The sequence below is a fragment of the Falco rusticolus genome, chromosome 11 (assembly GCF_015220075.1).
Source record: "Falco rusticolus isolate bFalRus1 chromosome 11, bFalRus1.pri, whole genome shotgun sequence".
Lineage (NCBI taxonomy): Eukaryota > Metazoa > Chordata > Aves > Falconiformes > Falconidae > Falco > Falco rusticolus.
The window spans coordinates 5194347-5455648 of NC_051197.1; the positions used below are offsets into that span (position 1 = coordinate 5194347).

General features: G+C 41.5%; 2 protein-coding genes across 2 annotated transcripts; both read left to right on the forward strand.

Annotated features, from left to right (window-relative positions):
• Nucleotides 1-63590: 63590 nt before the first annotated feature.
• DAB1 (DAB adaptor protein 1) lies at nt 63591-231656 on the forward strand. Its single transcript, XM_037404792.1, is given in 18 exon segments — nt 63591-63873; nt 84977-85087; nt 108733-108932; nt 165338-165477; nt 167814-167912; nt 189744-189875; nt 190510-190629; nt 191227-191265; nt 192607-192674; nt 197053-197110; nt 212912-212974; nt 214080-214188; nt 216637-216999; nt 217002-217022; nt 217025-217183; nt 218021-218148; nt 219087-219158; nt 228350-231656. Coding segments are annotated over 16 exon segments (1683 nt in total). The 5' UTR covers nt 63591-63873; nt 84977-85087; nt 108733-108865; the 3' UTR covers nt 228395-231656.
• A 6140-nt stretch (nt 231657-237796) lies between these two features.
• On the forward strand, nt 237797-256621 carry C8B (complement C8 beta chain). The gene is made up of 12 exons (XM_037404790.1): nt 237797-238024; nt 239598-239751; nt 240820-240961; nt 241903-242044; nt 244227-244359; nt 245217-245414; nt 247529-247769; nt 249861-249989; nt 250751-250914; nt 253024-253177; nt 254399-254467; nt 255873-256621. Exons 1-12 carry the CDS (start codon nt 237888-237890, stop codon nt 256022-256024), a joined length of 1815 nt encoding a protein of 604 aa, XP_037260687.1. The 5' UTR covers nt 237797-237887; the 3' UTR covers nt 256025-256621.
• Nucleotides 256622-261302: the final 4681 nt, after the last annotated feature.

Genomic DNA, 261302 nt, shown 5'->3' on the forward strand with positions numbered 1-261302 from the left:
CTAGCCGTAATCGTTTTAAACATAAGTATGGAAGGCTCTTACTAGTAACCCTGTGTCATAAAAAAGTGTGAATTTGTGTGTGTATGAATTTTTGCACCATCTGTTCCCTTTCCTGCAGCACAGAGGGAGATTTTTGTCTCCTTTGCTCAGTTCCAAACAGGTATGTGTGATACTGATGTCTGCCACAACATAGTACAGATTGCACAGCTCTTCCTCCAGAACATAACAGTACATGGGCATCGGTGTATCAGTGCAGTGCAGGTAGAAATCTGTTATGATAACAAACACCCTCCTGCCTTTATCGCCTCTTGTCATCCTCTTAATTAAATTGAAATTCCTAAGATGTATTCAATTTAGGATTTGGGTTTTTTTCCTACTGAGAAACCCAAGTCGAAGAAATTAAGTGCATAATGGCATAGCCAGCTGGCACAGCTGTACAGAAATACAATTCCTGTATTTCCGGGTAGGTTTTGTCTTAGCAATCTACAGAGCAGCCAGTGGGCAAGGAAACCCTGATTATAAGAGCAATTTCACATGATTATTGAGGCCCTGAAAGCTGAAATAAAATATTGCTAATCTCTGCCACTCACAGTGCTTTGACAGTGAGCCATCACAAGGAGAGAGGGACATAGTTTAAGTTATATTTTCGTTATAATGGGAAAACTAAGATTATCATCTAGAACAAAAGTCTCCAATTAGTGTCAGAGAATGAATTTAAAACTCTTCCGCTCTCCATCTAAACCTTTGGCCGCATGAGACTGCTCTGCTTGGCACAGTGGCAAATTTCTGCAGAGCAGGTCGCCCGCAGAAGCCTCCCAGGCCAGGTCTGGCTGTGTGTCAGGGCACCAGAAGCTGTCTGCAGCAGGGTGCGCGTTCGGATTCTCCCACAAACCGCCTCTGGGGCATTGGGTTTCATCTGGCTGGCGGTCTGTGATCCCATGGGGAAGAAAGGCTCGCATCTGGGCTGCGGTCCTTGCAAAAACGTGGCAAGATGCTGGCTGGACCGCCCCCAGGGTGAGGCAGCGCTGTGTTTTCGAGGTTGCCCGGCTCTGTGGAGGAGCCACCCTTTTCGGGTGAGTCTGGCGTGCTGTTCCTCTCGGCTAAACCACAAAAGCTGTAAGGACTGACCGGTTCAATGGGGTGATGTATCAACACCTCGCAAGGTGTGTTCTAGAACTTCATGTCTTCCAGTTGCATTACTTGCCCAGTCGTTGCAGCTCCAAGCAGGAGCCTGGGTGCTGTTTGATGCCATCATTGATCAAATAAGGATGCAAATGAGGTCCGGAAAGTATATATATAATGCGGGGGAAAATTTACATGTATAGATGGAAAAATTTCAAATGACAAAATTTTGTAGCTGAGGCTATTGTAATTTATTAAGATGAGCTCTAGATTTTGTATGGCAGCATAATTCAGAGTTTTCACATCTTGGCATTTCAAATAATTTTAATTAAGCAATAGATTTACAATTTGTTCCACAAGTAATACAGTTTGCTCAGATTACGCACATTTTCTGTAGTTGTGATTTTTCTACTGTATTCATTTAGCTCAGCAAATTTATAAAACTAATTAAAAGAGAAGTACTTTTTTGATTCCAATTGTAAATGGAAAACAATGATCTAATGTAAAATGAAGCTTGCAGAGAGAGAGTAAGACCAATTGCAACTCTATAGGTATTTTATAACTTAGTTTTTTAAACTAAAAGCAATTATTCTTATAGCAGATTCTTGGCACAGTCTTACTTATTTTCAGGTTTTCAGATGCCAAGAGAGTGAGATTAGGATCCGATTCAGCAACATACTCAAACATGTCTAATGCTAACCATGTAGTAAGCCCTCATTGAATTAATTGGATTTATTGCTGGCCGAAGCGCTTTGCTGAACTGTGATGGTGTTTTCGAGCTGGCACTGACCCCCAGATTACTGCTTCGGGTACCACTGCATGTCGTGCTGCTCCCCAGTTCTCATTAAGTCTCGCGTCACCGAGGGAGTGAGAAGAAGCTGCAGTTGCCGGGCTGTCAGCATCCCGAGGCAGTTTCTTCACTCCAGGATTTTTCCTTGTCTTTGGAGACCTGTCCCCAAGTTAGTGCTGACAGCTGAGCTTCGTTACGATACTGAGAGCAAGGAACGTGTACCATTGTTTGAACTCATTTGATGATATGCCATTGCAGGTTTAAACACCAATTACCACGTTTCAAGTGACAAATCTGGAGGGGAAAAAAAGATGATCATTTAATAAATTTATTATGAAGGCAAATGACTCGTACATAAATCAGACTGCTTCATTAAGGGAGGAACTCAGTCAGCTAAATAGGGAGGTGACAAAGGTTAACTCCACAGTCGTGACACCAACTCTAGTGTCATTTCTCCTGAGCTCTCGCGATGTGTCGGTATTGCAGCAGTGCCCGGCGCTGCTGTCCCCAGGTCCTCTGGCAGCAGTGGCATTTCTCACATCACCTTCTGCAACATCAAAAGCAGCCTAAATGTGAGGAGGTGTTCATAATCCTGCTTTGGGCAGAGGTGGAATTAAAGCCTGTTGTTCTGTTTTCCTGGGGGTGTCTTGTGCGAGCAGCGGGGTCCCAGCCCCTCTCTGGCGTGTGTTGCCGCACACTCCGCAATAGCCCTCCCGGGGCAGGGTCCTGCTCCTGCTGGCCCCCAACCTCTGGCATTACGGACGGATCTATCTCAGCTGATGTCCTTGCCATGCTGTCAGCCTGTGCCTTTATCTGAACTCCCATCCCATCCCCGTGTTTTCTTCTACCGATCTTTGCCCACCGTACCGGTGTGGCAGCGGTGGCTGCTGCAGGGCAGCCCCCGTGGAAGGTTTTGCAGGACCAGTCTCCCACGCCTGAGAACCCGCGGGCCACCCCGCAGAGGCCAGGCTGTCTGGGGTGTTCCCAGGGAGAGCAATGCCTGGGCTGGCCCATTTCATGAGCCGATGTGTATCTCTGTCACGGGTAAGAGGCAGGAGGAGGTTGTGGGGTGCTCCTGGGGATGGGTGAGCCATCGCAGTCGCTGTCACCCTGCTTGCAGATACCATGTTATTCTTTTATGCTTGGTGCTTTGGGAGTTGGTGTACAGCCATGGTGATGATGGGGTCTATCAGCTGCAGTGGGAACAGAAAAATGCACAGGGAGGTTTTGGCCACGCAAAGGCAAAACGGGATAATTTTTCAGTGCCTTTGGAGCTTTTAGAATTGATGAAGATGCGGTAAAGATTTTAAATGACCCTGATAAAGAATTTACGCATCCCTCTGACCCCATACAGCTCTGTTCTCCACAATGCTCTGCTCACATGTGCAGCCTGACTCTCCTAATTTACTTATACCTTGAGCAGAAAGAGGGCAGGCAGAGAAAGGCAGCACGAACACCAACCCACCATATGTTGTTTCTAATGATTGAGAATAGTGGGTGTGCGCATCGGTCTCCCAACATACTCCTTAGGCCAGGGGCCTGTGGCACCACAGCTGTTGTGCTTTTATTTCCCCACATATTCTCCTCTCTGCCGCGGAAATCTGCAGCCGGGAAGTTGGGGATGCTGTTGCTGTGATACGCCTGTGGAAGGCGGCTCTTCTGTGAGGATGCAGTTGCTGCTACCCGTGCCCCCCCGAGTGACACAGCCCAGTACCAGGGCCAAGTGGCAGGGAACATGGTTGCACTTTGGGAATTTCAGGTTTTTCTGAACCTCAGGCATTAAATACTTTTGTTCTCATTTGTGTGGCAGAATCCATTGCGCTTTCCACACGTTGGGGTTGGTCCCGGTGTACCGCTGCTTTTGCACATCCATGTATTGCAGGGTAGTGCCTGGCATCAGCAATTAGAAGAGACAGTAGAACCGTGTCATCACACTATTAGTTCATATTTTTATAAACCGGCAGGAATTCAGAATTTAGCTCTTTGAATGTCTTATTCAAGCAGGCAGTAACATTGAAATGTATTTTATTTGATGCCCAAGAGACACACGCTAGCATTTATAGTGACAATAGAAATCTTCTTGTATTCCAAACTCTTCGGGAGAAACATTGATAGCTTTATTCAAAATAATGGCATTCAGAATTGCTGAATCGAGTTCCCAGCGCGCCTATCCTGGAGGAAAGTCAGTGCCATCCTTCCAGTGGTATTTCCAATAATTAAATCATATCTAAGTGAGGCATACATGTTGTCTGGTCTGTACTACAGGGAGAGGGTAACCCGTGAGTACAGAGAGCGGAGGTGCGTCAGGTTGGTCCCGGCTCCGCTGTGGTCCCCCTTCCCCCCCCAGTTTTGGGCAGAGAAGTTGTCACCCGCTGTGAGTCACAGAGTTTTGTGAGTTAGGCTGGCAGGGATGCTTAATAACAAGCCATAAGGGAAGTTGCACAATAAATACACTTTATTAATCTGACAGTGTTTGTTTGTTATATTTTTTGATACAGAAGCAAATTATCTGGCAGTAGCGAAGCCTCAGGCGCTGGTGACCTTGTGGTGAATCTTGGCCATTTCATTTTGCTAAGGGTTAAAGGGACACTCGTTTCATTTTTATAGAAGAACTCTGAGGTCTCTGTATGAGCTCCACAAGAAGTAGCAAGATTCTGTCGTTACATTAAATATAAAACCTGCTATGTGTTAAAATAAAGTGGAAGTCTGTGTTCAACTGGCGCAAGGCAGAAATTACCCTCATATTCTGACAGAGGCAGTGATACCACGCAGAAAATAGTCTATTTGGAGATCATTCTGCTGATATTTTTTCTCCACTGTATTTTTTTTGGGGGGGGGGGGGGGGAGGAAAAAAAACTCTCAGTGGCTGAGGAGTTCATTTTCTCCCGCTGCTGCTTTTTTCATTGAAGTCATCATAATCCTCCATTTGTGACATCAGAGTTAGTGGCTAGCAAGATAATTATGATTTCACAAACTGAAGATTATGACCTTCAAATGAGGAAGGCACAGCGGGGAGGACAGATTCCTAAGCAACAACCATCAGATATTTGTGAAATATTTGCAAAGATGTCCTTGCAGTTTAAAAAAAAAGAGGGAGAGAGGGCAGGAGGGAAACATCCAAAAAATATTATCAGCAGAACGAGTTGCCAGCCAGCATTTTTTTCCCCGAGTTTTCCATTTGGTGCCCATGATTCTCTAACCTGTCTCATTTAGCCTTAATGAACACGAGACATTTTTTTAGCATGCCATATGTGCTGTGGTCCTTAGGAAAAGAAATGCATCCAAATAACTTATTTTTTATGTTCCGACTCTACCCAATCATAATTTACATTTTGCACAGTTTGATGCCCATCTGCAACGTCTTTACTATCAGAAAAGGTAATAAGAAAGGGAGGGAAAAACCATAGGAACATGTTGAATGACTGACATAAGAAAACCTGGTTGGAAGAAAATTATTTTTGTCCCTGTGTCTATAAACAATTCGGGAAATGGATTGAAATCTTGTCTCCAGTGGCGTGGCCAGCTCCTACGTCAGCAGTGCCTTGAGCAGAAGAGCCCCAGCAGTGGTCCCTGTGTCTCTGGGGAGCCTCTTGCTCTGTAGGTGGATGGGCGGGTGGTCCCCCATGGCTGGGGAGGCTGAGGAGCAGCCACGTGTCACGAGAATGAGCCCAGCCTCTTGGCATGAAGTTCAGAATTGGGTTCTCTGAGGTGTGCCTCAGCTAGATCCTTATTTGCAATTATGCCACAAGCTATTTAATGACCACACCACAAACTCCCCCCCTGTCCAAAGCTCCTTGCAAATGTTCCATCCTGAGAAGGTGAAAGGCCTTGGAAGGACATCAGTTCCTCTTCAGACTTCCCTGTGCTTAAAAACACTGGAATCAGATATTTTTGCTTTGGAGCTTGGCAGGAGGAGAAGGAAAGGAAGGAAGCACCAAAGGGAGGTCCCAAATAGCTCCAGGAGCCTGTTTCCACCATGTGCCTGTCTGCCTGCTGGGGTCTAGGGCAGTTCCCAGGATGGTGCTGATGGACCATGAGCTTCTCTGCATCCTCACATTCTGCCGAGCACTACGTGGGGCCTCGTTCTCCATGACCACAACACATGGTGGCAATGAATTACAGTTAAAAAACAATCAACATCTTTCAAACAAAGCTCCGACTGCAACAATCCAAATCAGTCACATCAGTTGGAGAGCCCCGATACAGCCTGGCCAGGGGTCTGGTGTCTCTGCAGCCCCACGTGGGCTTCCCCGTGGCCCTGGGCAGGGTGTCGGACGCGAGCAGGGGCTCAGGCAGTGTCGCAGCTGCCATTCCTCTTCCTGGTCACCTCTAAGATCTGTTTTTTCCTTTAGTAGCCTGAGTCAGAAAATATCAGGTATCCGCTGCCTGAAACGGTACCCGTTCAGAAACGGTTCGTTTTGAGAACATGAGCTGATGGGCACTGCTACAGCCCCATGAGACCTTCAGATACTTTGTCCCGGATTTTACAAACTCAAAATCTAAAAATCGGTTGCTGTGGTCAGCAGCTCTTAGCGTTTTCCAGCCTTTGTGGAAAACGAGCCATGGTCTTACAACTTATAGACTCCTTACATTTCACAGGTGATTTAAATGACTAAAAAAATAGCATTTCTTACTTGTATGACACACAGAAGAGAAATTCTTGGCGTTAACATGAACTCCCGGTGCTGCGTTGGGCTGCGAGGGGTGGTGGGAGGCAGGGAACGGTACTGAGGGGGCCTGAGGCACCATGCGGTGAGGGATGCTCAGTCGCACATGGGCTAGGCTCTGTGGGAAGGCAGAGAGGAGAGGTTTATTGGCGTTGGGTATAAACATCAGGAGTTCTCCATAGGTCAAGACCCGCCCCGTGCAGCCAAGGTCACGTGCAGCAAGCAAGACTCTCTCTGCTTCCCCCACTCTAAAACAGGGAGGTGGCAGGTGTTTGTTGTAGCTCTGAAACTAGGAGGCACCCCAGTGGAGGTAACGTGCTGGGGATGTTTGGGAGGGATCACGGCTCATGTAACTTCGAGCTTGGCCACCTGAAGCCTGAAGCCTGGAACAGCCCGACTGCTGTCATCAGCGCTGCTTTGAGAAGCAGAGAAAGCAAGCTGTCCCCAGGAGCTGCATGCGGCCGAGTTACAGTCAGAGGTGCAAATCCAATCCAAATCCTTCATCCCACTCGAATCCACAGCAAACTGCTTGTGATCAAGATACAGTCTAATAACTATTCGTATAAAACTATTTGTATAAAATATTTAGTGACTAATTTCTCATTACAGATGCTTTGGGGAACACTTTAAGCTGCTTGCAGACAATTGAAAAGTAAAAAAAAAAAAAAAAAAAAAAAAGGGAAATTACTGATTATGTTATTCACTGCTCACAGGACATGAGAAAATGGACTCAGATTATGCCCGGGGAGGTTTAGGTTGGATGTTAGGGAAGATTGCTTCACGGAAGGGTTGTGGAGCATTGGAACAGGCTGCCCAGGGACGTGGATCAGTCACCATCCCTGGAGGGATTTAAGAGATGTGTGGATGTGGCACTGAGGGATGTGGTTTAGTGGTGGGCTTGGACCGAGTTAACGGTTGGACCTGATGATCTTAAAGGTCTTTTCCAACCTGTACGATCCTATGCTTTTATGAATTGAGCAGCTTTAGGAACTGCAGTGTTAAACCACAAGACAGGACCCTGCAGAGCATCTGGGTTGTCTTTACCCACTAGTAGAGAATAAGGGAGCAGCAGTACCATGCCAGATGCCACAGGAACGAGTATACGTACAGCAAACCAGAATTAGTTTAAATTACTGCTTGAAAATGTTGTGGTTTGTGTGAGAACCGAGTGTGGAACTGAACCATTGACCTCCCTGGGCTTTCCTCCTATGGCTGGCACAACTCAGAGCAGTAAAGTGTAAGTTTTTTTCTTTCACTTTTGCTAAACATGCACCCATTGCAATGACCTGAAAAAAAAAAGCGTGGAATAAATAAGTACAGATAAATCCATGGAGGAGCTGAATTAGCATTTTCCTCCATTGAAACTGCCTTTTAACAACTACATCTTCTGACTGACAGCTTATTAATACTAATTACATTAGATATATGCAACATAACTGATGCACTGGTACTTTCAATTATCTTCCCTTGTCTTCATTCTTTCCCCTGCTCTCCCATCCTCCCTTTTCATGCCCTGTAGCTGCTGCCTTGGGCTGCAGCTCAGAGCAAATGGCTCGGTCGGTCGGCGAGCGAAAGCCTTTCGTTTTGTACGCAGGGCAGAAGTGCTGCGAGCTGGGCTGTGTTCGTGGGGCTGTGTGGGTGCTCACCGAGCGGCGGGAGGAGGTGAGCTCCCAGCCCCGGCAGCGGTGGGCAGCGCTTTGGACCTTGGGGGGAGTTTCCTATGGAGGTCCCACACTGCCTCTGGCTGTGATGGTCTCCAGCCCTGGCTTGTACATTAATTTTCACAGCTTTTCCAGAGCACAGTGTGAACTCAGTGCTAATCCTGGTGAATCTGTGTGGGGGCCTGGCCCTGGCTGGAGCCCAGGCGCCCGCCAAAGCCGCTCCGTCACCCCCCTCCTCAGCTGGGCCAGGGAGAAAGCACACGGAGAGGCTCATGGGTGGCGATGAGGAGGGGGAGGGAGGCTCAGCAGGTGCCGTCACGGCCAAAGCAGACTCGGCTCGGGGCCCCCCGGCAGCGGTGGGTCCGGCTGGGAGCCGGCGGCACCGGCTGCATCGGGCACGGGGGCAGCTCCCCGCAGCCGCCCCCCCCAGCCGCCCCCGTACCCCCCAGCCTTGCCGCTCAAAGCCAGTGCGATCAGCGGTAGGTGCTTTGGTGAGCTGCACCGACGCAGCCCTGACCAACCCTCCCTGATCAAAGCCCTGCAGAAGGGCGCTGTGCCCACCTTTTGCTTTCACAAAGCCACAGTCACCCCCCAGGTCCTTGCTCAGACCTGCGTCCCCGCTATTGTCTCAACTTCGTTTTTGTCTTGTTTTTCCCCGATATCTAATGAACTGTCAATTACTTATGCAAATCCAAGCAGAAGAGACACTTAAAGGTTATTTATAATGCCTGAAAACATTATGAAATCAATCATTCCAGCTTTTATAGCTTCCCCTATTCAAGTGTCATTTAGATCTCTAACTTTTTACATTATATTGCTATAATAGTTTATGTAAGAAGACAAATATGTTTTGATATTTTTTATATAAGCTTGCTGATTGCTAAAACATCTATGACAGTTGACATGGAAATCAGGGAGGTTTTGATTAGGCTTTTCTGATATGTAAATGTTTGTAAATGAATTATATATATAATTTTTTTTGTAGTTGTATTTAGAAAGCAGGCAATAGTATCCCATAGCAGTTGCACGTTAAAGAAAGAGCCTGAGATGAATGTGTATGTGATATGTATTTAAAGGAACTCTGAGAGTAAACATTGACTACTCTATGCAGAAAGTTAGGGGAGAGACCCTTTAGTATTCACCAAGTATTTACACTGAGCTCTTGCACAGTCAGTGTGCCTTGGCTATAATATTTCATAATTTCTATAAGTTAGACAGGAACCATGGTCGGATACAAAATGAAATGGTTGTCCAGTAAAAAACTTGATAAAACCAAACTACTACCATGAACTTGCAAGTGATTTCCTATACCAGGTCCTTACGCAGGGACGTCAGTGCTGGCTCACACCGTTGATGACGAGTGGTGAGTGTGTGCCTTGTGCCTGCTGTCTTTGAGATGTCCGGAGTGGTACTGGGAGGCGACAGAGGGATAAATAATCCCCTGAGATTTATTTTAATAGCGTTTTTCTATGGAGTACGTCATTAGTGATTTTTTGCCAGGTGCACATGAGAGAGCACCGCTGGGGTCATGGGGAGCTCGAGATGATGCGGGTGGTGGCAATCACCCCTGCGTCGGGTCCCGACGCTGCACCCTGGGGCTCTGAGCAGCCCTGCGTGGGCAGGTGCGGCAGGTCTTACGTGGGCACTTCATGGTTGAAAGATTTTTCCGTGAGAAAGGAGTCTGGCTGACGGCAGATCCAACGTCTGTCCTCTGCAGAAAGACAAACCGTTTGTGGGCAGCTTTTTCCAGGAGGTGAGACACTGGTTGCACTCCACAGGGGTTGTGCCCCAGAGAAGAAGGGCTAGTTATCGGTATTGTTAACGGGATGGTAATTAAAACTGAATCTTTCCTAGTCTCAGTGTTTGGAGCTGAGTGGTTTCCAGAGTGCAATCACCAGACTGAAAAGAGGAATACAGCTCAGCGCCGGGTCCTCGTTAGCTCTGCGCTCCGTTCCGGCCTCACAGGGCCTCATGTCTTCAAACAGCCAGGTAGCTCCTGTGGAGGGTCTGCCCCCACCTGCGGGTCACACAGCTTGGGATCAAAGGGAGACGAAGACTGGGACTTGTTTTTCCCCCATATCTAATGAACTTAGATTCATTAGATCTATGAGACCGGGACCCCGAGACCGGGAGCTGTGGCAGGAGGCTCTCCCGGCCGCTCCATCTGCAGCCTCGCGTCTCGCGTTTGTGTTGTGCTCTGGTGGCGTTTCTGTTCAGTTTGATGGAGGTCAAGGTTCTGTTAATTCACCTGTTTTCTTTCAGTATCATGGTAAATTTGCAACATTTATTTTAAAAAGAAAAAAGAGCTCAACGGATTACCTAGGTGTCCAGCTGTGATAATATTACCTGCCTTGTAAAATGCCGTAGGTGACTTTGAAGATGCAAAGCAAATTGCGGATTACATTAACTTCCTTCTGATTTACTAAAATTATTAATTCAGTATTACCAACTGTCAAACGGTGTAGGGTTGTTATTTTTTTAAGTATAAATGCATAACTATTTTTGATATGCATGATGAAATACTGCCTTCAGGTCAATAAAATCTGTTTTGATTATATCTGTAGTAGAGGTTTGTACATCTTTTTTTTTCTTTTTTTTTTTTTTTTAACTGATGTTTTCATTATAATACAGAGTTCTAGTAGCCTGCATTCACATGCAGCCTAAATAGTCAGAAGAATGAGTATTATGTAGCAATGTGATTTTGTGATATAATAGTTTTACCTTGGAGATTCCCAATTTTTTTTGCCATTTCTTTGCCTCACTGCATGGCAGGCTTGTGTTACATGTTAATCAGCGAGCAAAGACCATGTTCACATCCAGAGCAAGTCGATGGGGGAACTGGAACCATGGTCCCCCTTCTCAAAACTTCCTAGACTAAACTGGCATTAGCAGTTCTGGAAATCTGATTTTCCCCTTGTCCAAACAGATGATTTCAGTGGCTTCTCTAGTCTATATGGCATCTAATGTTGGTGTTGGAAGGTGCTCTGGCTGGCTCCTCTGCATGCAGGCGCTCTTTGGAAGAGACTCGCTGATTCAATCTGCACTGGTTTAAGGGATGCCATTGCCAAGCAAGCGCTCGAACGGTTTTAGTAGGTTTTGTTTCTGCCACCTCAGTGCTGGCTTCTGACTCTTCCCAGAAGTCTGCGTCCCCTGGGGCTGTGGGGAGAGCCGCAGGGCTTGTTATCGGAGGACACTGCAATTGCACTGATTTAGAAGAGGATGGCTGCCTCGCAGCTCAGGTCCACAAAGCCGGAGTGGGTGACCCAAAATGGTATTTAAATCTTTTCCAGCTGTGATGTGTTCAGGCTGGAATGTTTCATTTCTCTGGTGGAGACATGGGCTTGTTGTTTATTCGTTGTTCCTTAATCTCAAGGCACTAGAGCAGGGAGTAGAAAGAGGAGGTGGGAATGGCCAGGAGCAGCTATTACCCAGCACCACGTAACGACGGTTTTTGGGATGGGGGACCTCCCTGGTGAGGGAGGCTCGCACCAGGTACCTGAGTACTAACACAGAGGCAGAAAAAGGAATGGAACATTCACCCGACAGATTAAAGAAATACAGGTGTCTGTGGGGGCCGAATCCTACAGTGCCTTAACCCCAGGATTAAGACAGAAACATTTTTCAGTTCAGGTTCCCTATTTAGCCAGGCTTGGCTAATCCACCTGTGCAGGGCCAGGTGTAAGACGCCGTAGTCAATGTTACAGTCATCTCCCTGCCCGTGCTCTTCTGCCTCTGCTCTGCCAGTGATGCTTCCAACACAATGAGATCATTGTTTAAATTTCATTGCCTTTTCCATTAATCAGGAACAATTTGAAATTGTAAGAGCACTGTAGCATTTCTGTTAATCGATAACCAACCAAGCTATTAATTTTCTACTAATATATTGTTCTTTAGTGTGCAGAGCGTGAAAACTTGTCAATTACCTGTACTGATCCTCGCCAGTGCCCACGAGGTCGGTGGAGAGATTTCCCTGGATTTCGGTTCAGTGTCTAGGGGTGGCCTGAGATGCCCCATTGGAGGTGCTAAGGGTTGCAAGAAAAGCAGGAACTCTAAAGCCCCTCACACATCGCTGCTGTTTTATCACGTCAAGGTTTTAAAGCAGCGCTAACCCCAATTCATATCGGTAGGCTTGGGTTAAGACTTTTTTTTAAGGTATCTTCTGAATTTATTTTCCTTGAAAGGCATTTATGGTGAATTGGATTCAAACCCACCTTTTCTACTAGGGAAGAAAATAACTGTGACACTAAAATCCTTTAAATTGGGGTATGATGTGTAAGGTGGGTTTGCATAGACACTGGTGAGCCTTGCTGGGACAAGCGATGTACGTTCTTCCCTGCCAGTGATTATCACTTCTAAAGCAGGAGGAAGGAGGAGGAAGTGTCCACATTTTCCTGCTCCTCATGGTTCAGCGGGACGCATTAGTATGTACCCAGATCATAGATGAGGTGCTTAGCGACATGGTTTAGTGATGGACTTGGCAGTGCTGGGTTAACGGTTGGACCTGGTGATCTCAAAGGCCTTTTCCAACTTAAATGATTCTGTGATTCTACGCACCTCTAAGATCTGCACTGCCCCGGCGAGGTCTGGTAGAAGAGAAGCCCTTTGCAGATGTCCTGCAGCAGGGTGTCAGCTGGAAAATTCAATAGCTATAAAATTCTGCAGTAGCAGAGCTCTGATAATGACTTTAACAAATAATTAGCTGCAGTACCTGTTTGTTGTATAAAAGTACAGTAGTTGATGGACTTGCTATGCCACAGTTAGGAGCTCATTAGCAAACAAAATTGAAGGGTAACAAATGCCTTAAGGGGATGTTTTTAGGAGTATTTAATGAAATCCTAAAATTAGAGTAAGAGGAGTGCGGACATGTAAATTTTCTTCCCAGAGATGCTGCACACCTCCTGCAGGACCGGGGACAAGGCGGGTCTGGAAGTCAGGACTGAAGGTCACCTTATTTGCCAGGGTTCGCGTTCACTTCGAAACATTAGGCCTTCCCATATCATTACAAATGGCACTGTACGCCCATCTTATTTTGCCCAGTTAATAAAATCCATATCGTTTTTCTATTCTGTTGTTTAGTTGGATGGTTTCAGAAAAGAGAACGCATTCCTTTTGCTATTTCAAGAGGACTGTATCTCAGGAAAGAGTTTTTTCTCTGGTTTTGATCTTTTTTTATTTTCCAGTCTCATTGAGGAAATAGTAATCCTAACAAAGCTGGCAGAAAGTATTTCCTGGGCTGCTCACAAAACAACAGGAGGTACCTTCCATGAAGCCGTGTACTCCAGCAAAGAGTGTTTCTAGGCTCTTTTTTGCCATTTTTATGTGCTTGTTTGAAGATGTCATTTTTTGTGGTTAACTCTGCCCTGACTCCAGAAATCGGTCCCTCATTCTGCTCTGCAATGGATAAAGCAGTAGGACAAAGAGAGCTGGTTTTACCCTTGTCCTGAGAAAAACCTTTTAGAAAATGATAATGGGCTTCTAACAGATGAGAAAGCTGGTGATCATTGGGGAGAATTAATCTTTGACTTGATTGAGAACACCTATGCCAAATTACAAGCTACGATATCCATCTGCTTGCTGTTATCCAGCAATATAGATTTATTGTGACATTTTGGAGAAGGAGTAAGAAAACATATGAACAACTGTTTTGGTTCATTAGCCCTTTATTGGTAAAGCATGGTGCTCAGTGATGTTAGAGGTGTACGAAAAGGCAATCCTTTAGCTGAAATCAGTACCAACATTGCATTTACAAGGCTGTGTAGAGCATCCCCAAGGACAAGCTTACAGATTAGCTCCCGCTTTATGTTACTTGACCGTGAGCGCGTTCTCTCAGCTGATACTGGAGTGATCCAGCCAGTAGCTCCAGGAGATGGGAGAAAACATTGGGGTACATCCAGAGCCCTCTGGATAGCAGCTGTTTAGGACACCAGACTCACTCATCCCGGTGTCAGGCAGATAAAACAACCTCATCTTTCCTGCAGCTGCTTTGCCACCAGAGCTGGACGAGGCGGCTGGCAGGGCTGGCACAGGCGCCGCGCAGCTGGGGTCTTCCAGAGCCACCCCATCGGACCCAGGGCTGGAAGGGAAGCACCTCCGCCGTAGGGTCGCCCCAGGTATTTCTAGCCTCTTCACTCCAGTTGCCATCATCATAAGCCCTTCATTTGTGGCATGTTTCTATGAAAGACAATCCATCTATGTTATCACTTTCTCTCCTCACAAGTATTTTCAATCCACTCTAGGGGGCTATTCCATGGCTACAACCACACAGACTGTTGATTTATTTGCAATTAAGGATCTCAGAGTCAGGATGTTAAAGCCTTCTAAGCCAACTCCCTTTTCATATGGGAGAACCTCTGGAAATGCACTTTAGGTTTATGACACTGCCTTGCCTTAATTTAATTTATGGTTCACTTAACTGATTATTCAAAATACCAGATGTGACAGACAATAGATTCGGCTGAACTACTGCCTCACAGGCATGTTCAACATATAGAATATGTGCTCCATATGTGAAGGTACCAAACGTCCCCCATCTACATCCGAGAGCCATCGGTTTGGTTTTGAAAGGACAGTGCAGCTGAGTGGGAGTTGAGGTCCCTCATTTCTTCTGTAGCAGCTGGTGTGAGAGTCTAACCAAAGCTCTGTTGTGTGAGATAAAATGTGAGCATCTAAAAAGGCCGGCGGCAAAGGATTTGTCATGTGTAAAACATTTGTTGTTAAGTATTTATTGATGTTAGGCTAAGTAATTCTGCTAGCAGCCTCAATAAGTACAGTAAAAACAGACAATAAAACGGTGGCTGAAATGCGGAACATCCCAAGTTTTTAAGAGTACGTGTCTTCTGACGGCTGGGGTCTTTCTGCAGTGAGGGGTCAGACGGAACAGCATTGGTACACGCTTGTGTACGTTGCAAATACTTGCTGACTTTATAGTCATTGGTGCACTGAAGCCTCGAGCTGGGGTGAAGGACGGGTGTTTTGGGTCCTTAGAGGTGGCACTGGCATCAGGTGGGAGGCATCCCTCCTTTTCTCTCATTGCTGCATTTATCCTTTAGAGCAGGATAGTACGTTTGGTCAAAACAAGAGCAGTGGAGATGTGGTTAATTCTCACAGTACCTCTAGTGGAGCAGGCAAGAGACCTCGCTACTTTTGGAGATGCAAACATCAATGCTTTTGAGGTTTATGGTCTGAGGTTCCTTCATGTCAGGGCAGGACCTATCTAGGATACTCATCTAGGCCTTTACTGTTAAAGAAAGATTAAAAATTAAACTTTCAGTAATGCAAGAACCTGAACTTCGAACTCCCTGTGCCAGTGGAATGTTAATCTGATCTCTGCAGTACCCGATAAAGTCAATCTGTCTTCCTTGCCTAGTTAATTTTTAATTGTTTCTATGGATAGAAGAGCTGTGGTAGATGACACTAGGAGAAGGCTGCCTTCCCGCAGCCCCTAGATCCTGGTATGGAACGGGGAACGATGTGAACTACACTTCTGTCGTTGTTTCTATCCTGTATTGTACCCCTGTGTGTATTTAGCCAAGACCTGGTATGCAGGCGTGTCCTCTGCACTGACGTGCAAGGGTAATGCTACACCAAAAATCTGCCTGTGTGTTCATGCTTGCTGTACGCAACCGTCAAGCTGTTAAGGGGAACAGTATTTCTCAGCTCTACAGCAAACGTTTTTAGCAGTGCTAACTGGGAGAAGAGCAGTCATGCGATCGAAACCAAAACCACTTTTAGCTCCAATTTTGGGGTGATTCCGTGGTCTATCTTGGGGTGCTTCTCTCAAAGATTATAGAAATGCTTCAAATTAGCTTTTAAAGCATTCTTTTTAAGATCAGATTTTGATTTTGCTATTGGTGATTTTTGCAGTATTTCTGTCATTCTGCATCAACGCTTGCAAAGTGTGCAAGGATGTAAAGATTAATGCCCTGTGTCAGCACAGCACTTAACGTGCTGAATTTTATCAGCGTTGTAAAGGGGGAGAACTCAGAGATTTTAAAGCCAGTCTCCATTACACGGGCAGCCCCAAATTACGGTGCTCAGGTAACGGTGAGCCCGGGCTCAGACTCTGGTTGAAGCAGGGCCACCTTAGCCACAAGCACCAGAGACCTTCCTGTGCTTGCTCGGCCTCCGTCCCACTGCTAGTAAGGGCCAGGGCAGCTGTCAGTGCCACGGGGGTTCTGGGGGTCCAGGCAGCTCCCAGGAAGATGCCAGCCAAGGCCAGCAAGACCTAAAGATTCGGGTGGCTGCCAGGGCAAGCGTGTTCATGATGGGCTCAGAACTTAGGGTTGGAAAAGTGGGAGTTAGAGAGTGTCCAGGGCAGCTGCACAGGGGGAAATGTCTTCCCTGTTCCCTTACACGGGGACTTTTCAGAAGCTTTTCTGTGCCTGACTTGCAGTGAAGTCTGAGCTGTCAGGCAGCTAAAGGGCTTTCAAAACCTAACCCAATTAATTATCTGTTTGTAGAAAGACGCTGGATCAGCAAGAAAATGTAGAAAAGCTGAAGCAAGATGTTGCAGATGCTGTACAAAGAAGTGATGTGTACACTTCTACCACTAGGTTACCCCAATGTGTGCATAACACATTTAGGCAACTGCAACCTGGAACAGCGAATTCCCATGTTTTTGCCAAGGGAGGGTGCCCAGAACAGTTGTGGTTGCCTGGTCTCGGATCCGACCCACCCCTCTAGGGGAGCTAATTCTTTCTGGCAATGTTGGAAGTGACAGCTCTGTGCAAATAATTAGCAGAAATGCAAATCCACCTAAGTACGTTTTTTAATACTTCATACCTGGAGCTGTGCTAAACTTAGCAGCTATGAATGAACAGCGTCAGCATTCCCGTTCTTGGAAGGATGAAGAGCCTCCTGGTATTTGGGATGTCTCTGGTACTTTTGCTATCTCAGTGTAACCAACCCCAAACACTGAATAATGTGAGCAGGCTCTCAAAAATTACCGAGATTAATAAATGTTGAATGTTTTTGTTTCTGAGCCTTGAAGGTGTACGTAGCTAACACCTTTAAGCTTTTCTTTGCGACTGAAAGGCTGGGAAATTACTCCTGGTTAATGACAGTGAGATTCTCGTGTAATCACCTTATTTCAGGAGCAAGGCTTTTAAATATACTCCAAGAGACTCATGATAAAATAGCAGAAACTGGCAATGTTGAAATATGAGCCTCTATCGTTAAACCATTTGCTCTTAATTAGTTTTTATTTGCAATATTGACAGCTAATCTCCTCTCTATTGTACGTGTGTGACTTCCAGTGATTGGCATAGCAGAGGATATATGTAGTTGAAGACATAATTTGGTCCTCCCCACACAGGATTTCCAAACCACCCAGGATTTTTTCGTAAAATTAAGGTGTATAAGACGTGTGGGCAAAAGCCAGCAATTCCCGATCTGACCTTGGTTCCCGCTGGTTTAGAGATAATGAGAGACTTACAGGACGAGTGACCGGGTGCAGCCCAGTGGCCTGGCTGAAAAAGTGGTGGATGCTGAAATAATTGTGTCTGTCTTTCAACATCGTGCAATTTCTGATAAATAAAGGAAGAAATAAATGTATTTTAGTTTCAACAAGGTGACATTTGATGATGTTCACTAATTTAAGAGAGACTGATTTATGCATGTTTAATCTTCACTAATGATGACTCCAGGGCAAGAAATGAAAATAAGTTCAGTTAATAATATGTGTATATATTATTAACACCTTTACTGATGGAGATGGTTCTCTTCCTGTTAGACAAATGTACAAGCGATTTGTGGAAGATCCAAATGACTCAGGGCTGTTGAAACCTCTCTCTAATTTACCAAAATGTAGGGAGCAGGAATATTTGGACAGTAAAAATTCTCAGCTGATCAACTGTCACTCAAAACTTGCATGAAAATTATAAGTAAATACAATAAGCAGCCCAATCCCTTATGTTTTGAGCTGCTGTGTAAAAATGAAATGATGTGTACTGCTGTTATTATTATACCCTGATTGTGGCTGGCTTCTCCTCCTGCCATACAAATACTAAGAAGGATGCAATCCTTGAATTCAGTCTATGTGCTGACAGACAAAACTTATTGTGAATATTAATGTGCTTGGTCTAATCATCCTGCTATTTTTTGTGTAATTTACTTGGTCAGGGAGTTGGAATTCCCTCCTAGCTGTTACAGATTCAAGCATTTATGCAAAATCCTCCAGTCTGGAGATTTACAGTGGATTATCTACAAATATTTGAATACATTAGTGCAGTCCTTTAAATGCATTCCCTTTATTTACATACAGAACAAATAACAAGCAATTTGAATGACAGCACTGTAATTCCATCAAGGAGCTTGTGTCCTGAGAAACCACAGAAATAAAGCGCTAAGAGCCCCACGCGTTTGGTGGAGCTCTGCCCTGGAATTACAGCTCCATAACCTCGATTTCATTCATTTTTCATATTTTTTAAAAAAAAAAAAAAACAGCCAAACAAACCAAAATACCACAGTTTCTGAAATTGTGGAGCTGGTGTCATGTTTGGAAGAGGGAAGGGCCAGATCAGGGTGGGGGTGGCATGCTCTCATCTCATCCACTTCTACCACAATCCAGGATAAAAAAAAGTAGGTATTTCCTTGGTATCACCATGTCCATCAGCGTAACAGCGGATCAGAGAGTAAACACTGGATTCATGTTATCGATGAGGTGAGGGAAGGTTTTACTGCAATTGATGGTGGGGGTTTGAAGAGCTCCTTTCAATCTGACCCACCTGGGCTGAGGACGGGTTATCCCGTATCCGTGGCTATTTTAGAAGCTTATGCTATTTGCATTGATTTATGAGGCTGCTGCACTCGCGCTCAATTGGAGATTATTGCAGTACGTCGGCAGGTGGATTGATGCAAAAAGACTAGCCTGGGCTTCTTGGTCTATGTTACAAATCTTCCTCCTGGAAGGAAGGAAGAATAAAATCAAACCCAAAGACTTGCAGCTTACCTCTGTAGCAAGAGAGATGGGTTCCTGCCGATCCCAGAGGTAAAGCCCTAACAGTTTCCCTGGAATAGTCAATTATCTGTTTCATTGCACAAGCCAATATCTTTTCTCAAAAAGATGTATTAGAGTGTTTAGCTATTCAAGAGATCCATCTGGCTAAGCATTCTGAGATGCTCTTTAACGTGATTTAACAGACCCAGAAGCAGTGTCCTTGGTAGCTTCGGGGACTGTATGGGGACCGTCCGGGCATCTGCTTCGTAGTCACGGGGGCTCATGACCTTCAGTTCCCAGCAGGAACAGGGCTGGTGCCATCCCCCTGCTCAGCCAGGACAGCCTTATGGCACATTAGCGTGAGGCTGCAGCGTAATGGTGTGATTTAAAAATTGCTGCTATGGATGAGGGCCAAGAGGCCACCAGATGTTTCCAAAGAAAATGCAAGAAAGCCCCCCGGCAGCAGATCCCTGATAAGACAACATCTTTTTCTCCAGCGGAATCTGCACCTAAATCCTAATGGAGTCTGGCTAAACCCCTGCGGCATGAGATTGTATATCTCCTTCAAATCTCCTCTATTTGTAAAATACACATTCCAGCTCCAGTATTCACATTATCCCCATTTCCATCAGGTATCCCCCCCAACACAGTTAAAACGTGGCACAGGTCAGTTACCGGGTAAGTCACCTTTCCTGCCCTCCCATCTTGGTGGCGGCGGGGGCTACAGCCACGGAGCGCCGGGCACAGCTACGAGCTGCCCCTGGGAGAAGGTGGCTGAGCTGCCCTGTGAAACAGGGAATGGGGATTGCGGCATATCTGGGTCAGGCATCGTCGGCGACTGCTGCCCAGCACATGGTGAGATGCAGTCCCGGAACCTTGGGCTGCAAAGCGGGCAGGGAAATGCAGCCCGAGAAGGGGCTGGCTCTGTACTTAGGACCAGAGGGATGCTCAGCATTGCAGGTAGGACCCAGGTAACTGCTGACTGCAGGGCACTGGGAACTGCTGTAACATAGGAGCAGCTAGAGGGAGGCTGTATGTTATGTTTACATCCTCAAAGTGCATTTCAAGGCACAAAACATTTGCTGTAACACAAGTAAATTAAATCAGTGGTGTAACATTTTAATTGCTAAAAACTTCAGGCGAAATCCTACGTATTTTCTTCTGGGCTATCATCCAGCTTTACAGCATAAATTCTGTAAAGGTAAATTATTAAATGAAGTTAAGCTTTGGTTCCCACTTGCTGCTTTTTAAAACTGAAAATTGCCAGTTGGCAATGATGAGTTATTCTTCTCTCCTCCCCACCCACCCCACCCACCCCCTGCTTTTTGTAAGCAAAGATTGCGACAAAGTTTAAGTACGAATGCATTTTGGAGCAAGGGTGGAGTTATATATTTAATATAATCCAAAACAGATTGTCTGCTCAAACCCTGTTCATTAAATGAACTGTCTGCAAGTGTGATTTACAGTGCAACGTGGTCATGTGAATGTCTGTGTGTATTTAATAACTGCACAGTAATAGCTTATTGGCAGAAATGGTAATTCAATTTTGGAGTTTTATCTTATTTTTGATTTTCTGGACCGTGAAATCCCACTGTGTGACACACTTTTCCATTGCTTAATCTCCTTAGATTTGTGTGAAGAACAACAACTTTCCTCCTTGCTGAAGATCCAGTGACCTGCCATATATTTTTTATGGCTACACCCCCCACCCCCGCCAGTGCAGCTGTTTGCATACACACACGTCATATTTACAGGCTCGGTACCACAATACAAACTGAGTAATACACCAAAATATTGATGTTTAACAAGCTAAGACCTCCGGTCTTGGAGGAAATAAAATCTTCCAGTATTGCATAAGTGCAAAAAATTTCAAGCATCATTTTCTGCATAATCTGTTGTGTTCTGTATTTAGTTTTCTGAGATTTTCTATTGATTTAAAGTCAAAACTCTCTTATTTAAAGTACTTAAGGAACTACATCACTAATTCTTATGCCACACAGAGACTTGTGAGTGCGTTCTCCTCTTTAGGGCTGGCGCGTTTGGCAGTTCAGCACCTGAATCAACCCCTGTTACACTGTACAGGTGTTTTCTGAGAGCCTTGAGAAACAGTCTGAGGACCGAGTGTGGATGTTTTCCTTTGGAGCAATGTGCAGTGGCGGCTGCGCTTCCCGGAGGGGTGCGTGGTCTGAGGGGCGCTGCCGGGAGGCTGCTCGGTGGGGTACACGGAGGGCACCCCTGGGATGGCGAGGGGGCACAGGGCTAGCTGTGGCACCATTCATTAAGGAGAAGAGGATCTTTCCTGTGACCCATACCTGGGCATGTGCGCCCAACATGGTTACAGGGTAAGGAGCCCGCATGCAGCCAGCCACTATGGTCTAGTAGGGAATTATTATTAATTTGCCTTTTTTTATCACCTGCCTTCGCCATAGCTGTGGAGAAGGTTGTCTCACGGCAAGTTCGGCTCCTGCCTTCCCACCCTTTCCTTCCTTTCTCATCAGAAATGCACTGCATGATTGAACAAAATATTTTGAGTACCCATAATCAAACATAATTCCACCTTCTGAATCAGTCAGCAGTGTAAAGGCTTCACAAAAGGTTCCAGGGGCCCAAATAATAGCAAACCCACCCTCTTACATGACAACACGGGCATCAGCTGTCCCCTCCTCACGTCGGTAATGCAGGTTCTTTAATTCACTTGTCATTATTTTAGTGTCTTTCTGCCTAGTGGAACGCTATTGTCCCCATAAATACATGTCTGAATCAGCTAATTATTCATCCAGGATTAGAAGGGAAATCCTCGCTTTAAGGCTAGCTCTACCCCCGAAATCACATTATTTAAGATTCTAATTATTTTAAATCATACATAAGTTGTGTCCTTTAAGTGTGGGAGACAATTAGTTGTCAAATGTGATTGGGCAGTGCAGATCTGATAAAAAAAAAAAAAAAAAATCTTTTCTTTTTAAAAAAATAGATATGGGGTAATTCCTGAACCTGTAACCAGATTGGTAGTCCAGAGGGAGGGTCACAAAGCAACTACTAACAGAGAAGTAAGATGATGCAGGAAGTCAATGAAAATAAGGTTCATTTATGGAGAATTAAAGGTGGTAAAGAAAGTTTTATGGCATTGAGGTTTCCTGTCGCGATGGAGGGAAGACACAGTCACTCAATATGAGTGATCAGCAGACTTCGTTTATTGTCCCTTACAGTCACCTTTTATGCCTTGTTATAATTAGCTCATACACATTACAAAAGTTAAGCTCATTATTGGTTAGTTGCCTAAATATCAAGTCCGCCCCTTGTTTCTCTTCTGTAGTTTTCTGTTCCCACTTGCAACATTCTTTTCCCACCAAAATCTTCCTGTTATTGTGTAACAAGGACAGCCAAAGACAGTGTATTTTGCTTTACTTCAGATAAGCTGAGAGCGATGTGCATTTTTGTTCAGCCAGCTGGACTATGTCTATGTGACCCTTTTCAGCTAGCCAGTTATCCACAGGTTCCTCTACCCCTACAGCAGTGACAGCCAAACCTACAGGCCCGATACAAAGCCTTTAGAAATCAGCAGATAACTTTGAGTTAATAGTGGACAATTCTGAAATTTTATTTCTATTTAATACGTGTTAGAAGGAAACAAACAGAAAAGCAAAGAAAATAAAATGGGAGAAGTTGCATCAGCTTTTTAAGCAGCCCGTGCCGAGGGCCAGGACAGAGAGGGTCATTGGAAATGCTTCAATGACAGAATTGTGAAGGAATTGTTGAGCTTGAAAAGTCTGAAAACTTTCTGACGAGGAAATCATGGCAGATAATTAAGATTTTGTTGTTGCATTTCGATACTGTAAAATATTTTCATGTTGCTGTTTTGTTCAGATGTATTTTAATGCTTCAGATCATACTTAAACACTAACCCTGATTATACACATTCATAGCACATGCATACGTGCTCTTGTGTTATGATCCAAAATTATCTGTCATTATCTCAATCTGAAGCAGTTTAGCATTATTACAGCAAATCTTTTGCTAGTTGTGAGGAAATTATTTCTCCATTTTTATTTTACTAGAAGGGTTGAAATAGGAGAAAGGTTTGGTGTTCAGTGTGGCAGCATCTCCTGCGAGAGGCTGCTGCTTGGAGCAGCTCTGACGTTTTGTGAAAACAGCAAAGCGGCAGTAGAAGATATTTCACAAGAGGTTTTAAAGTAGCTTTTGCTGGCCAACCCTTCTTTCCTTGAGATCAGTGATGGGACGCCCTGTGACCAGGGAGAGGCCAGCACCAAATGAAAACCCTATTTGAAAACCCCATTTTAAAACTAAAATGTTTCTTAGAAGGGACAAGGTGTTTTTCAGAGCCAGTATAACTCATAATCATCACTTAAATGCACAATTTTCTTTCTTTCTGCCCCTCAAAGGGAGCTTCATTAACACTTGTATGTAGTTTAAGGGAGATTAATATTCACCTTCCATTCTCCTGACAGTGTCTAGCTATGCCATGAAGGGCCACATGCCATTAATGTAAACCCGTGCATAATGCAGATTGCCTCTTGTATACACTGTTCTTTTGATAACTGGAAAATTAGGCCAGAAAGGGAAGAAAATATAACCAGTGAGATTGGAGCAAAAGCAAGCTTGTGTGTGTGACTGTGAGAAGTGCACGAGGCACTGGCGGCTTGGGTGGAATTTGGTGACCTTGCTGTAACTGTTCAAGGATTTTAAAGATTTCCTCTGAGGTTTGTGGGGTTTTTTTAGTTAAAAGAGCTGGTAATGAGAGCCAAAGAAGATGGTGAGTCTTAAGCTGCTCTCTGCTCGTGGAGTTTTATCAGTCTTAGCTTCTTTCCTTTATATGTGTGTATGTTGGTATCTTATCTCTATACAATAATAGTATCTAGCAGGCTAGATAAATATTTGGTGCCTATAAGTGTGTTATCTGTAAGCTCAGAAGTTTTCTGTCAGGTAAGTGAATGCAAACTGCAGAAGCTTTGCAAAATTTCTACTTGCAATAGGGCAGCGAGGAACCTGCCTGCATTTCTACTGCCTGTGCTGTTACCACATACTGTCTCTATCTTTGAGTTCTTGTCTGTTAACTCTGGGTTTTACTATTCTAATTGATACGCCATAGGGTTCAAAAGCATTAAGGCTATTTGACAGCACCCACGACTGGTCAAAATCCCCCAGAGCCAGCACAGTAGCAGTGAACCCCGATTTGCAGAGTGGGCAATCTACAAAGCATGCAGCGTTATGTTGATTGATACCTTCTGCTATCAATTCCAAATGCTTCTATTTACCAGCTCCTGACAGTACAAAGCACAGCAGTGTTTCAGAGTTAAAAATGGGAAAAAAAAGCAAAAAAACAGAAATCTGGTTTCGTGAGTGCCAGGAGAAACGCTGACTTGCTTTGCCTTTTTAGGCTGTGGGCTAGTGCAGACATGACAGATCTTCAAATGTATGCAGCAAACACTGTCACAAAAAATACTGTCCTGGTACCACTTTTTCTTTTTCCTTTTCCACCCTGCTTCCTTTTCCCCTCTTTTCAAAGCCATGTGCATGAGAAAACATCTGCTAAAAGCAGCAACAGCTGCTCTTTGTGCTTGAAGAGGACCAGCTGCCCACAGAAAAAGGTGTGCTGTGGAGGGGACTGGGTGGCACTGAGGACTCCACTCTGCCTCTTCCAAATGAATTTTGGCATCCAAGGAGGAGGGGAAGGCCATCTGCATGAGGCTTAATCATACTGGTGTATGCTCAGCCGTGTTGGCTGTTTTATCTTGCCATTGCACTCTGTGTTTGCTTCTTCCCAGTGCGTCATCCAGTCCTTCAGAAATGGCTGAAATCATTCATCTGGTCCTCATCTTTGGGCTGTGTCCTGACTTTGCTGACACTGCTGAAAAGCCTGGACCTGCACCTGCATACATTGAGCACACTAGGTACCCGGTCCCAGCTAATATTCGGTACTTGTTAGAGAGTGCATCTGAATCCCCCCCGCAGCCATCCATCCTGCTGTTGTTCCTTAATGATCATCGTCAACAGCACTTCCCTCTTCTCCTGGGATCCACCCTGGTTTGCTTTTTAACCTGCCACAAAATGAAAAAACAAACAAAAAAAAAAAAAAAAAAAAAAAGCAGAGCAAAATAAACACAAACCTGATGGTTTTGCTCTTGTGCTATTGATAAATGTGCTCTCTACTTATCCCTAAAAGGCTCTTGTACATACTTATGCTGTTGGTGCCATGCCATAACAAAACCGAAATCATTCCTCCCCACTTCTCCATGTCTTATCTGTTTGGGCATCTCAAATGCTATCGTAATGGAATTTTGCCTTACAATCCAGAAATGGTAGCAGGGGGTTCTTGTCTATCCCAGGCAATGCTTTAGTATGCATATTATAGCACTGCATTGTCATATGTTACTATAAATAGCTCTCACAAAGAGTCCATATTTCTGCAGAGATTTGCCTGTCAGCTCTTAACAATGGTAGTCGTTCACAATGGGAAAATAGAATACCAGCTCCATCAACCTTTGACAGACTAATAGGGGTTATTTGACTTTCAATTTTTCATTATCGGGTTTGGCAGCCACAATCGTCATGTTGAAAAATACAAACTGATCCGCACTCCAACAGGAGAAAACGCTCCCGGTCCTCCTTCAGTGGGCACGCGAGCGCCCACGATGCTGTAGTATGCACAGGGCACAAAAAGAGCTTGTCACATACCAGAAGTTCAGAGATCCCAGTACTGGCCTTTTCCATCCCCCTTCTGATAGATGGAGTGCAGTGGAATGGTCTGTTGCTGCAAAAGCCCTGCACCCGAGTCTGACAAAGGTTGCTACTTATGTCATGAGGGCTACAAACCACTTGTTCGGGACCACGGCACTGAGCTGAGGCTCATCGCTGTCCTTTTGGCCGTTGCAGCTCCTCAGTATGTCCCCTGGACTCACACTGCGCTGCATGCTTGTGTAGAAGTTGCTTTTTGGGGAAGTGACATTGTCACGAGGCAGCCGTTCTGGGCTGTGCAAAAGGTGAATCACTTGATAAACATTTCAAATTTAACTCGGATTTGCCACTGGCAAAAAATTCCACATGAGAGTTGGAAACGCAAAGGCTTTTACTTTGTCTGTGATGTGAAAAGGCACCTTTTCACACCAGGATAACTGTCTTGGTATAAAATCTGGCAGCAATAAAAGACAATGATCTACTTGAGGTCACTGCTTTTACCACAGTGTAATTAGTGAAGACCAGCTTTATAGGCCCTTTAAAGGACCCAAACTGGCTATTTAGAAGGGGAAATAAAACATTAACCTTTTTCCTGGAGAAGATGTAGGCTGCATGTCACACATTTCAGCGAGGTCCCCTGTGTGCACAGGTCAGCACCGTAGGTGCCCAGGCCCTGTCAGGCAGTTGGTTGTCAAAGCTGACTTGGAGTTTGGACAAGGAAATACATCATAAAGGAGAGGTGTCTTGCAGGTTTGAATCATGCAGATGAAAGGGGTTAAACGGGAATCAAACAGCATACCTAGTTGTCCCCGCAGAAGACATCATAAAGTCTGATGTGCTTTGGCGATACCCAGAGCACAGGCGCTCAGCATTGGACTTTTCCCTGGAACGTTGCCTGCAAGGGCTCTCCAGACTGCTGCTGAATATCCGCTGTCAGAAAAGACAGCACCTAAAGAAAAAATATCTAAAAATGGATTTTCAAGTAGCCAGTGTTCCTCTAATTACTTAAGAATAAGTACTAGTAGTAGGTAAGTCTTCTAGCATGGACCTCCATGTAATTCAGCAAGGCTAAGAGGGAGCTGCCCTGAGGACCTCGATCCATTATCCAAGCCTAAATCCTGGGGGCTTTGTATTTAAGGGCTGTCCAACACATTGAAATATAAATGACTGCATGACTCTTGTTAGTTCAGAACATGGTCTAGCACTGGCTCACCTTTATAAAGTACAGGGGCTTACCCTTAAAAATCATAAATTACAGGAAAACTTGCTTTAATGGGTACCACGGTCTGAGGTACTCAAGGGCCACCATCCTCTGCAGATGACAGTGGGGGAGCTTAGTCCCAAAACTTAGAAATGGAAAATTTATTTGTTTTCTCCTGACCCTGGCAGAGCAGCTGCCGGGATTAATTGAACTCATGAAATCTATTGATTTTCTGTAGATGTTATTAAAAAAAAAAAAAAAAAGGCACTTTTGCACCCCCTGAAAGGTATGACTATCACTGAATTGCGTGCAATAAACCACCAAGTCTTCGGTCTGTTGAGAAAGCTGGAGTCACATTAGTCTCCTAATTTTATTTCAGAGCACAGAGACTTTTATTATGTTACTGAAACTTATGAGGTGGTCCTGCTGTGCTATCAGCATCATTGCAAGGAAGAAACCTTCATGGTGCCCACATCTCCTTTGCGGATCAGCAAGAGAGATGCTGCCTTGCTGGAGAAGCCACCCAGCCTTACCAAACGGAGGTTCTCACTGCTGCGACTAAAACCTGTTCAGCGTAAAGGCTTATGCATTCTGCGTGATCAGGCATTTGAGGAGTAAATGCGACACTCGCGTTCTTTATCTCCATGTGAACTCCCATGAGTACAGCAGGAAAATGAATTTCATTTTAGAAGATTTTAAGTATTCCACTTGAGTTAAGACATTAAGTTTTTTATTGCTGACCTCTATGCTGATGGTTCAGTAAAAGGAAAGCTGCTTTCACCAAAGCAACTCAGCAAAGTCCTCTCCACTCAGGCCTCAGGTAGTTTCCAAGAGCTGCGTGTGTTTACAGCATTGAATAAATTACCTCCAGTAATAACAGGAATGAAACTAAATTGCATGGTATGTTTGGGGCTCGTTCTTCCTTATCACTTCAGCTGGTAGATCTATAGCACTGCAAATAGGTTGGTACAGAAACATTAGTTTTTATTTTTAAACACAGTTGCATTTATATAAAAAAACAAGCTGTATTTTAAGACCAGACCAAAATCCAGACAGCAATGTAATGTTTTTCATCTGAGGTTATCTATCTTAAAATATTTTGCTTATGTATAGTGTCATCTTAAGTGGCGCATGGTGGTGGTGGCAGCAATCTATATCTTGCTTTAAGGCTCTCTTACTTATTTCAGTGATGAGGTTATGGATTGTGTCATCCCTGCTAAACAGTGTAGTTAAATAAATCCCATACCCCATTCTCTATAAACTAACAATTTATTGAGTCCTTTATTAGTCATGTTCATGATGATATATTATAATTCCTTTCTGCCTTCTGCATTAACTAGAAGGGATTTTAGAGCATACCTGCTAGATTTGATTTCCCAGACCACCATACGCATGCCGGTTTTTGTTTTGTATGTGGGAGAGTTTATTGCTAAGTAGTTGTTAGATAACTTAGCTAATCATTGGAAAGTGCTTTGCAGATGAAAAAGTACAAAATACCTGGTTGGTGGTCACAGCATGATTAACACTTTAAAAGTTAATTCTCTGCCGCCTGTCTCGGGCAGCGGGAGGAAAGGGATCCACAGCCCATCTGCATGTTGTATGAAAAAACAGTTCAGCCTTTGGTTTAGTTTTCCAGTTTGTATCTCCATTGGCCTAGGCCAAAGAGTGCTATTTTATTTCATTCAATTTAATGTAAAACTTAGGAAAGGCATATATATTTATTAAGATTAAAGGCATTTCTCTTTGTAGTTCTCTAAAAACTGAGTACGGACATTTAACTCTCGTTATACGCAGTGAGAAGTGTGTGAGTATGCAAAGAGGAGCAGATGGACTTTGCTTCCATTTTAGCATTCCTGATGTAGTTGTGTGTGTGTGCACCTCCTTCAGAGGAAACATCAGCCGTTCAGGACCAGAGTAATGGGAGCCTGTTTTTAAACATTCCCTCTGGAGCCATTTGAGCATATGGTGCCTTTCCCATTTGTCACTCTGCTGCTGGCAGCAGTGACTTTGCAGTTTCCAAAGTTGCCCCTTTTCAAGCGTGGCAGGTCGTGTCATAGTTGAGAAACATGACAATGGTGCGCAGTTGTCTTGATTAGATGGATACCAGGGAGTCAAAGGCTTAATGAGGTGCTCTGGTGCGTAATCATCATCACTAATGGGTACTTGCTTAGAGTGCATTATTCAGCTACGATATATTGCGTCCTGCACTCTCTGGCCGTAAATAGTATTTGCAACATTGCACATTTTGTTGACCAACTGAAAGAGCTTTCATTGTAAACCTTATAAAATCATCTTTATTTTAAATAAGAGTGTGTGTCTCTCCATACAGCACCAGTAAGAGCCACTTTGGGAAACTGCATGGGCTGAGTGTTGGGACTGGTTTATTTTGCCGCAGCAAAATGACTGTGTGGTGCCTAACTGAGCCTGTACGAGGCTTCACTGGGCTCAGACCTGGGGCTGAGGGACAGGAGGAAGAGGAGGACTGGGAAAAACTTTTTCAGGAAGGAGAGTGTTAGCTATATCATGCCACTGATGAGGAAAAATGGACTAGGCAAGACCTGCATTACCACAGGACGGGGGCTGAGGGAAGTTTATTTCAATGGCAGAATTGTCTTTTGATGTCAGGACTCAGCAAACTCTGTGCTGGCTCCCTATATCTCTGCTCCTTAGCTGATACCTTGTGGTCCTGCATGCCAAAAATGGTTTCTAATGACACGGCCCCTTAACTAAGTTTCAGGTTGTGACTGTCCTTCAGCTGTGCTGCTGTCCCTGTCCCCTTCTGGCAGCCTGGTCAGATGGTGGCTCCAAAAGGCTGTGTCCAACTCTTCCCTTGCAGTAGTGAGTTGGGTACAGAAAACACTGAGGCTGGCTCAGGTTTAATTACCATTAAATTAAGGAAGTAGTTATAGCTATAAATTGCATATTCTAAATGGAAGGAGAGTGGATGTTAAACTCAATGACCTGAAGGAAACACTCAAGGCCAGAGGTGCAGGAACGAGGACTGATCTAGAGACTTGTGGCTTGTAAAGCCAGAAGGGACCAGTGCAATAATCTCTTCTGCCCTCCTGAAGGCTACCCTGAACTAATCCAGCTGAGCTGGGGGGTACCTGTCAGAAAAGATCCACTTGTGAAATACAGGTTTACAACGTTGAAGAATGGGGCTTAATTCTCAATAAATAATTTCTGGTTGTTGCTCACTTCCACTATCAAAAGCCAGCATCTCATTTCAAGCCAGAACTTGCCCAGCTTAATTCCCAGCTACTGGATCGTATTATGGCTCCATTTATTTCATAAAGAGGCTTCAATTACTGAACTTTGGGTATTAATAAGCTGTGATCAGCTTCTGCCCTCTCCTTTCTTCTGGTAAACTGAATGGATTGAGTTCCTTACTTTTTGCACTTAACACACACGTATTATTCCTTTAATCATTCTTGTGGCGGTTTCATGCAAGACCCATCATGGGGACAGCACTGCTACGTGACAGTTGTGGTTGTACCAATTCATGTTAACAGTGTGATATAATCTTTCTATTCCTGTGTGGCTTCATTCTGCTAACACGGTGGTGGAATGCGTTAGCCCTTTCGCTACAATAGCAATGCCTGGTCATGATATCCAAGTTTTTTTCTGGTTTTTAGCCCCTGGCTTCCTAAAATGGACTTCTCCAACGCGTAAAAGTGCTGTATGTTCTTTGTTGCTAGGATTCAGTTTATCCTAATTCCTAATTAGGATTTAGGACTCATTCAGTGGCTGTACTGCAGAGCATATAATGTTTGCTTGTCTTGATCTTATCAGTTGCTTTGAATCAATACCTTCTCCACTTCATTATTTATCATTCTCCTAATCTTTGCCAGTCATTTGACATTTTTATCAAATAATGTTTTCTTATTTTCTTCTAGCTTGTTGATAAAAATGTTGTATAGTGGAGGGTCAATGACTCAGGGTCCTCACAGGAGCTCATTAGAAACACCCACCGCTCCATGATTTCTGTGTGGAGTGATTGAAACGCAGTAAAATCAAACGAATTGATTAGTGAAGTGATACAGGAAACAGTGACAATTAGGAAATGGCCACATTTAGACATGCTGCGCTGGTAGAATTCAATGGCAAACCGTTTGGTGGCATTGTCTTTTAAAGATTATTGACTACCTCAATAGAGAAAATAACCTCTTGTTGAAATACAGTTGTTCTGGACGGAGATTTTTTAAGGCAAAATTTTTATATTGCAAGAATCTTCAGTATTGATGTGGCTGTGATTTTTAAAAGGTTGTGGTTCATTTCAGTTTCTTTGCTTTTGGGGCTTGTTTTTTCCTTGATGAGCCAGTACATATTCACCTGGACAGGCAGAGCCATACTGGTGGTAGGAGGGTTACAGAAATAGCTGGTGCATTCTGATCCGCCTTCTCTAGCTGTACTAGTCTGCATTGTTATTCAAGTGTAGTGGGTGAAGGATGGTGAGTTATCTTGCTAGAAATGGAGGTTCCTGAGCCTGAAAAAGCAGCAGGACAGGCATTGCAGGGGAAGTTCAGCACGTGCTGTTGGGCGGTTGTTGAGTTCAGGGTAACATTTAGTACTCTTTCCTCAAGTGTTAATGAGGAAACAAGAGACTTCCCTGTTATCTTTTGAGTAGCTGAAGAAACAGATTTAAAGCAGAGAGTTTTCTTTCCTCCATCCTTGCACGGCCAGCCAATGCAACCATATTCCTTCTTCTGAATCCTGTCTGTGGTCCCAGTCCCAGCCCTGTTCAGGTCCCTTTTGCATGGGGGCTCAGAGCCCCCTGTTCAGCCACTCTGATCTGCTGTGCCTGCTCCCCCCCTGCCTGCCAGGATGGGCTGTTCTCGTGCAGGCTGGTTCCCTGCTGTAGCATGGGCCTCCACGCCCCTTGGCAAGTCCCTTCATTGCTCTGTGGATCGAGGGGTAGCTCTGTTACAAAATTCCCCTCCCCCCCCCCCCCCCCCCTTCCCCCGATCAGCCTGGTGGGCTGACTCTTCAGTGGAGAAACAGCAAAAGAAGTATTCTGCCAGTGTAGCTACACAAATAAATACAAGCACAGATGATGGGTAGGGTCTTGTCAATCTCATTGCATTTACATCAGAAACTTTGCCTATTTTAGTCATGTAGATTATGGGATGTGATTTTTCACGCTCTGTAATATCAAGCCAAACCCTACCAACAAAGCTTTGTTGCATCAAGACTAATGAGGTTGTAAAACTCTATCCATAAAATCAGAATAATAGTATTCCCTTGCATCACAAGCTTGCTGTGAGTACATATGTATGTTCTACGCTCACGTGGCCTAATGTTATGTGCTACACAGAGAATAAACCCACATTTATTAATGCGAAGGACAAGTATCTATAGTGCTCAAGGTTACAGGTAAAATCCCAAGGTTTTCCACCTACATCTGGCTATGTAAATAGAAAGGAACACCAATACGGTTCATTTTATGCAGTGAATAATATAACATCGATTATTGCTGAAATCTTTATTTGTCTTTTCATGTAGTTATCTGCTATGGTTTCTTCCGTATGTTCTCATTTGTTTAATTAAATTACATTTGGTCTTTTCAGAGTCCTTTCTGTCCCTGCTTGTTGTGGACATTTATTAATAGTGTCACTTGGTTGATAGTCTGTTAATTTTAATCTCGTCTGAATTTGATTATCTTTATCTATTTACACTTCAGAGACTTTTCCCTGAATTCAGAAGGACCTGCTCTTTCTTCCCACTGTTACGCAAGGCAAGTTGTCATGTGTACTCTGCGTAGGTGTTTTAATGGCACTAATTAATCAAGAAGCAGTGCAACAGAGGAAGGAAAACATTACAAATGAGCGCAGCCAATTTATATACAGAGTACCATGACTGACCCGTACTGTTAGTCTGCAGGGATGGTCCTTACGCTGGCATTACCCATCAAGCAAAATCAGAGTACCACAGGAGTAAGGCAAATAAGATCACTGACAAACGATTAGCGGCTGTTCCTTGGCACCCATCCCTTTTGCTTTAGGTCAGGTTAGGTTTTAAAGCACTAATCTCTAGTGCTTTAGGTTTCTGAAATCCTGTGATAGCACAGTGTAAGTACTTAAAGAAACCCAGTCACTTCTGGACATGTTCAGTGCACTTCAGTGTAACAGCATCATGTCAGTGTTTAAATGAGTTTTGTCAGCTCTCAGGTGTCTTGTCTTTTTCTCAGGGCATCAGGTCTTGCTCTCTCACCTTGCTCCGCTTTTAAGTTACTAGTGCTTCTAGTTGACAGAGAAAAACTTCAAAAATGTGAACTTGAAATGCTCAAAAACCTCTCTGCAAAACAGGAGATAAATATAAACACTCATATACATTGATTTTTAATTCTGTGGTCTCAGATCATTCTCAGAAGGGCTGAGAAAAGGCTGAAGGGAGCCAGGGAGAGCCCTCCTGGGGGCAGCCGCAGGTGGGTGAGCGACTGCCCGCCTGCGAGCCAGCAGGCTCGCTGCACGAGGGTTGGCTCCTGCTGGACCGCCAGCAGGAAGGGAAACCACTCAGGGACCTGGCTCCTTTAGTTTATCTGGAATTTGCTTGAGGGTTGCCTGTGGTAGGCAGGATCTCTCGCACAAGATGGGGAAGATTCTCTAGGTAGACTTTGGGTTTCTGACACCCTAAGTGCTTGGGCTACCAAGGAACACAGCGAGGGACACTTTCTTTAGCTGGTTTTCAACAAATGCCTCTTCTTGTTTGTCCGTTTTTAATAGAAGTGGTGTGGGCAGTGAACTCAAGGCTGGGCACGTCGTGTGAGGGCAGAGCCTCTTATGCAGGAGGGGGGTTGGACGCTGGGCACACACGTTCCTTTGCTGCTGTGTTGAGGGGCTCTTTTAGTAATTTCAGTTATGTTAATGTTCACTGATGGTTCCCCTTGATCTCTATCAGAAAGTGCCTCATCCTTAGCTTCAGGATTCATCTGTAGGGCTTAGGAGTGTAAGAACCTTATAGCCCAACGTATTGTTGTCCACAATAAAGTGTTTCTTTACATTGCACCGGCGAAAAGAGTGAGAAGAAAATGGATCTTTACACCCCTGTCTATTCAAAGAGATAATGTGTAAATAATAATAAACGCTGTTGCCAGTTGTCTCCCTTCTCTCTCGCAATGGAAGCATGGGGCAAGGATCACACACAATCACCTTTCCTCATTTTATCTAATGAGGGTGAAATTCTACTGTCAGGCATATTTTCCAGTTTAAGTCGTGATGTACAGCAGATTGTTATGCATGATTATAAAGCCTAATAAATTTCTCACCATCTCGTTTTTCCTGGCTGGTAGAAGTCAGGGATTAAATGGAGCCCTGATGGGTGGTAAGGTGAGGTGGAAGGCTGCAGCCACAGCTCACAGCACGGAGCTCCATCTCCCCCTCTAACTCTGTGTCAGGGGTATGTCACCTGTGTCAGCTGTCGTGGTGGAGGGAGTACCTGTTTCACTATTTCCCTACCAGTCTGGGAGCTCAGAAACCAGGAGCGTGTGGGTCGATATACTGCGCCTGGCTTGTGGGCCTGAGCCTAGTGCCACGGGAGTGGGAAAAGAAGAGCCCATGTAACGGTCATTCAAGTGAATTTGCTGTATGTAAGATGCAGTTATCTGGTCATTTCGTGCCATCGTTAGTTGTGATTTCACATAGGCAGTTGGTAGTCCATTGAACGATGCAATGTCTGTTTGGGTTGTCCTGAGTACATGGTAGTGCCTTAGGCAGGGCCGTGTTACTCTTCTAAAATTAGTATGAAATGAATTCTGGTAGCAAAATGGATGAATTCAGATTTGTGAGTGCTCTGTTAGCTAGCTTCTCCTTGAGTGGTGTAATCCATACTGATGTTGGCTTTTATCATACGGAAAAAAAGCTTTTGTAGTTTTCGTATTTGTTTTCTTACATCAACAGCCTGTCTGCACTGAGTGCTCCACACTCTCCATGACTACTTTTTTGCTCGTGAGAAGGCAGTGCGTGGTAGGAGGTGTTTAACACAGTTATGACGGGATGCTGAGCCTGGAAATGTTAGAGACTGTAACATGATGAGGTTAGGAAGGGAAAATACTCAGAAAAAAAATGCTGTGCTCTTTATATAGCATTAACTATTTAAAAGGTATTTGAGAGTTTTGGGCTCCTTTTAAGTTCTTGGAGTTGTGAAAATGTTAATTCGTATCTCAGAGGGTGGCTAATAAGTTTCTGGACTATAACATGTTCTTAAATTGCTTATCTTTGCTAAACATAGAGCTTCATAATGTTAACAAGGGACAGAGTGCAGCTGATACCTTTTTCTACAAAGTTCTTCCCATGAACAAGTGGCTTTCATGGTACCCATGAGAAGACTGGCTTGGCTCGGCTCAGTGCTGTCAGGTTGTTTATCTCAAGGGAACTGTCGGTGAGACAGGCATTTTCCATTATTGCTTCCCTAGTGTTAAATTTGATTTGTTCTTTTACCTAGTTCTTGCTACAGAGACTAATCATGCCCTGATTTACTTCCCCCACCCCCCGCCCTTTTTTTTTTTTTTTTTTTTTTTGTTACACAACCATTTGGAAAGAACACATCGAGTGATCTATTCAGCTTCAGACTGGCACAAATCCACTAAAAGGTTGGAGTCATTTAAAATGCTTTTTTATCTCCTTATCTCTCTCTCTTTTTCTCTTCAGGTTACTTAAAACATTAGCAAGAATAATACTGCTCCACCAGTAATTACTGAAAATATAAGTTCTGTTTAAATAAATATATGCATCATACTAAGCATTGATTTTCAAGAGCCATGTAAAGCAAATCCACTGTAGATGGAAAAATGAGGGGGCAAAGTGGGGCAGTGGCAGAACTGGGGAACAGCTGGGTGCAAGGGCTGGCTTCTCTGGGTCAACAGCTGAACTGGAAATGCAGTTGGAGGGGAAATTGTGGCAATGAAATGAAATCTGTGTTGTGATAAAATGTACTGTTCAGTACATCGGGAAAAAACCATACCACTAACGAGTCAAACCACCCATATTTATGGCTAATACTGACAAGCAGAAAGTTGCTATTAGAATAATTTGAATGACCTCAGTGGAATAAGGTCAGTCTTCCCGTGCCTTCCTTGATTATTTGTAATTGTATGCTACATGTGATTTTCTGAAATATAATTCTTTATCCCTACGTACAAATTTCTTAAAATTATCCTTCCTTATCATATTATGTCTTCATTAGTTCAAATCAGTTTCTGGTCCCTGTATTTTTTTTTTCTGTACCGACACAGTATTTTCTTGCTGAGACGCGTTTTTACCTGAACCACATATTTTTGAAAGATCCTGCATGTCTGAGATTCCACCTGGTTAAAACCGTGAGTGATGCTGAAATGGCTAAAATAGACATTCACAAACATGGATGTCCTAAATGCATTTTGCACAGCCCTTAGTGTTGATCTGTTTTGTTCTGAAGGGCACCGGACAGAACAGGGTAAGGTTTAAGGCAAATGGTGAAACGGTAACACCATTAACAAAGGAAGCCTGTTAACTGATAGGTTTGAGAGGGAATAGCTATTTTCGTTCACTGATCCCTATAGATTTATTGGCAAATGCAATCTAATCATTACTTGCAGTGCAGTTCCAAAAGGAAAAGGGCGGGGGGTGTGTGTGGTGGTTTCACAGCTCAACTTTATTTTAATACGTTAAGACTGGTACAAACCTGTGTGATAGTGTTTCAGATGAAAGGACTTAGATCTAACAAGTCTCCTTTCTGTCAAACTAGAAAGGACATGAACTATGATTTTTGACACAGAGGGGAAGTAATCAAATTTTTAGGTCTTTTGTTTTCATTAACAAGAACAGGAGGATAAAAAATAGATACCAGAATATTCCTTTTGATTTGCTTCAAGAGTAAGTGAGGCATAGCTATTCATTCTTCTTCATTTTCTTTAAAAGATGAAAATCAAGTGTAGTGCTGTCCTCCCAGAGTGTGCTCCAGTTTGTTGTGGCAGGAGCATTTTCTCTGTCAGCTGAAAGTGTCCATACAGAGCACTTTGTCTCTCTCTGTCTCTCTTTTATTTATATGGATGGTTTTTCAGCAGAAATAAGTGCTTAAGTGCTAACTTTTTTTCCCTTGAAGATAAGATGAACTGCATGTCAGTGTATACAGGCAGTGGATGAAAAAACAAACAGAATTTGTTTCAGAGGTATTTTCATTTACACATTCTCAGAGCTTGATGTGAAAGTGCCTTTAAAAATGCCATAGACACACTTTAAATGAAGAGTGAAACTCTTTGCTTTCCAAGAGAGCTGTTCAAAAGGGTGAAACTTAACAATTATACATTGATCCTTCTACAGGAGAGCGTGTTATAAAGATATCCTGATCCCCATCTACACGTGGAGAAACAGAGGGAGACAGGCAGAGGTTTTTGCAAGGCAACATACCAGAGGGCAACGGCAAATCCAGGAGCATAACTCAGGTCCCCCGAGTCACAAATGAGAGATGGTTAAATTCTTTATACAGCAGATTCTGGACTATAATGTAAAAAATTATTCAGGGACTGCTGGGACGCATATTGCAATATGATAATCATTTGAATGGACAGTTGTCCCACAGGCTGTCATTGAACGATCCTGAAGTATGGTTTGTCTGCTCAGCAAAGAAACTGTAAATGAACTCTTTTTATTCCTTTTGTTTAGAAGACCTTTTTAACTAGAGAAATCATCCTTATGATGTCATCAGGGAAAGATTAACCTGGTACATTCTTTCTGAAGGTGAAAAAACATTGAAAATTGCCTTAAGAAAATGACATACTATGTCCTGTTAAAAAGCCATTAATGCCTAAGGCATTGGGGGAAAAAGGCATTGAAATTTCAAATATATTGTACGATTCTTTCCCTGGCATTTAAAGGACGAGTGTATGCTAATTATTTTCCTACTCAGATTGGCTTTTTACAGGTTTGGTCCAGTATTTCTTCATTTTGTGAGAATTAAACATTGCAGAAACATACCACTTTTTTTCTTTCTCCAAGATATCCTGGACAATTTCTCATGAACAGAGAATACAGTAGCTTATTACAAGTCATGTAATTAGAGGATTAAAATCTAAGTGTAAAAGGAATTCTGAGACTCAGGTAACAGCTGGAATGAGCAGGTTTTCTTTGCAGTGTCTGTGGGAGGTTGTCAGAATGAGGATCCATCTTACTAAAGAAAGGTGTAAATCCCGGAGCCAAGGATTTTTCTTTCTGCATGCTACTGGAGAGGACCTCTTTGATTTAAATCTTGTTACGTGACTGTTGCAGGGGACAAAAGTTTCTAATAGATCCAAAGTGTGTTTCATATATGGCTTTGTGATTTGTGTCCATGCTCTGACTTGCACTCGGAAGCAAATCGGATTCGCTGTATTAAAAGCACATTATTATTAATAGCCCATTATTGGTTTGGAAAAGCTGGACTATCTAGTAGGGGTTTAAAATCTACTATCTATGGGAAAGGGTGGGAGAAACCTTGGAATAAATGTATTTTAAATGTCTGCCACTGATGTTATTTTCTGATAAGTTGACCTTCATGCTAAGAAATGATGGAAGACTGACAGTCCTTTGCTTTCTCTCAGACTGAAACAAATAGCACCAGGATAGAGGTTGCTGCATTTGAAATGTGTTTGACGACAAAGTTGATGATTTTTTTTTTCCTTCGTTCTGTACCCTGGCACCACAAAAAACATACTTCCCTGCGTGAAGAGAAACAGCCTTTGGATAACCTGTAGCGTGTGAGAATGAAGGTTCAAATCTACTGTTCCTTGGACTGGATTTACCAAGTTGCATCTTCACTGACCCTATTGACTCTGGAGCAAGAAAACGTAACCAGCTGCCAGCAGTTCACTTCCATTGCTTTAAAAGCTATTGCCCCCAGTTGAGATGCGTTGCCTGATTACGTGTGTCCTTCTAGTCCTCCGCAAAGCCAAGTGAAATGACTCAGCTTAACCTGCCACAGGGCTGCAGTCTGTTTTACTGCATGCTGTGGTAGATGGGAGGCATGAGTACCACTGCCTCTTTGATTGCTTCCTCTGGAGGGGGTAGTAACTTAAACTGCTCTAACCGTAGCTCATGCCTTTGGGCTGGTCTCTGTCTAAACCCATAACTGTTATGGACGTGACTCTAGTCTTCAAACCCTTCTCTGCATCATCTGCAGTAAAGGAAGATGTGCGAATATAATGATCTGCGTGTGTACGTAGACAAATTCTTCCTTTAATTGTGTTAGTACAACCCATTTATTGAGTTCAGTAAATGCAGGGTGAGCTTTGCCCCAGCACTTTCTGATATGGACTGCTGATTAGCCCGCAATACATATTTCACTTTACCCCCAATAGGACCTTAACCTCACTTAAAAAGAATAATGACAAAACAGCCCAATTATCTGTTCCCAGAGAAAAAGTCCATTACCAAGGGGGAACCGAAATTACCCTTTCTGTTCAAACAACCCAGTTCTCTATTACATTTGCATTAAAAAAGGGTCTGAGATGAGGTTGCCTTTGTGTTAGGCACTGTACGAACACCTAACAAGAAACAGGTCCTGGACCAAAGAGGTTAGTTACAGTGTAAATTAGAAGTGGAGAAAAAGGTGGTGGCTTTTTTTCTTTTCCTGAGGGGAAATGAGACACGGAATCTGTTACGTAGCAGAAGTGCAGAGTTAGCTGTGAATGAGCTAGAAAGGTCCAGATCCATGTATTATACTGCCAAAAGGCGAGGCACGCAGTGATCTGGTTATTTGACTTCTGGATTGGGACTCTGGGACACTCGCAGGATGTGCAGACATAAGCTCTCATTCGAAGCTTGCTTGGGTGTCTATGTGGAGGTAGCATTTTAAAAAAACATTACAACAGATCATGGTACCTGCAGTGTTTTTTCTCCCTTACTAGGAAGCACAGAGCCCCCAAACCTCGAGGCCCCTGGTCGTGAGTTAGGTGCCCCTGCATTGCTGGTGCAGAGGGAAGTGTGTGCCGGGTAGGAGTGCCCAAGGCAGCGGGCAGTGGGAGTCCTGATTCCCGAGCAAAGCAGCAAATGAGCTATTGGGGAAACAAAAGCATTGAAGGTTAAAATATCTCAGTGTCAATAAATCAATATTTCCCCCTGAAAATCTGTTTTGTCAGAAATTTGCTGATGAACACTGCTAAAAGCCAAGCTCTGAGGGAAGTTCCTAAGGGGTAGGCAGTCAAGGGAAGGTATGAAGAAGCCAAGGATGGCTCTGGCCTCCCAGCTGTGTCCTGCCCCCTCGGACAGTGCTCTCAGGGTCCCCCATGTCAGGCAGTGAACCCCAACGCAAAGCACAGCTGTCTTCAGCTCCTGGTCCTGCCCTCTGCACCCCTGGTTTGCCTTCCACACATGGGAGGAAACTAAGAAATAGCACTTTGTGCTAAAACGACAGCACTGATTCTTCCTTTCTTTTTTCTTTCCCCTCCCCACCCCCACCCCTTTTCTCTCCCCTTTTCTCCCCTTTCTGTGTTCTGGCTGAATTTCCATGCCTTACATCGGCTTTGTATTGCTGGGAGGATAATGCAGCCCTGAAGTAATCAGTCATTTCAACACCTCCATATCTTTGTCTGTAGTTCGAGGTCACTTTTCTGACCTGCAAGAATGAATTCTGAATCTTCAGTGAATCTCACTTCTTACTTAAAATACATTTGTTGGTCACATCTTTTCTTTTGACTATCGTCTTTCCCTCGGAAAATCCATGGGTAGAATCTCGACTTCTGTGAATTTATTGGCAAACAGGCCAACAGCTCACCTTGCGTGTTTGGTAAAAGACCTTTCACAACTGCTACAGGAAGAACTGCCCTTAAACAAGCGCTCTGAAGAGTCTGGAGCACAGCCAAATAGGGGAACAAGGTTGTTATTGGCATGATTTTAATCATGATAGACAATTAGCAAAGCTTAATTATATTGAGAAAGAAAATCAGAGCAAGTGGCAGTAATGAATTTTCCTAGTAAATCTCTTACGCTTCAAAATAAAACTAGCTGACCTATAAATACAATGGAATTAGAAGCAGTGTTTGCTCATACAGCTTAGCTCTGTGCTGCTTGGGCTGTGGGTGCAGCTTCTGCGAGTCCCTTCTTAAATGTATTTCTCTCATGCAGTAATAATCCTAGGAACAGCATTGTGTTTTAGCCATTTAGATGACATCCAGTGTCAGTAAGTGGCAAGAGGAGGCTTTTTTTTTTTTTTTCTGTAGTTGAACTTGGTAGTATTAGAAGTTAATAGGCTTATAGAACCAAGGATTTTTAAAATACTGCCGTTAGCTAAAATAAATATCATTTAGAACGTAGTAAGTGAGTGGGTTATTTTTTAATATTGTGAGTCTTTAATATTTCCAGGGGAATTTCTGGCTAAAATAAAAATACTAAATTGAGTACTATCAGCCTTAGAATATTTCGTGGAGGATTTCTCATGAATTAGTAGCCTGTAGGTCTGGTACTTGGTAGAGAGTGAAAGCATCTGACTTAAATCAAGAGAGCTGTTTAAATCATTAAACCTTTTAATAGTGCCATAATAATGGACCTTATAAAACAAAGAACCTTCTGGTGAAAGCAAAGAAGCCCCAGTGAGTAGTTTTGTGTTAGATGTCTTTAAATGAAAGCTGTGCTTTATGGAGGTATGACCAGTTCTCTGGTTCTTTCTCTTATTTGTTTTAAAGCCCAGGAGACCAAAATGCATCTCACTGGCCAAAGACCAGCAGGTAGGTCCCACCTCCCGTGAGTGGTGCTGTGAGCCTGGAGTGACCTTGAGAAAGTCAAACCTGCCTATCTAGGTTCGCATGGTGGCAGATCAGGGAGGACAGAGTTCACCTCTGCTCCTCATGCTGTGGCGTGAAAGCTGGAGGCTTCTGGTCCAGCGAGTGTTTTGAGTCTGGGTAGCCTGAATGCATCTCATGTAAGGACCCCTCTGTTCCGTGGGTGGCAGTGCTGTGTTAAAGTCGTCAGCCGTACCAATTGGCTCCGCTTGCACAAACCCAGGATTGCTATTTTGCAAGTATTTACATATGTGCAGAATCGCGATTTCAGTGGGATTAATCGAGGCAGTGAAGTTCAGTGGGGTGCATTCTCAGCATCTACGCCCCAAGCACTCTCTTCTGCACTCTCATTTGTGAATCGCACTTCTCCTGACGGAAGGATGAGATGTCTGTCACTGCCATGCTAATTTGCGCTGCTCTGCAGGCTCCTTGGCGATTTGTAGCACAGCTGGATGCATAGAAGGCGGGTGTGCTGGTCCCAGCTGGCATCCAGCATGAACGTGCCTGAATCGGGATCACACTTTCCTGTGTTTTGGGAATTCTCTTTGTGTCGGTGTCACCGGGGAGTGTACCGAGGGCTCAACTTGATTGAAACCAGAGAAGAAGCAGGAAAAGTACATTTGTATTTTTCTGAGGATGTACTGGGTTGCTTTACCACTTCAAATTGGCTTTTCTGTTAAACTCAGATACGCGTCCCCATAGCAAGTCACCTGCGATAAGGTCAGCACAGTTTTAGATTGAACTCAGATATTCAGATCTGAGAAATTTCACATCTGGGGCTTTACTGTGGAACCCTTCTCAGTCTGGCTTTTTTAGTCTCATCTCCAGACTATCTAAGTAGATGGGAGCGAAGGTCTGCTCATGCTGCCCTTCCTAACAGAGCTCCTAATTTGGACTGGCAAGCCGTATTTCCCTGAACAGAGGAGAAAACCTGAGAGAGTGTCTCTTTCCAAACCATTTCCGAAACCCAATTAACTCACTGGAATAATCTCTAACTATTCTTGTTAGACACTCCAGTGCCTAAGCAAGGATACAGAGCAGGATTCTTGTTTTTGTGGAAAGGCTGCCATGTGAGTAGTGACAAACAAGTTCTTGCCTGTGGAAAAATCTTTTACAACTGAAAGAAAAATGTTTTAGCATTTCAAATAGCTAATGCTCTGAGATCAAGTGAAGTTCTTTGCTTTAGGAAGTGAAATGAATCTGTTTGACGGGATATTTTATTAATCGGTTTTAAGTTTTCGCAGTTTAGTTTTACATTTCCATTAATATTGTAGTATCATAGGAATTTGAGATAATATTATTGGGATTATTACATGCAAGTCACTAATAGCAGAGAAGATATAAAAATTCATTACCATCATTGAATTTTAGAGCGAAGTTAAGTCAACCTAGTTATGTGTGATTTGTGCATAGAACTATCTAAGCTGAAGTAGCTCAAAGCCTTTCATCTGCATTTTGTTGTGTTACTGAGCCAGCAGGATTTCAGTTGTGACAGCATTAGGAATGCTTCTGCACTGCCTTACACCACGGTAGATCCTGTGCAGCTACCTAAGACTGAAAATGGACTGGAAGTTCATTTGTCATGTGCAGTATATTACAGATATTTTCCATCAGTAATTAAGGACACAGAGAAAACGAACAAAGTCCCGTTTTTACTGTTTGCTTAAGGCAAAATTGTGCAATTAGTAGAGGGATAGGTTGAGATGCAAGAAGGGGCAGCTTGTGTTGCTGTCTTTTTTGCAGTCCCTGTTCAAGAGTTGAAGTTCTGGAACCAGAATTAATGATGAAAGAAATAAAGGGGAAAACATGTATATGGCTCTGTACATCATACTTAGCTGGACTCTTACAGCTTCATTGACTTCTGTGAAGCTGTGCCACTGTTTCAACAGCTGAACAATTACACATCAGGGTGTACTAAAAGCACACAAATATCTGGGATAGCACTTAATAAAGTCATCATTTGCTCTGGTTGCTGAACTTAGTCCCTCTGAATTAAGTTGTTGCATGGGCACCAATTCTCTTTCTGTTAAGTTTCCTTACTGGTATAAAGCTGGATTGTATAACTGCAAAGAAAACATTCACTCACTGGGTAGCGTGCGCCCTGGTCCTGCCCTTGTGCCATTGGTGAAGTGGACTTTTCCTCTATAGCTTTGATGATACGAGCAATTGAAAGCAAGATCTTTATATATCCTCGTTAAACTGCTAGACGGATGTATTTGTGGTGAGCGTCTGCCTTCAGCTGACTTTGGGGAGCAGGGAATTTTTTATGCCACACACTAAGGCTCTGGAAAATGCGGTGAAGGTGGAGGGGAAGCTTTTGTTTGTTTTTGTAAAGAGAAGTACCCTAAAATATTTGTGACCTTTTCTTTGTAGATTCTAGCCTTTTGTGCTTTGGACTACACGCTTAAGAGCCAGTCACTTGATTTTGAATGCCGAAGTCAATCTTTTTATTGGCTTCTTGTCTACAAAATGGGATAACCCATTCTCTTCGATGGAGGTTAACAAACACTTGTGGAAAGCTTGTATTCCATAATGCTGCATAGAATAGTCTATAAAGAGCAACCTCTCTCTTCAGAGACAGTCTTGAATGGCACGCAGCAAATACAGTGTGGGATTATGCAGTGGCCCGGCAGATTAAGGACTCGCGCCTAGCTGCCTGCTGCATGAACAGCCCTCATGGCCTCTCCTGGTATAACCAGCCTGCAACCAAGAACTGAAGGACTGTATCGAGCGGCAGCAGAGAACAGGGCTGAACTGAAACCGTGTGGGAAAGACATTCCCAATGGTCTCAGTTCTAATGCAGTGTGAGAGCTGCAGCTCTGGGTCTAGCCTGAACCTGTGTTTCCCTTCTCTCTTTTGGCTCCTCTGTGGACAAGAGACTAAGTAGATCAGGTTTTCACATGAGGTTTTGTTTCCTTTCCCTAGTTGCTGCGTGGAAGCCCAAAGAGCAAAGGAGTGCACGCAGAGTTGTTTACTAACCTGGATTTATGGAAGTGCATATAGGAGGAAAGAAAACTCTGCTACTTACATATCTTAAAATTAACCCAGATTCCAGTGGTAGAACCAAATGGAAGAACTGAGAGATCAAATGTGGAGTGGTGGCAGTAGATCGGCATGGCTAGCACCTCTGGTGATGGAGAAAGGACTGACATGGGTGCAGCAAGGTAACTCAGCTTCCCTCAGAATCAGCTGGTCAAGGCAAAGGTGACAGAAGTGTCTCTACAAGTTTATAGTAGATTTTGTACAAAGCATTATTCTGATTGTGTGGAGAGGTTTTATTTTCAGTAAACTTTTCATTTGGGGGCAGAAGGCAGACTTCTGCTTGTACCTGTAAAAGTTAAGGAAATTAATGCGAAAGCATCCCTGCATTTAAAGGAAAATCAGTGGTGGGCAAAAGCAATGGAACATTTATTCTTTTCTTCTGTTTTTGTCCATGGCTAGTAACTTTAATTCAGAGAGAAGAAACTTACTGTGAAATACTATACCTGTAATTGCCAGACTCCTGTCAGCTTATGGTTAGCACCTCAGGTTTTCCATTTTTAGGAAAGAAAAGAACCATAGCAAACCTAAGAACAGTAGCAAATCCATATTATCCTATTGTGCTTTAATGTTTAGTAAGGGCTGGGGAAAAGGGGTCCATGGGTTAATTATGCATTGCACAAAAAAGGAATTTCCTCTTAACAGTTTTTTTTCTTGAATTCCACAGAACTTATTAAATAAATGGTTATATGCCTGGATTGTACCATTCATTTCCTGCACTCTCGTTTCCTCTCTAAACTAAACAGCCTCAATAATATAAACTCAGCCTTTTGAGAGTGCTCTTTGTGCCACTAACCACATAAACCAAGCGTATGCTGTCCTGGCAGTCATGGGGCACAGATGCCACTATTGTCCCCTCCTCAGTGCCATTTTGGGTCATACCACACCTCTGGATGGCTTGTGCTGACTGGTGTCAGTGCCTGCCCAGTGTCCAGCCACTGTGCCCCTCTGCGTGGTGTGGGCGTGCCCTTGACTCACCCCTCTAGATGCGTTTCCCCATCTGCCAAAACAAACCTGAGTTAATAGAGACGGTACCGGCGGATGGTGCGGGCATTCCCCGTGCAGGTCACAGCTCCCAGCACGACGTGCCTGCCACATCAGTCCTGCAAGATGTAAAACTGGGCAAGTTATTTTTAGCATATTCCCAGCCTGACTTATCAGTGAAGCACTTTGAGGTAACGACTTCATCGCATTTGATGTTTGTTCATTTTGAAAGATGTCATTTTAAGAATTTCTGGAAGTTTCAAAACTGCCCCATGGGAGATCTGTTCCATGCCAAAATGTCATTTCAGATTCTAAACTACATACTCCCTCATACTTTCACTTTATAAATGTTTCACAGCACCTGCATTTTTTATCATTGCACTTTTATGTGACCTATGAGTTCCTTGTAGCTAACCTACAAGGCCTGTCTGAGGGAAGTAATAGGTTTTTTTTAAATAGGCTTTTTCCTCTGTCAGAAGGCAAAGCCACCACCCAATTATTTCTTCCTTGTGCATAGATACTTGTATTAAGATTTTAACAAAAGCAGTGTTTATAGTGTCACTCATCAGTCTGTGTTAAAATTAAAACAAATGTGTCCTGGCAAGGGAGTGCTTATTTTCATTTCTAATAGTTGTTAGAGTCGGGCCTTATTTCTTCAGTAGTAGATCAATCTCCTGATGTTTTCTGCCAGTCATCAAACTTCATTCTCAGGCTGTAATTACGTGTGAAGTCCTGCCTGATCGCTTTGCTGGCAATACTACTACTCAGTGCACAAAGCTAACATAAAAATAACCTAAGATAATATTGCGTTGCTATCCTGCATACAGTGAGCACCACTGAAACATTAATAGTGTTTCCCTTCAACGAGCTGTCATTAAGGGGAAGAACAGTGAATACTTGAAACGTTCCTACAAAGGCTGGTAGGATGGGGAGGGAAGCGTCAAGTACAGACCTGCAGCTCTAAAAATGGTAATGTTTATTAATAACAACACAAAAAGGCATTAATTGCATGTGTAATGGCCAAGAATCAGAAGCTTTTTCCTATTCCCAGCCCTCTGATGGACTGTGAGGTGGCAGCGTGGATGGGGGAAGCAGCCCTGGGGAAGCTGGGTGAGCACGTAACTGGGAGCAGGGCTTTTAACTGGTTGTCCTACAGCCCACGTGAAAGGGGAGTCAGCCACAGGGCTGAGGATTTGTTCTGTTGCTTTTGATCTCTTCTGTTTAAAGCCCTTCCACTTTGTAAGAATAAATATTCAGTGAGCTAAAGGGGAGGGGAATGAGAGACTGAATACTTGGACTTGAATTAGGGAGGACATGAACTTAAACCTAGATTTCTCTTATCTCTGTCTCTTTCATGGATTCTGATCAGAAAATTCATCCTGGATCGATGAAGTCTTTGCAAAAAATGTTTTAGGCAAACTGACTGCTCCACAGCCTCCGACAAATGCAACGTTATTAATGAACCAGGTTGTGCTGGTTGGTGTGCACAGCTAAAAACTAGTAGGGAGGGCAAGCCTGCAGGAAATTTGCTCATTAGTGTGTCAGTCACAAGAAGATCGTAAGGATGTGTACTCTTAGTGGCGGTGTCTGTACTATGCAGCTGGAAAGTTAAATGTGCTCTTCCACCTGTTTGGGGTTTGCATTTTGGCTTTTTTTTTTTCTGCCAATGGATAACTGTTCTAGGATTTCTTGGTCCCCAGACTCCTGTATTGTATTTTCCCTTTCCACTGGGTTGTGCATACGATGGTATAATAAGATCTGATGGTTATATCCTTTTTTACAGCTACAAAGTCACGAACTCCTGGGTAGTACTTCCACCTCACAGCAAGCTTCAATAGAGCAATGGTAATGCCTCTGGCAGCCTTGGGCTGCTGTCTTAAGAGGAACACTGGGTGCCCCCGACAGTGCTGATTTAAGCTCTACAGTTAACATTATTTTTAAGGACTCAAGACATAGAAAACCTCTGAGAATAACTGGTCACTTCTGTGTTCTGCCCACAGAGCTGATGCCGAATATCAGAACTCACCGCAAACCCTTCGAGGCAGCATTGGCAAAAATTGTTCCGAGGTGTCCTAAACAGAAATAACTAATAGCTTACAATCAAAGATAAATCCTGGGAGATGCTTCTCCATAATTTAACTGTCAGGAGGAAGAGACTCTGGTCTCAGGGGTAAATAGGTCCTGTGGAAAATAAGTTATTATTTTGATGAATGTGTTATTTTTGTGATGCTAATGGAAACTAAAATCCTGTAATGTCACCACTCCTTCCACTTCCTTTAGTTGCTTGCTGATGATGTGTGACCCTTCCCACCACACCCTGCACCTCCATTTCCCTGGCTCTGCTCTCATAAAGATGTTTTCATAACCAGGCGTGCTAATAGATTTCCAGCAGAGGAGAAGGTTAATGAGCAATTGGCACTGATTGCCCTTTTCCAGGCCTGTGAAGTAGAGAGTCCCATGGGGATCAGGGACGCCTCCCCAGCTGTCCTCCCTGGGGACACGAGGGGTCACTGGCCAAACAGCAAGGGGTTGGTATCGCTTTATTTATAAGTAGCGGTCCCTCCCTACTCCACTGCTTTCTGGACGAAGCTGGCAAGTGCTGTAGCGTGAGAAGGAATTAATTACACAAACTAGTCACCCTATAGCTCTTTATTAGGAAAACAGATTTTGTGGTTAAACCAAGCTCTTTAACTAAGTCAAGAAAATCAAGAAATATGTACATCAATACCTCAAAGTAGGCTCCCAGACAGTAGTGAGGCAGACAGTGGTACACCAGAAAAGTATAATACGATTTCCAACAGCTTGCAAGACTGTATGTAAGCTTGTAGCAAGAGCACTGACTGGAAAATGATAAAACTGTCTTGGTGACGTCCCTCCACCAAGTACACATCTGGTGTTACACAAGACAACACAGGGCTTGTTCTGAAGTCAATTACCTTTTTTTTTTTTTTTTACTTTAAGTTTAAAACATGGCTTTTTAAATAGTGAACAAATTTTGCATGAGGCAAGCACTGAGGAAAATGACAAGTTACTGTTTCTGTTGAAAGATTAATTTAATTTGCATTCAGTTTGAAATTAAAACATTGAGTTAATATACATTTAAATTGTACTATTATCAGGAACCAGCTCAGAGGCAGTGCTTTGCAGTTTTTCTAGAAAGTATTTGTAATCTAATTAAGAAATAATTAAAAAAACACAACAGAAAAAAGCTGGATTGAAATGGTCAATGAAAAAAGACAAAATTTCAGACTGTTTGCAGTGAACCTATGACAATAAGGGGAAGTTTGGGGAACCATGAGGGGAGTTACTCTTTCCTACAAACGTAATTATGGCCAAATTTGTTCCAACCTGCTATGGTGATTTTTCCCCCCCCAACTCTTCAAAATAAAGTCTGCATAATGCTATCAAACCATAGAACTTAGAAGCCCATTAATGGTGTAAATCAGGAATGTGGCTAGAACGAATCAAAAGCTGGTTTTGACATGCTTGTTTTTATAAACAGTAATGAATTTGTTGTGCATAGACCTGCCTGTGCAAAAGCAGCAATTAGAACCGAGCTTGTGTTGTCTGCCCACCCACAAGCTGTGGAGGGACCTGTGTCACAGCCTTGCTCTGACTCCATCTGTCCCTTCGGCACGGTATCCCCGTTTCAGCTTTCCTGCACGTGTGCCTCCCTCACCATCCTTTCTGTGCCAGACTTCCCTACTCCATCTCCTTTTGTTCTCATCTCATTAGGTTACCTAATAATGCTCTTTTTCTTCATTCAGAAATCATGAATTAGAATAATAAACTTGTTGCTGTCAAAATATGCATTCTAGGTTCCCTTCCAGCCAAAGACTGTATCAGCTGTGTAGATGATAAGTTCCTCAGGGCACGGGTCCTCCTGACCTATTTTTACTCGGTATCTAATAGTTCAAACTCATAGCGGGCCCCTGGGCCTTGAAGCCACAACTTCTGTGCTTTTCTGTGGTGTGTGGGTGACATGTTCAAAATTCCTCAATGCAAACATTTATAAAACGCATGCTTAGGTGAAGAAAGTTACCCCAGAACTTCTGCCTTTGATTCTCTAGATTTTTTTTTCTGAGAATGCAAGCTCTATGAAGACTTTTTTTCCAAACGCTTATACCTTTAAAGAGATGCCGAGCATCTAAAGTGATGATTAAGGTGTACAGAATTACGTAACCGCAGCACTATGGATAAGACTTGACACACAGTCTGCGTTCATTAAGAGAAAATAACTATTGTAAAAAGTCTTACAAAGAAATCCATTTTCCCTTAATCTTTTAATGGAGACATAAGTCAATAATCCTTGTTAAATGGTAAACATATTTAGTGAGCTGTTATTCAGAAGTCTTGATAGCTTTTAACTTCTTAATTTTTGAAAGTCTTCTAAATACCTTCCATTCGTTATGAACCTTGGCAAGAGGCCTAAAAAGACAACGGTGATTGCATGCTCTGTAAAGATGCAGAGGCAAAGGCTGAGAAGAGAATATATGATTTTATTTCCTTGCCCCTGCAGCAAGTAATGCACATTGTATTTTCAAAAGGGGGAAAAAATTAGTTTTGACAGGCTTCATTTAATTTAAAAGCTATCAAAGAACTATCTTACCAAAAAGACTGATTTTAATTATGCTTATGGGATACAGGAATATAAACAAGAAAACAGTTTGATCAGATTGGGCAGATTCTTACACAGTTGATTCTGTTGTGAGATGATCCAATGGGAACTCATTTTCCTGCTGTGTAAGTTATGTTTATTGTACATTATCCCCATGCTGTATCGTGTACCTCATATATTTTGCTTTATGGGACAAATCAGATAACAGTTTAAGGCTGAGTGGTAGCTGACTATATATATTCCTAGCTAGTTAAACTGCTGGTTGTCATTGGGCATCTTTCATGTGAAAGGCAATTTCAAGGAGATGAGATTCTATCTTAACAGAAGTAGCTCAAGTACATTTTTATACTTGCTCACACACAGTATTTATTTCATAGCTATCTATGCAGAAGATAGATGTGAAAGATACAATTACTGAAAATCCGTCAACCTGCTTGTGTCATGTGATTCTTTTTGGCTCAAAGAAAGGTTTCAAATGATCATCCCTTACACAAAAATGATAAAAATTACCTTTTTTTTTTAATAAAAGCAGTTTTGTCTATTCTTCTATTTCATGTTGCTGGAGAGGATTTCATAGTATGTGTGCAAATGTTTGTTTATATTTGATACCCCACAAGCAGTGTGACAATTACCAATTTTTTGCTAGATAGATAGATAGCAAATAGATAAATAGATTTCAGTTACTTTGCAGCTTCTAAGTTTAAAATAATTAATTGAAAGTTTAAAATAGTAATTGGAAATCTTTGTGGCTTTTCTTATATGTTTGACTGGATTGTGGGAAACCAACAAATGTATTTACAGGATAAAAAGGTTGTCTTGTAAAGAGAAGGTTGGCTGAAAGAAATAATCTTTAATCCATGTCTTTGGTGACGTAGGAAATGTGAGGTTGTGATGTTATGAGAGTTATGTTGTTTACTCTGTTATATTGATATAAAATTATATTGATTGTATTAACTTCTGTGTTTAAAATGTTCTCCCTCCTGGCTGTTGATATATGTAATATCCTTCCTTTTCTAATTTTCTGTTCTTTATATAAAGGGATGAAAATGGGGCCATGCCTATTCCAGTTCAACTGTCTTGAGACACTTCTGTATGGATTTTCTGTGCCTTCCAGAATAATAATAGTAACAAACTTTCAGCCAAATCTGTAAGGGCAAGATACTTTATAATTATTAACTGCACATTCAAGTTTCTCAGTGAGCTTTACCAACTCAAACTCATCGAAGCTTATAGGGTGTCATGAGGTGGCTGGAAATACTCCCATACCCAGCAGAATAATAGAGACAGAAGACAAGTACTAGAGAGCACTATAAAGGGGTTTAGGTATTTAATGCATACTGACTTAGATAATGTTAAACACGTTTAAAAGTAGGCCTTTCAGTATTTTTCAAGGGTTGTTTGTAGGGTGAGGAATACAGCCTATGTCTTCTATGGGGACTTTGTTTATAATTTCCTGTGGTCCCTTTGTGCAATGGAAGAAAGATTGACTGCAGCAGGAGCGCCACTAGGATGCTCTGGCCTGCAAACTGGTTGTCAAGAACAAGGCTGTTTCAAAGCTGCCCAAACATAAAAAAGGAGGCAATGAATTGAAAATGTGACATGCTCCTCTGTTTCTTTGGAAAAAGATCTTGAAGTATAGTAACATAAACAATATCTTTTTTTTCTACTTTTTTAAGGTGATAGGTATGCTGGTCCATGAGCAGTATTTTACCACACGCACATCTGATACTGCAGATAAGTTTTCCTCCTAAGCTTATTGCTTAACCCCGTGCTACTCTGCATTCTGTAATTGTACTGATCCGTAGCATAGGTTTTTTACCCAGATGACCTTTGCTTTTCACTGACATTTGCAAAATGTGACTAAATGAAACCAGACTAAATAGATGTTAGCAGCAAAATCTTTTTGCTGCTCTTCTTTCTATTAAAAAAAAAATCTGGTTTTTGTAACCACAGGATGTGAGGAAAAATACAAACGTTCAGATATTTGCTATTACGACACTATATCCAAATGCAATTAAAGGCATTGACCACTTGCTTATTTTTGTATGCTGATTTACACAAATCTATTCAAAGTAATGAGAAGCCCAGCTGGTACAAATCATTACCAAATGCCTTTCATAGCCACCTTTAGCTGGAGAACATTTGTTCTGTCTTAACTGAGAACAAACTGTTCCAAATCATGCTGGAGTCTTTTAGAAATATTAGACACAAGTTTATCAACTGTTTTAAGAGGAATAAATTAGTTTACATGCCTCTCTGCGACCAGATGTGTGTTCTGACAGGTTGTGGGACAATAGATCCCAGTGTCTCAGTGCAGTGCCCAAGCTTTAGGGTGGAGGGGACATTTCTTTGCTGGATAAAGCAACCTTGGCAACAAGAGCTGCTCAGCAACCTATTTATTAGTATCTGGACTCCTCCCCTGCTGTTATATTAATATAATGAATTGTTCACAGGTGCTTCAAATGAGGTTTAGATGATCACTGGGAGCTTTGTTACTCAAACAAGCCAAATTGAAAGGAGCAGATGCAACAGTCCCCTAGCAAAAGTACGAAGTATGACTTAATGAAGGTCATTTTGCACATTCTGGCCTTGGTGACCCTAAGAACAATCAGACTGTCATTATTTTTCTGTTTGTGGACAGAAAGGTGATTGCTTCTTGCCCGCTTGCCTTGATTATTTTTTTTAGTTGTCTTTATTACATCATTAGAAGCTCTTAATTGCATTAAATCCTACTCCCTTTTAACTAAAATGAGATAGTTCCCATATGATTGTTGTTAAACCATGCTCTGAGTCATGTTTGAGCTTCAGTGCTCTTTGGTGTGGCGAAGTTTAAATCGCAGAGAGTATTCAAACAGCAGGCCAGGTGAATAGATAGTAAAATGGACATTCTCAGCTGGATATGCAGACCAGGTAAAAGAGAGGAGTTAGACCTTTTGCCAGATGCATGGCCTGAATGCTTCCTACAGCTAATATTTGTATTGTCCAAAGCTTGTGGTTTTCTTTTCTTCCCTTGTAGCAAACACAGAGAAACTAACAAACTGCCATTATAACAGAGAGGCCCATGTATGCAACTGGCTCTGTAGATGCTGATTTACTGGTCTGCAAGGTCTCTTCAAAGGCCATGCATGATGTGAAAGAGCTGCAGTCCCTGGAAGATGAGGTCTGTGTTGTAGATGTGTTGTTCTGAATTGAAGGTGCCAGCCTAGCAGCTGGCAAAGACCTGGGTTCTTCCCACTGGCTTTGCCACAGGCTCTGCTGGGATTTTGGAGAAAAGCTCACTTATGCCCTATGCCTCCTTTTCTTGTTATGGAAACAGGGATGAGGATGTTTTCTTGCTAGCTTTTTTAGCATTTTATCCTTTATGCATTTTTGAGAGAAGGCTTTTCTCTTGATTTATGTCTTACACTGCTCATCATAAAGTGATTCTGACCTCAGCTGAAGCCTCTGGGGCTGTAATAATTGCAATAAATGCGAAGACTACTGTACCCGAAGAGCCTCTTAATGCCCTCTCCCCCCCAAATGGAAAAGAGGCTCTTTTCCTTCCCTTTTTTTAGATGTTTAAAGGGAATGCACTAAGGTCACAATGTGCATCAAAGGCCTATCTTTGCATCACTTGACTATCCACTTGGCAAGCTCTCTAACATGTATATTTTGATAGTTCAGTGACAGATATCACCAAGGAGAAAGGACAGCATTTTAACCTTGAGTACATGTCACAGGAGAAAATTACACACAGACAGAAAAACCATGTACAACTCCTGTGCAATGAGCCGAAGAAAAGGAACTTCATTGGGCTTTTCATCTAGAGAGGGTTTTGGAAGGGGCTGCCAAATGCTGTTGTTTTGTAAGAGGGGGTTTACAGTGTGTTCATACTGGCTGCAAGTGGTCAGCGATGGAATTGTCAGCAGAATACCATTACTGATGAGACTGAAATGAGAGTCTAAAAATGGGTACGATATTCTTTGTTCTTCCCAGAAGAAATACCACTTCTGTTCTTTCTCCAGGAGCACACGTCCTTCTTTGCTCCAACAGGACATAGCGTATTCAAGATAACTCTTGGGTGGGGTTTGCGTGGTTTTCTGGCTCGCGCCTTGCTGGACTTTGTTTATAAAAGTTTACACTGCACTCCACAGCGTAGGTGTCTCTCTCATGCTTATTGGGCTTTATGGCAGAGTCCATGGAGTGGAGCACAGAGGTAATTGTTGAATTCAACCATGAAAACTGCTATTACTTGGTTTCTCTGTGACATCTGTCATATCCTGTTGTGCATGTGATGAGAGCGAGATTTTGTTTCATTTTGAAATCTGTTGGTGAGCTTGAATAGTATCTAAAATAGTTGATGGCTCATCAAAACACATACAAAATCCATGCTTCCTGAGCTCAATGTAAAATCATCTTCTGAAGGTGTAGCAAATTAGTATTCTATAGAGAGAGAGATTCCGTTTCCAGGCTGTGTTGGTGGCAAAGCAGTGAGTAGTTATGTCACACAGACTGCTACGCACCCCCCCTGAATTAGAAAAGGAAGATGTTAGTAGAATAGGAAAAGTGGGAAGCTCAGTTTATGGTTACCCGGATGCAAATGTTAGCAACTTCTAGTTTCATTTACTGGTACTGTTTAATTTCAGCAGGTTTTCCTATCAACTTTTCTTTCTCCAATCCAAGTCATGCTGACCTTCACCAGAGACTATGTACCAAGCACAAATATGGATAGTGATGTGCAGGACAGGAGCATGCGTTACTACAGATCTGAAGTGAGCATATAAGGGCATGAGGGCTGAGGAAGCTGCATGCTTCCATTTCCTTATGCATTATGCATCCTGGCCGTGAGTTCTACAGCGCTCTTTCTTCCCAATCAACAGGCCAGATAGATCTAGTCTTGCTTACCACCCCCTCCTGAGCTGTATTATTTATAGATATTTTTCAGACCCAAGGACTTCTGTTTCAACAGAAGGTAACTGTTCAGTTGAATGCTATAGATCTTTTGTAGTCCGTTATTTGTTTAATGAAATTTGGATTCTGTTCTGTGCTAAAGACCATGTCTGTGATGTATTTGAAGTCCCGAGTGAACATGCTTGCCTGTTCAAAAGCCTTGTTTTTTAAACAACATGGATTTTCCCTGCTCTTAAAAGCTGACAAACATCTTGATGTTCTTGTTCAAATTTATTTTTATGTTGAGGAAACAAACTTTATTGTAAAGGAAGATACATTTAGGCAGATGTTGATGAGAAATGAAGGAATCAGAAAGGAATGGCTTATTCAGCTTAACAATAACTTGGATTTCTTTTTATTCAGTATGCAACCTCGATTCCGTGTAACTTCTCTGGATACTGATGCTGCTGTTTTTGTCAGTTTTGCTAGAGGTTGGCATACAGATTCAGTCTTTGATGCACAATATATGTGAAAGTAAGCCTTCCAAAAGTTGCCATAGTGCGTGCTTAGCATCTAAAACTGGAACTTGGCCCTCAATTGGGTTGAGGGATGCCATTGTATTCTCTGATTTGTTGAGTGTCACCCTGATTCGGAGAAATACCAGCTTAGCCAGAGGAACCACATATCTGAAAAGCTGTCATCTCTTCTATGTATATGCTGGGTAGTCTCAGACTGAGCCTTAAGCATATGACAACCATCAGTTTTCTTAAAAGCCTGTTTGTTAACAATCTCTGAACTTTCTCTGCTTTTGTGGCAGTGGATGAGGACTCCAAAACTGGGTTTTATAGGTTCTGTCTTGATTCTGTCATAATTTCATATTAAATGTGAATAAGAAAATCAGGAACAAAAGGTGACATAGAAATTTAGGAACCTAAACCACACCATTAAGCAGTTTTCTAATATAAATAAATAGTATGCATTTGAGATGTTTTGTTAACCCTCAGTGCTTTGTCTCAGGCTAATGTTGCAATCTCTTTCAAGTGAAGGATTGTCTTTTTAGATAAACGGCAAAATCCCTTTAGAAATGAAGCCCTGATCTAGTTGGCACCTACAAATTTATTACAAAATAAAAATATTCCAAACATCCTTCATTTAAATTGTTATTTGAAGATTTATATTATTGCATTGAGTTGCTATGGTGGCACTTGCAATTTACATTTCTGCCTGTAAAGCTTAAAGATAAAAAAAATCTGAATACCAAACATCAGAAAGTAATGATTTGTCAAGTTTTGAAACGTACTACAGAAATATCAACTTAGGCAAATGCATTTGGATGAGCTCTGGCATGCTGCCTAGGGCTGAGGTTTCCAGACTAGTGCAAACTGTCACTGTGCAGAGTCCATGGAGATTATTGGGAGCTCCAGGGTCCAGCCTCCTTGCTGGACAAAGAGAAAACTGACATCCCAGGAGCTAGTTCTACCTGTATGTTAACTTTGTGGTGTATTGTAGGGGTCCCAGAAGTGCAGAGATCTTGTATTTGAACTGTAGATGTTGGCTCTGGCAGTTGTTTTCTGATGGACCATGTACATGGAAATCTTGAGTTCATAAGCAGGTGAAGCAGCCTCACATAATTCCTTAGTCCTTGGCGACAGCGTACTCCACAGCCTGAAGGGTGGATGAGTTTTGGGGATGATGGTCCCATCAGTGTCAGTTCCACTCACAAAGGAACATTGGCAAAACAGTCAATAATCAGCAGCTGTTAAAGGGGGGTTATACCTGGGTTTGGAAATGCTGATATTGGTTCTGAAATGGCAGAAGGAAACATCTATGCTTTGGTACCCATGAGCTATACTGAGAGGTTGGCCACTGGAAACATAATGAGAGGGGAAAAGGAAAGGCCAGGAATGTACCCAGTAAAGGCAAAGAAATGTACAAGTTGCTATTTAAACAACAGATTTCTAAAATGTATTATTATTAACAGGAAAATGATGGAAAATTGGTTTCATACTTTCAAAGATAGTTTTACTTAGCAATGGGCTTAACTAACTTGAGAGCAGGCTAAGCAAGTTTGAAAGGAAACTGTTAGGAATCTTTTCTAGTGCCTAACAGAAATAACATGTAAAGTCTTACTTGAAAATGCCGTGTTCAGCTAGTGCTTATAATACCATGCTGAGGGCATTTTTCAGAATGAGCCTGAGGTTAAGAAAAACACCTACTGAGTAACTGGTGCCACTTGCTTCAGCACTTGCGTTTTCCTCAGAGGTCTTCCATCCAATTACTGACCAAATCCAGTGATATTTAACTTATCAGACCTGACAAGAGCTGAACCCAAAGTAGAATGACTGCTTAAACATTTATTTGTGTCAATGACACGTTTAAAACTCTCTGTTCTGTCTAAATATTTAAAGGAAAATATAAAGATGAAAATGTGACATGACATAAGAGGAAATGAAAAACAACCTTACTTGCTTAGGACATTCACTACACACAACTGCTGTCTTCTGAATACCTGTTATTTTGGCAGAAATTGAGGGGAATGCAGTCCTAAATATCATATCTGTCTGTGTTTTTAACAAAAATGATTTTTACAATGGCAAGTGGATCTTTTGCTGTCAAAATCATGGAATATGACAACAGCCAGGATCTTTAGGAACCTCTGAGTCTGAAGTTTTTGATTGCAAAGCTAACACCTGAAAATGAACAAATCATGAATTTTATTTCTGTATTCTTAGTAGATACATATATACTTAGTAGAAAGAAGTTGCAGTATTGTCCAAATCAGAGACTTTAAATGTGTTGGCTGCTCGCTAGACTACATCTTAAGAACAAGCTGCAATAAGCTTTCTTCTTGGAGAAGTGGAGAGTTAAAAATTTTTACTTTCTAATTGAGAATAAAGCCAAATTTCAGAATTCTCTGTAAAGTAGATCTTGTGTATTTTCCATCATAGAAATAAATTTTCCATAGTAGATACCCTTTGCTGTCAGTTTATGTGTGTGTTTAAACTAGTGTGAACACTTTCCAAAAAGTAATACAGAACATGTGGACTTTCAGTTTATAAGGGATGCTGAAAATCATCTTCATCCATGAACTTTTCCTAGAAAGGAGCTTATTAAATTCAGAGATGTCTCTATGTGGATCATCAGTGATGTCTGGGAGGGGATAAGAAAACAATGGAACTCAGAATATGTGCATATATCGTGCTCTTAGCAACATGTGCTCGGTTGGAACCTGACACGTTTGCAAAAACAAACCCACTCTAAATGAGTTTGCAGTTAATTGGCTGTGAAGGGAAATGCACCTTGCCAAAAAGAATTTTGAAAGATGAAGCAGTTTGGATTTGTGAAGAAGTTGATCGCTGTACTTGAAGAACCACAGACTCTTTCCTGGGCATCTGGGAAATAATGGGGTTCATAATCTCCAGTGCTTTCACAAGTTCCATGATTTGGCAAGACGAGCATCTACTTGCTGCCATCTGCCTGATTTTAGAGAGGTAGTCTTAGACTGTACGTTGGAGCTCGTCATTTGCAGTTGAGGAAAGTGCATTAGGGTTGCATCAATAATGTTTTGAATATGTGATGGAGAATAACAAGAGCTAGCAGATACAACACTAAGATACAATTTCTGTTTTTCCTCCCGGGACTCAAAATGGAATGAATAGTCACGTGTGTAACAATGGTTAGCGTTTATGTACATGTCTCTGTGGTCCTTCCAAATACTAGTGGAGGAAGTCTCATAGTAGGCCTGTGAAACGGGTGTGGTGGAGATGGACAGAAATAAATTACAGGTTGTCATCCAAGGTCATACAACTAGTCAGCGGCAGAGCTGGGATTTGAACCGAGCTCCTGAATTTTTTTTGAATGTGTAACTACAGGATGGTGCTATCTTAGTTGAGGTGCATGAAAGGAAGAGTTCCTTCTGCGACCAAGCTACAACACAGTAGGAGCTCCATCTTCAGAAACCAGTGATGAGCTTCGGGAACTTTAAGACTTAATTTTTAGTATTTCCATGTGGTGGCTTGTAATAGCTGTCAATGACTTTTCAGGGTAATACGTGTTGCACCAGGTTGCAGTATGTGGTCAAGAATTACCAGATTACTCTTCCTGATCTGTCACTGCCAGAAGATAAGAGTGGCTTCTCATTTTCTGTTAAGGAACACCACAATTTTTCTACACAGATCTTTTTGACAGGCAAGAGTAGTTCAGCAACATATTCTGTTCAGTCACCTCTTAGCTGAGTGAATACCTTTAAGAAAATGTTCTTAATAGATCTTTAGTGGAATGAGAGAGATTAGTTTCTTTCCATTTGATAAAATAGAGGATGAGTGCCAAATCATGATTAATTGTCGCCGAGTGGCTAAGGAGCTAACTGCATGGCTACAATGGTAGGAGGTAGGCTACCATAGCTACTGGTAATGCAGCAGGTATTATTTTCAGCCAGTCCCTAATTGCCTTAGAGGAACTTATTAAACTGAAATCATTATTGTGTGAGGAACTATTCACGTAGAGTATCTCCAGAGTGATCAAGATGATCCTGCTGTGGGCTACAATATAGATCAGTAAATGTGAAGAGTGGTTTTGTGAGGAAGTTGGCATTTTGAGAGCTTGATTGGCAAGGGATGGGTCTGCACAGTGTTCTGTATTTTAGAAAGATATTAATAGCAGAAATAATGGCTGATTCTTTTTTCAAATATTTGAATACCCAAATCTATTCAAAATTTGAATACTCCAAAAATCACACTTGACTCAAGTAAAGTGTAACAAATATCTCTCACGTCTAGATTCTTTGAAAGCACCCCCTAAAGCTCCTTCTCGAACATCTCTCAAAATTTCTCTGTAGCATTGTTTGGTGGCCCTCATTGGCACGGCTTCAGATATATGAATTAATTTAATGAAAATAAGACCTATATTCCATCTCAGAGAATGTCCAGATCTCGTTAATACTAATGGATGCTACACATGTGCACTGACAACAGCCTTACAGGGTTTATGGACTAGTGATTTACCATTTATGCAGGATGATACTAGTTTTACAGCATGCATACTTGTCTCAGCATTTCACCTGAGAAACACATAGACTTGCAGCTGGACAAAAGTGGATTAAGTAAAAGAAACTTTCTCCTTGGTCAATAGAATGCTAAAAATGTGTATCACCAGAGCAGATTTTAGGAAGGGAGTTCTGTCTTTCAGCAAATGGTCCTTGTTTGGGTCTGCCCTGAAAGGAAACGGCACCATTCCTAGCCTGTATGCCTAACCAGGGTTAGCTGATGCTGATAACCTTGCCTATGAGGTGAAACTGGGAAGTTCTTTGTGTACCCTTTTCCTCGGGGAGTCAGAAAACTTGACTGTGAATTATCAGTGAATTCACTGTCAATAATTATCCTGTGAATTATCTCTTATTTCCAGGTAGACTGTTTTGCTCTGTGGGGTACTTCTTACAGCGGCTTACTAGCAACTGCAGTTCTTACTGTAAATTAGGTATATAACATACATATATATTTAAGTAATTTGTATATAACAAATTACTTAAGATCCAGGTGTGCGGGTATCAGTAGAGGATATTTTACTGCTATTTTGAGGCAACTCTTTAAATCTTGGTTGTAACATTGAATTCATCCCTATCTCAGCGTATGTGTACTGGAACACTTAAATAGCTTATGATCATTGTCCTGTTAGCTCAAATTCAATCAAGAGGTAAGAAAATGATGCTACTTTCCCTTTGGGTTTTTTAGCAAGTACTAAGGGACAGAGTGCTGCAGAGGTGCTGCAGACTATTCAACACATTGGAATGAACAGTTGAGGGAACTACTTTCTTAGTTCCTCATCTTCAGCTCCTGCTGCTGCTCAGTAGTTGGTGGAAATGACACCTTTGGCCTACGGTTCTTAATACATAAGTCTTAATGGTTTATCACTTAATCTGTTATTGTGTAGTACATCATCAGAAGGGAGTATATAGGAATGAGGAGTTTAAATGAGCTTTAAGATAAAGACAAAAGAAGACTATGCTGAACATCACACCAAAATTTTTGCTCCTTTGCTTCTTACTCATGTTTTTCACTAGAGAGGAGGAACTGTGACCATATATACGTTCCCGTGTGAGAATTTGTGTTGCAAAGTGATGGCTAAAATATTTTACATTAAAACAGAGCAGATTGCTGATGGCAACTCCTGCATAATGAAGGAACACAATGAAGTTCATATTGCTCTTCAGGTCTGTTCTATTTTCATAGCTTTTTTAAAAAAGTAGAAAATTGCATAGTATAATTACAAGTTCATTTGCATTCATATTACAAGCTGTGAGCTAGTACAGTCTTTTATATTTAAAAAATATCGTTAGCATGTGTGACTTGCATCCACAAATTTCAGAAATGGGAGTGAAGCTTACACTTACTCAAAGTTCCTTCTCTTCTTAGTCACCAGCTAGCACCTTTCCTGTAAATTGCAGGACCTCATTGAGGCCAGCAACATGGTAAATGCAACTTCATTTTGTAGTGTAATGGGCAAGGTTGTAGAGCAGTTGATTTACTTTTCCCCAACAAAAAAATATGCCTTTTGGGAACCGAGGATCACCACCAGTTCACTGGACTTAACAGACAAGCATAGCTGCATCTCATATAGAGGATGCTGCCTATCATTTCCTAATGGAAAGGTAACTTCTGTTACTTTATTTTTTCTTAAGTTCTTTGTCTTCCTGAGGTGGCAAAATCCTCACCAATAGAAAATGTTGCTGCAGTTAAGTTTACTACTAGGACTTAGTTTTTTTAATCCACATTAGAATAAGGGGGTTCAATTGAAAACTCTGCCTTTCATTCCTGTAATAAATGGAATTGAAGAAAACAGGCCTATAGTAAAAGTCTCCATTCCATCAACTACTTCTATAAATGTGGTATGACTTTTGAAGTGCATTTTTGTTACGTCATAAAGGTTATTGGGTGACTTTATCTTTTGTGCTTAATGCCTAATGTGCTACAGAACAAATAATTGAGGGAGACGAAACTGAAACATTGGAGAATTTTACCGTGTCTCTGCACGTACCTTCAGTCAGCCTGTTTGCTCAGCCTTTCCCGCCGCTCTGGGGTGGGCGCGCCTCGCCCTGTGAAGCACGTTGCCACGTTGGTTCCCGTCTCCTGCCTGTCAGTTGGAGGTAAAACAACCTGTAGACATCTTTCTGCGTTGTGAGCACCTTGGCGATCACTCCTCGGCTGCCACCTCAAGGGGTGCATGCCAGCAGGTAGGTATTGGTGTAGCGTAAGATCTCGCCCGTAATTCCTGATCGGATCGGATACTCTGTGATGGTTTGAGCCCTCTTCCCTGTCAGCCGAAGGAGACGCTGCCACTCAGACCCAGGAGGGGAATCAGATCTATCTGGAGGCTGCAAAAAGCTTTTCTTTTAGTCGTTTACCTCAGTTAGCGAGAGCAGAGCTGCTTTTATGCCTTAATTGGAGATAGTACCACCAAAATAGTAATAACCCTGTGAACATACTTCTCTTCTGCGTGCAGAACCCTTTCAGGAAGTGCATGACAGCCTCTGTTTTCCGTGGGTCTCCGTTTGTAAAGAAGCTGTTATCACAGAATAAGTTTAATGGGTCGTGAATTTTGTGTTGAAAGGAGAGTCTCTCCATGACTTCTGATCTGCCTGCAATAGACTTATTGGCTCGGCAGCAAGTGCATTAGGCTAAATACGCTGCCTCCATTGACTCTGAAGGTAACAGCCCTAAATGCCTCATTAAATTTTCATGGGTGACTGAGAGAAGCCATGAGAAAAACACGCCGCTAGCAGCGGTCTGGCGGCGGGGGAGGGCGTGCGCCACACGGGCCGTGGGCCACCGGCTCCCGAGGGGGTGGCCCGGCTGCGGCCGCCGCTGCGCTGAGGGGCTTGGGCGGGGCGGGGGTGGGGGGTGGCGGCGCTGGGGGGGGTCACGCGTGGGCAGGGGCCGGCCGGTCGCCCTCACTGACCGACTGACCGGCTAAGTCAGTCAGTGAGGGCGGGAGAGCGGCCGGTCAGTCGGTCGGTCAGTCAGTGAGGGCGGGAGCGCGGCCGGGCCGCCCTCCCCGCGCCCCTCCAGCCCCTCGCCCCGGAGAAGCCCCTTCCACCGACACCGCTAGGTGACCGCTGCCCTGGCGGGGCCACCAGCCGCTCCCGCACACCAGGCTGCCCCAGAGGCGAGTGACGGGTTGGGGGCGAGCGGGCGCGACGTCGGTCCGTCGCCCGCCCTTCAGCTCGGAAAGCCCGGCCAGGCTCCCCTCCCCCCCCCCCCCCCCCTCCATCCCGCCCCGGCCGCCCCCCTTCTCCCTGCCCAGCTGCACCAACGGCGCCGAGACCCCCAGCCCTGGGAGAGGAGGAGGAGGAGACCGACCCCTCATCAGCAGCTCTCCTCCGCCACACACACCTCCCTTTTCCCCTCCCTCTGGCCTCAGCGCCGCACTGGCGGGGGCCGGAGAGGGCAGGCAGCGCGGGAAGGCGGCTCTCCCAGCATGGACGAGCCATGTGTATCCTAAGGAATAACAGCAGCTGCTGCGCCCACGATGGGGAGCAGAGGAATGCGAGGAGGAGAGGGCTCGCAGGGGCAGGTGAGGGTGCCGGCTCCCTTCTCCCTTCGGTGGCCGGGAGGGGTGTGTGCCTGTACCCGGGCAGGCGCGGCAGCAGGTGCGGGGCGGGCGGCTGCGCCCCGGGGTGCGCCGGTGGCGGGGTGCGGGGCTCCCTCCAGTGAGGGGGGGATCCCCTCTTCCCCGCAGCAGGAACAGCAGGGCAACCGGTCTCCCAAGGAAGTTTTTTATTTTTACCCGTCCTCCCCGCAGCTCTCTCCCGTCACCCGCAGGCGGGGGGAAAGGGCTGGAATCTCCTGCGAGTGGCGGTAACTTGCCGGCTGGAGGGGCGCGGGGTGCGCGGCTGCCGTCGCCCAGCCGAGCGGCGGGGCACAGGCGGCCTCTCGTCCCCCACCAGCCCGGACACACCGTCCCCGGGAAGGCGGGGGGGGGGGGGGGGAAGACAAAAAAAAATGGAAGAGGGACCCACAGACGCGCTGGGCTGCGGGCGGTCCACCGCCGCGCCCCCCGGGCCGTGCCGGGGGACGGGGGTCCCCGGGGCCGCCCCGCGGGCTGGGCGTGCAGCCGCTCCGCGCAGCTCTCGGTCGCTTCAGCCGCAGCCGCCCTTTAGCTGGAAGCGCCGGTCGCGCCTTCGGTGGCGGTTGCGCCCGCTCCCCTCAGCGCCGTGCCGGGGGAGGCGCCCCCCGCTGCCCGCCAGGGCCGCGGCGCCGGCGGGCAGCGGGCAGCGGGCAGGGATCCCGGCGGGGCTCGGCTGCGCCGTCGCTGCCGTCCCCGGGAAGGTGCAGAAGCGGCCGGAGACGCCGCGCAGAGGATCGGCGGGGAAATGGCGCCCGGAGCTGAGGGGCGGCGGGCGGGGTGAGGGGCGAGCTCGCCCCGCAGTGCCTGGGCTCGGGAACCGCTGCGGGGGGGAGCCCCGGGCCTCGGTGTGCGAGCAGAGCGGGGCTCCGGCCAGCAGCTGCTGTGCGGGTGCCGCGGGTCCGTATAGCTCTCCTTTACAGCCTTTACTTTGTAAAAAAACCACAAACCAACCAAAAAAACCCCAACCAACCCGTGTTTTGGGGTGCTGTTGTTGTTGCGCACGGCCACCAAATCACCAGCAACATCTTAACTAGAAGCTACTTGCATTAGCTTCAAGTTGGGAAGGCACCGCAGCTCGGCCGCCCTCCGCGGGCCGGGGCGGGGGGCGGCCCCGCGGGACCCCCGAGCCAGGCCGCCCCGCTGTGCCGTGCGGGGTGCCCTCCGCGGCTGGCGCGTTGACCGTGCCTCCGGATGGTAAAGCGGGGAGATGGGGGCCGGGGGCCGGTAACCGTCTGAGCAGTAAATAACAAAGCTCCTTTCTGGTTCGTAGGGTCGTGGAGCTTGCAGATGCGTGGGAAGTTTTTAATTTCCATCCGGACTTCTGTTGTATTGTACGATTCATACCGGTTAATCGTTAGGTCTTTCCCCAAAGTACTTTTAAAAGCAGAGTCCTTGGAACTGTTTGCCATTTGTCTAAATTCTGAATGCATGTCTGAAGCATTTAATCATGTTTATTGTTTTCAACCACTCAAACGGAATAAAAATTACTTATCGTTGATGAAGCTTATCTTGCAAGCTGTTTCACAGTATGTTTCCGTTGCAAGACACAGCGCTGTGTTAAACTACTGATGATTGTATTGTTTATTGTTCTTTCATTCTCCACCCCCCACTCCCCCAATGCCAGTGTCAATCTGTTCCTTACTACTATACTCAAAAATAATGGAAGAGCAAGTTTTCACCACTTAGTTTGATATTACTGTTCCTGTCTGAGATTTGTATCTTTTATATTTGCTTTTAAGCTATTTTTCATTGAGTGCACTAAAGGCAGCTGATATATTAAAAAAGGAATTAAGGTGCAAAGCTAAAAGGCGCTTTCAAACTCTTGAAATGAAACTGTAGGTTGAATTAGTGCAGGATTCACAGTCATTGTTTATTTCTGTAGCCAAACACATAATGCCTTTCTGAAGTGTAAGATTCTTTGCCTTTTTGTCATTACCACTTTGTTTCGTTACACATTTAAAATGCACTGTTCACATTGGTCTAGAAGTTCAGATTTATTGCTTAGAGTGTTTTGATACAGGTGCTGATCTTGGACTGTACCTCATACGTGGTTTTGCTGCACTTTAACAGTATCTCAGCACAGTGATGGAGGACACCGTCATGTTTTCTTGTAGGATTACCTTTGGGACTTTAGTGACTGCACACATCAGTGGTTTCATCTTAGGAGGATTGAAATTGATTTTCTTCTTTTTCTTTCTTTTTTTTTTTTTTGGTGTGGGTTTTTTTTTTTTTCCTCAGCTATTGAAAGACCCTGTGCATGTCCTTTGGCCCATTGCCTCACATGATGAAGTGATGCCAGTAGTGGCGGATGTAGACTTGAAGTAGCTACTACTAGGACCTCAAAAGTAGAGGTACCAGAATGAACACATTGTCCTGGTGGTCAGCCTGCTTGGTTCTTTGGACAAGGCACAGTTTTTTAAATGTGTATCAAAATAATTTTAAACCATCAACCTTGTGATTCTTTCCTAATACTTTTGAGAAGTCCTTGCTCAAGTAAAGCACATGAAGGCTGACCTTCTGTCTCATCCTTAACGGGCCTGTTTGCTTTTAAATATTTTAGATTTCAAATTTTACAGGATAGTTGTATTGAACTTAGCAACAGCTAAATATTGGTTAAGTGGGAGAACCTCTATTTTTACATTTTAAAGTTTACATTTTAAAGTGATGGCAAATACTAGTTAAGAGGAACAAGATTTTTTAGACTTTATAGTTTAAATTAACTTTCCCAGTCAATATTTAGTCAAGGTCTTCATGGTTAAAGTTAACTGTCCAAGTCAATGTTTAGTCAAGGTAATGACTTGGTTTTTATATACACTACCCAAGCATTCTTGCAAAATTAATCAGAGTTGCTGGATGACAAAATGTTTGCTCAGCCAATTACTTAGGAATAAAAGTACGCTATTACTTTGACTCTTGTATGTCCTGTACTATTCGATATCGTTTCAGCGGCGCTTGTCTTTAGCCCTTCTGCTGCTTTGTTTGTTCAGTACTAGTTCTGTCTTTAAAGCATTTAGCTGCCCAGTGGATTTGTGAGATAAAGTAAGTTATGTACTACCCTGTTTTTAGGGGTAGGAAGCTGAGGTGCAGAGATGCCAGGTGTTGGCTTCCAAAAGGAAGTGTAAAGCCTTGCAACGTGTAGGGCAGCAGAAGCAACATTTATGTATGTAGTTCCAGGAAAGTCTTTCAAGAGCTGGTGCTGGGCATCCAGCTACTCATACGGTGTGCTGGAAGGAGTGGGTGCTTCTGGTAAAGAAATAATTGGATAAAATACGGAAACAGTTTTGGTGTCTGGGACAAAAATGATGAAATTGGGTATGTTGACATTGGTGCTTACAGTGCAAGATTGAGGCATATTGTGATCTGGGAAAGAACTGGTAATCTCTATTGCAATTCTTCCTTTCCTGGGGTTGAACCAGGATCTTCTTTCTTCTAGGTTGTTGTCACTTAAGTCTCTTAAACTGACACTAAAATCACAGTCTGGACTTCAGTTGTGCCAGTAGTTGTTTTCTCTCTCTCTCCCCCCCTTTTTTTTTTTTTTTGTACCACTTGCAAATGCATTCCATGAAATTACATGGGTATTAGAGTAGATATTCATTAGGATTTTACTAATCTGAACCTCAAGTGCTGTTCTGCAAATTTGCCAGCCTTTGTAAGGGGGAGTGCTTGACTTCATCAGCTGCACTGTTTTATTATGAGTATTTTGATACAGTAGAATGAAAAGCATATATTCTAAACCAAGTAATTAATCAGATTTAAACGTTTTCATTTTCATATTTTAATTGTCACGTTTTTGCCCTTAACATTAGTTTTTGCCCAGTCCAGCTACAGCAAAATTGCATTTCATGGTGGTGGTTTAAGAATTTCATCCATGAATCTATCTTCCATTTCTGTTTCAAGGCAGTAGAATTGTCACAACTTAGAAAAAGTGAGTAAACCCAATACTGTAAGTCACAGGAAAGCTGCCATGCTACTGTGTGCAACCTCATCTGTGTATCAAATCTTACACAAGCACCAAACACATTTTTGAGTGTTACAGGTATAAGCGGTGTTTGTTGGTTTCAGCTGTGCAGTATGAGACTTCCTGTTCTTCTCGGAAAGAGTTTCAGTTGTTTGAGCAAGAAACATTGTAAGAAGTTTTTGTAAAAAAGGTTGTAGTGACAGGTCCTTAATGCTCTTTCTTCTCAGTGGTTCAGTTACACAAATCCTCTGCCAGAATCTGCTAGCATGAGCTTTGCTGGTTACCGTAGGATTTGTGCAACTTGTTTTCCGTGGTGGATCTTTTCAAGACTTGTACCATTTTGAAGGACCAGATCAGAGAGGGACCTGTCAGGTTTTGTCTCTTTATCAGTATATTGCTTTTTGAGGAGTCAGTGGAGCTCATACCCTGGAATGGCCAGTTGTGTGTCTTTGCAGGTGCAAAGGCTGTAGGCTGTCAGGTCCCCAGCTGTGGGGAAGCAGCTATCCAAGACCTAGCTCTTTAGACTCAGTTGCGTGCCCTAACCATATCCATCCACAGTGGAGCAACAGGACTGCTAAAGGGCTACTTGTCACATCTTGCTCTGATTCAGTCCTCTTCTAAGATATGTGAAGTATTTGGCATGCTCTTCTGGCCCTTGGAGGCGTGAAGATTTACTTTAGTTGCTTATAGAATCGGAAAGGATGGTAATTGTGGGTAAGGTTTTAAAAATTCAGTGTTCCTGAGCAGGAGAAGCCTGCTGGGGAGCAGGCTCAGGGCAGAGTTTCCAGCCTGTAATCCTTTGCACTTTCTACAGATAGTGCTTCTCCTGGCATTCCATTACTGTTGGTTTAATGAGGATGCAGAAATTGTTCCTTTTCTTAAGGATATATACAATGTGAAGAAATAGGGCAGTGTAATACTTAAGTACACAGAAGCACTTGCAGTTTTTTCTGTAATTGAATTTTGTATATCTCTGTGTACAGATACATGTATGTATGCATGTGTTACATAGATGCAAAGATTTATTAGCTGCTCTTTTTATTGTAGCAAGATTTCTCAGCTCTCCAGATATTGTCAAGTGGTTAACATCCCTGCCCCCCCCCCCCCCCCCCCCCCCCCCAATACTGGTTACTCTTGTGGGTAGAAGAACATCAGTTTCTTGAGAGTCTTTGCAATTCCCCAAGCCTGAAGGCAAATGAATAGAAATTTAGTGGACCACCTAGTTCTTGACACAGAATTCTCCAAAGAGGAGTCTGACCTAATTTATATTGTATTGAATCAAATAATCCTATCATGCATGTGTGCTTGCCGTTTTGTTTTCTCTTAGCAGGCATATTGCTGTCTTGCAAAAACTTCAGATTTAGGTGTAAGGCAGTGTCCCTGTGGTTTCAGGAGGTGCTTTTCCTCAGTGGGTAGTTACTGGAAAATTACATTTAGAGGACATTGGTGAAAAGGCAGACAATCAAGAGATAATACTAAGGCTGCTAGAATTATTCATACTTGAATATGAGTGTATGGTTGTTTAGTACTGAGGGTAATCAAGAGTTCTCTAATACGAAGTCCTCCCATTATTACTGAAGGCGGAGCTGGAATCTCCCCAAAATGCTTTTTCTTGTAGCATAAAGCAGTATAAATATCTTTGTCATCAATGTTATAGGGATACTGGTAGGTGTGCTTTGCTGTGGGGTGATTGCTGCATTTCCTCTTCACAGGGTTGCTGATGATAAGTGGTACTGAATGTATTTGTTGGGGCCAGCATGCTTTGAAGCTAATTGGGAGCTGATTAGCATCCAGGCACTGCAGTTGTGGCCTCTAAAAGTGGTTCCTAGTTTGCAAATCCCTTTTCAGGTGTTTTTCTCTAAGTAGTAGCGCCCGTAGGTCTATCTGTATTAGGTCCCAAGGTGCGCTCAGAAGCTTATCAATCAATCTACGTATGTTCATGTTTTGGAAAAGAACTTTTTAAACCTACACAGTTTTATTCTTGGAAAGCTTAGGAAGGTTGTGGGTCTGCAGAAATCCAAGATCATAGCAACAGTTACATGAAAACAGCTCTTTGGTTTTAGAATAAGTATCCAGCTGCAAGACTCTTATGCTTATTCAGTGTCATTCAGGGAGATTTTGCTTCATCTCTTTTGACAAGAGTTGCTTTTTTGCTTAAAAGTGTATATCTTCTCTTTTAAAATGTAGTGTTTAAAGCCTTTCGGCTTTCCAGTTAGAGTTTGTTTACCCCTCCACTTCCATTTTACAACAGCTGAGCATAAACCCCCCTTCAGAAGGGATGAGTGATTAGCGAGTTAATATGTTTGACAGTCACTGGGTGACTCTTCTTGTTTTAGCTCTCTGCAGAATAAGAAAGGTCTTACTTCTTTTCCAGCTGTGGAACAAATTGTATGTGGTTACATTTTTCTTGGACTGTGTGTGGTCAACATGAGAGAGAGGACAGGAGATGCACTGTATAGCGTTCTTAGCCCATGCAAATGGTAATCAAAACCAAAAGAGATTCCTTGATGGAATGCCCACAGTGTCACATCGCTATGGTTATTCCTCTTCTGGCCATCTTTGAGATTCACAACATACATAACTAGGAAGAAAATCCACAATCTAAAAATGATCAATTACAAAACTTTAAAATATTTCTTTATAAAATGGAAAAATATGCAGACTGAACAATAATGGGCATTAAGAATATCAGTTGATATAATATTTAAATACCACTAAATGATTGGAAATGCATGTGTTCCAGTAAGCACAAGAAGTTTCAAAAGTTGCTGTGCGTTATGCAGTGTTGCTATATTCAAGTCATGGGAATTATTTTTTATTATTATTTTATCTGGTCATCTGGTTTCATACCTGCTCTCATACCAACTGTTGTTGGTGAAAAGTTGACTCACTAATGGACAGCATAAAGTAGCTTCTTAAACATATGGATGTCTTAGTTGTACCTACCAAAAGTAATTTTATTGATCAATTGAAATGTTTAAATGAGATTATTGACATTTGTAGCTTCACCTTTAGAATTTGGAAGTGCAAAATCTTTAAGTGTGCCCATTTGAAAATGAAAAACTTCAATTACTGGCAATCCAATTGATGCAGTACACATTTCTTATTTTTCTTTTACCTAACTCTTCTATACTGACAGGTGGGTTACATAAAGAATAGCAGGCATCATACTGGTTGTTTCTCAACCTAAAGGATTATAAATATTTTTCCAGGACTTGAAGTAAGTGAGGGGAAAATGTGGGTGATCTTTGTATTCTGGAAAAAAAAAAAAAAGTTTCATTTCTGTCCCTAGTTACTTGAGATGCAGCTCTTAATAAACTATGCTAAAATGGCACAGAAAAAGAGCATTTCAACTTGCTTAACCTTCATTGGATTTATTCAGGTGCCTCAAGTAGTCCCTGAGATCAAGCCAGAATGAAGAGATCCAAGCCGGCAGGATTCAGTGCTCATGCAGAAGCAGACAGTGTGTTAGTAATCTGACAGCATTTCCAGGACCTGTCAGTCTCTGCCTGGAGACTGGCCATAACAGTTCAATTGGCATCTGCTTTTTGCCAGATTAACATGTAGTAGGTCACTTGAGTTCTCCCCTTACTGTGTTCATACCTTTCCTTAATTCTCTTTCACAGTAATCTGTCAGTATTGATGGGAGGAAAGAAGAATTTCCTCTGTGTTTAGAATGGTGGGGATATTTAGCGTGTAGTTAGCATGAAGAATTTCAGCTTTATCTTTTTTTTTTATTTCCTAGAATAACCTTTACCATCAAATAATTTTTAACATTGTATTTTGCTTGTGGCTATGGTGGTGTAGGAGACTCTGCTTCCTAGGTCTTTGCAGGCTCTTGAAGTTAATGGTGATGGGCTGCTCGTGCACTGATAGCTTGGACTTTAGTGCATTGCTGCAGTAGAAGACTCAGGGCTAGAATTTCCAGCTAGCTACACGATTAAGCCAAGCATAAGTGTAAGTAGGAAAAAAACCTTAAATACTTTTAAACTTTAATGCAATCCAGCTGATATCCATGAAATTGCACTGCTATTTAGTTCATCAGCAGTCAGTGCAGTGAATATTTTATTAATATTTCAATTTTCCCTTTAATTCCTTTATGTAACAAAATACACAGTTTTATTGTAACTGCCTTTTATGTGAGTTTTCTTCAGGCTCTGAAGCGTATTAGTAAATTCAAACCTTTTAATGGCAGGAGTAGATGACCTGTTAGGTGTTCATGTCTTAACATAGCAGCTATACCACTAATATCAAGGGTGTTCCCAGTTGGTAGGGAGTTTCCCCCCTTTTTTAACATAATGAAGGTTTTTCCATGCTAGGATTTGCTTCCCTAAATGTGTATGCATTCTAAAATTTGGTCAGTGTGCTACAGTAACACTGGTAGTATCATTTGAAAATGTTAAGGTCCTTTTTATTGTTTTAAAACACCTGGTAGCTGATTGCAGTAAAGACTCCCCTTTTTAATTACACTATAATTAATACAAAACAAATCAACAGGAAGTGCTACTTCACACAGCGTGTTGGCACTTTACTAAAGTTTAAGAACAGTAAAAAAATGTCAGTGAGCTTAATAGGTTATTTTATAAATGTGTGGGGTTTGTTTGGGTTTTTTTGTGTGGCTGCTGAAGTAATCAAATCTCCGATTTATGGCTTCAGGACAGTTTTCCACCTACCATCCCTGTGTGATAGTTTTCAGATATTCAGACCCCATTTTTCTTCCTTCTGAAAACAAGGGAAATAAAATGTTTGAGAAGTCCTAAAGAGGGTAACAAACAGAATTGACCACTTACTGTTCCTGGCACTCAAATTTTATGATCCTTGCTGCCCTAGTGATAGAGCAAGCTATTCAGAAGCACTGTGTGAGAGTTACAGCTGATGAAATTTAGTCAAGTTCTTTCAAATCAGAAGAACTATGCTGATTTACATCAAGTGAGGGTTTGTATGCTGTTGCTATGTTACATTTGTAGCAAACGCTAATTGATTTTGGTGCATACAGATCCTCAGAGAAAAGTGAGAATTGTTATTGAGTGGATCCCACTGTGCCAAGCTTCAGTTCGTGGATTTCAGTGCAGGGTGATCCTGGAGAGGACATGAAATCCTCTTTATGCTGTGAAACAACACTAGAAAAATAACTACCGAGCCGCAAAACAGGTCTGAGACTTCAGCACTCCCGATTTTGGGCTTGACAAAGAACAGCATGTGATTTTCATAAAGAAGCTCTCTGCAGCTCTGTTTTTTGTGGCAGAACTGTTGATCCAACGAGCTGCTTACATGTGGTTGTCCCTATTGAATGTAGCATTTCTCGTGTTCCGTTCTTGCATAATTTGTTCAGTTGGGCTCTTGGATAAGCTGAAGAGATGGCAGGACTCTCCATGGGATGGTTCTGTCACTTGCCGTTCTTTGTAGAAGCAGCCTAGTTTGTTAGTTTATGCCAGATACCCACTCCTGACAGCTAAAATTTAGGTTAGAAGAATCCTGTTCTCAGGCACTGAATTCCAGTTGCCTTGCTTTCTCCAGACAGCAGAAATCCAGGGGAGCAGATCATGTGCATCAAACTTCGAAATATTGCTCAAGCCTGTGTAGAGAACTCACTCTGTTCTTTATTGCAAAGACCATCTTTAGTTCAAAGAACAGATTGCAAGTGACCCGTAAATATTGTGGGTGGCTGATTCTGCTAATCAGTATTTTTAGATGGAACTTTTTGGTGGAGATGGGAAGTACAGTACAGAGAAGGAAAATAGTACAGGTAGGTGTCATTTGTTTTGTGGATCCAGTAACACAAGAATTAATTGTCTTGTTGTTTTCTTTTTTGTGGCTGAAGTATGTACATAATTTGCACATAGACAATGCGTAAAGCAGTATAGTATCAATTTTAATGTGTATAATGGACTACCTCTGAGATTTTTCTTCTCACTTTGGTGGACTGTGCTGTATTATCTTTTGCTGCTTCACGGTGATTATTGATTTATTTCAGATAAGTACTCTATGTTGAATGATAGTGAATGCATTTCATTTTTATATGCGGTTATCTGTTTTCATGAGAGACTAACACTGGATTTTTTCAAGACCATTTAGGGTTTGATTGGTTATGAGAAGTAGACATCAGGAAACCACCAGAAATTGTGCTGGTTTCTAAGAAATTAGGGTATGTACGGTTTCTTGTCCAAAAAACATTCTGGAAATCAGCGTAGGGTTACTGTTGTGTATTCAAACAATATCGGAAAAAAGAAACTGGAACCAGGTTCTGTGAGGATGCCTTCCTGTTTCAGACATTAATGTTGCAGGTGTTAAGAATAAATTGAACTTTTGACCTAAGTTGTAATCAAGAACAATAGAATTAGTTTGTAATAGCTCTCCAGTTTTCACATTAATAAAATGTGGAAAAGTTCAGCCTAGAGTTACAGGAGATTGTTATAGAGGCCTAGTCACTGCTGATGTATTTCTGTTGGACTGCATCCTTAGCATTCTGGTACCACTGCACAAGATGCCGATGTGATGGCGTAGTGTATATTAATCTTGTTAAGTCCTTATGAAGAGTCTTAATTGTTTCAGCAACTACTTCCTGTAAGAAGCTGGCTATACTGGATGCATTAGGGAGAGCACAGTGCTAAATAGAATGAGTTATATATTCAGATGTACTTTAGCTTGTACTTTAGTTGCAAAAAGTGGAGAAAATCTTGTCTGCCTGTCTTGAAAGTATGGGGGATGATGTCTGGAGGAACAGTTCCAATGCCTGACAATTAATAATAGCACTTTGAAGAGAAGCTTTTAGCAGAAGATAAGCACATGGGTTACAGAGCAGTACAAAGAACAATGTATTTTTTGTGCTGTTTGTATATGTTGAGATCAAATAACTAATTCATAGGAGAACAGTTTATAAGGATGCAAGTAGAAGTTCTTCTAAATATTAATCTATTGTACCTGTTCTTCATTGTAATAAAAACATGAGAAATAGACATGGGAGACTAAAATGCCTTGCAACTTGTAGTAGAGTTCACAAAGTGCTTTTTAAAAACAAATTTCCTTTAAGTGAAAAATCCTAGTGTAACATTTTGGTGAGGTGCTAGTAATAACTTGTAATGATTCTTAATGTATGTCTGCGCAGTGTTGTGAGAAGGAAACTTAATCATGGTGCAGCAACTCAGTATGTCTGCAGTGCTCTGCAAAGAGCTTGGAGCTAAAGGAGTTACGGTCACTCATACTGAGGAGCAAATACCGTGTAAATGACTACTACAGCAGGGAGGAGGTCTAACTTACCTGTGGAGTATTGACCTAGGCACAGGAGAAATTAATGCCCGTGAGTGTAGGAGTCTGGTTGTGGTATGCAGCTTTTTTGCCTGAAGGAATCAAGGTTATTGGTTCTCTCCACTTCTTTAAAGATTAATTTGAAAGCTTATGAAAAAGATCTTAATAATATATATGTGATACATGTATTATTACATGAGAGCTATAAATACTTCTCTATAAAAGGAGGATCGCTAATGTGGTCTGTCTTGTGTTCTCATAACAATATACCACACTTAGGAAGAGAAACTCTCTGAATTTTGGCACCCAGGAAACAGTCGTATCGACCCTCCGACCTCCAATCACATGCCAATGGTTACCTTTTTAAAGAAGCCCATTGCATTTTGTTGTTACGGCCTTAGAAGCTACGCTACAGTGTACCCAATAGTACTTCAAAAATACCATGTGAAAAACAGCTTAGGAAAAAGTCACAGTACAGAAAAGAAACAGTTGCTATCATAGGTATAATATTTTATTATCCAAGGCCTCTCTTTCTATTCACTGAATAATTTGTATTTAACTAGTAACTTGTGAACCAGTGTAGTGGTCTGTTGATAAACTGGAATGGGATACCTTTTTAATTGTTGGTGTTTTCAAAGATGTTGTCTGCTGGCCTAATTCTTCAGGAGCGTGTGTATGTGTAGATGAATATGATGTGTATTCTTTTTTTGAACAGCCCAGTGTTTTTGTAGTACAAAGGGTTACATATTTCTAGCATTCAAAACCCAAACATAACTCTGAATCCCCTCCTGTGATAATTCTGATGGATCATTGATGCTTTTAAGACACTAATACAACCTGTAGAAGAATTCTTAGCATATGACAGAAATGTATCTTGCTTATTTTGAAGAAGTGGTGTTCACATATGTTCACAAAGGTTTGTAAAACTGTTCCTTGTAAATCTCTGCAATGATTGTAAGTCAGATAATTCATTGTAATGGAAACCTCAGCTGTCGTATTTTGTGAAAGCTTTTCCATGCATTTCTTCTTTTAGTTTTGCTCTTGCATGCTTTCCCAACACCTGTTGGTGTTTGAAAGATTGTTGTCACATTTCAGTACAAAGGTTTGGGTAAGAAAACAGCTTTTCCGATATTAACTAATCTTAGCAGTTAACTTTTCTAGTGTTAGAGATGTTCATCCTGCCATTAAGTGATCTTCATATATTAAAGTTGTTGATTCAGTTGTGTGTAGAAATGTGTTATGCTTAACATAAAAATGTTACTTGCCCTTGGTTTTGCACTGTGGTAAAACAGACATTGTCTTGCTCTAGTTTAATGCTTTATGCTGCTGTTGTGTAGCTGTAAATCTTACAGACAGGGGTTCTGTACCCTGGGGATTCTGTTTCACCTTGTACCCAAGTAAGCAGTAAGAAAGCTCTTGCTCTGCACAGAAACCTGTAGGCCTGTAAGCTCCACATTTGCCTCTGACTAAAATGCTTTCATATGTATTGAACATAGGTAGAAAATGTAACACTGCTTTCTAGAATGGCCATCATAGCTTTCTAATTAGACATTTGGATTTTTTTTCTCTTGTGACAGTGTTTAAATGTAACATATTAGCAATAATGTTTAAATTGATGAAGTGTAGAACTAGCAAAATGGGTTATGGGGAAAGGAAGTGAAAATATTATGAAGCATATGCCCTAATTTATGTCGTCTTAGAAAATTTGTATAATGAAATTAAGTATTTGAAATAATTCAGCTTACAGTACTCAACAAGTACAGCAGTGCTGGTGGGATGATCTTGCTTTTTAACATAATAAGTAAAATACAACTCCATTTTATTCACACTGTGTTGAGATCCATGTGCATCATCGAGACCAGATGTTTTTTGTCTTTCCTAGGGTGCATGAGTAGCTGTGGCAGCAGCTTCTGCTGTGTTCTTTGTGACCCTGCATAAAGGCAAATTTCATGTGTGTTCTTCATGTTACTTCCTAATCCCGGTTTTCTGGGTACCACAAGTTAGCTCTCCTTTCCTCCTGGCTTCTCATCTGGATGCATCAACTCTCTTACAGATGACTGTCTCCATCCACTTTAATCCTCCCCCTCCCCTGAAGCTGTTTTTACCTCTTGACTCCCTGTCTAAACCTCCCAAGTCCTCCATTATTAAATAACAGTCACAAATTCTTCCCTTCTGGTTCTTCTGGTACAAGACTTCACATCAAAGTGTATTCCTCTCTTCCCTGCCTCTGCATTCAAATTCAGCAGCTCACTGGATGCCTTAACAGAAAGGTGAACCTCTTGCTGTCAGTTCCACTGGCTTGTGTAATTTCAGTTCAGAGCAGTAATTATAAAGATAGCCCATTTTCCAGGACAACATTTAGAGGAGTATGCACATTTTGGTTCCTCTGGAGGTTGCAGGAGGTGTGATAGTGTAGAGGGATTTAGTTATAAAGGAGTCATCCTTGGGCAAGTGTAAAATATGTGATTTTTTTATTTTAGGTAGTTTGGGGTGGTTGGTTTTGGTTTTTTGGGGGTTTTTTTGGGGTGTGTGTGTTTGTTTGTTTGGGGTTTTTGTTGGGTCATTTTTTATTTTCTTAGGATTAGCAAGAAAACCAGATCTGTGATATGAAGAGCAAATGAGAGTCCCAATTTCAAAACCCAGAAAACCTTTCAAATGTAAGTTATTGATGATTATTTAACATGGTCAAAACACAGTATTTTCCTACAGTCTAAATCTTGGAAGTGATTCAACTCATTTCTCCTTCCTCATGTCCTGAAAATCACCAAATCCAAAGCAGACACACTTGATGTGTAAAACTGTATCCTGAACAGTTAAAAACCTGGCAAAGTTGCAAGCAATTGAAAGGAGACTCTTACAGCGGGAAGTGCCAGGCAACCTTAACTGTAGGTACTCGTTCCAGCCCTAGCGCTGAGTAGAGAAAATTTAAATAGGTAACTTACAAGGAATTATTTAGCAATGTTACTGTTCATAACAGCATCATAAATAAATTGCTGAAACTTTTCCGTAAAATACCTGACCTTGAGATCAAAGATTTAAGAGGTAATTGGAAGAGCGTATTGTGTACAGATTGTGTACTCATTAAGGTACCGAGTCTGGTGTTTCAGTCAGGGAACTGTAGGACAGCCTGCTGCCTTCTGTTACCGCATGCGACTGAATATTTTGAGGGCACGTGTTACAGCTGATGACTCCTGTGAGGTAGAGTGCAAAAGTCATTGATACCAAGAGTCCTGTTGACTCCTTGACAGGAGAACAGAGTTTAAACTGTGCTGGTGTTTGGGCCTTGGTGAGAAGAGGATTTGAAATGTGAGTGGCTTAGAAAATGAATCCAACTCTTACACTTAAGAAGTGATTGAGAGCTTCTGAAGAAGGAGGAATGCAGTGCATGTATTCGCAGCACTTGGGCAGATTCAGATGCTATGCCTTTTGTATTTGTTCAGCAGTTGTGGTGTTGGAATTTAGGCAGAGGAAGATATATGAATAAAAATAGTATTACTGTTCTTGGGCCCTCACTAGAGAATTCAAGGCATGCAAATACTAAGTCAGTGAGTGGAAATGTCATCCTTCAAAAACATATGAAGGACTATGATAGAAGTTTTGTGCACTTCAAGGTATCTGAGTTACAAAGAAAGCTTGTAGTTCACGGAATTATATCTATGAGTCTTTTAATATACTCAGAATGTTCTTTATCTCCTACAGAGCATTGCAGAATTTGTTTCCCTGGAGGTGTCTGAAGTAAGGCTAGAAAAATCTACCTGATCTTTAATAATCCCTCACACGCATGGTAATACTCCAGAATTGTACTATCATTGTATAATTTACACTTAAATCCTTTCATCTCTGTGCTCCCACCCTCGAAAAAATCCTTTTAGTGTTATAGGGAGCCAGTGATTGCATACTTAAAATTTTTGTTGGCCTTGTTGTCAGTTTAGATTCACCTGCTTAGACTGTGGGGTTTTTTTTTGTGTGGGTTCCCCCCCCCCCCTCGATATTAAGACTGAAAAATACATTTCTCCCATTATAGTTAATAGATTCAGGAAGTAATTTGCAGATTGGGAAACAATGGATCTCATCTAATAAAAGCACTGCCTAGGTTATTCATAAGGAAGATGAACTTGTATTGTTAAGCTTACACATTTTACTCTTGTTGGTAGGCCATATATTGCCCTCCTGTGCTTTCCACTATTAAGCAGTAATGTTACTGCATTAGTAAAAAAGAATGCTGCTTTGACTGGCTTTCAAAACCACACACAGAATCAAATAATGTATTTTACTGAATTATGAAGAACTGTGTTATTTGTTTATAACTGCTCACTTTGTTATTGCTCTCAGTGCTCCATGTTACAATTTAATCACTGCTCTGCATCTCTTGAGTTCATGCAGGCTGGTGTGAGGCAGCGAAGGGACAAAGCAAAATGACTGGCAGTTAAATGTTTCAATCAGTCAAGGTACTGATTTATTTCTTTGAGGAGGAGTGTAAAGGAAATGAGAATGGCTGTTTTTTGTAACTGATGCACTGAATAGTCATCAGTTAAACTGTGGAGGTCATACATATGAGTTGAAATCTTGAGAAAGAAAAAAAAACAACACTAGAGTGTGTCTTATCATCCACACTGTGCACAGTCTTTGTGAAGCTTGTGATGTTCATCATGTCCTGAAAAGCCAGCACAAAGGATGAGTCTGAAATCCTTTCACTTACAGGGTTTTCATTGCAAAAGAAGCTATATGAAGACTTAAAAAGCAGGGTGTTAGAAATTCTTTGTTGTCCCTTTAGTTAGTATATGCGGCTGTGAAGTTTATAACTGTATTCAGGATGTTGGTACTGCAGAATGTTTAAACTGGAATGTCACTTGGCTAACAAATGAATTGGAGCAGGGCGGGTGGTATGAATATCTATGAAAATGGATCCTTTTTGAAGTACAAATTATAACTCAACTAGAGCAAAAACGGGAGTAAAAGCATTGGCAGCATGTTACATCTATGCTTTAAAATTATTCATAGGTATGCCTGAGATGGGAATAGATACATGAAGGTTTTCATTACCCACTTTGATACAATAGAAATCATGTAATTTTACATTCCACCACCACCCTGGCTGAACTTTGTCCATTTAGTAGTATTTTTTTTCTTACCTTGAAGTACTATTTTTAACCTGGCAGAAAAATTATCCTTTTTAGATAGTCAAAACAATAAATATTTTGTAGCAAACTTGACAGCATTACCTGTTACTTACAAGACACAGAAAATTCAACCAAAGTTTTTGTTAATAGTGTATCATCACTTCTTTTGCTCAGTTCTGTATTCTGTCTGAACTCATACAGCTATAAAATTCAGAGGAAGCAAGCAGATAGTTTTGAATGAAATTAGGTCTTTCCAAGACTTTAAACCTCCAGAGCCCACTGAAAATCTGTGCTCAACAATCATTACTTTTACAGCAAGAAAGATACCTTACCTATCAAGAGATTGCTTTAGTGGGGTATTCCCTAGAAATCCCACTGTAGCCTAGCCTACATTTCATGCTCTTTTTCTAACCTAAATCCTGAGGTTCTCAAACAGTTTCATAAAATGTGTGCACTAAAATCTGATGAAAATGTGGCTACCTACAAAAAAATAGAACTATTTTAAGAGAAGCTTTCAGTGCTGACAATAGAGAAACTTCCCACTGTCTTGTGGAAAACTGCACGGCTACAACCGTGACTGCGGATAGAGAAAAGGTGACTTGCCTCTTGGTCAGAGGAGAAATTTCCAGGCCTGCTGCTAAATGCACTCTGGGGAAATGAAGGTATCTGGGGTATGAAATGATAAAAACAGTCCTTGTAATTGTAGTGGCTGGATGGCAAAGGAGAAGCCCCACTTCTTAATGGCACTGATTTCTGGGTATTTTATACATGTTACATGTGCTGCACCCAGATGAACTGGTATTTCTTTTGATGACACCCATTAAGACGCAGATTTTGAGACCTGTTTTGTCTCTTCCACAGGGAATATGCACGATATGGTGATAGATAGATGTATGACCATGATAGTTTTGAAATATGAAGAAGAGACAGTGTGCTGTGGGCAAGAAACAGCTACTTCAACATTTCATTTCCCTCCTGTCTTTTTTTTTTTTTTTTTTTTTTCTGAGCTAACAGTCCATTCAGTCTGAATATAGATCTGTTCTTTATGTGTTGAACTGCATTATTTAGCCCGCCACTGCAAGCCAAGTTATGATGTCTGGAGATAAAATTGCTAAGTTGATTTAACAGAGCTTTGTTAATCTAGAATTTAATTTATATTTTCTCTTGGATCTGTCCATTGTAGGTTCTTTGTGTTTATTAAGTATGATTTTGATGAAAAGAAACAAATATACACTAATAGCAGCTATTTAGCTACCTCCTCAATGCCTGGGAGAAAGCTGTCCAGGAGACCGTTGTCTTGTAAAAAGCAGTTAGAACTTGCTATTAAGTCCTGTAGTGCCTGTGTTTGCACCACATCGATCCTTTAGAAGTGAGACACTGAAGAAGCAGATTTCTGTTATGCTCCTTGGCTGTGAGTAATTACTGAGAAATACAGAGAAGAATACCTGAGTGCTTTATTCATAATCTACTTAGTGGCTGCATTCCTTTTCCCTGCATGTTTTGAATACCATTTGCTAGAACGACCAGTTGAATACACAACCAGCTGCTGCCTAAAAAGATCTGCAGCGGTTAAAAATACTGTGCTTGCTGAGAGAGAGATCAGATAGTCTTCCAGAAGATTATGGATAAAGATTACATAAAAGAGAGATTTTGCAAGTCTGGAATGTGGTTTTCCTACAGTATCTATTTCCATTTTCTGTGAAATGACTTTCAATATTTAGGTTATTTCACATTTTGTTATAGTGTCTTGGATGGAGATCAGATTTGTGAGTTACAGCCTGAAAACAGGTTGAAATGGTTCTTGATGATGCCTGGAGTATTTGCAAGGTTTTAGCAGCTGATATAGTGCAGATGAGTACATAATACAAATAATAGCATTTATTATCTATATTGCCATCCCATTCCCCAGAACTGTGGAGATTGACTGGGGCCCTCCTTCCCTTCAGTTTCCCCCAGTGGTGCTAAGTACTTTATAAAACAGAAAAAACCCTCAAATTATGTTTTAGAATGCTTGATAGTAGAGACAGTAGCAATTTTCTGATGAGTAATACCAGAATGACGGGACTCCAGCTATCAGCTAGTCAGTGGTGTCAATACCCAGATACTGGTATCTTCCATCCCTTTCTTTCTCTTTCATTAAATTGCGCCATAGAAGATGTATTTGAGGTGAAATTTTAACAACAAAGAATTGGGTTTGGAGAACTGTGTGGCACTGCTTTAGGAGGGCAGTCTGGATACCCACACCACCCCCTCCCACAAAGATGCTTATTTGGTAGGAAAGTGTGGTGATGTAGATAGAGAGGGTCAGAAATGGGTGGAATAAAGTTACTAGTGGTTTAAGAATATTATGTGTGATTAAAATGGTAATCCTGGTGTTCTTTCTCCCACATCAAGGAGAGACATGATGAAAGAGGCCACTAAAATGGTTTTTGCAGTAGCATTGCGTATGATTATGAATGAAGCAAGACTTGGGATTTACAGACAAGAAACTTTAGTGTTTGACTTGTGAGACAGTAGCTCAGACAGGCTGTGTAGCTTTTAAACTAACTTGTGCGTCAGGATGTTCATAATATTGTACTGAACCTGGTCACTCAGTACTGTCTCTAAAAAGGGAGGGGGAAAAAAGTTTTCATAACTGCTATAAACTTGTAGCTTTCCTGTCTTCTTCAAGCAGCGCGTTCAGCAGACCTCTTGAGGCTGAATTTTACATGATGCTTGATCTGCTGCAGCTGCATGTAATCTCTGGCTGTGGAGCAAAGTAACCATCTCACCTGACTTGAGTGAGATTTACCATGGGCAGTGAGTCTTTCTGTAACAGGTTTTTGTAAGATCAGACTTCTGTTTGGGGGTTTGTTTGTGTATTTCTTAATGGAAGAAGAAAAAGTCCTGTATTAGCTGTAAAATGTTGAGTGTTGAGAGCTTTCTGCTTGCTAACAGTTTTCTAGTTTGTATTTGTTTTCCCATAAACATTTTTTCCTAAATTATTCTATCTCCTCAGAGCAATCTTCAGCTAAATGTGAGGACAGATTTGCACCATTAGCAGTACATTGTCTCAAAGTTGAGATTTGCATTAAGGGAAAAATGATTGTTGTGATGTAAGGACAAAAGGTAGGCTTGCCCATATCGCCGTATTTGTCCATAATTTATGTATTTCTCTCCTGTTGGTTTCAAAGGATTTCTTTCTAGTCAGGAGTTAAACGGACCCATTCAGTGTTTACATTTATGCAAATGATTGTTGTGTCACTAGGGTTGCAACATTAAAAAAAAAGTGCTAGATATTTTACATGCCTTTGAGTATTAAAGTGATTACAATTACCTACATAAAAGGAGTTGCTTTATTAATTAATTAACTTGGAGAGAAAAAAGGCTAGTGACCCTCTGAAAGAATATCAATAACTGAAACATTAATTATGCAAATAGGAACTGTTTTTACTGTTCATTATTCATAGTTTGACATGAAAATTTCCTTCTAAAATAATGCTTCATTCATGTATTTCAATAAATGTCTAATCTGCCTAGGCTGTCACTTGGATCTAGATTTTGAGACAAAGACCCTGCAGTGACATTGATACAGACAGACCGCTCGTTCCCTGTGGCACTTCGTTCAGGGCACCAGTACCCAGTGCCTAGTTGCTGGGCTGGTTTTTTCTTGAAGGCTTGCTCTCTGAGGCAGTCATCACCTTTGTGAATGAGTTCTGGAAAAATTTGTATTTGGAGAGACACAGTTACTATATTTCATAGGTGCAGAAGGGGAGGAAAGAAGCTGCAAAATATTTGATAAGCTTTTGTGACTTTCTCGTGGTTTCAGGAGGGAGGGAGGCTGCAGCAGAGCTACAGAACCGGCCCAGCTCCAAGTCCTGTTTGAGGCTGTTTACTTGTGCCATTGTTTTTTTCTTTGACGAGTCAGTAGAGGTAGTACCAAGGCAAACAAATGCCGTAAGGAAAATAAAGTTACACTGTCTGTTTGATTAATCTGAACTCATGCACCGAGTCAGTTTGCTGGACCTTTTTACGCTTTGAAAATGTGGCTATATGCTGCCTGTCAAGTGCTGCAGGTGATTTCATACAGGCTGTGAGAATACTTCCCTTGTGAAGAGCTCTGCCTTTTTATTTTCTGAAGCTTCACAGAGTGTGTTAGCAAATTCTGATGAAGGATTCCTGGGGGTTTTATTCCTTTTCATATCCCTGAAGACAACAGTCAAAGGTTTCCAGGGCTACTTCTTTCTCAGGTATCTCTAAGTGTACCTACAAGGGGGGAGAGAGAAAAAGCTGTTTTCTCTTTTTCATCAGCTGAAAGGCTGTGCTGCAAATAATCTTGGTTTCAGTTTTGAGTATGCAGACAAAAAGAAGTAGCTATGCAGTTCCAGAAAATCTTTTGCTCTCCGCTCCCTGAAGAGTACCTACTTATAGGTGTAAGATGTTAAGATTTCCTTCTTTTAATGCCGTAGAACTTGCTATGCCAATAGCAGAAAGGGCTGATGAAGAAATATGTCCCCCCCTTCCCTTGTAGCGTGATGAATTGTGGAAGTCCTGATTGAAAATTCTAATCACAGCCTTGCAGTCCTTCAGATCACAACCCTTGACAGTTGATTCACTCCTTTTCATGCCTGCTGCCTCTGACTGCTTCTGGTGCCTCTTATGCATGAGTCTATCATTAGCACACAAAGCACGATGGATTGGTTGGGGTACCTCCATCCTTAGAACCTGGGAAATGCTTCTTTTTCAGAATCAAAGAACCTGTGTGTGACATCATCATGAATGAGAGAAGAAAGTAATACAGTATTGGATGTGCCTGTTTGCTGCCACTGTTGAGAGAAAATGATGGATTATGGGGAATGTAAGTATATGGCCTGTTTGTTTGGTTTTTTTCCTCCTTGCTAGTTAACAATGCAGAAATTCATGGATCTTAATGCATAAGCTGAGACTGGCAAATGCATAGAAGTTGTAATACTTTCTGGAAAGGAAAACTGTAAACCCTTCCAAAATTCTACTTAAAGATCAGCCTGTTTATGAAATCTTCTAGCTTTCAGTGTGATCTGATGACCAAAATGATTAGGAATAATTGGGTTTGGTACTGACTGTGGCCTCGATTCACTTTTGTGGATTCTCTTCTGTAGACCCTTTTGACAGGAAACTTTTGCAAATGTTTGCATTTTGCAAATGCTTTTATTCATCTGTGTGACTTGGCATTTAATGTTTCAGTGAACAAGACAGTTAAGTTTTGGCTTCAGTGAGAGATTGATAGGAACAATTTTCAAATGTGGTATCAAAACAAAGTGAAAATATGTCATGTTCAAATACAGAGCTCTGATGCGTCGTGTGGTCTTGTAATAAATGAAATAGCACTACAAGCCTGACAGATTTGCAAGAAAATGTTTTTAAATTTATGATGATTAATTTTCAAGATGAACTGAAATAAAAAAAAAAAAAGTGTTAGTAGATACTTAAAGAAGGTAAAAGGAAGCAGCTTTCTGAAATGAGAACAATCAGGTAATGATAGGGCCGCCTTCGCTTTTATATGCTTTCTAAAATTTGTGCAGTGAGTCAATTGATATTCTGACTGCTGCATCTGGCAATAACAGCTACTCCTGCAAGTGTAACATCTCATGGAAATTTTACTTCTTGGATTTGTACTGTTGCTTTGTACTGGTTGTCTCGGAAATAGGAGTAACATGGAAGCACAGCTGAAGATTTTCTACCATGAGTGGTTATTTTCTCCAAGCCATCAAAATAAAACAGCACTGAACCTAGTAAGAAAACAGAAGTAGCTCTGTAGTTCCTTGAAAGAAACCCAAACTTTTCTGAAATTCAACATGTTCATACATCTTGAGCATTTGCCACTTGCAGATTGACTTTGTTTTGCTTTAGGACAGTTAAATGCAAAGAGGATTTTTTTGTAAGATATCAACTGATTTATGTAAACATTTTTAGGTAGTAATGGGCTGAAAACATGCCTTGATACCATTTATACTTAGCAAGAAGTCAGTCATACATGCCAAGTGCTTAAGTTTTATTTGTATTGATTTAGGTTTCTTTCTAATGGTTTGGTTCCTTGCTTCACTTCTTTCCATTTCATTGTATTTGCACAGATGCCTTGCCAATCAACAGGTGCAGAATAGCTTTATGCACCCATTAGTGCGACGTAGTTGTTGGCAAACATGATTTAATGGGGTGAAGGAAGGAGCTATACACTGGGACAGATCCTGCAGCCAGTGTAAAATGGCATAGCTCCATTGCCCCAGTATAGCTGTTATGAAGTTGTTTGTTCCATGCTGTTACAGATTAGAAACTACATTAAACTGAGTGACAATTTGCATGCTGAGTCTTTGGTAGCATTTAGTTTAACCAACAGTTGCTTTTTGCCAGCTGAAGGCTGTCTTAAGTAGATAGAGGCTTTTTTATATATGTACACACACACACATATGTAGACCATCTAGTCAATATAAGAAGTAATATATTGAATCAGAGACATTGCTGTTTATTTGAGCAAGTGTGTAGCAGCCTTTCCCCTCTGCAGGGTCTCTTTGCTGTATCTAATGTCTCTCTTGTAGTATCAATTCCTGCCAAATGCAAAAAGGTAAAATAACGTCACTCCCTAGCAGTTAGCCTTCTCCTTTATTTCAAGGAACTGCATTGTGAAAACTGGTGCAACTTTTGGTCATGTCAGTTTGTCTGCTTTTTTAGTCACATCTATAATGTGCATGTAGATGCACTGAACTGATGTTTCAGATGTTTGTATTTCAGTGTGCCTAGTTTTGAAATATATTTATGCATCTAATTAAATGAAACTAGTAGTGGTTCACGCTTGGGTGGGACCTGATTATGCTCGATGTTTCTTTTGATATCTTTTTAACAGCTGAGGCTGCGTTTCCATGAGCAGCTCATTGCTGTTGAAAGGGCAAGCCTTACTTGTCTCCTACACATGCCACACTGTTATTTGTTGAGTTTCTCGTTTAGCAGCTGAGAAGACATTTCTGTTAAAATATACAAGAAACTTTTTGAAAGGATATGTTAGGAAGGAAACGGGATGCATTGTGTCTGAAGCATGAGAAAGAAAGGAATGACCTTTTACGTGTGTTTGGACAGAGAGCTAGCTTTGTGTTAGTGACGCCAAAAGTGAGTTTTCAAGTTGGACATGGCGGGGAAAAAAAGCTTCAGAAATTATATGAGCTGTGCTTTTTTTTCAGAACAGGAGTTCAAGGAAAAAAAAAAAAACCAACAACCCAGATCAATGTTGTGTTATTTCAAAACAGCCTAAATGCATTTAAAAGACAATGTTACAGTTATCATTAGCACTATAAACTTTTGCATGGGAATGTTTTATGTTGGTAAGAAGTTATGTGGGAAACCCTAACAATTGTCTGCCAGCAGTTAATTGCGAGCACTCTGAGGACACCAGGCCTGAAGCATCTTCTTATATCTTACCTTCCTCATCTTCAGCAGTGCTTCCTCTTCTCTGTTAAAGAAACACACTTGGTGGTCCTAGAATTTTTCCTGGCACCCTTGGGACAGTGGCTGTGTAGCTCAAAGGCAGTCTTTTATCTATGGGTTACGGTTTGAATTCACTTGATAGCTAGTAGAACAGAAAAATTATACAAGCAGTTTTGGTCAGAAATAATTTTGAGCTGGGGTTACTGTCTGCAGATAGATCTGAATGGAGTTGTCCATTTATGTTAAGTTTTTTTCTCCAGAGATGCATGTCATGATCAAGGCCCCTGCTGGTCCCTATCAGGTCCCTATCTTACTGTGCACAGAGAAAAGAAAAAAAAAAAAAAAAGGCCCATCTGAAGAGCTTAAGGATCCAAATATAACATTAGTACAATAAGCAGGTGAAGAAAACATACTACCAAAACAGATTCAATGTATGTGCAAGTATACAGTATATGGTGCTTGCTGCCTTTAGTGTGCTTCATAATGGCTTTCAGATGCAAGCAACTTGCTTTGGACCTCAGTCCTTAATATCAGGAATCATTTTATCTGCTAAGATCCCCAAGGAATGATCAAGATCATGCTGAAACTGCATGTTCTTTACCTCCAACTAATGCCAATATCTGTGCTGGAGGAAAAAAAAACAAACCCAAACCACCTGTTTTTTGCAGATTCTTGCAGCTCTGTGTTTTATCAGTAACCATAGAAGGGGAGTGCCTTGTTTTGTGCTTGTTGCTTTTCAAATGGAATCAATATTTTTCGGGGGAGTATCTTTCATCAGCATGTAGATATTTTTGTGCGTTCAGTAGAGATCAGCATCAATTAGTTTCTCAGAATTAAAATACATACGGGTTTCCAAAAGTTACAGTGTACAAGCTGAGACTTTCAAATGATCACAAGAAAATTAGCCATGCTGCTTCTGTCATTTATATATGCTCTACATTGAATGTCAGAATCCTGGTACGTAAAACATGTCAGATTATGTTCTGTACTTCACAATAACTGGTTACTGGTTAGCCTATACATTTCCCGCTTAGTATTTGCAAAGCATTATACGCTCATCCTATATCAGCTTGGTTATAGTGGAGCTGTTTTCCATTCCCATTGAAAGCTTTATCCCTGCTCTGAAATTGCCAATAATCCATTGATGATTCACCAAAACCTGAATTTTTCAGTCTTTGTTTGTTTTAGAAATGAGAATGCTCTGCAAGACTTTCACAATCATGACTGATCAGTTATACTGTGGCATTTATGTTTGGATAGAATTCAACGTTTCTTAAGCATAAATATTCACAAACGTATGATGTCTTGTGTGAACATGTTGTTTAGTGATTCTGACGTCTGTTAGCACCTGACATGAAATGACCAGAAAAGCGTATTCATTACTTTCAATAACAATTGGATTGTATCTCTTTTGCAGTTTCTGGCAAGTTTAGCTCTCAAATAACCTGTAGTTGTTTACCATCTGAGCTGATAAAGCTTTATAAGTTTTGGAAGTTAATACAGAGAACGTTTAAGCTGTACTTAGCACCGAGGAAGTGCTGTGTGTAGTGGGCTGGGTTGTATATATGGATGTGAAGCTTTGTGCTTGTTTGTCTTAAGAATATATATTATCTGTAGTTACACACAATCTGATGGTCTAAAGGCATTAGCCTTTAATATTTATTATTTTTAAATATTATATATTATTTATAAACAATATTATTTTTTTTAAAAAAAGTTTTCTCAGTTCTGTATTTTGTATGTGTTAACTCAGATTTTCTGACATGTTTAAATCAATGAAATTTTGATTGTTTCTATTACATAAGGATTACCAGAAAAGTTAATGAAATTAATATAGACATACCCAAATTAGTTTTATATTACCATGTAGAGCTGCCTTTCTGTCCTTTGGAGCTGGACCAAAGCTAACTTCAGTCTAAAGCAGCAGGAGTATGGCTTGTGCCCACTGTGACAGCTCAGGTCCCAAGGAGGCAGTGCAAGCCTGCCCACCGCTGTCACTGCGCTCCGAACATCCTCATCTGGGCAAGTTCAGGTCTGACTTGCTTACATGCACACAAGCTGCATTCCTGTTACTTGGGCTTACGTGTGGATGATTCTCATTGCAACTGCAGATTTTGAAATGCAAACTCATCAAATTTTAGTATCACTGAAACTAGGCTAGTTTGTGGATATTGTGTGTTGCCTTATAGTGATCCTGTGATTGAAGGTTATCCTCTTGCTTCTAACTGGCTGCTGACAGACAGTGATGCGTTTGTGTTGTCTCTCATTGACTTGTCTCGAGTTTCATATAGTATTGGAATTGGGTTGAAGAAAGAGTTGCAAGAATTTCTTAAATTATCCTGTAAAAATGTTTCACTGAATAGTGTGAATTGCTTTAAAATTTCAAAAATAGAGATTTCCTGATGTCCTTTGCTTGCAGATCTACTGTGAAAGAGGCTTCTTATTTGCAAAATAATGTTATATTTATGATTCCTGTAATGCAAGTATGAAACTTAACACAAAATAGAAAATACTTGTAAAACTAGTATTCTGAGTCCTGTCAAGAAGTACCTTAATTATCTCCACCTCAGCAACTAACATTTTGACATTTACGGATGAGACTTTGACTTTATTTGCCAGATGTGACCTGCATTTCCTAGGCTATATCAAACATGGACTCTGAAGTATGAAGCTGGGATCCATCTCTGCATGCAAATACTTTTTTTTTAATTTAACCGTAAATACTTTTTATACCTTAAGATAGTTCCCATCTGTGATGTGAGTTACCACTATTGATACAATTATGAGATTATTAGATTAAATTTATTAAAGTATTAGAAATAATGTTAATTAAAGAGTGATTGTGAGGTTTGGACCTTGTATAAAAACTTCTGAAGGTAACGGAAAGACTCCCGTTGAAGTTAGCTGACTTTGATCTGACTGTATGTTATTTCTTGTGATACTTAAGGCTGCAGTTGTGCAGTCTAGTATGTATGAACCACGTTGTAAGAATGGGAATTTGACCAATATTCTGCAAAGTACTTTGACAAGATGAGCTAAATTCTTAGGAGATTTTAGTTTGCCTCTTAAACTGGAGAAATATTTCTCTTCTGAAGAGTGAGTGTAGAGTATTTAATCAGGTTTTGTATGTGTTGAACTTCTCTATTTGTTGATGGAGCTGCTCATACACACCCTCTGTGCTTTCTCAAAGGGAAATTTCTGGACTTGAAAGTTTTGTTGAAGAGATTTTGCATGTTCAGAAAGCTGGCCATGTAAACTCAGTGTACGTGCCTAGTGGTAATTGCTGGGAAAATGAAAAGTGCCAAGAAAGCTGAATTTCCATCCTGCTCTGCCATTGTTTGGTGGGAGTTGCAGAACCATTTTTGCAATAGGTAATGCAGTATTCTAGCTTCCTTTTTAACTTGTATCTTGGCAAATGAAGGCAGACCGATCAAAAGAGATATTGTCAGATTACATGTAAAGTCAAGACTTGTATTTTGCCAAGGAAAATATGGATTTCTATGTAGCCCATTTTACAGTCCAGTACCAGACTTTATTAAATATTAAAAATGTGATCTGTAATAAAAATGAGAAAAATGTGTTGATATGTTCATCTTTGAAGCAATAATCAGTGTGGTTTGTCTTAAATGGTCTAGACTTCCATTTTAACATCTAGTGACAAGGCGGAAAGGATGTACAAACATATGGTACTTTAATTAATGGGGGCAATATTAAGCTTTAAAACTCCTTTGGAGCTTTTGTCTCTGTTGGAGCATTCTCTGTGCTGTGAGTCTTCTGTAATGCTTAAAGCAAATGAACTAAAATAGCCTTTGGGCTATTTTGTTGCACCATGTTGTTGGGCAAAAAATTAATCCAGTGCCATTTTGCATTTGCTGTCTGTGAATCAGACTGTGAAAGCTGATTTTAAAACTTTCACACTTGGCTTGAATGAGGACTGCCAGTGCTTGGAGAATGTTAAATTGAACGCAGTTAGCTCAAAGTGGGCTAGCTTAAATACACCCATCAGCCTCAAAGTGCTTAGGCTTGATGACTGCTCTGATAAACTAACACAGAAGTTACAGAAAAGAATTTGAAGGCATTAAGTTGCTAGTGAAAACTTACCCTGTATAGAATAGATCTTTGAAACCAAAGTAGTTTGTACACCAAGGGGTAGGGAGCCCTGTTGGCAGGGAGGTGGTGAGGCCCCATGGAAAGTCATGGATGCAGCACCGTGCTGTATCTAAAAGAGAAACAAAACAACTGATGAACCTGCTCAGAATTTTTTTTAAAGGCATAAATAATGTCAGAATTTGTAAGTATAATACGTTGTAACTGCAGTAACTTACTATTAATGGTCTCTGAAGTAGTTGGGTGTCATTGATCCTTAAAGAAGAGGCAGCTGGTACAGCTATGGTGGAGTGAAGTCCTGTAACGTTTTAGGGTATAATGACTGTACCATTGCTAGTGTTTTAGTTTGGAGAAATAATGTGGTTTTGAAGTTCATCTCTTAATGGTATCTGTTTATCAAGTGCTGCATCAGCCTATAATGGGGACTTGAGGTCCAGCCTTCACTGACACTGAAATTCCATGCTTGGTGTGGGAGTTCAGAGTAGCTCTCAGACTGGATGTGAGCAGATCTCTGACTGCAGATGCTCTAGAGCTAGGAATTTTAGGGAAAGAAATGAAGAAGAAAAAGTTGATGAGCAGTTGAAGCTGTGAGAAGTGTTACCGGCAATGATATTAGCTGCTCTTCCAAGTATAATGCCTCTTCTCTTGGAAGATGGGATGTTTGTCAACCACAGGGGACTGTGGCTTTTGGGATACCATTTTCCCATGACAACATATCAGAAAATACCTCTCTTTTTTTTTTTTCCACCCTACCCCCACCCTTTCCCTCTTTTTTTTTTTTTTTTTTTTTTCTTGTAGAGGGCTGCCTGCAGAGTGTTATTATCTTCAGGTGCTGACTGAGGTCTCAGCTCAAGTTATTCTATGAGGGTTGTGGTAAATGACCACTGATTTTCCTAGTGGAGAGAGACCCTGATGGTAAACTGAAAAGAACTGAGTCTGTTAAGTTAGCGTTTGACATGTCATCCATTCTTAGGTAACCAACACGAAAACAGCAGAAAACAGCAACATTTTTACTTAATGAACCCAGCCATAAGCACTATTCACATTTAACCTATTTACAGGGGGTAGCATACAGGCAAAAACTTCCATTAGTTCTTTTTGCATGAATATTGTGTGCCTGAGTGTGTACATTTATGTGTGGATTTGTATATATGTGTACGCTATTAGTGTATGCAGTGTTAAAGCATGTATAGTAATTCAGAAAAGAACCACTGACGAAGTTTCATTATGCTTGTAAATCTATTCAGCAGAAGACTTAAAATAACTCTTTAATGGAAAAAGAGGAAAAATTATACCATTTGACTTGAGGCATATTTTTTGAACTATAGTATATGCAGGGTCTGTTTTCTGCCTTTCCTTTCTTGCAATTGCTGTCTGAAATATTATGGTGGTATGCAAAGGCTTTGTTTTAAGTTTAATTTAAAATTAAATTTGCCTGAATGCTGTCATGATATTTTTAACTAGACAGTAAAATTGGAACTTGGTAATATTTGGCACTCGGTTTCTGTAGAAATGGCGTTCAGGATACAACTTTGGACTCATAAGCAAAATAAGATGAAATCACACATGTTAATGATGATTTTAAAATATTTTCAAGACTATTTAAGTTTAATTTCTTCCTTGATTTGGCTTTTTATATGGGCAGCAGGGGGGGAGGGTTTGTAACACTCATATGGATATAAAGTCTTGAATGAACCTTTTCAATCTGTTAATTCAAATGTTCTTTAATGAATAAAAATAGAATCAAATTACTTGACATAAAAAAAAAAAATAACCTGGGCATTACTTACCGAGCTTTAAACAGAATTATTCTTCCAATAATATTCTGATTATTGTCGTGGTTTCGTCTTGAGTAGGCTGACAGACGGTTATCTTGCTGCTAAAAAGCTAGGCATCCTCACCTGTGTTTGCTTGTGAACTGGTGACATCAGTTGTTCATCAGTTACACTTCAGTCCTGATAGGAATGCTGTCTTGCTGAAAAAAAAAAAAAAAAAGAAAAAAAAGGCTTTTATGATTATGAAATATTTGCTTTGAGAAGATTTGCAGCCAACTTTGTGAATATTTTTGTGAAGGTCACTGTGGATCTGTTTCAGTTGTTCTCCTCGCAATGTCTCAGAGCCATTCAGCTCTGATGAGGGGCCGTCTCTGGCCTCGTGGTGCTGACTCCAGTGCAGGTTCAGTCCCTGTGGGCGGACCCAGCCAGCAGAATCGATATGTCTGCTTCTGTTCTTATCAGAACTGGAGCATTCTAGCAGAGTAAAGCATAAATCACAACGGGACAACTCTACTGTGGGTCTCAAGGCATGTGTTCCTTTCAAAGTCAATCTGGGGAAAATAAAAGGAAAATAAAACTCCATCCGGGACATAGAGAGATATCTTTACTTGTCTGTTTGAACCAGAGGCTGTATTGCAGGTGTTCTGAACTTGCCCTCATGACCCCTCTGTCATCATCTTGTCCAGTTAACCACTGGTAGTTAACTTGGTTGTTAATCACTACCCTGCTGTCCTGCTTTCTCCTCGGTACTGGACATGAAACCAACTGGTTCAGGAGCAACTGTGGTACTTTGTTGTGCTTTTGAGGTGGAAGAAGATAAAAAGTTTCACCATCTTCAGCGGTGTATGATTTGTGGAGAGGAACCAAGATGATGAAAGCCTTTTTCTTGGCTGGATGTCGCATTTCCTAAGCAATGGTTTTTGGCTCGAAGATGGACTGCTGTGTCATTGTGTGGGTGTTGGCTGGTTTGTTTTCTTTCATAAAGTAGTGCATTGCTTATAATAATAGAAGCCCTATGTGAGCATTCAGGGTGTCAAGACTGTGTTTTGTCTTTCCAAGCACTTTTTGATACTGCTTTGACACAAACAGACCTGGAAGTCACAGTTACAACTCGACCTCCTGTTTTTCTTTCCTATCCTGCTCTGCCAAAGTCTTGTTTGAGAGAGAGTCACTTCTGCCAGACTGTTATCACATATAGCTACAGCAACTTTTGCAGGAATAGGTGCTGAAAGAATGCAGCTTGCAAGCTGAATTCAAGAAGGCACTGCAATCTGGTTGTGGTACACCTGTGTTGCCTCCTTTTCCTGTGTGTTATTACACACATACATAAAAATGTAAATGACTGTTACAGAGCCAAGCACATCAGTAAAGAAATGCTAAGTTTAACATCGTCCAGATGGAAGATAACTGGATGCAAAGTTGTGTGTGCAGTCACACGGTACTTTCCTTTCCACATAAAGTCATAGTACAAAAGAACAGATCTGTGCTGGAGGATCAAAATCAGGATTGCATGGTAAAGGTAGTCGCTGTCTGTAGGAAAATCTGTTGCTTAGTGAGCAAGGCAGGAGGAGGAAGGGATGATCTCGTGCCTCAAGGCAGCAGGACAAGGTCTTGGAGATTGCACTGTATGTATCATTGCTTTTGCTATGTGGCATGCAAGATGTTGGCTGCAGTAGATATGCTTTGGTTTGAAAAGTTATAAGGAGCTAAAAAGCAGATTCATAATGGGAAATGTCAGGAACTTTTCACAACACATGGTGTTACCAAACACCATTATAATTAAACCAAAATGTGTCATCAGTATCCAAAATAGCAGTCTCTACAAAAATGACCAAAGACTGTCAAAATTCTTGTAAGAAACAGTAGTTTTGACTCAAATATTATCATCATGTTTTGGGCTACTGTAATGTGCAATTCTTTGAATGGATTACCTGAGTTAATGCATTAAATATCATTAATTGTAGCTACTATGTAACTGCATGTAGTTTCTGTATACCTATGAACTAGAATATAATGTGTTTTCTGTGACTGTGTTTGGGAATAAATTCAGAATATTCTTAAAAGCATAGTTTGTACAAGAAGCAACATTTTTAGACAATGAACCAAACTTTTCTTTGCTGATCTGATACTATGTGAATAGTCTTTTTTTTCTTTTCTTTTCTTTTCTTTTTTTTTTTTAATAGACTTTATTGCTAGGCACTGTTCTGTACTGTTACTATTACCAATGTAATAATCAGCCCTTCTCGCTGTGTTTTTGGAAAAAAAACATTTGAAGATGGAACCCATGATGCATATTTAAAACAATCAAACAAAAACACCCACCCAAACCCCAAACACACTCCTCTGTGCCTTTATTAAAATCAAAGAATATGATGTATCTTGGGCTTTTAAAAATCTAAGTTGGATGAAGAATTCACTGCAGATGATACTGTGAAATGGCTCTGCGAGAGGAGGGCAATCAAGTAGGGATAATTAGTTACTATTTAAATATGCAGAAAGGAAAAAGCTTATCTGGAAAAGCAAGAGTGAAGTTATAACAGCACAAGACTAATGTAAGAATGATTTGCAAGCAATAAAATCACATCTCCCTGACTTTGTAAGTACAAAATAATAAGCAATATTTAATAATGGAGACTGTAATCGTCTGGGTTATAAACTCAGTGGTATGTGGTTTTACCGTTAGATCTTGCCTGAAGGGGATAGATTGGTTTAATACTGGTAGAGTTGAGCTATGTGAGGATTTACAGGTATTTGGAATGTGTGTGCAGTAAGGGGGGAAAGTAATTGCTCAAGATAATCTCCAAGCTGTTAACTCAGAATAATGGTATGAAGTTGGCGGGACCTCTGTTCTTGGGTTTTACTTACTCCTCCAAATCAATCAATGTATGAACACATCTGAAAGAAGGAGATGTGATGCCTACTGCTGGCGTGATTTAAAAAGGTTCGATGAAGAGCAGAAGAACATGCTGTTAAGAACAAATCCGCCTTGGCAGAGAAAAGGGTAGGATGGTCTTCAAGTTCTTAATCATCTCTGATTTTTGTAACTCTGTCATTATTTTCATTAATTAACTTGAGTGGGTAACACAAACATCACACTTCTTCCAAAACTAGTATTATTGCTGCCTGCTATTTAGTCTGTGGAACTGAAAAAACAAAACAAAACAAAATGTTAAAGTCACACATAGTCAATAACTTCATTGAACATGTATTTATCCAAACAGCTTTAATTGGACATCAACTACAGGCTCACCAGATTGCACTGAGAGCCTGTCTGATTTCACAAGCTGAGCAAGGCCAGGCCTGCCTAGTGCTGGGCATGGTGAGGAAGCTCCCCAGGAGCTGCTGGGAAGGCTGTAATTCAGGAGCTGGCATTCTTCCCTGGGGCTTAGTGAGGGAGCATGTGCCTGCCAAGGGTGCCCTGCTCAAAGAAGTAGAGCCAAGGGCCTAACCACTGGTAGTCATCTGAGTTCCCGTGGCCCTTTCACAAGGGCATGGGTGCTTAACCCAGTGGTCCTGGCTACCTTCCAAGTGGAGTAATTAAATTCTGCATTCCTGAATTCCCTCTTGTTTTAATTGGATTAGGTATTCTTCACCTTTTGGCTTTAAACTCTGCTGGCTGAACAACTGGTTTTCATTATAGCGGAGCCTTTACTTCAGATGACGTTACTTTATCCCTGAATATAATGTACATTGTTTTTAGTGTACTAGGTGTTTCAGGAGAGCATCGTACAAGGTAGATCAACATTTTTCCTTACGCTTTCCATTGATTTTCTTTGCTGTGCTGATGTACACTCATCTGGCGGTTATTCCTGATCACACTTTCAACTTACAAGCCTTGTTGAGTCTGTATTATCAAAGACAGTTTATGAAAATATTTCAGGTCTTTGCTGCATCCAGGGGACCTTCTGTTTAGCCCTGTGTGCAACTTTCATCTCATTTGTGTAGTCAGTGAAATCGGGGATTGCTGGAAGTTTAGTCTTTAGCATGTATTCAAATGTTCACCTAATGATTGAGATTGCTTAGTACTTTGTGGGAACAAGCTTGTAAACAAGGAAATCTGTGCTACATCCCCTCTAAAATATGGCTTGGTTTCTAGTGTGCCAGTAACTTCTGTTCAGGTACTGGAGCCTAAATAATTGATTTTTCAATGTGTGCTGTGGTATAGCATTTTAAAACCCAGGCTGCGTTATTGATGCATACTGTGATTCTGCAGAAGTTTTAATTGTTCAACAAGGATATCCGAAAGACATAGGAAGTAATGAGAGTGAATACATGCTTTAAATCTGTGTGTTAATTTGTGGAGAGTACAAATTTTTTATATGGATAAAATGCAGATTAGTTCACTTAACAGTTCACCTGGCCCTTGATGATACCTAAATTTAGAACTTGTGAGCACCACTGGCCTGTAATCAGAATATGTTTTGGCCTGCATAAAATGGAATTGTATTAGTCAACTCACATTAGTCAAGTCTGAATTCTGTGTCTGGTTGGATTTAGTTGCATTCTGCTGATGACAGGGCTCCATTTGGCTTTTTGTTTGACCTGGATACGTGCATCTTCCTTAGTGCTGTCCATCTTCCCTTATGTTGCTCAGTGTACTCCTGTTTCTGAAAATCCAAGATCCATAGCCTTTATTAAATTACAGAGTATATTTCTTGTACCCATAATATTTACCTTTGGGCATCAGGACTCTTTTTTTACCTAGAAAATAAGCTGGTACAGGATTTTGTGGGAGTTTCTTACTCTAACCTCTCTCAAAACCCTTTAAAATAAAAAAAAACCCAAACCAAACAAGATAACATCCAGGTATATCATTGTGGGAAAGTATTAAAAAAAAAAAAACCAAACCCAAAACCCCCAGTAGTATTAATAAACATATCTGCATTTTATTATTTAAAAAAAAAAAGGGGTATATCTCTTGTAATTGTACAGAAGCCTTTTAAAAAAGGATTCCATTTGTGTTATGGACTATAAATGTGCTTTCCATAGCATTCTGTCTCCTTTCTCTATTAACTGTAGAGAACTGCTCTAAACTGACATAAAGCCTTTTCGTTGTGGACTTGATTTTCTTGGTATGCAAAGAGGGAGGGTAAAACCAGCATCCTGTCTTTCATCCTTCTGGATGAGGATTAATCATGATCACAGCTGCAGAATAATGCAGATCTTAGCTGCTGGGGTTGGAGAGGGGGAAGGGACAGGCAGTGGGGAGAGCAAAGGACATAGGCGGTCTTCACTTCCACATACCCCTTCTGCCCTCAGAGGCACTGTGTTGCATGAAGCAGATTCTCAGAAACTGTTTTCCTTCCACTGGCTTAGTGAATCCCCTTGTATTTCAATTTATGCTTGCTGTCTGTCAGAAGCATTCCTTGACTTTGTGTGCAGTGTCCCCATGCTACAGGACACAGCACAGTACTGTCTTCACTATATGAGGGCAGTCCATATTAAATAAAGGCATGGATTTGCTGTTGCCCCAGCTTACCTTTTTTTTTTTTTTTTTTTTTTTTTTTAACTAATCAGTTTTTCATGTATCTTAGGGGTTTTTTCCGTGTATAAGGAATGCATTCAATTTACTGGTAAGACACAGCCACACACAGTTTTGCATGGCTTACTTGTTTTCTTGATGATGCATTAAGCAGTGGATGCTGAAATGCTGCTGGCTCAAAGGTACACAGATTTAGACCAGTAACTTTCACTATGTCTCCATAGATAGCCCCTAAATGCCTTGCAAGTCAACTGCTTTTCATATGGATAAAAGTGTGCTAATTCCTTCAAGGTAAATCAGAATGATTATGACATCTAGGAAGAGGAAACTGCCAGACAGCTCGTGAGCAATATAACTAGGACTGACCCAATAGCATCTCTAAAGCTTCCAACAAAATTGCCTGAGGAGTCTGCCAAGAAGCCAGATGCTGCTGCTGGAAAAATACCTTCTGTAGCTTGGCATTTGTCCTGTAATTGCTTCTAAGAGAGAATAAACTGTAGCATGACAGTAGAAGGTGAATGGTTCCTCACTGTGTGCTACTTGGGTGATTATTAAAAATATGTAGAAAATGAGCATGGGTTTGTGATGCATTACCACTCATGCAGGTCCATGTACTTGTTTAGCTGCTTAAAAGTTCCCCATCTGAATAATCATGACCATCTCTTTATTTATTTTTTTTCCATGACAGTGTAACCTGCAGTGGCTTGATTTTTTTTTTTTCTTTTAAGTAATTCCTTTTACAGGGTCCCTAACCTGATTACTTAGGCTTTGATTCTGTAAGTGTGTACTGTAGTCATGCAGACCTCTCCAACTGTGTGGTTAAAGCAGAGTGGAGACAGGTACGTTTCTCTGTATGATATTACAATACAGGAAACAACACTTGGCCCCCACAGATTCAAAGGTTAGATTGTTGGGTTGGGTTTTTTCCCCCTTTGGTGTATTTTCCAGCAGTGGGAACAGTGCTGTCTTTCATTATTTAGAAAGAAACGTGTTGAATCTTACCTGCAAACAGAAGATGTGTAGATCCTGACTTCTTATGGGAGGTGCCTCCTCCCTTTCAAAGTGGTTACCATTCTTACTGATACAAAGCAAAAGGCATTTGTGGAGCAGTGTATGATGTGGTCAAATACAAGGCACTGCATTCACAAATGAGATGAGAAGAGATAAGTGAATTCAAGAAAATTATTTATGGTTTGAAATTTCTCCAGTAAAATCTAGCAGCTGTTCTCAAATACTTCTGTTTGGTATCGTTCAGGAGTCTGCCTGCTGTTTATCTTCGCAGTCGTGTGGAATTACCTTCATGAGTGACATTGCTGGTTTAAAGACAAGTACTTAAATTGAACTGTTGAAAGTATTTCTGTAGCTAAAACTCATTTACTAAATGGTTTAAAATATTGGTATTTGTTGGTTGTGGAACAACAATGTGAAAATAATTTTTGCTTGTATGTGTAAATTCATACTTACAGTCCCAGAAAGCTTTTTGCTTTTTCCCCTTTGCTGTGCTAGTCAATGAACTTTGGTAGAAGTCTAGTGGTTGGGTTTGGTGTAATAAATCAAAAGTCCGTTTACAGAAAGGTGAAGTCCTCTGATTAGTTTTCCTAATACTTAACTGTCAGGGAACAAGGGGTGAGTGTTGAAAAATAGCAGTGAATAAAGATCCTGGCGTAGGGGGTTTTTTTGTAGTTGTTGACATTAGGAAAGTTTGCTTTGCTTTCCTGTAAAGTCAGGAAGCATTCAGAAAATTGAAGGGCACGATGTATAGGTTACCTCATGTGACAGAGCAAATCTCAAAGGGACCTGAAAAAGTTGGTGCAGAGTTCACGTCCGTTAAGAAGGCCAGTATAAAGCATCACTTCACGGTCTACTTCAGATTTCAGTCTATAGCTTAAGTTGGATCTTGTGTGAGTATTGTGCTTTATTTAACATGAATGAGAGGGGGAGAACATGTTCAGTCTCACTTGCAATATTAAGAAAGTAATCTTGAAATTAAAAGAGAGAGAGCTGAATTAAGATATTTTTATAAAGGACAGGAGGAGATGAATAAGTTGCCTTCAACTTACTGTGCCACTTAAAAACATGCTGAGCTGTCCAGGATGCGAGACATTTAATTCCATAACCTTTTCTTCCAATTAGAAGGCACAGATTCTGATTGCGAGGAATTTGCATTTAAATATAAAACGTGGTGTCTCTGACATTGCTTTTACCTTCTCCCTGGTGATGCTCCTGACTGCATACTTCTCCCTTTCCTTCAGTGTGATGATTGCACCACCACGCTTTAGTAATCATTTAACAGCTCTAATTACAGAATACTGTGATCCCAACTGTGTACTTTGTCCTTTTTCCCTTCTTAGTCTTCACTCTGTTTCTTTGGTGTCGAGAGGATCAAAAAAGAGCTGTTCTTCTCCTTTGCAAATATAAATTCCAAAGGCCCTGCTCTGGTAATGTACAGATTTGCATTTTCTTGTTGCTTTAGAGTTAATGACATTGAATTTTAGACATACAAGGGGTTGGTTGGTCTGGTGTTGTTTGCTTCAGTCACGCCGGCATAACTTCACTGACACTAATGCAGATACACCAGCATAAAATTGGTGTAACTCCAACTCCATTAAAATCAATGGAGTTACGCCAATATAAGTCAAATGTAATGCTATTGATTTTGTGCTGGTGTGACTTTATTGACTTTAATGGAGGTAAGGCAGTTTTCTGCTAGCGGAGCTCAGATCGCAGTCAGGCTGTGCCCGGGCAGTATTTGTAGCAGTTTTGAGTTTTGTTTCTTGTTTGTTCTTACACAGGGTTACCAGAAATTCTTTTTCTTTTCTGCTTCAGGGACAGCCGCGTAGTAATCTCGGTATAGTAAAGCCTTGGCGTAATGCAATTCATATAGGAAAAGCATTTAGGTAATTCAGTTTCACTCTAGTCCAATCTGAACAACATCCCATGTTACCTGGTAACATAGCAGCCTCTTGGTATCGGAGGAATGATGTCAAGTTTTTAAGCCTGTTCTGTTCAGTGGCAGTGCTCTTTTGTATGTCATACCCTGCAAAAGCTTACAGATAGCACTTTGAGGGGAGTTTTGCATCTTAAATCAGAATAATATGTTTGAAGGAACAACGTGTGTTATATTTTACCCCAGCACACAGGAGGTTTGTTGCTCGTTTTCAGCCACTCGTTTGGGCTGGAGTTGCATTCCCTGCTACACAGGCAGAGGAGAAGCAAACACCAGCCTCTGCATTGCTTCCTTCCCAGGGTCTGGCGTGAGAGTACTGGGAAGTGTGTGCGTGTCTAGCCTTTTCCAGGAATGATTTGCTTCGTTCAAGACTGCAAATGTACTTGTCCAGCAGACTTGCGCACTTTCTTGTGGAACTGAAGGCAAACAGTGCTGCCATGACTGTTTTTAATCGTTGTCTTTTCCATTTTGATCTCCAGCCTTGAATTTTCTGTGGCGATAGATTTGGGGTTTGATTCTGTCCTTTCTAGCCTTTGCAAGACTCCTGAAAGCAATGCTGCTCATGTTGTATGATGGTGCTCCCAGGTACGTACCTAGCTCAAAGAAGAGGTAGGTGTTAACAAAACCTGTGGAAGGTTGATACCTGATTAGTGGGAGTCAGACTTAAGACAAAGTGAAGGGACCATGGCAGCACTGGAATTACTCAGCACTAGCTGTGGTCAGCAATAGAGCAGAACAAGTGAGAGCAGTAAGTCCTGGGTTCTCAGTGCTAGGTGTTTTTTATTTCGTGGTTTTGGTTTTTGGTGGTGTTTTTTTAAAGAGGTTTTACTCTATTATTATATAAATCCTTTTAAAAGGATGAATTTCATGTTGAAAGCATTGAAGGAAAAAATGCAAATATTTTCCTATTGGTTTTAGTGATTGGCTCAAATCTCTCAGTTTTTCGTAAGAGCATTTGAATATCCTTCCTGAGAAAAATTATGAACCTACACAAAGTAGCTTTTCCTGAATGCAAAATGGCATGCTTTCAAATATTTTCAAAAATTCTGTTAAAACAACATCCATGTCCTCTGTTTTACCTTTGTTTCCAGAATGCTGTCCTATATAATACAAAATAGAAACTGTTATATTAAAATGAAATGTTAGTAATTTTCCATTAAAAATGTTGATGAAATCAATTAATTCCTTTGAAAGCCATCTTTTTAATCCAGTCAGCATTTTCTATGAGTAGAAAATTCACAGCACTTCTGGTGAATAATTGGTGAGGTGGAATGTAGTATTCACCGCTACATAGAGCGATTTCCAGGAGGAATTTTAGTAATTATTCCTGCTGTCATTGGAATACTAATAAACATCTTACTTTGGAAATATTTTATAGGTCAATTTTTTGGCAAGATGCTCTTCTAGTGGTAAATCAGCTTTAATGGTGCTATTTACACCATCTGAGGAACTGGGTAGCATGCCTGAAAGATACCCTAGAGATAGAATAATGAAGCATATTGTAAACCACAATAAATTCAATAAAATGTGTTATTTGCCTTAGTTACATGTAGGGTTTTTTTTTTTTAAAAGAGCTTATTTTCAGGAGGTAAAAGGAGTATTTTATAAATACAGTTAAACAAATAGCAACTATATACAAAGGGAAATCAGACATTATGGTTTGAGTACTAAGTTATCTGATGTTGGAAGAATTAAAAAGGGTTAATTGGGAAGTATTGCTCTGGTATCTCACTACATACATAGTACAGACAGCATAGTAAAGCACATAAATCTCCTCCCTTTACTGTAGTATATACAAAATCAGAGGAGGAGGTGAGTACCTGCTCATTTCAGAGCAAACCAACCCAGGTACGGAATGTGGAGGCAGCTGTGAGCCTTGGCAAGCTGTGTGACTTGGGGTGGTAGGAGGAGAAGGAGGGTGCTGGGTGTCAAAGGAGCCTGTGCAGTTTGCCAGGGGGGACAGAGGAGTTAAACAGGGCCCTTGGCTTTCCACACTTTGCTGAGGGAATGCGTTTCTGTGTAGGATCTCAGTTGGTGCGTGTGAACAGCAAGCTTCCTTTTCACCTTTCCAGGCTACAGAAATGCCAGTAAAGACATTGCAGGAAAAAGCAGTGATTGACATATGATGCTGTGAGAGAGTGTCATTTGACTTTGTCACTAGAAACAGTGTATTAGGCTGTTCCCTGGGCAAATGACAAAATCGGAGAAGAGGGATGGGGAGCATTCAACAGTCTAGCGGAGATTGTTTTCTTTTTGCAGGCTAGCTAGAAGTTCAGTGCATGAGTTGGCTTAGACTTTGCTGCTAAACACATTCTTGCAGAATTTGCTTTAATGAAGAATATACAGGGACAGCTTCCCCCTTCCTTTGCTTTTCCTCTTCATTTTCTCCTGTGTCAGCATGTTAAGCTCTCTCTTTCACCTCGTCTTCCTTGTTTTCTTGTTCTTACTTATAGGCCTTATTAACCAAAATATATCAGTGGGTTTTGGACCTGTCCCTTGGGTTTCAGTTTGGAATTAATGTAATGCTGTCTGTTACAGATTAATAATCTGATACCAAGTAGCTTCCCATGGATGTTTGCAAGACCTGACCGCTGGGGAAATGAGTGGATGAGTACAGAATAGTGTGAGCAGCTCCAAAGGATTTCATGGCTTCCTCTCTCTGGAGGGTATAAAGGGCACTAATGGCAAGGATGGGTTTTTCCGCCATCTGTTCGTGTCCGTCCCACTGAAGTTCCCTGTGTTAGGCTGTGTGGTCAGATGAGAAGTTGATGAGTAATGTTTTTCTCCCTGGATAGCAGTCTGTTGTGCTTAAACTGTTTTCACTTTTCCAGGACCACAGCACTTTTTAAATTCTTTTGTCACTTATATTTTGCCCTTTTAATATTTTTGAGCGTTAACACTTGCAAAATCGTGGGTGTCAGTGTTCCCTTACAGATTATTTTTATACTGGGTGCTTTGGAGGAAAGGAAATGAATGGCAAGGCTTCAGAGATATAAAAGCAGGAGCTAAGGATGGTAGCATGCATTTTGTTTTGCCAAACTAGAGTTTGGGAGGTACCATCCTCTTTGTCACATCCCGCTTTGGGGCTGTAGAGAACTTAAATACCTAGGGAATGCCAGGGCTTAGATACAAATCCTTTCTAAGACAGCTTTTCCTTTACATAAGCAGATAGAAACTGGTTTCAGGGGAGGGAACTTCTTGAGTTTTGAAGGCCTGAAGAAAATTAATAAATTCATGTATTTTAAAGCCAGAGGGGAAGTACCATGATTTGTCTGACCTCCTTCGTAACTCAGGCCAGGGGAAGTCGCCTAATAACCCCTTCATGAGCTTGCTCAAGCATGGTTGAAAAGACAAATGATTTGACAGAAATTGTTGCTTTACAGATGCGTAGGGGAGGCGGGCGGAGCACGTGACTAATTTCCCTGTGCATAAAAGGTCCAACCTGTCTTAATCCTAACTGCAAAGTGAATTTACAAAAATATTTCTTCACTAAGACTTTAGGTTTTGTGCCTGTAATACAGAATGCAGGATTAAGACTTCTCTTGGAATTAAAAGCCAGTTAATTCCAGAATGCGCTGATTGTGTTCCTGCTGTAGCCACTTAATAAGGGAACAGAGAATGTCAGTATTTTGTTAAAATGAAGAGCTCTGAATCCTCTTTAGGAAAAGCTGAGGCATGCACATAACATTGTAATAGCTGGAGCAGTAACAAGGCACACAAGAAGATTGTTGGAGTGGATACATGTGAGATGATGGATTTATTTTTTTTAAGTGCAGCTAATGAAATTTTGTCTTTAGAGCAGGGAGAGAAACGTGGCAGAACTGATCAAAGAAAATAGCATCTCACTGATAAAACACATGCTGCGGTACTTCCCACAGTTGGAAGACCATAGTATTTAACAACGGTGACCTAGATTGGAGGAGACAATAAAAGCTGTTGCGGTGAGGAGCAGATTGACTGCCATTCTCATCTGGGTAATAAATGGCTGAAATACGGACAGTATATGAAAGTTTACTAATGTAGCTTATGTAAAGACCTATGCTGTTGGAGGAATTGTCTCTGTAGCAAATTCAGTTTGAACTATTGCTTGCATCTGACAGATGTTTATGTGCTCCTTTAGAAAGATACCTATTACTTTATTCAAGGATCTATGAGCCTGCGAGAGTATGACCTGATTAGGTTTTAAAGTAAATCAATATGTGAACCTGTCCAAAAATAGACATGCATTTATTTTAAAAAATATTACTCAGTGGGATAGCCTCGAGGGGATATAGCTTTTCTGGAGAGTTTGAAATGAGATAGCAGTCATATGTTGTTATTTTAAAATATTCAGTGCCGTTCAGATGCTACTATTTCAGCTATCCTGTTGAAAGTAGCTGACAACAGGAGATGACATGCTTGATGCTTTGTACCCACAACAGTCTTCTAAGACATTAAAACTTGCTTGACTCTTGACCCTGGGGATATTTTCTATTTCTTTTTTGAGATGTGGGGTTTTTTTCTTTGTTTGTTTGTTTTTGTTTTTGTGTGTGTGTGTGTAGGGGGTTAGTGTGTTTTTTTTTAAAAAAAATAAAATAAATGGAACTTATTTATAAATATTTTCCTAATGAAGTGGTGTGTGTTAGTGCTTCTTATAATGCAGTTAACCTTTAGGTAAATACAAATCCAAATTCTACAAAAATAAACCGTCAATCCAGGTGTGACTTGAGAGATGCTTTAAGTAAGTGCCATTGAGCTATAAAGACTGATGCATCCCTACTGGGCTGTAAAACTAAATATTATTAAATTGGGTTGTGTGCAGGGGGAGGGGAAGGCGATGGGGGTTGTGAGGGACATCTGTTCTCTGCAGCGCCTTTCTCCCTGTTTGCTGAGGGGATTTCAAGCGTAAGTGAAGAGCGATCCCATCGAAGGCAGGGTGCGGTGGTTCCCTCGCCATGCAGTGAATGCATCGATCTGTGCCGGGGCCCAGTGGTTGCTGCATGTGGTATCCCACCGTGACTGTCTGGGGGAGAGACATCTCCCTGGCCGTGGATCTGGCCAGAGTGCTTCAGATCCTGAACAACTGTTAGTTTGGGGTCTGTTACCTTATTCTTTTTCTTTCTGTGATCAACCTGCATTTGCTCTGTCCTTTTCTACTGTTTTAATCAAAATGCTTTTAGTCTGTTCAGGTGGTCCAAGGTGTATTTAGTAAGCACTACAACTTTGATTTGAAAGTTCCTTTATTTTTCCTCCTTTTTGCTATGTTACACTTACTCAGACTCCATAGAGGAGGAACAGGGAATTCTGTATTTTGAAATCAGTTCAGTAGATTTTGAAAAGCTATCTTTGAATATTCTATAATACGCATACAGATTTGAAGAGCTTATTAAAGAAAGCCCCTGACACACTTCAGCAATATTAAATCACTTCAGACAGTGCATGGCAGTGTAGTGTTACTGAAGCATTTTAGAATGTTAAAAGAGCCTGGATTTGAAAGTACCAGCGGCTTCACAGCCCTGACTGTGAAAAGTGATTTAAACTGTCAAAATTACGTCAGTGTTTGCACTGTATTACTTTCTTAAATGACAGAGAAGGAATGTTAGTAAATAACTATAACTGTAGTTAATCTCTGGCCAGCTAACCAGCTGATATGCTGGGTTAATTTCTTTATTAAATGCTTTTTTAATAACTGGGCAGCTGTTCAGACAGACCAGATGGACTTCAACGTAATTGTGCTAATAATGAGAACTTTTCCACAAAAAGGAAGGGCAATAAGAAGATGCATTTAGTAAGGCAACATCATGACAAATGGCTTCAGGACAGCATGGTCATCTGCCCTCAACAGACTGGCTGAAGTAGGTGGCTCATCCTTCAGAGCAGGAGGGACCAGCAGTAAGAAATGGAGGTAGTGGTTTATTCTTTGTATGTTCTTTGCCTGTAGATCCCCGGTCCTACCTGTAGCCTCACAGCCTGCCTCCCTCATACTGCTCCAGCACGTTTCTGCACTCGCTGCTGTGGCTTCACAGCTGGTGCATTTGCGTATCTCCCCAACAAATATGTATGTAAATCTATAGCTTGCTCCCTAAATGTTATCTTTTTGCCCCATATCCTGTTTTTATTTTGTAGGTTTAATTAACTGTATTTTCAAAGTTCTTTGCAAGAAAAAATACTAGATGGATGTTAAGAACTACAGCTTTGTTTACATGGAGGTAGATTCTTTTATACAGGAAACATTTGCATAAGCAAGAGGAGTGGCAAAGTATGATGTTCTCAGTGTGAGTAATGAATACATTTTTCATTTGTCTTTGTTCTAGCAGGAGAACAAAAGCATCATAAGAGCATTTGAGGAGTAAAAATCTGAACTGACTATCTGGCAATATGTTTTTGCCTTGGAATTGTTGCATTTAGGAATTGAGTCCTTTCAGAATTTTTTTGCTTTTGGTAACATTTCCAACTACTTTCTGGATCACAGTCTTTGTCCTCCAGCTGCTGGTCTGGAAGTACAGGTCTTCTGTATACCTTGTGTGGTGGTGTCTTTAGTCTGTGGAGACGTCTCAGATAGGCCAAAACATCTCAGACAGGACTAGATGACTGTATTTAATCATCTGAAATTGTGATCAATTGACTCTGTAGATGGAGAACTTCATAGTTTTCTTCCTCAGTAAGCTTGCAGTGGTTTTCTGCTTTTTTTCTTTTTTCTTTATTTTTAGATGTTTTAAACTCAGAGAATGACCATTAATTTTTGTTTCCTCCTTTAACAGCACTCCAAAGGAGTGAATGAGATGAACTGTTTGGGTTACAGTATCTGAAAGGCTGAATTATTCTCTTGGAGAGACGTTCTAAATGAGCCTGACCGAGATCCTGGATCTGTGTGAAGAGGACTAAGGATATAGGATGTCAACTGAGACAGAACTTCAAGTGGCTGTTAAAACCAGCACAAAGAAAGACTCCAAAAAGAAAGGTAGTGACTCATTTCTCTTTATTTGTATGTGTTTTGTACTTTAATCAGCTCCTACATCAACCACCTTTTATGCATCTGTGATTCTTCTGTTATCTGTGTGCTCAGTGAAAGTCAAATTTGTTAAGCCCAGTGGAAGTCTGGTTTGGGAATGTGGGATTTGGTTCTCTAACATTAAAAATACATCTTACTGAAATGTATTAAAATGTAAGAAAGAACTTATGTATTACAGTTCATTAATTTTTACTCTGCATGTATATTTCAATTTTCACAAATGGAAATGGATTTTTTTAAATTACTCTTAGCAAAAGGTAAGGATTTTTTCTCTGTCAATATGTGAATTTTCTTCTAAAGGCTTTGTTACTACTTTGTTTTGAACTAACCAGAGCTTAAATGCACTTCCCGTTACTGGAGTTTGAATCTTACAGACACTTTATGAAGTTACAGAGACCTTAGTAGCAATCTATAGAGAGATTAATGGTAATCTGGTAAAGGAAATAGAAACGAGGAGGAGAAAAACTCAAAATTAAAATGCATGGTTGGATAAGTTCATGTTTGTATTTATAGTTTTGTATCAGATTGTAGGGCAGTTCCTTGGGCTGATGAGCGTGAGAAATTGGACGATATGAATCTAGTGTTTATGAATAGGAGTACTGAAAGATTTTCAGTAAGGTTTTTTTATCCTTACATTTTTATTAGTATTTTTATTGCTTGTGGTTTTAAGTACTGATGAATTTGGAGGCCAAGGCCTTGAATTCTAGTGGGAATTCTTGTTCTGCGTAGCCGTCTTTGATTAATTTTTTTATTATTATTTTTAAAAACCTATACAGATAATGAAATTGAGGTTGAAAACAGATTTAATACAAATTGTTCAAATAAAAAAGTAAAACAAACAAAAAAATCATACTTAGTAGTTTTAATACTTGAGGCAGCAAGATTTGGACTTTCACATGAGCTTTTCAGTTTGTCATTCTGTTTCTTTTTCTGGGTGTGTAATTTAGCCATTTCTGAGGAATCTTTAAATTTAAGAAATTCTCATCTTTGCTCATACGTGTCTTTGTTGCTGATTTTACTCATCTTAGACGTCTTGTTAAATTTCTGGGCAGCTATACCTTTTATTGCGGCAATTCTACCAAACCCATAATTAAGGCCTTGTGTTTGTTATAGCTTTTTTTATCAGACGTCTTTGTATTAGTGTTTTTAAAAAGAGACACAGCGATTAAAAAAAAATAAGTGTTTGTTTGGGAAGATGGTTTAGAACGCTTATTACTGTTGTAGGCCTAAACTCACAAGGGAAAAATGACTAAGATTAAAAAGCTGTAGTTTAGAAAGGGAAAAATAGGGGAACTTTGATTTAAATGAGAATGTGAGAATCTGAGAGATGTGTTCAAAGTAAGTAAAGAAAGTAAAGATGCTTTGGTTGTATGATCATTCAGTATTTTTGGGCAGGCAGGAAATTAAAAAATGTCAGTCCTTTGCATTATGGATAACATCTTTTTGATTTGTGTCTCCTATGTTGTTTCTTCTGCTGGAGGGTGCAACTTTTGAAAACAGCAAACAACTGTTGTAGGAACTTGATGTTTATGTTAATAAAATATTCAGCATCCATCTCTAAAAACATTTTCATAAATCACAATAACTGAATGCTTCTCTGCAACAAGTCTGATTCTATCCCCCGAATGGGAATTCTGAGAATTACCTTTGCTGCTGAGAAGAAGTATAAAATACGTTCTGTGGCAGCGGTCAGAGCTCCCTGCAGCATGTACAAGTATCTGAAGAACTGGAAGGGACACTGTATGGCAGTAGCACATCCCCAGAATTAATCTTGTGTATTGCATGTGCAAGTCTGAGTGCATTTGATCACATCTAGCCATCCGAAGGCTTTGTGGTACAGTGAATGCTTTATACAGACAAGGTATACAATTCAGGCAGTGTTGTCTGTTCAAATCCCACATAATGAAAGTCAATAGGAACTTGGTGTGATCATTTACTTGTAATTGAATTGTATGTATTTGCGTATATTTCAACAAATGAGCCTTGCTCTGTATAGTGTGAATGATGGACATGTGAAAAACGGAATTTTTTTCTTCTTTTTTCCCTGGGTTCATTAACCATGAGCAGTGACAGGTAACAAGTACTAACATGAAGTTTCTAATGTTACTAATCAATGAGGTTGATTATGCAATGGCACTGAGTATTCCCAAGAAATTAGTCTGCTTTATAAACACAAATTTCAGCTCTAGTGTATTTCCAGTGAAGCAGAGTTTGTTGTACTTCTGCAAGAGCCATGCAACCATTTCCATCCAGAGCAGGGAGGGGCCTCTCCTGCTGTGCTATCTACTGTTCTGGTACTTCTGCCATCTGCAGCTCGCAGCGCTGTGCTGAGAAAGAGCAGTAAACTTGAGCTTAACTTCCTAACAGAATGTCGGCCCCATAGATGTATCCCATGCTGCAGGTCTGGGCTGACTGAAAGGGGATGAGGATTATTACAGAGTTGCAGGATGGGGCAGGGTTCTTTCGTGATCTCAGCATCTCTTCTGCGTAGTTTCGGCAGTATCTTTAGCTCTACATCTGTATAAAGCTCTACATCTGTCAGGTAGTGTTTCTTTTTTAAAGTGCTGAAATAACATAAAGCTTGATTCCTAAGATTTGCCAGGTATATGAATATAAAACATGGTAAGATGACAGATAAATGCAAGCTACTCTTCTTATTGGAGTACAGTGACCAAAAAGAAAGTGATGGTTATTCAGATGATGCGACTTGTACGTTTGTGGTCTAGTGTCTGCCTTGAATTACAGGCCCTGTAACATCATTAGTTAAGCAAACAATTTAATAACCTGGACAGGTTAGAGGAAAGGTCCAGGAGTTGTCTCATAATACTCAGTGAGTGTGCATGCAAAGTCCTGCTGCTGGGGTGAGCTAACTCCCTGCAGCTGGGTGGGATGTGTGTTTGAAGTTCGTTTATGGTTTCTTATGACTGCTTTTAGACTCCGTTGCATAGATTGCTGATTTTTGGGTGACGGGGAAATAGTTTGATTTCTGCTGCAGATGGGGCTAGTGACATTAATGCTCCTGCAGAGTTACAAATTTTACTGAGTATTTCTTTTTTGTGTTGGGAACACCTATCTCTTTTTGTAGTTGTATGCAGATCATTCTCTTACAAGAGGTTATGAAAACATTTCTCATTAGGCACATTGTACAGCCATAAACTTTCTAGTCATAGTCAACTCTTTGGTCTCTTTCCATTGTCACCTGAGCTGGTTTGTAAGACAGTGTTCTGTTCTAACACTAAAGGATTATTGCTACAGTTAGGACAAGAACTTGCATACAAAATCCTCTTAGAAGCTGCTGTTTAAGTAGAATCACAGCTGTGAAACTCTAATGTACTGTAGGGAACCTCAATATTAGCATGATAATAACAAATTGCAATTGTGTATGTTAACATTATCACCCTGGGTAATCTTACAAATAGGCTATTAAAAAACCAGGTACTAATTTTGCCTTTTATTCAGTCAATATCTGATGGATCTGCAATTTGATGGGCCCTAGAAATGCCACCTGGTCATACCCCAGCAGAGTGTGGGAGTTTAACTGACTTGAAGGCACAGGAAAACAGTGGTGAGCCAAGCACCTCCCTTCCTCTCTAGACTGTCACTTTTTGCTCCATGTACTGTGAAGATGCTTACAGCCCTCCTGTCTACCATTTATTCCATCTTAGGAACTTGCAGCACACTAGATGCTATTAGAGGAGATTATATTTCTGCCATCCCTCACCTCCAGCCCTAATCTTCATGCCAGTCTTGGCTGATAACTACTATTAACTGTGTTGTAATTACCTTTTTTGAGAACTTCCTCGCATTTTAAAAGACGTCCTGAAGAGGTTTTGTGTTGCTCTGTTAAAGGAAATCATGCAACATTCTCAGGAGATTTAGAAAGCTCTATTTGAGGACTTTTTTGGTGAGTTTGCCAAAAACCTTCTGTAAGAAACTTCATTAAGAAGCGTTTAGAGAATTAATGATTCAAATAATGATCTTAAAGGCTGATTTTATTTCATTTGTTTATGTCATGTTGTTCATTGAGGGCTGAATAAAAATTACATGTTTGTACCATTCAGGATGGAAAAACAGGTTTTTTTATTAGCCAAGGTTGTTAGAAACATACACCATGTTTGTCATGCAGTACATTGGGGGGGAGCCATTTTCTAAGTGTGTATGGATTATTGAATCAAATTGAAAACATTAACTTGAGCCTATCAGAATTAAAATTGATTTAGAAACCTTTTTTGGGGAAATGTGTTGCATTGATGTTGAATCCACACTGATAACTGCCTTGAAAAATCCCTTCCTGCAAAATTAACTTAAACAGGAAAACTGAAATGGGAGGTTAATAAAGGAGCGAGCCAGGCTACCAAATTTGCATGCAGATCTGCATCTGCTTGGGGGAAGGCAAGGAGACTTTTCTAGGGATTTAGTCTCTTCCTCTTGCACTTAATTCTGTAATTATGCTATTTGAAGCTTAGGATATTTTTACAAAATCATCTCTCATTATATCCCCTATAATAAGACTTTTGAGTCAATTTTCAAAATGACAGGGACTTTTAAAAATGGAAGCAAGATACAAAGAGGAGCTCAGGTTTGTTGGCAATCAGCATAACGATCTTTGGTGCTAAGGATCCCCATGGGTGAAATTCCCTTATTTAATAGGCTTCCACTGCAGTGCTTGGGAAGCACGTGGCATCTGGAAACAGATTTCACAGTGGGCCGGCCACCAAGCCAGGGACTGCCATAACTAACCAGCAGGAAGGTGAAATTTAGAGAAGGTGTGATGTGCTATTTCTTTACCATAGATGTCTTGTAGCCATAACATAATTCAATAATATTTTGACTGAATCAGTATACAAGTTCTGAAGCTGTGCGTGGGGAGGGAAGATGGGAGTGGTCTCTGCTGAGGGGGGCTTAGTGCCAGGCAAGGCGTTACTGTGGTGTGCCAGCAGAGCGGACAGCGGTGTGTGGCAGTGCTTTCATGCTGATGGAAGATCAGAGTTTGATCCTCTTGGGATCAGGATGGCAAAAAAACTTAAATGCCCCATTTGACTACTAATTAAAAGTAATGCAGTGGCTTCGGAACCATTCACATCTGTAGGATTTGGCCTCTGGCAGAGTCATGTCTCTTTCCTGGGTCTTTTAAACTCTAATGAGAGACTGGAGTCTGTCTAACTATCTAAAGGAAAACCGTTGCGTCCCCATGAGCAAAACTCTAGTCATACTAAGATCAAACAGGAGGTGCCTAGTTAGTTTAAAAGCCTTTGGGGATAAGCAGCCTTTAAATAAGGTTCTGTTTTGTCATTTTCAGTTTTCATCATAGGTACCTCATGCTACTGAAGTCCTGTTTTGGGTTTCTTAGACCTTATTTGAATCTAATCTTTGGGCTAGTAATTGCTAAATTTGAGAGTGGGATGGAGGTTTCTGGTTTATGTGACATTTACGCTTTTGCTGATACATAGAAATCTCGATGCAGTTTTACAGGTTCGTTTCCACATTGGATCTTCAGTTTAGTAAGTGCTATGAACAATGATGGTGGGATGTTTTTACTTAACTTTTTTTTGTTAACATTATGATCAGCTAACAACAATTAAAGCGTCATCACTGTAATGAGGCATTTCAAGTTGTCGATTGGTATAGGTTCATTTATTTTTCTGTTTACATAGCTAAGATTAATGGAATCCAGCAAAATTCAAATTTGATCTAAAGAGTAATGAAAGAGGGGCACAGTCAGGAACTTATTGTCAGGGAGAGGATTTGCTTTGTTTCCATGCAGCAGTTATGAGTTTTTCAATAATTTATAGATCAAGTAACAATAACATTAATTGATGCACTAATTGTGTCCACATGCCTGCCTTTAACAAATCTCTTTTGTGAAATGGTTGCTAACAACATTAATTGCACATCTTTTGAGTCTTGATGTAAGTTATGAATTCATTCTCAAGTTGAAAGAGGGTGGGAAAATCATTAATTTTGACGTTGTGTAGCTATAATTAACAAGAGTTATCCAATAACCTATCATAAATTAGAGAGCTCATGAATTCTGTTTTAAATCCCACATTCAACCAAAGGGGGTCTGTGGTTGTGTTAATTGAAGCATTCTTCGGGGGTAATGGATGTTGCGTCTTGTTGCAGTTAAAATATTTACTGTTGTTTTTAATTGAGAGACAGGTCTGCCTAAGTTAAGGTTGGAGCTCTTGCTACTTTGCTGCTCCTCAGTAGAGGAATCAATAATCTGTTGAGTGTGAAGAATAACATTTCCTGAGAGCTTCTGTTATGTTATCATTTCTCAATATTTTAACAGTCGTCAAAGCATTTCAGTGGAAACTGGTAATTAGGAGCTTAATGCAATGCATGTTCCACGGAGGATTAGACTCATGTAACAGTCATTAAATACAGGTGGGTGTTGCTGGGCTCCAAGTCTGGCTGTACATTAGGAAATCTGTTGGTTGCTGGGGGTGAGGATCACCTATGCATCCACTTCAGCCTGTGCTGTCCATTGTTTCTGGCTTCATCCGCTTACACTGCTAAACTACGTCTGAGATTTGACTGAAATACAGAGAAAGTGAGGGGATGGGGCTGGTAAGGAAGTAGAACTGCCGAACAGCCAAATAAATTAATTTTCAGGGGAGCCTTTTCTCCACATGCAGTCATTGAAAAGACTCCCAGCAAAATTAGGATCTTTTTAAATAAAGAGTTTTGTTCAGAGAGTTCAGGGAAGAAAGTTCTGTCACGTAATGAATGTAACTGAGCAGGAGTGACCTAATTCATCCAGATTAGTAGCTAAATTGCCTCTAGAGGTTTGGATTAGTGGAAGTTTCCTAATACGGCTCACATAGAAATATTCTATAGGGACAAGTATGTTGATGATGACAATGTTTTTATATCATTCTTCATCTAAAGATATTTGCCTGCCTAATACATATTAATGAATGACATTTCTGTCAGCATGTTGTTACATGCATTTGAACATTTCTACTTTTCTGAAACATTTTGTCTTTTCCATTGACATGGGAAATACTGCAAGTAAGAATAAAATACATCAGTCTTACATCTAACCTATACTTTACAGTGAGTATCAGCTGCATTGATAAATGCTCCCATTTTGCTGAAGGGAAATCAAAGACAAATAAAACTGGAATGTTAGTTTGATCCCAGCGATCTTCGAAGCATTAAATTGCTCACCAATTTTCCCTGAAATTAACAGGTAACACTTAGCATTAATGTCCACGTTATTGCAGTGTATACTTTGTCATATTACTAGGGAAAATTCCTCAAAAGTTACATAATTTTATATAATTTCTGGAAAGTAATGAGCTTTCATGGCCTATGTACGTATGGGGGAAATGTAAATTGTTTTCAAAGGTGGTTAGATCTTTGCATCGAAAGCCAGTGCTGATCTCTCAATTAAAGATTATGCCACAAATCAGGGCAGAGCTTGATATGTAATCTGAGGGTCCTGCTTCTTATTTTGTGCTCTAACTAGTATGTCTGTCTCTGTCAGTAATGGTATCATAGTAATTTCATTAGTCAGCTTGTGAAGAAAAAAGTGTGGAGCAACGTACAAGTTAGAGGAAACATGCATGTTTTTGTTTGTGTTTTTAAGCAACCAGAAACAGAAGTGTATAGCTAAATATCTCAGTAAATTGGTCACAAAAAATTTAGTTGAAAAATAAGTGTGTCCTTAATCTTCAACATCATAGACCTTCTGAATACTGATCACTTACTGTTAAGAAAAGTGTGGCTGCAAAATTGGTAGCCTTTTGGAATATACTGCGGGTGAATTTGTAAGCCCTTCATTCATAACTTATGACATATTCCTCTTCAAGAGTTCAAAGAAATATATAGTGAATTTGACCAAGTAATAGGCTTAAACTCCCTCTGATAAATATGTCAGGCCCAGACATTCACTGTGCTCCTCAGGAGTGAAGAGAAGATGTGGCTGTGAGCCTTGCAGATGATTCGCTCTAACTAAAGAATCAATATTGACATTATTTGACATCCAGAATAAAGGTAATATAATATGTAATGTACTTGGGATATCCAACGGCACAGTGACTGAGTGTGTTTAAGTATAACATTCCTCTTGAAAATTAATTCCTCTTAGAGATAAATGTGTCCTCAGAAATAATTACATATTGTTTGTATTATTTTTAAGTAAACTTTGTTATATGTAATAGCTAGTGTAATGTAAAGACAGGAAAAAATGCATTTTTCTGCTTTTACAGTTGGTTGGTTTTGCAGATGAGGCAATATATTTGGTTTAACAAAATGTGTTTGTTTTCATACAAAAGATCCACACAAAGGGCTAAATAAAAAGCAAAATTTTTTTTCAGTTTTTTAAATGAGGCCAATTCATAGTGAAATCATGGGTAGGTATATTATATGTGCTTAACTGAATTTTTTTGTTTTTACAGTTCTTTTTATGTGTACCTCAAGAGTTTTTTCTTCTCCTGTTCGCCTGCCATAGTGGTTTCTGTTGCTGGTTTCCTGGTGCTTCTAATGTTAAAGTAACAAACAGCTGGATGGTAGACTGATGGTTTATGCACCTATGGAAACTGCTAAGTGACTTTTTTTTGAGTGACAAAAATATTCTTTCCCTAACAGTTAAGAGTACTTGCAATTTATAAAAATACAGGGTCCTTTATAAAGTTCAGAAAAATTGTAAATTTGATGCATAAAGTTACTGGTACTCATCAGCTGTTCACTGAAGACCTCCATCATTAGGGACTGCCTTCTGAAACCTTTTCTTGTCTTGAATATCATCTCATTGTGCATTCATATATCATTCACAACAGAACTGCTTTGCATCCAGAGCTCAGGCTGCAGACACCTCTAAATGTCTAGCTGCATGGACATGTTAATGGTGTTAATGGTTCATCATGAGTAGGAGCTGAACTGTGTTTCACCGTTAGTGCTCTGTAGTGAGGCATTTCCCATAGATGATCCATTTTCTAAACCATGCAAAAAGGCAGGTCTTCCTTCCCTGCTTGAACCTGTGTGGCCTCTGTGAGCAGAAACTGGATGAATCCAAGCCATATGGAGCAAATACTTTAATGCTTACTAACATCTTTCCTTCTACTAGTAAAAAAAGTGAGGCTGAAGCTAATATCCTGGCATTGAACTAACTTGAGATTTGGAGAAGGGCATCTTTCAGCCTGTTGCCGTCTGTACAACCATGTATGGAGGCACTCTTAGCATCTTACAAGCCACACTTCCCCGCTTTGACCCTCCCTGAACAGCCAGTGGCTTTCCCCCACAACCTCTTTCCATAGATGAGAATCAGTGGAGTAGACTCACTTCTGATCCTGTTCTTGTTGCCCAGGCTGAAACACCAAACAATGGAGCTTATAATGTATTTGCAAGCAGGTGAGTTTACATGCTTTATTTGCTGTAGTACTGTTGGCTTTTCCTAATTCCTTTTATTTATGCTGTTGTGCAGCGCAGGAGGGCAGTTGCCAACACAATATCCATTATTATTCTGACAAGAACAGAGTAGCTTTCACTTCCATTTCCTGGAGACAGCATTACTCATTGCTGCAAAACAGCAATAAAAATAAAGAGAAGTAGGGCAAATTATCATTTGGCAGCTGAGTTGTGAAACCGCCCTTCCTTGCTCCAAGTAGATCAAGTTTGAAGTGGAGGTGTGAATAGTGTATGGTCTCTCTGGGCTTTGTGTCCGCTTTGTGATGCTTGCATTAGGGAAGAAAACAAGCTATTGCTCCATCAACACAAAAGTCAGTATGTGTGGAACCAAAGATGTTAACGTGATCGTGTTTCCGGAATCTTCCATTAGAGGTAATTGAGTCTGGTGGGCTATAGGGCCTTGGGGGATTCATCTTCTCCCAGCCTGATACAAGGCTGCTGTGGTTTAGGGTATCCAGATCCAGCAAGGCTGAGCACGCATTCCCGATAGGCATGCATACACATACTACAAACAGCCATACATATCACCCCACACAAAGCAGAGCTTTTACCAGCAGCCACATAATCAGAAAAAGCACCTACATACACTTAGGGACCTATATGTGGCACTTGGGGACATGGTTTAGTGGTGGAGTTGGCAGTGCTGGGTTAATGGTCGGACTCTGATCTTAAAGGTCTTTTCCAACCTCGATTCTATGAACAACACAGATGGCTCAGTCCCGTTCCTCCCCTCACAGATCAGGTTTGCTAGCGGACACACACGCGCACACACTCTGTAGTTTTCTCCATAGGTGATGTTAGACATCCAGTATGTCTCCAGTAGCTGTCCCTCCCAACATCAGTCTCCTCCAGTTGTAGGCACCTGAGTCTATGGGCCTCTCAGGATTTCAGCTTCTTGCTTCAGTGGCTGGTGCTCAGCCCTCTCCTCCTAGTTGTTAGCCAGTCTGACCTGAAGTTCACTACTCCTGTGCAGGCTCAGAGTGGAGAGCACACCCATGGTGAAGTCCTGGCCCAGAAATACAGAGTACGCTCGAGGGGAAAGCCTTCAAGCCATGGGCATGCTCCTGGGTTTGTGGGCCAGTGCTCTGAGAGGCGGCTGTGTGGCACAGGCAAGCCTCTGTGCTTCCCTGGTTTGTCCTGGCTGTGCAAGGGGACGATTGCTTGTGAGGAATTCCTGGGACAGTTGTGTCCTGCTACCTTACCCATAACTGCCCCCACTGAACGCAGCAGGGGGAGGTGGGAGATCCTCCTGGCAGTGGTTTCAGTGGTGGTAGGATGTCCTGTTTCGGGGGAGCCCTGCCAAGTTGTCCAAAGGCACACAAAGCTCTAGCCTTCTTCATAAATATTAACGTTTCACAGCAGTCTCTTCTACAGATGATGGAAGGAACAGCTTTCTCTGGAGTCAACTTGCTTTTAATGTCTGCCCCATTTTAACTACTAGCAAATATTGAACAGCTAATCTGTGATCTGCAATTACATCTCTGATTCTTTTAGCTTAGATAGAGGAGAAATTTTATAGTGAGAAGGATGATTTGGGCAGTGAAATGAAATTAAGCATAGTAAGTCTTTTGAGGTTAGCTATAAATTTCAGTTTTAAATATAAAATTGCCATCAAAGTAATGAGGGTAATATTTGCACATCACAATAATGTGGACTAGCATGCTGATAACTAGGTGGAAGGCAAAAACATCAGGAGTAGTTAATACATTAATCCTTTTTTATACCTTGTGTTGCCTGTATGAGTTAGACATTGAACTCAGATGTTCAAAGTCACATGAAATGAATTGACTGCAGCAGGGAAACTGGGTGTACTCTATACTTGGGCATGGCTTAAGTTTAATATTGATATGGTTACCTATGTGTGTTTAGTGTTTGCTATATTTGGTAGTGTAAGGATGTTTGTGGATTGCTTTTTTTTTGTTAAATACACAGACTCAGAAGTGTCTCTTTAAAAATATTGTTAGCAGCCCTTCTCAGTAAAACTGGCTGTGCAAGAGCACAGCCTCCACTGTTGTGAGCATGTCAGAAAGATGGCAGAGCTAGCGAGACACTGGAGATCAAAATGAAAGCTACCTACAGAGTTCTTTATCTGTCTCGCATATCTCCTTTCTCTTTGCTAGACTGTAAGTAAAGCAGTATATTATATCTGTACCTCTGTATTTAATTGCATGCAAGAAATGCTGGGGCTATAAGGTTAAGCACTGAAATTCTAAGGAAGGGCAGACTTGAAATGCCTATGTAAGCCTAATTTAACATCCCTCCAGGATATACATTTTCATACAATTTTTAATGAGCTGAGCTCATATTGCTATTTCCTGGAGACCATTGTCCTGTTCAGTGAATGGAAGGACAGTGGTCAGGGAATGTGCTCCATTTGGTGCTGCTTGCTACGCTTGACAGTCAAGATGGAGCTGCCTGCTTTGTTTGCATGATAACCCAACCGGAATGTGAAAACATGGACATTGGTTGAAGCACCAAAAGATCTAAATTCTTTACATCTCAGAAAAATTATTTATTTCTATACGTGCTACTTAAGGAAAAAAAAAAAGTCTAGCAACAGGTAGGGTGGGTTTTCTTGTTTGGTTGGTTTTTTTGATTTTTTAGAAAAGATTTGAGTCTTTGTTAGAAGGCAGTCTAATAAATAGCTTTGCAAAAGGTCACATCATAGAGACATGAAAGGAACTGGAAGAAAATAACCACAATATCTGAGCTGACAGTGGTGCTTTGGTAAAGTACTCGGGTAGATGTAAAAAGGAACACATATCGGCTCATGTGATAATTAAATAGGGCTATAGAAACTGTAGGTGTTCAGAGATTACTCTTGGATGTTTTTTCAACAAAATGAGCAAATATGTTAACAGAGGAACTTCTTGTAGAGAAGTATTGTTCTCAACTAAGGCTTCATGAAGGAAACTTCGTCAGATGCAAGGTAACATTTCAGAAAGAGAAGCTGTGTGTAAGAGGAATTGGGAATCCATCCCATTCACAAGGATGGGAGAAGAGCTTGACCCTCGTGCTGATTATGGGGCATGATTCTGAGGGGAAGTCCCATAGCTCTGGTGATTACCCTTGGCCACTTTGGCATATATGTGTGTTCACCATTTTCTTAATCCTTTCTTCCTTCTTTCTTTGATTTTTGCAGCTGCCTTTTCCGTTTGGAGAATATCAGAACAGGAAAAATCTGAATATTTTGAATGTGGATCCTATTTTTGAGCAAGCTTTAGCTGAAGAAGGGAACAATAAGTTTAAAATGATTGGTCTGAATGACTGGAAATCAGTGCACAGGGCTTTGGAGGGGTGCAGTCAGAGCGGTATTCAGGAGAGATTATTTTGACAGTGCTTTCTGGACTATTAAGAGGAACGAGTAGTGAGAAGAGACTGGGATGGCAGCAGTTGCAAAGTTGATTAAGATATGGGTGCTTAATGTAGCCACAGGGTTAGAACAGAGGGGGATGAACAGTATTTAATGATATTAAAGAGAGGTTTATTAGAGGTTATCTAACTATTTAAAATGCTGGGAAGGTCTGTACTTCGCAGCTCATCTGTATGTGCATATGTTAATGGGGTCCAGGATAATGGAGGTTTATCTTCTTTCTCTTCAGGCCAAGTCCTTCCCTACCAAGGAAGTGTAGTTAGTCCCACTAGCTGCTAGACTGCTTAATTCAACGAAACAAACACAACGTGGGTGTTGAAAAATAGCTTTCAAGGAGTTCTGCCAAACTGAAAGCCTGCTTTAATGCTGATTTGTAGGTTCATGGGTGGTTTTTTTTTTTATGTAGAGACATTTAAGACAGCAGTAAGGATGCTGGTGTCAGATGTCAGTGAAAGCACGGAACCTACGTTGTGTTTAAAAACACTTAAGATGTTATATTACCTTAATTATTCATTCATTTTAAATTATCTCATAACCATTTTCAGGGACATGTCCATTTCAGCAAATAAAGGTAAAGTAAATATATATCCCATAATTTGAAAACCTAGTAAACTCTCTGCAGTAATTCCTTAATTCAGTAATTCCTCATATCCTATTCAATGCATAAACTGCCAATACACTGAAAAGATTACGAAGATCACAGAGGAGGTTTGTGGTTTTTAATTTTTTTTTTAATCTTGTGGTGGAACCAATCATTTGGGGCTAAATGTCCATAGATCAGTTGGATACAGGAATTTTAGTAAGTGAAATTATTGTGTGTCTTTGTATTAAACTCCTCAATTCTTAAAACAAAAGATATTTTTTTTAAAAAAAAAAGGATTTTGAGGGAAGATTTGGATCCTTTTCATATTGAAACAATCAATGCAAATTTAGAGATGGAACAAGAACTTTTAGAAACACACTATGCAAGCTTATTTCTTGCCGCCTGATGATAGTCTGTTAAAACAGACAAATACAAAGATGTCACCATTAAGAAGCAACCTGACTTGATGACTGTTTGTTACTGGAGTCCAATTTTATAGTAAGACTTTTGCAAAGGAGGATATTTGAAGCCTTGTAATTTTGAAAAGTCACTGTAGGGGTTGTTTTTCACCTTTTACTCAAAGCTCAGCTTCCGGGGAAGTCATATCAACGTTTAATCTACTTTTGAGTATTTTATAATGAGAAAGCTCATTTGTCTATCAACAAACACAACTCCATCTTTTGTAGTGAAATACCAGACTGCTGGCAACGCTTGTGTATTAGCTTGAAGTCGGTGGTGCCAGCCTGCCTTTTCTCCTGTAATGACACCCACAGCCTCTCTCAGATTGTGGGGTCTGAAACAGCAGGGCCTGTTTGCAGCATTTGATCTTCAGCAGCTTAACCATTCAAGGTCTAACGAAATGTGGATTAAACCTGTGAGGTTTTGCATGGCTGGAGTTCAAAAGATGGAAAGAGCACATGGGATGACAGTGGTGGAGTTTCTTCTTCCCAAGAAACTCTCTCATTTGGGTTTGTTGGCAAACACAAAAAGAGTAAGAAAGTCAGAGCTATGTAGGCCTTTGTGTGGAATTATCAAAGAGGATTTCTATGTTTTATTAAAAGTGTATGCTGCCTATTAGATGTTGTTTTCCACTGCTGTATTGCAGGAGAATGTGCTGGTTGGAAATAGAGAGGGGGGAAAGATACCAAAAATGCATCTCTTCATGTCTTAGCACTTTTTTTCGGAAATGTGAAGATATCTTGAGAAAAGTAACCTGAAGCACATGTGAGTTTATTGGCCATCAGATGAACTCAGTGAGGTCAGCATTACATATTCTGTCCTTTCTTCATGCTCCGTTCTATACAGTGTATCTCCAGCAGATAAGGCTAAACCATTACATTATCATCTTTTGTTAATGGCCTATAACCTCTGCAGGCCAGATTGTCATTTCTGTTACCAAAACAATTATATCCAAACACAAGTTGATCTTTCTTTTTTTTTCAAAGCAGATGATGTTTGGAAGAGAGTGAATTCTCTACGGTTAGTAAATGGAATTTCCATTTGAAGTAACCTAGTTCAAAGGGAAAAAAAATTCCCCTTTAGGTTTAGACCAAAGGTTCTAAAAGCCCAAGATGTGAAAATAAAGAGGCACTAGCTATAAATACCTTTCAAATTATGTCTCTTTAGGCTTGCTGAAATGTGTGGTTAAGATTCTTTCTGCTTTAAAATATTCAAGGTTATTGGCCTGCATTAAACTCAAACCCACTCAAACACCATTATTTTAACCAAGTTATTCAGAAATGACAAGCTGGAAGATTTAGAAGTGGGGGTCTGTGAAGGGAAAAAAAAAAAAAGATTTGAACAAAGGAACTGGGTATTTTCTCCTAAATAAGTAGTTTTAATATTTGTACACACAAAAGTGAATTATCTTAATTGCCAATACTAGGTATAGAATGCAATTCTCACAGGTATTTAGTCAGCCAGACTTTCACATCTAGAAAACATAAGTATCCTTATGCTGGTATGACCAAGGCAAAATACTCAGAGTACATCACCTTTTGAAGTTCCTTTGCCAGCATTTAGAGCAAGACTTTCACTTGATCTGTTATGTATGGTGGGCTTTGAGGTCTGAGATTTCATAGGCAGTATGTTTTGATTCATCAGTATTTCATTTACTTAGATATGTTAACTTCCTAGTTTACTCACCACGAGCCTAACAGTAGTATTAATTGTAAGTCGCAGTTGTTGGGGGAAACACTTTTGTCTCATGAAGATTTCAGCTTTGAGTCTACAATTCAGCCATTAGATGAGAGAGTTTGGAGTCCAGCTAGAACAGCCTTGTCCCAGTGTATGCACAGCTGGGTCAGTTCTTGCCAGAGGCAGTGATAGTATTCCTTTAAATGATGATGTTTCACATACCATTTTGGAAAGGGAACCAGATCACAGCCTGGTGCGAAGGCTGGCAAGGAATCCCAATGGTTGTTACATTAAGCTGAAGCACTGGGTTCATTGTATGAGTGGAGGTAGCTCTTCATTGCTCCCTTTTTAAAAAAATTCTTGTAACGTGTAAGTGGTGTTAAAGATGGCAAGATTGTGCCAAAAGCATTGAATAACTCTTGAGTATATCAAACTGTTGTATCCTGCAGATTTTTATTTCGTATTTCAGATGGAGGTGTGGCTAAAGCTTCATATGACTCTTCTTTAATGTACTTAACCTTTGTACCAAAAGCATTTTTATTAATTTAGTTGCTCTAGTATGAAAGGAGATCGGAGCAGCATGCCATTGCAAAACACTGCAAATGCTGTAATCATGGTATTAACCTACTTCAAAGCCTTAGAAGCAGATTCACTTTGTGAGGGTAGTAAGAATGTTTTCATCACTTTGAGTTCACTGACAGATACTGAAACCAAATCGTGTTTCTTTTATTTGTGTTTTGAGGTGGAAGGTTACAGTGGAAATGATTGTTACATCTGACATTCCACATAGAAGAATTTCTTACACATTTTCTGTGCCTGCATGGGAAGGTTTGTATTTATTCTGCAATGCATAGATGCAGAGATTTTCCTAGCATCCAGAATGTTGTTTTAGGAAAAGGAATGAACGAATCGATATATCCCAGAGTAATTTGCCAGTCAGCTTTGGATTCCAGCTTACAACAGCTTGTAGTTATTAGAGGCAGAGCCCTTTCAGCATTTTAGGCACAGGAAGTATTAGCTCATGGGCACCATGTACAGCTTATCATGGTCACAATATGAAAACATTTCATGTGTCTAAACCCAACCTGATTCTTTAGTTATAGTGCCATGTACAGAAATTTAAGTATGGTCAGGTTTCTAGCCAGCTGTACATAACCTGAGGCCTTTTTCCAGTTCTTATATCCTGCAACTGAAATTCAGCTTTCCAGATTCACTATGGATGAATGTACATGTGTATCTATATATGCATCATGGTGCATATGTACACTCCCAAATGCACTATGATTTTGGGGAGTACTGCTGTATGTGAAGAGCCCTGTTAACATGTGAGTATGTTCAGAGTAAGTCAGATGGAGCAACTGACTCATTAAAGGCTGAGCTGACCCCAAATTGGAGCCTTCAAGTGTAGAAGACTACCAAGGAGGAAAGAATAGTGGAATGTATTGAACAAAATCATAATCTTTAGAAATTGTTTCATGAATTATTTATTATTTGAGAATCAACTTTTGAGTTCTCTTTACTCTATTTTCCACATTGATAAAGGTAGCTAGGGCAGGTTTGTACAGGGATCATTACTAGAACTCCAGGGAACAGGACGTGGCAAGGAAAGCATCTGCAGTGAAAGGGCAGGGGGGAATTGCTGGCGGGAGCACAGGGAACATCTTTGTTGAGAAAGCACTTCTATGGTGACTAAGCCATCAGCTGCTGTCTGGAAGAGTAGACAACCAGCAATACAGAGGAACTGAAGAAATTCAGACACTGAATACCATTACAGAAGGCCATCCAAGCCCCATGATTAAGACATTTCCTGATACTAATCCAGAGTCACAGTTTATTACAGGCATCTAGTTATTCCTTCTGTACTCCTGCTCTCCCATGAGTTTTCTCCTGTATTGCCCCTCAGGTGTCAAGGATGAAACACCTGTGGCTGGCACCAATCTCATACTGCCTCTCAGACCTTGTACGATGGCAGCACAGGCCTACAGCTGCTTTCCTGCTCCATCTTTCCATATGGTAGATGCTTGTTATCTGCAGACTGGCTGCTCCTAGGACTTGCACTGCAGAGCGGGACACAGAGGAGGCAGCTGGTTGTCTCACCTGGTGAAGCTCTTGGCCGAAAGCAGCCCTAGGAGGCATGGCCCGCTTGCAGCTCAGCTGCAGGGCTCAGTAGTCGGCACAGGTCATCTGTGACAGTAGCCATCGTGCCTGAACCAGCTGCACAGAATTTGGTATGTGTTCATGGAACTACGTCGCTGGCGTGCCTGATCTCCTTAAAAAGAGAAAGTGGGAACCATTTCTAGACAAACGTTCTCTGTTTTCCTTTTCGTTAATTTTCAGTGAAAAGAAGCAACTGCCAGTTTTGTAGTTTTAACCTCACTCATAATAATAGCAGTGATATGGCAGCAACAGTGAAAAAGGGAAAATCCATGCCTTTGCAGCTAAACGTTTTATTCTGAGCTGTATCTTAATTACAAAGGGTCACTTCATGATAACTGAAACTTTCTTGTAGCTGGTTTCAATTAAGTTTTGTTTTAAAAAGGAAGAATAGGTTTTAACAAGGCTCAAAATACATGGAATTACTTAATTTTTACTTTAGTAGAACAAAGAGGATTTTAATATTGAATCAATATTGAATAACTTGAAGTTATCTTGGCTGCGTGCCTTGGTTTCTTGCTGTCCAGGTTGCTTCTTTTACTGGCCAGGGTCACCACTGGCTCCAGTGGGAGTTACCTTTCCCGACACTGAAGAGCTGCATCCCAAGTTCCAGCAGAAGAAGTCAAACCAGCCTTGTGCTTACGGTTTCTCCATGCTTAGAGATGTTATGGAATTAGGCATACACACATGGATTCATGATTAAGGATTCTGCCTTAAAGGAAGAAGCTGTTTCCAGGAACACCTGAAATTCCAGCACTATCAGCAAAAAGATTAGTAATTTGTCTTAAAATTCAAGTTGAGCCTCCATTCTACAATATATGCAGGTCAGTGTTTGTCACAGGTGTATTCCAGAGTGCCTGGTCCTGGCTCAGTAATTAGATTGGTAATACTGCATGACCACAGAGATTCACCCAGAGCTAAGAAAGTTAATGACAGCCATGCAGGCGATAACTATAGATGCATAGGGGAGCGGAGCAAGCAGGCCTTTCTTGCTTAGGTTTCTCTGTGAGCAGCAGGATCCAGTTTGAATAACCAGGAGATGACTGTAGTAGCACCAGCAGAAGAATGGCTTGGGCTTTGTTCTCAGTGGCTTGAACACGTGCGCTGAAAAACAACTGCAGGTTCCTCTGGGAATGGGAGTTACTGATACAGCAGCGTAGGTCAGCTTGGGCAGGGCTGTGCCCGACGTATTGTTCAGGCACTATCCTTGACAGCTTCCTTTTGTTTTTCCAGTTAAGTGGAAAATCTAGCCTGCAAATTGGAAACATTTAGCAAGATAGTGAAATAGATGTGTTTTAAATAAGTAAAAATCTGCCTGAAAAGAGTAGGAATCTTTACTCTTCACCTCTCTCAGGTAACTTTGGGCTTGAAAGGTAAAGGTCTCTGCTGATAGTTCAATCTTACTGTGGTGAACAAACACGGTGCTGTAAAATCACAGCTTTAAATTGACTTGAGGTAGCGGATTCATCAGAAGACAGTTTACCAAGTAGGATGCAGACAGAATGTATCTGAGGCATGGTATGGTTCACTAAGCTCCAGGCTGAAGTGTCTGGTGAATTTCATCTAAGCCAGAAACCTGCCACAAAATGTTTATGCTCTTGTGGGAAACTAAGAGCAGTGAATTAATGTTTTAGTTTGCCTTAAGTGGGATAGCTCTAGCAAATTTGCAGGGGGCTCTGCTTTGGAACCAATGCAAAGGTTTTGCACATTTGATGTGGTGGACTGAGTCTCAGCTGTTCCAAAATAGATCTGCTGAAATCAGTGCAGGCAATTTTCCCAGAAGTTACCAAACCAAGACAATAATTTAAATTGTATCTCCTGTTAGCTGAAACCAGACTTCATCAGTACAGAAGTGTGTTTCCCTAGGATATACATTTTGAAATGGGCTGTTGTATTTTTGTATATTTTTAAGACTGTATGGTGAAATTATGTTTGTTTTTCAAGATTGGCCATTCCATCCTTATTAGGATTAGCTGAAATATGTAAGGATTGTTAGGTTAGCATCATGGAAAAACAGAAGTCAAAACCATTTCATGTTAATGCTGATATGCCTGGCTTGTTTATTATTGTTTATCTTTTTTAATTTTTTTCCAAGTATATTCATAAGGTTTTGCTGGAGTAAAAAAGTGGATAATTACAGAAAATAAGCGATAATGTTTGGTTTTTAACTTTTATTGCAATACAAACATCATAGGAAACTAATGTGTGCCCATTGTAAAATAGGCTGCGGTACAGCAAGAAATACTGGGATGCTTGTGGGTTTATTAGTTTCCTCATGAAACTTTATTTTTGTGTTTCAGGAAGTAAAATAAGTTTCTAGAAACCATTATACTTGTGTATAATCACTATGTTCTTCATTGCGTCAACGAATTATTCGATCTCCCGTGTTCATTTTGGAAAGTTCCTGTGGGAAGTAAAAAATCATGGCAATATTACTGTTGGCACAAGGCAGGCATTTATCTGTGATGCTTTTTTAATTCAGGCTACACACACTCGCATGGAAGATTTTGGAGGTGACCAGTTCCAGTGCGTGGGCTGAGACCGGCGCCGGACCCCTTAGACAAGATGATAAGATCTGCTTGTTGGTGTTGCTGCCCATGAAGCTATTTATGTATTTACTGTTCAAAACAAGTATTAAAATATTACTAGGAAATTCAGAGGCAATCAATTTTCATGACCGTCAGGAATGAAATAACTTAAAAATAGTTATGAGCAGCCTTTGTTCATTAGCATGTGAGTGGTCTTGTGGGGTTACTGAGAGCAGGGGACATGGCAGTGATTTCAGGGAATCCATGGCCCAAATGTCAGTCTATGGCATGACATTTAGATAAAGGAAAATTTGAAAAAATAGCACCATCCTCAAGATGAAGGCGCTTTTTTTTTTTTTTTTTCTGCTCTGCTGGACAACAAACCCACAAAATGTTGCAGAGTTAAAAAAAGCCTCAGATTGGGTAAAAGCCTTAAATTCCACTGACTGCTGGCTGCTGGGCAGTGCATCAGCCATGTCCAGGCTCTTAATGGAGTGCCCTGTTAAGGGAATGCAATTTCTCTCCCAGATACCTGAAATAAAGCTGATTCTCTGGGAAGGAAAAATTTTAAATACCTTGTTGTTGTGAAGGGATTTGGGTCCCCGGCTGTAAAAATAAACATATAGGACTCCAGGTCTGCTGCTTAACAGAGTTGTGCAAAATAATTTGAGGAAAATAAATAAATATCAGTGATTTCTCTAGTTATCTTTTACATGTGCATAAATACACCTTCCAGTGCAAGCTCAGTAGTTTTCAGAATGTAATCTCGTTTGTATATGTAGCAATTTAATGCTGTGAAAAATCTTCTGGTGGTAGGACAGATGTGGCAAACTCCATGTTCCAAGTATGCTGGAAGAGAAGCACGTAAGCATTTAACACCAAGTAGTTGCTAAGCGTGCAGACACTTTATTTCCTTTGTTAGTGAAAAAGAAAGAAAGGCTATGGAATATGAGGATATCGGAATTTCTCTAAATTGTTCATTTTCATAGAAATAGGAGGAAATTGCTACCAAGGAGAATGGAAAAGCTGCTTCAGAAATCAAACTGCTGTTATATTTGGTGCTTTGTAAATACTTCTTGCTCTGTGTTGGTGCAAGTTCTTCACTGTCATGTAACATGACCATATTCACTAAAAGAAACCCTTATTTCTCTTTTTCTTTAGACTCATTTTCCCCCTCAGTCTCTGATAAGGACATAAATCTTACTGTAAATGTGTAAAAGACTGTAAATATTTCCATCTCCCGCAGCTAGAATATGCAGTGTGACATAATTAAAATCTAAAAATATTCACTGTATTTGTTAACCATTTCCCCCCCACCCCCCCACCCCTTCATTTGGCAGCACATTGTCAGGACATTTCTAATGAATCCAGTCTGCAGCATGGCAACAGAAGCTGATCTCTTTCCAGCTTCCCTTTATGAGTTAACAAAGAGAGAAAAGTAGGAAAAGTGTGTTGGTGGCATCAGAGAAAAATGACAGGTGGCTTCAGGGTTAGGTGCTGCATCTGCACAGCTCTGAAGGTGTCAGTGTGCCTTACAACACGCTTGGACTCTGCTTGTAGGAAATTGAGAATTCTGCCCAAGGCAGATAAAAAGGAAATCCAGGTTTGAACAACTTTTGTGAAAATAACTTTGGCAAAAATTCCTCTTTTTTTTTTTTTTCTTTTCCAAAAGGCACATAGAAATCACTTCAGCCTTGTTTTCTGATGTTTCTTTTTTATTTTTCTTCCACTTTTATTCAGCTGTGTGGCAGATTTAGGCTATATCATATTTGAGTTTTAAGGAAGTTTTGACAGTTTCGTATTTATGCCTTGTCTTCCTTTAAGGAAAACTGTCATGCTGAATTGAAATTAGACATACTAGCTGGTCTGTAATTTCAGGTATTTCCTTAAACTATTTACAAATATTATTGGAGCATATCAAGCACTGTTAGTGGTGCATTTTTACTGAAATGAGTGAGCACTTTGGAAACACCTGCTTAGATTTGTCAGCTTTATACTTAACACCCCCTGTATGGCGAGATACCACTGTAGTGCAGATACACCCAAATGGGACATTTTTTCACCAGTATTGAGGTCTAATCCCAGCGAGGGCTGCAGTGTTGTGCTCCTGCTTCCAAGGTGTGCTGCAGCCACTGGAGCAAAGGAGCACGGGGCTGCACCTGCAGAAAGCTGCTCTGCTCGCCCGCTGCCCTGGCTTGAAGCTGGGAGGGTTGGTAACCGTCTCTTTTTCACCGTTATTTTTCGCTTTAGAATTTGACTATTTATAGGCAGGAAGTTTGTGTTGACAAAGCACGCGCGTGTGGTGCTAGTTATATATTTGTTCTTGACGGGATGAGAAGCCTGCTGAAAGAGGAATAGCCGTACAGCCTTACAAGCTTTGTCAGGACAACCACTTTGCATCATGGCTGCTTGCTGGTGGGGGCAGCATCTTCATTAAAAGTCCAAACAATAAGTACCTGTGACTGTTCAGGATTTGTAATACTTTGGTTCTCTTGAATTCCTTTTATAGTCTGAATTCAAATAAAAATTTTTCTTTTCAAGATTTAGTGGGATATTTCTGAAGAAGCTCCATTCTTCCTCACCTCCCCATCAAAACTGGCAGCCCAGAAGTGACTCCGGGAGTATGGGGATTGCAGTATTTGTAAATACACAGGCAAAAGATTTCTCTGGTGCAGCTGTTAGTTTTTATGGGTTTACCTTCATAATAATTAATTAACCGTAATTCTAAGTGAACAACTGTTAGGTGGTGTTTGTTGGTTTTTTTTGCTTAGGTGACCTGAAATACAGTATTTCAAGTAAATTGTCTTTCAGTGTCTTCCCAATTTAATTTGTTTCACTTTAATTACTGCTCTTTGGCATCATTACAGTCTTGTTTCCATTTCTGTCTAAATATAATGTTTCTGCAATGCTTTTCCAGAGGTTGCAGGTAGGGAGCAATACCAGCGATGCAGAATAGAAAATGATAATGCGTATGCAGTCTCACAAGGATGAGAGACAATGCTTAGCGTCGTTCATGGAAAAGAGCCAAAGCTTAACTTTTATGAATTACTAGAAGCATTTTGTAATCATGAAACAAAACATCGTATCATTATTGAATTTAGAACTTAAACACTGGTCAGTCACCAATCATGTCAGTTTATTTGTTTCAAGTACATAAATAGATTATTTTCCTGAAGCATCAGGAGCTTCAGTGAACTGCAACATGTTTTGATTTGCCCTGGCCTTATTTTTTTTTACACCTTCTATTGCTGGGATTTTCTCACTGAAAGTGGTTGCAGTGATATCCTGGGAGGTGTTGCTAGCCAAGTGCAAGGATTGTTTTTCTAACTGCATCCTAGAGGCCTCGTGCAAACCTGGCTTGCCCTCAGTGTTTTTTGTTACTTCTTTATTATACCCCTATAGCCTGACACTGAGAGCTCCCTCACAGTCCTGCTCCTGCTCTCATCCTTGCTAACAGTAGTCTGAGATTTGCTTGAAAAAAGTTACTGTATGCATATTCTTGCACAATACGCTTTCCACGTTGGTTTCCAGAATTAGCCTTTAATTTAATATAAGCATCCTTTTGATACTGTAGAATTGAAAATAACCTGATAAAAAGATCCTGAAAATGGTTTCTCTTTATTGAACTCACACCGAGGATAATTTTCGGGCATGGCTTATCAACAGATGTGATTTACAGCAACTTAGGGTGGCTTTATATAGTCTTCCCTTCCGATTGCACATTGTCTAGGAAACCAAAAGAAGGTTTTGAAGCATATAATAGTGCTGTGCTTTGTCACTTGTTATGTATTTGTATGGTTATGGCATTCTAATGCATCCATAATTGTATCATTTGGGTTCAATATAGGAAGGAGAACTGGTAACTGGAAAGGTCTGGTTAGGGCTGAGGGCTGTATACATCGAGTGACTGTATTACTCACGCAAGGCTGTATTACTTATGCTATCGTGTGTGTTGACACTGATCTAGAAGACCGCTTTTCTTGCTTCCCTTTGCAGTTAGAGAAACAAAATATAGAACAATGAGATCACAGTTGCAGAAAAATGAAGATTTGGAGCAAATAGCAAGTAATTCAGGTGCCTGCATATATGGGGAACCTCACCTGCTTTTTAAAATGAGTTCAGAGAAGTCTGATGTTGTTTAAACTCACAATTTAAAATCCGTGGCTTGTGATGCTGGTGTTTTTCCATTCAGTGTGCGTACAGAATTGTTTTCTTGTTTAGTTCTTACTCTTGCAGTAAATTATGATACAGTTGTAGAATCTTGGGGAGGGGGAGCATAAAAATGGCACATTTTTACAGAAAGCTTTGATCTAAGCAAAGAGGTTAAGCAAGTTTCAATCTAATGTTTAGTTTTCGAGGAGAACATCATAGTGACCAGTAAACACAAAGAAAGACAGGAGGGATCGATATCCAGATGCCACTGTGAAAAACAACACACTGTGATAATGTGTTGGTAAGCCAAGAACATTCCAGGTGATGGTAATGAAGTGTGCTTTGACAGCTTTCCATCCTTCCATGCTTCACATGCAGGATATAGGCAAGTACTTTCTCATTAACTTATTTTTCTGAAAAATTAAAATCTTGCTTTTTTTTCTTCCCTCTCTGTAGAATGAAAAGGGCAGACACGTAGGCTGCTGAATGTTGAATCTAACCTGGTACATTTAACAAGTATTTTTGAGAACCTGCTTTACAAGAAGCTAGTAGTGCTAATGTACGTTTTTGAGCTTTCCATTGCTGAAGGTATTTAGGGTGCATTTGAACACAAAATTAGGAGAGATGTTGTACACATCTATAAATTGTCTATGGAGATGGAATTGTCTCTTTTATCCTACGTCTCAAAGTATTGTACAAACTTTAAAACTACATAAAGACAAGATGCACAGAATACTGCCTAGTAATCAGAGTGCACTCTGCCTATTGTGAACAGTGCTTTTTAAAATTTTATTTTAGAGCTACTTTTTAAAAATGAAAATGAACCTGCATACATCAGTGATGGGCTATGAATGCAAAAATAATAAAGCAATCAGCCACCACTGAAATGCTGCCACCTCTCAAGAAATGACAGCAATTTACCATATGCCGCAGCGTGTTACAGTATCATCCTTCATTTTAATATTTGATTTCAAAGATTCATGTTTCTGATATTTATGACAGATGTAAATCTTAGAAATCCAGAGATGTAAAAATTACGGACTCCGTGCCCAGAGTTAGGCTTTTGTGTTTCTTTGCTACTAAATAACATCAGAGTTAAAGGAAAAGAGATTCTTCTGTTTGAACGTGAGTCTTCCCAGATGTGATGTCTTTAGGTAGTTTCTCTGATGATATGTTATAGAGTTCTGTTTTTATCTTACATATCAGTGGATGGTAGATACACTACATTGATTTTACAAAAGAAAATGCTGTTTCTCTGTATTAAATGATACCAACAAAAGTACCTGCTTGTAAAGCATTTTACAATTTGCCTCTGCTCTGCAGAAGCATCACTCAGGTTTTTGTGTGTTGCTGGTTTGAAGCGTTTCAGGACGAGAGAAGTTGTGTCTGTTTCTGTGGAAGGACTCAGCTGCCAATGGGTCTGAAAGAAGCAAGGTTTTCATTGACTTTCCAATCTTCAACATGAATTAAAAGCTGAATTTTATCTTGCTGTCACTCCACTGTTGTGAAAAATTCAGAGCTGGATATGAGCCCCTTAGGTGACAGTCTCAGCACGATGCTGCCGCTCCGAGCGGTGTCGTGTTGGGTTCTGCCAATGAACATTTTCGCAAGAGCAAAATGCACTGGTCTGTTGAATACTTCATCCTATTAGTATTTCTTTATCAATAACGTATCAGAGTATTAGTTGTAGTTGATATAATTTTATTGCAAAACGAGTTTTAGGTGAGCTGTCAGACAGTGATAATGGAAATGCTGAGCCTAGTTGAGTGATGTTTTAGCAGTGCTACCTGCAAAGTTGTAAATGCTTTACTTGGAGCTGAAATCGTAGCTGAATAAAGAGGACAAGCATTGACTTCTCAAAAATTATAGTAAACCATTCAAAATTAAGAAAGATCTGCCCTTTTATTTACTGGGGGACATTCATATGGATTTCATTGTGCCTTTGTTGGCAAGAGCTGAATGTTTAATCTGTATTTTCAGATTATTTCTCCATGCTATGTTTTGACTTGTCTGTTTGGGGGGGGGGGAGTGTATGTGTGTCTTTTTTTCCTCCTTTTTCTTTTTTTTTTTTAATAAAGGATAGGCTTTTCTGTAGCAAGTGAGAAATTTGTATTGTAGATTAGACATTAAGATGTTTCAGCTGGGCTGAGTTGGTTACTGCTGAAGCTCAAAGTGCAGGAATGGATTAAGATCAGACAAAGCTGTGTAAAGTTGGCTGTCAGCTACACTCAGACTTTTGACAGGGGATGTAAATTATACTCTGCTGAGACTCTCTTAGTTGATCTATGGAGTGAAATTGAACCTGACTACCTGGGTGGCTGTTCATCTTTCTTCCTGATTGAGAAAAAGGTGCTAGTGGCACCAAACAACAAGTACCAATGTAGAGGGGAAAAGGCTCAGACTGGGGGAGATGGGTGATACTGCTGACAGCCTTTGGGAGATGGGGAGCGATCGCAGTTTCAGCCCTCCCTTACCTCTGCTGCTTTGCAAGGGGAATGGTGAAATTTTAAAAAAGCGTAAGAAGAAAAATAATAGAATGGTGATTAAAATACCTAAGGAAAACAAAACAACACCAAAAAACCAAAGCTGAGTTGTAACTTTCTGGTAAGTGTGACTGCAAGTAATAAGTAAAAATACACGTGTAGTACTTGGGGGGGGGGAACATTAATATTAAGTCATTATTGAATATTATTTATCATTTAAATTTGACTTCACCTTTATTTTCCAGTGCTTCTGCTTTCATATATGTTGTGAGAATAAGAATATGATTCGATAGAAGATTTTCAGGTTTTACTTTGGCTTTCCAGTGTGCTGTAAAAATTATCCTTGAAACATTTGTTCCCAAAGCAGATCCTGAGAATCAGTTGTTTTGGTTGTCGGTTGTCCAGGTTATGAACCAACAAAAATTGTCAGCAAAATAGGGTTGTGAGTAATTCTGTGTTTGCTGAGTCTTGCTTTCGTTATGTGGATTATTTAGCATCTAATGATGATATGAAACTAGTGTTGCAACTTTTCTCTCTGTGGAGACCTTCATTTGAGTTGTCCCCTTTTCAGCTTCTAAGCTTCGTAGAAGCTCGACCTCTTCCATATTTTGTTACATTTGATTGCAATTAGTTGACGGTTTGAAGCATTTTAACAAGAGACAAAAAAAGTTTGGTCATCATATGTCTAGGAAACAAGCTTAAAGAGTTTAAGAATGGGTGAAGGATGACTTAAGATGCGGGGGAAAAAACCCCCTGTAAAATCCTTTGCCTTGTAAACTGCCAACTTCATAGAGGAAATACGGTACTGATGGTACTCAATGATGAACAGCTATAGCCATATATTTCTCCTCCACAGGAGCATAATGAAGGTCTTAGGTTGGAAGACAAACCACAGTGACATTATTGAAAGCTTCTCTAGGGATCTTTCCTATACATAGGGCAAAATATATAACTATATATTTACTTTTAAATATGGCTGTGTATTTACATTTGCATCGGCACTGTGCCTGGGAAAACCATGCTGAATAATTGGTATTAAGAAAGTGAAAAATATCATACTTCTTTCAGCTCAGCTGAATCCTATGCCATTCAGTGAGATAATAGCTTCAATATGTTTTTCACCTGAAAGAAACACAGTGAACTGATGCCAAGGAATAGAAAGGATATCTCTAGAATTGATGACTCCAAAGAATGGTTGCAGGAGAAAGGCTGAAGATGAAAGCTGTAAACGTTTTGACTCAGTCATGGATGATATTAAGTTTGCAGTCTTCAAATAAAAATATTGTGGCTTTATAGATTTTTCTAGAAATTTATACATTAGACTTCCTGGCAGTGAGGCGGGGAAATTACAAATGCTTGCATTTATCCTTTAAAAACATTAGTTTAAAAAACTACATCTAAATGGTAGCAGAAAATGAATGTGATATAAACTTGTAAGTTATGGGGCTTCAAAGTCCTTGGGAAATCAGAGAGATAAGATCTGGACCATGCCAGGCAGATGTTTGTCTAAGCTGCTGTTATCAAAACCTTAATGAAGAAGCATATTATAAGTGGGTAGGTGTTCCTGCGGTCCAAGTTCAGGACAGAAAGTTTTTCTTAATCTCTGCCCTGTAAATTTAGCTAATTTCTTCTTATCTTTACCCACCATACAGAGAAAAATTAATTGCCTGCCCCTTAATGCTGACAATATCATAGTATGTCTGGAGAATAAATACATAAAAAAATTGCAAAAGTTCCATAATGCCATTATGCTACAGGGAAATACAGTAAAAAAAGTAGTAGATAGGCAAAGACACAAGAGAAGTTAGATAAAATTAGGGTGGTTGGCACAGATAAATCTTAGTTGGCAAAGATAAATAAGATGCTTCATGGTAATAGATCAAACAAGAAGTAAAACCTGAAGAGCAGTAAATTATTTTAAAAAAAAGAAATATCTGCCCCATGGAAGCCCCACTGCTGCAAGATGCAAGTGCTGAAAACTTTCTTTTTAAATAAAGGATACTTGTTCTGAATACCTGCATAGCCTGATTTTATTTTAAGTTTTTTCCAAGGGACAAAATCCTGTCCAGTCACATCCAGAGGAGACTTTCCGAGGATGGATTTTGCAGATCTATTGACTGAATTGAAAGACAAAAGACATGTATTAGCCAGTGAGGCACAGAGTCAGAGATAGGGCAGCTGCAAATGTTTACCTACTGTGCCTCATTTAAATGTTAAATATTACTCTCTGAATCAGTAGGCATGCAGGAAAAGGTCACCTCTGCCTTTTCACATTGTGGGTAGGCTGACTGTGCAGGAACAAGGATGAGCACAGGCATCAAAGATTGTGGTCAAAGGGTAAAATTACATGATGAGAAACAGAAGTCTGTGGTGAAGTGGGATCCTTTGACCACGGATGAGAAGCTCAGGCCAGTGCTCTGCAGCACTGGTGCGTAGGTCAGAGAGTCATGGGATGGTCAGGGTTGGAAGGGACCTCTGGAGATCATCTAGCCCAACCCCCTGCTAAAGCAGGGTCTCCTGGAGGAGGCTGCACAGCATCGTGTCCGGGCAGGTCTTGGGTGTCTCCAGAGAAGGAGACCCCACAGCCCCTCTGGGCAGCCCGCTCCAGTGCTCGGTCACCCTCAAAGTAAAGAAGTTCTTCCTCATATTCAGGTGGAACTTCTTGTGTGTGTTTGTGCCCGTTGCCCCTTGCCCTGTCGCTGGGCGCCACTGAACAGAGCCTGGCCCCGTCCTCTTGGCACTCGCCCTGAAGGTGTTTGTGGACATTGATAAGATCCCCTCTCAGTCTTCTCCAGGCTGAACAGGTCTTTTCCACCCTGTGCTGTGGTCCTCCCCTTGAGCCTTTGTGCAAGGAGAGGAGGCAGCCTGCAGCAGCACAGGGTTCATATTTCTGGAAGTGCTGCTTCCATGTTACAAGCTGTTTTAAATCAGAAGGCGCTGGTGCCTGGATAGGAGCTTCTGCAGTTACAGAAGTCACTAGACTTCCATCTGTTTGAAAAAACAAGGTAGTGTACCTCAGTGCTTCTGCACCTTAAAGCAAGCACGTGTGACTTTTTAAAAATGTCTCATTACTGTTCTCTTCTCCTCCGCCATCATTTTCATTAGCCAGCATTGTTGGAGTAAAGCTCTCAAATGCTGAGGTCTGATTTCAGCACACCGAGCCACTGCTCGCTTTGCACGTAACTGCAGGAGGCTGTGGGGGAGCATTGAAGAGAGCCTCAGAAATCAGATGGAGTCAAACACCAAGACCAGAGGCATGTTATGACTTTCAGTAGTTGTCCTCATTATTCAAGAGCTCCACAAAGAATCATTATTAATAAGCTGGCCTGAAAAATCCTATTTGTCAACAGAGACGTGCCAATCAGGTAAACTGGCACTTGAAGTGCCTGCTGGTGTGTGCAGGATTTCCTCGTGTGCTCATGTGGCTGCTGGACGAGTACACACTTCAGTGTGCACAAGAAAGCATTTGAGCCTAAGAAATAGTACGTCTGTTGTCCATATTTAGCATTTGTTCTCTGATTTTGCTGTATTATTCAGAAGACGAGCTTGAAGAGGATAATAATGACATGCCTAGCCTTGCTGCGAGCGGATGCCCTTGTATAAACGAGTGCTTATTTCTACTGCTTTTTGAAGTCCGAGGAATTTTGAAATGACAGCGCTAACGCAAACAGTATGAAAGTCTTCTTTGTTCTTCTGCTGTGGTGGTGCCTTTATTTAAGAACCCGTGCTTGTCATTTTAATTACAGGTAAGCTGAGGAGGTGGCGATTAGGAAAAGATTATGTAAAGGTTTAGGCTGTGTCTTCAGACTCTGTTTCAAGGTGAAAAAAAAAACCAACAAACTAATTCCTCCAAGCTATTTTAGCAAAAGCCCCAAATTGAGTAATTCTCATGTGACAGGCCAGCCAGCAAAGGTTAGTGCCACCCTGGTATTTCTCTGGGCTATAATTAAAAAAAACCCTGGGCTACTACTGTCTTGTAGACTGAGCTAGAACAACACACATAGTGCTGAGTTTGAGGCTGTCATGGTTCTGAGAGCTCTCTAAGCTTGGCCAGCATAGCTTGAGTGACAGACACTGGGCTGTGCGGAGGCATCGGGATCTACTGCTCTTTCTAAATAAAGTGTGTTTGTCTTTGTATGTCAAGAACTTAAAACTTTCTGTTTCATGATGACTGGATTGGGAGGAACTTTTCAGCCCCTCTCACAGATAATTACGCAGCTGTATGTAGGAGTTTATTGTAGCCTGCCTGTTCAGTGCCACGTTGCAGTTTGCAGTTACCTTCTGCGTACGCTAGCCTGGGGTGTGAGCAACCAGCACGGCTGGCTGTCAGGCAGGACTTTCCAGCTGCACTGTAATTGCTGGTTTTTTTCTCTGTTTTCTTGAGCTTCTTTCTTTGCTCTCTTGATACCCACTGTATGTCACTACAGTAGATGTTCTTCTATTCAAGCCTATGGCCGACTTCTGAAATTTGTATCAACATACCGTCTTCTAGACCTCTCTTCCCTTATTTCCCCTATAAATCTAATAAGCCTCAGGGGAAGATAACTGAGTGAATAATTTGTATTGCCTTGTTTCCACATGCCCGCTACTCCTGGGAAGGACAGCTTTAGAAGCTCCTTGTTTCAACTTTTACCACCACCTTTGCAATTGCTAGCATAAATGTTAGATATCCATACACAGACTTCATATAGGGCCATTCCTGGTGTTTGTCTCCTTCACCTGTGTACTTAGACACCAGCTTGTTGTGGTTTAACTGGGCAGGCAGCTGAACACTACCCAGCTGCTCGCTCCCTACCCCCCCAGTGGGATGGGAAGAGAATTAGAAAACAGGTAAAACTCATGGGTTGAGATAAAGGCAGTTTAATAGGACAAAAAATGAGGGGGGAAATAATGATAGTGATAAGAGAATATATGAAACAAGTGATGCACAATACAATTGCTCACCACCTGCTGACCGATGCCCAGCCAGTCCCCAAGCAGTGACCTGCACTCTCCTGGCCACCACCGCCCCAGTCTGTGTAGTGGGCATGATGTCGTATGGTATGGAGCATCCCTTGGGCCAGTGGGGGTCAGCTGTCCTGGCTGTGTCCCCTCCCAGCTTCTTGTGCCTCTCCAGCCTCCCTGCTGGTGGGGTGAGAATCTGAAAAGTCCTTGACCTAGTGTCAGCACTGCTCAGCAACAGTGAAGAACATCAGTGTATTACCAACGTTATTCTCATCCTAAACCCAAACCACAGCACTGCACCAGCTACTGGAAAGAAAGTTACTCCAGCCAAAACCAAGACACAGTTTTTTCTTCTTCCACCTTGGTGTTGACAAAAGGGAAAAAAACAAAGTAAATTCTCTTAATCTCCTCTCTGTGTTATACTCTGGGGTCAATATTCAATATTTGACCATCAGGAAGCAAAAGCCTTTCTAAATATTTTTTCAAGTATTAGGTACACCTCAGTTCTCTGCAAATGCTTTGGTTTTTATCTGGAGAGAATGAGAGCTAACCTGATCAGGCTATACAGAGCTCTTAGTGCTGCATGTCTCGCTTCAGCAGAAGGCGAGGGAATTGGCCCATGAGAAGTTAACAAAAGATCTGCTTTCCTTCCATACCTGCCTCTAATTTACATGCCAGTTGAGGAAAAGCAAGTCTAAATTAAATATTCTGTTTCTAATTTTGGATGTTTTTTTTTTCCTGGAACACACAGACAGGAGATAGCAGGCAGCCTTGTCACACAGTGGAAAAAACAGCTGGCTTTGTAGCATATTACTTGCAATTTCCAAGGACACAGTCCGGTTGTCTTTTAAATGAGCAAATAAAAGGTGACCATATTTATGGGCGTTGTTGTAGTAATGTTTTTGTTAATGGGGGTTTGGATTGATTGGGTGGGATGTGTGGCTTATATGTTCCAATCCCAAAGTCCCTGTTTGTCCTATGAAAAAAAATCTTAAAAAGCTGATGTGAAATACTTGTATCTGAGATCCAGGAGAGGATGTTCACATCAGCAGTTGTTTTACTCAAGCAGATTTCTAATGGAAACCAGGTAATTTTTGGGTACTCGTGGATGAGAAGGTGACTAGTTCTTAGGAGTAGGAACCTGGAGAGCTGCAACCATTTGCAGCACTCAGAACCCTGCACTAATGCGAGCTGCAGCGGGTGCTCTCCTCCTCCCCTGCCCTGAAGGCAGGCCATGCTGTGCAGAGAAAGCTGCTGGCTGCTGGCAGATAGGCAACAGGGGAGGCAATTTGAAGAAGGCTTAAATTAAACTCAATCAGGCACGGCAGCACTGAGCTGAAAGGGCAGATTCTGTCTCATACACATGCACTTAACTTCTATTTCCATCTATAGGGTTTGAAAAAACAATGTTGGCATCAGAAATGTGAGCAGAAAGCCACCTTTTCATTCCTCCTGCGTTTAATTTTTGACAGTCTTTTTTCCTCTTTTTTTATACCCACTGTTTCTTTTCTCTTTGAAGACTTTTCCACTGAATTTAGAATCTCAAGACTTAAACCATATGTAGACATCATTATGTCTCTTCATAATTACTTAATCTCACTACTTGTTATCAGTACAATATTAGCAATGACACATTTTCCTGGGCAGGGTTGTAAGTGTGTATTTTCATGAAGATAGGGGAAAAGGATTAATATTTTGAATAGAATAACTTGATTTTTTTCAATAAAAGTAGGCAGGTCCTGTGTTTAATATGTTAGCCCCCCTTCTATGAATTTGTTTTAGAGTCATTCTGTCTTGAGATGGTAAGAGACTGGAAGGGAATTAAGGACACCAAAGAAAGTCCCTTGACATTTTTATGTGCTGAAGTAAAGGGCAGGCAATCTTGCTTTATACAGTGCTGTCTTCCTGTGTGGAACAATTAGTGTTAATGTGGTAATGATAATTGTTTCTGTAAATTATTCTTAATTAACTATTTATGTAATAAGACACTTAAGGATCTGTATTTAACAGTTTTGAGGGCTTTTTCCCCCTGCTAATTAGTTTCCCTATATATTTCTTTCCTGTGCTAGTGACTGTCTTCTGTTCAGTGTTAACTGCGTGACATCCAGGCTTAAAATTTGGTATAGATGTTCCTTAATTAACACAAAATGGTGCATAAATGATCCAGTAACAGGTGGGTTCCTTCCTTTAGCTGTGCTGTAATTGCCGATGGCTGGTTTTTCAGTGCCGTAATCAAGCTCTAATACAGCTCCTAGCCTGTGGGTCCACCAATCCTACCCAGCATTGTCACCCCGCAGTTTTCAGCGGGTGACAATATACCCCTCTGCCTTTCGGATGTTAAACTTTATTCTGTGCCATATGTGGAAGTGCCACTTTGGGAATCTTCTGTATCCAACTGTGACACTGCAGAGTCAAAAGTAGAAAGGGGAAGAACATTTAATACGAAAGTTTCCAGGCAGTCAATTTATGCTGGTATTCATAAGCAGGAAAGAGAGTAATAATTGTATGATCTCCTGCTTCATTTGATGTTGCTTATTATATTTTGATGGAGTATTGAAACAAGGTAAGGGAGAGGGAAGAGCTTGCTATGTCATGTGCTCTTTAATTAGCTCCCGTTGTTCTGGTTTGGACTTTTTTCATCTTGAAAATGTCGCCTGCCGCCCTGCTTTTTCCTCGTTGTTTTTTTTTTCTTGCCTATCTGTGAAGCATATACCAATATTTTATGTACATAATTGGTCTAGGTTTTTGTATACTGCCTAATATAAAGTGCACATTCTCCTTTTTACTGTGGTTTATGTTTATTGCACTCACTACATTGTTTTATGTGCACAGTGTGCTTATTGAATGTGTGGTGTAGTCAGAGAGATGTTATATTCCATTCTTAGTGTCATTAGTGCTGTTTTCCTCACTGATTTTCATCAAGCTATAGTTTAATTTAATTCACTTCGTTATTTTGCAAAGCAGTTCGTATCCATTGGATTTCCCTTCTGTTGCTTTTAAAACCACCAGTGTCTCAAAACAGTGAGAAACTAAGTATTTTTAGCTTTGTTTTTCTTTTTTTGACATGTTCTGAGCATCCTAGGATTTCTGTAATACAGCCAATCAGTTAAAGCCAAATACTGGTAGCCTTACTAGTTAATTAGCGTCTCAGTTCATCAGCAATCACACTCAAATTAATACTGGAGTAAGCATATCAGAATCTCATCTTCCGTTTTCATTTAGGGAAGGTGATTTTGCAATATGTTAATTCCTATCGTGTGCAGTGTATTTAATTATCAGTGCTCTTATTTTTTGACCTATTTAAACTCAGATTTTAAAATCTTACAGGACTTGACTTGTTTCAGCTTGTATAGAGGATATGGAAAATTCAGTCAATTGCTAGGATTTGTTCTGTTAAGCAACACTGACATATTTCTCTACTCATTCACTTGGAAGGTAGGCATTTCTTTGACTACTTTGGTTTCTATTTAAGTGTATGCAGCTTAGGGTTCTTGTTGTAAATAAAAGTAACTACATGACTACAGTAGGAAAAATAACTTTAGATAATCAAGCCTTAATTGCCTGGATTAGTAAGGCCTACAATAATTAAGATACTTCGCAGAAGAAAGAAGCTATTCACATTTAATCCATTGCATCCATAGATTTTTGCTACATAGGCTTTTCTTTCAAAGACTGAAAGAAATGGTGGAAAGAATTATTTACGCTGATGGTGAGCTCTGGTATGTATGATAACAAATAACTGGTATTTCAGAGGGTCGATATTTTGGGAAGAGTACAGATAATTACTATTTATTGTTGTCTTCTCAGCTGCAGCATATCAAGAAAAAGTAGCTAATATGAATTACTTCCTTTGGAGATGATTACTGAGGAAACACTTCATGAGACTAGTCTGCACTGATGCAGAAGACTCCATCCCAATGCTGCTGGTGACCAGAAAGCCAGAAGCTCTGCAGTGGTCCTTCCTCTGCAGACCCAGAGAAGGAAAGGCCTTTGAGTCGCAAGTTGAATTTTACACCACTGCGGTGGTGCTTAGTGCCGACTGTGGTGGAAACGCATCAGTACTGCTCTGCTAGTTAAACACCCCTAATCTAAGCAAGCTGTTAATTCCCAATACTGATGTATGGGTTTGGAGCATAGTAAAAGTGGGAATCAGAACCATGTCTCTCAAGAACACTGCTCATGTCTGTTTTTTGGTTTTTGGGAGTATTCTTCAGGGGTTTTAGCATATATACTGCATATGTACTGTACCATCATGTCTTCCTTTGGTTTTCTTGCAGTAGAGCATAAGTAGAGGAGATCTGAGTTTAGCTTGTTTATGTAAGCATGTTAGGTAGAATAAATTGTCTGCCTGCCTGCTGGGATACAGACTTTTACCAATATTTATTGAACAAGGTATAGGTAAATATTTCTTTCTTTTAATCAGGATTGATTAAATTACAGTCAGAAAGTTGCCCCTGCTCCCTTTAGGCACATCACAACCTTGTTATCACCTCAAATTCATCCAGCCTTTCAGGAGAGGGTTTTATTAGCGCTTCCTAATCCCAAAATAATTACTCTAGACAAAGAGCTATTTGTAGAGAGCATCTTGTCTAAGGAAAAGGGGTTCACAAGAAATCACAGGCCCTAATAAATTCTCTGGTGCTCTGTGCCATGAGTTTCCCTGGTTGCCCTTGATCTTAAATCACAACTGGGCCATGCTGCTAAACAGCTGCTTGGGGAATGGTACCTCCGTCAACAGAGACGCCTGCTGCTTGGCGTGGTAGGGTTGAAATTTTATCCTCAGTATATAAGCTTTGTGTTTGAAAAAGAGCAAGAACTATTTGAACAGACTGGTAAAAGAGAGAGGAGACTTCTCTTAAAAGTTTACATTTGCCTGTAAGCAAACTGGGAAGCATGGTTGCACAGCATCCAGAAGTAGTTTTGTGCCCTGTGTGTAACAAGATGTGTAAATGTTTAGCATGTCGCATACGTAGGGACTGAATGTTGCAGTGCAAACTTTAAAATGTATGTTCCTCCATTACTCACTCCGTTACTGGAGCCCAGACTCTGCCAGCTCCTGCACCCCTTCTGTATCACAAGGGGAGAGCCAAATCTCTGAGGTGAAGGCTCAGAAGAGCCCACAGATGGTCCAAGGCAGGAGTCTGACATCTGCCCTGCTCTGCATCTGAGGTGCCCAGTGCCAGGCTGCACAGCTACATTTGCCTCTCGTTAAGGCAAGAGACCTGAACCCTCCTGGGATTTGCGCTATTTCTTTGGTTATAAAGCAAGGGTTCCTCCTTCCTTTTAAATACCGTCACTGCAGGAAAAGGGGGATGATTTTGATGATTGGTGCTGCTGCCCTTTTATAAAATAGCTTCATGATTACAGGAGTAGGAGGTAAGAAACCCAGCAGGATCATTAATTCTTTAGTGTTTCCACTTTTTGGCATTACAGCTACCTCTAAGAAAGGTTCCTAATTGGGGACCTTACTGTATTTCATAAATCAGCAAATTTTGTGGGGTATTTTATGGCAATGACAGTACAAAAAACAAACCCCAAACAAACCTAGACTCTTTTATATACTTTGAGGTTGTTTATTTACTTGTTAATACAATGCTCACCAACACCCAGACTATCTGCTCAGTCCTATTCCTGTTTTAAGGGAAAATGCCTTTAGTACTGCAAACAGAGAAATTAATCATAACTGGCTTGTTCTACAAAACACACTCCCAGCAATGGGGAAGGTCTGATTATTATTTTTTTAAAAAAAAATTAATTTTTTCCCCCTCAAATAAGGAAACTTAAATTACTTAAGGGACTACTTAGCTTCCACTGGTGCAATTAGATTAATGTAGGAGGAATTTTGATTTATTTCCAGAGATGAATATATGTTTCTAGGTCAGTAACTCTATTTAGAACAAAGGATGTTAAAGTTTTTCCAAAATAAATCCAAATGTAGTATTAGGTGTGCTGCTCTCCATTCAGATTTCAGTTTAGTCTTCATCTGATTATTTTTTTCCCCTTTTCTTGAGAAGTGGCATGAGTCCAGAAGTGTTAAAGTTCAGAAGCAGTAAATGAATTGGGAAAGAGAGGAAGTGGTAATGAAATGATGATCTTCTTTTGCATTGCCAGAGGACTAATGTCAGTCCCCCTGAAGCAGTAGGAAGGGGACAGACAGAGAGGCAGGGACATTTACTAGCAGTAAAATATTCTCCAGAGTGGTAGAAATTAAAGTTAACAGTGGAGCGTTGAAAGGTATGATGATGTTGAATAACTGGGCAACAAAACAGCTGATACAATTAAATGCTGCTAATGTAAAACAATGAATGTAAAGGAAAAATAATATGCGCAAAGGTGGGTTCTCATTTCTCAATGGCCACTTTGGAAATCCCTGTGAAAGTTCAGTTCTACAGAACCAAGCGTTGGCTGTTCCTTTGAGCAGCTGCAGCATGGGGCAGGTGAGAGCTGATGGAGGCTGGGCTCAGAGGGAGCAGAACAACGTCTTCTTCATCCACCGCCTTGCTAAACTGCAGGATTCCTTACAATAATATGGTTTGGGCAGTAGATTTGTCAGTTGCTTGAAGTTCCAAAAGTAGTTGGGCAAGGTCAATAAATTAAAAAAACGTATTGGAGGCCACTGATTTGCAAATCTTGTCCCTTCTAGTGCCCGAGTCCTTGGGGCCTTGTGAGGATGTTTCAGGGTGGTATCACTGTCTGCTTTTCCACCCCAGCAAACTTAAAGAACTTTATTGACATTCAACACAGAATGCTGATTGCCTTGGCATCCATCTCTAGTCAGTGGATATCCAGAAGGTAATTTATATTTTGGTTGGTACTTAGTCGTGGGTGCTGTGGTGTGGATGTTCTCCTTGAGGTAATGCCGTTTCCAGGATGGGTGGTCCTTCAGTGAACTGTGGTTATTAGCAGAGAGGTGTGAAATGTGTTCTCAGCGAAATGGTTTACTTTACATCACGAGAAAGGTGTACTTGATGAAGACACAGCTTGCTGCCTGTCAGATCATGGCTCCCTTTCTATGAATCAAAAACAGGTTTCTGGGTTTGGCCCCTTGTATGCAACTGGAGAATATATCGTGATGGATGGGAATCATATCAACTGAAACAAAAGTAAATGTGCAGCATGTTGCAATGTATACAACTGGTTTGGTAGTGTATCTGCCAACAAACTTCACAACAGAATTATTAAAACTCGACCTTTGGAGAAATGAAAAATCAAAGAATTAGTTGAGCCTCTGAATATTCAGGATGTCTTGCAAGACTGAAAATTAACTAATGTTTCTTGGGGAAAAATGTCCTCTGGCAAGCTATTAAATGTAAATTTTGAGGAGGTTATAGGTATCTATGCTTGTTTTAAAACAACAACAAAAAAAATCTTCTTACCTGTTAGATGTTCAGTATAGTATTCTTTCTTCTTGATAGCTAAGTTATGCAGGGGAATGTAAGTGTTGGCTTGAAAAACCTCACACCCTAAAAAAGCCTCAGCTCTTCCTCCTCCCCCAGTAATCCCTTTCTCATTCTTTGGACACCAAACCGAGACCCCACTTGTGGCCCACTTTTGGAATCTGCTGCCATCTACAACCACTTTCGAGTGCAGTTGCAAAGATTTGTGACTGAGCTAATTGCCCTACAGTATCTGAATGTACAGCCTGAGGGGCAGTTATTGCGTGTACGCCATGTACTGTAGTTTACCTGTAAACAGTCATTGGAAAGCAAAATGGTCCTCCGTGGTACAAATGCGTGTGTTCTGAGGAGTATTCTCTGTTCCCAGTATTCCTGTGTCTCAGGAGTTAGGATGCTTTTCTCTCATGTTTCAGCTTCTTGGTGGGTTTTATAAGGTGATCCGTTACATATAAACACGATCTATCCCTATTGCCAATAATGCTTATACAATTGTAGTCTGGGTACTAATCCTGAAATATAGTTTAGGCTCCTTTTGTATTCATGATAGATTTTACGAATCTTTCCCGTTGGTGATGTCAGCAGAATCTCTCTATTGAATTATGGATTAGATATTTAATCAAGGCCTGTGCATTATTATGCAAGTCACTTCTTTCAGTTTTCTCCTGAAAAATGAACTATAAAAAAAAAAATGATTTGCAATGGAATTGGGTGAATACCTGATAAATAAAATTCAGTTGTGCATGTTGTACCTCTGTCTAACAACCTGCAAATACAAAACATGAGGTGTATGTCCAGCAGGCCTTTCTGCTGGAAGCCAAAGAGATTTTCTACGTCAGTTAGAAAGGAATACAAAATTCAGAATCATCTCCGCTAACTCTGATGCACTTTTTCATAGTTGTTCCTGCAGATGCGAGTTTTAAAACATCTGTCCTGATGTTTCTTTTCTCAGCATCTTGAGTGGTAGTTGAGATGTGGCTGCAAGACCAGTTTGGGACCACCAGACTCACTGGTTTAGCAATTACATCTGTTTTTATTCCAAATTGTGTTTTTGTCCAGCTGTCTTTAAAAAGCATTTCTGTGAGTTGCTAGGATACGTTTCTAAAAGCAGAAACTGTTTACACAGCCTCAATATGAAAAATCTTTGTGTTTCACTTATTTCTTGCCAAGGCTTCATTACAAGGCACTGCTGAAGTTTACCAAGCTGTCAAAATTGCCATACAATCCTGTTTCTTTGTTTGTTGTAATCAGAGAAATACATAGCTGATTAAATGAATCTTGTTTTGTCTACTATTATTAACTCCTTCGCTGAGCTTGCCAGTGGCATTATTCAGATGGATGTTCAGGCAGCTCCATCCTGACGGAGCCCGATCCTGCAGGCGCTGCTGAACGAGGCGGTGCTAACCAAAGCCAAGCCGAAACATCTCCCTTCCGTATGCGCACACATGCCTCTGCGCTCTCTGCTTGACAAATGCCTAATCTTTGAGATGGTGAAAAGGTGAAATCAGATCATTTGAAGTAAAGTCAAGCCCACACATTTTCCTAAGGAAAGTACTGAAGTTTTAAGTGAAGGACTGGAAGTTTGTGTAGGAGAAGGGTGGGCTGGAAAAGCAGTACAGACCAGCCAAAAGCAGTGGCAGAGTTTGCATGATGCGTTCTGTGTAATTTTTAAATTGCTGCTTGCCAAAATACGATCCCAATGATCGAGTCTTCCTCATCTTACAACATCTGCTGTAACTTGCCTTGTCTTAAACTCTGAGGTTTTCTAACATGTGAAGTAATTTTTACATAACAGTAGTCTTTTTACTATAAAATCTATAGAGTAGAAATAATTTTTTCAACACCTAAATTATATTTTGATCTGCCACTTCAGGCTCACTCGTGATGTTTTTGATATCAAATACCGTGTATTTTTGGGATGTCATGGTGGCTGAAGAAAGATTTGGCATTTAAATCTTAAAAGATTTTTTTTTAAATGGTAGTTCTGAGATTAGTCTTGTTAGCCACCGTTGTGATTCTTTCAATCCAGCCCAACAGGCAGTTAAATAACTGCCATGGACATAATCAACCGTCAGATTATATTGAATGCCTGCAGACTCCACCAGAAAGGTCTAAGGGAAAACTATTACACATGAAACAAAACATAGCATTTAAATCCGAGCATGAGAAGCAGCCAGACAAAGGGAACACAGATCGCAGTTTAATTACCCCTGTAGAAGAACATTTACAAAATTAATATTAGGGCATTGGTAATTGAAAGCATTTAAAAGTCTTAATGCCCTCCTTTGCTTTTCTTTGATTAAAAAGGTCATTGACAGAACGTAGCTGTGCACGTATGTGGTACCTTGACCAAATACAAGAGTAGTGGCTGTAACATGCTCAGGTCTTTGCACAGCTCCTGCAGGTGCCAAGGACAGGACTCTCAAGGGTGGTACGCAGCTGCTTGAAATGGATGCCAGAAACACGCATTTGTAGTTAAAAGCTTATAAAAGTAGCTCTGTGGTTGATGACTTAGAGTTTCATCCTCCAATGATTCTCTCAGGTGCAACCATTCTATCTTGGCTGTATCAAGGCAACCTGAAGATTTGTTAATACACGAAGATGACAGAACATCAAAGGGTTTTAAGTCTTGTGTATCTTTCTGTGTTGTTCGGGGACAACTTCTTAATTGATGAAAGGTAAAGCCATCCCTTCCCCTCTTTCCTGGAAGCAAAGAATCCTATAGTTTATAGACATGTATAAGCTCTTCCATGGGACCTAGGAGGAGAGCAAGCTTGTGGCCTTCGTGCCTTTTGCATCTTGCTGTGGGCATTGCTCTGAGGAGTGTCTCTGTGTTTTGACTTATCAGTATGGTGCTAGAATGGCATAAAAGAAAACATAGTGAAGTGAAGAATTAGGCTCATCATTTTTTGCCTTAGGTATGATAGGACTATACATTTTTCAGTTGCATCTCCTGGCAGTGTATTAGAAGATGGAGTATAGGCTTAGGCAGTACTTACTTGGGGAGGAAAGTTAAAAGATTTTACTTTGCCCAGGTCTGAAGTTTTTAGGACTTTTAATAGGCATACAGTTGGTAAAAAGTGGAATCCATCACTTGGGTGCTGAAAAAGGCATGTACTGGTAAAAGCAAGGAGAAATTCAGAGGTAATCTAAATGTTTCAGCGGGGTATGATAAAATGAAGACAATGGTGATCTTGAAGACCTTTTGTTTGCCTGCAGTAGCACTGAAAACCTCCGAGCTGCTATTTGTTCTTGTCTTTATATGATCAGCTAGTCACAGATGGCCTTGTCTGGGTAATGAAGTCTTCCATCTCCCTGTTACTGTGCAAGTGTTACCTGCAGCTTGGAGTCATTCCTAATCTCTCACTGGGAGGGGTTAGATCTTGTTGAGCATGTGGGTGATGTAAAACGTTGTATACCCCCCTTTACTCCTGATAATCTGTTAATTTTGATGGCAAGATTTTTGTGAGTTGAGGAACTGGGGAAGCCTGGTTTCTTGGGTCTTGATGTGGATCTGAGCTCTAAGGAAAGACAAGCTCACAGTGTGGCCTTTCCTCAGCAAATCCATCAATAAGGTCTCACTCCTCTATTCAGCTGCCTGTTTTCCACTGACCGGTAAAGTGAAAAATTTGTAATATAGATGAGACTTGACTGAAATTGTCCCAAAGGTTCAGGTGTTAATGCAAGGAAGAATGGGCATGAGAAAGGGGGATGGTGTATTCCATTGTTTTGGACATTCCCACATACATACACCCATGGAGTCTGGCTGTGTTACTCTTTGTTTCCTTCGGAAAGCAGACTAAAAATAATGGCAGGGAGGAAGTGAAACAAGTTCTGTTACTACATAGTACTTTGTAAGGGAAAAACATTATCCACGTTTCTGGATTACCGGAGTGTTTGAAGCTGTGATAACCTAGTTGTTAGCAACCATAATTTAGTTTATTTTTTTTAAAAACATAAATATGACTTATTTGAAATACGTTGAATTAGGGAGCTCATGAATAAATATTTTGACATAATCAGAATTATATGGCTAGAAATTGACCTACTTTGCATGACAGATGCTTGAGAATCCCCCAGCTAATAGCATACTAACCTGGCATAGCAATGCCATATCTTATAATACACTAAGCTGCATACAGATATTAAATTATTAGATTGTTGGGTTTTTTTCACAGAAATTAGACACAGTCAGTTTTGTTTGTAAATGAATAAGTTACAGCCAAGTTATTGAGAAGGCATTGAGGTGCAGTCCAAAGAGGTCTTGTGCATTGTTTGATCAATGTTTTCAGTGTGGTCTCGTAAAATACTGTTAGAGATAAAAATAGCCAGAAAATCTTTATGGTACAAGCAACCCAGTAACTATAGAGTGTTACACCAAGTAGGCAGGTCTTACGCTCTTCAAAAGATAAGCACAACTGCAAGAGCAATAATAATATTTTATAAATCAGGTAATATTTTAATGATAGAAATAAAATCTCCCCCCCTTCCCCGAGGCTCTTCTTTACGGCTGTGTTGATTTCAGCAGACTGATTTTATCTGCGTGTTCTTGAAGTTAATATGGCAATGGTTTTGTACAGGTTAAGTTAATAGAGAACTCTGACCTTAGAATAGAAGTCTTCTCCTCCTTTTAAGTTTATATGCAATTTTTGGGGGGAAATCATCTTTATTATTTTAAGAAACACGGGTAATGAAACAATTCAGGTGCACATGGCACTGAGTATCGTTTCAGGCTTCATAAATTTTTGGTTTTAAGTTACAGCACAAGAAATAGTAGTGCTTTTATTTGTGAAGTACCATTGCTTTCTGTTTTTAATGGGAGAAAGGTAACTTTATCTTGGCTCAGTTTCAGTGAAGAAAACCCTCTTCTCTTTTACTTCATTCATGCAGTGAAAAATACTATCATATTCCATTTCATTACCCCCTTATTAGCTTTCCTGTTGTTTTCTCTGTTTTTAAAGAACTTCTGGAGACGAAGTCAACTTCGTTCACACTTTTTTCCCAAGGTCTGCAGAGGAATATGGTTTTGTTCTCTCGTAATATAGTCCTGTTACCACAAAGATATCAAAACCACATATATAATCTTGGCAAATAATACGTTCTTTCAAGCCTTATGCAGGGACAGACCAAGAGACCGTTCCTATCCTCTATCTTGGTTTATTCCAGCTGCTTAAAACTTCCTAGAACTCTGTTAAACTCTCCTTTTAACACCCATGCTTCTTCCAAAAAGGATATGATTTGGTCGTACATCCTCGGGGACTGTAAGCAGAGACGCCTTCAGATACTGCTCAGCTAGGGATGGAGCTCCTCCTTTCAGGCAACGAAGGCTTTGTTTTTAAATGTCATGTTTGGAGGACACTTGATTTGCAATTTGGGTTCTTTGGAAACTTCACCAAAGGGCAAGAGCTAGATGATTATTTGCCTGGGTTAGTTACCGTCACCCTTTTTGAGAGCTTCTTACTGGCTTCCACTGGAGAGTGGAAGGAGGGTTGTTGGTGACTTCTTTGTGGTTGTGCTGTACGTTCCTGCCGTTCTTTGGGTGAACAGCTCTGAAATACTGAACTGGTCTACAGGTAGCTCAGTATATTTGTTAGAATTTGCAAAACTTCTGGTAGCGCTAAGCACTCAGCTTTGGTCTTCTGTCCTGTTTCCCCTGATGTGCAACAGGCTCTTCAGATTCAAACATTCTAGGTAGGCTTGGGAGGCAGTTGGGTCCTTGTGTACTTACAACTCAACCCATTTACCCAGTGTCTTGAAAAACTGCTGCAACTTTTCCCAGTTGAGTACTTTCCTTTCCTCTTACTCGAAGTAGAGTTATCTGGTGGGTTTTCTCAGTTTGTTTTTGTCGTATCTTTCTACTTTTCTAACAATATTCTGTTTCATTCCTAGTTAGTCCTGAGTACCAGCCCAAAAGCTTTGCCTCCTTGATGTCTGATCAGTGTGGTTTCAGAAACGGAAGTTATCCTGATGTGCTGATCCTCTGTGGTACTACACACATAAGAGATGCACAAACCCCAATTTCTTACCTCTGGAATTCGTTATGGCATGGGTGTTTCACTTCTTATTAACGCTTTGCCCAAGGGTGATTGCCGGCAGTAGTCTTTTCATTTCTGCCTCCTGCTGCCACTTTGACAATAGGAACAGCAGCAGGAGGTAAAAATGAAAGGACCAGATTGAAAGAAGCACTTTGCCACTGCTGTAATTTTGAAATTGATGGTGTTTTTTAGCCCAAAGTCTCAGGAAAAAAGCTGCTTTCCTCTTTGCCTCCTATTGTTTTTCCAACAGGGAGAGACATTCTCTGATGTTGCAGAGGCAGTGGGAGGCCAAAATGAAAATAATTTTCTTCCTGAAACATTGGATAACAAAATGTGAACAGTTTCAGCAGGGAAATAGTGTTTTGGGTTTTTCTGTTCACTGCCATGTGGTGAATACTGGTATTTCAATTTCCTGTGGAAAATAAATAGCAGCTGCTTTTCTTATTGAATTAATGGGATCGTAGGGTAATTTCTACAAATCTATTTACTGTGCGTTTTTAATGTGTCATTTTCATTCTTTTCCTTTTTCTGTGTGAGAATAGGCTTTATAAGGTGGATACATAATTCCCCTCTGAGGCCACTTGATGCTTCTAATGCTATGGCCTCGGAGCCAGCTTTTTAAGCCAGGAACTTACAAGTCTGCACATTCCAGAACTGCATTTTATACCAATATCATCAGAACAACTGGTAAATCCAGACATAACTGGCAGTGCCACTAATTCCATAGGAATAAAGGTGAAAGATGGTTCTGCAGCTGCACTGTCGCATGGGTGATGTAGTTCCATTGTGGCAGGGCACGTGATGCTGCTTTTTTGCTGGAGGCTTTGCTCAGTGGCATCAGGGCTGAAAGTGTTACTGGGGTTGAGTGGGAGGTGGGGTGGAGTGAGCTTCAGAGGAGGCCAAGTGGGAAAGCTTCTGTGCTTCGAGACTGATGTCCACCTTCGCTTCCCCAGAAGACCAAGTCCTGTGGTTTAGGTGAGACTTCATTTGCAGCAGTGAACCAAACCACTCAAGGGACAGAAGCACAGCCACAGGCTGCATTTTGCAGATGTTTACAGCCTGTTGTGACCTACTGCATCATTTTGTAACTGTTTTAAGGAGTACTGGCATGAGTCTGCAGCAAAATAAAGTTTTGCATTGACAAAGAGGATGGCTCAAGGAGAAAAGTTGCCCTGGCACACAGCCATGATTTCATCCAGTGCAGTGCACAGTCCCATTTCTGTTGGTGCACGCAGCACTGGTGCAGTAGGAGAACACCGTGTTGACAAGAGAGGGAAAGTGTAAATCAATGAATGGCTATGTCCTTCTGCTTTAAGTGTTATGGGCTATTGTTCTTTTCTTTGGGGACTTTAGTGTCTATAATTATCTTGAATGGAAAGATTTTTCTTATGTTGAACATGTGAGAAGTTTGGGAATGTTAATCAGCAGAGCATAACCTTTTCTTAACTTGCTCTTTTTATAGTCCCGGAGAATTAACATTTATCTTAGGGCAGCACAAGAATTTGGCATTTGTATGAAGTGAACTGATTCTCCACCCTTTCTCTTTCTTTATACATAACAAAAACTAAACTCTTTGATAGACTCATCAACAGAATATATTTGTAGGCTTTGAAGTGTAAATTGTGAATTTGTGTGTCTCAACATGATTTTGGGGCGCCGCCTTTAAGCGCGTGCGTATCTGTGTGCTGGATTAGTTAAAGTCTAATTAAAATTGTTCCTGAAAACTACGTACTTAAAGCCAGATACAGGTAGACACATAAAAGCAGCTTGATTTCCCCTGCCCCCCCCCCCTCCTAGTTCTGAGCACTTTTAGTTCTTGTACGATTAAAGAGAGTCAGGGGAATTCAGCAACTCTGCAAATCTTGTTGCGTGTTCACATACCAAAATAGTTACTGAGATGCTCATCTTTAAATGATCGGTGTAGGCTAGTGTTGCATCTAGTTTAAGATGCTTCTCAGTGCTGCAGTGGAACTTGGAAGGAGAGGCAATTGTGATTTGCTTTCCCCACAGCAAGTTCAGATTTTGTTGGGAAATGCCATGTTCTGGGGTAATTTAGCAGCACTATATGTTCTGGCCTGTCCTTGCTGCTATGCAAGTCCTGTATGAAGATTCTTGGCAGCAGATGGTACCTACTGGCTGCCCCCATGAGGGCTATTTTGCTTGGGTGTATTAGTACAGCTGTAACAGGTCCCTGGGTTTTCTGAGTGTCTGGGCTTTTACCGTACCCTGTCCAAATGCAGTGCACATATTAATGCCACTTAAGGATCATTGTAAAATCAATTACCTTTTCTTAGTCGATTTTTGTCTCAGAAGCAACCAATTTTGTACTGACATCCAGGCAGGCGGGTAAGGAATGAACTGGTTGATGACCTCTTTTCCCAAGGGCTTTATTTGCTTGACTTCTTGATGTCTGCTTGATTTAAACATTTATCCCAGCTTTGAAACATGAGATGACCAAAGTTTGCTAAACTATCTTCTGTCTTTTAAGGAGGAGAATGCACAGATACTTGTCCTCTCCCTTCCCCTAAACATCATTTTTATTCTGAATACCTAAAAGCAAAAAATAAACTGCCAAGATTTCCTTGTCTCACTTTTGGTCATTCCCCGGGGCTTGCTGAACAAGGCTACCCCAAAACGAAGTTTTATTGCAGTGTCTAATTTCAATTTGAATCAGTGTAGAATTTGGGGTTTTAGCTGCTTCTGCATCCAGCCTGTAAAAGGCATCTTACAAAATGGCTTTCCAAGATTTATGAAGACTTGCATGGTAGAAAGGCTGAAAGGAAGTTTAATTACATTCAGCTTTTGGTCATTTCTGTGTCTGAGGATGTGCCCATATACTGTCATCTCAAAGACCATCTAAGAAAATAAAATTGATCAGTGAGCCTTCTGGCTAAAACTAAAATGAGTGCTTTGTCATCTGCCCGAGGAGCGATGTGCTTAATCACTGCCATCTCCTGTGTGCTTGCGCTAGACTCTCCATCACTGAGATTTGTCCAAAATTTTAATCAAACATCATTTTATACTGAGCCCTTCTCTGTAAATGATTGAAATCTCTCGACATACTCACACATACTTCCTTGTACTATAAAGAAATAATTTAGTCTAGTCCACACAACTGTTTTGCTTTGGAAACAGTAAAATGTACATCTTGTTTTGTATCGGCTTGTGTAGGGCACCAAGTGTTAAGACAAAAAACTTGGCAGGTGCAGTTGCTGTCACCTTGTGAATGACATTTCTGCTCATAAAGCTCTGATCAAAGACAGCAAATAATATGGGAAGATCTTATTTACTTACATAGGAAACTTGGTTCTGAAAGTAGGGATGTGTAGGTGTCTTTGAGTACAGTAATTCACTGGCTAATAATGCCAGAAGCCATAAAATCTCTCAGTTGGAGGTTACTGTGAATAGCAGTGCTGAACAATTGGGAAGTACTGCTGAGATGATGGTCTGAATGATGATTGAGTTTTTGTGGAGAGGCCTTATCTGTGTTTAAAATTGTAGGTAATGTTTTTAAATTTAGCCGTAATAGAAGTCCGTTGAGCCTTCAGAGTGATTTCTGTGTCCCCTCTTTAAACTGTTTATCGTTTTCTGTGGAAATATTCTCAGTCTCTGCATTCAAGACAAATGTTTGTGTGTTTGCTAAAATGGGGCATTTTACCTTTTTCTGAGGAGAAGGACCAAAAGGTCTGAAGCACCATCAGGACAGGAGGGAGATTCTCCCTCTTGTTCCTCCTGCTAGGAGGCTCACATGCTTCCCGATGGCGCTCTTGGGCAAGGGCAGCTCATAGGAAGAGGCAGGGATCTTGGCAGGAGGAGGTTTAAAAGATAGTTTGCTGAGGTTTTGTGTTCTCGTACCTTGGCAATAGCATTTGTCAATACAGTAGACCCCAACAGGGTTCGCTGCTTGACCCTAGAGCAAGCTGTCTGTGCTGGGTAAGCTGGAAAAAAACACTCCAGAACACAGCTTGCAGGCTTCTTGGGAGTTTCCCCATCAGTTGATGACAGGAGAAGTTTGCATTCAAGTTGTACTCATGTGCTGTAACCAAGGTTTTGTATAGGATCCTATACAGAAAAGAGGTACTTATTCCCTGTAAAATGTTAACATGCTTTTTAAGGTTTTAATCCATTCCCGTAAACAGATTCTATTTACTACATCAGTAGTATTTTCAGTTGCTAGGAACTAGCCTTTATCAATGAAATAAAGTGTGAAATCCAAAGTACATCTTCATTTAAAAGACAGCAGTGATTGATGATGCGAGCAGATCTTGCTGCGAATGTGCTCTGGTCACTTGAGATGAATTACAGATCTTGCAATTAAACCTTTAAGTAACTCTTGTTAAAAAAAGTTAAAAACGGCTAATTGCAAGAAAGTCACTTGAGAAATACTGTTAAGAGGAAGAGAATGCTAGTGATGACACCAGAAGTTAAATTGTGTGCACATGTACTACTAGACATGATGTGTTTTCTTTTCTAAAATGTTATCTTAAAAAAGGAAAAATATTTTTTCTGTGTCAGATCTCTGGATGCAGCACAGTGAGTTTGTGCAATCATGCTCCCAAAGACAGTGACAAATGCGCAACCTGTCAACTCAAAGTTTTCAACCTCTAGCAGAAAAGTTCAATTATTAGATTAACAGATAGCAGGAGGATCTGAGAATTTGTGGGATTTTTTTAGTTTTCAAATCCCAAATGAGCCTGCTGCACTGAACTTTTTGAATGCCTATGAAGAAAGATCTGTGTTGCCAGGGTGCTGTGGTTTTGGTATCGAGATCCATCCCTTTGTGTGATGGATAGTTTTGAGCCCTCTGTATTGGACTTGTGGATCTGTGTAGCCACTGAGCAAAATGTGCCACCAAAGAGAGCAATCTGAGCTTTTCGTGAGTCCTTCATGAGCTGCTGTTTAGCTGCTGCTGTATTGAAAGGTACATGTAATTATGTATGAGTATTTTCTCTCTTACACCTGCTTATGTCCTTTTTTTTTTCTCCTAGGGAAATCTGTAGTTGATTAAAATTACTGTGAATTTTCTTTAGATAATTGATTCCAAATGAAGCTGTGTACCACGTGTGTATGTATATGTGCAAATACATAAAATTATGGATGCATATGTATGTGAACATAGGGGTGTATATATGCACAGTTAATAGGAAATACCTTTCGCTTAGCAATTAATTTAGTAGTCTTCAGTGTGTGTGGCATCTTAGAGGTCGTTCTGCACTGCAGTGTTTTGTATTTTCCACTGTGTTGGTGCTATAAAAATGCTAATTGTGCCCATGAAGATGTAGGGTGTTTTTAAGTGCCTGTGTGATTGTTTTTCAGCCCTGCGAGATACAAGGAGGTGTTATTTCAGGTTTTATAATTTGAATATGTGATGGATAGAACTTTGACAGTTTATTAGTTAGAAAAGGAAAAAAAAAAAAAGGAAAAAAAAGACAGTGGCGTGTCGTTCTTCAGCGAATTGATTGCCAGGAGCATGTTATCGACTTTGGTGATAATATCATTATATATTTTACAGTCATAAAATCAAGAAATTCAGATTATGCCCTAAGGGCTTCACACATTTAAATAAAGGATATAGCCATTTCCAGGGCTATTGGTTTAGATTAGCATGTGCTATGAAGAATGTTTAGTGCGTTATAAGAACGTACAGAAAAAGCAACAGTGTGCTTATTGCAGGGATGCTTTTGTTTATTTTCTTTCTCTATTTATGAAATACACTCACTTACAGATCCCCTGGGAGAACGAACAACGTTTGCTCTAAATGTTAGCATGTTAATACAATGTTAGCTTGGTGCTCTGTTGGGCTAAGAGCTGAAATCAAGTATAATCCTTGAATTATACTGAGTGAGGATAAGTCTCCTTGAAACACCCACCAAAATACACAGTGCCTGGGAAGCAAACCTTGAATGAGCTGCCGTATGCAGCATGGAGAGCGTTACGTGGAGCCGGACAAGCTAATGCAAACACAGCTCTCCTCGATGTCAAGGTCGGGGTTGAATGGCAGCTGCTGCTACTGGGTCCAGCCTGGGGAGCAACCGCCTCCGGCACTGTGAGCATCTTCCTGCATCTTCCACACAGCTCGTGTTCCTCCCGGACTGTTAAGCAGACATGTCTTGGGACTGAATGTAGGTACTTGGGTTGAGTAATTCGGGGTTTGAGTTCAGGTCTGTCTCTAGCTTGCTTGAGGGAACTATAGTTTAAGGTCTATTGCCTTGAAAAAAAATGATTGTGTTAAAAACCTTGTTTATTACTTCTACAGTAGCTTTAGTGAGATGGATAAAGTACCTTAATGCTGATCATGATAAGCCTCTCTCTACTTTAGATGCAAGCTGAGAAGCACATTGCATCACCCAGCCCTGGGGATTTATTGTTCTCTTAAAAGACTCTGGAAGTCCAAGTGCAATGTCAGAACTCAGCAGCAAAGGTCATGTTTGCCGGCTCGCGCAGGAGCAGTGGGTCCAGCTGGAACACGTATGGCTTAAAGGTGAATGGTGACATCTACAGTAGTAGATAAAACAATTACACTTACATTTACATTTTAAGAGCCTCTGTGGATTATAAATCTATATGCTGCAAACAAAACATCCTTTTGCCTGTGTCAACAGCGCCACATGTTCTAATTAAAAGTGATCACCTTTCTAAACTGAATTCGTGTTACGTTGTTAGTGGGTTTTTAACATCTGCATTTTTTCTCAGTTTGGGACATGAGAATCTAATTGAGTTTAGTTTTGTTGATAATCTTGTTCCGTTTTGGACTGTGAAGTGCTTGTGTCGACTTGCAAACAAATGCCTGTGATATTTCTTTGCTTATGAAAAGGAATTTATGAAAGCAATTTAGAGCACACCATTGGAAAATATCCATCGGTCTTAGAGTTAAAAAAGTTTTAATACAAAACTTTAGAATCATTTTAGAATGACATAGTGGGGCTGGTCATCTGAAGAAGAATGCTGGGCAGATTCCTGCCTGTGCAGGGTATGGTGGACAACTGGGATGGGTACCTGCTGCTCACCCAGCGTGGATTTGACAGCTGTGGTGTTCTGTAGTCAAGAAATTCTAAAATGAGATCTGAGGAGATGTGTTGTGGAAAGAAGTGGTTGTCATTAAATATGGGCTTCTAATTTTGCTGTAGGTTATGGTCTAGTAATGATTTGAGACCTCAAGCTTCAGGTTTCCATAAAATACTCTTAGATGGTTTGTGAATGTCCCCCTTCCTACCTTTGAAATGTTATTTGCAGCTTGAGGAAGGCAAGCTGAGAGTGAAAGCCCCAAGATGTGGCTTCTCGTTACTGGAATAAAACTGAGCTCTGGCAGTAAGTGCAGCCCAGCATCCAGGATAATCCTCCTTCCCGCAGGCTGGGACCGAGCAAGTGCGGTGGCAGGGGTGGCTGGAGAGCCAAGCGCCACAGCGGGTCTCCGCTGACAAAGGCAGGAGCTGTGAAGAAGAAAAGATGACTCCGCTTGTTACACGGAAGGAAAGAGGCAGCTCTTCCCTGGGTGGGTTTCTGGCACGGGCTCAGCTCTCTGGTTTAGTGGTTTAATGTTATTGCTCACCCACCTCCAAAGCTTAAGAAGAATTACAGCCTCGTAATTCAGGCATCTCTTTATTTATGCAGTTTCAAACACAGAAAGAACCTTGTTCAAGAACTGTCATTAAAAAATACTTTTTTGTTTTAATGATGAGATGTTTATGAGAGTCTGGACTATCTGCCTTGTAAGTGTCCAATGTGCAAATGAAGTACCACCCCGCATAAATCTCACATCTCGGGAGTGCTGCAAAATCAACCGTACTGATGGTGTTTGTCATGCAGTAATTTTCCAGGCAGGGTGGAAGTTTTTCAGGGCTGGTTACAGCACCAAAATTTGGAAATACAGCGTCAGCATAGGTTGGGGGAGATCTGGGTATATTCTGAGAAACTATGACTGTTGCAGATGGCTGATTTATAATATAGGGCAGTGTGTGTGTGCATTCTCTGTGCTTTTTCATGGGACATATGCTCTAGGGTTTTATGGATGAATTTGTAGTCTCTAGTAATTTGCCATTTCCACCACAGTTTAAAATATCTACATCGTTTTCAGGTTGATGATTTTTCTCAGTCATTTATCCCAAAAGCACTTTATTCTGCTTAATCTGGGTCATAATTGACATGGGACTTGTGCGTAAGCAAACACAGTTATAAGTGTTTGAATGGTCTGTTAATGTCAGGGATTTAGTTACGTGCAGCAAAATAGATCAGAGGTTGGAAGAAGTATAAATGTTCAAATAACTGATGAATGCAAGGTCACTATCATGACCTGGACCCAGGAAACACTCTTGAACACTTACACGCTTGTGCTATTAGCTAACAGCTGCCTTTGGCTGTAATGAAGATGTAAGGTTGAAAATTGTTGGCAAGAAAGCTGTTGGAGTTGGATTTTATTTACTGCAAATCAACAGGATATCTTTGCAAGTGTAAAAGACATATGGAAAAGTCCACTGTTACTGTTGTACTTTGTTGTGTCTCCAGATGTTCTCCCTCCTGCCCCACTCTGGCGGCTGAAAAGGGAAAATGGCTTTTCATTGTTTTTTGCTGATGGTGCCAGCATCTGCCTTGACATTTCCATGGGGAATGATATTAGCAGTGTTCTGAGTTTCTGATTTATCATTTGGGTCTCATTAGATTATTTGTTTTTAATAAAATATACTGTAAAAGCATGAGGTTTCAACCCTGTTTAATTCTTCTGAAGCAGCAGGAGTGAAAACAAATCAAGGGAAACAGTCGGGTGGCCACTAAACTATCACAGCAACGCTTGCCAGCTGCCTTATTTTTAGGGGGCTATAAATGAGGCATTAAAACATTGCTCTAAGTTGATATTTTTCATTGGAGGGGATTGTATTTGTGTGCTCAAACACACTCAAAGATCTCCATATGCTTAAAATGGCTCTATTTTTTAGCATACATTTAGTCCATCATTAGTTCATGGCATGGACTGTGCAGTTCTCTGGGGGAAGGAGAACCAAATGAGTAACTTCATTTGGAAGTACTCTTCGTTGGTCATATGTGCTTCTAGATTTTTTCACAATGGTATTGTAAAAATCTCGGTTCCATAGTTCTGAATCTAGTTTATTCATCCACACTTGGTGGGTGTATGACAGTAACAAAGTTGACCCCAGTGTTGACTGCTGAAAAAGGCGCTTTTAATAGAAATGCTAAACAGTATAGCTTTTCCCCCCAAAGCTTCTGTACTTCTGCTTATCAAAAAACAGCTGCGCAGAAGCCGATTTTATTGTCAGTGCTTAAATCTGACCTTTCAAATAGAAATGAGCTTTGGAGAAAAAATTGGGCAAAAATTCTCAAATATAGGTGTCAAGACTAGATCCTTACCGTTTATAGCAGACTAGCTTTTTGTTCATTTTTTACAATACCTAGAAGGATGGGGCAAAATCTGTGACTAGAGCTCCTAGGTGATAATAGTATAAATTTGAGCAGTGTCAGTCCACATTTAAGCAAGTTTTCTGGTGGAATCTTTTGGGTCTGAGAAACTTCAAATTCTTTAAGATCTCACATTTTTGCTTGCTTCTTTGTGCCTTGGATGTTGTTTGTTTGGTTACTTGTTTGGTTGCAATTATTTACAGTTCACTGCTGGGTTTTTTTTGACATCCTAGCAAGAAATTCCACAGACAGCTGCAAAATATATCTTTAATCAATTTTAGGAAGACTGATTCCCTAACTAATGTATTTCTGCTAAGACACAGTATAAGCTTTTCTGCAGATACTCAGGAGGAAAAGTCTTCCCCACAAAGGTGTCCCTGTCATGGATTGCTGTAATGTCATTATCGTGTGGTTCAGGCTAGGCTGAGTGTTGTAATTTGTGTACATTGGTGCTGTGGTCTAAGCCCAGGTGGCTACTAAGTACCACACAGCCTCACTCCCCCAGCAGGATGGGGTGGGAAGAGAATTGGAAGAGTAAAAGTGAGAAAACCTGTGGGTTGAGATAAGAACGGATTAATAATAATAATAGTAGTCAAAATAATAGTAATAATGTTGTAAAAATATTGCAACAGCAACAATAATGATAATATTATTATGATGATAATAATAATAATAATAAATTTGTCAGGAAAAGGAAAATAACAAAAAAGTAGGAGGGAAATAAAACCCAAGACAGACAAGTGATGCAAACGAAAAACAATTGCTCACCACCAGCTGATGCCCAGCCGGTGTCTGAGCAGCAGCCCCCAGCCAACTTTCCCCCCAGCTTCATATGCTGAGCATGACTTATGGTATGGAGCATCCCTTGGGTCAGCGGGGGTCAGCTGTCCTGGCTGTGTCCCCTCCCAGCCCCTTGTGCCCCCAGCCGCCTCGCTGCTGGGCTGGGGTGAGAGGCAGAAAAGGCCTTGGCTCTCTGTGAGCACTGCTCAGCAGTAAGGGAAACATCTCTATATATTAACAACACTTCCCAGCACAAATCCAAACCGTAGCCCATGCTGGCTACTGTGAGGAAAATTAACTCTAGCCCAGCCAAACCTGCACAATTGGCCTTATCAGTACCGTGCTATCTTATCTTACACCCCACTGCTTTTTTATCAAGAAACATCTTGTGCCTTTTTTTAAGCTTCTCAGGGTGAACCCGTGAAAGCTGACTCTGCTAGTTGTGTTGTTTCTGTATATGTCTATAAGCAGAAAGAATAGAGCAAGGAGACAGTATTTCTTGTGGGGCTTTTAGAGCAGCGGTGTTCTACAGGCAAACAATAGAACTTGGTTTTCCATCACTGAAATGTTAATCGTGTAAATATTGCTGATACGGTTAGATAAGTTGGTATACAAAGAAGTAGTAGCCTGTTAGAGTTTTGTCTGCAAAATTAAGACTTCTCAAGTGTATTGGAATTAAAACAACCCATACAGATGAGAAGTTTTCAGATCCATGAGGTCTGATGCAGGCTTATCTCTTATTTCTGTAAACCTAATTTGTGTGCAAATTTCGTACAGAAGATTTCATGTGGCAACAATTCCACTTTGAATTCATTTGAGGTAGTAAGGCCAAAAGGTTTTATTGAAATGTTCGCATGTTTAGGTGTTGAGGTAGGAGTTAGATCTAATTTGCCACTTAATGGTGACTATTTATTCATTTATTTTCCTTTGCACTTGTGTAAATTTCCTTGTTTCCCTTATGTCTTTTCAGGTCAGGATCGCAGTGAAGCCACTTTAATAAAGAGGTTTAAAGGTGATGGTGTCCGATACAAAGCAAAACTGATTGGGATAGATGAGGTTTCTGCCGCACGAGGAGACAAGTTATGCCAAGACTCCATGATGAAGCTCAAGGTGCAGTGAAATTTTTAATGTTTACTATTATGGAGTCAAGGGGAGCAAATTTCAGCTTGAACTTTTACTCATTCTCCTTTCATGACACTGAGTCTCACTCTGGTTAATTATGTATTGAAATGAGTCAATTTTACATGAACTCCTGGCTGGTATTGCTTATCCTAGTTTAATTTTAATACATTATCTCTGAGTTCAGTAGTTATACATGATTGACACCACTGCAATTTGTCCACAAATTATAAACAACGCATCTGCAAATTGAGTAATTTTAGTATGCAAAGGGGGCGTTAAACCATGGTGAAGCAAAATGGTGTATCAGAATATTTTATATGACAGTGCTAATTAACTGCAGCCCTGCCTTTGACCGTTACCTCCTGTCAGGACAGGTGAGAGGGGATGAGTGACTGTGTGGGACATAGCCAGGTGTAGGGGGGACTGGGGTCCTTGTTGGGAGGAGTATGTCTCGCACCTCTCATGGCAGGATTGATGGGTTACAAAATCAGGAGGCAGTGCACTGGGAGGACAGAACATAAGAAGATAAAGAGGCATCCCCAGAGTATTGGGGAAGAAATGGAACAGTGCTAAAGGCAGTTTTTGAGGAGACTGTGAACTTAGAGAGCAGACAGAGCCTGAAGGTCCTAGTGGTGTAGGAGGGTGGCTTTCTGGAGCCTGACAGACATCTCCCTCTGGCTGAGTCTTTTCCTACAACCCTCAAGATTCATAAGAGCTCTCTATAGGAAGCATTCTTTACCTCACCCTGGGACATATGGAAGGCTGGAGTCATTGAGAAGGAAGGACAGGGCGTGTTTTCCTTGAGTGCAGTGTTGGCTGTTGGCTTCCTGTCTGCATTGTAGAGTTACAAGCTAGCTCTAGGACTAAACCCTCTGCAGTTTTTTCCCATGTTTTCTCATTCTAATCCTCTCCCTAGCATTCTGCCAAGAGAGCTGATGGATTTTCCATTACTGATTTTTTCAGGAGAAATCACTAAATGGTATCTTTTACACTACCAGCCGGCAGGGTTCCAGTCCCAAGGAACTGGGATGAATAAGTTATTCATGAAGAAACAGCAGAGGGTCACATGCATCTTATGGTTCAAGAATCTAAAAGCAAAATCTGGTAGATAATTTACAAATCAGCTACAAACATTTTATGACAAGCAAAAACTAATCTACTGGAAAAGGTGCACCATTGATATGTCACATCTGCCACAATATTCCTATCTGTTTTAATTGTATACCAGATATTTCTCATAATTTCATAGTTCCTATGCACAAGCGGTTTTGCCTCTCTCCTCCGTGGGATGCCATTTCCATGTCTCCCAGATAACCTGTTTGCATAGTGGAGAGATTGATTTAAACATCGATGGGAGATGACTAAATCTATTAATGGAAGGGAGCATTACAAAATCATGTCTGTATGTAAGGCAGCATAGCATGAAGTTACGGGGTCTGGAAACCAAGTGTCCTACAACTTCAGTTTTAAGGCCCACCATAAGTTTTTGAGTGACTTTTTGACAAATGACTCAGGTTTTTCTCTTTAATTTTCATGTCTCTGTAATGGGAACAATTACCTCATGGAGGTCTTAAAACTTGAATTAGTGGTTCATAAAACATGTTGAAATTGCAGAGCACCAGATAATGGCTAAATATTTTCATTTATTTTCTAATGCAATTGATTACATTTGATCTTGCTACAGTATTATTGGTCAGGGCAGGCTCCCGAGAAGGTGGAAACAGAAGTTACTATTCTAGTTATGCTGTGGGAGAATAATACGTATAATACATGAGATGCATATCAGCAAGTTCACTTACGAATTAAAAGCCTGAGATCATGAATAAAGCTAACCCTCAATACCAGTTTTTTACAGCAGAGGTGTAGTTTGATTTTGCTAAAACTATTTTTCTTCTATAAAAAGATTATATTTGCTTATCCCAGGTAAATCTGCCCTTGATGTAAGCTAAAGTTGTTGGCATTTTTTCCTCCACTGCTTGTTGGGTTTTTTCTTTTTTTTAAAAAAAAAGTGTAAACCAAAACAGTTCATAGCTGGGAAAAGTGTGCTAGAAACAACTTTCAGATTCCATGAAAACAAATTTCATGGAGGATTAGCTAGTGCAGGGGTTGGAAGTGGGAGCACATTTGAAATACTCTCTGGGTAGCATAAAGATATGTGGTACCTTGAAAAAAGGGAGGAAGCCAGAAGTAAGAGGGGGACTGTTCCTGGAAAGGCCTAAAGTTTTCCTAGAAAAGTGGTGAATTGTCCACAAGCAAATCTTTGTGCTCTGCTGTGACACCTGGAAGAGCAATGAAACCAGCCAAGCTGTTCTTTGTTTCAACAGGGAATTGTTGCTGCGGCTCGTTCAAAAGGAGAACATAAACAAAAAATCTTCTTAACAGTCTCCTTTGGGGGAATCAAAATCTTTGATGAAAAGACAGGGGTAAGTAAAATAATCACGTGATAGAACAAAATAGAACGTTTTTTCTGGATGTTTCTTTCAAAGTGTTTCCTAGGCAGGCAGTAATACCTCACCAGTGTAAGCACACATGAGACATCTGAGAAGCTTGATAAATGGTTGTCATATATCAGAGCAAGCCATGAGATGACTGAGGTGTAAAGTGTAGCATAGGGACATGTTTATCGTAAAGCCTACTCCTGAGTACTTGTGTGGAACCACTTACTTGAGTACACAGATGCCCCTTACGTGCATAAACACTCACAGGTCTGAGTCCAGAAAGTGGCAAGAGGGGATCTGTTTTTCTTCTGCCAGATAAAAATTTGCTTCTCAGAAATACCAACCCATTGTCTGCAGAAGACTTTAGCCGTCCATGGTACAGGCTGGTATCTGTGCCCACGGGGGTTTTCTCATCTAGCCTCAGCCCAGCTGCCCCCATGCTCTGGATGCTGCTTAAGGCTCCTTGGCAGTATAGGTCAAGTGGCTTTTGAGAGTCTAATGACAAGGGATTAGGATTAGAGGCTAGGATTGCCTTGGATTGGGCTCCTTGTGTCATGGGAAGCCGAGGGCAAGAAAACAAGCTGGAACAGGGAGCTGTGGACAGCTCCAGCTGAGTGAAGCTTGGTTTCCCCAACGATGTCTGAGGTAGAGAGAGGAAAAAGGAAGGGCAGCGGGAGCTGGGGAGCTCCTGGGAGCAGCGCACACTTAGCTGGGATTGCCCTGAAGATGCCCCAGGGGAACAGTAAGAATTTCCATCAGGTCTGTTATTCCATATGCTTGCAGTTGTGGTTACCACCATAATGTGATATAACCGTGTTAACAGCAGTGATGTCTCCTGTGAAGTATGAAGTAACCAAAAGAATCAGAGCTTTTGTATTTCAGTGGCAGAAAAATTACATATTTTATGGAATTGCAGGTAAAAGGTACTGGAAAGTTTGATGTTGCTGTTTGAGGCTGCTAAGTGGCAACTTGTCCAGTAGCATTTGGTCGAGGAAGTTGCAGGAGACTTCCATGCCTCACGCAGTTTCTGCCACAATGATATCATGTTTGATTTTTTAAATTGCTCTGAAAGAAAAAGCCTAAGCAAAACATTATTCTACTTAGATACAAAGCGACAACACACAAACTGTTTTAATCCTGATTAAGAATATTTTTACAGCAGTTTAAGCTCTGCCTTGAATTTTAAAAAGCTCTTGATTTAATCTTTTGAAAGATTAACTATTTAACATGATACCAGAAATAAAACCCTACTGATGATAGATGAAATTATCTTTGCCAGTTAATTTATATTATTAGAAAATCAATGTCATTGAGCTCACTGATACATAATACAAGTAGTTAGTAATGAAAAGCTCATTTGGAATGTGTTGTGTACAGCATGTATAAAGTATTCATACAAAAGCAGTGTTTAAGAGAACATTTCTGAGGTTAGAGACTGTGTTTGGAGGATAGGAAATGTCAGGATTAGGGCTGCCAGTGCAGTCGTGATTGGGTCCTCTAATAAACAGACATTAGAGTAGTACCTAACAATGTGACGGCACACATTTGGCCAGAGAATACCAGCTTCATTCAGTGTACAGAACAGAGTGTAATGCACTGAACAATATGGTGATATTTTGTTTTCTTTTCCTTCTGTGTGCAGCCTGCTGCCTAGGCACGCGCTCTGCAAATTGCAGAGGTCACAGTTATTTTCCTAAGACTAAAGTCTTTCCTTGGAAAAATAAAAAAGAAGAAAGACTAGTCCTTTTACACTTCTTTCTGAATGTTTCACAAGTATTGGGTTTCTTTTCATAAAATAAAAAGGGAAAGGGGCATGCATTTTAGAAGCAAAAGTGTGGTTTAGCCAACTTGCCTTCCCTGCAGTGTCCTGCATGCTCTCCTGTCTGCCACTAGTGAGGTGGGGACATGAGAGCAAGTGTCCTTCGTTTCATAACTTTGACACCCTGTACTCTAAATCTGACAACTATATCATCCTTAAACTAACCCTGCCACTCACTGACAGAGGTTTAGACTGAAACCTTTAAATCCACCTTCCAGACATCTGCCCCTGAGCTGCTGGAGTGATGGACAGGAGTATTGAGTTGTCTGTCTTGAGACAGGATTGCGACAGAGGGCTGTGGAGAGCTTTCAACATCACTTTTTATGTGTTGTTTTGAAAGCAGGAGAATTGTTCTTTCCATGCCAAGGTTTTGAAGCAGCATTGCATGAACTCCTCTGCCAGTTCTTCACAGCCTTTTTCCCCATCTTGGGTCTCTCTGTGTCCCAGAGTTTCACGTCCTTGTCCCACTCTTCTCATAATCTCTCTCATCCAGCCTATTTCTGCTTTGCCAGCCTATGGTTGTCATCTCATTCCCGTCCCTGCTGGTAGCCACATACAACCTCAACATCTGAAATACAGTGGGCGACGTTCAGAGCAGGTCGTGGATAGACCCCGACAGTGTCCCTGGGCTCTCCGAGCCTGCAGGAGCACTACCGAGGCAAGGTGCTTTCCACAGCACAAGAGACAAAGATTTGGGGGTGATAGACCGTGTCTCATCCATATGGCTTTGGCTCATTCTGGTGTTACACTAAGAGGTATCAGTTACCGCAGTAGTAAATAATACTTTTTCTGTAGTCTCACGTCAATGTCTGTGCTAAAGTCGCCCCCAAAGAAAGCTGCATTACTGCTGTAACGTGGAACCTTCTATAAGGCGAAGTAAGGACAATGCAGCTAGGTGATGCAGGACACTGACAATCGCATTCTTGATTTAGAAGCAACAAGGAACGTCCCACAAACTGGCAAAACTGGGGATGTACAGTTGCTCAGCCTGGCTGCTTTGATGGGAAGAAGCAAAAGGCATTAGAAAAAGGTTATGTTTTGCTCACGCAGATCTTCTGATACCATTTTAAACTTCATAAGTTTATAAGGTTTGGAGACTGATGTTCACATTTGTGAAAAAGATAAGCCCTTAATAGGGAGCAGCCTGTAGGATCTTGCATTTGCTTTCTCCTCCTTTAACAGCCCTCCCTGTTCCCCACAGTGCTTTCTGCCTTAGTTGTGTTTCTATGATTTTGGAATTCCCAAAAGGATATTTTGGGCCACAGTACTCATTTATTGCTTATTTGGAAAGATTATTTACCTCTCTGGGGTGTTTCTTCTTAATTTTTATCATTGGCTACTGCTATCATGTCTGCCACAATGGCAGTCTGATGTGATAGAAGAGAGAAAAAATATTCTGAAAAAAATGTAGGCTTCTGTATGTTTAGTATCTTGTAGGCTAGTATTGGATTTTAATCTATCACAATAAAAAATCAATTTGTAGCTCAAAACTAGCAATTTTTTTTAAAATTGGCAGTCATAGCTGACTTCATACAGATGATTTAGGGGAATTGCTCCATAATTCATTACAGATGAAAGGCTGTAGTTGGGTTTCTACTGAAAATGATAAGCAAGTTTTTCCCCCCCGTACTTTATAGCTCTCTTTAATATGTTCCAGACCTAATATTCATCAAAAAATATTGATTTTAATAATGTTATTATTCCAGCCATCAGGAATTCTGTCCTTTGAGTAAATTTATCCATGAAGGAGATTAGGTTCAAGGTGGAATATCATTTGGGAAGAATTTATCTTACCAAGAAAATACAAGAAGGTTTTGCTTTGAGTTTGCACTCATTGCACTATTGTAGGTGCAATACAATTTAGTTCATCTGTAGCAGTGCAATAGAAATAATAACACTCCTCTCTTACGTTTCATCATTCTATTCCACGAATTAATCTAGATAAGTCCCTTCATACCACTTTTCAAAGACTTGTCAATGTATTTAGAACGTGATGGAAGAGCCCTGCTTAGCAGAGTTCACCCTGCAAGCCTGTAGTTGGCGTATACTGTTATATAGACTCACGCCTCTGCTGGAGCAGCCTGCTCACATAGGCACAACGCAAATTGTTCTGCTGTTCAAGTCCCAACATTAGCTGTATGCTCCAAAATGGTATTTAATTTGACTAACAGGATGTTCTGTTGTGTGCCAAAAAATGTCATTACACATGGGTTTTTTGACCCTATTTTCTTCTTATAAGCGTACCTTTTTTGTCTACTGTCACATGTTGGCCACCCATCCCACTTGCATTCTCCAGAATGTTTGCCAATTATATACCTCACCTGGAGGAAATACATTATTTTCTTTTAACTTAAAAAATCTACCACAACTTTTACTAAACTCAGGCTTTTTCTACCCAGTGCCATTTCAGAGATTCCATAGCTGCAGATCATATGAAAATAATTTTTCACCACTCATTCTGTCATAGTTAGTTTAGTTAGATCTCAAGCCGAAATGTATTCTTCATTAGTAGGAATCATGAGAGTCCTTTTATATTTTCAAAAGCATGATCTGTAGAAGGCAAAAATGCCAAGAGCAGCATTATGCTCTTTTTTCCTTTTCAGGGTGGAAGTTAGTGGTTAGTGTGTTCCTTAGAAAGCAACAAAAAAACCCATAACTTTGCATATGGAAAGATTTGCAAAATTTTTAAAGGACCATCATTGTTCTTTAGATATTTATGAGTTTTATTTTGTTAATCACACACATCAGGCTGTCTCCCTGTGATGGCTTAGCAATGCTTCATTAGACATGCATGACTAATATGGTCTCCGTAAAGAGGCTGTAATTGTCTCATTTTTTATTTATGTAGTAATAAATCTTTTTTTACTGTTGGTTACTTTCCAAAAATGTATTTAAAAATAATAACTAAATTCTATAAAATACTTGGGAAAACATTTTCTTCTACATTTCATGTAATGAGGTGTACTTTTAAACTCTTGTTCTTTCTAATTGCAAAATCCTGTTGACTTTAATGGAAAACCCAGACACTGCGAAAGGGAAATAAGATGAAAGCAAAAAATTACTGTTTGGCTTTAAGTAAAGAATTATCTCTGTTAAAGTAAAATTTTGTATCAGCTTGTAGATATGCAAATTGCCAGAATATACTGCAATATGTAGCTCTCTATGAGTTATCGTTATGGATTCATTATTTATCTAGATTCCACCGTCGTCCAAAAAGCATGGTAGACCTCTATGAGTATCTTGTTTATTTGTGAGAAATTCCCTGAAGGCATGGATTGTAACCTCGTTTATGGATATGACAGCCATTTCACTGTTTTTTCTTACTTTGTCCTGTGCAGAACCCTAAAAGTGAGTTTCATTTGCATTGTCTATTACATGCTCTGGAGGGTTTGGCTGGTCTTTCAGACACGCTGACCCCTACCTTTATCACGATACAGGGCTCGGGCACGGCCTGTGCCATGGTAAAGTTTCTAGATATTACTGTAAGTGTCTGATTGGGGTACAGTATTGCAGAGAAGTATTGCAGTGTGTTACTTGTGTTTTATGAATTTAATCTGTAGCCATTTTCTTCAGGCTGTCAGTATGAAATCCAGGAAGGAAAACTGTGTTTATAAATATATATATTTCATGTTCACTCTCTATTCTCATCCTCGTTATCTGTCGCTTCCTCTAACCTTTATTATCTTTGTGGAGGATTATATGACTCTCATGCAGAACAGGGCTTACCTATCTGAGAAGGTGAGACTCGGTGAGTAACACCACCCCGTTCTGTGGAAAGGGGATCAGACCTTACCTGTAGCATTTTGTACAAAAAAAATGAGTTTGCCTTTTCGTGCTGGCTGTAGAACTAGTGACTGTGCTCCTGCTTTAACTCTTAACGATGTCCAAGTAAGTAATACATGTAGTGGGTGGCTACAGCCCTGCTGACCTCAGATGTCTCTTCCAGAGAGATAATGTTATGACTCTGATATGATCCAGCTTCTGGTTTAGATGCCTACTTCTTGCCCATCTTCCCGACCTTTTAAGCTCTCTTGACCTTATAATGCACAGATTTTTCAAAGTTGTTGCTAAAGCTTCTGTAAAGCATTTTCCAGCTTGTTCTGAGGCTTTATCAGGTTTGCACTGATAACCCCTGGATTTGCTGCTTTTCTCCATTTGATGTGAATGATAGTGTTAATTATGCTGATAGATTGCTAACAGGACAGCTGAACTTGGCTGAAAGAAAATTTTAGCGTGATTAAAATTCTCACTGTTGGCAGAAGATACCTCATTTAAAATGTACCAAAGGTGGTACTTGACTTTACTGGAAATCTGTTGGTTCTGGCATCTCTGACCAGAAATCGAGGTACGATTATGGATCTGTAGTTATTCCTTGAAGCACATGTGCTGGAGCAGATGAAATGTCAAACTGTCAAGTCTCTATCACTGAGCATCTCTGAATATTTAAAAATAGAAATAAAAGAAGGAATTAATTTTATCTGCTCTCTACTTGCTCTGCAGTGAGCAGGAGAGATGGTGTGATCAGTTCACTGAATTTCTGTGTTTGCCAGAGCGTGGTATCAGCCAGGAGGTTGCTGATGGTCCCTGCTTGGGGCTTCTTCCAGCTCCAGGCCAGAAGCTCCCACAGGTGGGGTTTTCCCCCTTCATTTCTTTGAAACTGATCTTCCCAAAGTCCCTGGGGCCCTCTTCGTGGTTGATCTCAGGTGTAGTACTTGGTTAGCATCATTAACTTACCGGCTGATTTTGACTAAAGTCTTTCCACCTGGCCTCCATGACTCTTGCCCCTGGGTTTTACACCTGTATTTCTGATTTCTCTCTCTCCTGTAGTTTCCGTCTGGGATTTCCTGGGTGCTCTCTGTCCTTGATCTCTTTTTTTTCCTGCTATACTTTTTATCAGAGTTACTTTGTTTACAAATATAAATTTGGTTATTGTGTCAAACCAAATGATGCCAGCCCTGTCATCTTCTGTTCAAATCTTGACTTGTCTCTCCAGCCCTCTCCTTACATGTTTAGTCAACAGTTCAAGCTTAACGTGGCTAAACTGGGCCTTTTAATCCTGGCTTCCAAAGGTCTTTCTCTGACCTCCTTTTTGGACTGCTGAGGAAACTGCCAGCATCATCTGTTATTCAGCCCTGTAAATTCAGCAGCCTTTTTGACTCAACATTGTTTTCAGTTGTCACATCCAGGATAACTCCAGATCTTGCACATTCTTCTGAACTACTCTGAAATACAACATTTATTGTCATGCTTCCAGTTAAAACCCAGTCCTGCCTCTCTTCATCTTGTGTCTCAATTGTTATCCTTTTCTTTGTCCTTGACAAATGTGACTTTTATTTTTGAAATCCATCGTGACTGCCAAGATTGCTGTCTCAGCTTGTTCTTTTGATCATGTCACACTTCTCTTTGCATTCCTGTGCTGAATCTGCCTTCTCTGTTTTATCAGCCCCTTGCCTAACTGTTTTTTTTCCCAGGCTCTTCATAGCTGCCTTTACTCTTCATCAACTTTCAAGGAGTCATTCCACAGTACCAACTTTCATCATTCATTAATTCAGTTTTCAAATAAATGACTCTGGGCCTCTTCCATCCTGCCCGTCATACTTTGGAGGAATTCTTTGCACGTATTCATGCAGTATCCCATTGTTTTTTCTTCAAACCCCTCCATAAAACACTCCCATGCTAGAAACTTGTTAAACTCAGCAGTGCTGAGACTGCTGGTACGCTGTGATCACAGCCTGTCACCCAGAGGTGTGCTGTGTCTTGTTGTCACCCTGTTGTCATTTGCCTGGGATGAGGACAGCCCATCTACTGGCTTGTAGATCCAGCCCATGAGATCATTTTTCTGGCCTCTCTTGTTTCTGTTGTGGCCTTGCAGAGGTGTGGCTTGGGGGGGGAATGGCTGCATGGGTCAAATCAGCCAAGCCTTCTGCCGTGTCAGCCTGGCATGGCAGGGGTGAGCTGCCTGCAGCGTACTCACCCGGGAGGCACCCGGGGCAGGGGAGGGATGGAGGGCATCTGCCAGGGCTGGGAGTGCGGGCTCCTCCGTGCCTGAGGGTTTGTGGGGAGGAGTACTGCACTCATGCGTCTCAGAGATGTCCCAAGGGCCATCTGGCCCTTACCTTTCAAGGGTTCGAATTAAAGTGTAAACTCCCTCGGGTTACCTTTTAACTCGTTTATTTTTTAATCACAATTAACTCTTTATAGGAACTTCTTGTAAGAAATGTTGGGTCTTGGACCATGCTGAGGACTTCTGAGGGCTGTGGTGACAGAAATGTCCTGGAATAACAATAAAGAGCATACTGAAAACCGGCAAAGTCAAATTTTGCCTGTACGTTTGAAAATGGTGACATCTGGGGCCTTCCTTATGCGTTACAGGGGTTGTGTGTGTTGTCTGCAGCTTCTGCCTGCAAAAGATCCCTCTGTCCCGCTGGGAGTCCTGCTCTGTCGCCTGACAATTTCCCATCTTTCTGCTTGTAAATATGAATGGTAAGACATAGCATTTACTGTTCCACATGCAATAAATATATCCAATTAGAACAATGCAGAGTAAGGGACTTAAAATCCCTGCATATTACCCTTATAAGGTATTTATAGTCTTCTGGTACTTCAAAAGGGAAACAATAACACATTTCATGAACAACATTTGACAGTTAGCAAAATGTAAATGTCAGAAGAGCCTAATTCCATAATTACATCCCTTAGTGACTATTGTAATTCATTTCTTATTGGCCTTCCAAACTGTGCCCTAGACATTTTGGATGGTTCGAAGTGCTCCACAGGGATTTTTAATAGCGACAAGCTTATGGAGATAGGTTTTCTGGATGCCCAGTTCGGTGTATGAAGACTGTAGAAGTCACGGTGAAAAAAAGAAACCAAAAGACAAAACTGGGGTGTGAGTTTGCACGTTGTAAAGTCTAAGGGTGTTGGGATCTAGAGCTTTGGTTTGAGCCTTGTCCTTCCTCCCAACACTTGGCATACAGAGGAAGGCTGGAATTTCTCTCCTTCCTCTCATCTGGAAATGTTCTGATCTAGAGCTGAGTTCAGCCTTCTTGTAGTGAGTATCCACAGGAACTGCCTTGTGGTATTTCTGACACTTAATTGGCACAAAGATAAAATAAAGCTATTACAGACATTTTATCCAAACTGAAATAATTTGTGGGAATTTGTTGTAGTTGTATTTTTTCAGTGTGGAAAGCGTGCAAAGTTGATTGCTTTCAAAAAGGCAGAAAATTAGATTTTATGACTTCGGTGGTGGTCTCATTTGGCTGTATATGGCCTCCTGTTGTTTAATCCAAGCACCCCAGGACGGATTTAAGACAGAGGGACACTGCTACCTGTGTCCTGTGTTACGGTGTGGGGGATCTCACTGTGTCCGTATTCCCAATTGCCATTTGCCTCCATTGTGTATGGGGGTGGGTATCTGTCTATAGAGCTGTTGTAGCAAAAATTACTATGTACACACTTCAGATTTTGTGTAGTTTTAATGTTTGGTGTGCTTAAAACAGAATTTGGGATGAATTTTACTAAAAAAGTTAAAATTCAGCTTTTGGTTATAAAAACGTTTGTTGTTGTGTATCCTGTTATATAGTGGAGCTGCACTGCATCCCTCCAGTAAGGTGGTGTCCCACGGCAGAAAGCTCAAAGTGTAGAGTTATACTGGGGGGGTGTGTGTGCCTATAATCCTGACCCATTTGTGATTTAGATAAATAAAGTAGGATATGAAAGCCACATGACAGACTTGCTGACTACAGTGGAGCTATATTCCTTTTCTCCAGCTGCAATTTTGCCTTATAGAAGAGCACCCAAAATACAGAATTGCCTGGGGCGGGCGAGTTGCTTGCAAGTACTGATATTTTTAAGCCAGGTTAATGCATTACACACTAGAAGAAAATTTCAGGCCCATTTTCAGCACACGCAGAATTATAATGGCCGAATTTCCAACTGCTTGGGAAAGGATTTAGCTAGAGAAATGCTGACATAATGATAGCGCAGGCAGCTGGGATGCACTGAAACCTCCCTGGAGAACGGTGGGGGACCTGCAGCGGGTGCCATAACAGAAAGTTACGTCCCCCTTTGAAATCCGCTGTTCCTTCCTCTTGGAGATGACTGGGAAGCATTACGCCCCAGGTGTGCCGGTGATTTTCATTCCTATTCAGTGCATTTTAGCTGCTAGGCTGCTCTGCAATTTTCCATTTGCCCCGGTAATAGCAATACTACGGACAATATTTCTGAATTCCTCTACTAACCTGTAGGCTGTTCGCGCTCTCCTGTTGCTGAGGTCAGAGCCAGGGAGACAGATGACCTTCACTGTCAGTGTAATGGGAGAGGGAAACTACAGGAAGGTTTACTTTCAAAGTTACCTGGAGTTTGCTGGATGATAATAATAGATCTCAATTGGCAATAAAATCAGTAGATGATGTTCTGCCCTCAGGAACACGTTTGTGTTTACAGGGAAGTCGGCAGGAGCTTTGTTCAATCTGGTAGTGCAGGGGGACAAGTAAATGCCTTTTTTTCTGCTTAGTTTATGTAATGAGTGTCCCAGTGGAAGGAGAAGAGGACAGGCAGTGGTTGCCACTGGGTGCTCTTATTTGTCAACGGTCACGAAACACAGATAGCTGCTTTTATCCTTGTCTTTCAGTTAAATAATAAATTTCAGATACTGATAGATCTTTGCTTAATAACTGTTCATAAAAGTTGTCTTGCTAAAGCAGATAATTGTACTCATAACCTTTCTGGTTTATGCACTGTGTGCTCAGCATGCAGGCAGCCATGTGTCACAGAGCCTAAGGGCTGGAACAGCATCTCCCGTTGTGCTACCCAGCACCTGGTGGTAATCATGGAATTACAGCAGTGCCTAATGTGTCCCTAAATTGTAGCATTCCTCTAGAAAAAGCAGCATTTAATGGACTCTACCCATCTCCACTGTTAATACTTCTTAATCCTTTGTGGTACCCATCCTAATTCTGCATCTTTGTACTCCCAGCAAAGCAAGCAGCAATATTCCTGCTGACTTTAAAGGGAGTGTTGTGAAATAGGTGAGGCAGAGCACTAATTAATTTGAGCGTCTTGACATTTAAAGCAAATGAGAAGTCTGGGTATCTGAAAATATTGCATATGGCTCGTAGACCCTGCTCTACATAGCTCTGAGTAATTTTTTTTTCTCTTCAGATAGTCAAAATATGGATCTGAATCCAATTTTTTTGATCATGTCCTTGCTTTTAAAAAGGCTGAGTTGCTTTGTAGAAGGTTTTATAGCCTTCTGGGATCCTTAATTAGCCAAATGCTCTCCTGTGAATGATAGAGGAATTTGGAAGTATTTTGAAGTGTAAAGCACGTGAGAGTGTAACCTGTACAAGCATAAGGCTTAGTGCTGAGCAGTGCTGAGAGTGAAGTAGCGAGGAAGTTCAGTTTTGATTAGAAGTAGAAAACATGCTGTGCACAGAAGTTGTAAAGGGTGGGGGAGAACTGAAGGAATAAGTAGCAGAAAACAAGCCAGCATCCATGCGTCAAAGCTATGAAAGGCTCTACTGTGTGCATTTAAGCAAAGGGTGAGGACAGCACTGCCTGACAGCTTCTCTGAAAGGCAGACCCTGTGTGACACCCACTGCCAGGACAGAAGAGCCACGCAGGGAGAGGGAAAAGCCGATGTAGCTGAGCCATGCACTCTGCTGGGCGGTGTCTGCATGCAGACCGTTTAATCAAAGTTTGCTTTTGGAGGTTTCAGTTAGGAGGAGAAGACTAAAACTAAACATTCAGCCTGCTTTACATGGCAATGAGCAGGGAGGAAACAACTCTGGGCATTAAAATGTGCAAATGGGAGCTTTAGGGTTCCCTTTGGGAAGGTGCCAGGGCAGAACTTACAAATACTCTCCCTTGCCTGAGCCTAAACGTGGGACCATTGTAACACAATATGCCAAGCACCTACTAAGTGTAACTCCAGAAATCCCTGGGGGGAGGGAACGGCACCCAAAATCGACCCAAAAATTACCTGCAAGTTCTTTATTGTTTTTAGAGTCTCTTTGAGGTCTGCCTTTTAAATTTTATTTTATTCTTACCTTAGAGCTCGAGTACTGCACATACTCATTGTGTTGCTACGGCTGCTTTATATCCTAGGTTAAGTGTCTGTTGTGGGACCTGAACAAATGAAGGAGTGGCAATTTTATGGGATTATCTGAAGCTTGTTTATATATGCAGCTGTAACTCAAAGGAAAACGTTTCCTCTCTTTTTCTGTGGCAAGACTGAAAATAGACTGGCATGGTCTTTATGGCCAGGACAGGTAGTTAATGATACTGTTTCTGAATTGTAAAGCTCATCACTCTGGAGCCCTCCTTTGCTAACCTGCAGGTACACTCTATCTGTCAACAGCCTTCAGGTGCCTTCAACACAGGCGTTGTTACAATGCATTGTGATTGTACACCTCCAGCTAAGGAATAATCTCTGATCTTACAATATTGATAGAGGTTGTTGCTTAGTCTTCAAAAAGTCTGGCATAGCTTCGCAAACTGGTTCTGCATTGGGAAGAATATCCATCAGCTCAGACATCTCTGCTGGGAACCAGGAGGATTTCGCAGGATAATAAGTTTTGGCAAAAGTAGTAGTAGAGAAGGGTGACCGCAGGATGAGAAGCTTAACTGTTTGTGGTACAGAAAGGTAAACTCATGTGTTTCTCGTAAGCAAACCGATGTCTGTGGTAGGAGACATTTCAGGTTGTCTCCTTTAGCTGCTACTGTATATGCTGGCCGCTAGAACATTAAGCCATTAGAGATGAAGAGCTGGGCTGAGTGGGTTTTGTCCAATTCTTTACTGTGCCACTTGAAACCAATGTGTTGTTTTGGAACACAGGATTTCTTGCTTGTATGCTTTGTTCATTTCTGAATATGAAATCACTTTTGTATTTGAAAGATATAAAACATTGTGTCATGTGAACTTCTCAACTTTTGCTTTCATTTTCAGTTGGCTCGTGAACGTGACATACTGGTTATATACAGTTTGTGAATTCGTAGAGTCCTTTTCTATTCTTATTTTTCTCTTTACATGTGCTCTCTCTCAGCCCCCTTTAAAATTTTATTAAACTGGTATGAGTATCTGGGAGACAGATAGATAACTATAAAATAAATCCCTCTTGTCCTTTTTCCCCTTTTCCAAAGAAGTTTGTAACTTTATGGAAGTAGATTTATGGTTAAAGAAAGTTGCTGTTTGATGACTGTCCAGTGAAACTTATATTTTAGTGTTGTCAGTACGAGTGGGATTTTTGTGATCTTTTCAAGCTCTGCTTTATAGGGTTTGCATGGCAAATCCAGAGAATCAGGGGCTGGTTTTCACTGATGAGCTTTTCAAAGCACAGGCTACAAGAAGAGGGTGGGTCATAATGCTTGCTGAATCTTCGTGAAGCAGTTAAGACCTGAGACAGTTAAAGCCAAAAAATTACCTCCAAAGCTCCCGGGACTTGTATGAAGGATTTTCTTGTGCTGTTCGTGTAAATCAAAAGCATTTCAGGAGGTGAGGAATATTGGTGTAAAGGAACAAAAGAACCTTGTAAAAGTAAAGGCTCCTCAAAAGACATTCACAGGCGATAAAGATGAGTGCAGTAAAAATATGGAGAGGTTCAGTCATACTGTAACGAACTGTCTCATTACTGAATATTGTGCTCCCTCAAATTCAGGATTTAATCAATAAGTCTGACCAACTTCAGAGGACATCAGGAAAAAATACAAGGCATGGTCAGAGGTGCTATACTTAGGCTGTGTGCGAGCTTTGGCTGGAGAGTAGAGGGTCACACTGGCATCTTTATGGCTGTTTTGATCTACTGACTGTTTTGCAGAAGGTGATGACATGGATGCTAAGGGGGAATACACTCGGGCAGATGTGTTACAGCCCTGGAAACCCAGCAGCGGCCGCTGGGCAGCTGCCATCCCAAAGAATAAAATAATATCCTTATAGGCAAGTATTGTTACTTGTAGACCTCATCGAGATGGTGAAACGGCAAGGTAAAACAGCGTGTTGTAGCCTGCAGGTGGTCCCCAGCATGGGGCTGTATTGCATTAGTGAGCTGAGCACGGCCTAATGTGGCCATTGACTTTGGTATCAAGGATCAGGTTTGCTGCTTCTTGGTATTGCCGTGCAAATCCTTCTTTGTTTTAACCATCTGATAAAACAATGACTGTGTCTGATGCAGAAACATAAGAAAATAGTATGAGACTCTTGGGAGGTCCAGCATCACAGCTTTAGTGTAGCACATCTGTTCTTCCAAAGCTCTGTGAAAATGTTCCCTTGCCCTTTAGGATTTTCTTTGTCCTAGAACAACATTTGCAAGTATGTATTTAAAATATAACTTGGGATTAATAGTAATTGGACAAGGGTTTTATATTTAGCTAACTACTTTCACTGCTGGTATAATAAAAAATTGAAAAGCCATTGAAGTGAAGATATGAAATTGGCTATGTGTGCGTTTCAGTTTTGTTTTGTTCCTTTCCAAATTCATATATCTAATAAATGGATCTTCTGCATGAGCAACTTAGCATTTGCTTCCTAAGACAATGAACAATAAGTAAATTCATATCTGGTCTTTGTCAGACATTATGACAAATTATGAGAGCCAGACAGAAGTTTATTACCTTAGTAGTGTTCTCTTTCACAAATTAGGTTCTTGGAACATCCAGCTAGCTCAGTATCGTAGATCCATTCATCACCATTAGACTGCTGTGCTGGCAAAGTTAAGTCCCGCTAACTTAATTGACTCCCGTTGTATGCTGGGGGTCTTGGGCGAGGACAGACCCAGGCCAGTCGAGAACACCACTGCATGTGCCCGTCACAGGAGGCACGAACAAGGGCGTTCGTCTTTGCTCTCTCAAGAATTTGCTGCTCTCACTCCCCAGATGAGATACGGGCAGTAGCAGGGTACTTTTTTCATCAGGGAGAGGAAATAGTAAGGATTAATTCAGGTTCTAGCTGAGGCTGAAGGACCTGTCATCCCAAGTCCAACCAAACGGACTCCTACCTGGGGTATTTCTGCCAAGTGCTTGCCTTTATATAGGATGAATTGGAGTGTACAGATCAAGCTTAGTCTGGCACTTCACTTGAAGACATGTTTATCCTTACACGTATGATTATGCTCACTGACTTTCATCCTTCCTCACTCAGCTGCGTGTTGCCATGTAAGCTTGGGAAGTCACATAATCTGTTTTTTGCTTCAGTCTCCTCAGTTGCAGGAAGAGAATGCCTCTTAAGAATTTATTGTCATTATTGTTATTAAAAGGAAATTGAATTTACACATCTTTTGGGTGCTTTGCTGTGTCACAGCCAGACTGCTGACCCCCTGGAGGCGCTGAGTCTGTGATAGCTGGGGCTAAATCTGTCTTGATTCTTTATCAGCACCGTATTTTATGTGCCCCTTTGTGATACATAGACGAAGCTTTGATGTGCATATCATCTGAAAGTCTGCTTTTTGTGCCAAGTGTTTTTATTGCAAAGCTTGTGCGCTGAAATGCCTTTTAGAAGTTGGCGCTTGGAAAAGTCTTTCTTTAAGTTATTGTCTGCAAAATCAGTGTTTACGGAAGAAGCACAGGGATTAGACAGATTTATTTTCTTCTCGTTGTGAAGACGAGCTAAAGGCTGCCATCTGAGAAGTCCCTTCAGGCTTGGAGGACACTCCAGAGATTACATTTTCCTTTTCTGCTCCTATTCTTGCCTTTTTGTGTCAACGGGAAGTCCATACCCTATTGCTTAGTCCAAACTCCATGAGTGGCTTTGGGCCAAAGAGATTCAGGGCTGGACCATTCATTCCAGCTGTGCAGTACCTAGCGCGTGCTCTGTCTCCTTCAGGGGAGGGGTTCAGCTCTCACTCCATGGCAGTGTGCTCAGTTTGTACTCTGTTATGATCAAAACTGGTCGTCTTGGCCAGTGCCTGGAAATACCTCCCAGTACTGAAACCTTCATAACCACAAGAGGTTTCTGGTGGGTTTTGCTTTTCATGTATTCATATGTGACACTTCTTTTTTGAAAGCTGAATTGAAATGGTAGGTAGTTCCAAGACGGCTTGCTGTTCTAGCAGGGGCTCAGTATTTTGATAATTGTTGAGCTCTCTTCCTTTTCTAGTTCAAACTAGATGATTTTTCCATGTGTGGTAATAGATGTTTATATAGCAGATTTTTTGGTTTAACAAAAAAGTTGCCCACACCAACTACTACCACATTTAAGCCAAATTACTATGATCTGTCATACCTTGTTTATTCTGCTGTCCTCTCCCCTGGACATGCAACTGGAGTGCTCGTCGGCTGGGTGTGGGGAAGGTAGGAAAGGACTGTCACGTTCAAAGTACAGTGTTTCCTCTTTCGCCTTTTGTTCCGACACAAGAGTTTCTAAAGCTGTTTCTCTTGTGAGCGCAATTTTTCCTCCTTTCCTCAAACATCCTTTTTTGTATCATATGGCCTGGGTGAACTGCTCCCCTTTCTGATCAACTGGAGCAAAATCCAAAAACTCTTTCTTTTTATTAATCTGTGGAAAATGGGCCAAAGTAATAGGAAAGAAAAAAGATAATGACAAGTATCTGCCCAGTGGAGGCAGAGGAGACTGCAGCAGTAACACTGCCATTTGCAGCAGCCTGTCACTAATGGAGCAAACGGCAGCAGTGATAAATGCACAAGGTGTGTCGCAAAATTGTACCAGGTTGGTTTCAGCTGCCTCTGACAGCAACCTGGAAGTTCTGTCTCTTCATTTACACTTTAGCAACACCCGCAACGTCAGTGAAATGTGTTTATTCTGCTCCAAGTGCTCAGGAACCAGCCGGGAGGAAAGGCTGTGGGTGAATACACTGAGGGTGCTGGGGGAGTGGTGGGCTTTCCCGGGGCGTGAGCTCTGCCACCACCCCTGCTCTGGCTGTGCTGTGTCCATGAGTAATTTGTAGGGAGTTTCAAGTTGTTGGTAACTGTAGCTCTGAAACTCACCAAGCTGTCTCCTCTTGGCTGCTTCACATTAAACTGAAAATTTTTGCAGTGTTTAGGGGAAGGCTTGTTGTGTTTCCCCCATCTGCTCATCCCCTGCATCTCTCGGTAGACTGATGCCTTGCCGTCTGAATACTAAGTTCCAGAAAACAACACAGGAAACTTGGTGGTGCAAATACGATTTACTGATTCATTTTTTTTCCATTTCACTGACATTTGAGGTTGTTGACTTTTCCCCAAAACTCTCTGTACACAGTCCCATGGAAACACACTTGTCTCTAAGGGGGGAAGGAAAATGAAAATGAAAGGTTCACAGCTGTTTAACAGGTATCCATGCACCATTCATGGGTGCCAGGGAAAACTCCGTGCCAGGAAGGGTGGTTTTGAGGTTTGGATGGGCTGGGGTTTTTTATGTCTACATACAGGGGACTACTCTCCATCCTTGCCTGAAAGTTACAAAACTAGAGAGGTCTGGGATCAGAATCTGCAGCTGTAGAGAATTGTGTTTCACTTCTGCTCCTTAAATGTGTATTTGGACTGTGGGGTGTTTACGATGGAGAAGAGCAGCTCCAGCCCACCTGCGCTGAGTGCATTTCAACAAAACAGCAGAGAAGCATTGCAGCACAAACATCGGCAATTAGAGAAACACTTGTGACCCGTGATCCCTGATCCCTGCAAATCTCACCTAAAACAAACAGGAATTGTAAGGAAACTGCAATGAAGAACATTGGACGAAGTGCTGTAGTATGCACATCTAGAGGAACATTAAGGAACACAGCAGCCTCCTAGGCGTAGCGGAGGAGCACATCTGTCCCACTTCAGCATTTCTTGCAGCAATGAGATTAAATTAATGTCAGAACCACTCACATGTTTTACAATTCATTGTTTTCACTTGATGTATTGCAGTAAATAATGGTCACTGTGCTATGGTACTTTGGGCTTGCCAACCTTGTTGTTAAGGTATTGCTGTAATTTTCCATGTTAGGTTCAGCTGCTGTGATTTGTTCAGTGATCTTTGTAAACACATAGGGCCCGATTTCCTAACGTGCTGCTGAGCAATCGCAACGGCGGTTGGAGTACAGGGGACTTGCAGGTAGACAGCAGCACAGCTAAAACTATAGTTCGTGAAGTTATTTTATTATGAATCCATGATGGATTTTGCAGTTTGGTGAGTAACTTTGGTGTTTGGGGAGCTTTATGTGACCCACAAAATGTATTATTGCTTATTCAAATGTGATAGCAGTGAATAGACAGGAATAGAAGCGCAGAGGGTGCCTGTGCCACGTCTGTCTCCCGCATCCCAGTATCGGTAGTGTGGAAATTCTCGCTGCGGAGCTGTCGGTTGATACCTCCCATCTGAAAACAGGCTCACCGTTTAGTTATTCAAGGTGAAAGGCTGCGCAGCTTAAATCCCTGTGAAACTTGTCCTTATGGATATAATATCGTATGGTACATGCTTCCTGGTTTCGGTGGGGCAGCTTTTATAGGAGGCTTTGCAGCTTGCAGGATATTTTTTGTTGTGGCTCTTAACACTGTGCCCCAGGCTCCACTAAATAGACAACCTCATTAAAAGAGAAATAGCGATAGTAAAGCAGTGACTTTCTCATGCCATCTAACTCACATATTTGACATGATTGCTGGACCCTCCAAGTACTTAATTGATTGACTTAATTGATTTAGTGGCACTGGAGGCTACAGCATGGAAATAAAGGGGCAAGATGAGGATAAGGGGTGAAAAAATTTATGATAGGTGCCAAGCAGCCTGAGGGAAATTAGAAATGCTACAGATCTCAGAGGCAGCTAAATCAATTCAGCGTGATGTACAGGGAGGAACCTGGGGGAAGAGGAGAAGCAGGGGATAGACTGGAGAAAAAGAGAGAAAATAATGGCTAGTGGGAGAGACCAAAGTAAAACTAAGGGGAAGAGGGTAGACAGCAGCCTTGGTGCAAGTGGGTGTTTTGGACGTCTTTAAGTTTCACACTAGGAAAAAACCTTCTAGTGTATGAAAAATATGTAATACTGACATCATGTTTAGGCTAGAAAGGACTCATGCCACATGAGATTGTCTTAGTTACCTGGTTTGAGACTTCATCTGTGCTTTCATTTAAAATCCTTAACGTTTACAACAGTGACTAAAGCCACAGGAGACCTAAAATAATTTGGAGGCTGTGTACAGTGGGGTTTTTTAACAACTGAAGCTTAAATGTTAAATTACATTCTAATCTGTGCAATATTTAATTGACTGTATTGAACCATAATACAAATTAAGTCTTCTCTATATTTGTTCTGTTGTACTGCAGCCCCCAAAAACAATTTGATACCTCACTTATGAATTGGTAAATGGCTCGTAGCAGCACTCAGCAAAGATACAGTAAAAGCATCAGATGGCATGTGGTGGAATCCATCAGCATGGGCATACGGGGGTGTCATAAACAGCCCTGAGATATGAAATAGTTATTTTATGTGCTTATGACCCACTAGAGATAGGATTAAGTCATGGTAAAACCTTGACAATATTTTTTTTAAGAAAAAAAGGTGGAGGAGAAAGAGAGACAGATCAGCTTGTGGATATTGACTGCTGAGCACTGACCAGCAGTTCTGCTGTAAGCAATTTTGTGTGGCTCTTGTTTTGTTTCAAGACTGTTTGTATCAAGTATCAGGGGGGTGGCTACATGTGAGCTGTTACAAACCGAGGGATAATGATGACATTCCTATTGGGTGGTCTCATTTTACTGGACAGATTAATCTATGTGAATGCATCAGACACAGATCTAATCAAAACTCACAAAGAGCGTGTATTTGTAGATAGCTTCAGTGGTAAGTCTGTTGGGTGGCTGGATGAGTTGGTGTTTTTTGTCGTGCTGTCCCTTCTGCTGTCCTTCACTCTAGTGCGTGTCTTGCTGTGCTGTGAAGGGCTGTGCGGGCTGCGTCCTTAAAACAAAGATTTACAGAAAGGATGCAGTTCTGATCTTGCATTTATGGTTGTAAATCTCTCCTAACTGCAACAGGAGTCTCATTTCTGGTTTGCAAGAGCAAAGAATCAGGGACTCTAAATAATATTTAGAATAAAGTATTGGAATATGTAGAAAGGGTACATTAGATTAATGGAGGGCTGTGAAAGCACAGGTTTGGAGGAATCGTTGTATCTACATTTGAGTACAGCTGTGTGTACAACATTGCATTCCATGTGTATGTTCCAACCCAGGATGCCTCAAACAAATGAAAAACTCGCTAAAAACTCCATACAGTAAAATATGTGAAAGGATAATGTTGCAGTCACCTTTACTTAACTTGTACTTCTATTGATACAATATGTAAAATACCATAAGCATTAAAAATGTAATGATTTTCAAACGGTTAATGAGGGTTCCCAAATAAATTGGAGTGCCTCCATCTGCTCTCTTACATTGTGGGTGATACTTTTCCACGGTAGAATGATCTTCAAATTTAATTCCACGAGGAAGGTATCTGATCACAGTTTAATTTCGGTGCAAAACACTGGCTCGCAATCAATAAAGCAATGTCAAAGAACTTTGATTTAATAGGGGCCACATACAACGTTCCCTGTCATATGCAGAATAGAGAGATGGGAACATTTCATTTCATTGTAACAGATAGCATGCAACTTGGTTTTCTGAAAAACCTAATAAATCAATATCTCTGTATTATCTAAGGAAGTTCCCATCATTAATTTTAAACGCTTAACACGTTAGGAGAGTCTGAAGTGCACCTTCAGTTTAGCCACGTTCAGCCTGAAGTCAATGACAACACTTCCATTTCCCTACAAGCAAGCAATCTTGATCTTGGGAAGTTAGGAGCCATTTACAGCAAAATGAAAATGAACCGTGTCCAGTCTTTTGGTTTATATGTAGTCATCTGTCTCTTGCATGCTGCCTCTCCTTTTAAATTTCAGTACGTGTTCTACATAAGTCTCATTACTTGTCACTTGCGAGCTCTCAGCCTTTTTGCTTCTACACACACGCATCCTCCCCGATTTTGAATTTTAAAATGTTGTGTTGTGTTTTCTTTTTTTAAACTCTAAAAATAACTGGTTGTTTAGAGATTGCCTGGATACCATGCTGATTTTCAAAATGTGCTTTTCTCAAAACCAGCAGGAATCTGGACCTCAAAAGAATTCTTTGTGAGGCTTTGCCTGCTCTCAGAAATAGCATTATCCCTAGATGATATAAGAGCAGGTCAGAAGGTAGGAATTCAAACTAACTGATTGTTTTAGATAAAGTTTTCAAGGACATTATCCTAAATAGAAACGCTTAAGTATTACTTTGGTAATAAAATACTACTTAGACCGAATCGAGAAGGATTCTGGCACTCGCAAGACATGCTTATAGGAGTCTCAGATTCACGTCCTGGCTCTGGAGAGAGTTTTACTCATACATTTAAAACAAAATTGGGTCTTTTTATGATTAGAATTAACTAAAGAGGGATTTTAAATAAAATGTGAACTTTTGCATTTAGCATTGATTTCAAGTTGAATACTTAACATTTCCGTTCATTTTTTTGAGGAAAGAAATTTTTGGAGTTCTTTTACTGCTTTAAGTGAAATACCATTTGCTGGCTGATGCTGAGTGTTGCAGAAATAAAGCAAGTCTGGTGCCAATTCTTGGAGAGATCGGTTATATCAGCTCTGGCTCTGCAGCCCCTGCAGATCAGTCTGTCCTCAGAGTCACCCTGTGTGCAGCTGGCTGCTGCCGCTGCTTTTCCATACCTACAAATACTGATTCTGAACCTAGGGTGCTGGGTAGGTAGTAACTAGGTAACGTGATATTTTCTATTGAATTATATCTCACCAAAAGACATTGAGAAAAACCTTCAACTGAAGCGTTTAGTTGAATTATTAAAGCAAGCCAAGTTTGGCTACGTTTTAAAAAGAAAATAGGCTTAAAGAGTTGAGTTATTAAGTGGTTTTTATACCAGGATAAATTTGCTTGTTTAATTCCACAGGTGTATTGAGATCCAGGCAAAACACTGATGAAAGAGAAATCGTACCGCTTTTTAATGGAACATTGTGATGGATATTTCTTACTCTGTTTTTTTAATAGCTACTACAGCACCACCATGCAGTTCATGAAATTTCATACATCGCAAAGGATATCACAGACCATCGAGCGTTCGGATATGTATGTGGAAAGGAGGGAAACCATAGATTTGTGGCAATAAAAACAGCCCAGGCAGTAAGTATCAAATCACTGTCATTTTCTACAGTGTAACTCAACAGAAAAGCTGTGTTCGTAAGAAGCTGTTCAAGGGGCCAGTCTTGTGGTGTTCGTGGTTATGCTAGACGCGTCACAAGTGTCTGCTTAGATGTCCTTCAGCAGCAGATTAACAAAAGCAGCTAGGGAAAAAGGGAACGTATTTCAATATTTCCAACTTTTCCTTATGTATTGGTTTTTAGTTATTTGTATATATTAGTTTTACAATTAGTTATTGTTTTTCTTTCTGACTAAACTAGACTGGATACAGGTAAGTGTGGTTATAAACCTATACTCATTTAAACAGAAACTGATAGATCCCAAATAGCTACTTTGCACATAGTCTACTGTAATTCCATTGTATAAGAAACCACTAATAAATATGTCTTTACATTCATATATGTGCCTTTTATATTCATCATTGTAATTGTAATTAATTTTTAAGTATAATTAGTTCGACAGAAATTAAACTGAACCTGGACGCTAAGGTACAAATTGATTCCCTATGAAGTTCTCTCCTGTTGTGGAGGTGCTGTGACTGCTCTATCAGCAGGATGCCATAAGAGGTGTATATTTTCCCCTATAGAAGCTTGCCTTCCTGTTTTTGCTTCCATAGGCTGAACCTGTAATTCTGGACTTGCGAGACCTGTTTCAGCTCATCTACGAACTGAAACAAAGGGAAGAAATGGAAAAAAAGGCACAAAAGGACAAACAGTGTGAACAAGCGGTATACCAGGTACACGCATAGGCTTAACCTACTGCCAAGAACAGTATGGTTTGAAGTACCCCCCAGAGTTGCTCCAGAGAGGCACTGAGCATCCTCAGCATTTCTTAACAGCAAAGGGTTTGAATGGTGCTAGCTTCAAATGGACAAGTGTGAACCTAACAGCCATCGTGAGCTCAGAAGTAGGATTAAAGAGTGATGAAAGCTATCACCTGGTGTGTGATGAACATGTTTAGCGACTGGAAATGATCTGTTCATTTCCTGCGTAGTGTTTCTTCTAATTCAGAAGGAAAACTTTAATGAAGGTCAGCGTCTCGTAAGTCAGGTTTTTAACAGTGACTAATACTTTAGGGAAGATTCAGTATACTTCTGAATGTGTGTATTTGAACCAAATCAAATAAGGTGCAGATTGTTAAATGTGGATGAAACTTGAATAAAGCTGCTTTGTACAGTAATGTGACTTTATCTGTATACTCAAGAAAGAAAACTATATACTTACCTGCCCATTTTGCTTATTTCTTTGCTGTCCTTTAATTTCTGAATACAGTTCTTTTATCTCTACTGTTTATGTTCTTTGCTTTTACTGCCTGTCCTCTTACTTTGCTGTAGACAATTTTGGAAGAAGATGTAGAAGATCCTGTATACCAGGTAATTTCTGAAGCTGTATGGCCTTGGAGTTTCAGAAATGGCTAGATATATGTTGCCTTCAAACACAGCCAAAACCTTTAACAAGAGGTTTGGAAATTTACTGAGCTAGGTCTTTCTTCTGAGAAACTTGTAAGATTTTTACAGAAAGTAGCATATTTAGACATTAAGCTGTAAGTAATAGCACAATATATCTGCGTAGAATAGAACAGAATATTTGTATTGGAGTATGGAAATACTAAATTTGTCATAAATATTTCCTAATATGTGGGTTGTGAGTCCAGATTTTAAGTTTCCAAATGAGATTTGTAATCATTTTTGAATACAAACTGTAACTGAAGAGGGAGTTACTTTGGGAATAAGGAAGGTGACATCTTCTTCTGATAGCAATCAATTGACATTTTGTTTTTTACTTCTGTGGGGCCAGAATTTAATTCAGAGGATGAATATTTGGAAAACAACCACAGTGGCATTGATATTACAACACACTCCTTTGTTGACATTTGGGCTATGATTTAATAATAGATCTGAAATCTGAGTCTTGTTTCATCCAAGCAAAATGTCTGGGAGCCAAGATGATTATCAGAATTATGTCAATATATTCATGTCCAGTACCCTATTGAGCGTGAAGAAGAAAAAAATGTTATTTCATTCTTATGTTTTTGTGATGAAACAAAATATATGATAGTTTAGTTGGTTTTTTTTTTCATGGAGATTTTGTGTTCTTCCACTTAGGCATGTCAGTGGGAGGCACACTGAAAGAAACTGATTCAACTATTAGTGAATATTGAACAGTGCCTAAGGTGCAGCAAGAAAGATGATAAGAATTAGGATGCCCTAGATTACTATTCACCTTTTATAATGTCAGGAGTTTTACTTTGTGCTCTTCACAATAAAGCAGGCACCTGGAAATGAAAAGTGTTGTGACAGCCTTTTGCCATGTGGCCCGTGGTGCCGGAGCACCAGGCTGTTCTCCCAGTTTGGATTTAGCTTTTTTATTCATAGGTAATAAATTCATGTGGAAATAATTGCCATTATGTAAAAGAGGCAAAATTCACGTTGACTTCAGAAAATTAATCTTGGGCCACAGGCGGTCTCCCTAGTGAGAAAGAATTAGGAAGTTGCTCTAATGATCATTAGAGGAGATTTAGGTCTGTTCGTTGCCGGTTTATGAAATACAAAACAACCTTACTCTGCGCTTGCCGACAGACCGGTTGTCCTGCTGCCAGCCTGTACTTTGAACTTGTTTCTTTAATGCCTACCTATGTTTTTACGTGGAATTCCAAATCGCCTTTTTCCCTTCTGTTCATCTTTGACTTTCCTCTCTGGCGGCTGGTGTAATAGTACATTGTGTTTGAGGCTGGACACGAGCCAATCCGTGAGCCTGAAACGGAAGAAAACATTTATCAGGTATAAAATCGCTAACCTCGGTGTTTTCATTGCAATGATCGCAAGCATTTAGTAAAGCACATTTCATATATAGTTCACTTTTACTAGTTTTCATTCATCACAAAAATGTCTGGCGTTTCGTTCGGGTGGCATGGCGTGAATAATCTGCCCGGTCTCAGTGTGATTTCTCTGTTATTTGCCATTTCAACTTTCACAAGGTTTATTAACTTCGTCAACTTATAGAGCCTTAAACTTTTGAGTACACCATTTAAGGTGATAAAGACTGGATTCTCTTTTTTTCCTGTTAATTTTTTTAAACTATTGATACTTATTCTAAGAAACAGATACCAAAATCTCATGGAGGGCAGACCATCCAAGCCGTTCTTAGAAAGACATTTTGATGGTACTGCTTTTCTTTCTGGCTAACCCAGGAAATAACTGTGGGAAACCTAAGAGCTCTCAATGGATATCCCCTAGACTGGGGAAGATATTTTCAGAGTGCATATGTTACGTTAGAGCCCAAGCTTGCATTCTTCACACTGACAAAAAATTGCATTGAAAGCAATATAAAATAATCTTTTGTCATTCAGTTTATCCTCAGGGGATCAGTACAGGGTTTATTAAAATATAATGTAATTCATTTTGTATCACACACTAGAGGCAAAAACGAAAGGATAGAGTAGCTGTAAGCCAAAATAGAAAGAAGCTAACTGGGAAAGGAAATGCAAGTTAAACATTAGAAAATAACAGTCTTATAGACCCCGTCACAGGGTCATTAAGATGAGATGAATTTACCCTGTCTCTGTTGATTCCCTGGCACCCCTGCCACGCACACTAGAATATGCATCTTCCTGCATCTCTAGACCAAGACATGCAAAGCTCTTGAGGTGACAGTATGCCTAAGGCTGAAAATTTTCTAACACTAGTTGTCAGTTCCATGCTAGAAACAAAAATCCCATGACGACTCCATTTAGATGAAAAAAATTCTATGGTTGGTTGTTGAACTGCAGGGCTATTAATGACATTTTAGAGAAGTACTGGTGGCAGCAAGCAGAATGGCGTCGTGGCTCCCAGTGTTCAGAGATCTTAGCAAACTTTGGTGGGTAGGGAAGAAGTAGGAACTGTGTTCTGAGGAATGGCCTAAAGAGCAGGAGAGGACTTTTTGGACAGTTTCTTTTTCTTAAAATGGAAATAGAAGATGATAAGCAAATCGTGAGGTCTCGGCTCATCTTGAGGTACTGCTTTACTGTCCTGTAGGTCACCAGAGAGTTGCTCAAGGCTTCATTTGACAGTATCTGGGTGTGATGAAGTGCTTCCTCCCACGGTGGTGCATAGAAAATACCTGTGATGAATATACTGTACTCTCGGTATATGCACTCTAGCATTGCCCTTCTCTGTATTTACTACAGGCAATAACTTGAATACAGCAAATGCTGAGATTAGGGAGCTAGGAGTCTTCTTCTGTTACCTGTTGTAATTGGCAGATGCTGAAATATTGCTGCTGCAGAATTGCCCAGAGCTGTGAGCTTCCTACTTCCCATGGACTTCATGAGCTCTTGGCCTGCTATAAATCTGGATTCCCACTGGGATCTTACATGCAGATCACCGGCAAAATTGTTTCTCTTACAAGATCTTGATGAACTCAGAACCATCTAGGCTACTATTAAAAATGAAGTTAGAAAAGGCCCTCTTTTTTTTTTTTTTCTTTTTTTCTTAATTTGGGCTGGTTTTTGCTTTTTGTTTGGTGGTTGCTTTTATTTTTGAGTTTGATGCAAATTACTCCCAGCTTCTAATTGTTACTACAAAGCCTTCCCCATACTAGGCTTTGGTAAACATGCATCTGCTCAATAACCTCATGCATCCTCGCTTCACCCTCGCTAAATCTTTCTTCTGGTGCTGCTCTGGTTTCTCAGCCAAGAGCTGGTATGCAAAGAATTCACTTCTGCCTTTGTAGGGAAGGTTCCTACCCAGTAGTTAACTGGAGAGGGAGGATATGTGCCAAAAATGACAATTTCTATTTCTTTTCAACATAGTAGAGGTCACCATTTTCTTTTCAAGGATTCTTTCTCGGTCTGTCACCTTTCTTTGATGCATTACCCCAAAGACTGTCTGTGTCTGTCTGCTCTCTTAATGTCGTCTGTCCGTGTAAGTTGCTGTAATGTGTAAGTTAGGCAAGGGCTCGATCACTGAGCACGTACCTCTCATCTAGTGTCAGATTTTTTAATAGCATCTCTTTTTCTGCCTGTTGTTCCAGTGAGGCGGGGATGGGATTTTGTTAGGTGGTTTTGCACTGCGTGTGTAGCAGCACTTGGTCTCCACAGAGCAGCAAGTTCTTCTCGGTGAGGAGCTGACAGTCTGAGATGGGGGGTTCTGGGTTGCAGTGCTTGAATTGCTGGTAAGATGCAAGTACATCAGAGTGGTTCCCAGCCTGTCACAGAGTTGTCAGCAGCAGTAGTGCGGGTACCTCTTTGCTGATACCACTAATCAAAGGAAAAACAGGAGAAATCCCTTGCAGACTCCAAGTCGAAGTAGCAATGCAAGAAAGCATGATGATAGACGGCAAGTGAAGACAACAAGAAGACAGGCAGTATCAAGTTGGGAGAGAAAATGTCTTTTGGAAAAGTTTCTCTGTCTTGGTGTTAGAAGTTAGGAGCTTTTCTCTAGTGTAAGTATAAGCTGGAGTAAAAAAGGGGGCATCGATAGTGCAGGGAAATGCTCATTCCACAATAAGCTGTGGATAGGAGTGGGCAAATTGGGATGACTTCAGGGAGAAGCTGGAAGGAAGAAGAGAATGACTGAAGGGGAAACTTTCCAGAGAGAACAGAAAAATGCACCCGGATGATAGTTTATAAATAGCATATCTTACCACTTCTGTCCTCTTTTTATGAACACTAAGCTTTCCGGTGACTCACTGAATAGGCCATTCTTGGTTACTGCTCTTACCACTGTCACTTAAAGCTCGCTCTCTTTACAGACTGTTATATCCATGAAATTGAATTGTTCCACTGTTAACAGTTTCACATATCTAATGTGATTGGTGGCTTTAGTGGAAGTGGCCAGTACTTTGAGAAAACCAAGGCAGGCAAGACATCCTTGGGATAGGAGTAGAAGAAATCTTTTCACAAGCTTTTTCAGTTTCTGTGAGGGTTCTGCACTCACGCTCTCAACAAACTTTTGCGATGTGCACCCAGTTAAAGACGCATGGTTTCCCGTAAAGACTTTGATGTTTAAACACGGACAAGAGAATTTGAACAGTAGAGACAGGTTTTGATATATTACCCAGAATAAGAAATTACGGCACATCTCAGTGAATGAATACCATTCCTTTGGCTTCCCCTAAACCGGTCCTACTCTAGTATCAGAACTCTAAGCTATTCATTGCCTCAGAAAACAAAAAGGTGATCAGTTTGTCGTACCTGCAGTATTATTTCTCCTGTTGACTTGTGAGGTTTCATTGATGTCTGAAATGCAACCTTCTTATGCTGGATGCCCTTGTTCAGTGGAAAAGTAGCACTGATTTACTTAGAACATTCATGCCACTTTAGAGCATGTTTTTACAGTTCTTTTTGGTTGTGCCATTTACAATAAATGTTCTGCACTCCTAGGAAGGAAAAGAAATATAATCGCAAATTAGAAATATGTAAACCAGCAGTCCTTAGGCAAGCAGAGCGCCCAGTATTAGAAAGCAACTGAATTTACATGAACAGGTTATGAATGCCCAAGGTGCAAATCATGACTCAACTAAAGACTCGCCCAAAGTTTTTTAAGTGCATCGTCCCCTGTCCACACGAGACTGTTGACTTCAGCTCCCTGGCCATGTCAGACTGACAGGCTGGTAATTCCTTAGTGAAACAGCAGCATTGTAACCAAACATTGCTTAGAGCAGCCGCAGGGCCCTGTCACTGCAAGGGTACATGTTATGATTTTACTTGGCTTGGATTATTAAATGAATTGGAAGGAAAAAATCTAATGCCATAGGCCAAACATCTCTTTCCCTTAAAATTGGTAGCTCTGCTCTGGATCTCTGCTGTGGAGGAATATGACATGCTGACCTGATCATGACTTCCATATGTGTCTTCTAAACCCCGGTTAAAATGAAGAAAACAACCACTGGAGTAGGAAGGAGATCCGAGTGCACCTGACCATAATGCAACTGAAATTAACTGAGAATGCGAATCTTGTTTCTGAACACTACTGGGCTTTAGGAGTTAAAAAATTTAGATATCTGGGGTTTTTTTCTTCAATATTTTCTCTGCTAATGATACTGCTTGGATCAAAAGGGAACCATCCTTGACTTCATTAGTATTAAATGACTATTGTGTACATAAATATCAGTTGCTGATTTCTATTTTTCATCAAACCCACTTGGGTACTGACCTTTGTTCTAATTTGCTGTGCAGGTCCTACCAGCCAAAAGAAAGAAGGTGTTTATGATGTGCCAAAAAGTCAACCTGTAAGTGTAAGTATCTTCCCTATTTATACACAGTAAAGACGGTGTGTTTCTTAGCTCCTGTGACTTTCATTGTTGTATGTAAGATTTGGTCTGTTCCTCGTGATGTGAATTTTATCATTGACATGTTGTGGGTTGATCGGGGTTGTGCAGAGTAACCAGGACTGTAATGTCACTTATATCCATCTCATTCATTACTTAAATCTCTTTCTGTCTTTTCTGACTCATTCTTATGCAAGTCACCATTTATAATGTGTTAGCTGTGGTTAAGAGTCAACAGTGAGCCTTCTGCATGTTAATGCATGAATTGTTGCTGCCTGGATGACAAGGGGTTGCTCTATTACCCAACGCTGTGCAGGGCTTACCACTCTGAGCGAGCGTGGGCTGCCTCTTTGCCCCCGTGTGCTCTGTCAGAGCCATACTTTACATACTGTGCTCCTCACAGCTTGCTTTGTAGGACAGCAGGGGAGGCAAGGTCTGCATAGAGTGGAGGTTGAGAGAAGTAGCATTAGGAATAGGTATGTCAGAACATTGTCTGTGACCTCTGTGGTGATTTTCTGCAGCTATAATGTCTGTACCTCTTGGAAGACTTCCTGGCGAATACAGTGTGCTGATAGGTAAAGATTTCATAAGGAGCTTCAAAGGAAACGTTACCGAAAAATGGGAATTTCCATTAGGATTACTTTTCTGTTATTCAGAAAAAGAAAAAAAAACAAAAACCAAACCAAACCAAAAAGTTACATCAAACCCCAACCTAACGTACACCATAGAAAAGCAATTATTTTTCCAATAAAACTGACTTCTGTGGTGGCTTAGGAAGATCTGTAGAGTTGCAGGGCAGAGATATGTGCAGTTGCCATTACTTTAACCAGCAGAGGGAAACTCTGAAAGGAGCTACATCAGGATTGTGTGCAACAAGACCTCACTCAACAAATTCCTGACTGGCAATTTTTTTTTTTTCTCTATGTATTGCATTGCTTTCTAGTTTTTGTGGGCTGTAATCAGCACAAGATTTCTTCGCAATATTGCTATGTATTATTTCTGTAGTGCTCTAAGCATACAAGAGGCTAAGGGTCAGTATACACTGTCAACTCAATTCTGTCCGTCCTGTGGCTTGCATGGACTACTATTTTAATAGTAGACTATTAAAAACTAGGGGTGGTATGCTGTTGTGTCCAAGTGGCGCCATTCCCTTTCTGTGTATTGGCGTTTTGAAGCGGTGAAATATTTTTCCCCAGAATGCATAAGGAATAGTAACAAGTGGTTGAGAAAAGAAGTGGAGTGACAGATGCCATAGCAGCAAGACATGCATTTGCTGAAGGGTGGGTTATACTGTTTGATGTAAATTTGTGCTATAAATAACCTCGAGAAATTGTTCAATTAAATGGGTTTTGCAGAAAATTAGTATTTCTGAGGAGTTGTGTGAGAATGGAGAAAAACAAAGGATAAGGTGGGGAATTTCAGCCTGCTGTAATTGTGGGGAAAATGCTTGTATTCAAGAGAGAGGCTCCTTTCACATGAGGATGTAGTAACTTGCACAGCTGGGGCTGAGCACAGAGACCAAGGTGTCGAATAAAAAAGATAAATGCTGGGGATGGGCTGGATGGGGACCTGAATTGCGATACTTCTGTGGTTTGCACAAACAAACAAGACTTGCCATAAATATTTCATGATAAGCCACTGGGAGGAGGGAGGCATCATCGTGTTGCCTGGGAAAATCTAGTAAAATAACTCATGTTGCATAACTAATTAAGGTATTTGCGGGCACAGAATAGCTGTCGATTTTTCACTCGTTTCTCATATGGTTCAGTGTTACAATTTTTCCGCTGTACATTTCCTGCGACTTTTTTATTATTCCTTCGGCAATGTTTCAGATTTACTCTGGGTATAGTCTGTAATTTAGGTTGTTGCAGTATGACTGGGTGTACAGTACACTTGCAATCACGTCTGCAGACACTTTGGTATTAGACTGTCCTGGTAAAGAGCATGACTGTGAGATGTAGGGCATATGGAATCTACTCTGTAATCATCAAATATATTTAAACTGTCATCTCCATGAAGCTGGTTGCAGGCCTAAATCTTTTTTATGGTATTTCATGGTTAAATTTAAAGTGATTAGACTTTTTTCTCCGAACAAGTTAATACTTTAATTTATGAATAAAAAGAGAAGAAAGAGAAGAGGAAGAAATAGGTAGCTGAGATTTTGTTTCACCTTTTTATATTAGTATGTATTAAAAGAAAAAAAAAAGTAGCAATAGCTCTTAAAATTAGCAATTTAATATTCCACTGCCCATCTGATTTATTGCTCACCCTTCCACATGTGAGACTCTGTCATTGAGACACTTGCCCATAATTTTTTTTTTTCAATTTATAGCTGTCATTATTATATAAACCTCTAAAATTCAATCTGAGAGCAAATAATCTAGCTCATCTACCTGGTTTAAACACGTAAGGACACATTCTTTATTAGGAGGTCTTGCTTTCAGTAATTTCATAATGGATGAATAAAGTGAAAAACTTTTTGTAGCTCATAATGGGTTTCAGGCACCATGAATTCTCTCTCCTGACAATAAATACACCACTTAATAAAAATGCAGCAAGTTTTGCTTGAGTTCAAACTGAATTGCCCACGTTCCCTGGACAGAGATCGATTTTCCGTCTTGGGATTGTTTTCCTCTGGTGCCTTCCTGGGCAAGTTACTTCCAGTCCCTGCACATAAAAGTGAGGGATACCGAAGCAGTCATCTAGGGTGGCCTCCACCCTTGACTCTCTGTCGCCAGTGGAGAAAAATAGCTGCTTCATGGGGAAATTCCTCCTGTCTGCATGAGGTGTCCTTCTCAGGTGGAAATAAATGTATGGCTGGGCATCCTTCTTTTGTCGCTGCAGAGGAATTTTAAATGACTTGCAGGTATGATAACTTCTAAATAGTTCGGCTTAGGCGGGCAGCCCTTACGGATCTGCCACAACGTAAAAACTAAAAGCCAGAATTCCTTTTTCAAAGGCAGCTTTGAAACTGGAAAGGGTAATTCATACTGGTTTTCAATAAGGTATAGCTTCCTAAGCAACCAGAGCCATTTGGGCAAATCCTTCTGTTTGCGTAGGGGATCGCACTGCGGCTGGAGGGACGAAGCACCTGCCCGGTCATGCCTTGAGGAGTATTCGGCATTGCACGCGCATCGGGGTGGCCCGCGTACTCACACAGTGCTGTGCCGGTCTGTGAGGCCGTTTGTCAGAAGGTGTCGAAGTACTTTATAGTGTGACTCCACATGATCTCTGATATCAAGTAATGTAAATACGGTGCAAATGAGGCGGAAGGAATGAGTCTCAGATCTCGGAATTTGAACATACCCACTGAACTCAATTACAAGTGGTGGCTGGTTGCCAAGTCACTTCTCTGACATTGGAACGAAAAGATTGCTTACTCAATATAATTCTTGTATTGCCCCATCTTCTTGCTGCACCCCTTCCCAGCAAATCCTGCTCTCCTGTAGATTTCCTCTGCCAGGTGTGCAGCACAGCTCCAAACACACACTTTTTGTGGTATCCAGTTTCCTCCCAGTATCTCTCCCTTCCTCTGTGTCAACTCACACTTCTTGTATTCATCCCTGTTTTCTCTGTGCTCCTGCCTAAGACCAATTCTCCCATTCCCCATTCACTGAGAGGAGACATCAGAGCAGACAAAGAAAGCAGGCTTACCCCAAAAGGCTTGTGTTAAGTGGTACACGCTTCACTTGGGAATTGTAGTTCTGTTTGTGAAATTAACTGTTCTAAAAAAGTGAAATGTTTCATGAGCCCGTTCTGTCATAATTTCCTGTCGTCTCCCCATTACACATCCCCCTCAACTTCTACCTGTCACAGTGTTTTTTGTAGTAAGAGTCAGACTGTAAATACCCTTCACGGAGACTGTCAGTCATGTCACAACAAAACCTTCGCTTCTCATCAAAATGTCTAAACTATCTGCTTACAATTTTATGAAGGCTTTCAAACAACTCATCTTACTGCTGTATAAAGATTCAAGACATTATAGCTGACACCTTACAATGCGGGCAGCCGTTTGGCTAGTACCAGCTGCATGGAAAATGGTAAACCAGGGTGGAATGGAGAGTCATTTGGCTGCCTTCGGGGCAGGGCACGGGGGAAGCTGGGCTGGACCTGAGCCCACGCAGGTCTGGGAGCCGTAAGAGCTGCCTGATCCTTCTGTCCGGACTAGGAAGCTGCGTTTGGGAAAGCTCGGTTTGATTTCTGGCTGGGATTACAGTGCCATTTGCAGGCCTGATTTGTTCAGGTCTTGTGTCAGAGGAAGCGTGCCTGCAGTCATCTGGAAGGCACGGACAGTGCTGGGCTCCACCAGCTCACACGGAACGTCAGTCCCTGGAGAAAGGGCATACCAAAATGTCTGGCAACAAAGCAATTAGGGCAGCTTTTCAGATAGCTCTCACCATCCGCTCCAGGTGAATGCTTTCTGTGATGCTTGGTCTAGAGAAGAGACTGGCTTTTCCCCGAGTTTGCATCATTGGCATGACAGAAACAACTTGCAGATGGATGACATTGGCTTCAGCCTCCACAACCAGGCTTTCGGGATCAAATTTTCAAACACAACAAGAGAGCGAGCACACAGATCCAGTCTCTGGCCACCTGTGCTGGCGAAGCTGGCCATTTTTATGTACATTTGCTAAAAAAGACACCTGTGTTCAAATGCCCTGACTTAGTTACACTCAGTTAAACCCCATGTAGAGGTGTAACGCTGTGGTATGACGTGGTCATTTTTAACAGGCACAGCTACCTGTTGCAAAGTTTGAAAATGTATTACTTTGTTATGATGATGTCTTGCGGCATGAGTTTCTTCAGTGTTGTGGTGGAGCTTTGCTATTTTTTAGACAGGAGTGGATATACATCGTGTCTGTCGTGTAGACCTTGCACTAACTGTTCTGGGGAGATGTTCTGCAGGGCTGGAAAGACCTCTGCCCTGCGTGCTGCTCCTCTCAGCATGCCGTTTGATTTAATACCGCTATTAACTGTGATACTGCTGCTGGCTTATAATGGAAACATTTAGCACCATGCCAAAGGTAACATCTGAGCCCTGAAGGTGAGATGTTGTTGTCACATACTTGTCTCCAACAACGAGACTTGTGCTGTAGCAGGAGGCCCTTACAGCAGCCTCTCCACGCGTCAGCCGTTCGTTTCCATCTGCTGTGCGGGTACCATCCCCTTTGCGACCTGCATCACCTGCTCGTGTTATCCTCTGGGCAGTCGTGCCAGATGTTGCTAGCTGATCTTCAGGGATGATGCTCACCTTGTGCTGTCGTGTCTTAAGATACTTGTATCTGTTGGCAGGTTTTTGTCCTTCCTTTGTGGTTAGAGGGGAGCTGTTGGCATCACAGTAGGGTCCTGCATCCAGTTGGGTCTGGCTGATGCAGGAGAGGCAGATCCCTCGATGCTGTGGGGCAGGTTTGATACATCGGGCAGGTAGCTGACACATCTGTTTTGTTTGGACTTTGTGTTAGGTATGTATGTTACCAATCAAGGCCTGTCATTAATTATGATTTCATTACTTCTACATTTTAGAAGGTCACTGAGATTTGTCAGGATGGTTTTCCCTTCCTTTAGCAAGATCCATGAGCCTCATCTGCCGTTTTATACTTTTTGCTTCTGTTTATACCGTGTGAAATGCAAGTAAAAACTCTGAATAAAAGCCTTTTCCCCTCACTCAGCATGGCATAAACAACTATGCAGCTGATAGTTTGGAGTGGATCCACAGAAAAAAAACCCACTTAAACACCTGACTTTTCACCAGCAGGCTCCTTCAGCTTCAGCTGAGGGGAGAGATCTGAGACTTTGCTCAAATCCCTGTGTATCTTTTCCAAGGAGAGGAACTAGCCACCGTCAGGCATGTTTCACAGAGATCACAGCCATCAGCATGTGGCTGCTGTACCTAGTGGGATGCTAGTTCCCTGATCAAGCACAGTAATAACTAAATCTGCCTTTGTATTCTTTTGTTTGACTTTGTAAATTCGTCCTTTCTTTTAAGCTGTTCTTTCTGGGATATTTTGTGGCTTACTCCTTAAGAAGAAACTTAATGGCACAGGAAGCAGAAAACAGGTTCCCTGTCCCAAGTCTTCCCAGATTATAGCATCTGTAACGTAAAGTGAAGTTTGTTCATGTGTGGTACATACATGGTTTATGTAGGTCTTAGTAGCTGAGCTCAAAGTTAGTTTCACCTCAATCTTGAAAAACTGTTCTTGCAGTGCCAGGTAGAGCAAGAACATTCAAAAAACTGTTAACCTAATTCACAGCCTGATTTCCAACAAATCTAGCTCTCCAGAGTTAGAATTAATCCATTGTTAATGTATAGACTTTTTAAGATTATTAATCTTAAACTGGATGGTTTCTGCACATTGAAAATATTCCCATGCAAACTTCTGGTTTCAGTCCATCCATAATTTTATATCTAGCATATCAAATAGCAGGTTTTAATAGTGTAGGAATACTGTTTCACAGATGAGAATAAAATGTCCTGACTTAATCGTTCTCCTATGCCATACTGATACTGTGGGCCACATCTTGAGTTCTTTTTAATCCGTAGTTGTCCTGTTAGCAGGCTTTCCATTCCTGCATTTGTAATCCATGCCCTGAATGTGATCCTAAACCCTGCACTGCCAGCAGAATGATTACATGCTATCAATGCATTGAACTTACTTTACTTCCTAGTGCAATCCTTCAGGATGTTGGGACATAGTCCCATAGAGTGGGAAAGCTGTAATCCAGCAGCAACTGCCCTCCATCAGATTTTCATCATTCTCTCTCTGTTTGTGCTGTACAAACAGCAAGAAACAAGGAAGCAGACAAAAGCTGCGGGTTTTGCCCTGGTGGCTTGGTTATCTTGTTGGATATAGGTGATGTGGGTGTTGCTATGGCAGTTTAGATTTGTACTTTTAATACAAAACTCAGGCAATACAAATAAATGATAAACATTTCTGTGGCCCCTTACAGTTATGCAGCCTGTTAGCTCATGTGTCTAGTGGCTTCATGTGTATTTACGTTCCTAAACTTACCCGGATTCCTATATATTTTCTGGGGTAATATTCTATCCCTTGTGATATTCTCCAAAGTGGAGAAAAGAGAGTGTAGCTGAACTGTAGGTCTAGCTCATTGATCGGGGGGTAAAGTTCGGTTACCTATAGTGAATTTTCATCCTTTATGCAGTATGACAGATGCAGATTTTATCTGATGGCTGCTGATACATTAAGTTGACAATTGCAGGTTGTATTGTTTCACTACATTTTGATTTGCTCAGAGCCCTGCAATTCGTAGTAATTTGCTAAAACATTTATGTACACACAGTCTGCTTTCTAAGTACTGAAGACTGTAGCTTTACCTGGTCTTTATCACTGTATGCATTAAATTGTATCAGTTGCACAATTGGGTGCTTATTTCCAAATTAAAGGGAATACAGTTCTGGGGAAAGTGCTGTATGCATTTTGCATCAGTCTGGAGAGAAGCGGTTGTAATTTTTGCAGATTACTTCAGTGCTATCCTACGTTATTAAGTACAGAAGTACACAGGTCTTGCTTTTTTACCTGCTGAAACTCAGGAGATTTCAACGTTTGGAAAATTCCATGATGATGCGTATTCAGTAATGAAGATATAAATACCTTGTTTCTCAAGCTTGGTTATAGCTCCAGTCACCCTTCATTTTGAAAAGCATTAGATAGACCTGTATAACTGTCCCTTGCAAGTATTGCAAAATAGTAAATTTGGGGTTATTTCTAATTCCCTTCCATCGTTAAGTTTGTTCCTGCAAGCCTCACAGCTGTCTCGGTCATTACATTCTGGAAGTGGAATTTTGTGGAAGTTTGGATTCTCATCATCATCTAGAAGTGGAAGTTGGGATTCTCATCATCACTTGTCCCTCCAGTCTGCAGTTACAGAAAGCCATTGCGTGCGCCATGGCTGGCTGCGCTGTGCCACCCAGGCAGTGCCATAGCCCCCTGACATTAAACAAGTTCGTCTTTCTCATCTGAGCTGTTTGTGTGTCCTGTGCCACTGTCCTCATTCTCGTTTTCCCCAGGGAGAACGGGTGGAGCTACACACTGGGAACAAAAGGTGCATTACTTTCAGAAATAGATCTTTAGGCCAGAAATGCCACCGATGCCAGTCAGTGTGTCTGGCAATAGCTGCAAATGGAAACCTGGCTGGGGCTGACCCTGACGCTGAGCCAGCCAGCAGCTTGTCGCTGGTCCCCGATTTTCCTGCTCAGGCACCCTTCCTCATGCTGACGTGAAATTTGGTGCCAGCTGGCTTTTGCCACTATCGGCTAAAATGTTTTGTTCTTCTCTTTTGTTTCCAGTTTTCTGTTGAATGGAGAAATATGTTTCATTTTGATATCTTTGCATCGCATCAGCCACGTGTAATAAATTGCACATATTTGTAATGATACCTAAATCTAAAGCCAGGCTTACGTTTCTAGAAGGCAGATGTCAGGGCCTGTTGGTCCATAGTAAATGTAAATTACAACAGCTTTTGTAGCTTCTGTTAATATTTTGAAAGCCTTAGTGTTTCGTTCAACAGCACGGTGGTATTTCTGGACTTGCAGCATTTCTTTTAAATACATGTGATGTGACCGGTGTATGCCATGGTGTACACTGTGCTCACTGAACCCACCGCGTGGGGTATGGAGGAGATGTGGAGGAGGTGACCATGTGGCTGGGACCTTTGAACCAACATCCTCTGTGCTCTGGCAGGTTTTAGTTATCTTGGATGTTGTGTTGCCTGGGAGCAGCGTGGGCCTGGCTCTAAGCTGGAGCTACTCTCTTGACTCTTGATTTATTAGTCTGTCAGAGAAAAGTGGTAATTGAATTATTTTAAATACCATTTCCTATAAGAGTAAATGCCTAAAGTACACAGGGAATTCAGAATTAAGTTCCCTTCAAATGAAGACAAAATAAACAAATGAGTAAGTGTATGTTTTGATCAGATGAAGAGATCCTTAATTTAAAGGATGCTATTGAGCAACAGTGAAGCAATTCACTCAAACACTCCTCAATAATCTATTATGTCAATTATCCTTAACCATCCCACCTCTTTAGCTGCGCAGGGTTGACTAACAGCGTTTTTAACCAGCACATCCAGCGCTTCCCAGTGAACAAGCGAATGAAACTGGACAGTTGGTGAATGTGATGAAGCTCAAGGCTACCCTGTAGTTGGGTACCTCACACCAAAGTCAGTACTTGGGTTTATTACTTTAAATAAAAATACAGAGGAGAAGAATTACCTGAAGAAGAGTGCTCCTGGCAAGTAAGACTTACCTTGTGAACTGAAAAGAGGAACTTTAAATAGGAGGATTCCCGTGTCCCACAGGATTCTGAGCGCTGGATTTGAACCCTGCGTTGGTGACAGATGCCCAAATGCACTTATCTTGGATAAAAATCCATCAGCATAGTTTTATGGCAGCCCATGTTGCTGATGTGACCTGTACCGGCCAGGAGTCACCCTAACTGTTCACAGGAGCCTTACAACAGGAGGGTTGTGCTCAGCTATACCTGCCTAGATCTGGGTCAGTGGTAACGCCGTGACCTCTGTAACTGGGAGAGGTTCCAGCATTTGAGGATCTTTAAGATCTGCAGGAGGCTGAAGATTACAAAGGCATTGACGGTTTTTTCTTCACGCACGTATTCTTCAGTGTATTCTATTTAATTAGGAAATAATTGAGCAATTCTTTGTTATCATGCTACTTCATTAATCCAACAGTAGTTCTACAGGAAAACAATATGTCTGTTGGATGTTTTCGGTGTGTTTCAACCTACTAGACGTGGTTTGACTGATGATGGGTTTAGTCATGATTCTGACGTGCTCCTTCGTTGTAGTTCTAATTGTTTTTTAGAATGAATTGTAGTTAATTAGCAAGCTGCTTTCAGCTCATGGAGCTCACAGTAATATCAACTCTAGTTGTGTAAGGTTGTAGAAATAAGTGGAGCTTTGCTTAATTAAAATAATGATTCAAAGCATCAGAAAAAATATTTGACATAGCCAAAATATTACATTTCAGCTAAAATAAGAACAAAAATATTTAGTTTGACTAACTGTTTGACTTGTCATTAGACTTCCAGCATAAAATACACGTTAGAAAAAGGAAATTGGAAATGCAGAGAGGCAGCACGGTTGGATGATCCCTCCTTTGTCTGCTGGGCCGAGTGGTACGGCACTTACCCTGATTGCAGGAAATCACGTTTAAATCCCTCTGCTGTCTTAAAAGATTTGAATAGCTAATACCCAGCTCAAAGGTTAATTACTAATTGCTGTTATTTGCTATATTTAGTATCCTTCATACTCTTTTTTTACTTGCTGAGCTCCGTATCAGAGTACAAGTTAATTACTGTGTATTTTTTTCATGCTTTTGGAGCACCATCTTTACTTCGTTCTCTGAGATTTCAGAATCATATTTTGTGAGGCACTACTTTTGTGACCTTGTTTCCACAAGTATAGCAATATTCAGCAGGATTTCTCACGCCCTGGGTCAGTGCAGATCCCTTGCCATGGGTAAAAGCAGACCGAGCAGCAGAAGTTGAATGTTCTGTATGGTTCTGTATATAGGAGTGAAAAAAGTAAGGCGCTTCACACTCCTGTGAGTGCAAGAGGCCTGCTTTTAGGCTTCCCTTTTAAAATCTGAACTTTTGCATTGCCTTAGAAAAGACGTTTTCAGAGTTCTTGGCGATCAGAGGGAATACTGTAGTGGAGATGGAATGTTTTTGGTTATGAAAGATGCAGTTTACTTCTCTCTTGTCAATGCTTCTGTACTCTTGGTTTTTTCTCCAGCTCCTGGATAGTGTTTTTCTTAGTGAATAGTGAAAGTGTCACGAGGAATTTGTTAGTGCTGGAGTGGTTTAAAAAAGCTTGCTGCTGCTTTAAGAAGCCAGATTTACATATTTCATGTTTAAAAGATTTACAATATGTCTCACATGCCTATACAGAAAGATGGAGCTTTCATTACAGGTTTAATGTCGCTGTGATACAAGATTAATACTCTTTCCTCCGCCTCGGTCTGCGTGGCTGGTCACAAGTGACTGGTGCATTCCTGGTTGACTAAGCTGTAGGAGTGTTTTCGTATTCAAGGAGATGCATTTTTGAATAATTAAAGCAAGCTTTTACATCACTCCATGGAGAAATCCAGAGACAGCAATCCTACAGAAAGATCAAGGCCTGGAGCATCTTCCCAGGCTTATGGTTGTTTTCTGGCGTGCGCCAGGGAAGGAGGAAGAGGATGGTTGGCTTTAACTGCGAAGGTTAAGCCCTTTGTATCAAAAAGCTGCCCTGGCAGAAGGCTCGAAGGGCCAAATTTTGCTCTCGGTAGCTGCATGGCAGCCCGTTGCAGGCTGTTCCGTGCTGTAGTAGACAGGGATGTTTCACCCTTAGGAGGTGTCTCCTCACCAGCGTGTGCTGCAGAGCAGGAGTTAATGGAAGATGCAGCTCCAGTGCTACACAATAATTGGGCACTTGGGGCTGGGCCGTGACATGCTGGGCAAATGTTCTCTGCGAGGGTCCCGCTGTAGCACAGGTGGGAATTCTAATGGTCTGTTGAACGCTGCGCACATGTTTCCCCGGTGCTGAGACATGGTATTTCTCAGCTGGTTTCACAGAGCGATCGCGGTGCCTGGGGGCAGGATCCACCTCCCAGTGCCAGGAGCTGTATCCCTGGATGCTGGAAGATTGGGGGTTAAAAAGGGGGGGCTGTCAGAACAAAAAAATTATTAATTACTGCCAAAACTGGTCCTCCTGAAGGTGTAAACCCTTCGGGTTTCATTTTAAGATATTTCAAGGTCTGTAGTGTTCTTTGAATAAACAGATGCAGCTTTTTCATACTTTCCGTACCTGAGGCTGGGGGAACACGCTGTCAGCTCCAGAAGGTGCAAGTCTGGGTCCTTCCCTGGTTGTGCATGATAGCATCTTCTTCCTTTAGCTCTTTGGCTTTTACCAGTCTTTTTTTTTTCTTCTTCTTCTTCATGTCTGTGATGAGATGAAGGGGGAAGGGGGAGTGTTCTAGGCTGTTTCTGAGGTTTTAAAACTGTTTTAAGATGGAATGGGTTTACTGCCTGGTAACTTGTATGAAGCTTCTCAGTCACCTAAGATTTGATTTTTGATAACTTGCTAGTGTGTTTGTTTCTTGAGAAAAGAAGTCTCCAATGCCACAATAAATGTTATCTGAAATTTAGCATTCTGAGGACACTGGAATGATAATTTGTGTAAATATGTAGATGGATATAAACACGCATGCATGTGTGGGCAGTATACTCCCATATATATTACACACACTAAACCATGGATTTCAGTATAACTTGATTTGACCTGCATAAGTAACTTTAAAAATCACTGTGGAAATAATAGTTCATATTAAATATATTTACATTGATGTTATAGTTCTCCTAGTTAAGAGGAAGCTGTGTTTTTTCTGCAAATACTTGCCTTTAGAGCTTTTGTTGTCCAGTTGTTTTTTTTTTCCCCTTAGGATGTTAAGTCCTTTCTTTCACCAAGCCAGTGAAAAAGTTCCATTATTTTAAGCAGGATCAGAGCTCACTGAGTGTGCTTATTGCTGAATAATAAGTATCTGGAAAAATAATAGTTATGATGCAAGCGGTAGAATTGCCTTATACACCAGAAGATGAGGTTTAGCACAAATAAAAAGCGTATGTTGCCCCACATCCCAGCAGCATTCAAACTCACTGTTTTGACTGTGTGATTTCATATCTGTGCTCACTGCAAGATGGAAAGGGTTTTCATTTCAATACTGAAGTCAATAATTATGGAGGTTATCATTTTCATGCTCAGAAATTCATGTCATTTTCATAAATCATTCATTTCATTTCATAAATCATGCTTTACAGCTGCAGAATGGAAACTTATTGCTGGACATTGATGAAAATCTTGTTCAGTCACTCAGGTAAGGTTGTGACACTAAAAATGTTTTGAGGAAATATAGATTAAATCATCTATAGGAATAGTGCAATTAGAAAATGTTCGGCTTGGGATTAACTTCACTGGAATGCAGCTAATATCAGATGTGAATAATTTAAAAAAGCATAATGGGTGAAATCAGTTCTGTAGTGACAGTGAAATCACAAAAATAAAAGATAACTGTTTGGTGTCCAGAATCTCATATGCTGCAAGTGGATAAAACTACATCTATGTCAGAGAAGATGCATTCATGTATTCAGGCTGAGAATCGGGTTGTAGAGAAAAACTAGATCAAGAATCCAGACCTGAACCATTTGGATTTTACAATCTGACCTCCAAGCACTGCTCTTTAAAGCTGTCTCTAGTTAAAGTGAGGAAGCTGTGTTCCCTCTAAATCTCTGTCTACATTCTCTGCTGTAGTTCTGTAGCTACTGCTGCATACAAGGTTGTTATTCCATAAAAAGTAATTCCCCTGTAAATATATGCCTTTTTCTTGGGGAATATTGTGGATGAGCATTTATTGCAACAAATAGTGAAGCGTGCTTTCCTATCACTCTCTCCAGCTGCCTGTTTAGAAATCCATCTGCAGTTTCCCCTAAGAGCTTTAACAGAATTCTATCTGTGAAGAGTTTCCAAAGACCCACCACCTTGAAGCACTCTGAAAAGGGTTATTATTCCTGTTCTACAGGGGTATCAAGGCATAGAGATCTGAGTTGCCACTTTCAAGTGCACACCATATAATCTTGAGTTCAAATGCACACTCACTAACAATTTTCAGTATTTTTATGAATATTTATAAATTTTTTTCAGCAAAAAATTTATAACTTTACAGACAATTCCTCTTGGTCTGTGTACCCATGTGTGCCCAACCCTTTCACATCCCCTCCGGCCTGTTCTGCTTCCTCACCCACCGTGGAAGCACTGGCAGAGCCTTTGCTCATGGCCTCCTCGAAAGGACACAAGCTATTTCTCAGCAAGTCAGAGAGGAGAAAACAGTGAAAAGCTCATCGGTGATGCAGGAGAAGGGCAGATCTAGGGGTGGTGCTGACAAGCAGTTGGAGAGGTGAGAAGAAAGTGGCTCTTTCAGTGATTTGGTGTCACCTGGCATCTCTTGAGTCAGTAGTGCCTACAGAAGGCTTGAAGTGATTTCCAAATGACTGCTGCTGCTGCTGTTATTATTCCAACTTCTCTGGGTATTTAACAATGCTTGCCTAGTGTGTTTGCACACACGGTGGAAGTGACTTAGGGCTTGCTTTTTTTTTTTTTTTTCCCCAGAAAGTACTACTAGCAGTATTTTTTTAATGGACACTACAATCAGTGTACCCTGAAGAAAACATGGATTTTCTGCTTTCTTCCTTTTTCCATTGCCACACAGATACTTAGAGAGATATATAAGCAGATAAGAAGAAAATGTATTATCATAGCACTAAAGCAATGTGATATATTTAATATAATACATGATGTGAGGAACTGTGAAATAATTCATTCCTAGGTACATTGTTAGACATAAAGCTGAGAATCATGCAAGCTGCTAGACAAGTTCCAGGTCTGAGTGACTGTAGTGTTGCTTTTGTGTATGGGAATAGAGATTGGATTGCAAAAATGTATAAACCTTTGAAATTATTCTATTTGGTGTGATAGTCTTATCTCTTAAAGGGTCACGTCTAATAGAAAGTTGAGGGCAGGAAAAAATCTTAGCTCCTTTGGTAGGCTGTCAAGACTGAGCAGCCAGCGTGGTTAATGTTCAAAGCACCAAGCGGCTGCCTTTGCAGGTCAAGACTGAACTGAATTTCAAACCTCTCTATGTCAAAGGAGGCTTCAAGGGTTATGTGCCTAAGCTAGGGAGGAGATTCAGTGAACTGAATGAAGATTTGCACTAAATCTTATTCATCATGAGAATTGTTGCTTCCCACATGTGTGGGTGCGGTTGAATGTGATGCAGGGAAGGAGAGCAGCGGAAAGGTAGTGATGGAAGGAGTAGTGCTCGAGTTCCCATCAAAGCTTTCTGGAACAGCCATCCTGGTAAGCATGGTAGCTAGGTTTTAGGTTTCCTGCAGAGCCACCAGGGATCCGTGCTTTACGATCCCTGGACCCCAGCCGAACTGATTCGCAGGTGCAGATGTGTGGAAGAGAGTACTTTTCACTCCTGAACATGTGAAGGAGCTTGATGATGTGGCCACTCAAGGGCTTATTATGATAGTGCTTTTTCTGGTCTGGTCCAGTTGAGTGAGACCTGTATGGGTGACCTATTTTGAGATCAAACTGAAGGACACCAGAGAAAACATCTCTAGCATGAGTTAAATGTAGAGCTACAGACTAAAGTAATACCAGCTGTGCATCGTCTTCAAGCCCACTTATCCAGGTCACACCTGTCCCATGGGCAAGGGGAAATCAGGCAGCACTTTAAAAGCCCTTCCCTTCTGTATCCTCCTGCCACTTCCACAGTCTGCTGCTGTGTTTTAAGACCTTGAAATGGGGCGTTAGAAAAGGAGCCAGGGAGAAGGACGTGCCATAAATCATGCTTGGTGCTCACTGATGTTAAGGGCAGAGCAGCAATGCATCCAGTCCCAGTTTGGATAGTTTTTTCATGCTTTATTCATTTTTTTTATGGTGGAGAATTCCCTACAGAATCATTTTATAGGGTCAGCTGCTGGCTGTTTGGGTCCATCAGCAATATCAAAATCCCATGGCTTGAACCGACGTGCTTCCTTCATGCGGGACTTGTCATTTGAAGCCTATATGGCTTTAGGGGGATTTATATTGCTAGCTGTTACTAGTTAACTTTACAAGTTGTAACTAGTTAACTCACAGTTTCTTCTCCTCAAAAGATAAATGGAAATGTGTTGGTTTTTTTTCTCTTTACAGGCTGTTACCCAACTAGAGCTTTTTGGGGACATGTCCACTCCTCCTGATGTAACCTCTCCCCCAGTGAGTACTCAGGGAAACCAAACTGTGTTTTTCTACGTGCTATTTTCAGCACGTTTATTGAGCACATTTATATTTCAGGTCATCGGCCATTCCAGTAGGGAGGATTTCAAAGTAGTTTTTATGTTGCAAGAAAATAAAAGTCTAGCAAATTGAATGTGGAGTCAGTGGTTCATGATGATGTGCAAAAAATATCTTCACTTTTTATTTTTCTGATATAAAGCTAGGTGTCACACAAGATACAACCTGAGCTGCAGATCTCCTTCCCCAGTGTTTGTCAGAGGTGCATGCTTCACTGCACTGTCTCTCCACTGCACTGCGGGAAGATCCAGTTACAGCCTTATATATCATGTGTCTCTGGTTCCACCAAGCACATATCCCAGAACTGCTGTTACAAGACAGCAAAAAGGGCTGAATGTGTTCTGAGGGCAAAGAACATTTTCTTAGCGTACTTTTCAGCATCATAAAATGAAACCAGAATCGTTTTCCTCTGAAGTTTTTGAACCTTACATTAAGCTGTAGGGGAGTATGAATATACTGTGAAAATTGAGGAGCCTCAGATCTCCGAGTGTTCTGGAGCATGTCTGGGACTAGATGTTCAGAGTCCTTTCTCATCTTCCTTAGCTTGCTCAGTTGGATTGGGTTTCTCCTTTCATGTAGACCTATGGTTCTGGTCCTCGTGGTCAGTCGGAAGCAGTATTTATTCACTTTTTCATAAATCCTGCAGATACTTCATTTGCCTTTGCTGTTGTTATGTTAATGCCTTGGTCACTGCTTCTACTGGTTCTCACCTAACACCTGGAATCACAAGTCTGTACGTTCTGGAGAAAGAAATTGTATCAGTATTTTGCATGTGATGTATTCCAGGCCATTTTTATTTTTATTTTCTCCTCTGGTACAAAGTCTATAATTTTCTCTTTTCTCCCATCTCCTGCAAATTCTAATACTCTTATTTCTATTGTTTCTTTCCTTCTATATCTTTTCATTCTTTTTTCTTTCTCTTTCTTCCCTCCAGACGTGTAGTTTTAGACTTACGATGTGACAAAGTATGTGCTGCAGAAGCTGCAGCTGATACATCATCACCATATTTATTCCTGTTTTCTTGCAGACTCCTGCTACTCCAGGTGATGCCTTTATCCCATCTTCATCCCAGTCACTTCCTGCTAGTACAGACATGTTTGGTTCTGTACCTTTCAGCACTGCTGCTGTACCCTCAGGTAAGAAATCTACTGGAAATATAGGCTCGACTCGAATTTGGTGATCAGTTCTCAGCTCTGGTTTGCATTTCAGTAATCGGGTTATTAACTTAGCACGTGGCAGTGAGGAAGGCTTTTGAGGGCAGGGCAAGGCAAAACCAGTCTTTAACAGCAGGGAGTACATTATTTCAGAATTTAGCCACATTTTTTTAAAACAAAAGCCAAAAAAGTCACTGGAGTCAAGCACAGTCAGCCATCTGGGTAACATACCTTCTGAGGTACAGTAGCGAGAGTAAAAAGCATTTAGCTTATTCTTTGCTTCTTTTGTGGTAGCAATGAATATCCTGTGCTGTCTGTGTAAGCAGAGAATAGACATGGAAAATTTGATTGCATTTCAAAGGCATTCCACTTAGTCAAATCCTGATATTGCCTTTAGACTTTTCTGTGTTCCTCAAAGCGCTCAGAATGTAAGAGCTGCGTAGCATTCTGCATAGACACAGAAGCCATGTGGTTTGGACTGCCGATCTCTCCCTGGTGGACTGGAGCGTGGCAAGAGCATGTGCTCAGCTCCACTTAGGAAGCAAGAGGAGGAGGAGGAATGCCTTGAATCACTCAACAATGACTTTTAATTGGTTAACTCCTTCTCTGATGGGCTGCATTGCAGCATCAGATTAGCCTCCGCATCTCAGAAGGGTTACGCTGATGGTGAAGTGTTTGAGATAATGCCAGATGAAAACCCTTGCTGCTTGGATGAGGTTACAGTGAGGGCAAGACAAAAAGACATCTGGAGAATCCATCATAGCCATCTATTGAAACAGATATGTATCCGAGTTACTGTTCCTTTCATCACTCGTTAATTTAGTGTTTCAAAGTTCAGTTTCTATTTTTTTTTTAATTATTTTGGGCTTTTCCCTTTACAGTTTTGTCAACCACCCTTATGCTTAGCATTAAAAACCAGCCTAGAAATAAAGCAAAGAGGAAAGGTACAGGAGGACTCAGTAAAACACTCTGATTAGAGACAAGAGTTTTAAAAAGTACTGCAGTATTAAAGAAAAAGAGAGGTTGCATATTTTACAGGTATTAGCAGTAATTCATTATTTAAATGTTTAACAGCATATCTGAAAAACATAATACTTACATCAGTGGAACATAATTGTATTACATGGTTTAATTTGTAACATTTTTCAGTCTAGCTTCAGATTTATTTTTTTTCATTGTAAATAAAGCATCTGATCACATAATTCCTACACAGTCAAACTTCTCATAGCTTGAAAGGAGACTTCAGGTCTGACAGGAAGCAACTATAATTTTAGTTTTAATCTTTAATTTTCTCCCCAACTAGAGGGGGTTTACGCTAGTGTAATACCTGAAGCCAGCCTGTTGTTATTAGGTATGTAGTACAGCAGAAGCTCGGAATTTTTTTGCTGTCTCAAGTAACCAGGTAATAACCAAATGGGAGGGTTTTTTTTTTTAATCTGGATTCATCTGGGCTCTGTCTTTTTATTATGCAATTGAGGACACTTGCTTTGTTCTTCATGAGTCCCCATGGTTTGAAGTGTAAGTGTCAGAAGAGATGGCACAGAGCCTTTCTCTTGCCAGAAGGTGTGCTGTCGTTCGAGCACCCTTGAGCTACTGGCTGACATTGTAAAGGTGCTTCCCTCTAACTTGGAACCAGCTTTGTAGCCGTGCTGCTGGCAGGGGCTGGCTGGTGTTGATGCATCACTCTCCCACCAAAGAATAAAAGCAAAGGGATGAGGAGCTGTGGCAAAGCTATGCGGAGGGGAGGGTGCCCTGGCCATCCTCTCCTTCCCTCCGCTTGCTCTGGCTGCTCAGTTTCTTAGCAGCATATGGGCTGAGCTGAAAAGACAAACTCCATCCCAGCCCCAGCCAGTGCATCATGCTCAGTCCCGGAGATCCTTGCTGCAAGAGGAGCAGGACAGGCAGAGGTGAAAGGCAGAGGAAGGGGTGGTCAGGGTAGCGAGAAGAGCCTGCAGAGCTCAATGGTGAGAAGCTAGGTTGTCCTGCAAGGAGGTGAGTTTAGGAAATGTTTCGGGAGCTGCTGTGGTTCTGGTAAGGGGTTGGACCCAACTGATCCTGGCTGTGCTTTGACAGAGCACCAGGGAAGGGAGCTGCCGGATGGCCAGCTGCCAACCAGGCCCACACACACAGGGACACACAGGGCTTCACAGACCCACAGGGGGACTCGCTGAGGAAGAGAAGAGCTTTTGGTTCAGACAGGGGGAAGGATTCTTGCCAATACCCAGCAGCCTGTGTTTTTGTATACAAGTATTTGTTCAATGATGTGAAACCAACCACGCCTTTCTTTTGAAGTGTGCTGAAGCTCTGGGATCACCGATGTAGCCTGCATGTTTCTGAGTTATTGTGTAGCTTTTTTTGCATGTTCTTGACAGTGGTGATAAAATCTTTCATCTTTTTTTTTTTTTTCCCCGCTCTCTTTATTCTTTGAAGGTTATGTTGCCATGGGAGCTGTTCTGCCCTCTTTCTGGGGACAGCAACCGCTTGTTCAACAGCAGTTGGCCATGGGTGCTCAGCCTCCAGTTGCTCAGGTGATGCAGGGAGGACAGCCGATAGCGTGGGGCCAACCCGGTATTTTTCCTCCTACTCAGCAACCCTGGCCATCTGTAGCTGGTCAGTTCCAACCGACTGCCTTCATGCCAACACAAACTGTTTTGCCTTTACAAGCAGCCATGTTTCAAGGTACCATTGCTCCTATAGCTACTGTTCCACCCACAAGTGATTCCAACAGATCGAGTCCACAGACAGACAGGCCCAGACAGAACATGGGAAAAGAAATGTTTAAAGATTTCCAGATGCTCAACCTCCACCAGTGCCATCAAGAAACCAGATCAGCCTTCCCTCAGTTGTACCTCAGAGGCCTTCTCAAGTTACTTTAACAAAGTTGGGATGGCACAGGAAGCAGATGATTGTGATGACTTTGACATCTCTCAGTTAAATTTGACTCCTGTGACTTCCACGACACCATCTACAAATTCACGTGAGTATACATATGCTTTCAGCCATACTGTTCCTCAGATGTGACTGCTCCTCAAAGCATTTCTGTTTGTTTTTTTCATACAGTAAATTGCAACACAGTTATGGATTGAGAACCTTCATGCATGGTCTAGCTTATTAAATGTGTTCCATCATTCCAATAAAGAAAAGTATCAGAGAGCAATTTCAGAGACCATTGAAATCAACAGCCCCAATAGCTGCAGTCTGAAATTTAACTTGTAAGACGACAGTAATATATGTTCTGTGCTAGGGACGTGCAAGCTGATTGGGAAATGGCCATGACGTTCAGCCTTACAAATGGTTTCACTTATGTCCCATTCAAGCCATACTGTGCAGAAATTAAGGGACGGGTATTTGTTTTAATAGCTTGATGTGGGGAAATTATTGAAGAGCAATAAAATAAGCTTATCATGTTTATGGCATGGAGATGGGGGATTTTGCAGACTGCTGAAAAGAGAAATTCATGAGACATAGATTTACCAGGGGCCAGCTGGAGACCTTCTGTTTCGCTTACCTTTCGCTTATAGGGCAGGTGACTCATGCATCTTAATGTAATGTACTGGTGTTTCCCTGGTTCCTAAAGACATAGGCCAGATGCAGCCAAACTTCATTTGGAAGCTGCTGAATGCAATCAAATATATAGAATTGGTAATGACTACTGAGTTCAAATTTACCTCTTGCAAGCTGCTTGTCAGAAAATGATTTTCAGTGGTAATAAAAGTTGAGGGCTCTAAAGCATGAGCAAATTTTGTGCTGCTGTGTCTTTCTGAACAAATTAACAGATATATATTCTGTTGCTGTTACCTTCATCTTTGTTTAGCTCCAACCCCTGCACCCAGACAGAGTTCTCCATCAAAATCATCAGCATCTCATACCAGTGATCCTGCTGCAGATGACCTCTTTGAAGAGGGGTTTGAAAGCCCGAGCAAAAGTGAGGAGCAAGAGGCTGTGAGTAGCAACAAGGTTTCTTAATACTGATCAGCTCTTTTTAGCTAGTAAAGACAGAAGTTACTTAAATGTTGTTTGGTAGTATCAGAAATAACTATCCTAATAGGGCTGGGTGGTATTTAAGGGGAGCTGCAGACAGAATTCACTTCCTGCTTTGGTTTTGATAGGTAATCGCATGATGTTTCTGTTGATATGCACTAATATTGCATAGGAGGAACCCAAACCTCAGACTTCATATGTCAGGTTATATATGTTAGTTGTATCCAATGTCCTCTTTAGTATACCAGCACTCACTTATCGGTGGTAAGGAAGTCGAAGGTTAAACACATACATGCTGAGAGCTGCACAAAGAGATGTGAGAGTTTGTGTGTTAAAAGATGATGGCTGATGTTGTCTTGCACATTCTTGCATCCCAGTTGCTTGCCTAGTTACATTCCTCAGTGTTCTGGCCCTCAGTATGTGATTTCTTTGCCTTTGACTCAGTGGACCTAAGCAAGCAATGTTATCCAAGCAATGACTTTAAATCACAAGGTATCTTAGGCAGATAAGAGCCCAAGTGAGCCAAAGGCAAGAAGGAGTCTGTACAAAAAAAAAAGACCCAAAGGTGCAAAATACCACAAGCTTGAACTATTTCTATTCACATAGTTTCACTGGCTTTCAGGGCCTGTTGCAATTCTGGTTTGTATGTCTGCTCCAGTACCTGCTGAAGTCCGTGGCCGCTCCTGCGTGGGCTCCAGCGGGTACTGGGGAGGTCCTTCCCTGCCTGCATCTGCTGTAGGAAACCGCTATGGCTTTTGAGAACATATCAGTGGTGAGGTCTCACTTTCTGATTTTCATGAGATAGGATGTACATGTTATGCCCACAGCATGAAAATAACCTCGTGTGACTTTTCACTTCTATTGTTGAGAAAAAAAGGTGTTATGTTCTTGTATTCTAGCCTGATGGGTCTCAGGCCTCATCCAACAGTGATCCATTTGGTGAGCCAACTGGTGATACTATAAGTCCACAGGTCGGTAGCTAGATAGCGCAGGTTGGGGTAGGTATCTGTCCTTTTTTCTCTACACCTTGAGGTGCTCACTTACTCTTCCACCAGTGCCTACCATTGCTTTCATGGATGCATGGTTTATTTTTCCTTTCCATCTCTTCTGTTTTTCCTCTCCATTATCCACAGTGTATTCCTCATGCTCGGTGGTTTGCATGGCTTTTGCCATTCACTAAGTGTTGCAGCTTATGCAAATATGTGTGTTTCGGCTGCCTGCATGCTTTAAAGAAATGTAGACCTATTTTACTTTGTGTTCAGATTCGAAGGGGTAATAGGGAAACTGAGCCATTACTAACGATGTATTAGGCAGAACATTTTATCAAAACCACTCTGGTCTTTAGTCAGATGTAACATATTAAATGGAAAAAGACATCTTACCCATAGACATGACAAACATTAAACAAAATTATGTAATGATACATGAACATCTCTACCCTAAATTAATGTGATAATCAGTAGAAGAAGCACATTTATTGTCTGCATGTAAAAAATATTGAAATGGGTTTGTGTATTTTTATCTCCAACTGCAAGTCAAAAACATCTGAAAATTATGATCGTTCATATTACCATTGGCATCACTGATGTTTTAAAAATTATTCATCAGTGTAAGTCATTTAAATCCAGACAGACGGGAAAGATGATCTTTTCATCTTTTGTGTTACAGAACATGTAAGAAAATGTGGCTGCCAGTGAATGTTCTGTCATTTGTTTCAGTACAGTATATATGTTTTACCAAAAAGACAGTAAAGCTACATAGTTTTATGAGCGCTGAGCACTGTTATTCCATCCAAATACTCTCTAGCATTACTATTTGAAGGATACGTTTCATTATCTTTTCCCTGTCTGCCATTCATGTTTTGTATTACCCAAATACGTGATCCGATACGGCGTCTGTGCTCCAGCACAGAGCTCCTGGAGCAAGTCCGTAACAACAGCAGAACCCTTTTGGGTTTTGTACAGAAATTGCACTGTATTTACCAGTGACTTATCCACCTTGAGCCAAAGTAATTTGGTTTCAACTCCAAATTAATAGTTTCATTAGGAGTCAGTTTATTTTGTACATTAAATACGGTTACAAAAATCTTACAGTAACTTAGCTTTGATCCACTTGGGAGTAATAGGATTATCTCTTAATAATATGTAGTGCTGTGAGAAGGTGTCCTGGTTTCAGCAGGCAAAAGGCATCTCCCCCTCCTTTGGTTTCACCAACATAATGCTCGGCTCTTTCTTGGGGGCCAAAGCAAAAGTAGCATTAAGCTTTGTGTCTCATCGAGTCTAAAAATGACAGTGTAAGGATGAAGCCAAGCTGGGATGAGCTGCTCTAACAAGAGCGTCCATTGGTTATCGTACTCCAGCAAAAACTGCTTCTGCAGATGGATGGTGCTGCCAAGGCATTTGCCTTTGCCTGACCTTGGCCAGCACTGCCATCGCCGGCTATCCCAGCTTCAGATCATTCCAAGCGTCCTTTCCTTGATCATGAAAGAGGATTTGACATTTATCTGAGTCCCACACTCTGGAAACCCTCATAGATGTGTTTATTATGGTTTATCATGGTCAGGGTAATTCTGAAATTCATCCTGGGGAGGAGAATAATGATAAAATCTCTTTCTAATTTTCTGGCTGCCACAAAAGTAGTTAGCATCATTTGTAAACTGCTAGCATCACACACATTTACCTACCAGCAGTTCTGAATATAACTTGAAACAGTAGTTTAACTCTGTTAATGCATATTACCACATAAGTCAGTCAAGTGAGGGACTCCTTTTGTTCTGCTTTTATATAATGCTTAGTAAAATACATTCTTTTACCTGTCAGGGGTCTCTGGGAGCCGCAAGAAGAGTATGTTACCAGTGATTCCATATGTTTTTTCTAGATTTTTTGTTAATCCTTGTAGAGTCTTGCGTAAAATATGTATAATTCTCAGAAATATATTCTGGAAAATGTTCAATAATGTTACTGATTATCATATTATAGTAATTCCTAAAAGCTGTAGGCAGGAACAGGAAGCTGAACAAAAAGAAAGCCTCTATCCAGTGAAGTTACACTGATATCATTGTGCCTCTGTTCAGTGCCATTGAGCAGCAGTCCGTAGGAAATCCACTTGCTAAAACCAGCCCATCTAATTCTGAAGCCTGCTTTCATCAGAGCAATGGAAAGTCTAATCTCCATGGAAAATTATCAATTCAGGACTCACTGCTGTGTTGTGTATTGAGCTCCACATTTGGAGAGAAACTTAATGGGGAGAAACATGTAGTACAAAAGAATCACAGCCTGCATAAAAGCCACTTTTGTGTGTTCAGTGGGGGATTACTGCACTCTTTAGAACATGGTTCTTCACACCAAGAACAGCACAGTAAACAACTCAGATGAATGGACCTCTCAGAACCATGACATAGTATTGTGTTCAGAAATTTCAAATATATCTGTTCCCAGCATCTCTGTGACATCAGCTGGGCCCATACCATATCTTTACTTATCTTGATGTATTCAGAATACTCGCCTGTCTAGTAATTTGTACGCTGATCTTTCAAGGTACCTTAGCAATTTGGTTTCTTGATTCCTTCTGATACTGCGTATAATCATTTAGAAATAATGCCATGCCACGTCTTTCAGTTACTATTGTTGTTTCTCGGGTTTTCCTCTCTTCTTTTTGTGACCTTCAACTTAAGCTCCCAAAATCATCATCCTACCAGTAGCTGTTCTTATGAGTCACTGTTCTACAAATAGCTATGGGTTCTTAGTACGTAAATGTGACATTTTATGGATATATTACATTCTTGTCCCTTTATGGTTGGAGATAAGAAGCAGATAGGCCTAACTTTACAGCTGAAAAAAACCCAACTCTTTGCAGAGCTTTTTATGAACAGCAAGACTTGTATTCATTTGTTTTCCCTTTGTTCATAAGCAGCATTGAGGATGGATAGTGATTTTCCAAAAGGGGTGAGGAGAACACAGAATGACTGTCATCTTCAGCTGATTGACATTTTATCCCTACTGCTCTCTTTAGATTGAATGTGGGGTAACTATGGTGAGAGGAGAGAGGGAGAAAGAACTGTATTTAGCTATGATTGTATTTTACATGTCAAACATTTCTTATTATTGACATTTCGGATTAAAGCAAGAAGTTTGAACAGAAGAGTTTTCACCTGGTCACCCCCTTTGCATCAGTGCACCCAGTCAGCCTGAAGTGCAGGGCGTTACGTGCAGACCCTGCTGGTGCGGGTATTTCTGTTCTTGGGCATCTTTCAGCATCAGCTGCTCACTCAGCCTCAGCCATGGGTCTAGCACACTGTGACACTAGGAAGCCCCAAAGCTCTGCAATTAAAAGCTTAGCAAAGGCTATAGAAAAAGGGAGCCTTTGTGCGTGATGAGAAAAGGGAAGAGGAGCAAACTTCAGCTGATGCCAGGCTTCTTTGGATACCTGTGGTTTTGTTGGCCAGCATCTCCTAACAAAGCATTCTGACTACAGAAAGAATAGAATAGTGGGGTCAGATATCACAAATGTGGTCTAACTCCATATGGACCACATGAACTAGTTCTTGAGGTCAAATTAGCAGCAGCCTGAAAATTCTGAAAGAGAATTAAGACAATATGTGATACCACAATTATCGCAATAAAAGTAATTTTAAGTGCTGGAACAAGTGCAGCTCTATTGATATGCTGCCTAGTTCAACACTTGCACTGGCAGTCATTCATGAGAGATTCTCAGGAAACCTTCAAAACATTTGTTGGTAGAGTATATCTTCCTGAAAAAGTTGTTCAGTTGTTCTGTGAAATGTGTGCAGACAATTATAAGCCCTCAAAATATGTTACACCCTTCATGATGCTATCAGCACTGTCAGGAGAGCAACAGTTCATTAGAATATTTGTCTATCAGCTTTTGGTGGTACTTCGGTGGCCTGCTGCCATCATCCATCTTTGAGCGAGTGCCATTCTTAGTGATAAATGTTCCTAATAATCTTAGTCAGCTCCAGGATGGACTACTATAACTCTTTATTTGGGCTGTTACTAGGAAGTTGAAAGAAAATAGCAACTTACGGACAAGGTATTGGCTTATCTGGGAGCTTAGTGAGCTTCAGGAGGGCATATTAAGATGATTCTGCATCCTCCTGTTCCTTCTACCCCCTTTCTATTGCACTAGAACTCTGGAGAGGCTCAAAATGTCCGAGGCTGTGTTTGCAGGGTCTGTTATTACAATTCATCCGGCTCAATAGGAACTGAATAGAATCCAAAGAGAAATGCGCGGTGTTTATAGGTGACCTACTCATACTGTAGGCTCATTCTCAAACTAAAGACACAGCATCAAGCAGAGCTGTGAACCTGAGAAAGAGGTAGTGTTGTGTGTTTGGAAAGGGTTCACAGTTTGGGAAGTGTTGCTTCGTTTCAGAGAAATCCCTGAACTGTCATTTCAGTCCTCATGCTCATTTGTTCATCACCATATTTTCCAGGGTATCTGAAGGGACAAGACCAGAGAAGTTCAGGCTGCTCTGTGTAAAGAGCCATCCTACAGATCTGCCTTAATCTCCGCTGCTGCCATCCCCTTCAAACTATCCATTTTCATCCACCCAGCTCATACACAGGTTTCTCACCTCGTCCCATATCTCCTACTTGAAATAGCGAGGTACCCTCCCGTTTCTCCAACTTCTTCCTCTAAACAAGAGACAACATACTCTTGTTGTGTAGCTTGTCTAAAGCCGTGCGCTTGCTGATTGGCAATCCAGCGATTCAATTAGGGGACAAGCTCTTCTAGCTTTCTCGGTAATGAGGTCATTTAAAAGTTCCCTGTCTTCTGCACAACAACTGATTTTAAAAAGGCACTTGTGATAATTCGGTATCTTTGAGACTTCTGAACATTTTGCTTCAAATTGGCCATTGAGTTCAAGAGTTCTGAAGGAGAATTGACAGATAGGTAGACGGAAAGTATAATTGCATGGCTACTGTTTCGTTAGGAAAAGGGCCCAGAAATAACAGGCCTATTTCTTGGCTGCAGTTCATTATTATACGAGAACGAAGATGAAGCAGGGTTCATCTTTCCACGTATTTCTCATTGCTTTTTCATTTTATGGATATACAGCATCCATCTTGATACTAAAACAAGAGAGACTTTTAAAATGCTAATAATTAAACTGGATATTTGAGATTAGGAAACATTCCTATGTAGGTTTAGAGTAAGAGTAGATCATAATCCCAAACTCTGGTCATAATCCCAAACTGGAATGTATGTATGCGCCTGTTGGAGGCTAACTGTAATAAAAACAAACAGCCGCTGGCTGTTAATGGACCACTAGGAATTACCTGTCTTACCACCAAAGATACTTAATTTGAATCCTGCTTGCCAAGTTTACTACGTCCTATTTTATCGAGTCAGCATGCCGCAAAGAGAAGACGCGTTGCACTCCCATTCCCTTCACTTGCATCCCCGGCACAAGACTCTCATTTTGGCTGGCACACTTATTTCATGAAACTCTATCATTTGAGCCTGCCCTTTCTGATCAGTCAGCCAGGATTAAAGCCGGTGCTGAGAATCTATTGTAAAGGGCAAAGAAATCTATGAGGGCCTCACCTCTACAATTCAGTACATCTTGCCTGAAGCTTTGCACATAGCAGGGTGCCTCGCTGTGATGAAAGGGCTGCCAATGTAAAAATGGTTTCTTCCTAACCAAGTCCTGTGTTATGTTTTGCGAGTGAGCTCACCTACACAGGCCCAAGTAGGTGCTGAATCTTTCAAGAGGTGTCCCCCAGTGATTACTTCTGCTGGGGAGCAGATGTTAATATCTTTAAATTGGATGCAAATTTACTTCGAGTATTTACATAATGTTATTCAAAACCATTAGCAACCTTGTTACCTCATGCAGTAGTGTACTATACCAGAAATACTTACTGCTTGCTACAGTCTTGTTTATTGTGCAAAATGTTCCTTAAAATGGGAAGAATAAACTGATTTCGAGCATGAAGTATCTCTGGAATATGTAAATGTGGCATACTTAGGGAAAATTCTCTCTTTGGCAGTTTTTGCAGTTAATTCCAGGAGACTTTGTAATTCAACATTTGCACAACATACCTGTAGCTTCCTGAATATTTAGCTGTCTAACTTCAAGCATGTATATTTAGACGTTTCTGGTCCTTTGCTGCCACCTGGTCAGGTACCTGACCTGTGAATTCATATCATCTTCCTGCAACATCTCAGTATTTAAAGGCTACTCTTCAGTGTAAAGAGCCCCATTAGTATGTGAGAGTACAGCTAAATGCTACTTTGATAGCAGCTTCCAAACATCAAGGAAAACATTTGCTTTTCAAACATCTGCCAGAAATTACGTATCTCAAAAGTTGATAGAAGCCTTCCAGTAGGGTTTAGCAGGAAAAAAAGGTGCTGCCAGTTGTCATCTTGGTTTCTCCCTGTGGGGGTGATGAAATCGCGTCAGAAGTGCTTCTGGGCCAATCCTATAGAAAGGAGAACACTTGAAGATGCAAGGCATTTATGCAAATTGGAAGCTTTATATGCTCTTTTATTTGTTCCTCTCTTCTTTTTTATTCTGACAAAGACCCATTCTTTCATACCCTTCCCTCCGGATCTGTTCCTAACACGCTGGTAGGAGTAGCAAGCAGAAAACATTGGTGAGATGATTCTGGTGCTGTGAGAAGAGTTAGGCTGGCCTGCCATGCCCTGTGACTTGCGTGGAGCGTGTGAAAAACGGGGGTTATTTCTGCTTCCAAGACCATCCCAAGTAATGCTTGTGAAAGCCCCCGCTGCCTGGCGTCATGAGAGAGAGGAGCTGTCTGTGAAGTCAACAGCGCTCAACTCTCCTTTTGCCTCTCTTCTGTCCTCTTCTGCTCGTGTTTGCTGTGTTGTGTCGTTGTCAATACTGTACAGATGCTGTTTGCAGTGTTGGGCTACAGGCAAGACACACTGCCTGAATGATCTCAACGTGCTATTAGAAAACAAATCTCAGTCATTGACAAAAAAATTTGGCTGGGAAGATTGCACGCAATTACTGCAATTAATTTCCCATGTAGGCATCCAAAGGGGGAGACCAACTAAAAGGAAGACATAAGAGCACCCTTTTCATTCAAAATTCTCTGGTCTACTGGAAGAAAAATTACCCATATCGGTGAGAAATGCGGGCCTTTGCCATACGTATGTTCTTGTGTGAGCTTGTCACCTGTATGTTCAGATAAATGTTGACTATGAACAAAAGAAGTACCTAATTCTAAAGACTGCCTCGTGCTGTTGGAAGTGCTGATGGCCTCTGATGAGCTCCTCCTCCCCTTCTGAGGGTGTAGAGTTCCCTGACACCTTAGGACGCCTGTTATTCTGCATATCTTAAAGAGATTTGAGGACAGGTCTAAAAAGTACACTTGACATTTTGAAAAGCTCTTTTCCACCCCCACACCCCCCCCAAAAGACATTTGAAAAACTGACATCTTTTGTTCCAGAGGGATGTTCTCCCTCCCTCCCTCCCCCTTTCTTCTCCTTCCTTTTCGCTTCCCCTTGCAATCACCTCAGGTTCAGCAAACGCCTGAAGAATGGCCTTGTGTGTGTCAGGTTCCCACATTAATTAGTACAGATTTTCTCTGAACTAACTGTGATAGATCATTCTGCCAGTTTCGTGTCTGTAGTACATGAAAATTGGCATAGGTAGACCTAGCACACAGTGTGTGAAATGCAGTTATTTACTCTCAGTCATCTCTTCTGATTACCTTCAGTTTTTCAAGGTCACAAAATATATTTGCTTCTTGCTGGGGATAATTTCAGCAGCCTTTATTTAATCATTCCAAAGGATTTCTCTCATCCTCTCATAATGCTTAGTAGTGTACTCAGGGCTTCATGTAGGCAGAGGACGGGGAAGGGAAATCTCTGCAAGCTCCAGAAATGTAGTAATTTCAAGGAATAAGCAACAACTTTGCCTCGGTATGGAGGAAACATCATATTTTGGGTTTCTTGTGTTGCTCCTCATTCGACACGAGATGCGTAGTGAGGCAGGACAGAGCACCGGGACAGGACACAGCCCGGAATGCTGGCCAGGCACCCTGGGCACAGAGTAAAGATAGCCCTATGGATCCATCTTTGGGCTGTTTTTCTCATCAGCAGCATCGTTTTTATAAGCAGTGATTAAAATCCTGTGCCATCCGCTGCTAGACATTTCTGTGCTCCACAGTGCCCAGCGGTTTGCCAGCCTTCAGAGGTTTTCTTGCTCAAAGTCGGCTTCTGCTGATGCTGCTATAACATGAGTTGATTCTAAGTTGGTTAAATTCAACGTCGTGGCATGGTATTTGAATATTTATCAAGCTGTGGAGAGTTAATGCAGTATGGCATTAATTAGCCTTTCTGCCTGTCTCGTTCTTTTTTTAGATGTCATTCTTAGTTTAATAAATTAGTTTCTGGAAATTAAGTAGAATGGATTCCAGGGTCCATGGCTGGTTTGCTTCCCACTGCAGCCAAGATGAACACAGTATTAAGAAAGCACAGGGTGTCAGCTACGAAGCAGCACTAAAGACCATGGCAGCTTTCCCCCCCACACACATCCAGGAAATTCCCAAGGAAGTATCTGTTAGCAAATCGACACGCTTTCCTCCCGGCTTTAATGATTGTACTAATGGTTATACAGACTCCTAATCAAACTGCACGGAGCTAGCTTTCCTCGTTCTTCATAGGCGTCTCACATTGTTATTTTAAATCCCGTCACAGCTTCATTAGTTCAGCTTTCAGCGGCGGTTTGTGTTTGCAAGTGTTTTTCTCCATGAGTTGCATAAAACCCACAGCGATGCTCTGCTGCTGTGCTGCCGGGGGGGGTCTCAGCCTGGTACGAGTAACAGCGTTTTACACCAGCTGCATTTCTGGCCTGTAAACTTCAAAACATCTAGTCATATAAATATCATTTCATTTCTTCATATGTCTATGCCCAGCAATACCTCCTGAGGATCGGTGCACGACCAATACTGGAAGAGGAAATTGATAGTAAGCATTCATTTTCTGAAATAATGTCACATTTGCTTCACAATTCAACTGGGGTGCCGTGATCACTCAAGGCAGCACAGAAAACAAACACTTCCTTTGGGTTTTGACTCACAAGGTATTGCTGTTCTCAAGCAGATGTTCTAAAAATGTTCTAGAGACTGTCCGGAGACATCTCGGCTGATTTTATTTTTGTTATCCCCAGGAAGCAGAACCTCTCTACGCCCAGATCAACAGACCTAAGAAATAGCATTGTTACAGGCTTGTGGTGCTCCAGGACTCAAACGAAACCCAACAACCTGGCAAGCCTTTGGCTTCCATGTTTTTTTTCCGATTCATTTTGTCTGACAAGGAGAGATGATTGCCCTCCTGGACTGGCTCTACAAGTGTTCCTGATGGTGTTTTTGGCAACCAATGGCAGATTCCTGTGGCAGCACAAAGCAAAAACTCGCCCTGCTTATCGTACCGTGAGTCCAGCCCCGTCCACACAAGTCGTGGGTATCCAGACTAGGAAATCTTACTCCTCGATCTTCTTTTAAACCTTTGGTATCTTCTGTATGCCACATATAAATAATGAGCATCTGAAATTTGTTGAGTATTAGACATTCTTTTTCTTTTGAGCAAAAAGCAGCATCTGTATGTAGCAGTGGCATTATCATTCCACAGCCTTTTGGGCACAAGTCGGCACTTTTTACGTCATGGTGACATGTTTTTCATCATCATTTACATCAGGCTGATCCTGACTTCTTTTTTCCCCCACCCCCTCCCTGTGTAGACATCTATAAACCACCACCACAACAACAAAATACTGGCAGTGTCATATTTTATTTTTTTTTTCATTTCTTATTCTGTAGTTTTGTATGAGAGACAAATCTAACAGCAAAATGCCTCCTGTGGAAATGATTCCTAACTTGAAACCACAGAACTGAACTCGGTTGTCTGTCCATCCTGACTGAAAATGTTGCCAAATGGACCTTTAAGTTCTAGCGCATCATGAGGAAGAAATGCTGCTTTCTGTTTGAATACTCGTGGGTAGAGAAAGGACATCGAGTCCCACTGAGGAAAGACAAAAGAGTCAGTATTTCCTAGGAAGCTCTAAACAAAGTGCAGAAAAGGAATATTTTTATTTCTTCAGTATCTTGCTGCTGTAATGCTATGCAGACAAGTGTTTTCTTCTCTGTGTGCCATTTTTGATGAAAAAAAAATATCATTTGCCAAATAATACTGGTGTGATTCTGGTTTAGGAATTTGGATGAAGCGGACTTTACAAATGGGACAAGGATGGCATGGATTTTGGAATAACAAACTGATTCTGTTGATCAAAATGTTCATCTTTATCACTTTTTGTACATCAGAAAAATCAAATGGGATTTTTATTTTATAACTTGAAAAAAAATCTTACTGTTAAACTCTTTAAATGTTTAAGGGGAAATGGCTTTAAGGAGTTCGAATGAAAATTGCCAGGTTTTTTGTAAATATCAATGTTATGAAAATTCTTTTACTAATGCCATTACACTGTAGAGAAGGTAGCAAGTTGCAGTGCTTGGGAGGTGTGGCAAACCCAATTTGTGGTTCTCACATCACATACTCTTTTCACATGCTTACGATAATGGGCTGAAGCTCAAGCGCATTTGCCAAAAGCAGTCAGCTTGTCGGCGACTAGTGAAATTAATGGGAACACATGATTTTATGATCTAGCGTTATCACCCAGACGTACTCCACTTATGAGAAATCACGTTTCATTGACATTACTTTGAACCTCTGCATAGAAGTCATCAAACTGTTTACACACAAAACAAGAATTTAAAACTTCCTTTTTTTACATTTATGAAGCAAAAGTGCAGTGTTTGGGTTCATATGTTTAGCACATGATTTTCATAAAGAATCTATATATTTTTGCCCTACAGAGAATTGTTATACAGGTCAAATGTGTTTTCCTGATGTTCCTATGCAGTTACAGTATATTGAATTTAGTGGTTTAACACTAAGAAGAAAAAGAAGAAAAAAAAAGAAAAAAAAAAACAGAAAAAGGAAAAAAAGGGTAAAGAAATCAAATGATTAATCAGTTTTAAGGGTTATTGTGCAGATTTTGTTTTTAAATTGACACATTAGGATTTACATTTTTGTCATGATTAAAATAGGCCTGGAGTTATAAATATTTTACTTTCTTTCATCTCTGTTATAAGCTAAAAATGGTTTAGAAGACAGAATAAATGGGGTGGCGATTGTTGATATGTACAACCAAGTCTCACAACATGATTCCAGTCTTTTATTTTGATTAGAGAAATTAGAGCAATGTGCGTTACAGAATGTATGTGAATGAAAAATTAGCTGTGAATAGACCTAACCTGCGGAGAAGAGAACTTTTATCCCCATTCATGGTCATTTGATGCTTATTCCTTAGTCATGTGCACACAGCTTTGTAGCAAACCTTATTTTCCCATCAGAAGGAAGATCAAGTTTTCTAATGGAGAAGATAAAATAAAACTTGGCGGATTGAGTGTATTGGGATTAAAAGCAGAGGTAAAAGTGTTTCAGAAGGATATATCTTTTAAGAATATTTTCCTAATTTGCACAGTGGTGCTACTTTCTTCCGCAGTGGCTCCTTTGGGTTTTGTCCTACATACGGAACCACAAAGACAGTTTTGGTTCATCATAGACATTTGAGGTTTAGTATCATCAGTGCATTTCCAGTTATGGGGTAGAACAATGAAAGAAAAGGAAGAGATTTATGTCTCAGAGGATCATCCATTGACAACGTATTTGTAGGAAGCAGATCATTTACGAATAGGTGCCGAGGGAATGAGACTGGAATTTTAGTGTCTCATGAGAGACAGCTGGACCATCACCATGGACCTTTGTCTTGCCTTTACCAACGCTCATAAATAAAAACAAATTCTGAATTGTCTTGTCATACGAAGAGATCATCCTTGTCATGGTTGCGATGCTGAGCTGAGAGGACTGGAAGGCCTCTGCACTGTACCAGTATTGTAGATAACTAAAATATCCAGCTTGTGCAATTGTTTAATCCCTCATCCTTCACTAGCACTAATTCGTCACTTTAAATTTAAAAACCAGGGAATCCCACCAGCCATCCTGTTATCATCCCCTGTAGGTTCTTGATCTTTACCTGTCATGAAAAGATATTTTGATAGATCGTAGTCATCCAATTGTCTGATGAAACCTTTCATCTAATAACGTACTGGGCACCTTCTTTGCAAAAATGTTTACTCCGTGGTTTTCATTCATTTTTATTTCTGCATTCTGACACATATTTTTTTAATAAATATGAGAAAGATAAAATGACTGTTGCAGTACATTTCTAAACCTACTTTAACTTTACCTCAGATAATGACCACTTGTTAACATACACGGACACATTATTTTTAACTTTATGTATAATGCATTCAGCAACAACAAAAAAAAAAACCCAACAAATTTTTAGAAATTTTCCATTAATTTCTGTAACACACCATGTAATACTGTTATGAATAAAAACATTTTTAAAAGGCGTCATTTCAGTAAGTTTGTTTCATGGCTTTTGCTCTTCTGTGATAATTCTGCCACTCTTTCAGCTCAGTGTTGGTGTCTGTCATAGCCAATATTTTTGACGGTGGAAATATCTGGGAAAGGAGAAAAAGAAGTGCCTCGATTTGATCGATACCTAATCTTAATTACTCTCAGTTGCTTGTCTTGGAAGTGCTTAACTTGCTGCTTTTAACTGCTGCCTCCATGGTTTTGGCCTCTTTTCAGGTGTTTTAGGACGAGCATCCCAAACCAGTATATATTTTAGTCACCTCTTGTAAAATCGCACATTCTGGGTGCAGAGCACGCTGTGTGATGCTACCAAAGCTAGAGTACCTGTGTGGCACGAGCAGCTGCAATTATTTTGCTCACATTTTCCTCTTCAAGTAAGATTTCAAATTAAAAATGTGCATTTAAACATGACAGTTTTGGAAGTAAAAAACCCCAAAACTTTCCAGTAATATGCACAGAACTGTGAGCAAAGGCTTAATCCAGTAAAAACATAATAATGATACCGCTTCATATTGCAGTTGGACGTTTACTGGTTGGGGCAATGCATAGGGTAGGCTGAAGTGTTTTGCTGGTGTGAAACTCATGATGCTGCATGCAAAATAAAATTATTTTATATTCAGAGATACCGAGTACTGGATCTCTCAGTGGAAATAAGGAATAGTACCATTCTTTGCCAGGAGAGTAATGCAAATATGCAAGATACCACATTGAAATTTAAGGGTAAGAAGTATGTGTTTATATATAGACAGAGAGAAGGATGTGGATATGTGCACATATATTTTATTGTATTTCTTCTTCTTGATGTCTCATCCTTTTCTCTTCCACCAGAAATGTCCAGTAGGTCATGCTGAAACATTCATTGCCTTTGTCGATGAGCGCTGTTGAAATACGTGGGTCCCACCTAAGAATAAAGGTCGTTCTGTTGTGATGAACGCATGCTAGCCTTAATGGCCTTTGGACCCTGTGTGTAGCTGACTGTATTTGGGTGTCCTTGGAAGGAGGAACACAATCTCTGGTTTCCGACGAGCTATGAAATGCCAACTTTAAGTGAAGTACGACACAGCTAAGCATGGCTTCAAACTGAAATGCGTTTTTGCAGTGTAGGCCAAGTCTCGTCTTGTTGATACTCCTCTGGTGCTCCCACAATGAAGCTGGAAAAATCGGACAACTGGCTTGTGTTGCACAGTTGCTGTGCAGACTCAGTTTAAAAATTGAGCATGAGCAGATTTGGGATGCAGGCCGGTGATGGTGAGGAACCTCGGAGTAGGAAGGACATGGCTGCATGTGGGCATTGTTCAGGAGGGCGGGGGGAAGTCTGATTCTCACTGCGCTGCATCAGTACAGTGTATTGCATTCATGTTACTGTAACTTGGCTGCGCTCGGAGTCTCTAGATTGTGTACGAGAGTATCCAGCTCAAACATGACTAGTGTAGTCAAAGTGGTTCCGATTTAACTAATGCTAATTAAGGCCACAGTCTCCTACAGTAGTGAGAATTTATTACCAAACAGTTTGCAGAACCAACCTGTGGTTTTACAGAAGTGAGGACTCTGCCAGGTCTCTCTTTTCCATGTCAGTGACTTCTGGGAAAGCAATTGATCGTATAGGCTGGGAATATGCAATTTTAACTTGCTTACGTTTGATTAAAGGCCAGTTTTATGTGCTTTAATCACTACATGGTGACAGTTGCTGCAACAGACAAGCTCACCTCTTTCTGCCTTTCTCTAGGTTGTGACAGGTATTTCCATGCACGATTTCCTTTTTTTGTTGTTGTTGCTTTCTAAAGAACTGTCCTGTCAGGTTCATATTTTTTTGTTTTCTGGCAAACACTGTTCTCAACCAGAAGAATATAATTTCAAAGAGATGAAAGGGAGTATCTGTTGGCAATTATCTAGAGCAGTTTGAATCCATTGTCTACAATTGCTCCTCTAAGCTAACATGCAAAGCACTCAGTGGTGAAGGAGCCAAGTGGGAGTGCATGTGGCAGCCAGAAAATGGAGGGTTTGGGGGAATGTGTGAGCGCGGATCATCTACAGAAGCATCTGTACTAACGCTGTCCTTGCTGCTGCATGCACTGCTCCTGGCTGCTGGTTCTGCTCCTGTATGGGAAATCGGTGGGACTCAGCCCCTGTTCCTGGCTGTGGTCTGATGTTGCTGCTGCAAACACCATGATTTGTAAGAGTACTTCTGTCACCTCTCTTGTGATGAGGTCTTCCACAGGTTGTTGTTTTTTTTAGGGTCAGCCCCATTAACAGGCTTTTGGTTTTTTGTTTGGTTTTGTGTTTTGGTTTTTTTTTTAATACATAAGATAAAGCAGAGGGCTGGCTTGGGGAAGGAAAAAGGGTATTTTTTTCTTGCTTTACTGGCTGTCTGAAAGTGTGGGGAAACTGAATTATACATTTCAGCATGACAGTGAGGAATATGGGGAGATATCCTGATACGATTTCCTGAGTACCTGTAACATTGCCTGTCTCTTTCTAAAATTATCCTACTGGAGGCAGGAAATATCAGGTCTATTAGTGAAACGACTCTCCAGCTATTAGTTTTTAGAGCTTTAAATAGTCTTATCTCAATCGACGTGTTTGCCCTGTGGCTCATCTATCACCCCTAAAATGTTTTATCAGCACCTGGAAAATCTCAATAAGAAGAATAGTCTCAGATGTTACCCATTCAAGGGGCTTTCAGATACAGAATGTATTTTTTTTTAAAAGGGTCTTTTAAGATCTGATATTATTTGCTGGCTTTTCAACCCCATTTCATAGCTCCCGCAGCACCACTTCTATAAATACTCCTCACCTGCAAAGAAAGGAAATCACAATAGATTAAAAGAAAACCAGGTTAACGGGCAGCAAATCAATGTCCATTCAACCTCAGACATTTGTGAAAATAAAGGATTATGAAGAATTATTGCCAGGTACTAGCTGTGTGAAGACCTTTTGTGGCATCTTTGTCTTCTTTAACAGATAGTTATTAGGGGTCTGAGAAAAGCTCTCAGTGTCAGGAGCTGGTTGTCTTAGAAATAGGCAGAAGTTACAGTGCTGTAAGGTGTTGCGGGTTTTGTAAATTTTGTACTATTTGACATGTTCAGATTACAAGCGTCTTGTTTTTTCTTTTAAAAATGCTGTTTCTGGTTCGAAAATGAGTTTGTGTGTGTGTTACCCTGCGGTCTAATGGAGAGGAGATGGAGGCAAGGGATGGGGCACGGTGGGTTTTTCTTTCTTTGTCTCCTCATTACTGCAGCCCCTGTCTTACTGTCTTCACAGGACCTTAGAATCAGAGCTTTCAGAGGAATTGAACCTATGCCCAGTTTGGGCTGAGTCGCTATAAGGCATTATTTTTAGTGAACCAGAAGTCAGAAAAGGGGAATTAAGTTCAACATTTTTATATTTTTTTTTTACACCCAGGGTCTTTCAGAGACCAGCCTCACCACCAGAAAATAACTGTGTCAGTAACAATAACGGTGATGCAACAGTTAGGTGTAGTAAACATCTGGAAACATTCTTTAGGGGTTATTACTTGTAAATTTTGCTGTATATTTGCCACCCTGTGTTCTTCACCACTAAAATCAGTGGGCGAGCCTCCTCTTGCCTTTGAATGAGCCAGATGTGTTCCACAGAAGAAAATGCGTTATGAGTTCTGAAGCAGGGAATGAAAAGATGGTCTCAGAGAAGAAAAAAAAGGGAATTATTTTTGAAAAATGCACTAACAATGCCATAAAGAGCTGGTTGCTGGCTCCACTCTAACCTTTCCCAGGGAGGGCCTTTCATCTCTGATGTGTTTCACAGTTTTCCTTTGAACAGGAGACTGCCATTAAAAAAAATATATAAATTGTGTTTGGCAAAACTGTATAGGTTTTATTTACAGGGAGCAAGGGGTCACAAACTTATGTTGGTGTTACGAACTCTGCAAAAGGATGTGTTTGTTGCACTTGAAAGCTCGGTGTTCACGGCGGATGCTTAGAGAGGCTTCGTTTTTGACAGTGATGAAACCCGCCCACAGTGACTTCCAGCGCTGTTCGCGCTGAGTGCTTTGGGACTCCCAGAACAGCTCAGCAGGCAGCCGCGGCTACCGAGTCGGCGACGAAGGAGGAACAAGACTGGGGAAAGAGGACAGAGACGGCATTACCAGGCGACGTTCCCGCTGATCCATGGACCCACGAAGCCCCAAACTGCGAGGAGGCAGAAAATGAGCTGTGGTTGTTGTCATCAGTTTTATGTGTCAGACCGACCTCTAATTAAACCAGATGATAAATTATATGGAAAACCTGATTTTGCTTTTCAATTCTCTCTGAAAAGTGTGTTAAAAGTGTAGGACCCAAGTGTCTTGTGGGTCCCTGCTCCTATTTTAACCTCACTTCTTTCTGCTGATTCAGAACCAGGCACGTTCCCCACTAAGATGCGCATGGGGAGAGGCAGCCGAACGGAGACAAGCAGCAAACAGGAGCAGTTTGCCTTGAGATCTTCACGCGCCGGGATCACTGCCTTGGTTTGCAGTTACGTCTAGAGGCTGCTCTGTGCTTATCGTCTTAGCTTCTCTTTTGCTGCCATTGCAATACTGGGTGTGCACTGCATTGCCCAGCCAGCAAAGGTCCCACGTATGGAGAGGTCTTTTCTGGAAGTGTGGTTTTGGTCATGGACAAATAATTAACAGCTAAATCAATTGTGTCAAAGGTTGAGCAAGCTGTATCACACAGGTCTTGGGTTCAAAAACAAAAAAAAATAAGGCCAAAAAGGCAAACAAAAAGCTTTGCACAACCTCAGCCATCTTTCCTAACCGTTTGTCCTCCATGTTGAGAGGGCACTTAATCACTGACTGTGTGTTCGGGGACTTTGGGTTGAAAAACTGGCTGCCTGAAATACAATCTTTTTATTCGGAACAGATTGCTACAAGGATTCAGTTAATGTTCTTCTCTGTTAAATTGTTATCATCAAGCTGCCAAACTAGAAAGATGCAGCAGCCAGTTGCTTATTTTGCAGAGACGTGGCTCCACAGTCAGAAAAATGTCGTTTGTAAGGTAAGTGCCACATTAAGAGGTGTAGCACTTGGCCAGCTAATGATGCTGTTGTCGAGTTTGATTTCTGTTAGTGAATATGATTAATCTTATATATAGCACCCATCAGTCCCATAATGAACAAATTAAAGTGTATTTATTCTTTGTATCATCAAAGCACTCAGACACTTATCCCAGGGTGAGAGACTACTAAAAGCCATAGTTTTACACAAAGCGAGACTGCATCTCTCCAATTGTCCAGCAAGAGCAAGGGTGGGAAAACACAGTGATGCTCATCGTTTTATATAGGGAAACACAGATTCAGGGAACTTTTCTCCCTCTAAGACACTCCTTGTAGGTTTTTAGAGCCTTAGTCTTAGGTTAAGACTAATGAGCAAAATGAAGGGAAAGACTTTTGTGTCTCAGGAATCAAAAAGCCGTACCTGGAGTGGGAAGCGATGGGACATGAAGGCTGCCTCGACAGGCAACCAAACTAAAATTCTGCAAGGTTTAGAAGATCCTGACCTGCCTTCCCAAAGTGCAGCTGAACTGATCAGAATCAGCCCTTGGTAAGTTTTCTGCCCCGGCTGGGAAGAGAGAGAATGACTCAGTGCAATAGCTGGAAACACCAAGACATTTTATTTAATAACCTGACAGGTCTTGCTTGTGTGGGCTCAAGATTTTAGGTGTGTGAAGCGGAGGATCTCCGTGGATGGCCAGCCAAGGCTGGGGCTCTTCTTTTCCCCTGCAGCACGAGCCCCGATGGGAGACAGCACAGGGCACTGGGAGGGTGAAAGCTTTCCCTGAACCATGAGCGTGACTGCCTGCGCCTCGTGCCTGCCCTTCCTCTGGCAGACAGACATGGAAAGCAGAAATAAGTAATGATTTTGCACTGTATTCCTAGAAAGCTGGATTTAGTTTACTTACTGCTTCCCTCTTGCCAAGACTCGAGTACGTTTCATTTGTTAAAATATTCATTTTTTTCCCTGTCCCTTGAAAGGACCGTTACAAATGAAAGCATAAATTGCTTCTAGACAGATCTTTGCTTCCTTCCCACTTGCCTGCAGAAAGCCGTGTACTAACGATTGCAGCGTTTACCTTGTGAATCTGCCAGGTGCTGGGTCATCTGCTGTTTACAGTGTGGAAAAACGACCCGGTAATTTATCTTTTTCTACTTGGACCATTTTCACACACGCACAGGCACCCCCGGCAGACGGAATGGGAGCAGCGGTGGTTTCGAGTCGCCGGCAGTACCTTGGAGCCACGAGCGCAGCATGCACCACGTTCGCTCCGTGCCCCGCCACACTGCTGCTGCTTTATGCCGTACTCGGCATCCCGACCGCTCGTGGCTTCGGGTAAGTGAATGTTTCTGAAGCCATGTCCATGGGGTGATATGATAAAGAGTGAAAATCAGTCCAGGCTCTCTGCTTTCACGTTGTAAGGCACATAATTGCTGTCTCGAGCGATTTCTGTATTTCTAATGAATAGCGAAAGACATTGTTCTGAAGTTAACGTAGTGCAATGTGTCTGCCTTGAGAGAAGTAATCCTGTTTGATAAATCTGAGACGACAAATCGCCACGGTCGTGTTGTAATGCGGAGTTCTGTTTGCAACATGCAGCCTCCTCCCGTGCAGGCTGCCTGACAGTGTGCTGCAGGGACGGGGTCTGGCTTTCTCCGAGTACCTACATGGCAGGAACCCGGCTGGTAGTTGTTTCTTTCTCTGCTAGCTTAATAGATTTTGCTCTTTTAGAGGAGTGCAGTCAATCAGTGACTATAATCTTTCCAACCTAACTACATTTTTCCACTGTTCTCTGAACTTCGAGCTCTGATTTCATGCCTCAGTGAGCTGATGAGTTTTTGTAATTCCTTTATTCCATGTGAATTTTAATATGCAGTAATGGGAGCCCCTTGCCAGGCACTAAATCATACTTAAAGCTTCAGTTGATGCTGTTCCTTGTCTTGGTGGAAGATTTGGGAACACTGCTGTGGTAGTTTACTTGTCAAAGTGGGTATGAAGACACTAATTGTCAACGTTTTACTGAAGCTTCCCACTTAGATGAGATGCTGCAAGGATACATTTGTCTGGGGTGAGGATTGAATCAGAAATACCGAATCCACCGAAAGAGTGGGCAGCATTTTAGCTGTGCATCGTGGAAGCCTTGGAGACAGCTGTCACATGAGGGGGTGAGAGCTGGGGTGAAGAGTAAAAGCTCACACTTGGGCTTCAGGTTCATTACTGGGATGAATGGGATTAATGGGTTTATGACTCTATTGTGAACCAAGAACAGTGTCTAAGCCTAGTGGGTTTGGCCGGCTTAAGAAAGAATCGGCTGCTCGGCAAAAGGAGGTGCTTAAACCTGGTTTTCAGAAGTGCTGAGTGCACGCCAGCCTTTGGCAGTGCAGCTGGTGTTTGTCACGGAGGTGTCCAACCTTGGAGCTGCTCGGCGTGCGGGACGGCGAGGTACCAAAGTGCTGCCCGTGCAGCGAGCGGCCGGGAGCGCTGGGACGAGGGCAGCAGCTAACCGACGGTGCAGATTTTGCCACTGGCCACTTGGCCAGGTGGTTTGGTAGGGCTTGCACAGCCCGAGTTGAAGCCCAGGCTGGTGGCACGTGGGCTGTTTCCCATGCTGGCTGGGTCAGACGTGTCCTGCAGCCAGCCCTCCCGAGTCCTCTGCGGACTTGCTCTCGTCATGGTGCTGTAGAGGACTGATCTGCTCTTGGGCATTGAAGAGCTGGTCAGTTTTCATACAGGATCAATGCCAGTGGGAAACAAGTTCTGAAATCTAGAGGTCGCATGGAAGATTTGATGAGGTCTAACAAGTGTTTATTCTCTTTGGCATGTAGTTTTGCCCAGGTATGGGCCAGGTTGCTCTGTCCTCACAGCTCGGTGGTTTCACACCCTGAAGCTCTCGTGTTGTTGACTGCAGTGGTGAAAAGGAGCCACTCACCCTCGGCAGCGCCACCGGGAGCGTGGCCGGCAGCAGGCATCCCCGCTCCGTCAGCAGCCTGCCGCAGCCCCGCGACTGCGCGCTCTCCACCTGGTCCTCCTGGAGCCGGTGCGATCCCTGCCAGAAGAAAAGGGTGAGTGCTTGTGGTCTAGGTGGGAATCCCGGGAAACCGGGAGGCAGAGCCTCCTCCGAGACCTGTCTGTGGGGTTGGGCACAAACAGCGGGGAGCTGCCGAGGAAAGCCTTGCACAGGTGAGACTGTGGGCTTTGGCTTTCAGGTGGCTTTTAGTTCTTCAGCTCACCACCCCCAGTGCCTCCAGTGCTTTCCAGGCTCACTGTCCTGAGAAGGTGTAAGCCCAGGCTGGTGAAAGCACAGGCAGGAAGCCCAGGCTTTGCAGGGACTTGCCAACACGCTCCGCTTCTTCCAGCATCAGTCGAGGCACCGTCCCCACTAATGGTCCCTCGTGGGACCTGGAGACACTCGGTGCCTCTCAGGATTAAGATGCTTTTTCTCCTCTGCCAGTGAGCATTTTCTACCTGAGAAGCCCCATCAAATGGAAGTAATGATCCCAGCAGCGTAGCGAGCAAAATCCCCATTGCTAGGGGGACCGCTGCTAACGAGTTGGAGAAGCTGTTCCAAGGCTTTAGCGGGAATAACCAGTGATGGGAGATGGGAAGAGTGAAGCTTCGTATCAAAGAGTTAATCTTAAAAGCTGGGAAAAAAACGGAGGGCTAACATATTGGATGGAGTAATTGACTGCTTCGCAGCAGTGTTGTGGGCGGAAAAAAATCCCTAATGATACAGAGGGCCAAGTAAATACACTGACAGAAAATAACAGGGGATGTCGTTACCAGCGCTAATTGAAAGAGAGGAGATGTAACTGAATCCTTCCTTACTCTTGCAAATGCCTGCACTACCCTGTCAGGCTCATTTAAACAAACTGTCAAAGAAAAGCAAACTTTTCCTCATCCCTTCCAATCCTCAGTCCTTCCTCAGTAAAATTAAAACTGTTACAGATCAGAAACCTTTGAAATGAGGCATGTTATTAGCATCCTGCTTCTTTGCTGACACTTTTTTTTCTTTAATATGACAGTGCTCTTTAGATCAGATCTCCCTGACACAAAGTTTGTTTTTTTAACTAGGGAAGCGTAAAATTCACAATTTCTGTACACTTGAGTCAATATTTTTTATTTCATCACAGTACAGATTTGCCCGCCTGGAACAACCTTCTCAGTTCAATGGAGATCCCTGTGATTACCCTGACAAAGAAACCGAGGACTGTGTTACAAACAATCCTTGCAGGAGTAAAGTTAGATGTGAAGGTTTTGTGTGTGCAGTCACAGGTAAGGACTTGGGGAGGGAGATGTGGTGGTGCTGGGGTGGCACCTCTGGCACCACTATGCTGAACTTCCTGCTTCTACAAGAGTTTGCTGGGCCAAGGAGATGTCAGGATTTGGGCCGGGTCCATCCATGCTTGTGTTGTGTTTGCATCAGTGATTGTGAGTGAGCCTGTTGGCCAACACCTGTCAGTATAAAGCATGTCTTTAAAATTTCCAAATAGGAAACTAAACCCCGATTTTATCAGTAAAATCTGGAGCAGAAGCGGATCTGACAGCAACAGAGGATGCACTGGGCATCCTCGAGACGTGCCCAGGAGCACAGCAGGTTATGATGGCATTTCCCTCCATCCCCATCAATGACTAATTAGTCGGGGACACTGTGAGCAGAGTGGGGAAGCAAGGCAGTGGTCAGCTGTATCCAAAATTTGATCAGCCTCTACTTTGCATCTGCCCCCTGGCAGTGGAGTGGAAGGTATGCAGGGAGCAGGGCGTGGGGCAGAGGGGAGCTCAGCACCCGAGACGGGGCAAAGGGGAGCGACGCTGATCTCTGGCCGCCAGGCTACTGGTTCTGGTGAGGCTGAAAAACAACTCGGTAATTACAGTCATGGGAAGGGTGGGGGGGAAATACTGCCATAGACAAGATCTGCTGAACAGTCTCCAGCACGTTTGTTTTATCAAAACTGAAAAGTTCTATCAACTAAAAATTCTATTCTTTTTCATACTTTTAATTATGGTGGGGAGGTTTCTAGGTTGAACAAAGAATTTTAAGATTATGAAAGTTTTGAGCAAAACTGAGCAGATGGAGTTTGGTGATCCATGCAGACAGAGAAGAAATCTTTTCCAGCTAGATTTGAGCCATACGTTACAGTCTTTTATTTTGTTTCTAGACTCGGAGTCAGGGAGTGTGTAACAGTTTTATGAGTAATTTACACCTTGCGTCCTAGGGAGATGCATTACACGGAGGCTGCTCTGTAATGGGGATGATGACTGTGGGGACCAGTCAGATGAAAAAAACTGCAAAGAAGTGTTTAAAAAATGTCACCAGAAGATGGAGCAATACTGGGGAATAGAGAATCTGGCGAAAGGGTGAGTCGGTGACCTTCATGAGATGTTTTCTTAAGGATAAGAATGATCTTATGTGGCTTCAGACATGAACATAGAACACAGCAAGGCTGTCCCAGTGGCTATATCCAGGAGCTGGTTAGGATCCAGCAGCCTTTGGAGTGCTGGTCCACATCCCGGTGGGAAAAGCCTTATTGACTCCGTGAGTCTTTCAGGGAGAGACAATGTGAGCAGAAGTCCCCGGTGTTCCCAGGAGTGCTTGTGCACCCTGCAGAGAGCATCAGCTGAGCTTGCAGATGTGTCCTGCGAGAGCCTGCGCGTGCTCTTTGCATTGCCAGAACTTGGTGAGTGAAGAGGGAAGTGTCGATGCCAAACATTTCTCTAATGTCTGCAGGTACTTGCACTTAAATCAGTCAGTGGGAGAGTTTCAGTAATCCAGTTATTTTGCGCGGAGGTAAGTAAAGTTAGACTTTGGCCGTTTTTAGTCTGTGGGGAGCAGGAATGTCCGAGCAGGAATGTCCTAGCCTTTGGGAACCGAGACACTGCTTCAGGCTGGGCTTTTGAAAGAAAAGCAAAGGAAGGTTTGTTAAAATCTGAGGATAATGTTATATCATTCTTTATAGAGGGACTTAAATCAGCATCTTGGTTTGTCTAAAATCTGAACCCAACTGTGGATTGGTATTTTTGCACAGTATATTGGTTTTGGGAGGGGTCAGCACTTCTGAGTTTTCTTCCACAGCAGTGACAGACAGTGGAATGTGTGTCCTTTGCATGAGTAGGGTAGGATTAGTCTGCGTGCTAGCAAACTCCAACTTTGCGGGGATTAAAATCCATGTCTGAATTGATACACTTTTTGCAGGCTAACAATGTGGCAACTTTCTGTAAGATCAGACTGTGTGAAAAGAGTTTTTCTCATTCTGCAGAAAAAATAAATGCTTTTTACATTAAAAAAGGAAAAGAAAAAAAATCATACAGCAGGGAAAAAATTATCATTTCCTCCTTATTCTCTAGAGATACGGCTGCCACACATGTCATTGCTAACGCTTTGTACTTCTGAGTTTAATCAAAATTAAAAATAATGTTGGACAATTAAAAGAACATGCTTCTCATCTCTTTGAAGCTACAATTGCTCAGTAATTTGCTTTTAGTGGACTTCCCTTCTTTTCAGAGCTGTTCGAAAATTTAGTTAATTTTAGATATCTGTTCTAAAATACAAGTTAGTATTTTACAGCTTCAGAGTCATTATCGTGCATCCCCAAAATTAGGAGAGGCAGATCTAACAGAGAGCTGGGGCACTAACAGGACATGACATGGTCTATTAGTAATTTATCTCTTTTTTTGGTGAAGTTTGATCTAATGACTCTTGTTACAATTTGAGTATGAGTTTGTTGGAGGTGAGTGCCATGTCCTCAGCTGTGTGCCTTCAGGGTGATGCGAGGGTGTCTTGACAGTTAGCAACAGATGGGGTTTTACTGCAACAGATCCCACCAGCAGCAATAGGAAGAGCAAACGATGGGATTTAATCACCTCATCAAAAAAGACTGCAGTGCTACATCCTTTCTTAGAGCAGACAGGTTAAGATTACTGTCCATCATCCACTAAAATCAAGGGGAAATTTCCCAGTAATTTCAAGGAGTAGTTGAACAATTGCTTGAGTACCTTTATTTTTGTTCCCTGAAAATCTGTACTCTTGTCTGCTGACCTCGGGAGGTTCCTTGACCAACCTGGTATGACCGATAAACCAGAACAAAGAAATACAAATGAAAAATTAGTCTGAACTGATCCCATGGGTTGGCAAACCTGTCTTTGAAGATCCTGCTGGGTACTGCTGCCCTACAGTGGGCATTTGGGGATGCTTGGGCTGGGCAGCCTGGTGGGTCAGGGGTTTGGCTGGTCCAGCTGGTTCTGCTCTTCCATGTGGAGTTACAGTAGAGGTTATCAAAGGTGCCGGTGCTGGTGGCAGTAGTGCTGTGCTATGATTCATAGCTGAGTGGTGAAAATTGCCCTTCATATCCATCCAGCTGTCAAAATTCAACTGTCTTTTGCTTTCTTGTTAATCAGTTAGGTTTTTCTGCAGCAGCTGGGTTGGTCAGGCAGCAAAAGGCATTGATGCTTACTTCTAAATGGATGCATCAGCCAAGGCATTTGATGCTTACCTCTAAACTGATGATAATCATAATAATTTGCTGTTATGCTTCCTATACAGGTTAAATATCTTCACAAACAACTTGGAAGGATTAGTTCTTGATCACAGGTACTACGCTGGCGGATGTTCTCCCCATTATATCATGGACACACGATTCAGAAAGCCATACAATGTAGAAAGCTATACACCAGAGGTACGTGCCAGATTTGTCTGCAAGTAAATGTAGGTACGTATATTCCAACAAATGCAGTGTGCAATCCTGATAAAGCTTCGTTACTAAATCATTTTAGAAAAAATGGTGAAATCTGTGAGACCAAATGGGACAAGACTGAATTTAGCCCTACTTCTAGAACATCATCATACCCCACGCACTCTGTGAAGTTGGACACATCCCCTGAAAGTATCCATGTGCACTGGAATGGCAATGTTTCCTTGGACCTTGTCATTGCAAAACCAGAGCCTAACCTTCCCGGTGCCATCTGTCCAGGAGGGCCCAAGAGCCACTCGGTGGGCACTGGGAGGTTAATTTTAGATGGAATTGTAGAGTGCCTGGAGACCCAGGCTGGGAAGGCTGTCCTTGTGCAACCGCCTAGGATTTAGCAGTGCACCACATGCTTTGTGTGAAAGCTTACTTCCGTGGTGCATCAAAGCTGTATTTCAAATATTATATATTTGACCTTAATGCTTGTGATGACATAGCATGGTATTTTGGAGTGTTGCCCACTAGGAAACCTTTTCCTTTTAGAATTCATTCTTTAAATGGTGCCTGTGTTTAAGTTTTCACCTTCTTTGCATAAGAGTGACATATTAAGTAAAAGCCTGAGGTCTTTGCAGTGTGGAGGAGATAGTAGCTTTCCTGCTGCTGTAAATCAAGTATTCTTGCAGCCCCAGTGTTAATAATAATAGTGCTTTGCAATTATACAAAGCTTTTCGTCTTCACAGTGCAAGTATTAATTCACAAGTACATTTGTATCTGTATTGCTTCCCCACGCTTCAGGTATACGATCACTATGCAGGAAATCAGACGTGTTGTTTTTGCTTTCCGTTTAGACCAAAGGCAAATATGAATTTACAATGACTGAATATGACTCCTACTCAAATTATGAAAGCAGTGTCCTGAAGGCAAAAGCTTCGCAGTCGAGCTTCAGCTTTGGTATAAAAATACCAGGAGTGTTTGAACTTGGTTACAATTCAAATGACAACAGGTTCAAGAAGTTCATTCAAAGGATGAAAAGATTTTCTTCAACTGTAAGCACTGCTCTACTTAATTCCCTGCTGACGTGTTACCTCTGTGTGTGTGTGTATCGGTGTGATCCTCACCATCAGGTCGGCAGCCATGACTAGGATAAATGAAATCTTTCCCCCTGATTGGATTTTGCCATTTGCATCGATCGAGTGTTAACTAAGGCCATTACACCTTCATTTGTGTTTACAGCATCCAGGAGCTCTTCATTGTTGGCCGGGGCCCGGACTGCCCAGCCTCCCCCACCCGCCCCAGCTGAGCGCAGTCTGTCCAGTGTCCTGCTGGCCGTCCGCGTTTGGGTTTTTGTAGTGAAGTCACTTAAAAAAATGAAACCAAGAAGCCGGTTCAAATGGCCTCCCCTCCATCCAGTGAACCTGCTAGTGTGAGAGGTACAAGTGGCACTCCTAACAGGCTGTGCATGCTGCGCCCCAGCCGGGGAGGTGCTGAGCACCTGGCCCTGCCAGCCGTTGAAAAGCTGTTGCCAACCGCTGCCACCGCAGTCTGGTGGGAGGCGCCTGGGTGCAGCCAGCACAGTGACTCCTCCAAGGGAACCTGCGCAGGCGGAGCTGGGGCTTAGCTGACGAACCGGGGAGCCCCCAGTTCCCTCTGCCCTACGGGTGGGTCACAGTGACTCCCCAGCACAGAAATCTGGGGTGAAAGGAGGGCAGATGGGATTTCCGCAGTTCCAGGAATTTCCGCACCAGTACACACAGCCCAGAAAGTGGTCTGCAGTGGGGACAGCTGCTGCCTGTGCAGTGTCACCTCACACGTGGGGGCCGTCCCTCCTGTCGGGGGGATCAGCAAGGCAGGGGCTGTCACCACGGTAAATGACAATGCAGCCAAGCTGTTCAACAGTAGGGCAGCCTTGACAGTAGCATGGAGCAGAACGTGCTAGCAGGCCTTCCGAGGGTTTAATTCTAGACTAGCACAGGCCGGTTTACTGCGGCCAGTGTGATCTATCTGCTGAGCACATCATTTGCCAGATCAGGACACACGCACCACGAAATACGGATGGCACAATCACTCCCAGCCTCGTCTGCGGAGATTTGGTCACAACTGTGATCTGATGCACCCTTCAGGCTGGCTGGAGATGCTTTAATCTATAACTCCTAGGACTGCTTTATGAGGTTCAATCTGAGGTAGTGTGCACCATCATTTGATTTCTTTTTTTCATCTGTTACTGCTGTAAACAAAGCTAGCTCTTGTCAGAGGTTTAATAGCATCACTGATCTGTCTCTCCCCTCGGTATGCAGTGCGCTCAGGAACAGCAGAGTATTTATTCCTTGTTGCTATTAAACTTGCATTTGCTTCCTGCAAAGAGGCATTTCCCATGACAAGACCAGAGGTATCTGAGAAGCATTTGCAATAGATATCCAGAAAGAAATGCAATACTAAGTCTTGGATTTTATTATTTAAGCTACAGAGTTCTGTACTGAACCCCGCCATGTGCTTGTCCTGCTGGGCCAGACAACTGGACACTAAATCCTTTGAACATGACAAAAGACCTGTTCTGTTCCTGACTTTTATGCCAGAAAGGGGAGATACTATATTTATCCGTGTACACATGTATCTACACAGAGACATATAAATGCGCGTGTGTGTGTGTTTTCTTCTTTCCTTTCAGTTTTGTTAATGGCATATTGTGTGGATTATAAATATTAATACGGATCAACCAGAGACTTACCATTTCACATATAAATCATCATGATTTCAGATGTCAGAATTTTTCAGGAGGGAGCTTGTGAGAAACAAAGGCTCGTCAACATTATTAAGGGTAGAGCAGTCTCATGGGGTGCTGCTTGTGTCCTTGGAGCCTGGGGGTGTCGGAGCAGAGCCTGGAGCCTGCTTTTCCCCATGTCCCAGTCATGGCCTGAGCCAGCACCCAGCCTGTAATGGGTGGCTCTCCCTCTTCCTTCCTCCCTCTGTAATACCAGTCAGAATCCCGATGCTCAGAAACTAAAATTTTTGGTTTTGCTAAATTAAAAGATTTCCAGTTGAAACTGTTAAATTGAGAAATCCTGAGCAGAGTTAATTATTTAATAGCAAATAGCTGCACATTGCACAGGAGCGACATCCCTCACCCCTTCTGGATTCCCTTGTGTCTCTGCATTTCGTGTAGTCCAGCAAGTTCGTTCACGCCCGCTCTGAGCTGGCTGTTGCTGTTTATAAGCTGAAGCCCCGAGCCCTGATGCTGCATTACGAGTTCCTGCAGAGACTCCATCAGCTCCCGGCAGAGTACAGCTACGGGGAGTACAGGGAGCTCTACAGGGACTACGGGACCCATTACATCACGGAGGCTACCGTCGGTGGCACCTACGAGTATACTTTGGTTGTGAACAGCGACGAGCTGCGAAAGGCAGGTACGTGCATGTGATGGTGGTGCCAAAGCTTTAGGGCCAGCTTTTTTGGGGGGAAAACCCCTCTGTGGGCACCCAGTGATGGTTCAGGTCTGAGGTCTGACGCGAGAGGTGGTAGAAGAAGGAGTCAGCAACATCTCGGAGAAAACCTGCGGGAGGCAGGGGAGTAGAAGTGCTCTGGCAGTGACTGAAGAGCCTGGTTTTCAAAGCATGCTCGGCATCGTGAGCTTCATCTAGCTCTCAAGCTGTGGGTGCTGCCAGTTCACAAAAAAGGGCCCTGTAGCAACTATTTCAGATGACATGTTTTGGAGGCTGACAAGATGCTGAGATGAATGAGAAGCATGTAGCATAATGCTTTTGTTAGCTTTGAAAACCTTTACCTACGTTCTTTTTCCATTGCCTTTCAAATGACAGTTTTGAAACACCTTTAGCCTCAAGAGCTTTTCCAGCGTGTAGGAAACAGTAAATAATTTGCTGGGTGACTCTTGTGCCTGACATCGCTCTTGCTCTTTGACTCTGGCTTCCTTTTTTGCGAGAAATGATGATTGTTGTGTAGGCTAGAGCGAGCCGTGTGACATTAATCAATAGCTGCACTCTCTTATTTATTCATTGGCATGGGAGTGAGTAACTGCCTTCACTGTCTATTTGTGAAAGCATTTAGTGGACTCTGCTCGGTGTGACGCTCAGTCTGTTTGCTCTTCTGCTGGTCTAGGAAGTTGCTTATCCTGTAGTCAGATGCAGCCCGGAGGGACAGCATTTAGATTCAGATATTCAAAACATTAGCACTGCCCAATTTCTCAGCTGTTGGTGTGGGTCCATCACAAGTCACGTTTGCTTGAGCTATTACATACTATTTTTTGCATCAGAACGCTGCCTGTCAGTGTCTGCTGACCTAGACCAGGATTCTGCAGTAGTACCAGTGTTTTCACGCTGGCCCCAGTGCTGAGCTGGGCTGTACGTTCTCACTGGGGTTTGGTAGGTCCAGTCTGAGAATGCAGGCTTTTTCCTTCAAGTCCATCATCATGTTTGTCCTGTTTGTGCTGGAAATCAAGGCTGCTTTTGCAGATCTGGTATCACACGCCAAGTCACATGGTTGGTGCTTGCACTGCTCACACATACAACCCAATATGCTGGATGTGCCTGTGGTTCACAATTCCATACTTTCTGTGGGAAAGAAGGCAGGACAGCGGTCTGGGTTGTGCTGTACAAGGGATGTCACAAAACAGTGGCTCCTGCCTGCAGGTGCTTGTGGACTGTGAACGTTAATAGGGGCCATCATGTGTCAACCCAAAACTCAGTGCGTCCTCTTTGCTGATCAGATGTATGAGGAGAGCGTAAGAACAGGACAGTCATAAAGTGGTACCTGTGTTGTGAGCTCATGTAAACACTTGTGTCATCAAGACAGGAGTTTAGTTTAAAACTTACAGAATTCTGGGAAATGTGGGAGATTACAACACAAAAAAAAACAGAGAAAGAAAAGAGATACCTGAGTGTTGTATCTGGTGTTTCACAATCATAACCGCTTGAATATTCTTGTCAGGACAGCAAGGAGTTTGGAGAAGGACTTTCGGAAAGAACATGTAAAGGATTTGCAAATTTTTACATGCGAGGGAAAAAAAAATATACTAGAGCTTCATGGAGAAACTTCCATGAAAAAAAATTAAGGCTTTTCTGGCAGCAAAGAATTGGAGATGTGAGCTAGCAAAAGGAAGGAAAGCTACGATTACTCTTACAGTGCCTGTCTCCTGATGACGGGGATGGGTGGCGAGTATTCCTTTGTCAAGGACATGTGGCATTTAAGTCACAGGCCAGGCTCCCACCCACTGCAGCTCTGCATAACCCACTACAGCTGAGCTGGTGATTAATAGCCTCCTCTTCCAGCATTTTCCTTGCATTTGCACTTAGTTTCGGAGTTCTATAAAATGTAGAGATTTCATTTCATTTCATATAGATCTGTTAAATATCCCCAAAAAAGCTTCTTCATCTCATCTCCTTTTTTCCCAAAGGAAAAATATTTATTAACTCCCATTTTCTGTGTATGTGGATAGAAAACAGTTGTATTAAAACGCTACAATGTTTTGGTGTATATTTAAGGTTATTCGCTGAGTGATGTCCAGAAGTGTGCACAGCACGGCTTTAACATTGGTGCAAATATTGATGGTGTCTATCTGAAGCTTGGAATGACTGAAGCTGGCTGTAAATCCCTTTTGAAAGAGATTGGAGGTAAGCATGAAACACTTCTGCCATTTAATTTCTAGCCTTTGTCGTAGCAAAAAGAAGATTTTGTGGTCTCGCCTGCCTGAAATATTTCCTCACTCCCTTGCAGCTGCTTTTGGGACCGCTAGGTAACCCCAGGCAAGCTTAACAGAGGTGTAGATATCTCAAAGCTTGGGTTTTGGCAAGTTTTTCTTGGCTGGTTAGATCAGAAATACCGGCTCGGGGTCCCAGGGAAAAGCAGGGACAGATAATCCGTTACCCACCAGGCTGGTGCTGTGTTACCGATCCACGCATCTCTCAGCAGAGGAGCCCAACGCGCCCCTTTTTGCACCCAAAAAAGCCCAAGTGGGGAAAGCAGGGAGGGAAGCGTGTGTGGGAGCCTCAGGGGCCATGCGGGAAGCTGGGGGTGTTGCAGTGGGAGGAGGGCACACCTGAAGGTATGCAGAGGAGAACAGGCAATATTCATGGTGGTGAGGAGCACCTGTGGAAGGGCCTGCGAGCTTGTAGCCACAGAGGAGAAATGTAGGGGAGAGGTAGAGGGTGCATGAGAGGAGGATGGGGGTGTTGCCGCAAGGGAACAGGAGGGACACAGGACACACAGCGTAGGAAACCAGGCGTCAGGTGTGACACACTTGTGGCCTTTTGCCTTTGCCCTCTCAGTGGGGTGGGTCATATACAGGGGTGTTCTGGGTTAGCTTATAACCCCACTGCAATCCCCAAAGAGATACCTGAGCAGAGTTAGCCACTTTCTGAATGCATTTTTGCAGACAGCACCTCCAAAAAACAGTATGTGGAAGATTTCATCGCCCTTGTTCGTGGCGGAGCGAGCGAACACATCACCGCGCTGGCTTACAAAGCCCTGCCAACGGCCGCACTCATGCAGGAGTGGGGAGATGCTGTGCAGTACAACCCTGAAATCATAACGTTAAAGGTACTGTATCCTTCGCTTCATGCAGCCTCACGTAGCTGAGCACCTTGGAGAAGTCTGTGTTTAAATAAACAGGATTTAAAGAAAAACAAAACACACCGGGGAAATTCCTAGGGTAAATAATTGACCTGTATTGTACAGCACAGTTTCGCTAAGACTGGGTTTTCAGAAAATCAAAGGTGTGATGCATTAAAAAGGTGTGGTTGGCAGTACAAGAAGCTTTAACCCTTGCCACTTGGCTGTGCAGATGTGATCTCTTGCTGCCTATCAAGCAGATCAGATGATCCGCCTTCTGTTTTACCAAGGTATCACTTACCAAAAATGTATCTAGCAGCATGTAAGTTAGAAGTGAGCAGAAATATGTAGCAATTCTGCCTCATCGTTTTTAATATCAAAGTAAGTTCACTCTGAGTGAATAGTACAAAGGTGCAAGAGGACATCCTTTTAAACAGGGGTTTGGACTGGTAGTAGTGGAAGTTGATTTTATTATTGTATAATTGGTTTTAATTATAAAATTTAATTTTACGCAAAAATATTTCGATTTGTAAAAGGTGTTTGTTTCTCATTGAAAATTCTGACTTTTCAGTTAAAAAAAAAAAAAAAAAAAGGGTGAATTCTAAAACGTGTGAAGCAAACCAAAACCCATTAATTTGGGAATATAGCCAGTGCCTGTCCGGCGCTCGCTGCAGCGGGGGCAGCTTTCCCAAGCCTCTGGTGCACTGAGCACCTGGGCAGGAGACGACAGGAACTCAACCCTCCGTGCTAGATCCCACGTACAGAAAATTCTCCCACAAGAAATGGTGATGTTCTTTGTCTCGCCTGGCATCAGTGGCCAGGCTGCCCAGTGAAAAAACCCAGACAGTGTAATTTGGATTTGGTATCTATAATCCTTCATTTCCATACCAATATCCCTGTGGGGCTTGAAGATCAAAAGTACCAGCAGAGTGTGACTAAATGTCAGCCCAAGAATGCTTAGTTAGGGAAAACTAAAGCAAATCAGTTCATAAATCATCGGCTGAAGGGACTTGGCAGGTCACTCCTAGTGTATTTTCTCATTTGTATGATCTGAATTCAAAAAGCAAAGTATGGATCACAGATAATTGATGAAGAGTGGATGTACAGCAGTGGGAAATGAGCAATTTTTGTTTCATTGAAACATTCTTCTGTTTCTTGTAGCTTGAGCCTGTGAGGGCAGCGGGGTGCTCCTTCATGCTTACTGGCATCTCTAGAGCAAGGATGGGAATTTGGGATGGATCCTCGGATGGCATGTGCCAGCGTTGTCCCACTGGCATTAGTGGGTGACTGGCAGTATTGAGACCACACTTTAACTTCCTCTTGTGTTCAGGAAAAAAATTAACGAGCGGGTCAAAGTCTCCTTGGTCCCTGCTGCATGTCCGCCGTGTTGTGCCCCCACTTACCTCCTCCCACCGAACCCCTCTGCCGATGCAGATCACAGTCCTCTCTCTTCTGAAGGCAGTGGAAACCCTTACCTGGGCTTCACACAGAGAGAAATCGCCCTTGAAATGCAGTAGTAGTGGAAGTTGATTTTATTGTTGTATAATTGGTTTTAATTATAAAATTTAATTTTAGGCAAAAATCTTTCTATTTTGCCTATTTGCACCGTTGCACGGTGAAAGTGCAAATTGGAATGGCCATGACCATGTGCCTCCGGCTGTCCTGTGTAGAAGGAATGGAGGAGATTTTTGGGGGTGCATTTTTGGGGGTATCTTTTTTAAATCCGAGTAAGAGAGCACTCAGGAAAGGTAAGTTTGAGCAAATTTGATCTAAAAATATCGATATCAGGGAAGTGGATGAGGAAGGATTTAATGAATCTTCTGTGAAGCTTTGCCCATTTGTCAACTAATGGTAGGGCTGTTGTATTGTGTCGTGCGTTTACAACTGCTTTGGTGGTGTAAACCCAGGGGAGGATCCCTGTAAGTATTCCTGACATCCCTGCCGTGTTCTCCATGAGGTTTAAGGAAATACCAATTGGAAATCTGGAGCCTGTACCACAAAGCCTTAATTTCCCTCTCCAGCTGTGCCGCCACCGACCCTGCGATGCTCGCACCATCCTGAACTTGCAGTCGAGTGCGGTTTCTTCCCTCCCTTTAGGCAGAGCCGCTGTATCAGCTGGTGACTCCGGCTGACTTCGCCAATGCAATCACAATAAAAGAAAACCTGCGACGGGCTCTGGAGGAGTTTCAGCTGGAGACCAGTTCTTGTCGCTGTGCCCCGTGCCATGGCAATGGCATCCCCTTTTTGCAAGGTAGAAAGATTTTGCACCTCTCCTTTACCCTATAAGAGAAATGTGCTTGGGATTCGTGGGGAGTGAGGAATCTCGGCGCATAATCTGCTCTTTAGTTTCTCCTGTAATTTCTTTTTCAGGTAATTAATTTATTTTGCTCTAAGTTGGTCTATTTGTAGAGTGCCACTGGTAAGTAAAGGCAGTAAAGTCAAGGGATGTGTCTTTTTAATGGGAGTGACCATCTGTATCAGTTTTGTGGAAGAATTTGTTCCTTCTCAATTATGCATTAAAAAAAAAAAAAAACTTGACATCTTTAAGCCTCCTCCTTTGCTTTCAAGATTGCTTCCATCCTCCTGGAGAAGCGACTACTGCCTCAGCATTAATTAGTGTTTGTAAAAGTGTTCTGAAGATGAAAAGCACCATATAAGTGCCAAGCACAGTTATCACCGTCACCTCCCCCCATTTCCAGTAGAAGCTGTCCTTTGTAAGCAGGCTGTGATTTAAAAATGAAGGGGGAAAATCATCAAATTGAATGAAAACTGCACTGCCTAAACAGAGATATGTGAGGTGATGAGAGCTTCTAACAAAGGGACTATTTTGTCAAGTGCCTAATTCCAATCTGCATCTACAGAAATCCTGATGAGAAATGTTATCTTCTAAATCCATCTAATGCAGAAATGATTGCTTCAGGTACCAGCTAGTTGATTGTAGCACTTAAAGGATTTGTCTGATGATTACCCTTGTTTAAATAACTTTTTAGGAGCTGAGTCAGGTTAGCGTTTCATTTAGGATCTCCTCAACAAGAGGTTTTAAGGGGCCGTTTGTTTTCCTGGGTGGGAGCCATCCTGCAGGATCCTGCCATGGGATGCGCACCGCAGTCAGAGCAAGTTACGGGGACTTTGGCCCAGGTCCCAGCCGGGACGCTCCTGTCCCGGGTTTGCTCCCTTCAGCTCTCCCAGGATAGCTCCTTCGGAGAGGAGCAGGGGGCTGCGTGGTGCCCCGTGCCGGCTCGCTGCGCCGGTGTAGCTGCGGTTGAATGAGGCGCAGCCGCAGGAGAGGTGAGAGGGGCGGCAGCGCCGGCCACAGCTCCCCTGCCTTGCGGCTCTTCTGTGCTTTCACCGTCGGAGAGAAATTCTGACGGTTCGCCCTTCCTCGCTGAAGATGAAGTACTGAAAAGAAATGGGTGTCTGCAGGGAGATGTGACGTGAAGTCTCTAAACCCACCGTCTCTGCTTACTTTCAGGAACCGAGTGTGAATGCTTGTGTCCCCTGGGCTACAGTGGCACTGCCTGCCAGGGCAGCGGGAGGGGAGGTAAGAGGTTCCCCAGGCCTGGGGCAGGCCCGGCTGTGGTCAGGAGTGTCCGGGGATGGCGGCGGATGGACGGGCAGCAGTGCCCAGTGCTGGCTGTCCCCACTCTGCCCGGCACAAGGGGTCAGGGTCCTGCAGAAGTGACAGACAGACTGTGCCTGCCCTCTTCTACATTTCGTTGCACTCGGGAAAAGGTGGCTTTACTTCAGCAGTTCAAAGCTGCATAAACGTGCCTCGCAATTGTATTATAATACAAAGTCCTGCTTAATTTACAATCCATGGCGAGCCTCAGGTCTTCTCCATCAGCTCTGTTTCCTAAGTTTTTCCCTTTGATACAGCCAGTGTGATGCAAACTGTTTTCCCCCAGATATGCTACCATGCATTTTAATCTTAAAATCTGATTATGTTGTTTTGAAGCATTTACTAATGCTTCTTGGTCACTTTGTATCGCTGCTTTCTCCTGACTGATGTTCTTAACTCCTTCCAGTTTAGGATGATCTGTGAATTTAATCATTTTGTTTACTTCTTCCAGCTCATTAATTTAGATGCTGAATAATGCCAGATCTCAGGCACTCAGAGCTCTGGCACCATCCCACAATTTGATGCACTGCGTTTATCACTGGCCTTTGTTTACAGTCTTTTATCCAGTTCTTATTCTGCATGACTGTGTCCTAACTAAACCAGGCTGAAATACATTTTAAGCCAAGATTTCACTCAGAAGGGGATCAATTTTGTAGGTGTTCCTTAGGAAGTCCATGGAGCCTTAAACTGTGGAGTCACTTACACCTTGTTCCAGTCTGCTTACCACACGTGTAATCGCATCCAGTCCTCCCAGAGACTCACATCCATCCACTTGTCAGCATGCAACTGCCTTTCTCACTCCCCTTCCCTCCTTTTAGGTATTGCCTCCACGTGTAGCTCCATGATGCTCAGGATTTTGAGTTCATATCACTCATGTGTTCAGGGTCCAGAAGAAACAGTGTAATAGGAAAAGCAATGGATGGAAAGCTGAATATTTAAGCTGGTTTTCATTGAAGACGAACATGCTAACGTTTCCCCTCGCACCTCAAGATGTGGCTGACACAAGTTTAGTTACTGTTTTTCTTACCTAGGCTTGGACTAAGTGAGAGAGAGAAGCGTCCTACAAGCAGATTTAAAACTAATTGATATTTTTTCCCTTGTCCTTGCTGCAGAAAGCGTAGTTTGGACAAACACCAGCAATGCTGAACAGAGAATGAACATCTTTGAAACAATCATTTATTGTTAATGAGTCAACGACGTTGTTAGTGGTGTGGACAGGGGCAGAGCTGTTTGTATTTAAATGAGATTCGGGGAAGCTGACAGCTCTTCCCATCTAAAGAACTGCTTTATTCTGACAGTCCTTTCTGGCTTTGGGTTTTTTTTCCAGATGCTGCTATTAATGGAAACTGGGGTTGCTGGGCCAGCTGGTCTCCCTGTTCAGGAGGTCAACGAACAAGGAGACGACAGTGCAACAACCCTCTCCCACAAAACGGTGGTTCGTCGTGCTCAGGACCAGATACTGAGTCAGCTGCTTGCTAGAGGGAATCATTAAGAACTTACACAAAACTGCCGAGTGGTTTGCAGACTGAGTGGGAAGATGTCAGCTGACTGGCTGCTGAGCTGGCCTCGCTCTGCTGATGGGTCTCATCCAGGGGCGCGGAAGTTGGAAACATTTCAGGAGACGCTGGGAGCTGGGTGTGTGTTATGAATCACACCTTCAGCCACGCTTTGCAGTTGTCCCATGGGATTGAATGTGCTTACTGTTCTTAATATTTTGACTTTTCTCTGTCTTTATTGCAATGGGCTAACCGAGACAAGCTTTATCTCCAGCCTTATTTGATAGCTGCATGATTTTAAATTTTACTGTTCCATTGAGATAAGAAAAGACTGTTTGATCTTACATGCACCAGAATGTGCGCTAATACGTGGCTTCTGTGAAGACAGCTGTGTCATGTGGAGCAAAATACAGTGTATTAAAGTCTAAATCACAATGAGCACAATAGTATCTAATGTGACATTTAAAGCTGCTCTGCCTCACTACCCAGTTTCCCAATTTATCCTAGTTAACGTAAATTGTCGTATCGTCGTTGTATTAGAAACTGTCTTGAAGGAGTAAAAACCAAATTGTGAAGAACAGTCTGTGACACCAAAGTGTTTGTAGGCTATATAGTGGTTTTACTGCTTCCTCCGGGGTGTTTCTGAAGTAGAACTGATACGTGGAGAGTGTTAGATACATCCTGCTGTGCTCAGATGCACCGATGCTCTGGTTCCTTGGGAAGGGGAGGGAAGGACACAGGGATGCTACTGGGACGGGGAGCTGGAAAGAAGTTGCTGTGCCTTGTGTTGCTTGGGGCTGTTGGAAGGCAGGAGAGATGGCTGCACTTGCAGGAGAGGCTGTACCTGGACTAGGGGCTGCCACTCCGGGATGCCAGGACCCTCCGCTGGGGCGGGATGAGCAGCCAGCTTTTCTGCCGTGGGCAGGATGAATGGAATGTTTTGGAACAAATGTCTTTGCACATCCCCTGAAATCTTCCACCCTTAGTAGTTGCCTCTGGCCCAAACAGGCTCTGGTTGATCAGGTTGATCCCGCGAGAGGCTGGATTTCGGCAGCTGCATTGCTAGTCCACCCTGGTTAGGACATCTGAGATGGAGAGAGTTTGCTATGGATAGAGCCAAAGCAAAGTGAATGGTTTGCACTTTGTTACTGTTCCTGGAGCCAGGTCAAACAAATGAGGAACTTGTAATACTGTGCCCTGTTTCATGACTGACCTGAGCCTGGAGCGTTCCAGGAACCTGCCTCCTGCCGTTTTGTTGGTGGTTAATGATTTTTGCAAAGGCATTGGTGGCACAATAACTTTGCTCCAGAAAACGATTCCACCAGTGCAAAGTTGTTTGTAAGTGTTTTAAGTCTTCTAACATCTGCAAGGTCAAACACTCTTCCGACGGTTTTTAGACATGCTGGTGATGATGGGTTGGTATCACCAGTTTCTCTCCTTTCAGACTGACACTGTCTAAATGTAATTCTTACAAGAACAGCTCAGGCTCTCTGACATCTGAACAATGGAACATGCATTTAGTTGTAGCCCTCATGCCGCCTCCACACTTATCAACAAGGTTTCTGTGACAGCTTTAAGAAAGGAAGAGCACGTTGCATATGTAAAAGAAGAGTGCTCTGTGCTCATGATGGGCTTCGTAATTGAGCTGCCAACCCCAAACATTTCCGTTAACCACTGCGTAACTGTGGTATCTTTTGTGTGATGGAAATTTGCCAAGAGGTTCATTTCAGATCATGGTCAAAGAGGTCACTGCTTAGACCAGGTATGATCTTCAAAGCTTTTTAAAGGGACACGGTGGAAGCTCTTCAGCAGAGGACCCTGCTCATGGTTCATGGGTGCCTGTGAGGACATGTACTGGTGCGGTTGCCTGCCCTTCTTGAGAAGCATCAATGTAATCTGGTTAAGGAACTTTCTCAGGTGAGTTGAGTGGCTTTTGTAGATTTAACCACCTTTCCTGATCACCAAGCTGGACTAAGCACTCTGACGTAGCCATAGCATCTGTCCACTGCTGTGGTGAGCAGAGCCAAATGGAGCGACCTGAGCTGGGACTGCTGTTCCCGGAATTGAAAAGCCCCGATTTCGTGAAGTGACAGTGCCTGGGTTTGGCTATTTCAGAGGTTTTTTGGAGGAAGAGAGGAGAGATTTGGCAGTCTTCAAGATCAGCAGGATAGTCAACTGACATATGGTTTAAGTAGTGGTTGAACACTGAGCCTATCGGCTTAGAAGCCTCCCATAAAGGACATAACTTTATCTTGTCCTTGCGATTTTGTGCTTTGATTCAACTAATGATTTATTATGACCTAGAGGGTAATAAAAAATACTATGCTGAAGCTTTTATTGTTTCATTTTGGTACACATTAAATTTTGGTACTGTCTTTTACTGGCGTTTCTAACATCCACATTCGGTGTAAGTTCAGATTAATGGCCCACGTATGAAAACTTGGAAAGGCTGCGGGCAGGCTGCGTGCGTGCTCAGCACAGGCTGGGCGGCTCTAGCCCATTTCTCTGGTTAAGACACTTGTCTCGATGGGCTGTTTCACAAGCAGTTTGCTTGTGGAAAAAAAGAAAGAAACTGGGTGAACGTGGAGAAGCTGGATTTTCTCCACCCTCCTGCTTGGAGATGTTGCTGCTGTGACGTGTGCTGGATGCAGTCAGAACAGCTTGGGAAGCTCCCAAAGGGTATTTTAGGTAAGTTGTAATTGTCACATCCAGCTTTCCCAGGACAAAACCAACTTGACTCTTGCAGCCCCTAACATCTCCATCAGAGGCGGGTAAGTCAGACTGGTTTCCAGCCTGGATTTGCTTGTTCCCTGTCTTTTCACATCACACAGACACTTCACATTTACCTGTGAGGGTGGAGCGTGGTCTAGGCTGTGGCTGGGGACTTGCAAACCACGCGGTAGCTGTAGTATTGCTAAATCGCTGTACCATGCTCCTGTTTCTCCTGCAATCAGACGAGTATAGTTGTTCCTCCCCAGGTTCTCTCCCAGATGGAGAGATTTTGCTGAAAGCAGCCCAGCAAGTCCATGCAGAGGAGTCAGTTCCCACATCTCCAACTCCTAATCCTTCTACCTTGATGGCTGAAGAACCCAGTGAGCACCAAAGATTGCAGGTCAGATGATGCCTGCAGATATGTCTTGCTTTTATAACCTATTTTCACACGCCTCTGCTTCTGTAAATCAACAAAGCTAGAGATGAAGATAGTAGTTATTACCATTATGAGCATACATTTTTTACTTATTTGTAATGTGAGTCTGCTGTGGTGGACACGACAGAGCAGCACAAGAAATGCCAGTCCCTCCCCAAACTGTCCAGAATCCGGCGTTTCTTTTGTTTCAGGTTTTTCTGTGGTAGGATTAAATGTTTTGTCTCTTCCCGTGCTTCTGAATTACACTGTGTAAAAAGGAAGGCAAAAATTTTTGAGCTGCTCCTCTCCTGCTGGGGAATTTTTGCCTGCTCTAAAGTGGCAGGCTCGGAGGGATGCAGGCGTCAGGGTAGTTGGCGTGACATTGACCCTGAGGTGGAAAACAGCTCTGTCTCAAGCACTGCCCTTATCTGCTCCTCTGTTAGCTGGTTATCTGGAGCCTGCACCTTGCAACCTCAGGTGTATTGTCATCAATCACTGGCATTTTTCTGTTGCATACCAGTTCCTCTCTGCCCTTCCTTTGTTAATAACCCCGTTTGCCTATATCCATAAAAATATCTGATTGTGATACCATTTATCCAAAGCACCATACATCCATCATGTACTTATGAGTGAGATAAACAAGGTCTCCTGGGAAATATGCCGCAAGAAATATATAGGATAAATAACTATATCAAATGTATGTCAGTGCGCAAGAGGGGAAAATCCATTCATTAAACCCAGGGTGGAACTGCAGTGGTTTATTGTACCCTCTAAGCTTTTAGTTTAAGTAAGAAACGTACATTTTTGCTGCTTATCTCATCTAGCACAACTCTCATGCTGGCCACTTCAGCGTGAGATATATTAGCTTCTTTGACTGGCGTTGTAAATGTGTAATTGCTCATAATCTTTTCTCTTTTTTTCTTCCCCCCAGACCGTACAGGCAGCTTTTCCCTTTCTTTTGACTTCAGCTCGCTGCTCCCAAGTTTCAGCCACGTAGATGGATGCGGCGGGGGACTGGAGTGGGAGGAGAGGGGCTGCTGCCAAGCCGCTTTGGTGTTTGGAGGGAACCCCTGGGATTGTGTTTCATTGTCCTGGGCAGCGAGGTGAACGATGAGAACAAACAACTGCAGGTAAATTTCTGCTCTTATTTATATGTGCTTCGTGGTAGTATTTCATACGCAGTTTCTTTAATCACTTGGATTTATTCTTTTTTTTTGCGGTTCTCCAGCCTGTTGTCTGGCCTTCCAGAAGCGGCTGTAGAAGCCAAGGGTGCAGGTCACCCTCCCGCAAGCCCCATCCCTCCCCAGCCTCCAAGGCACCAGATCTTTCTGTTCATTGATTTCTTCCCTCTGGTCACAAAAGAGGTGTGCTCGGCTCTAACTGGGGTGGCTTTACGCTCGTTTACTCCCAGGCCTTTCCGCGAAGCCGAAGCAGTGGGTGTGGAGCTGAGAATCACCTGGGAGCCAAACTGGTCCTTGGGGTAAAAGCACCCCAACACCAAACTATTGATAAATCCACTGATGGGAAAACTGGTTCTGACCATCCATTTCACATTCCACTGGGATGCCTGATTCATGCCGATGTATGGGTGCTCCGTGCTGCTGCATTTTCCCAACATAGAAGGCATCAGATTCAGGCCCTTGGGAGCAAATTTATCTCTAGGTGAATATCCCTCTTACCTGGAAAAGCAAAGTTTGCAAAAAGGCCACAGCTTTGCTACTCATCATAGGGGTTTTCACAGAACAATTATATCTCGGTGTTGGAGACAACATGGTTTGGTGTTTTCATCTACAAAAGCAACCGATAGTTTTATTTTCAAGCAAAAGACAAGTGAAAAAATTGTCCTTTGGCAAACATGCACACAAAAGAAAATATGGGGCCAGATCTTCAGGTAGCATAAATCAGCTGTGGCGAAGGAGCAACACTGATTTACATCCTAAGTGTCAGGCTCTAAATCACCACTGACACACTGTTGAAAAACAAGCATTTCCAAGAACCAGAGCTATAGCTGAGCAATTCCTTTCACTAAGCCATGATTCCTTCCTACTCCCTTTTCCCATTCAAATGTATATAGAAGTGCTCCTTTGTGTTCTGAGGTTTTGTTGCTGTTGTTGCTTTTCATAATGCCTGATTC

Coding starts and splice junctions, on each gene's coding strand:
- C8B (XM_037404790.1), top strand. CDS start 237,888: ATGGGAGCAGCGGTGGTTTCGAGTCGCCGGCAGTACCTTGGAGCCACG. Junction 247,770..249,860: donor CGACGAGCTGCGAAAGGCAG/GTACGTGCATGT, acceptor TGTATATTTAAG/GTTATTCGCTGAGTGATGTC. Junction 250,915..253,023: donor CTGAAATCATAACGTTAAAG/GTACTGTATCCT, acceptor CCCTCCCTTTAG/GCAGAGCCGCTGTATCAGCT.